This window comes from Cyrtonyx montezumae, unplaced genomic scaffold (genome assembly GCF_038088225.1).
Source record: "Cyrtonyx montezumae isolate F1298 unplaced genomic scaffold, pur_monq_1.0 scaffold_13, whole genome shotgun sequence".
NCBI classification, from domain to species: domain Eukaryota; kingdom Metazoa; phylum Chordata; class Aves; order Galliformes; family Odontophoridae; genus Cyrtonyx; species Cyrtonyx montezumae.
The window spans coordinates 8889318-9177675 of record NW_027071859.1 but is presented as its reverse complement, the minus strand read 5'-3'; the positions used below and the strand labels follow the sequence as shown (position 1 = coordinate 9177675).

General features: G+C 44.7%; 7 protein-coding genes across 14 annotated transcripts; 2 read left to right on the top strand and 5 right to left on the bottom strand.

Annotated features, from left to right (window-relative positions):
• Window positions 1-2375: 2375 nt before the first annotated feature.
• On the bottom strand, window positions 2376-13711 carry MATN3 (matrilin 3). Its single transcript, XM_065731069.1, has 7 exons — window positions 13700-13711; window positions 12468-13059; window positions 9846-9968; window positions 9641-9763; window positions 9075-9197; window positions 7200-7322; window positions 2376-3213 (listed from the first exon to the last, which is right to left on the bottom strand). Exons 1-7 carry the CDS (start codon window positions 13709-13711, stop codon window positions 3053-3055), a joined length of 1257 nt encoding a protein of 418 aa, XP_065587141.1. The 3' UTR covers window positions 2376-3052.
• Window positions 13712-16432: 2721 nt separating this feature from the next.
• On the bottom strand, window positions 16433-29012 carry LAPTM4A (lysosomal protein transmembrane 4 alpha). The gene is made up of 7 exons (XM_065730675.1): window positions 28819-29012; window positions 22110-22230; window positions 19927-20003; window positions 19718-19840; window positions 18043-18138; window positions 17050-17148; window positions 16433-16627 (listed from the first exon to the last, which is right to left on the bottom strand). The coding sequence occupies exons 1-7, from the start codon at window positions 28915-28917 to the stop codon at window positions 16553-16555; spliced, it is 690 nt and encodes a 229-aa protein (XP_065586747.1). The 5' UTR covers window positions 28918-29012; the 3' UTR covers window positions 16433-16552.
• A 114866-nt stretch (window positions 29013-143878) lies between these two features.
• SDC1 (syndecan 1) lies at window positions 143879-163679 on the bottom strand. Its single transcript, XM_065730670.1, has 5 exons — window positions 163549-163679; window positions 146551-146632; window positions 145327-145811; window positions 144990-145119; window positions 143879-144245 (listed from the first exon to the last, which is right to left on the bottom strand). Exons 1-5 carry the CDS (start codon window positions 163603-163605, stop codon window positions 144079-144081), a joined length of 921 nt encoding a protein of 306 aa, XP_065586742.1. The 5' UTR covers window positions 163606-163679; the 3' UTR covers window positions 143879-144078.
• Window positions 163680-175324: 11645 nt separating this feature from the next.
• PUM2 (pumilio RNA binding family member 2) lies at window positions 175325-231277 on the bottom strand. Of its 8 annotated transcripts, none has more exons than XM_065730658.1 (21): window positions 231197-231277; window positions 214612-214680; window positions 210257-210362; window positions 209796-209983; window positions 208996-209165; window positions 205942-206212; window positions 205536-205629; window positions 203940-204065; window positions 202706-202845; window positions 201249-201387; window positions 197188-197331; window positions 195987-196268; window positions 191164-191400; window positions 184977-185244; window positions 184287-184416; window positions 182197-182331; window positions 181816-181953; window positions 180171-180296; window positions 179073-179194; window positions 176678-176870; window positions 175325-175636 (listed from the first exon to the last, which is right to left on the bottom strand). In XM_065730658.1, the coding sequence occupies exons 2-21, from the start codon at window positions 214660-214662 to the stop codon at window positions 175505-175507; spliced, it is 3192 nt and encodes a 1063-aa protein (XP_065586730.1). In that variant the 5' UTR covers window positions 214663-214680; window positions 231197-231277; the 3' UTR covers window positions 175325-175504. The 8 variants fall into 8 exon arrangements, with proteins under 8 accessions (XP_065586730.1, XP_065586733.1, XP_065586732.1 ...); XM_065730661.1 differs by having other exon boundaries at window positions 182203-182331; XM_065730660.1 differs by having other exon boundaries at window positions 203940-204062.
• Window positions 231278-241971: 10694 nt separating this feature from the next.
• LOC136045300 (b(0,+)-type amino acid transporter 1-like) lies at window positions 241972-249985 on the top strand. The gene is given in 8 exon segments (XM_065731133.1): window positions 241972-242045; window positions 242247-242387; window positions 243350-244100; window positions 245463-245596; window positions 247237-247366; window positions 248214-248338; window positions 248745-248832; window positions 249752-249985. Coding segments are annotated over 8 exon segments (1677 nt in total).
• A 14100-nt stretch (window positions 249986-264085) lies between these two features.
• LOC136045299 (ras-like GTP-binding protein rhoA) lies at window positions 264086-264421 on the bottom strand. Its single transcript, XM_065731132.1, is given in 3 exon segments — window positions 264086-264274; window positions 264277-264346; window positions 264348-264421. Coding segments are annotated over 3 exon segments (330 nt in total). The 3' UTR covers window positions 264086-264088.
• A 4147-nt stretch (window positions 264422-268568) lies between these two features.
• Window positions 268569-269505, top strand: RHOB (ras homolog family member B). Its single transcript, XM_065730671.1, has one exon. The coding sequence runs from the start codon at window positions 268821-268823 to the stop codon at window positions 269409-269411; it is 591 nt and encodes a 196-aa protein (XP_065586743.1). The 5' UTR covers window positions 268569-268820; the 3' UTR covers window positions 269412-269505.
• Window positions 269506-288358: the final 18853 nt, after the last annotated feature.

Here is a 288358-nt window from a genome sequence, read left to right as displayed (position 1 = left end):
GCCATTCCAGCAGCCTGGGAGAGTCTACAGACTCATTTTTAGCTCTTCCTGAAGCTGCGTCCCCTGTTCATCTGTGTTTTGAATTTCCTTCCAACTTAACATTAGTGGACAGACATACCACAATGCTCACTCATACATACAGCTTTTCATTCTGTGTTGCAATTTCAGAATGCAAGTACATGAGAGAATAGGATGAAGCATACAGTGTTTTCATCCTTCTGAAAGATCTTCAGCTTTTCACTCTTGCATTTTGCATACCATTGCCATTAACAAGGTGAACCCCCCCCATACATGCTAAGTGAACTGCTGTCCACTGACTTTCCTTGAAATGGTTTGTATCTGCTGTGCACAGGGCATGACATGAGCATCAGTGTTGTCACAGAATGCCCTCGGCATGCCAGCTACCAATGTAATATTTTCTGTAATCTGAACATAGTTTTAAAACCATGTGTATGATTGTGCACACAAGTGTGCAGAATGAGTGGATTTCCTTTGACAGAGAGTTCTGTTGTGCAAGCACAACGACCAGGAGTCCCGGGAGAGCCTGTGGAATGACAACAGCACTGACTGATTGCTAACATAACTCTTGCAAGATAAAAACCTTTTAAGTGGAGCACATATTTTATCCTTCCAAGTGCAGAACCTTGAAATGACTGTTAGTCTTCTACAGACATCAGCAGGGTTAGTAGGTTTCAAAATCAAGCTGTTCTTTTTCCAACTGTGTGACTCAGGAACAGCGTCCTGTTTCATTATGCAGATTTCTGTGATTTATGCCTCTTTTATCTTTGAGGTTTTGTTTCCTGGTCTTTGTTAAACTATTTTGTAACACGCATACTTTAAGTTGCATTAAAACAAACACTTCCAACATTAGTGTGCTTAATCATACTTTATTTTATCAAAATAAGTTACAAGACCCCAAACTGCTTTCCCTTTTAATGGATAGATTGCATAGGCACTTTTACTTCTGCCTTGCCATTTCACAGCTTTATATGACGTGAATACTGTACCCATTCATTTTTTTCCTGTATTTCTTTTAAATAAGACAATAAAAATGCAGTTACTGCAGAACAGAAAGACTTGCTGAACTCCTTGCAGTACAGACCACAGCAGGTATAGGTGGCTGTATGGTTACAAAGTGAATGTATATGAAGATCCTCAGGGTCACTGTGCTTTCAAGACTGTTGCCTTCCTGAAGTCTTCGTGACACTTGCCAATAATAACAACCAACTGCTGTTCTGTCAGCTGCACAACAGGATAAAGCTTACTGAACACAATAAAAAGAATTGCTTATGAAAGATCATTTTGAAGGTAAGTAGAACGCTAGCTCAGACAACCTGCTGTCTGTTTTGATAGGCTTCCAGCTTCTGAGACACTTCATCTAGTGGTCAGGTGTTAAGGATGATTTAATAAATAGCTACCAGGATAGGTTTATTTATAATATTTCTCGTTACTGCATTTCACACAGATAAACTGCTTTCTAAGAGAGCTCAGTAGATGCTTGAACTAGAGATTGCAAAATGTTTTAGAGTGCTGTTAAGATCTAGTAACTTAGCAAATTCTCTTTACAGCCCCATTTTCTCATAAGGAATTGGAGCAAGTGAGGTTCGGGTCTGAGGAGCAGCATGTGATAGTCTCCACTGCTTTTTCCCGTTTGCTTTGAGAGGATGCAAGGGATCAGATTGCCCAGCAAAGAATTACTTTGCTTTCTTTCAAGAAAGTATCAGTTTTCTTTGTAATGAAGTATATTCCTAACTTGAAACCACCACAGTCTCGTTTCATGTCAGTGGTTTAGGTCAAAGAGAGCCTGTTCTTTTGAGATAGATCCTCTATTGAGATTATAGTGTAGGCTTAGTTATCTCAGCACTCGGTTTTAACTGTTCACATTTCCTGGAATGATATGTCTAGGTTGCTCCAAAACTAATGCCTCCTATTTATTTCCATGGAAACTACAACCAGTAAAAAGAGCACTGTAACACTATTTGATAGGAGCATATTCCCAGCTACAAAAGGCTATTTTTCAACGTAGTCACCACCACTACCTATGTGTTTTTGCCAGCTATGAACAAGAGTCAGCATGCCAAGCTCATAAAAATCCACATCAGCACAAGTTGCTTCCACCTCTATTGAAATGCACCATCCTCCACCTCACCGTGCTCATATCCACTGTTTGGTCTCCAGAAACATTCAGCAAGTGTTGATGAATGTCACTGGGTGCCATTATTTGAATATGGAGGAATTCAGTGGCACACCTTTGCTACGTGTGCGCTTCCATGTCAGATGTCACTCTGTCAGACCGCCCCTCTGCCGCCATCTGTCACATCCCAATAAAACATAACATTGGGAAGCTTCAGCCTCTTCTGCCATTCCACCACCAATACCTGCCTCTGACATCATGGACTGATATCATAAAATAGGAGGCATTACTTTTGGTGTGACCCTTGTATTTTAATCCAAGGAAAATCAGATTCTTCTCTTCACCTGACTGATGAACTCAGTTCTAGGGACCCTATAGGAGGAAGGATTTACACTTAAACCTATAAAAATAACTCTGAATTTACTCAAGAGCTGGAAAAGAAGAGTGTCCTTGGTGGTAGTCTTCATTTATCTGGACAAATGTTAGTATAGAAAACTTACTAGTATCCTGCTTTGATTAATCCAAACTATCCCCCTCTTCGTTGACTCTGAATTCCTAGTTATCAGACTGACAACCACAGGCCTGTTCCTCCTCTACATTCATTCCTATTTGAACAAGAGCATCTTTCACAGAAAAACAAGCACGCAGTCTCAGAAGTTTCCAGTGCTGAAAACCTACCACAACCCTTGGTAAACTGCCACGGCCATCAACCACTCTCACTTGCAAAAACTGCACCTTCTGCTGAATCACAGCTTGTCTGACTTCAGTCAGTACTTCTTGTCATTCCATCTGAGGACATCTATTCCAGCATTCAGGTTTGCTACCACACCACAGAATTCACCACTTTCATTTTTCCTCCCACGTGCCTGTGAAATGTCTAATCTGGGAGCAAGATACCTTTCTTTTCTCCTCTCTGCCTCAATGCAGTGAATGAAGCCAGTAAAGAACTGAACACAAAGGAAAAAGGATATGTTTTGTGGACAGAGCTTCGAGGCGTGAGGTGACTGAATCCTGCAGCGCAGCTATGGCTTCACACTTACAGGCCTCTTCATTTGTTACAAGACTGCTTGTTGTGGCTCCTAAGAGAGAAAACAGCATTTAGGATTCTGATGAAAATATTTTCAAGTCAGGAAAAGGCACAGAGAGTTGAAGCCAGACTGTGAGAACGCAGCCCAGGGCAGGCAGGAGGAAGAGGTGACAAAGATGAAGTCATCTTGTAGCTAGAGGCACACGTCCTATCTCCAGGAGCAGGGCAAGCAAGAGAGAGCTCTACTCTAACTGAGGAGGAGGCAGAGCTGGGAGCTGGCTACCTACCTAGATCCTCTTGAGCTTTGTAAACCAGACCATTATGGAGTAAAGCATAAACAGAGGCCCTACCCTGAGGGTAAGGACCAACCATCCTCTTCCAGTGGACTCTAGTCACTAGACTAGAATATCCCCTGCTCCAAAAGTTAGGGCACACTGGGGAGTGGGATGATTATGCTCAAGTGCTACAGGCTAAGAACTTGCAGTTCAGATTCCATCTTATAAGAAGCATTTTGACCATCCATGCAGAAAGGCTACTAGCACCACATTCTATTAAATGAGCTACACTGTAGGCTGTGACTAACTTTTTGGGGTTTTCTTCAGAACCTGGGTTGCTACCTGTCAAACCTGGAATACAATGACATTTGGAGTGTCTATGACACACTGGTATAGCAATTTCTTAGAATACATGAATGGCCAAAGTTAATGCTCCAGACAGTTTTGCAACCAAGCAGAAAGGCATCTACTGATTATGAGTACATAAAGAATCAATCAGTGTCATAAATCAACTGCCTTGGATCAGTTTAAGAGATACGGGTAGAATTTAGATACCTAAGTATCTAGCTTGATATGGAATTTAAAAAAAATGAATTTGCCATTTCATATATAATACAAAATATGAGGAAGACATGCAGTAATTTTAAATAGTAAGCAGTAGAAGTTCAGCTAAGCCATCAGTGTGTTTCACCCCACAAGTACTCTTTTAACACTGGTAGTGTGTATGCACAGGGAGTATCTCTTCATTCATCAAGAGATGTGAACCTCAATCCACTCAATGTCACATAAATATATGTGAAGGGAACAGCAATGCTCCAAATGGTCCAAATGAATTTAAAATCCAGTAAGAAAGCGCAGCAACACTGATGGAGGAACCAGTTAATGTGGAGGAGAGGTAATCAGCCTCTTAGGAAAGACAAAGCAAACATTGCTGTATTTTCTTGTTAGACAGTTCCTAGAGCTGTTACACATTTCATCCTTCTGTAGCACTCTGAAAAAGTGATTCAATTTAATTTGTTCCAAGGTCTTGTCCTCAGGCTTACTTAGGCCCTTACTGATGGCCTCAGCTGTCCTTAAGAACTCTTTTTTTTAACATAATACACCACAAAACGTGGATGCTCACAAACAAAAGGCTCAGAGAAACCATTATTTGATAGTAGCATAATGAAATGGCAGGCTGTGAATTCTTAGTTACATGAGTGGCAAGTTAACCTCACCTACTCAATAAAGAACATCATAAGGCAAAATGCACAACAGTTGCTTCAGGTTAAGAACAAACATACCAACACCAACTGGAACACAGCTACTATAATGAGGTTACCATGTCTATCCAAGACCAGAATACCAATTTGACCAGCAGGTCCTGGTTCAGCCATACTGGTCTCCTGCCTTTCTTTCCTGACTTTCTCCACCTGGGTATGGAAAGCACTTGTGCCCTAAGGAAATCTTCCTTAAAAATCTGCCAGCTCTGCTCCACTCCTTTGCCCCTCAGGACAGATTCCCAGGGGCTTTTGCTGACTAACTCCCTGAAGAGCTGGAAGCTGGCTTTCCTAAAATTAACCTTCCTGATTTTATTCTTTGCCAGTGTGGATTCAATCATTGCATGGTCACTAGAGCCCAGGCAGTCTCACCAATCAGCAATTGTGATTCCTCCTGTAGCTGTGGGAAGAAGCCTTATCAACAGGCTCTGCTTGATCAGACAGCCTGTAGAAGACCCTACCACAAGGCTCCCTTTGTTGCTTTGGTCTCTAACTCTCACCCACAGGCTTTCAGCTTGCTCATGGCCATTCTTCAGGAACAGCTCTTTACCTTTAATTCCTTTCTTGATGTAGAGGGCAATGCCTCCTCCCCCTCCCTCCTCACCCGTCCCTTCTGATTCCACATTCCAGTTGTGGGAACCATCCTACCAGGTTTTGGTAATGGCAACTACATTGTGGTTTTTCAGTGGCACAGTGGCTTCAAACTCCTCCTGTTTGTTTCCCAAGCTGCATGCATTGGTGTAGAGGCAGTTCAGTTGGGCAGCTGTCCACGTTGCCTTCTTAATTCCTTAATTCCTTTGAAGTATTTACCTTTAGTCTCCCTGTTGCCTTCATCATCATAAGATGCAGCAGGTTGAAAGCTTCTGCTAGGACCCTGTCCCTCTAACTTAGCTATGCCATCCTGCACCTTGCCATAGGCAGGCTCGCTATTACCCCTTCCCCCATCAAACCAGCCTCTCAGCCACGTATTTATCAGATGGCTTTTCCTGGACCTCACAGTATCCCTCCCAGCCACCAAAGGGATAGAGAAAAACATCACTTGTACTCCTACACCATCTGCTAACCACCGTAGTCCCCTGAAGTCCCTCAGGCTTCTCTCAGTGGCTTGATCGATGCCAGCCTGAACTATCAGTAAGGGATAAGCATCATTTCATAACATTTATAAGATATTCTACAAGTTAACATGTAGAACACTGTTCTACTTTGTCCTTTTCAATTCTCTCCCCCATTCCAGTGGAAAGGGGGGAGGGAAGTGAGTGAACAACTGTGGTGCTCAGCCACCTGCCAAGTTAAATCACAGCAGCTTGCAAAGGCACTGACAGTAGATTATTCAAATTATTAATTTTTTTTCCACCAGATGTATAAGTTCATAGCTAATCAATGCTAAACAAATTATGAGAGTGTTTTAGCAATAAAACAATAGAAATGTTGTATCTGGATGCAATTCCTCTCGTTCCCTAAATTATTTTGGCTTCTCTGTTTCCCATGCCACTGATATTCCTATTTTGCAAGGAAACTGATGGCTGCTTGAATTACAGAAAATGACTGAAATACTGAATTTCAAACATTTGCTCTTTCAGTGTTTCACTGAAAGAAAAAAATAATAATAATAATCTGTAAACAGATTCCTTTCCAGCAGTGCAGAAAATCATTTGTTTTACAGCCAGTGTGGAAACTGGTGTCTCTTTGATTTCACTGAACACCTATTTGTTCAGCTCCCTTTTTTGGAACATCCTGCCAGCCCTATGGCCGATGTACAAAGAAGAGCTGTTCAGAATTTGGCTGGAGGAAGGCCAGTCCAAAATATCACACCAGCATGGTTCATTTCCCATTGACTGCCAGTGAATTTTGCGTGTTTGCGTTTAAATTCTCCAGTGGCAAATACAGATCCTCTTTGGATTTTGTCTGTTTTCACCAAATTACTTTTCCATGTGGCAACTGTCCAAGAGTATCCTGAAGTCTTCCACAGAGCTTCTGTGAAATGTAGAGTCTTCCAGTATTTGATATTCAAAATGCTGGGCAGTTCTACTGCTCATGGGATGCCCAACAAATCACACAAAACATGCTAGAGTGGTGTTCTTACATGGTATTGACGTTTTAAGTCCAGACCTACAAAATGCTGCTTGTGCAGATAGTGTGTGGCTATATCCACCCCTTCTATACTTTGCTCTTACACAGGTCTTTAGCCACTTCATGTAATGTCCAATTATTCCTGCTCTGAGCAGCAGTAGATCAGACAAAGTACCACTTGAGGTCCCTTCCAACCCAACTTAGGATTCTACATCAAATGTTGCAGGGACTGCATAAACAAGGTTTGCTGACTACAGAGTGATACAGAAGGGCAAAATGTGTAACAGTGCCAGTAACTGTCTAACAAGAAGTACTTTATATATCCAAATGATGCTGAAAGAGGAGGGGGCAGAGTGACCAAGAGCTGTCCTATAACACTCCAGTGATAAGGTGGGGAGAGCAGGGAGGGAGTACAGACAGCAATCTGGCCTTACTAGAGCAAGTCTTCTTGTCTGGATTCAGGACGTAGCCCTGATGGCAGTCGCAGGTATAGAACAGATCATCTCTCACACAGACCTGCTCACAGTCGTGCCTTCCAGGTGCACACAAGTCAACAGCTAAGAAAGACATTGGAGAAGTACATGAAACCACACCCCAACTTCAGACTGTGTATTTGGCATTAGCAGTTCCCTTTTGCCACCATATCCACATTTGGATTCAAATCAGGACGTTTTTATTGCACATCAGCAGGCTGTTAGCCACAGTAGGGTACGCAGTGTGTTTTGATCTGTCTGTCAGCATCACAAAGTTAATATGACTTTTGGAACTGCAGCAACACTTTTGTTGTTGTTGTTGTAACAGACTGCAAAAGGATCTGAACCAGCAGTGACCCAGTTACAAAATAATTATCCAAAGGAATTTCGGAGAGCAAATATCTGGATTTTAAGAGAGCATTTGGCATTATTTCAGCTCTAATAAGGCACTGTTTTATGAAGTGAAAAGACCATAAAAAGAAGAGTATACACAGCTGCTCAAAAAAAGAAAGGCGTGGTAACTGCTGCCAGTTACAAAGTGGGTATTTTATGTGTGAGGAAGATGTCTTCTGCCAAGTTTAACACATCAACTCCAAAAGAGCAAGTTGAGGAGTTCCTATATTTGGATATCTCAGCAGTAAGGAGGTTCTGTAAGGCAAAAGTGACTGAAGACAGAAAGAAAGAAACAGAGACAGCAAGCAAACAAGCAAGTGAGCAAGGAAAGAGCCCCTCCTGAACCTATGCTATTTTTATGATATCAGAAAGTCTCGGATAGTTGAGAAATCACAAGCAGCTTGCTGCAAAATGAGATTGAAGAGGGAAAAGAATTAAAGAAGCAAGTACATTGGACAAATACTCTGAAATCTGAGTCTGCTATGAAAGGAGATTCAGGACTGGACTCACAAAATGGACGCCTCTCTACATTCATATTCCCTCATAGATGTTTATTGCCTCTATATGATATCAGCAGAGAGTTAATCTTTGGAACTGTATTTACAAAATCAGTTCCTGAACTACACAGGAAGAAATATTAAGGAGTTTGCTTTTTTGAGATGTGAGAGCTATGAATTAATCAAAGAGATTTCCCTAGGAATTTCCTGGGGATGTAAACATGGATTTGTCACAGCAAGTATAGTAAGGAAAGAGATTATGACAGCAGTGGAAAAAAGGATTTTACAACAGTAAATCATCATTGAGACATTCAAGGAAATGAAGAGTGAAGTTTAAACCCTAATTGAGTGAAAATGACAGGGAATACATGTTAATCTGTATGTACTGTGTACTTCTATACATCCTTATCCTCCTATTCTCCACAAGAGACCAGCACCGGGAAAGACCATTTCTCTCCAGCTTCTAGAGCTTTAAGGCTGGAGTATTTTTTTTAATGTCCAAACCATTCCACCAACTATGACTACAGGCTCTAGTCTGTCTTGAGCACAGTCCTTGCTCTTCATCTCATTCCCTCAGCTTCATGATGCTGGTTTGCTGAAGAGTAACCTGACAGAGGTAGTGAGTATCGCATAGTCCCACCAGATATAACATCCTTCTCTGCTCTGAGGTGGACACTGAAACTCATGCCTCCAAAGTGTGAAAATATTGTGAAGTCCCCAAGGAAATACCAAGTGATATCTTAATTACAGCAATTACAAGTCTCCCACAACTGCAGAAGAGTCAAAAGGCTCAAATTATTAGAGGAAATGTGAAGAAAAAAGCTGAAGTTATACTGTGCTTTTAGGAGTTGTACAGAAACTCCTGAATAACTATATAATGGAAATTAACATGACTTCAAAGAGTATGTATTTTTAGCTGAACAGTTTTCCCTTGACCAAGTCTTACCTGAGCAAGTCTTCTTATCTGGATTCAGAGTGAATCCCTCAAAGCAGTCACAGCTGTAGGTTCCATCATTTCTCCGACAGACCTGGGCACAATCATGCCTTCCAGGTGCACACACATCCATGGCTGCCGTGGACCATGTTTATAGAGAAGGAAGCAGTTAATCCCCTCCCAGACGCTCAAGCATTGACAATACTTCAACATTTATAAATATAACTTAATCAGGATTTAAAATAGGATTCAACCAGCGCCCTACCTACCACATTATTTTATTATGCTGCAGATAACTGAATTCAGTTCCTAATTACTTAATGCAGGAGGCAGATGCCTGGGCTCCAAGTCTGCTCCCACAGTCTGATTTTCACTTGCAGTTTTGACTGCCCTGAATAGCCCTATGTAGGTTGAAGCTAAAGCACCATACAGAGATGAGCAATCTCTATCGATATTGGAACGAAGTGGAAGGGCTTCAAGAGCTGACATCTACAAGCAATTTTTAAGTGAGAAGCAATGAAGAAAATACATTTATATCTTCTTGAGTTTCATATACTCATGCAGCTTTTAATTCCTACCTGAGCAAGTCTTCTTATCTGGATTCAGGGTGTAGCCTTCAAAGCATTCACAGACATAGGATCCGTTGTTACTCACACAGATCTGATCACATTCATGCCTCCCAGGTGCACACACATCCACAGCTGCAAAACACATTAGAGGAACACTTTTTAATACGTTCCTATTTGGAATCATCTCAGTAATACATTTACCAAAGGAGCAAACCTGAGCAAGTTCTCTTGTCTGGATTCAGAGTGTAGCCTTGATAGCAATCACAGAGGTAGGATCCGCCGTTACTCACGCAGACCTGCTCGCAGTCATGGGTCCCAAGTGCACATGTATTCGCAGCTACAGAGGGTGTTTTCAGAAAAAGCATTTCAGACATTTCAGGGGAAAGAAACGCTCCTTAACATTTCATGCTTATGAAAGCATTTCAGATCTGGCACTGTGTGCTGGATTAGTAGTAGGAAATCTCAGCGCTCTGTCACCATCACAACAGTTACAGGCATCTTTCACATTTCATACCCTTGTAGAAAGACATCATGAATGACACTGAAGTAGCCCCACACAGGAAGACAGAATGATCTGCAAAAGGAGCACTGCTAGGAGAGATTTTGAGCACTCTGGAACATGGGTTTTGGAACCAAGGGGGAAGACTACAAGTGAATTTTCACTTCAAGAGTTGTTATCTAAAGCAATTTTTCAATTAGAACCAATGAGGATAACTCACAGAAAATACATCCATGTCTCCATGAGCTTCATTTATTAAAGAAGTCTTTACATACACTGGACATGGGAATTCAGCAATAAGAAAGACCTTGTGGTTACCTTGCTAAGCTCTGCAAACTGGCACATAAACTGATTTATGAATTCCTGCTGCATTCAAAAAAAAACCCTCTCATGTAAAATGGAATGTGATAGCACAATAAAATAGATTAAATTACAATAGAAAGAGGATCAAGAGTAGGAGGAATGGAAAAGTAACTCGGGTGCTAGAAGAACAGGCTGTCAGGGATAAAAAGTGCTGCCTGGTATAGGAAGACTACATGCTCACTTCAACTTAGATGATCTTTAAATAGCTTTATATAGAGGAGATAAAAAGGAAAAAGAGGAGTGGGAGCAGAAAAAAAGAGGTGATGGAAAAAGGAGAAGGAAATAACAGAATGCTTGAATCTTATCAATTTTTGAATGTGAGTTAAAATTCTTATTATAGAAAATGAGAAAAATTTAGGTGTCCCCTAATAAGGCTGACTGAAAGCACGCCTTGTCTTTCCCTTGGCAAACACCATCTCAAACTAAGACAGCGTCTTTTCATTCTGTTATGACTTCAGGAATAAGAGAATTCATCTCGGTGACTTACGAACAAAATTTGTGGGTGATATTTTTGAGCACAACTGAGAAGTTCAGATTCAAACAGTCAGATTTTTGTGGCAGGAAAGGCAAGTTTCCACTGCCCTTGACACCAATTCAAGGAGATTTTCCATCTTCAGGATGGTCTCATGCTGAATGATGCTCTCAACGCATCAAGGACCTGATCCTGGCCAACTATTTCACCCCTGAACATTAGTTGTCTTTCAGTTCACCCCACAAACAATCTTGTTTGGCTTGGCCAACGCAATGAACCTCGTAATTGTCACTGCTGAGTCCAAATTTCTGGCTGTCCAAACAACAGCATCTAGATGGAAAGGACCCAACTTACCCACACTGTCTTACAAGACTGTCTTAGATTCGCTTGGCTTATAAGAGCCTTTTGAAAAATTATCCCCCTTACCCCACTCTTGTGTTCATAAATCCTACAGAGCCCGGCTAACTTCATGCAGGAAACTCAGAGTTACACTGGAGGTATATATGACACAGCTGTCTTTGGTAAACCCTCCAGCTTAGCAGAAGTGTAAATACTATTCCTCAGCACAATAAATGGTAATTTTAAGAACAAGACATTTTTGGTGCTATGGAAAGCCTCACTTTGGCCAGAACACAGGTGGGAAACTAATGCTATTGTCACAGCACTAGTACCTCCCCAGCAATGGGAGAACTTGTATCTCCTAGATACAAAGGAGAAGATGTGGTCACAGCAGCAACACAGTGTGATGTCAAGCCAAACCTCAAGCATTTCCTGTATTAATTATTGGGCAAAGTGTCTTACCTACCGATGGTCCCACACATTTATTTTTTACCTAGAGAAAGAAGCCTATTCACTCTAAATGTATTCAAAAGATGACATGACGGGAATTTTTAATGGAGCTCTGAAGTAACGAAGTAACACATTCTCATCAGCCAAGTTCCTAAAGCTATGGCTACCACATTGATTCTCTCACAATATTCCTTACACCTAACGTTACCCATTTCTCACAGGAAACTTACTTTACAAGACACTTCCTTTGAATTTTACTAGAAAAATCTACTACATACATGCCTTTTTATTTAACAAAAAGTCTTTTTTTCTGTGGCAGAGCTGTTTTTAGCTAATCCTAAATACTCCAAATACACCATAGTAGCCCACCATGACCTAGCATTACTATTATCTAGCCCGAGCCACATATACATCCACATATACAACCCTGAAGTGCTGCTGAAGCAGTTCTGTGTCAAAATCAAGAGGGAGAGGAACACGGAAACATGAAATCAATCCTGTTTGTCACATGGTTAAGGTTGCTGTTCAAAATGAAAGGTCATTACTTGGCCTCCACTGAATAGAATGGTTGACTTGTTTGCCCAACCAATGGCAAAGGAAATATTTGAATGTGATTTGTAGCACTCCTCAAAAACTTCTTTCTTAGGGAGTAGAACCACAGCAGGAGCCAAGAGGAGCCAAATTACACTACCCTCTTGGCCTGACCACCTTACCACAGAATGTCTCTCGGAACTTGGATGTCAGCTTCTCGATCACACCATAGGTCTCCACATAAAAGACGTGTTCATCCAGCGGCTCGCTGGCCATTATCCTCAGGGACTGCATGTCAGCACGGCCTACCCCCACTGCGTAGATCTCAATGCCAGCCGTGCGGGCGTTTGCTGCCACATCTTCAACCTGGTCTTGTGGCCGTCCATCTGTCACAACAATGACCACCTTGGGGATATTGAAGTTGGCTGGCCGGGTACCCATCTCCTCAGTGAAGACTTCGTCTACGGCAGCTTGGATGGCAAGGCCAGTCATGGTGCCTGCAGACAGGGGCTGAATGCGAGACACAGCCTCCTTCATGGAGGCTTTATCAAAGTAGGTCCGGAGGGGAAACTCTACCTTGACGGTGCTGGCATAATTCATGACTGCCACACGGGTTGTTCTTTCACCAATGTCCAGAGTATCGATCATTTTTGATAAAAAGATCTTCACTTTCTCAAACTCTTCAGGTCGGACACTGCGGGAGCTGTCGATGATGAAGACGAGGTCAAGGGGCCGGTTTTTGCAGGCACTGTCTGTCAGGAGGAAAGAGAAGCACTTCAATCATCTACCAGAGCAGGGTAGACCAGAGCTCACAGCACAGCAATAGCTGCAATGGCAATGTACTTGTAGGAAAGAGATACGGGCACCTCACCAAGCTAGAGGCTTAAGGTTGAGCAAGCAACACATTCAAAATTCTTAAATATTCATTTAATAGTATTCATTTAATACAACTGAGAGCTTTAAAGCATTAAAAATACACTTCAGCTGACAAAATGTCAATCTATTCTTGAAACAAATGGTTGTAGTTGGCAAGTAGCAGCCTACACAGAAGAGAAGCAATGATAATATAAAAAGTAGTAAATGTATTTATATAGCAACAGAAATAAAGTGGTAAAAAATGAGACAGATTACTTATTGGACAGATTCTTATAGCATTTGTTAGCAATAGTAAAAATAAAACAGAGTAATGATTAGAAATTAGTTCTTGTTTGAAATTCTCAAGACAAAGTACACAACAAGAAAAATTCCTCACTGACGCAGAGACCTGGACTGAACAGACACCACAGCTCAGAGCAAAGAAAGACAGCCAGCTCTGCTAGGAAAACTCAGAAAGAACCATCAGCAGCAGGAGGCATCCTCAGCTGTACGCCCTGAAACCTTGTCCTGAAACCCTGACTTTGATGCAATCACGCACTGAGTTTGCCATCAAGGAACGGGTTCATACTCAAAAAGAAAAGACAACCCAAAAGCAAAGTATGCACATCCCTCTGAAGAAATGAAAGAAAAAGGCACACAATGTTCATCCTACAAAGAAAAAGGCTGAAGTGAGATCTGCAGGTAAAATAATTATCTTTCTCAGATGAGGGAACAAAACTTTTTCAGCAGCCAACTCCTTCCGGGTCTGAAATAGAGATGTTCTGAAAATTGAATGTGTACAGAGAAGGTTTTAGGGGGAAGGTGAGGGGAAAAGGAAAAAAGGCAGGCGAGGGGAAAAGGATTCATACAATGTTAAATCGGAAGGGACCCTTTGGAGGTCAGCTGGTGCAAGTAGTTGGCACTGGGTCCTCGGGCAGCCACAGCTCAGATATCCTCGGGACCCAGCTTTGCATCAGTCACTTACAGAAGCAAGCACGCGGCAAGCCCCGGGAGAAGCGAGGGCAGCGGGAGCCCGCGGAGCAGCGAGCAAAGCAGGCAGCGAGCGGCGGGCATCACCCCCAGGAGCGGCGGGCGGGCAGCTCCGGAGGGGGACAGCAGCGCGGTACCTGCCGCTCCGTGCCTGCCCGGCGGCTCACGGCGCAGGCGGTGCGGGACGCCGCGCGTCGCGGGCAGCAGCGGGAGGAGCAGCGCCAGGCAGCAGCACAGCGTCCCGAGCGCCCGCAGCATGGTGTCCCCGGCCCGCATGGTACCGCCTGCCCGCGTGCTGCCGCCGCGCTGCCTTTATAACCCGAGGCCGCCCGCTGCCCCTGCCCGCCCGTCCCGCCCCGCAGCGGAGAGGACGAGGGAATGTAGTGTGGCTGTCGGGGAAATGATTGGCGTAGCTGCGCTAACCTCAGCTGAGCGCCTCGGAAGAACACAAGGCTCGGTGCCAGCGGGCAGCCCGCCGCCGTGCTGAGCCGGCGCGGCTTCTCCCTTGGCCTCTGAAAGAGGAACAGGAATCCTCACACCTCACCAACAGTAGTATTAATTAATGGTATTAATTAATCGCTTTTGCCACTTGCCTTTTCGATACTGGAAGAGGCCAGAGAGCTGCAGCCGTCCCTCTCAACCTCTTCGACTCTAATTAGGCTTTGACAGCTGAAAGGAGGCTGGGGTGAGGAGGGTATAAGGCCTCTTCCCCCCTGGCACGGATGACAGACACCACCCCAGGTAGCAGCGTGGGAGGCTCAGATTGGATGTTAGGAAGGACTTCTCCCCAGATGGGGTGGTTACACGTTGGAACAGGTTGTCAAGTGGAGCCCCCACACCTGGAGGTATTTCAGACACGTACACACGGCACTGCAGGACGTGCAGCTCAGGCTGATGTTGGACTTCATGGTCTCTTCAAACCTAGAAGACCAATTCTTGCAGCCCTCCTCCAACAACAACTGTTTGTCCTTGCCAGCCCTCCAGCAGCCTCCCTTCCCAGAGCTCACACCAAAACTGAGTGCACTCATGAAGACACCAGTGTGCACATGGCGCTCATACGCTGCTCCCACAGATGGCATTTTAGGTAGAAACTAAGCAACCCTGTGATGACATGTGGCAATGACCAAAGGCATTTTGAAAGTCAAAGCTCCACGAAGGAGGCACGCATTCCAGCTGCATGGAACACTCAACAGGCTGCGTGCCCTAGCAGTGAGAACCCTTCTCCCTACTTTCATAGCAGATCCCTTTCATCTGCCACAGTAGGAAGCCATTTTCTCTTCAGAGGTATTAAGTTACTAAGTTTTATCCATTACCACAAAGGAGGAAGAACAGAAAGATTTCCATTTCTTCTGTTTAAAAGAACATGACCAGTATGGCACACATCCAACAGCTTTGGACGTCTTCCAACGCAAGCACTTCTTGTCCCACTGGGTGGCTGTGTTCCTTAACATCTGAGCTTATCAGACATCAAATCTGCCCAAAGGTCTGGAAGCTTCGAGTGCAGTTCCCTTTTCTCAGCTCCTATGAGCAGCAGACAGACAAACTGAGTCCCAACAAAGGCTGCAACACAAGCTTATGCAGTGAAGGGGATCCATTCTTCCTACACAGAGGACTTCCGGAGAATGTGGATCAACCACTGAACACCACTGCTGTCAGTCAGTGCCACTCAGGCACAGTGCCCCACGTGCAGGGCTCTGAAGCACTTCAACATTAAGAAAGGCAGATCAATAAGGTGAACTTTAATAAAAGATTTATTTAAGTATCATTTATCACAAAGATGAAAATATGTATAAGATTAGAAGCATGCAACCATCGCCTATGTTTCTATCTCTTCTCCTGCACTGACAGCACGTTGTGATACAACTCCTGTGCCAACCTCGCTTCCTCCTGAACTACGTATCAGGACATAGGATAAAACAAAAAACCCACAGAAGGTAACATATGCAAAAAGTGCAAAGTAAAAAAACAACTCATGTATATACCACATTCAAACCCTTCCCCCTCCAAAAACTGGATAAAGGCAAACTGTCATCTTCCTGCACAGATTGTCTTTATGATCTACTTTACGACAAATTAATATAAATTAAGGGTACAGCCCCGCAGATCCTCATGGTTGTGGCTAACCTGAATCCCAGACCGGCTCAGCCCCCAGTTGGTCACACATGAGTTCTTGCGGTAGAAGGCCCCAAGGCAATAAAATGTTTAAAAGCATTAAGGAGAACAAAAATTAAAGCAAACAAACAAACAAACAAAAAAAAATCACTCCCAGATGAGTTTTGCTTAGTTAAGTTTCTATCAAACATTTTTAAACAGAATAGTTTGCTCCTAAAGTCCTGAACATTTCTATCACTGAAGCAGTGTCGCAAGATTGAAAGACAGAACCCCAAGGAGCTGGTGCAGACGTGCATCACCACGGGTCGCTTCAGGCAGGTATGTAGGGAGGTGGCGGCTCCTTCTCGGGCATCTTCACTGCCATCTCATAAGTTGGCAGCACGTACTGAAGAGGAGACATTTTGAAGAGATTAACGAAGAAGGCTGAGAGAACAAGAGAGCCACTGAGAGAAAATATCCATGCACACCCCAGCAGCAGTTTATTTCTCTGCTGCAGGCAACTTAGTGGTGCTTCTCATGAGCTAGTGATGAACCATTATTAGCTCCACCCCACCGTCTCTTGGTTTGGCAAGTAGCAGGGCAGGGGTTTGACAGCTGCAGCCAGCAAGCTCCCCTCAATTCCAAGAAAAGCCAAAACCCACGTGTGACACACCGTGAGGACACAGTGCCATGCTACCTCCAAGTTAAAGCAGCTGAGGTTAATCCTCCCAGTCCTTGTTTTGGAATCTGGGCATGTAAATATGGACACAGTGTTTTCATACTCTAAAGTTAATTGCTGGTTCCCTTCAAGGAGAAAAGAGGCTTTACCTGTGGAGGTGCTTCAAAGGCAGGGTACACTGCTATCTCTGGCAAATTCCTGTTACTGATGTATTTATAGCAGTTCCATACACAGTTGATGAGATACGCCTGGGAGGAGAGATTTCTCTTTTTAAAAGAGCCCATCCATATTAGCCAACTCAAAAATTAGATGTTAGATAACATTTGTATGACAAAAAGAAGCACGCCAACAAAAATCAATATACATGTGTATACACATAAGAGATGTTGCTTCTTAACAGATTTTGTCCTGTTTAGCCTTGCTATCACAATGACTCAGGGACAGGATGAACCCCACAGGTTTTAGCAAAGGAATTCCACCAATTAATCCCTGTGCCTCAGGAGTGCTAGACAAATTGATCCCTAATTGCCTTATGCTTCTGTGCATCTCAGTCCAAACTTGCTTGCAGGAGGAGGATGGGCCAGCAGCACAATCCCACTCACCACACATTCGTGTATTGTTTGTCTAACTCTGTGCAGAAGAGGACATGAACACACAGCCTGAGGCACCAAGGAGCAGACAGCACAGAACAGCCTAACATCAGCTGCTGCAGAAAGACATGCCACCATGCTCAGATTATTGTATTTTATTATTAATCTTTACACCCCCTGCACCCTGGTTTATTAAGTGCAGCAAGGTTTCTCAGTTTTATCTAAATAACTCACACACAGTAACTCAGTATTATTTCAGACATGAATCTATAAATATTATCTCCTTGTATGCAAAAAAGATGCATCTGGAGTCTCTGTGCATTCCTGCTCCCTCCTCAGAAAGGGAAGAGCTGCACAAACAAGCCCCACTGCAGGCAGCACACAAATTAACAAGGGACATGCACCACATGTACGATCAAATTCACATTGTAATTGAGCACCCTAACTTATTTGAGCACAGCTGCTGAGCCGTTAACTCAATATATGTGTATATTGATAGTATGTGGACAGAGCAACTCATGAAATGGAAGCCAGCTTGAAATTGTAACTTACCTTTAAAATGATAAATAAAGCAAAGAACACCAGAACAATAAACAAAAGACAGCTGGAGTCCAGTGAAAGAAGATCATCTTTGTAAGGAAAATCCGGCTAGTTAAAAAAAAAAGGGGGGGGGGATAGAGAGAAAGGGAGAAGGAGATGAGCACCAACAATGCAAATCTACAAGTATAAAGACACCTGCACTTCACCAAGTTAATCAAAGTTCTGAATAAACTGCCCTCTCAGAAACTGGTAAGTTTACTCCCCCCTTGCTCCTTCTTTATCTTCCCACAAAGCAGAGCATTTATCCTGCTTCTGTCCTGCAACAGCAGCTCAGTGCAGAAGAGCTACCTGCAAGGAAGCAGTGTACTTTCTATGTTAAGTCAGTTCCTCTCTCTCTCTTACAGGTACAGATGTCCATGAAATTTCCTGCTCAGCAACTGAAGCACAGCATTTCTACAAGTCCTTTGCTGGAGAGGCCTTTGCTGATTTAGTACTAATAACCTCTTATGAGTCCAACCAGTTATGTTATGTGTGCAAAATAGAAAGCTAGAAGAGTTGAGCCCAAACTTCAGAAAAGGGGCCCAAATACACCAAGGGGCCCCTGCAAATTTCAAGCTCTTCCTTCCCGAGCACACTATAACAAGGCTTCTCCCCAGTACCAGCTAATTTTTGTCTTGAGAAACTTTTTAAACATTTACTTGCACAGATCTAAACATCAGACAGAAATAGCTTGCAATCCAAGTCAACTGCTGGTATATCCTACCCACTGCGTCTTCTCAGTTAAACACAGGCAGCATTAGTGAACATTCTGCTGCTGCTTTCTCATGAAGTCTCGTTGCAAAATGAGAACAACCATACAGGATGTAAGAACACACCTTCAGAAGCTCAGGTTCCCTCCTATGATGTCAGACTCTGCATCAAATCAGTCTTGCCCTATATTGCCTCGTACCCTTCCCTCTCACCCCAACCAAATGAGGGCTGGTGGTTTTATTCTGCAGGAGCAAACTTAACACAGAACCACACTACTCAGCTTGCAAAATCTTTGCATCAAGGGTGAATTAAGCATAAAAAGCTTAAACCAACATCTCCCTTCACAGATATTTCTCTCCTCCCCTTAGCTTTCTGTTTAGGGAGCAGTTATACCTTCAGTCCTTCAACTTCTGATAAGAAGTCATGCTCATAACCACCCTGGCAGCCCTATGGCTGCTGCAGTCTAAGTTACTGTTTCTTAAGCAGCTACAAGATCATAGAATCATTTGAGTTAGAAGGGAGCTCTCAAGGCCCTCTAGTCCAACTCCCCTGCAGTGAACAGGGACACCCACAGCTCCATCAGAAACTCAGAGCCCCATCCAGCCTGACCCTGAGTGTCTGCAGGGATGGGGCACCCACTACTCTGGGCAACCTGTGCCAGTGCTTCACTGCCCTTACTGTAAAACAAGCAAACAAAAAAAAAAAACACCTTCTAAATCTTCCCTCCTTTAGTTTGAAGCCAACACTTCCCTTTGTCCTACCAAAGCAGACCCTGCTAAAAATCTGTCCTCTTCTTACTTACAGCTCCCTTCTAGGTAAGGGAAGGCTGATACCACGTCCCCCCAGAGCTGTGGAAAATAATTCTAGCCCTCGTAGCACTTATCAAACCAAAGATGAAACTTCAAATGAAAAATACTAATGCCAGGTAAACACTTACCAACTGATCCAAGTAATCCTTGATTCTTGGCAAGTAGGTTAGAGAACTGATTGCAACCAGACAACTGACCACGAAGTCAAAGAGTTGGTAACAGAAAAATGGTATCAGCCAGCCCACACGGTGCTAGAAAAGAAAGAGAGCTACCCGTAAGGTATTTTGTTAAAAGCTAAAATAGCAACTTCAAAAATAGAGACTGCAAGTATACTTACAGCAATTGCGCCATACACCATCATTGCACTGATTGTGAACATGAGCAGGGAGATAGCAAATAGAACACAGGCATTTTCTGCATTAAAAGAAAAAAAAAACCAATTCAGGATTGGTTATTACCCCACATTACCACCCTGACTGGTACACAATCTCTATATGTAACCATAACTATGATTTGTTCCCACTCAGCTGTTTTATCTGCACAAACCAGAAGCCATAGATTCGAGTAACTCAGTCCTCTACTAAAGGAAAAAGGCTTGGTTCAAGAACAGCAGCTGGAAAAAGGAAGTCTGCCTTAATCAAAAGCCTTTATAAAGCTCAGACATAACAATTAGAAACCTGACATAGTATAATTGTAATGCAACGTAACAATGCTTATTGGCAATATGTCAGTGCTCAAAGTACATGGGTGATTAATTTTACCACTGGAAAGTCCTCACTTGAATCAGCACAATACTGACTGTTCTACTTGAGAGTGCTTGGATTATATAATTTGGTCATTGGCAGCAGGAACAGCACTGCTCCTTAAGTACAAGGAAGGAAAACAGGAAATGGCTGCGTGGAAGGTATCCTACTATTCTAGGAGAAAGCAGTTGAACAGAAGCCAAATGGTAGCAGAATCCAGGACACTCATGGAAGCCGAATGATAAAGCTTCCCCCCAAGCAACATGGTTAGTGATGACAGAAGCACAGCTGCTTCCCACAAGTTAGATTACATTCACTCTCCTACAGCAAGCACACTATTTTTAAACAGAGAGAAAGAAAGCAGCGTGAGCCTACAGATGCTGTAAGCTCTTGTTTTCAGCAAAGCTGAAGCCAAACTCTTGTGGTTCACATGCTTGAAAAGAAATTACCTGCAACTGATCTGCAAATTACACCACATTTGCATACCTACTTCATTTCAAGATAATAGCTACATACACAGATGGCATCAAGAAGGCCCTCCCGTGTTTGACATGTATTGTCTTCATCAGAAATCGTGACTAGCAAACAAGTGTTACACTCAGTGACAAATCCTTAGAAGAAAATCCACACGGTACAGTTTTGATTGTGGAAGTGATGAATTCCCTATGTAGTCACAAAACCTTTTAATCCATATCCAAACATGGGACACGAAGCAGGTAATGGCCATTTTACACTAAGAATACCAAGTACCTCTCTCAATATACAGTGGAAACTTATATGAATAACAGTCAGTACAGAATATACAACACAGAGACCAATAAATATCTGCTAAACCTCACTAAACATGTTGGCATTATGAAGTATTTGATCCTTGCTCCCCTTCCCATTTAATTACAACAAACAAGTCGCAGCTGCAGGTCAGAAGTCAGGTCACGAACTATTAACACAGACTAAACTGGAACTCTCAAAACCAAACTTGCCCTGTACTATTAACGTTGACTGTATACTAGACCTTGCTAAATTTTAGTGTAACAGGAGACACATTAGAAGTGCCACTCAACATATTTCTGCACAATTTAAGCAAAAAAAAATTAATAACATACAAGAATGCACATCATTCTATAATTAAGAAACTTGCTCGTTGAAGACAAGAGTGTGACACCAATTACACTTGTAAGCATCACACAGTTCACCTGTAACAATAAGCTAGAAGGCACATTTCATTTTGCTCTCTATGCTTTCTGTTCTGTTTATTTCACACATCAATTTTTTAGAGGAATCTTTGGTTTCTCTCAAGGACTCAGCATTCTAATTTTCACACTCAGAAACACATCATGCTTTTCTCTCAGTACTCTTGCAAGCCTGCAGACTGTAAAGCTCTTTCCTCACATTCAGGAGGACCTCCAAAAATGCCAAGAGCTTCCTACAAAATAAGTTCTGTATCTGTTTTGCTGACCCAACAAGGGCAACAAACATTCCTACAGAAAGCAAAGTACTGATGCTGTACACGTACTGAGTGTTGAAGAAGGCTGAGAAACCTTTAGAAGTCTCACTGTTCACCATGCTTACCTGTAATATGAAGTAAAAGTAATACTCCATTAAACTTTTTGTGCTGATAGTAGATTGAAATTGCTAATAAATCAAAAGATGCTCAAAAAAAAAACCAACAAGGAAATAATATTTAACAGCAGCATGCCAACATGACACACTACTGGTAAGGTAAATACACTATGACAATGCATTATTTTTTAATGGCACAGAAGAGCTATGCACCTACCAGCCATTCTCTCAGAAGCATAGTAATTTCCAATGACTTCATACTGGATATTAACAGTTGGCACTACGTTTGGATGAGTCACTTCTACAGTCAACAAGATGCCCATCAGCAAGTTCACCACCTGAAAAAGATCACAGTTACCTGGAAGTTACTTCCACTGTAGCAGCTCTGATCATTTTAACAGCACCTGTAAACCATTCATTTCAGCAAGAAGCAAGCTCTTTGCTTTGCCTATCCTTGATAGGACGACAGAACAACTTGAGATCAAACTGCAAACCAATTTAGTGAAGTCCCGACGCAAAAGAATGCACTGGATGTTTGCTAGTTTTGAAGTACTCAGAACTAAGTAATTCTGTAAAAATAAGAGGATGGATAGGGCTTATAGTCATTCAAATGACACAAACAGATACCCAGTGATCAATGCAGATTTGTGGAAATAGTTAAAAGAGACAAGAAGGAACGGGTACAGTGAGGCACATTTCAAAGAGCTTTTGCTTCCTATAACAACTTGGAAGACAGAGGTAATTTAATATGCAAATAAGGTACAGCTACTCCTCCAAATGGTGCTAAGGTGCAAGCAGTACGAATGGATGTGCAAAGGGGAAAAGTCAAGCTACAGCTCACATCCTCAGCTGCAGCACGCTTCCTGCCCTCCCCACCCCTTCAGTTCGCCTCCACATTACTGCTTTATAGAAGCCATGGAGAACTGGCTCTCTCCTACCTACAACATTTATTAAAACCTCCTCCAGCCTTATCAGACAGGCTAAGCAAACAAGCAGCAAAAGCTAAAGAAGCATTCAGTGCTGGCTATGTGCTTACCAGTACTCCTCCTGACTATCCAAGACTGCTTCTGCTTCCCTGTACATACCAGAAATGCTTTCAGTAAGACTCAATAAGTCAAAAGTAGATTAAAGCTCTGGAAAACTGCCTTCAGAGCACTTCTAGGCTGGTCAGGACTCACAGGGCACAGTTTTGGTTACTGGTATCTGGAGAGATAGGTCAAAGAGAAAGGTTTCCTCCTAGAAACCTTCACAACAGTTCTTCCAAGCTGCAGCCATTTTCCAATCAGTATTCAGCACTACCACCACCAGCAGCAGCAGGATCTTTTACAGTCAGTCTCTAAAGGAAGAAGGAAAAAAACTAACAAAGGAAAACCTCTACATGCCGCCTTGCAGTTAAGATTTGCCAGAGATTTCTTCTATTACTGGCATTATTCCATGAGTCGGTGATAGTAAAAATAGCAAATCTATGCACAAATAAGGAAGCATTAAGAAAGGAAAATAGTTAGTCAACATTTGAAAGGAGTTTTAGCTTTTAAGACTCATACTTTATATTTACTTCTTTATTAGTTTCCAACTTCTTAAGGCTTAGAGATTATCACCTCTACAAAAAGAGCCTTTCAGTGAGAGGTGACAGTTCTGTAAGTACTGACTGACTGACATACACTCACGTTTCCCCCCAAGAGGTCTCCCACACAGCACACTACTCATCTGCCATTTGTTTACATGCTTTTATTTTGTTCCACCATTGTTTGAAGGTACAGAGCATCATCTTTGCTCACTGCTCATTTCCTCCATCTCTATTTTGGCTTTTGCTTTCAATGCATTTTCAAGCTTTTTATTTCCTTCCTCTCTGTGAATGAATCAGAGATACCAACCTATGTTTTGGAAAACAACTTTGGCTGTACTTACTCCTATGAGCTTATGTCACGTCTGGATATCTGGATGCTGAAACATTATTTTCTACTTCATAAAACACAACAAGACTGGTTCAGTCATAGCCCATTCACTTACTGTTTATACTCCATCACCATTTTAACTCAAATAGTGATTGAGCTCAGACTAAAAGACACTATTACTTAATAGGTGAGTTTAACTGCCTCGATAGGCTATCTGCCTCCAGATAAGGGCCAAGCTGCACTTGCATTAATGCAGAAGTACAGAAGAAATTGTAGCTGCTAGTTCCATCTTGGAAATTGCAAGCTTTAATGCCTTTGTACTGTGTTCATGCAGTCCTGCAACTGCCACAGTTCCAGTTTTCACTCTACCTGGGGTCCTAGTTTAGCATAAATAATTCTTAAAGCTTTCACTAGTCAGAGTATCAAAGCTCAATAATAAATGGTGTGCATGGAAAATGGAACAGTTTTTGAATGCCCCTAATTTGCTACGTGAATAGTTTTGGTTTGATCCTCCTCCCCCTCTAGACTGGGTCAGCAAGTAAAAACCAAACACCTCTGCCAATTAACGTGCCAGGGCTTCCAGTACTGCTCTGTGAACCATATCACAGCACTGAGCAATTCATCACGTACAACATATGGATTTATATTAAGTTACAAACAACTCCAAATTAGGTATCCTCTCAAGCCAGAGCCTGTACTTTAGCGCAACCATTCCTCTTCCACACAAGCCTGGTAACAGCAAAACCACAAGGCTCCCTTCAGCTCCACAGTCAATGCAAACAACAGCAAGAGCATGGCTCGGACTGCAAGGAGTCTTCCAAGTATTTAACAGAATTTACTCACTGCAAATAACATGTATTCTCACAAACACACTGCACGGAGGAGTCAGAAAACACACAAACCTGTTTGCAACCTTCAGATTTAAAGGAAAAACCCACAAACCCTGACAAGCCAGCTTGTCTGGATGGTGCACCTCATTCTGAGGTGACCCCTCATGCCCTCAGGGTAGGTAGCAGTAGGGCAAGGAGAAATTGCTTTAAACAACACGAGGGTAGAGTTAGACTAGGTATCAGGAAAAAATTATTTTCTGTGAGGGCACTGAGACACTTGAACAGGTTGCCCAGCAAGACTGGATGGCCCTCTCCATGGAAGCATCCCAGGCTCTACTGCATGGGGCTGTGAGAAACCTGGTCCATAGGGAGGGGTCCCTGCCTACAGCAGTGGGCTGGAACCACACCATCTTAGAGGTCCCTTCCAACCCAAACCACTCTGTGATCCCATCCATCCCACCCCAGGCTTTCCAGGTAAGAAATCAAAACTATTCAAATGCTTACTCCAAAGAAGGCTCCATTAAGATTAAAAGAAAACAAATTTAGGTTTGTAGGGTATTACACTGAACAGTTAGAGAAACATATTTTGCTCTTAAAGCTGGGATAACTGACCTTAACAGAAATTCGGCATAATTAATATAGAAGTGTTTACAAAAACCACTAGCTGGTATTGGTAATAAATGAGCATCTGCTTCAACAGGTAACAGAGGGTGCACCAGGACATCTCTAGGGTCCCTTCCAACCTCAACCATTCTGTGATTCCACAAACAGAATCATCAGCTCCCTGTACGATCAGAACTCAAGAGACTGAACCATAATGAGCATTAGCTTTTTAATTACTGAGCTCTTATCTCCACTGGATATATTTAATGGCTCATCATGTACTGCTTCGCATCTCTGGAGGCCTGAACACGAAACGTAGGTTTCCCCAAGCACTCTGAGTGCCTGAGAAGACTTAGAAACAGTTTCTACTTACAATCTGCCTACACGAGCAGGAAAATAAAGGGAAGTTGCCTCGTACAACTACACTTCCTCTGCTTTCTCTTACTTTCCCAGCACTTCAACACATTCCTAAAGAAAAAAAACATGAGGTAGTTTCTTGGCAGGGCTCTTTTGTGCCTGTGGTTTTTTCTGTTGTGTTTTAGTTGTGGTTTGTTTTTTGTTTTCTTGGTTCCTCCCCCCCCCCCCCCCCCCCAACTCCAATCTACTGAGAAAAGCATAATTTTGAACAGGGTACCCCAAAGCTTCCAGCACTGTTATACTCCACTTTTGGAAGTTGGAGATGGTGGTTCACCGAGCACAGAGATCATCCTGACACTCCTGTCCAGCAGCAGCGCTTCCATCATTTTGATTCCACCACTGAAGTTTTCTGCTGGAATGAAAGGGCCACTCCCTCCCAAACAATGCTATTACTTTCAGACTGTTTATTGAACTCTGATCCGATTCTGCCAATGCTGTGTTCACGTTTCCAGCCTCTGGAAAGCACTATGCCTAATAAGAAAGTTTACAGGAAGAAAAAAACTTCAAAGCCACATGTTTGCAATTATGAAGCTGGGAGTAGGAGGTTTCCTTTCCTTTCTGCACAGGATAGCAGTGAGAATTATAGAATAAATCAAGCTAAAGTAGCCCTGAAAATTAAGCATAGTCTTCTAGAAACTGTCTAAACTCAATTTTTCACAAAGACAGCTCATTTGTTCATCAGAAACTACAGCGTGCTTAGAACAGGAGGTTGTGTGACACAGCACTAAGAGCAGACATTTTAGAAGATAATCTGCTGCTCTCTATGGACTGACACAAGTACACGTTAAGGACAGGAACACGTAAGCTTTAGTGAGGAGCTGAGTTCATCTGATGAGCGATTTTAAAGTATTCATATAAGCAAAAGGCAGAAAAATGCCTCAAGTGTTACATAAGAACAACGCTTATGCATTAAAAGGCTGAAACTCTTATCTTGCTAGAACATCTGGAGAAGATTGCTACAGGACTCCATTTTGTGTTTGGTATCAAATTCCTTCAGGAGCGCACAGTACAAGAGAGGCATATCCAGTAAATACAGGCTGGCCAAGGCCTCCGTAACACCAACCTATTGTTGGACTATGTGCTCCCCCACCACCCTCTCCCCCCTCCCCCCAAGTGCTACCTCCCTCAAGAAACAAAACATTAAATAATCCCTATCAGTTCCACCCTAACTTACAAGCAGATTATTAAATTGATCTTAAAACATTTATTACAAACTAGTGTCTGAAAGACTGAAATTGATAACATAAATAAATGGTTTACTCATTAAAATGAGTGAGCAACAAGTGTCTTAACCCATTTTTACATATATTTTTAAAGGAAAAGTTTGTCAAACAGAAAGAGTAGCTTTATTTTCACTGTCTGAATTGTAGACATTATACATCAAAACAACTGAAAAAATATTTTTATTTAAAGCATCAGGCAAGACAAACCCCCTAAGAATTCATATTAAGACCTTATTTCAGGTCAGACAGCTAACAGGTAGCAGTTATCACCTTTTCTCAGCTGCTACCTCAGAGGAAGCCATAGGAAATATTCTCAAAAGCACAGTTCAACAAAGCATTTGATAAGTTCATAAGAAAACACAGAAACAAGCCCCTCACTGGCATCCAGCTACCCAGAATTCAACTTTATTTTTCCTGTAAGAGCCTGCAACCACCAAAACCACGGGACACTTTGCCCGTCACCACAGTGCAGGTGTTCCCAAGCCCATAAGCACTATGGTATTTCCATAGACACAGAGAGAAGGAAGAGGTATTGCATCCAGGTGCAAAGAAGAAACAAACTCAGAAAGACAAGGAAGAAACTGAGTGTTACAAGGTCTGGTAAAACAAAGCAGAACCACGTCCCTCTGAGATCCAGTGTTTCTCGATACCCACCAGGAAGCTGAAGTGTGGAATGAAGGCACATTTGATTGATAAGAATGATGAGCAACTCCTCACTGTTTAGGCTTTATGCTTTTACTTCTCACAGCCCAGCAATCAACTTCTGGAAGCTTTGCAGAATTCCAGAAGTTATATGTTCAATACCGCAAGGGACTTTGCTTTCCATTTTATGTAAATTAATTTGAGACTGAAATCAGGGATATTTTAATATTTTACAGCACTTTTTTAGACTTTTGCTACACTTCTCACACCCTGGCTCACCCTCTCCTGTCATTCTGTCAATTGCCAGAACACTGTCTCTGAAAGGGCTGATAGGGGGGAATAAAAGGCATTCCTCAGTATTTATAAATAGATAGACCATACATCTAAATTTCAACCTCCCTACCTATTTCTACTACTGTAAAACCAGTTTCTGTGCACAGCTCCTCCACGCCATAGCTTAAGAATTCACTGTTTTCCATTTTCACCGTCAGGAGAAAGGTAAAGGAGAATATAGCTGGGTGACTGCTCCAGGAGAATGGAAAAGCTGTGATGCAACTTGTTTAGTATATAGTTGGGTGACTGCTCCAGGAGAATAGAAAAGCTGTGATGCAACTTGTTTACATCATCCTTGCATTTTTACTGCCCAGGGGGTAAGAGGAAGGAAAGATGAGGCAAGAAACTGAATAAAAGGGAACTTGGTCGCATTAACTTGTGGGTACTGTTCTCACATGCTTTTTTCTCCCCCAACTTTAGTTCAAAACAGCTTTTAATACCTCAGCTCCACCACTGCAGCTCTCTCAGCTTAGAACTCACCAGCTAGAAAACAGAAGCAATGAGGAGAATAACTCTGTTTCTATACACCCTCAAAAGCTGTGCTGAGAGCAGAGGGCAAAGGACAACTTCCCTTGAAGTCACACCTCTCATCGTTTTATCGATACCCTAAATTCCAGCTTCCTCCAGCTCTCACCCTGCAGAGGACACGCACAGTACTGACTGAAACACACCAAAGGCGCTTCTAACTCTCAACCTAAGGAGGAGAAGAGGAGTGGTAACCACCCCCCTCAGCTACCACGGCCTTCAGCTCTCACAACACTTTGCTTTCCCACTCCACAATGAGAGACAACGGCTAGTGGACCTCCTCCCCTTCCCTCTCCTCTCCCTCCTCTCACCCCAACCCACGCGGCGCCCCCAAGCAGCACGCATGCGCACTGCCCACCCTTCGCCCACCGTCGGGCAATGGCCAGAGCCCCGCGCATGCGCACTGCTCGCAACCGGAACCGCCACCCCCTCGGCCGCCCCCAGCGCCAGCGACTCACCATGTACCAGGTGCCCAGAATTATGGTGCCGGTCCGCACATGGCAGCAACCGCAACAGCGAGTACTGTAGAAGCGGTCGCGACTCCGCTTGAACGTCATGATGGCAGCAGTTCCGCCGCACCCGCTCCACCGGACACCCCGCTCCGGACTGCCCGCTCGCTCTGTAACGGCACTTCCCCTCAGCTGAGGGCCGTAAAACCCCGCTCGCGCGTCACCGCCGCTCCAGCCAATCAGGTGTCGACAGCGGGCGCGCGGAGGGGGTGTGCCTGTGGGCGGGTCTACGCGTTGCCGCGGCGACAGAGGATTGGCAGCGGCGCGGGCCAATGGCAGCGACCCGGGTGCAACGCCCTGTCGTTCACCTGCGCGGCGGGGGGTGGGGGGGGTGTGTGCTTCCGCCTTAGTGCCCGTGCTCAGAGGGCGGCCGTGAAACATTGCAAACAAAATGTTACTTGCTTGCAGACAGCCCTTTGTTGTGAGGGTGAGCGAAGTCACCTCAGGGGACCTCAGAGCGCCCAAATCCCACTCATTTCCCACTGAAATTCAGCTAGTGTTGTTCTGAGTCTAATTCGCATAAAGCCGTTCGGTGTTCTTTTATAGAAAATCATCAAAATCATCGGCACCGTGGCAAGAGGATGCATGAGCAAACAGAAGAGGTGAAGCTGAGTTCACGCGTGCTTTAAATTCTTGTGAGTCTCACGTCCCTGTTCCTGAGTGGTGACACCCTGCGTGAGTCCCAAAGAAAGCTGCAGGTGCTACCAAGCACGTGTGTTAACTACGAGAAATGTATATAAATCCTGAGTGCTGCCTTCATATGTGTGAGAGATAAGGAGTGCTCCTGTTCCTGTAGAGAGGGGCACCCGTAACCTTTCCCTGACCCTAGCACAGCCGCGGCTTTGCAGACCTTATCTGTTGATACAGATACACGCAGGGTTTATTTTAACCTTGGTGCAGCTGCAAGTATTTTCTTCTTGGCTGTATACAACTGTTTGGAGACACTCATAGAACATAAATATTTGCTGTGCGTTTATACACCGAGAGGTATGTTATCTGTCAGTATTAATACTGGTTGCTCGCTCTGAGCAATGAGAAGGTAACAAGGGTGACTAGTTCTCCTGCTGATGCGTCCCAGATCCTACAATTAACACATTTTATTGTTTGAGCTACTTAGTCTATTTTTAAACACAAACTGTTAACGAGTTGTTTGAAATGATTTACTTAAAGGCTTTAAAACTGACTTTTTATTTTAAATCCCCATGTTCCATAATCGGTATTTTTCTTCCTTGGGGCATACTTCATTTTTGAATAAACATGTTGTAAGTGCTGCTAAGACTGCTCTAATGATCCTGTTATAAACTATTGTTTGTTTCTTTAGTGCTCCTAATGTTCCCTGTGCACAGATGCTTAATTATCAACAGACTGATTTAATGTAACAAAACCGGACTGATTTTAATCAATATATGTGTATGTATGTAAATAAATACAAAAAGAATGTGCATTTTGTTGGAATCAGTCATCTAAAAAATCTGTTTTCTCACAGATGGCATGTTGGGAAGCCTTAGCCAACTGTTTCTGCAGCACTCACAACTGAACTGATTCCATCGTTCCTGCAGAGCAGAGAGGCTCTCCCTCCTGTAGGTTTCTGTATGACAGAGGAATTCAGAGGACTAGAGTGGCTCAGAAGACTCTCGTGCTTGAATGAGATCATCTACTTGGAAGCACCTAGATCCCATTCTCAATTTAAAGAAGTGTTATGGTTTGTGAGGGTAAATTCTTGAACAGAGATCTTCCACAGCTGGAAACTTTGCTAGCATTGCTGGCAACTCTCATATCAGGCTCAGATCTTCAGGGCTGTTTTCATGAGATGAAAGAAATCTTAATTAAGTGTTCATATCTTTGTCAGCCAGACTCAGAATGAAAACTGATGAGTTTCCCATGAGCTTCAGTGCTGGTTATACCCTGCAGACAACAAAGATACTGAGAAGAATAATGTGGATATCATTTAACATCACAAAGCAGCTTTCCACAGCTGGATTGGTTGATGTGGAAATACTGAGTGAGAAAAAAAAATCTCTCTACTATCTCCTCCCCTCACAATAAATAAATAAATAAAATAAAATAGCATTTAGAGAATGATTGCATTGTTTCCTGTAAAATAGAGAAGAGAGGATAGGTTAATATCTCCTACTCCCTATGAAAGATACCAGTTTGTCCATACACAGGCAGCCCAGATGACTTCAGGGAAGGCACTTCCTTCTCTTTGAGCCTTAATTCTCTTCTTTGCTAGTTCAGAGAAGATTTGTGAGGCTAAATGTAGTAGTAATTCTCAAGAGCTCAGCTCAGCTTGTAGTCATAACAGCCAGAGCGAAATATCAAGACAGACAGAAGAAACTGGTGATAAAACTTTTCTTCTCAAATAGCAAGAAGACCTTGACACCATGAGAGCAAATTGTCCACTTCTTACAACTGCAAGAGCAGAAGGCCTTACACATACCAGCTCAGGATAAGCAGCTGCAAAAGGATTCGAGTTCCCTTACAAGCAGAACACTTAACTCCTTCCCTCCATACATGCTGAGAGGGAAGGAGTTTTGAGATGATGGTGTTCCTCATTGTTCAGCCTGATTAAGTGTTTCAAAATCTGTGTCTAGACAGAAAATTTTAATTCTGTCTTTGAAGTGCATGGCAATGTTTTACCAAATATGAAGTATTATTTTTGAATAATCATATTCATATAGTTATGTTTGGATGTCATCATGCTCAAAAATAACAGCCAGCAGAATAGCTAGGATCAGGTAATTGAGATGCCAGTTTGTGTTCTCCTTCTTGCTCCTCTGTGATTCATTTTCTTCAAAAAACAAAATAAGTTCAGTGCATATAAGATGCCAAAACAATACAGCACTGTACTATACAGATTTTTGTGATTCCAGTTTCTCCCTCTGTTCCACTCTCAATCTGTCCATGGCTAAAAGATGTGGAGGGTTATACTGCAGTCATTTTTCCTTGACTGCGTGCACTGAGTTATTGTTAGGTTGCATATGAAAAATGAGGTGCTGTTCTCCAGCACTTTCTGTGCATGTTTGAATAAGGGAAAACCTGCAAGCCGTGGCCTGATAATCACATGTAGCCTCCATGGACATGGTGCACACCGCTAAAGTAACATTCCAACCATCTCTACTTTTTGTTTTAGTTGATTGCTGTTAATGATATAAACTGTCTGTTACTACAGATACATTCATAGAGTCACAGGGTTGTAGGGGTCAGAAGGGACCTCTAGAGATCCATCAACCCCCCTGCCAAAGCAGCTTCCTAGCCCAGGTTGCACAGGTATTCCAAACCTTTTGACTTTTAACAGATGGATCACAAAATCAGGGCTAGAAAAACAGCTAAAAAATGGCAGCATGATGTAAAACTTATTAGGACAAGACTGTTTCTGGATTAATTGTACTCTCAGGCTGTCTTAATATCAACTACTGAAAAATGTTCCCATACTTATCTGTGGAATGAATACAGCTGAGGAGCAACAAAAATGTCTGAAAATAACATACAGCATTTTCCTCAGTCTGGGCAGGTACTTCCAAGCTCAGGTATCTCAGTGGTTTCACATGCTGAGAAGTGAGCACTGGCTCTCTCTGGAAACGGGGCATATCCTTCACTTCCTGGCAGTCCCCTCCCAGCCCTGAGCCTGGACATGCCTCTGATTGCTGGAAGGATGGAGAGGTGCCTGAGAATGTGAGTGCTCATGGAAGAAGGAAGCGTTACCTGGTGATTTTTTTAACATTGCCTCTCTGAATCAGTTTGTAGTTTGAGACTGGAAGATTGTCCCACGAGTAGAGTGTCAGGCAGCTGATGCAGTCAGAAGTGCCCGATGAAGCCCTCTGCCATGTGTCCCTGTGGCTTACAGTGCTCAGAACCACGGCAAAAGGACAACAGTGCATGTGTGTAGAAATCAAAGGTTGACATAAAACAAATTTAAGAAGTTTCTAGTAGTTTTTTTTTTTTTTTTTTAATGGGACAGTCCAAAGATCAGTGACGTTTTACTGAGGAGACACAGGGACTTTATTTTGGAGCCCGATGGCACTGCAGTGTCCTTCAGTAGGGGAGGATGTCTCAGTCACAGAGAAGAGCATACGCAGAGCAGAATGTCAGGAGTGGCACCTGCTGGCAAGTTTGATTTGCCTTGAAAAGACCCCTGAGTCCAAGTCAATACTATCACAGAAGGATGAGCCTTCCCATATCTGATCTTTGTAGACTGTAACTTAAAAAACCCTCTCTCCTCACAAGGAACTGTTTTGGATTTATACAGCTCTGTTGATAGCATAGCAAGTAAATTATTTTCTGCCAAGGAAATACCTGATACTCAGCTGATGCAGATGTGTCAGCTGTGCCTCTGACATGCAGATCGGATGGTGGGCGTAACCTTGATAATTACAGATAACTATAGTTATCAATTACAGACAATTACGGTGCAGTGGTTGCCCCACTTAACCCTGACGGTATTATGCCATGGTTGGAGTATGAAGCAAAGCTTTAGAATCTGTGTCTGCGCCCTGCCTGTGAGTAAACACAGCTTTGTAGGTCAGGAGTTCATCAGTTACAGCATCAACCACAGCCTCATGCTTGATATGCCATCTTGTGGCCCCATCATTAGGGATATAGCCAACCTCCCATCTTCAAAAGGCTTCCCACAAGAAAGAGTGTCATTGCAAAAATAGAGCAGACTGAGTTGAAGGGAAAGTTGAAACTTAAAGCAGGATATTTCATCATTTGCAGCTGCTGCCATATCAGTTAGTTGTATGCTCCTTAACTGGATCTCCCTGCCACACTTCACCCCTCTTCCCACGCTGCAGCTGCCCCAGAGGCTGGATTCATGGTTGCTGGGCTACCTGCAGGTGCAGGGAGAGCACCTGGCTGTTGGTGCAGCTTGTGCCACTCAAGCAACAGATAAATCACTCACGGAGCAGGCAAAGAGAGTCAGCTGGAACTGGCCTGTGAGCCAGTGGACCGTTGTAGTCCAACTTGCAATTAGACTACACTGGGCTGGTTAATGAATGACCAAAGAGGCTACACTTCTAGGAGAGAAGTTATCTGGAGGATATAAAAATATCCAGCTACAGTGCAACCAATGTTAGGACTTGTTAGAGGGATGTTTAATCTTCTGTCTGAGGACTTAAGATCAGACTGACTCTACAAGGAGAGCATCAACCATATTTGTCTAATGCTCCCAGAGCCAAAAGCAGCGTATCAGGCTGATGATTCAAGCAGGATGACAGTGCTCATGGGATTGAAGGCAAGAGATGTCTAGAAGCATAAATACCAGGCAGTAGCCTAAGCATGTGGTGATGAAAGGAAAGGGAATTTTGTGAGGAACTCTAAGGTCTGCTTTTCAAAGGCACTGGCCATCTGCAAAGGCCATTTGTTAAACTGAGTGATGGTTTCATAGCCCCTAAGGATGAGGAAGTGAAAGAATGGAAGTTAGCAAGAGCTGCTGAGAGTGCTTTGTGCTGTTTTGTTTCAAATTTGGCCCTCTTGCTGAGGAAGCAGACACTCAGCACACTTTCTTCAAAGCTCCGGGCCAGCCCTGGGAGCCTGTGAAGCAGCAGAGCTGGGGATGCAGTACAGAAATGCTCCAGCCACATCAACCCAACTTCATACCGCCTACGACTTGCAGCAAGTGTACTGACAAAGCAGACAGAGCACAAAAACAGTGTGTTCCCACCAAATCTGCCCAGAACACAGCTTTGAAAGTATTTAGGAAAGCTTATGATCGATGATACCTAATTGTATTTTCTTTGCTGTGCCACTGTTCTGTGAGAATGAAGTATTAAGTAATGTCCTATATATAAACTACTGAGCGCTTCTTTATTGCAGCAGTGGTTTCCCATCTGTGCAACTGTGGAGCTAGAAGAAAAATAGAGCTCTGCCAATACCTCTGATGTCAGTAAGAGCAGTACCAATGAAAAATGAGGCAATATAATTTGCTGCTTCTTGTCAACAGAATCACCGTCAACTCGTCAGTGTTACAGGACTTGACTGTTCTTTTATTCCATCAAAGGAAAAAAGTTAGACATTTCCTGAATATTAACAGGGTCAAGATAGAGAGTATCTTTTAAGAAACATTTACTGTACCTCCTTAGAAACTTGAAAACAAAATTATTTTAGCAAAAAGCACTTGTTCTTATGCACATACAAACTAAATTCTCTTGAGCACCTTTAAGCAAAAGTTTCGAGTTTTTTTTATTGCAAAAACAAGGGCACCTGAAATACTATAGCATGTTGAAAGAAAACACAGTTACAGTGGTATCAAAGAAGAAAAAAAAAAAAGTCTGGAATCTACCAATATTGCAAGTTCCTCTTGTTTTTTTTTTGTTTTTTTTTTTATTGTTTTTATTTTTTATTTTCTGATGACACAAGTTTTCTTCAATGCAAGACAAAGACCTTGGGCAACAACCAGACTCCAATTTGGTCAATGAGTATTTTCCCCTGGCTTCCGAGTTACAATTTTACTCATTATCTGCACACTCATTAACACATCTAAGTCCTTGCACTTGCTATTCTTGTTTCTCTGGTGAGGCCATGCATTTTCTTGCTCCAAAATACTTTCCTTCAGCATAAAAGCCATTTGGTCTCTTCACGCATAAATTGCCTGCATTTCCCCTGCACTAACACACAAGCATCAAAATGCATAGGTTTTAGGCAGTGAGCTGCTGAGTGGCATCAGCTACGATGATTCCCTCATCTGTCTGAAACAGTGTGGTTTTGCTGAACTTCAGGGCACACTGTACAGCTGGCTGCCCCCAGACAGTCATCGCAGAAGAGAAGTGTCCTGTTACTTGTACTAGTTGAATGCCAAATGCCAACACATTGCTGTGATTCATTGCTTCTTGAAGGAAACAGCTGCTTTGATGTCTAAGCAATAAAGACTATGGGGTAAAAATTTGGAGCTGTGGGTAAAGCTCAGGCGAGCCAGCATTGGGGACAGGGTGGCTGAGATGGCAGAAGCAGAGCTCACTGGCTCAGCAGGCAACCAGGAGGGCTGCTGCACTTTAAAGCCATTAAGATCACACAGTTGTCTCATGTGAAATGAACATCATCAGCCCAGTGCCTATGAATAAGCTTAGTGTAACACGCATTCATAGATTCATAGATACATTAGGTTGGAAAGGACCTACAAGATCATCTAGTCCAACCATCCTCCTATCACCATCCCTACCCACTGAGCTACTAAATCAAATCCCTTAGCACCTCACCTAAAAACTTCTTGGCGTTTAGATTACTGTTACCTTCCCACACAGTCTCCAAAGCTCAGAATAGAATGCCAAAGGAGATCTGGCAACCTTTACCGCTCCTTGGAGGCAGCACTTCTAACATGGGTCATGCTGCAGCCCAGTCTCAGGACAGTCTGGCACCTACTGCCAAAGCTGCAGCTCCTCTGGAGATGAAGGGCTTCAGCTTGCAGTGGTGTCAGCTTGCCATGACTTATAAATCACCATACTTGCTTTTAGCACGCTCCCTCCTCCATACTATAAACCAACCACATCCAACTCACAGCCCGCACACAGCCCGGCCCAGCCTGCCCTGTGGCAGGCCCCTACCCTGCACTGTCATGGCGGCAGCTCTGCGCCACTGAGCGGACCAGGCCGGCCCTATGCCTGCACCCATCATCCACAATAACCACACAGCTGTGACGGTGACTGTTTTGAAAAATAGTGTTTTGTAGCTGAGAATTTGAGCTGCTTTGGCAGGGGGATTGGACTTGATGATCTCTACAGGTCCCTTCCAACCCCTACAGTTCTGTGATTCTGTGATTCTGAAAGAGTTTGTCATGCCTTTCCAAATAACTCCAAAACCTCCTTGAGAAATTTTGCCTTGTGGAGTAAGCTAACCTGATGTGGGCTGGAAAACATGAATGTGTCAAAGGCAAAAGCCTGACTGTAGCAAAAAACAGGGGTGTATTAAAAGGAGAAGGGTTGATAACGTGCCTTGGTATTCTCGCTTTGTCTCTGAACAATGCTTTCTTCTGCACAATACTAGGCTGTCAATGGGCACATCTGCAAATATGCCAGAGGACACCAGGCTAGCTGGTGGATCCCCTGTGGAATTGAAGTGGTAATCATGGTCAGTTGTGACCCAACTGTTTCTACAGTGGCATATAACATTACAAGTTGACAAACAGTGTGACAGTGAAAAACCGAAAGGACTAAATGCCACTAGTAGAAACCCATCTGTTAGTTTTTAAAAGGGCAGCAATTTGTTACTAACACCCATTCTGTTTCAGCACCACAGTGTGCTCATTCTCTCCTTTCTCTCATCCACTCACACTCTCTCTTGCTCCCTGTTCCTGTTCTCCTCTTCCTCTCACTAGGAAATCTTCCAGGTTTCCTCTTTACTTTGGGCTCAGGGTGGCATTGCGAAATTCTTGAAGCTCTGACACATTTGCTTCCATTTCACATCCAAAAGTGCTTTGCAAAAATTAGTCCCACTAGATTCAGTATAGTTTTGCTCAATAAGAAGCAGGAGAAATTGTTTGTCACAGAAAAACCTGTAAGTATTACGGAGCCTCTGGAAGAAGAAACACACACAGCTAAAGGAGAAGCAGTTAGCATACTCAATCAAAAATGCATTTATGAACACTTTTTAGGTTACACATTGTTCTGAAATAAAAATCCATGAGATGTACAAAACTGATCACTTACTGTTCTTGGGTAAGTTATAAGGAATGTGTACGGATTTTCTGAGCGAAGCACAGTCTGCATCACAGCCATGCTTTGGAGATATCGAGTCCCTTGGGCCTTCTTCCTTTCTTGTTTACAAATCTTGCTGAGGCTTAATTGAAACAGTGTGCTTCACCAAGCATGTAACTTAAACAAAGCAGATGCAAGTACAGAATACAAAAGAAAATGTCAGGGAATTAGGGTATTTAAAGAAACTGCAGAACTAATTAGGTTTGACATGATTAGGTTATTCTGGCATGTCATCTATCTACCTCTGTATACTTTTTAGAAGGGGTTATAGAGTTGAAACTGCCTTTCATGACCATCTCTATTTTCCCCAGAGATTAGAATAGCGAGGTGAAATCACTGTAATTCTATAGTGAGACTTAAGAGTTATGAGCAACTTGATATCTGTCATCATTTATTTTATTCTTTGATGTACACCTCTGAAGGATGAGCTTGCACATTGACAGACACCTGAATTTGGTGCCTGCATGCAAATCAAAGTCCTTCTGGCTCATCATAAACATGATAACAGAAACAGTGCTGTCCTAAGGAATCTGAGCAGCACTGCTAAGATTATTCATTAAGGTACGCAGGAAGCTAGAGCAACTAATTGGATGAGCGAGAGGGAGAGTGGCCTGGCAGCACTCCGTTGACTGGCTTGTTCTAATGACCATTAGGACTGTGGGCAGTGAGTTCCCTTAATGTTTTTTGCTTAAAATGCAAGCATCAGTTCAAGGAGCAAAATTGTCTCAAGGATCAGGAGCGACCACAGTGGGTGTGAGGGAAGAGAAATTATACCACACAGCCAGAAGAGTCCAGAGCAACATATTCAGTGACGAATAAATGAAAAGCAATTAGGACACTTCGGGAGTATCCTCCACGTCTCATTTCATTGAGCAGCAAGGTCATCACAGCCAAATGGTCCAAAATCCACTTAACAGTTTGTTCTTTTGTACCTCCCATCCCAAATAAGCTAACACTTTCTACAGCGTTCCTTCGTTGTACTCTAGGACATTCTTCTCTCAATCAGCTTTCGCTGGTATAACACTGGCCTTATTTTATCTTCACTGGCTTTTGGGAGCTACCTTTGCAGATTTAAATACCTCTAGGTGACCTTTCAACAGAGATAAAACACAGCCCAGTTGTACAGTAAACTTGGAATACATTTGCCTGAGAAAGCATTTTTCTTCCTTGATTAAGGCCATCTGCTCCTGATGGCAACACAAAATCAGATTGCTTTATAAATATGTTAGGGAATACCGCGTTGCAAAAGCCCAGTGGTCACTGTGCTCCCCCCTCTTTTATGGCAGAGCAGGGAGAAAGAGAAGAAGAAAACTAGAAAATGGAGAGAAGACAGACCTGCCCTGGTCACATCAACCTAAAGAAGAAGACACTCCCCTTCAGTTTCCCGCTTGGAAATGTTACTCTGGGAATACGAAAGACTCAGGAGCATCAGTCCTGCTCCAACCCTTGCTTCCTTCGCTTCAATTTTTTTCTTCTTATGCTGTATTTTGCTTTTGAGTCCAGATAGACAGAAATTAATGACTTCTTTCCTCTTGGCAAATCCTGAAAGTCAGATTTTGTAAGAGGAGGCCTGGGACAACTGATTCACTGGCTACATGTTTGGTTTGTTTGTTTGTTTTTCCCCAGGAAAGCTGATTACCTTTTGGAGTGTGCACTGAAAGTATACAAATAGAGATCTCTCTGGGTAAGGGACACACCTTGGCTGAAGACAGCTGCTTGCAAAGAGCTCTGCACCCTCTCCCTGCTGCAGCCGAAGTGTGCTGTCTCCCTGGGTTTTTAGCAAGTAGTGAAATAGGAAGCCTGGTACTTTCCTGTCATCAGTCAAGTTACAGCCATCAACAAATCATCTTAAATAAGTAAATTCAACCTCTCAGACAGGTATTTGGGACTGGGCTGGACACCACAGCCTGGCTCAGGCTGGCCCTGAAGGCAGAGGTCACCAACACCACTGCGTCACCTTCTCTTTCTTGTCTCATGTCTGATGCTGTCCATCTCCTGTCCAGTTTCTCCACTATGCTGTGGGAGCCTTCCAGACAGACTCCGGGTCAATCGCTGAAGGATCATCCATTAAAGCAAGCACTTGCATGAATTACATAAAAATTCTTACTACTTCCCAGGCTCGTATGGGTTACAAACACTGGAAGGAATATATTATTTTCTCTGCCTTCTGATGGGATGGTTGGGTGTACATGTATGCACATGAATTTAAAATCTATTTTAGAAAAATACACCAGCTTCTCATTCACAATAAGTGATAGCACCCTTTGAGACAGGCACGAAGTTAAAGGAGGGCAGAAAAACACATACAGCAACAGATGCTCTTTCAGCCTGTGCATTAATAACACAAGCTTTACCAAACAGATAGTAGCAGGGCTTGTCAGACATTTTCTTTTAGTTCATGGAGGATTCGGGCATATCCAGAAATACTAGCAGAGACTGCAGGCTCAGTTCTACATTTTAATAGCAGGACTGTTTCTCAGCCCCCCTCCTCTTCCACTCACTGCAATGCACCATCCTCAGGCCAATTACATACATGGAAGAATAATATTAATGAAATATTTGTGCATTTGTTAATACTCTTGGTGTTTTCTTCCCTATAAAAAGTTGTACTGAGCACATTCTTGACTTCCTTTTCTGATTTATTTTTTTCATGGATGTAAGCCAGAAAGGCACCGTCATGACACAGACTTCCAAAGCTCTCTAACATGCAACTCTGAACACAGCTATCTAAAGAGATAATACCTACCCTACTTTGATTCTGATAATTTCAGGGGGGCTGGGCAGAAAACTTGAAAAACTTCTAAGTTGTTGTATCTGCAGGCATCTGCTGCTTTGCAAATTTGGCCTCAAGCCCTCAGCTGCCTCTCCACAAAGATCTGCAAATGATCCTCAGACAGGAAAGCAAAACTGAGCAGTCTTTTTTTTTTTTTTTCCCCATACAGAATGAGGTGCAAAAAAGCAGATAAATCACCATAAGATGCTGAAAGGGACACTTCACTGTTTTTTAGTGGCTCTTGTCTAACAATCTTAAGTCTTATCCTAACGGGGAAAGACTCTGAGAACACAACATATAATAACTCTTAGCTGATCACGTCTCTTAAAATAAAAACAAATAAAGAAAAAAAAAAAAAAAACCAGGCTGGATGGAAAAACTTCTCGTTGAAGCAGAGCCAAAACCAAAAGCATGCTGGGGATGACAGAAGACAACTGTTTCCAAAATGTTGCTCTGTCCAGTTTGCTGCCAAATTTTATAAACATGGTTATAAACTCTTGCTTCTCAGCTTAAAATCCATCTCCTATACATGGACAGTATTTCTTTCCTCCTTGTAAAGGGACAGACACAAGTACTTTATAATTTATTTTCCTGCAGAATTTCAATATTGAAAGCAAATTAACGCATCTGCATTGGACAGATACACAATATACATGTCTGAGATTTATGTGTGAAGAGCAGTTCCTGCAAGCTGTACTATGGGATACCACCATCAAAAAGCTTCCGCTCCTTCTCTCCAGGTTATGTGAGATTTGGGCTCAAGTTCCAGAGTATGTAGTAGCAGTGCTTGAAGGAAATACCAACCTCTACCCCATATCTCTATCCCCAGCAGCAGAATGGGGGATGAGGACAACCCTGTCTGCAGCCTGCACCATGCACCTCTGACTCTTCACTGATATACCACGGTGGGAAACTGTCATTTTCTGTTACCTACGTAAGTTCTGATCTTTCAAATAGTGTGTTTAAGTACTTATTTTTAAGCATAAAAATAGTTTTAATGGCCAATTTCTTGCCACTTCTTAATTTTGTGCTTCGCCGTCATCACGCGGGTGGGCACAAAGTTCAAGCAGCACTGACTCTGCGTCTCCCAAAGCATTATGTTCCATCAGAGTTTAAACTCAACTCAGTAAAATTAAGTGTACTTAATTTTTTACACAATTTTTTACAATTAGCTGAATTCATTAGGAAAATAGGATTAAATGTGTTTACCTCAGAGCTCTGCTGCCTCTCCTGTTCTGTATTGTATTTCTCTTCCAGTAACAGGGTCAGGTCAAATGGGACACCTGACAAGTTCCCTCTGACAGTGAATGATGAGAGGAGGGTATCAAGAGTATTGTACACGTTGAACCTTACTACCTGGCCTGGAAAACAAAGCTTAGAAAGTACTGCTACAGAAGTCAGTTTGTGTCACTAAGAAGATTAGATTTTTTTTTGGTCCGGAATTGTAGCTTTGGATCCCATGCTGTCAGGAGGTCTCTTTGACGTGCTCTACCCCAGTATGGACAGCAGAAACCTGAGGGACAGCAGCCTTCATATGGCAGAGCAAGATACTTAGTGGACTGCTTACTGTCTAAAGCGTTTAGTCCTTCTGTGGCTGGTGTAGAATATCCCTTTACAAAGGGCAGGTGGCTGTGTCATGAGCATGACTCTAACCCAAATCATTGCCAGGTCCTTCCTTGTAGACCATGTGGAATCCATTCAGTGCAAATGGATAGGCAATTTCCAGTGGAAAGCTTACACTTACATTATATAAATAGCAATTACTGCTGCCAACAGCTAGGGGTAGAGTCCCTCATCGGCACCTTGCTCTGATATAATTCATGAGATGCAAAAGTACAAAGCAAATCTCAGACTGAAGACTTCTTTTAATCCAAAGAAGCTGCTTATTCCCATGAAACCAAGGAATTCAAATTCAGTTTAACCCCAGGACAGAAGGAAAGAAAGGAGTCATGAGACAGAATCTTTCTGAAGGTCCCAGGGAAAATACGCCTCAGCAAAGAAGAAGGATTTGTTGGGACAATACCAAGTCATGGGCAAAAAGTCTGCCCCCGTGCTAATGAGGTGGACATCCTGAATTTATGAAGAAGTATATGGATTCTCAGAAACTGCCCTGGCAGACAAGCAGCTGTGCAGGCTGTCACCGAAGCATAAGCCCCCTGCTCTTGGTAGCAGAAGCACACAATAAAATTAGTATTTACTAATTAGTTATTACTAGTATTTACTAATCAGACATCAGAGTGCTAAAACAGCCCTGCCAGCAGCACTGTGTGAGTGACACATTTTGTAGCAGCATCACCATCCATAGTGTGTATGTGTTTTGAGAGATACCTAAGCACATATACATAATACGTCACCAAAGGGGTGGAGGGAGACTGGTGGTAGTGCAGCACAAAGGCAGTACTGGGAAATATATGCAAGCAATAAAGCCTGCAAGACAAGAGTGCAGGAGGCAAGGCAGGCAGGAAGGATGCCTGGTGGAACCAGGACAACCTTGCACAGCAAGATGGAAGGATGTCTGGCAAAACTAGAACAACTCCTGGGCCTGGAAACAAAGTGAACTGTGCCATGACTACAAGAGCTTCACCCTCCTATCTCTCCTTCACACGCAGGGATGAAAAACATGAAAATTTCAATGATAGGCAGGGCAAAAAGAGGAAGAAACAAGCTGCCATTTCAGGGCCTAGTTCCCTCATGGAAGAGCCCATCAGTCTGAGCACCTCAACCTCTGTGGCCACCAGGAGTTGCTGTCATCAACATTAACCAGGTGGCATTAGCTCCAAGATCCTAAATACCCCTAGCTAAAAAAAAGGTAAGATTGATAAGGACTAATTGTTTGAGTTTGTAGAGACAATGACTGGTTACAGAATGATAATTAGAGAACCACTAAAGCAGGAAGGGGCCAGTGGAGAACCTCTGGTCCCACTTTACTGCTAATAGCCACATCATTCAGGCAGGTTGCTTGAGGCCACAACCAGCTGAATTTTGAAAACTTCCAAGGATGGAGGCTCCATGACCTCCCTGGCAATCACTCTGCTGCCTGACTACTCTCACCGTAAAAAAATATATTTTTTGTACTTTTACATGGAATTTCCCATCCTTCTCTTTGTGACTGCCATTTCTCATCCCACTGAGCTCCAGCAAGAGCCTGCCTTTATCTTCTGTACTCCCCCATCAGCTGTCTATATACACTGATGGACTTTGTTGGACCCACCAATGTCCTTGTCTGCATGGTAGTGGAGAGTCCAGACCAAGCACAGCACTCCAGATGGGACAGGGATTAAGAATTAACGATTGGCAATGTGCTTCATGCATGAACACCAGGCTAGTAACATGTTGCTTTGAAACCAGCTTTATTTATCAGTCTTTTATACACTCCCACATCACAGTGTACCTGCTAACTATCCCTACCCCTCCCTCTTTCCTCTCCCCTGCTTTGAATTGCAGTCCTCTTGGTACACATGCTTGGAACTGCAGCCATGGATAAGCCTGAAAGCCCTGAGAGTGAGGCTCAGGAGCTCCCACCAGCACTTTCCAGCATGGCACAAAGCTGACGGGGAGCTGGACAAGGCCCAGCCCTGCATGGACCTGCCACCGAACAAAGAAGCTCATTAAATGTACTGATCTGGGTTTGATAAAGTGACCCTGGCTCATATTCAGGTTATGAATGGCATTTTTTTTCAGTTCACAGGCCGGCAGGAGCGAACAGGCCTTGTCTGACTGTCAAAGAGCTCATTTTGCTGGCAGCGTAGGCCTTGATGCCAACCATTACCTCATCTGAATTCAGGGAATACACGCTCACGGCACTCCCCTCCACATCGGTATCAAGGCTGGTGTTCAAAGGAAAAAAAAAACCTCCTACTACTTATGAGAAGGCTGTAAAGCAGGCAGAAAGCCTTCAAGTCCTGTTTTCAAATGAAGTGCATCTGCTTCAGTGTTTGTAGGAGCAGGCTGCTGGGCGTGCTCCTGTATGTTTTTCTCTCCAAGAGATGTGGCATCGCTCTGCTGAAAAAGAAAGCTCAGCTCAGCACGCCAAACTCAGGAATGGTGAGGCTGATGTGTGCCAAATGCCACGCAGGGACACGCTGCTGCAAGGTCTGCCAGTATCACCTCCCTCTTGAGCCCAGGCTCAGGAGTTACATGGGGCCTGGAGCTTCCTAGCAGCTTCACAGGGTTAATGTTGCACTCGGGGAGGGGAATGCTTGGCTGTTTTTTTCTTTTTAAAATTTTTATTTTAAAGCAAACAATGTTATTTATGACACTTTCTGATGGCCAAGCTGATGCATCTGCTGCAGAACCTCAGTTACTGTTGGGAAGAGAAACAAGACTGTAGTTTTGTTTCCTTTCTACATTCAGCCACTCTGGGTTTACCCAGCTTGGCAGCCACCATTCCTGCAAGAGCAGGGTAAGGTCCCCCAACAGCAGGGGTATAAATAGATATCGCACTCAATCCTGGTCAAAAGGTCAAGAGAAAAGGCCACCTAATAGTCATACTGTTCATGCCAAATCATTCCAGCACTTAGGACTTACTCTGGCCTTTCCAACAGATTTTAGAAGTCAATAATAAGGTCGTTCACCATAAAAAGACTGAAATCCTGACTGCCACCATCGACTGGTGCTTTGTCCTGTCCTTCCAGGTGCCCCATTTGGGCTCCAGGTGGGAGCACAGTGCAGCTGCCCTATTGGGCGTGGGGGAACTGTCAGGATGGAGGCTGCTCAGCTCCACCTTCACAGCAGGACTATAGAGCAAGGAGAGATGTAATGCTTCAGTTATGAGAACCAAATCTAACTTCGAATTTGTTTTGAAAATTTAGCAATCTGAGATGATTGCTAACATGTGTTTTGGATTTTTGTTTGAAAAACAGAGCTCGTATTGTTGCCTCTGGCTCAGTATGTCCCTCAACCACTCTCTGCTGGGTGTGGAGAAAGACACAGGGTGATTGCTCTATGCTTGACCTGTTCCTCAGCTTATCTGCCAGCAGCTGCTATGTGCAACTGTAAGAAAGAGGGCACAAGTCTATGGGAGCCCTCACACAGTCCCACTGCAGTTGGTCTTGCTGCCCAGAAGCTCTAATTACATTTTGCACAGCGGCATGTACACACCAAACAAGACTGTACCTACTTCACTCCTTTTGTGTCACCATCTAAGTAAAAACATAAATAAACGCTATTCTCAGGAGTGCCACACAGAGTGCGTGCTGTTCTGAGCTCCCAGCAGTTCTGGGCACCCACCCAAAAAACAGACCCAACCTGAGTTTCACTCTCACGTGAACAAGCCACTGAGGAAAGAGGACCCTGATTTTTTGCGGCTTACAAAACAGGGCCTAAAAGGGCATCAGCATTAGCACACCCCTCTTGAATAGAAAATGAGCGACTTGACCTACCCTGTCCACGCCATACATCATCTGCAGGGAAAAAAGTCAAGCTGGCACAGCAGCACCTTGAAGGACTGTCCCTTGGATGACTTACTCTCATGTACTCTTCATGTTTTCTATACAGAAAATGTGTGTTTAAAAAGTAATAATAATAAAAAGACCACCACCAACAACAACAAAAAAACCCAAACCCTAAACAAAAAGATAATCACTCTGCTACGTTCATACTGTAAAAACCAACCAAACATGCTTTTATCTGCATGTTATGTTGTGATGCCTAGATGTTTTGTCATTTAAGCCACACATTAATCTATGCTGCTTATCACAGTGGATTTATTAAAGAAAGCTGGGTGAAGGCACTATACACATAAGCTATTTAAAACAGCCCACACTAATAGTGTTCAGAGATGTAAACTCCAACAAATCTCTGTTGAGCATGTAAAAAGGGAGTTACAGTTCCAGCCACATGAAGTGAAGCCTGCTCCAACTCCCACTGACTTCAGTGAGAAAGCTTCTGCTCACTCTGACAGTAATTCAGCTACAGCAGTAACTGACAAATGAATTACCCAGAGAAAAAGCACAGATAAGAGAGAGCTAGTGGAGGAAAAAAGAGTTAAAAGTTCTTTGGATAATTATTTTCAGCAACTGAAGCAACCGGTGGGATTCACATGCTTCCCTGAGTGACTCCTTTAGCCCCCTTCTAAGCATTTTCTTCATTTCTTTCATACACCATCAATTGTTTGCAATATCTCTGTGATTTTTTCTATTTTATTTTCACTTATAGAACACCCTTGTTTATACAGTTTTGCTTAACCTCTTTTGCTGCATAAATGCACATGTTAAGTACATGTTATGTTAGGAACTGCCTCATTTTGCTGACACAGTGTTGGAAAATAGGTGATCAAATAGGACAAGTGTTTGGCTTTGAAACTGAATATCCTTGTTCTGGCTTACTCCACACAAACTACATTTTGTGTATGGATGCCCATCTACCTGTGTCTGTGCTTGCATTTGGCATCTCAAAGCCGTTCAGGATCTTATTCTTCACTTATCAGCCAGGCCTCCAGATGAATGGGAATTTCATAGAGCCTGAGAGCATGTGGAGGAATCTGTTGGAAATAACCATCATAGCACACAGAGAAGACCCCTGCACCCACTCCCTGGACGCTCAGCAGCCAGGCAGAGGCCTCACATCACAACAGGAGCACTCAGAGGTGGGCAGTGAGAGGCAGACAGGCAAAAGGGAAAACCAGAAATATGGCCTTCTCCAGGCCATGCAGTCCCAAGCTGAACATCCCTCACTGACCAGGGGAGAAAAATTCTGAGCAGCTTCTAACAGGTTCCCCCATGCTCAGCATTTGCTCCCTCCCTGGGTCTGAAATTCTCTGAATTTGCTGGTCATCAGAACATACGGAAAATCTTCCATGTGGGTAAATCTAACAGAGCAGGAATTTGCTAGAGGGGGCAATATTTTTTTATTTATTCCCAGATGAGGCAACAGTTTGGAAAGCATACAGTAAAATTTTCTGATGTCACTCCCCAAAACAGTGGTGTGCTGGACCACAGATGTGAGCAAGCTCTAGAAAGGAGAGTGACTAATGAAACATAAATTCGAGGGAAAAGACCCAGATACGACCAGTGTGAGTACTTTAAGCCAAGAATCTAAGACAGCAGAATAAAAAATCAGAAGGAAAAAGTATAAAGAGACCACACACCTAACTCCCTCAACAGCTCTGGTAATGTCCCAGAGGTCACAGGACACAATTTTACTTCTGCAATATCCCATGTTCTCACATTTAAAACAAGCGAACCAACAGTAATCCAAAATGTGATGTCATGTTGACAGTTGGCAACAGCAGTTTCAGCCTGACACTCCCAGCCCTTTTACAGTCTTTCCATGTTCTCATCATCCCAAGCCTGCAGCTACTTTTATTGCTGAAGAAGAATCAAGCAAAGGAGAAATTATCTCCTAGGGACAGAATCCAGCCCAGTTGCTATTTGTACCTTCTCAACCCTTCCAATTGCATGTCATACCAACACAGCATTTCTCTGGACTTAATTCCTCACTCATCTGGACTGATTTGCCCTTCCTGAACAACAGAATGTTGTCATACATCAGGAATTTGTCACGTTGGAGTTTGGCCTTCTTAAGGCAGGAGAGTGAAAAATGGCACTAATGTCCTTCTCATGCCAACCCTATATTCTGCAGAAGAAAGGACTCCAGCAAAGAAAGCAGCTAATATAAGGTCAAACTAAGATAACTTTCTGAATCACCAGAGTTCTGGACTACTGCTGCTGAAGGTGAAGCATTGTGTGGCCTTATAAACCAATCAATCCAGTCGTTAAGCTTGGTCAATCAGTGAGATCTTAATGAAAATCAGACGCTTTTTAACAAAAAACAGTATGAGCTACTTTATTTTTTAAGTCATAATCCCTCACTCCTAAAAAGTTAGAAGGAGAATCTGAAAAGTATAAACATCCATTTTCCACCTAGTTATCAATTTTTAGCATTACTTCAGAGAAATTCCTGCACTGAACACTTCTCTTTTCATGTTGCTGCCATGCTAGAAAATGAAGGACAGCTACCAGGGTTCAAAAGAGGATAACACCACATGTGCAGGGTGAATGCTAGCAGCTGGCACTGTCTGAAGCAATGTGTGCTGCAGGACTCCACAGTCCACAAAATCAACCCTAATTCATGGAATCAAGGGAGGGGGGTTGGAGCTGGATTACCTTTAAGGTCCCTTCCAAACCAAGCCGTTCTACAATTCTACACTTCTACCTCTGCAATGTTCCCTCCCAGACTGCTCGCATGTAGACACACACGTTAGAAAAATCATCTACTGACCAGGAGGGCACAGATTCCTCTTTTGTGTCTTCTGAAGCCTTTGGCACAGTCCCACACTCTGCCCTGTTGATCAGAGCCTTCCTACCCCAGCCAAAGGTTGGCTCAGCCAAAAAGCTGCCCTGTGATGCCCTGCTGGCATATTCTAGGGAATAAACTTCATCACAGGCTTACTACTAGTTTTAGTTACTACAAATAATTTGTGCAGGGGAAATAGAGCCTGATCCAACTGCATCAGATGTAATGTCCAGATTCCAATTGAAATTACTTACAGAAACAGTGGCAGCAAAGCATGCCACTGGGAAGGAGCGCCAAAGCAGCAAACACGAAGGCTGTATCAGAAGGAAGGCAACCCACAACTGGGCAGTGAGCCCTGCAGCAGGTGACACAGGTGTGCAGAGGCCTTGGGCATTGCTCCCTGACTGCAAGAGTGGCTCAAGGCCTTGAGGGACCTGCTGGGACATGGAGCAGTAAAAGGGAGAAAGAGAACAGTGAGATATCCAAGGGAAAAGAAAGCAAACCTGCTGCACATTGGTAGTTCAAGGCTTCTGGAGAAATCAGCGCTAGGCATGTGCATGCTATAAATTATGGCAATTATTTCCAACATCTTTTGTTCCAGAGGACTCCCAGAGCAGTTTACAACTCCAGCCTTCAGAATAGCAAAGTCTTTTCCTGAGGTTCTGGTGGGTAGGGGACCAGAGTTGACATAAACTCTGCTTTCACATAGCTCAACGCTGCTGCTGCTCATTCCCTGATGGAAACAGCAATCAGCACTCAGCAGGACTAGGGCTTCTTCCTGAAAGTGGGAAGAGCACATTTCACTGCCCTGTAAATATAATTGCTGACTCAGCCCATCGCACAAAGCAGGCTCCTGGACTCCACAGGTGACTTCTGATGCTTCAGCTGCAATTTGGTCCTCTGAGTTCACCCCGGAACAACAAAGCACATACACCTATGTGGGCTTAGGAATAATGTGCACTTACTGCTGCAAAGGCAGCCAGCCCCACTGGTGCCAGCAGGCCTACTTCCACGAATAAAGCCAAATGTGAGCTTCTGCACTGCTGGAGAGCATGTAGAGAACTCAGCACTTTAAGCCCTTAGATCTAAAATCTACCATCATGTAGATATTTAAGTGCTGTTTTCTACGAGACAAGAATAGGTTAAAATAAAACTTAAGAACTGAGTAAAAGGAGGAAAGGGACAGACCTTGAGCAAGAACAATAAGGAGTGCACTGATAGTGAGGAGCACCCTGATAGACAACTGCACTGGAACAAGCTGATACCACAAAACTAAAGATAACAACCAGAAGAAGCTGAGCAGCATCTCCAACTGCAGCGAGGTGAAAAGTGCACAGCGAGGAAGACCTGCGGCCTTCATCTTCAGGACTCCTGCCCATGACCACCGAGATACACTGCACATGTCCAGACAAAGAAATTCAAGGCAGGGCTTATGGAAAAGACTTCTCGGAGTTAATTGTAATAGTCCGGCCCAGTTCTCAGAAATGTAATGAATACGTGTGCTTCATGCTCTTAAAACTGTAGTCACTTCTCCCTTTGGAGTGCAACTGAGACTGGGTTACCCCCATGGCACCCAGCGTGTGTGTGCAGCATAGAATAAACATACCTGCTTTATAACCTTACTCTGGGTTATAGAGTTTGTTTCCGAAAGTCATCTACAATAAAATGATACAGAAAGTGGTCTTAAAATGTCTGTATGTTTTTAGATCAAAAATTGTTGTCAACTTTCCCCAATCTTTTATTTTAGTGGAGTATCTGAGAATACTTATTGCAATAATGTCTTACTGCAGGCAGTGCACTAATATCTGTATTTATTCAGCTGTGTGTCTCAAATCCAAAGATCTTAGCTTCTAAATTACTCTAATAAGTTTAACTTCATAGGTTTCTCTATTATGCTGATAGTTTTAACACAAATAATTAAATTATCAAGACATTTCCAAATGTATTAGTTCAATGATCTGCTTTTATACAGAAGGTATAATAATGTAGGTAGTAGAAATTTAAATAGATGCATGGGGATTTGAAATCCCCAGAGGAAGAGCATGGTGTGAGTACCAAACATTGGATTACTTTATCTCATTGTGATGACTGTATCTTTCCCCCTCTTATAGTCGTTTACCCTGGACAGGCTTGCATTGAAGAACTTGTTTGAAACTGGGCAAATAATGCAGGTTTCTATGCATTCATTGTTGACATCTTTTGTCAAGTCATGCAGAAGTAGCTAATCCCATCACATTACACCTTCAGCAGATGGATGGATATTTGTTCTCAAAGTCCTGTGGGTAATAATATGTGCTGTAATGAGAGCACTGAGCAAAGCATGAAGCTCCCCAGCCTGCCTTTTCCTGAGCAGCCTAAATGGGTGCAACGGTGCAGGTTTCTGATGGTGAACAGAGAAAACAGAAAGACTCTGGCAAGTTAGCAGGGGTAAGAAGCTCAGCTAGATCAGGTGTGCAAACTCTCTGTAGCCTGTAAATTTACCTTTTTGTTTCAGCCTTTCCTTCCTTATGTGTCTTTTTTTGTCAGCTGCTCATCTTGATCTGCCAGACTCCTACAGCACAGAGCAAAGGTCACCGTAACTAATCTCAAGTTAACAAGAAACTTCCTTTGCTGCGTGTCTTGCTTACAAGACAGAGTCTTTCTGACTGTTCCCCATGCTGTATAAGTGCCTTGGCAGCACCTGCCCTGCATGGTGCTTGCTGTCTGCACAAATGCAAGCTGCATTGCGTAAGTGATCCCCATCACAAGCCTGTCCCATCATGTGTCCTGACTCATGAAACCGCACATATTTTTCTGTCCTCTGTGTCAGCCTGATGATGTGACACCTCTTTCCCTTGGGGGAGATGTCACAACACAGCATCAACTGCCTCGTACATCTGACAGCTGAAAGAAGTTCATGAAAATCTTAACCATCCAACATGGCTTCAGTTTCCTGACCTTCCCTAGCCCTGAGCACACTCAGTCCTGGTGAGCTGATTTCCACGTGCATTCATTCACACTGATCAGAACATGCCCAGCCTTCATCCATGCACTCCGACACCCATGAGGGACTGTCAGAAATGGTTAATAAAGACAAAACACCATCCCCTCACAAACAGCTTTTTTCTGTAAACATCCCAGAACATGTGAAACACTTCAGCTGGCTCATCTGTCCAAAAAACTAAACAGCTTTTTGAAGAAAGCCTCCGCTGTTCCCATGGCTTTCCCACGCCCTTGCAGGCACTCATTGCTCCTGGAGCTCACAGAGTGGACTCCAGTCAGCACAGAGGGCTCCTCTTACTCGAGCCACCTCTCTGATCAAATTATGATCTTTCAAGCCCAGGAGCGCTCAGATGTGGTTGTTTCAATATGACCCCTAGTGGGAGGAGAGAGACAGGCGAGAGCTACATGCAGTGTATTTTCCTATGAAATTATAGCTCCCTGATGTTTGCCCCTGCCAGATTTCTTTACAGCTTTGCTTGTAACCAAAGGTTTTGGCTCTGTCAGTGACTATGCTAGGAACTGGCTTATATTATCCCTGGGCCTTTACCAGCTTCACACATGGGCCCAACAAAACATTCCAGTATGGATCAGTGTGGCAGAAGCCACAGAACCAGAGCAAGAAGACAGGACCCTGCTTGAGTGGACCTCCATCTGCTCCAGATATGCTTCCTCATCCACAGATGTGCAGGCACTGCAAGTGCAGAAAGGGTCTGGGAAGTGTGGCAAGAAAGGGTCTGGTCTGTGTAGTTACTTGTTGCAAGCAGATGACACAAGTCTGTCTGAAAATGGCTATCCTTCCCTGTAACACAGAACACTAAGATGGTGAACACCTCCCTTTTCAAATATTTTATCCCGTGTTATTTCTGGCAATATCAATCAGGCAACAGAACAACCAGAACTTTTGTTTACTTCTTCCTCTTGCATTTTGTCTTTTTCTACACAAGGCAGATCTTTCAACACCTCCTTATCTGAGCATTTGGCTTTTTTCTTCTTCCTAGGTGTAAGAGACTATTATTTTATACCATTGCCTCAAAGTTTGCTGATGAACATGTCCGAACATGTCCAAGCTAGTCCTGGGCAAGGGTTGTGAAATCCTTTGTCTAAGGGACAAGCATATGGGCTGTCCTGGGGCAACGAAAGAGAGATAAGCTGCAGCTCAGTGGCCACTGAACACTCTTTTGTGTGGTACTCATTTCCGTGGGGAGATAACAGTATCAGGAGATGCTTGGCTAGCATGGGATTTGTCACATAGGCAAGAGAAATGGAGGATAAAAGAGGGATCGACCACCATGAGGTTGGGGTCGGTGTTTTTCCATCGGAAACCTCATGAGCTGATCCCTGCTGCTGAACTCCCTCCTGGGCCTGCTGCCTGAGACATGCTGCTTTCTCCTGGACCTCGCCGCTCCTTCGAGGTGTTCTACCATCTGAACCCTCACGAGCTGTTTGCTGCTTCCCTGAGAGGACTTCTCTTAGGAGAGACCTCACGAGCTGATCACTGTTCGCTGCTTCTCCAGTGCTGACTGATGCTGTTCCTGGACTTTCCCCATGCTGCTTCTCCTGTGCTGACCCGGTGTCCCTTCTCCAGGACAGCTGCTTGCTGCTCAGGGCTGCCCGTCGCTGCTGCTGTTCTCCCCGCTTCTGCCGCCCCTGCTCTTCTGCCTCGGACTGTCAGAGCTGCTTGCAATGGGATCGCCCCTAGGATCCTGGCTGGTGACTTTCCCTGCGTTATACAAACCCTTACTTCTTTCCTATCTTTCCTATCGCTCACCTTCCCTTCCCCATCACCCTTAACAGTGTCCACCTTCCCCATCTCCCTGGTCAATACTGGTAATAAACTGGTCAGACCAACATTTGAGCCATTGCTTCTTAATCTCACATTGGGTATACACATAATCTAAGAACCTCGTCTCCCTCCTTTATATTGGAGTGTGACACTAGGCCACAGCATCCAGGAGCTGCACAGAAAAAGACGTAACAGGCATTTGTTATATCTCATCAGGAGGAGGAGTCAGGGCAATCGTTCTGACTTGGAGACCATACGGTGCTAACTGACCGAGCACGAGGCCGCTGGACTCTGGAAGTGGGTATAAGAGCCTTCCTGGATGCATTTTATTCCAAACTCCCAAGTGATGAACATAACAGCTCCTGGCCTACAAAAATAGACATCCGCCAAGATAGAAAGCCTGTATTGTAATTCAGGCACTTGCTCTGTAAGATTTGCATTTATCATTCTAAGAATGTAGAGGAGGAAAACTTATAAATATTCATCCCCTTTCCAATAAGCAAATCTAAAAGCAACAGTTAAGACCTGCTTATGTTTACCAAATAAAAGCCACTCATACAACAGCCTACAGTATCTGTAGCTGACATGGATTTAGAAGGACACAGCAATGCCTCAGGCCTTTTTCATATGGTTTGATGAAATAGCAGAGCTAATTTCAGGCCTTCAGGTTTGTCCTGTATCAGAACTAGAACCGAAGTACAGAAGATTCCATCTCTTGGTTGTAGGCATAGACCACAAGACCACCTTACTTGTGGTCACAGTAACAAGCACCATGGCATGACTGTACCATATTACTTCATCTCATGCTCCTCACTCTTGATTTGCCCATCTACAGGTACAATAAATTATCTTTAGAAAGTAATATTAAATAAGGAGCGATCTCCAGCAGGTTTCTCTTGAAAGATGCTCCGTAAACTCTAAAGCTTTTCCTCTCTTGTGTTGACTGATAGTACCATCTGCCCATTCACTGGAATGTAGAAGATAGGCATTAAAGAAATGCATTATGGAATATATGTGAGTGCATGAGTAAATATATATGCATATACAATTATTTTAATACGTATGATATGCTGAAAGACAGAACTAAATAGCACCCAGTACAAATCTGGGCTAAAATTGGTGGCCATGTTCCCGTTTGAGTTAACTCATTTCAAATTAATTAATGTTAACTAAGCCTATATGAAGGTAAATCCAGAAACACCACATAGATTTATTCCAAAGGAGACATATTTGTGATTTATCCTAAGATTTGTCTAGGATCAAAGTTGTTTTTCAAATAGAATAAGCCTGTCTTACAAAAGCAGCCGAGACAGGAGAAGGCTTATTTTAACTATCTGTAATTAACAGGAGTTCGACGTACAGCACTCCTCTTCCTGGTGCAGGTTGCAGATTTCAGAGCTATTTTTCACAAGTCTCAGGAAGGTCTGATCTGATCAGTGCATCAAAGTGCACAGTAGGCACCCACCCACACACTAGCAACACATCTGGAGGTGCCTGCATGCATCTTGCCTCTAACAGGAAGGGAGTCATGTTCTCATAAAGGATAAGAAACAAAATATGTAAAACCAGGGGAATTTTGCAGAAAAAAAAAAAAGATTTAAATATGGAATATCTTGAGCTTACACTATTCTTACCTTCTGAGCATATGCATCTGTCCAGTGAAATGTGTGAAAATCCAAACAGATCGTGTCTTAATGCAATATATTATTGGGGTTGGTAGGAGTTTTCTGATGTAAAAACCTACTATATGACACAGGACTTCAGGAAAACAGTGTTATAGGGTGAGTACGGAAAGACAACTGAGGGAAGCACAATATTCCTTTCCAAACTCAATAAACTTAGTTGATTTCGCAGTTATCATAACAAAATAGTCACTATTTTGTAAAGACCTTGCCAATGAGCTCCTGAGTAAAGCTACTTTTAGCCAGACTGCCATCATCAGCAACAGAAACGACAGTGCCAATTTATGAGGCAAGGAGGAGGCTTTTATCCCATTTTTCAGACAAACACAGGCTGTGAGAGACATCCTACCTCCTATTAGTGTCTCTTTACATCAAGAAACTTCTGCAAGCTTGCTGCACACAGAGAGATGAGGAGGTGTCAGGATGAAGGAAACAGACCATCTCCCTCCCCCAGACTGCCATAAGCCAGAACAGCCTGGGGCTGGGAGAACTCCAGAGGGGAAATTTGGAGAGCAACAGAGAATTAAGGAAGATACAACCTATACTTGCACTGACAGCATAGTCTCAGCTAGGGCAGGATCATGTTCCTGGATCTTTCCCCCATAGAAATGAGAGCAAGCTATGAGCTCGAAAAATGATAGCACTTTCTTTTAATATGTTTTGTCAATCTGACTGCTGTATACTTTTACCTGACAAGCACAACATTTCCTACTTAAATGATATTTCATCTGCTAGGGAAAGATCTCTCTTCCTCTCCATCAATGACTGAGAGGTTAAAAATATGCTGTTGACAGCATCTACTATATCCCAGGGGTCTTCACACTGAATGCTCCTCAGCCTTAAATACCTACTTGGGACTCCAGAGCCTCATTACATCCTTCCTAACGGGCTGTTGAGTGCAAGATAAATACCAAATAGCTCACTGCTTTGTAATGGTCTTCTAAACCTGAAATATCTGTTGCTTTTCCACCATCCTTTGGTAACAACAGCAACTCCCTTCTTTTCATCACCAGCAATTCTACCCGAGTTCAGCTTCCTTTTAGTGGAGAAGTATTATTCTAGCCTGAGGATCATGTTAAACCCTGCCTTTATCCAGCTCTGTTTGCAGTCTGTAGAGCTGAGGGGCCCCACCTCACCCTTCCCTATTCTTCCCCTTGGAAGCCTGCAGGACGCTGAATTAGTCAAGCCTCTTTATCATGCTGTTCAGCCATTCTGAAAAGAAAAAAAAAAAGGAAGAAATTTTCACGATTTATTTCACTTAAACTAATGGTCTCTTTTAGGAGAAATGAATTTCGGCAGGGTAATGTTTTCTTTATGTAAAATGTAGTTTTGTGCAGGGAGAACACATCCACACCTGATGAATTTAGGGACTGGATACAGCCCCCAGTGTGATTCCAAATACATTAAATATATGCAAAGAACCATAATCAGGACTTGTAGTGGTATTATTTTGTACTCACATTCTGTGGAACAATAGAAAGATTATTTTTAGTTCAGGGCCATTTGGTTTGTGACCCACTGGAACAGGATTTCCCCCCTCACACACCCTGTGTGTTTTTTTTTTCCATCTGATGTAACCTATGGTTGTAATATAAAACTAGGGTTATATTTATGACGATTGCTCCAAAACCTCTGTGCTTTTGTGCCAGCATTTGATTTCTTTCACACCACTCGTGCCATTCTACATAAAGTAACAAAGAAAGTAGACACAGCGATAGGGCCCAATGTTAAAAATTATCATGAAAATATACACCATGAATTCGAAGTCATAAACAACACCCTGAAACGCCTACCTTTCAAAAGAGCAATCCCTCGTACAATTTTTATAAGTGCCTTATCAGACGAGGAGCTCTGCTTTCTGCTCTCGGTGCCACCATCTGGCTGCAGGTTTATTTAGCAGGGCCATGCAGCGCAGCTTCAGGCACAGCCCTGCGTCCAACCTCACGCTGCCTGCTTCCCCAGCAGAGGGACACCAGCACAGAGCAAACCCAGCCCAGGAAACCCAACGGGAGCTGGTACCTGTCTCACACACTGGAGATCAGCTAATTCACTTAAGAACACGAATAAAGATGGAGACAATTGTAGGCTGCCCCTTTCAGAAACCCGGAATGGTATGGGTTGGACACTGGAAATGAGATAAAATAAAACTATTCCTCCTGACAAGGATTCTGTGAACAGAAAAACATTTCCAGCTTTAAGAAGTAATTCAATTAAATTGTTTCCTTGTTCCCGGTGAAAAAGCAGAATTTTTTGTTTGTTTGTTTGTTTGTTTGTTTTTGTTTTTTTTTTTCACCTTGTGTTACACCATAAGATAAAGGCAATATTGACATGCACTGAATTAAAAGTAATTATAAAGAAAGGAAGAACAAACAGAAAACCACTTTCTGAAGGTTATCACTGCAACCTGTTACTGCTGAACTAGATCTGGGTTGCAGCAATCCCCCATCAGCACAAGCTGGGGTATGAAAGGACAGACCACAGCCCTGCTGAGAATGACCTGGGGGAACTGGAGAATGAGAAGCTGGACATGAGCCAGCTGTGTGCCCTCGCAGTCCAGAAAGCCAACTGTATCCTGAGCTGCATCAAAAGAAGTGTGGCCAGCGGGACGAGGGAGGTGATCCTGTCCCTCTGCTCTGTGCTGGTGAGGCCCCACCTGGAGTACTGCATCCAGACGTGGAGTCCTCAGTACAAGACAGTCATAGACCTGTTGGAGTGCATCCAGAGAAGGGCCACAAAAATGATCCAAGGGATGGAACACCTCTCCTTTGAGGACGGACTGAGAGAGCTGGGGCTGCGCAGCCTGGAGAAGAGAAATCTCCAGGGGTATCTGATAATGTCCTTTCAGCATCTAAAGAGGGGCTATGAGAAAGAAGGGGACAGACTCTTTAGCAGGGTCTGTTGTGACAGAGCAAGGGGAAATGGTTTCAAATTAAAAGAGGGGAGATTTAGACTGAATATAAAGAAAATGTTTTTTTACAGTAAGGGCAGTGAAGCAGTGGCACAGGTTGCCCAGAGAAGTAGTGGATGCCCCATCCCTGGAGACACTCAAGGTCAAGCTGGACAGGGCTCTGAGTTCCTGATGGAACTGTAGGTGTCCCTTTGGAGGGGAGATAAACTAGATGATCTTGAGAGCTCCCTTCCAACTCAAACAATTCTTTGATTCTAAGAGATCCCTGTGCTCTTCAGTTTCTCAGCCAACCTTCAACAGGATGAAATCCGAGTAGGAAGGCTCCACGTTCCTCTGCATCCTCTGGAAGATGCAGTTTTCACACCAGCCACTATGATCAGGGTGCTCACCACACTCCTTTCTGGCCACCATTTGCTCTGGGAAAATAAGTACAAAACCATAAGGTGGTTCATGTGATAAACCAACTGGAGCCAGCCAGAAGCTTGGATGGCCGCATCAGTAGACAAGGAGCAGGCTGCATGGCAAACCTGGTGGGAATTAAGGCAGCCACGAGTTTCATTAACTCTGAATAAGATCTTCATAAAAGGAAGAAGATATTCTGTCCGGCCTGGCTGTGCAATGTGATCCTGTCCCAGTGAGAGCATAGGAGACATTTCCCAAACCCATGGGAACCAAGTGAATGAGAAGGGACAAGCCTGTGTTTGTGAGAAGAGAATGGATGGGTTTAGGGCAGAGCAAGAGGCTGCCAGAGAAAGAGAAGAAGGTACTAGGTGCAAGGAGAATTGTTCATTTGGTCTTAAAAGTGAGAGAAAGGACAATGCAATGGCACTTTTCACCAAGGTGGCAGTGGGAAGCCTCAGAAACATATGGTGTTCATTAAGAAAGGAAACAGGGAGGCTCTTCATGCACAACAGGACACAAAGGCACTTCTTTGGGTCATACTCAGTCACAGCACTACATGCACAGATTTCCAAAGGGAAGGGGAAAAAGAGCTTGGTCAGTAAGATGGAAATATGAATCATCTTGCTACTAGTAAGCATTAATACTAAGTTTTCCCTCACATAATCACTTCAGACAAATGTCCTAGTAGGAAAGAGAAGAGTCTGTTGGAAGGGAACATGCTAGGGAGGCTGATAGAAGAATGGAAGAGGTGATGCTCCTGTCAGATAGATACTCCAGGAACTTTCAGGAAAGGATCTAGGCCACCAGCACAGCAAACTTGTTCCTCTGTATATATTCACAGGGATGAAGTTGCCTGTAGGACCCCCTGAGCACTCACAGGTGCAAATACAGAACAAAGATAAGCAGCACAAGCCAGAACTGGGGTTATGTCCTTTCATATCCAAAGGCAAATCCAAGAGAAAAATTCAACAAGCCCTGAGATGTGTGATGCTAGATACTGTCCTGCTGTCTAGGACTCACCAGAGGCCACAAGCACTGTCCACAAACATGGGGAGCTGACACATACCCAGCTCAGCTACTCTTCTCATGAAATATGAGGGAAAGTCACAAGAGCTTCCCTATCATGAATGGATTAAAAGCACTGCTGCAAGGAGGGATGAAGAGATCAGTTTCCTGAGGTCAGCTATTCTAATTAATTAAAACAACACTGCAACAGGGGATCAGGACTCCTACTTAAGGTGGCAATTACCAAACCCCAGAAACTTCCAGGATACTTACAAAATCAATTCTCATCTCTATATGAAAATAATTTTGCCATGGTTTTCCATTGCACTGAAGAGTACCACCTTATCTGAGAAGGTAGGAGAAAAGATCTGTCTGCCTCTGGAGCTGAAGTCTTTAGTTCTGGTGCTGTTAAGCCACTCCTGCAAGAGGTAAAAAGTGTCTCCAGTTCACAGAGACATTTCTGCAAAGTGGAAAGCTTTCTTTTGGAATGTATCAGGCAATGCGTATTTTTATATGTCAGCTAAAGATGACTGCACTACATCTGCTCAAAGGCTCTTCTTTTGGACTGACCTGTTTGAAGAATAAAACAAAAAGCCTCTGAAGAGACACAGTCCCCAAAACCCAATGGCTGTTAAGTTCAATCGGATGCCTTCTGGCAAACTGTGTTAATAGTTTCCTCAAAGACTCTTCATTGGGAAAAAAAAAACACAAAAAAACTGTGTAGAAAAGGTTTAAAGCCTGGAGCATCATTTGTGTGTGACAGTGCTGAGAATGTCACTTGGTATGCATGATGACTAATGAGCTCACATTCAAAATTTGCTTGTATGACTGTGTCAAGACCATGCTCACATTTGAACAAATGTTGCTCAACATACTTCACATGAGCTATGAAAGAAGTCCAGACTTGTCTTGAAGTGCACCACTTGCTCTTAAGACTTAAATCATTCCATTGCAAACACTATTTGCAAAGTTAACAAGATGAAGCTCTCTGCCACCATCACTGATAACTGGGAGAGACCGACAGAGCCCTGTATCTTTGCATGCTGCTGACTGGGCTTTGAGGAGTGGGAGTGACTGGGAGAGCTGGGGGCTGCAGGCTGGGAAGGAGTCCTGCAAAGAGTGGAGCTGCAGCCTCCAGCAAAGACACCCAGGGCTGGCGTTGGCCCCATTGACTCTGGGACTTCAGGAGATCATTCCTATATTGGAGGGACCCACCTCTGTATGCAGAGCAGAGCTGCTCTGCAGAGACAGTCTCACAGCCCACCCACGGGGCAGTGGCTGGGAATCACTGGCAGACACGCATTCCCAAACTGAAAAAATAATTAACCACCTAGTTTCTTTTAATTAAGATCTTGACTTATCCACCACTCCAGGATATGCGGATGTTTGGCTGCTGGGATGCATCAACACACCTGAGCACTGGAGGCAATTCCTCTTTGGCTTCGTACCTCAGTGTGCAGCAGAGCAGGGCTCCCACCCTGCTGTACTGTGCTCCCCACTTTATGCCATTGGCCACGTCTCTCAGTGTTTTGAAACTGATAATCTCTCAGATGCTGTCTTGGTAGGAATTTTCAGATGCAAATTTTGGCGTCTTAAAAGTGTTCTGCAGTTCTGGCATTCTCGCATCAGCTGAGTGCCAAAGCAGTGCATACTGTTTTACACTTATGTAAGGAGATAAAGTTCTTGCCTCAAGGATATGGTGTTCCTAATACAGAGATAACATACTGGGAAATGACAAGGAGCAGTGGAGAAGAGGGATGGGGAGAAGGAAACGAAAGAAAAATAGAGGAGAAGGAAACAAAAAATTAAAATAGAGAAGAGAAAGGGCAAGGTACTGTCATGGGAGGACAAACTGGATTTTTCATTTCAGCATGTGAGGTGTTTTCCCCAGGTTATCTGCCTTTAGGATCTTTTAACTTTTTTTTCTTGATTATCCTCTTCTCATCCTTCACCTCCTTAGGAGCATATTTTGCCTCCTCTAAGTAAGACTCAGCTCAGTGCAAAAAAAGATGAGGTTAGTGATAGAAATTGCAGGTGACTGACAACAAATGTATCCCTTCAGTTTGCCTCCTCCTCCTCTGGCTTGGCTTTTGTTATTCAGACCTACTAGATACAGCATCTCTGACCAAGAAATACCTATTAGAATCCTTGTCTTCTGCTTGAACCAACAGCCCAGCATCTGGTGTGTGAGTGTCCCTCCCAGTGCCTCTGAAAAATGCTAATTCATTCTACATTCAAATTATGTTGTATCAATGATTATAAAACAATGATTGTAAAACAACGGTTGTAAAACTATTAAAAAAAATTACTTAAATTCCTCTTCATCCCTTAACACAGGCAGGTCCATCCATCTGGGACTGTTTAGTCAGGAGAAGAGGAGGCTCGGGGTAGATCTTGTAACTCTCTACAACTCCCTGAAAGGAGGCTGTAGAAAAGTGACCATCCTCTTCTCCCAGGAAACAGTTACAGGATGAGAGGTGATGGCCTTAAGTTGCACCAGAGGAAGTTCAGGTTGGATACTAGGAAGATTAGACTAAGATGGACTAGATAGTCTTAGTGATCTTTCCAACCTATATGATTCTATGATAAGAATCTGGGTTTGATATAATTTGATATAATTCACTAATTCAAGGGCATGTTTGCTGTCAGGCTTAGCCCAGCCCTGGGCGTGCACTCATTGTACAAAGTAACCACACAGCGATGTCCTGTTAACACTGTCAGAGCTGCAACCAGGGCACAGGGAGGGTGATGTGCAGTGTTGGCAAACATGTATGCATTTTGATATATTGGCTAAACAAAGTCTTGTGAACAGCAAAAAATATGCACACTCTTGTAGCCAATGCTTACCTGTACAAGAAGGCAGTGGAGAAAGTTCATCAATGATCTTTCTGTTGAATTATCAGAGCTTCAAGGAAGAAAGACTAAATATTTCCATACTCTGGGCCTAATTCCTGTTGGTCTTGGACAGGCTTAGTTTTTAGAAGCGCAATAAGAAGGTATAATATTGGGAATTACTAAACAAAACACAGGCAGACTATCAATAAGATGATGCACTAGGAAGCTTTATGGGGAGGATAAGTCTTCAGGAGGGAAGGAGAAATACTGAATACCCAGTGCTACTTGGAGCACTACTGTTGGAATGGGAAGGTCCCATTTAAACACAGATCCCAGCAATAATCCATCCTTTGCATCTCACCATGCTGATCTTAATTTTGTTCAGTACTGATTAATCTTCTGGTCTGAAGCGTCCAAATGCCAGTGTTTCTATTCTGAGCCCTGGAACAGATTTCTTAGAAGAATATCTCAGAATCATAGGAGTTGGAAGGGACCTCTGGAGATCATTGAGTCCAGCCTCCCTGCTAAAGCAGCTTCCCTACATAAAGTTTCACCGGAAAGTGTCCAGGCAGGTCTTGAATATCTCCAGAGGAGAAGACTCTAAAACTTGTTTAGGCAACCTGTTCCAGGGCTCCTTCACCCTCAAAGAAGTTTTTTCTCATGTTCAGATTGAGTGTCCTGTGTTGCAGTTTTTGCCCATTTCCCTTTGTCTAATCTCTGGGCATCACCAAAAAGAGCCTGGCCACTTCCTGTTGACACCTTTGAGAGAGAAAACTCTTCCTTGAGTTTTCTCCACGCTGAACAGTCCTGGGTCTCTTGGCCTTTTCCCACAAAGGAGATGCTCCAGGCCCTTTGTCATCTTTGTGACCCTCTGCTGGACTGGACTCTCCCTAGAAGTTCCCTGTCTTTTTTGAATAGGGGAGCCCATAACTGGACGCAGTACTTCAGATGTGGCCTCACCAGGGCAGAGCAGAGAGGGAGGATCACCTGCCTTGACCTGCTGGCCACACTTTTTTTTATGCACTCCAGGATCTGTCTTGATCTCTATATTCCTAAAATGAAGTTATATCTCTCCAAATCTGAACCTGGAGAGCATAAAATCTATTTTTTTTTCCCCACAGAAGAAAGACAATTGCTTTATCATGACTGGTCTGTGATGGCATTCATCATCAAAGATAAAAGATCACCATAATACATCTTTTTCTAATATTAATACAGGCTTATTTAGCAACAAACCACTTAGAGCATCGGTCTATGAAAATAGCACGCTATCATGAAGCCATGTTATAAGTAGAGCCTGAAATTTTATTGCAAGCCTGAGAAGATAATTTTCTATTTAGGTCTGATGCATACTAATGGCAAAAATCTGATGTGAAATTGTTCTCCATGCAGGCTCACAAAGGCAGGGCAACAATCAGGAACTGGAACCAACTATTTGTTGCAAATCCATCTACACTTCCCATACACTGACAGAATAAGTGTAGTCCGCAGTGCCCGGTGGATCATACCTGCACCTGCCTGGTTTTGTGTGTGGAGTTGTTCATTTTGGGTGTCAAAATGGTGAAGGTAGGCCTTGGGAGTATTTCTGGATCTATCTAATCTTCTGTTTTAGATGATGAAAGAAATTTGGTTTTGACAAAGAGAAAAGAAAAGAAAAGAAAAGAAAAGAAATAAAGAAAAGAAAAGAAAAGAAAAGAAAAGAAAAGAAAAGAAAAGAAAAGAAAAGAAAAGAAAAGAAAAGAAAAGAAAAGAAAAGAAAAGAAAAGAAAAGAAAAGAAAAGAAAAGAAAAGAAAAGAAAAGAAAAGAAAAGAAAAGAAAAGAAAAGAAAATTCTGTTTTGAGCACAAGTTTTCGTCCTAAAAGCAAAGTAGAATTTCTAGATTAAATTAAAGTATTTGCTATCATTTAATTTTTTTTATTGAATTATGAAAAAAGAGCATTTCTGGAACAAAAATGGGGTTGAAAATAATAGGGATTTAAATTATTTTAATAACATCTCACAGAAATTATAAGATCCTGATCGTGTTTGCAACAGACTTAAGGATTCACCATTCCTATTGCAGCTCTACCCTTGATGCTGAACATCTGCAGCCTTGCTCGTGTTAAACCAAGAGCACCAGATGAGACAGAAAAATGAGTGATTTCAAACAAGTCAGAGATGTTCAGAGGAAGCTTTTAAACGGACTCAGCACAAACAACTTTTGAGGGGCAGCAAGATGACCTTTGCAGTACTTAATACATTTTTATCAGCTTCCCTGAGCTGACAGTTTAGAAAGCCACAGCTGCGAGGAGACAGGCAAGCTTTATTTGTAACAGCTGTTCTGAAAGCCTCAAGTAAGGAGAGAGAATGAGCCTTCCCCTCACTGTTAGAAACACCCAGTGGTGACTAGGTTGTTCAGAACAGGCTGTTCTCGTAAAGCTGTCCTCCTCATCCTCCCTGCTCTGAATGTGGGGGAATTTTGAGTAACTGCCCAGTGGGCTTTGCACTGGTTTGAGGCGACCCAGGGCAGCTCTCCTTTCCACCATGTCCAGTTCCTGAGCTCCGTGCCTGTTGTTTCTGAGGGATGTTGAGATGTGGCTGAGGTTGAAGCTTAGGACTGTGCTATAGGCATCTGCAGGCAATGCGGTGCAGTGAGAGTGTGTCCCTGAGCTGCGACTCATGCTGCTGCCACACTCCTTGTCTGCTGCACGGAAGCTTATTTACTGGTGGAGATGATCTTCCAGCTTTTACAGGTTCCAAGAGACACCAAACTGCAAGCTTTATCAATATGCAAGAGGTCAACTTATAACAGCTTTGTGTTTTCCAGTACATTCCCACACTTCTCCCATTTTTCTCCCTTCTGAAGCCATGATGCACTAGAGACTTCCTGTGGACACGTGTGAAGCTGGGAACCTGCCAAGCTTGCATAGCTTATTGATGAAGAAACTGGGGCATGTGCTGGCTGCACACCTGGCCATAGTGAAGCAATGATCAGTAATGAGAAATAATGCCCACGCGACTCAGCTGCTGCCTTCAGCATGGCTGCCCACACAGCCAGGTATTGGCCATTAAATAAGGTGATTAATGCCTTGGCAAGTCAGTATCTAGCCTAGCAGGCTGGTGCTTCCTTTGACATCTGTGGCTGCTCCGAGGTTTGTAGCTTTTTAGATTTTTATTATTGATCTAATAGGTTTTCAATCTCTTGCTTCATCTGTTTTTTATTAATGATAGGTCTTTGGAATACTATTCTTAGCTGATTTCCCTAGTAAATATGTTTAACACCCGCTTGGTTTCCTCTAGATGCTTACTGCAGTAGGTGTGTGATCCACCGCTGCTGGCTGTCAAAGTCTTTGAGTTGGAAGAGTACTTTAATAACCTTACTTGGCTCTTCAGAATGGGGAGAAGAAATTGAGTCAAATAAGCATGCAATGATAATGCAGTCAAAGCAGAGCCACAACCTGGGTTCTTTTACAAAAAGAAAAAAAAAGAAAGAAAAAAAAGGAAAATTGCATAAGCTTTAATTTCCCTTTCATTTTCTTAAGAAACATACTGGAAACATCTATTCAGCCATACAAGTGAAATTGAAACAAAGAAATAGAAACACCAGGCGGAAAGAAGGCATTTTCCCAGCTTAGGCGTTAATTAAGACCAGTCAAAGAAAGCTGCTTCAAAAGGGAAAAGGAAGCCAGCGGTAAGCACGGCTGCAACTGCTTTTCGTAGGATATAGCAATGACATGTGTGGCAGACAAAATCATAGCATGTATTAATGCAACAGTGTTAGTTCAAAGGGCGCAGTGAAAAAGTTGGAGGCAAAACTGAAATTACTGCATAATAGAATTGTTTCTCTAGCAGATTTGTCAGCAACAGTATGGGACAAAGAAACTTGTTTAGCAGAACATGATCATCTGGAGAACTATAATCACTGCTGGTTTAAAGATAAAATCAAAGGCCTTGAGAGCAAACCAGAAGCAGACATAAAAATACGCATGGTTAACTGCTGAAGGTGAGAGGTTTGCATCCCTGTGAAGCAACGCATAAAGAATCTGCTGCACACCACGGGTCGCTCGTGCCCCCTCATTTTTCCTGGCTGAAAGCCTGCATGAGTGTGCAGCAGCACTGCTGGCTTTCCTGTGCATCCCAACAGCAGAGGAGATCTGGGAGCTGGGCAGTAGAATTTATTCCCACCCCCTTTTACAAAAGCAAAAACAAATTAAGCTGAGTGCAGTCTACCACATATCTTTATAAATATTTTGTACAAATTAAAAAATGGGTTTGTCCAGCAGCAGAAGACAGGACTGTTATTACATTCTTTACGTGCATTTTTGGTCTCACTGCTGTTCAGGCAGTCTCTGATCCAGATGTCTGAGAAACCAGCTGGTACTTTTCTGCTTCTCTGATGGGCAATTCAAACTCTCACTTTAGGAATTTCCTAAGTCCCTTAATCTGAGCTAAGCAGCACGTATACATTTCTAAAAGACCACGGTGACTAAAAGGAAGTTTCCTAAAACCCCGATAAATATCAGTCCTTGCTTTATTCTGAACTGTCATATGACACAGCGAACAACAGAGTAAATTAGTCTTAGTTTACTGCTAAGAAATGCAGCACTTGGAAAGATGTGACTGCCACAGTGGGCAGAAGAAGCTGTTGCCCTCAGGAAGGCTTTAGAATCAAAAACGTATGAGTAAGTAACACAAAGAGTGTTGCTTACATTTTAGTGTTAAGGTGATGCAACTAGCAAACTTCAAGTTTCAGTTCATGCATGTTTGTTGGGTGGCTGAAGTAAATGACATACCCAAACCAACAGGAGCTGCTGTGGGCCAGCAGGTGAGTGCCACGTGCTTGGTGCCCTCCTCTTCAAAGGAGAATTAATGCTTCTGCAGCACTTTGTGAGGTCAGTTTTAACGTATCACAACACTGAGAAGAACTTGCTATTGTTTTCATGAATAATAGAAGATCAGGAACACTTAAAAGATAAATCTGTCTGAGGACATCGAAGGGATTTATGATTTTTGCACAGATATTGTCTGTCTCATTGTATAGCAAGTATACGGACCCTAGATTAAAAACTGCTTCTGTACTGACAGCAGTAGTGAAAGATTTGGTGAGAAGAATTTTTATAGATGCATTTGATTTCTTCTATTACTAGCATACCTCCTCAGAATAGAAATGGCTTTCAGAAGCTGTCTTCATGGTGCTTTGTAGGTACATGCCTATTTGTTCCACCTGCAGCTGGTTGCCCAGACTTGGCTTGTGTTCAGTGATTTCCCATTAGAGGCAGAGAAATCATGAGTTTGCCTGCAAAAGTACCATAGCAAACTACCTGGAGTTGTGCTGTCACCGGTGTAGACAGCAAGCAGCGCTTTGAGTGATATTACACAAACATTTTTTCCACTCAAAAGCTCTGGTTTCATAAGTAACCCACATGATCTCTGCTGACGAGTGGTGTAGCTCAGACTTTCTGTGATGTTAAACCCCAGGCCAGGGTTGAAGAGGCAGCTGCAGCCCACAACCAAGCTGGAAGCCATACACCGTCATGAACAAAACAGTGTTTCCCCCTCGTATATCCATGGGCTTTATGTTTGGGGTTACTGTTTTAATAAGGATGCTCTCTGTGCTTGGTGAGATGGCAGGGTTTGCTGCAGAGGGAAGGCCATAAGAGCTGGGGCAAAGCACTGTCTGCAGGATGAAATAGGCCCATGGGCTACAAAGATGCGTTTTCTGGCAACACCAGGCTTTGCTGTCCCTGTGAGCCCCAGTGTTATGGTCTGCAAATCTCAGTAACGAAATCCTCATATTAGCTATTAACACTATTCTGAGTCCAAGCAAGATACAAGGCATTTATTTGCCTAACACTGTCAGTAGGTAAATATGTTAGTGGGGTGAGGCACTCTCGTGTAATCACAGTGGGAACCAAGGGTACAATTAAAAAGTTTCAGGTTAGTTGTGTTTCTTAAAATATGACTTTGGCTTCCTGAAGAGCTCACCTGTATGCCAACCACCTGACTTCCCAAACTAGCTGCACCACTCCTGCTCTGACTGCTGGGAAGATGTCCCTTTTGTCAAAATGTTAAGGCTGGAAAGCTATGCTTGTGAGGAAGCTGGTGGCCCATATGTGGAGTCATTTTCAGTTTTCCCAGTGAAGTGGGGGATGAAGTTGCATTCATGTTGTCAGATAGCAGAGATTTGTAGCTGAGTGTAATGTACTTTCAGTAATAAATATTTCTGTTGTTCAGTCTAATTCTTTTGTAGCTCTGTAGTCTCAGCAGCTTGTAAAGAGTAGGAACTGAAGAACAATGTTAGTCAGTGCTGGGAGTTCATTCCTTCTTCTCAATCCTCTTATTCTCACACACGAACGGCCCCTTTAAGACACTGATCTACAAATGACATGAGGCTGCAACAAGCTCCAAGAGCAGCAACCAGTACCATATTTCAATCACCAGCATCTCATTTTTAGGCTTATTTATCACACTGCTGATCAAAACACCACTGCCAAGTTAGCACTTAGGGGAGGGCACTTGCATGTGGTGGTGGTGGCACCACCTAAGCTCCAACTCATGTTACAATCATCCTAAGCTGGGTGTTTACCTCAAGAACTCTATTTCCTATTTTATTTTGCATTTCACTTTTGAGAAAATGGATGGCATTTTAAACTTTGTTACTGCTTTTTGTTGTTTTGTTTTTCAGTTAATGAGAGTTCAGCCTGCCCTGGTGGTGATGTCCTGGTGTGCGCTGACTGGGCCCTAACAAAAACTGCCAGTTCCAAGTGGAGAACATTCAGTTCATGTCCCTGCTGCATGATCCATTGCCACGATAAAGCTTGTTCCAAATGCAGATTAGGGTCTGTGTAGCAGAACAAAATGCTGCCCAGAGATGCTCCACTGGTACTCCAAAGGAAAGAGAGTGTCCCCTGACCGCAGACAGTTTTTTATCTTTTCCCCCTGAGTGCAAATACGTAATAATGCAAAACATCGCACAGTCCTCTGGGGAATGGAGTTCTTCTTCTCTTCTGAGACAGGTATACCTGGAACTATCGATGATCCACAGAGCTGGAGCATTAACTCTTTAACTCTTAATGCACTACATGATGTTATGATGTGGAATATCAATACCAAAAATCATAAAACCATGACAAGCTGGCACAGAGGTCTCTGCACTGAAGAGGTGTCCTGTGCTATGGGAAACCACCAGCTGACCATATCACATGGGCCTTTGGGATTAGGCACATGATGCATTCAACACATGGGTCTCTGTAAAAGCATGAACAAAGGGGTCATGCTGCCTCAAGCTGCTGGGTCCTTAGTTGTCTGTGCTCCTTTTCTGTGTACAGAACTGGCCAGCAAAAAGGAATTTCAGTTTTTGGGGGTGAAAGTTGCAGAATAAGGCCCTGCATGTTATTTCACAGAATCGTGGAATCATTTGAGTTGGAAGGGATCCTTAAAGATCATCTAGTCCAACTCCCCTGCAATGAGCAGGGACACCTACAGCTCCATCAGGCGCTCACAGCCCTGTCCAACCTGACCTTGAGTCAGGGACAGAGCATCTACCGCATCTCTGGGCAACCTTTGTCATTCTGCATTTGATAAAATTGCTTCTTAACAAGAGGGACATGTCTCGTCACGAAGTGGAACCCTTCAAAGTGATCCTAAATGATCCTAGGAAGGCTCAAGCCTCTGTTGGGAATGGCAGGAGGCGTCATCCTCCGTCCGTCTCTGACATGAGAACAAATTGCAGCCACTGCACGGCCAAATTGTCAGAGCTGGTGTTCGCACACAGGGCAGACTCGGGGAAATTTGCAATTTCAACAGCAGATGGCGCAATCCTAACGCTTAAACCAACTCGCAGGGCAGCCATGGGGAAATATTTCCCAGGATACAAATCTGAAAGCTCCTGGAAGGGTCCTACGGAGTAAGTCGACTGATCTGTCAACATAAGTAGAGTGTTTTTGGAAATAGAGTATTTTCTCTTCAGGGGAAATTATTTGTAAAAGAAATAGCATTTTGGAGACAACTTGGTAGCAGTGGTGTTTATTTCAAGCCTCTCAGGTATGGCTGTCAGTTTAAATGTAGTGACTATTTTGTTTTATTTTTCTGCAGCCATGCATCATAAGGTGCTATTTGAATTGACTTTATATAAAGTAGAAACAATTTATAGTGGCCATAGATACAAAGAAATTCTATTTCGTTGGAGGGAAGTGAAGCTCTGCAACTGTTTGACTGAACATTTAATTTGCTTCCATGCAGACCGAATCCTTTTGTGTTTCTTAGTTAACATCCAGTATCTTACAGAATTAGGCATGAGCAAAATAGCAAAATGTTTCTAATGTTTGTAATTTTATGACCTAAATGAGATATATCAGCTCCCAGAGCCCCAGCCCCACTGCCCACAAATGAGCACAGCAAAAAGCATTTGGATTCCATTATCTTCAATGGGATTGTTAGGCAAATGTTCTTGTTTTGGCACTCATTATACAAACAAGTAGATATGACCTCGAGATTTTCCCTTAATGGGCAGTATGGAAGTCTGGACATATAATTTAGGATGACCATTTCTTTGAGGTTTAAGGATTTAAGAAGAAACTAATCCATCTTTTTGATATGCTAAGGAATTGCTAGAGGAACTGTCTGGTGGTTAGATCAGGAAACTATGAGTCAAGGCGTCTGTTCCCCACTTTGCCAATGAATCATTTCCTCTTCTTGGAGTCCCACAAAACACCCAGACAGAATCTGTCCCCAAGTAAAACAAATCCTTTACTGGGTTCGGTCCTCATGCAACTCCCAGGCTTCTGCTTGTAGCAGAAACTCCAGTGTATATTAGAACTGGAAAGCTTTAAACATCAACAGACAATTGTGTTGTGGTCCTATACGTGAGTTCTACCTCTGAGATTTCAGTGAGTCCAGAGCTCTGCTGTCAGCCTCCCTGTGACAGGACACAGAAGCAGTCACCTCAGCATGGTCTGCAGTTCTGTAGGCTTTGCAGAGGTGCAGAGAAAAATACTTTTGCAGTGCTAAGAAGCCGATCATTTGCATGACCAATGTATAAGGACTGGAGTGTCCAACTCTGCTAAGAATCTTGGTGATTTTCTTGCAGTTAGAAAGGTTGCTGTATTCAGACATTATTTCAAATCACATATTTGATGTCTTTTTATTGAGATAGAATGAATTGTTTTCTGGAGCTGCATATCTTTCTCCACTGTTCATAAAGGAGAATGTCAAGCCATTTTAATCTCAACATATTGCCCCACATCAGTGCTTGAATGGGTGTCATCCACCAATGCCACAGTCCCACCATACTCCTCTGCGTCCCTGACTCGTTCCCTAGGTGTCAGACCACATTAGGCACCAACTTGTCAAGTATAACTGAAGTGTATTTGCCACCGTGTTCTACTGTCAAAAACTGCAGTTGCTGTTGATGTGCTTGCAGCTTCTGCACATTCCCTGAGTCCACCATGGCTTCGCACTGAGGACGATGCAGCTTCTCAGTTTGGTGACATTTGTCCAGGAACCAGCATTTTCCAAGAGGCAGAGAACCAGTGTGGAGCTTTAGTGTCCAGCTCATCTATTATCCTGTCCCACTGCTAATCAAACAAACAAAAATATGTACACTCTGAGATAACAAGGACTAAGGGTCTTGTAGTTATTTTCCAGAGGGATTCCAGGCATTCTCGTATTTGCAGTAATTCCCAGGAGTTTACTTCCCTTCACAAGAAGAGCAGCTCTCTGCAACATTCAGAAAAAATACCGGTTCTGAATTGAATATCACAGCAAAATTGTCTTGAACACTCTGTAGCCAGTGGAGGAAGAGAGGCAATTTCAGACAGGGAAAATATGAAAGAAACAATGCCTTAAACATGGGAATCATAATGGTCTATTCTTCCTTCCATTGTTTGCTCTAAAAACAATTTGAACTGGAACTTTTTCACAAAGAAAAGAATTTTAAGTTTCATTTGCCCATCTGACTGTAAAAAGCCAGTTAGCTTTGGACTGATGTATTCCAACTAGTGCATTTTTTTCCCACTTATCTGTCATCGGAGGTTGTTGTGGTTTGGGTATGTGAAGGTAGGTATGCAGGCTGTAGATGTTTACATCTGATCTAACTGTTTTCAGCTCTGCTTGCTGATGTTTCTACTGCATGGTATTTCTTATCCTAATGTAGAGTAGGACTAACGAACAGCACCCTGGCAACACTCGTGTCTCTGCCAAAAACAGCTCTGGTGTAGATACCTGCTTTGCAAATGCCTAAAATCAGGTGGGATAAATCTTATGTACCAAGCTTGATGCTATAAGCCCCGATTCAGCAAAGCACTTCATGATAGCATAAAATAAAGCCTAAACTTAGACACTTCATTTGGTTGAAGCCTCAGTTACTTGAGGAATGAGCAAACAGTCTTCGGAGATCAGAGCAGTTAGACTTTCACAAGGCTCATGTTGGATTTCCACCGTGGAGCCTTTCCGTTCCACTACAGAAAAAAATTTTCTTCCTTCAGTTTCTTCCCCCAGACATGTTTATTTCCAGCCCCTCATGGCATTTGCTCTCCCTGTCCGAGTCACACATAGTGTGGCCCAAAACCGGGGCCAGCCATGCCAGAGGTCCTCTAGGCCGTGCAGACTTGTGGCACTTTGCCACTGGCCCTTATCCTTTTGTTTCATTTCAGTGTTTAGCACCAAGGTCTTCCTGGCTGAAAATTTTGTTTGACATTGTCCAGACTGCATAAATACACAGCAGTGGGATGACAACATCACGTTATTTGGTCTTTACTCTGTAAGATGTGCAGGGGCCAGCAGCCGACATAACACTGCTCCCCCAAGAACCTCTTTGAGCTGAGCAGAGAGAGTCTATCAGCAAAACATCTGATTTCTGTTTTCTCCCCTTCATGTCATTTTCATATTTAAGGAAGCCTAAACTCACAAATTAAAACAGTGCAAGGCTGTGTTGTGATACATGTAATTAAACCAGCTAAAATGGGTGAGCAGAGCAGCGCTATTTCATCAGTTTTCAGCAAAACTAAGTGATCTTAAATATGTTAATATATATATTAATTTCCTTATTTTTTAATGAAAGATCAATGTAAGTAATTTTACAAATACGGAGGAGAAAACCTTGCAGTTACACTAATCATTTATTTAGTCATCTTGGACCTCTGAGGCAGAGACCTAACCATCCCTTTGATGAAGAAAGAAGTCACTACATTCATCTCCAGACTGTAGCCAATGCTTTTGCTGGAAATAATAAATAAAGATAGTGATTTGTAATTGATGTGTTTATGCTGTAAAGATGTCGGAGGAGAAGTCAAAATACTCAAATCAAATTAACATGCTTTGTCTATATGTATCTATTGAGAAGTAGACAAATGCAGTTACTGAACTGAAAGCAAGAATTGCTGCAACCCAAAAACACGCAGTGTGCAGATTAAGTGGAAAGTGATAACGCTGGCAATGCAGAACACAAATATGTTCTTTTTTTTCTCCTGTTACAACAATTCAGATTCTATTCCCTGCTGGTCCATAAAATCAATGGAGATGCAGTGCTTAGTGTTGAACAACACAGGTATTGTTAGTTCATAGAATCACAGAATCACTGAGGTTGGAAAAGATCTCCAAGATCATCTTTTCTAATCATTCACCTGCCACCAATGTTGCCCACTTACCATGTCCCTAAGTACCACATCTACACACTTTTTGAATTGTAGGTGCCTGAATCTATTCTTAGATTCACACAACTAATTAACTAATAAAACAAATACACAAATTAAGCTCACTAATAGCTACACAGTGGTAATTAAGAATTAAATTTAATTGCAGTGACTGTTATTTCCATGGCCATGATGACTGTATTAAAGAACTGAGTAGAGCTGGGTCAGCATTACCAGAAGTAGTGCTCTGCAATTTTCTGGGTTAAATATGTTAATTTCCATAACTCTCCAGATCAGACTTTCATTTCCTTGTATCAAGTTGGGGGTTGAACTAGATGATCTCTAGAGGTCCTATCCAGCCCCTACAATTCTGTAATTCTGTGAGGTGCTTATGCTACATTTACAGATACATTTTCACTTGTTTTTCTTCTGGTATTTTCCATAAAATGAATGGCCGCAGATGTCCATGTAGAAAAGTTCGCATCACCATCTCTTTCACCCCATTTGCACTCATCAGCTTTGGAAGATAATGAGGCATACTTAAGTTTCCATTTTTCCCTCTTGATGACACATTTAGAACTTCTAAGTGTGAAAGAAGAGGTTTGTTTTTTTTCTTTCAGTTAATCCATGTGTCAAGTTTCATTATTAGATTTTTATATAATTAGGAACTAATATTATATTTTATCTATGTCACACTTTCAGTAAACTGCAGTCTGGGAAACAGATGTGTTGTATCTCTGTGTTACAACTTTCTGAAATGCTCTGTGGTTACGTAAATAAATGCATTTCACAGAATCATAGAATTGTAGGGGTTGGAAGGGACCTCCAGAGATCATCAGTCCAACCCCCTGCCAAAGCAGCTCCCTAGCCCAGGTTGCACAGGTAGGCTTCCAGGCGGGTTTTGAACAGCTCCAGAGAAGGAGCCTCCACCACCTCTCTGTGCAACCTGTTTTGGGTTTCTCAAAATAGGAGATTCAACTGGAGGCAGAAATGTTTCTATAGGATTGCTGAGAAATGTTCATTTAAACTCTTAAATATTTTTCAGTAAGAAATGAGAGAATTAGACTATCTATTTTTTCTGTATGTTTTTTCTTTTATTATGTTTTGTATGAATTAAAATAGCAGTGTAAAATAACCTACTTTATCTTGTTCTAACCAGAATAATTTTCCATTATTATAAAGCCATATCAAGGTCAAATTTCCCTGCAGTTCTGATTTCTGACTTTTTAAGAATTTAAAATGTAACGAGTAATTAAGAACTACTAGCAGTGCAAAAACGATTTATAAAATCCCTAAAAGTAATTAAACTCCCTGCTTGCATAATTCCCAAGGTTTCACAATTCTCGAGCGTTTCTCTTTTACGTAAGACAACAGCTGAGTCAGAGACCTCAACACGTTCTGTTACAAGCTCATTTTGTGCACAGTCCCTGTTTGCTTTCTGACCGTGGTCATAAGGCAATCTACATCCAATTAAATCTCTCAGCCTGCAGATCAGATATTCGTTACACACCCCTGATGACTGCGTGCAGCAGAGTTGCAAAATGTCTCCGTAAATCTTATTTGAATGAATGAGTTGTTGAGTTAAAAAGTGATGTAAAGCTCAGTCCTGCCCTTCCGTGTCTTATACTTCATGACACGCTTTGGAGAAGTAGCTGCTGGGAAGATGAGGCTCAGCTTTCCCCATAGCACCTAGGTGTTAGTGACCGAGCATTGAGGGTCACACTTGGTCTCAGTAGTTATTCTACAAGCAAAGTGGCAGCTGAGGTAGCCAGAATTCGGGCAGTTTATGCTGAGGCCAGTATTCCCTTGACATTTATTTCAGTTTTATTTATCTTGTGGGCAATAAGGCTTCTGCTCAGAGAATGGAATGATTACAAAATCCAAGTATAAGGCCTCGTGCATGGCAGCAGCCATAAATACAGGGAAAGCATGTTTTTGTGTGAGTTTATGATGCATGCATTGGCTGTAACGCATTCCCATGCACGTGAGTGCATCATGATGCCATTGATAACCAGTGTGTCTGATGCAGACATCATGTGAAACTTTTTGTTTCGATGATACTGTAGAGATGGAAGTGAGCTATGAGTATTGTAACCTTGCTTCTTCATGCATGGCGGAATCACAGGGTCCAGTAAATTGCCTGCTGAGTGCTGTACCAGATCTCTGTATTACATAAAATCCCATCTCCGTCACTCTCAGTACATTTCCAATGGAAGTGAAAATCATGCTCACTGACCTGCCTTTGGGCGTCAACTGCGTTGAAAGCAATTGCAGCTGTTGACAACGATCCCAGAAAAACCTGTCCCTCACTTTTCACTTTTCACAAGAGCAAGCAGATAAAGGCAATGATTTGGGCTCCCATTCCGAGTCTGTGAGCGCTGAAACAGCAATATCCCACTGATAGTACTCATGGTAATGCAACTGATCTCCAGCTCAATAAACTAAAGACACATTTACTGACAAGTACATCCCCTAGTGTTTAGCTCATCCAAAATCTTTTATTTACTGTTGTGGATTTTTGTCTCTTTGTTTGTTTCTTTGGACAGGAAGAGACTGAAATCCAGAAGATAATTTTGGCTTTATTTCTGCAGGAATTAGTCCACAGCCTGGTGGGAGGCCAGAGAAATGGGAAGAGCTCGTAGGTTTGCTGGTAGCATTGCCCCTTTTAACTTGTTCCTTCATGTTGGTAAGATTAAAGTAATGGGAAATCAGATTTACAGTGAAGTTCACCTCTCCTCAGAGATAGGACACAATAAAACTGATCCCTTGTATCACCACAGGAGAGGAAACCACAATTCTTAGCAATGAAGAAAATGAGGAGAAGCAATCTACTAAGCTATCTACTCCAGCATAATCCAGTGGGCCAGATCCTTAAGCCAGGTGTGGCAGCTTGTTACTTCTAAAAACCTGCTTTGGAAAGAGTGAATCTATTTACAGATCTGGGTTGGGTTTGGCCAAAAATGTTTACCTTCGAAGTGCAGAAATACTTTCTGAAGATAATACTTTGCTGTTCCTTCTTGATATTTGCCAGATATCACTCTTCACTTTTCATTATGAAAAGGCATTTTGAATCTTAAAATCTACAAACTTTACAAAAGAAAGCTTTTTTGAGGGTTAAGTTCTATCTCCTCCAAGAGTCTTAAATATTTTGAGGTTTTTTTGTTTTTTTTCCAGAAGACCCCATGTTCCTTCTTTCTTTTTTTTTGTTATTGCTTTTGGTTCAACGCAAGCCAAAATTTCCACTGTACTTGTTTGTTCTACTTCTCACTTAACAGGAGATTTTTTTTTATCTCAACACTATGAGGCAGACAAGTCCCTGCCCGATTGTCCAGCTATTTGTAGAAAGAGTATTTAATCTCTGGCCACCTTCACACCATGGAAAATATTTGACAGGGGCAATAGGAGGATGTCTCCATCCTTATGGCAGTGCAGTGGAGGCTGGCAGCGAGCAGCCTTGCTTACAGCTTCTATGATTTTAAAACGTGACATAATAACTTTTATTACTTTTCCATTACTTGCATAATAACTATCCCCATCGAAGTGTTTTCCAGAGGTAAACATAGGAAATAGGGAACCCCATGCAGCAAGAGATTCTGAGAAGCCATGAGAGATGTAGAAGGACAACCTGGGTAGAAGTTAAACCATTTGTTGCAAAACACTCCCACAATTAAAAAGAGGATTTAATTGCCTCACAGTCAGAAAGATTGAAGAAGACCTCACTTGTTTTCCTATACAAAGAGTGTGAAGTGAAATCAGGAAATGAGAATCTAAGAAAGAAACACTTAAGTTCCTGATTTTATTTCCCTAAAGTTACTAACTTTAAGCAATACAGGACCCACACACATGAGTGAGCTCATGACAGTCATTTATGAAAGGAAGGGGCATAGGATTTGTCCACAATGATTCTTGTGATGGTAAAGAAACAGATTTTAATAGGAATTACTTAGTGAAGAGCCACACAGGACTCCATTGAAACTCCCAGACCTGAGGGAGATAGGGAGGCTGTGTCACCTGCACACACACACAGTGGAATGTTTATTTATTTATTAAAGCATTATCTCTAATGGGATAGAATTCTTGGGTGTTGTGCTCTTCTCTGAGCTACTGTTGGATGTCCCTCGACAGGAAGGGCACTCACTGGATGCAGTTCTACCACATCCAGTTCACACCGCACCACCTTTCCATCCTTTGCCATCACCTTCGTGTGGTCATCTGCTAATCCTTGCTGATGCTACCAACCTCATTCTCCATTGCAAAGAGGTCAGTACTCCAACGGGTCACTACATTCTGGTATTATTTAGCCCATTCTCCTATTGGCACCCCCATCTCTTTTGACCGTTTGGTAGAGTTTAGGAGCCATATAATGTAGCATCATATCATTGAAGCTATCATTTTGTTAACAGTAATAGCTAGAAGCTTTGAATTTTTTTAGGTCCTTCTAAAATGGAAATATGTGAGACAGATGGAACACGTGAGAAGCTTGTTAAAATGGTGGCTGGGCACCACAAAAAGCTGGGGAAACCATTGGCTCTGACAGAGAGTGGGGAGAGGAGCCACCCTCAGCTTCCTTAGGTAGCTACAGTTGGAGACCAGCATTATGTTGGTCCTGAAGAGGTGAGGTGGTGGCCTGAGAGCATGAGAACCTCAGATGAGAACAAGTTCCCAGCAAGAGATGGCACTGCTAAGTTATGGAGCCCAAGATTCCTGCAAGCCACAGCAGTCTAGGGCAAAACCCATGGCATCAAAGCTACTGAATGCTGTCCTAGGACAACCACGAGCATCTGTCTAGCCAGGGGACTCCATTGGGAAAGTGAAGCTGACACCCTGGGATAGCACAGCCATGGAAAACTCCACTGAACTGCCCTGAGCATGGGCATGCTGCAAGGGGAGCATGACTTGGGAGGAGGGTGGCAGTGTCTCTTTGGCACCCTCACATCTGTGGGCAGAGGGCTGGGTCCGGACTAATTCCTATCAACTGCACTACTAGAGCACAGCTGGAGCTTGACGGCTATTAGTTTAGCTTTCCAAGACTAATGCTTCCTTTTGTTTCCTGCCCTTCCCTCTATTTAATAAAGTTCTGTTCATCCAAAACACTGTTAAGGCTTGCTGCTGTGACCAGGAAAACATTGCTCAAATTGGAGCATACAGAGCATTTAAATTCTCAAGTTTCTGAATGGGAGTTTGAGTCCGGGCTGCTCCAGTTTTCAGGAGACATAGTTTAAAACTGGCCTCAGAGTAGCAGCATGTGTCAAAAGTATTACAGAGGTAAGCAGATGAGACCACAGAAATGGGATGAAGGCCAGAGGAGGCTCAGAGTGGTGAGAGATGCTCCCAGGACCAGGCAGGTGGTCAGCAGCAGCATCTTGTGACCTTTGCTTTCTGTACTCCATAAAAAATGATATAAAACACCAGAGACCGGTGTTGACTCTCTTCACAGACATGATCCGTCCGTGGCCTTCTCTAAAAATGCCATGCCATCTCGCATAGACAAAGCTTCAGTATTTACAGCAATGGACTTGGATTGGAAGGGACCTCAGAGCCCACCCAGTCCCCACTGCCTGCCATGGGCTGGTTGCCACCCAGCACAGCAGCTGTCCAGGACTCTGTCCAACCTGGTCTTGAATGCCTCCAGGGGGTATAAAATACTATACAGCATGGAAATCAACACTGGCACAAATAAGAGTAGTATTCTGTTTGTTTCTTTATAATTATCTTAAATAAGATTGATATATCACTTTCTAGGGATCCATCCATTCTGCCCATCTTTTTAAAATGTATAACATCTTTGAAATGCAAATTTAAATTCAGGAAATGCTTTTGTTTCTTCAAGGACATTTAACTTGCTGGAACATGGTAGTGGGGGAAGGAGAATCCAATTACATGTTGCTTGTAGAATTTAAAGGATAATAACTGCAAACTGACCCAGGTCAGGAATGAGAGCTGGCCAAACTGTGGAGCTTTGTATGCTTTGCAGATATAATTGCATCCTCTGTTTGTAGCGCTGCTTCTCAGTGTTACAGCCACTTTTTATGACAACAGAAAAATTTTAAAGCCAGGATAAAATGTGACTGATGTTTTCTAAAATGTACGTGTTCTGTATAGTGAAGGGAAAGTCACAGCCCCAGTGCTGCTTCGCTTAAGCCAGAAGCTTTGCTCAGATACCCTGCAAATGCTACATGCTAAAGCAAGCCTGGGAGTGCCAGCTTTTCTGAGAGCTGAGTAAGTTTTGTCCTTTCGTCTCACCTTGGATTCATGTTGTAAAAATGCAGATGCTTAGGAAATTGCCTCCAGGTGTTGAGTGATGTGAGTTTCACCTAGAAAAAATAAAGCTTAATCGGAGATGGATAACCTTGTGGTTAGCAGAGGATCTTTCTGATTGTGGAAGAGGACTGGAAAGGGTCTTCTCTGCATTGCCTTGCTGCAGCTGTAGTGGTTTTTCACTGTACTCTGAGAATGCCCAGGTCAAATACACACTAGAGCACAGGGCTGGTTTGGGTGTTTTGAGGAGATACATAAATTAACATAAAACTCCCTAATCCCAGTAATTTTTGCTAACAGTCCTGGCACTGTGGCACTCAGTGTGGAGGAAACATCTCTTTTTGAGGGATGCAGAGTTCATAAAGCTATGTCCCACTGTGAACAGCAACAGAGGCTTGCCCTTTGGCTCTCTGTTTTCTTTTGGACGTCTTTTGAAGCAAAGCACATATCATTTCTGTCTCAACATCTTCAGCTAGAAAAAAATATAGCAATATTTAGTTTTCTCTTGGGTGTGCTGTGTTGGTTGATATATTAATGGTGATGAAGTCTGGGCATGGGTGTCCAATCTTTTGGCTTGTCTGGGAAACACTGAGTGGAGAAGAATTATCTTGGGCCAAATATAGAATATGTAATATAGTTAATGTCTATATGTATCAAAAGTTCTTTATATATATATTTATCAAAACATAAAAAAGAGGGCAGCAAAAACATGAAACTGGTGGGATATTTGACTTTGTTTTTGTGAAACTAATGCAGCAGTGCCTGGTTTGATGGAAGCTGTTGCAGTTCTCAGTGAGTTCTCAAGGTGTTGGTCTGAGGTTTTTGATCCATTTTTACCCTTCATGTACTTCAACTTTCAGAACAGTTTTTTAACAAATGCCAAAAAGCATGAATCATGTGCGACTGCAAAGCAAGGGATATTTTTCTCTGGTAAGATCAGTCTTACAAGAGTCTGGTAAGGAGACATAATCAGATTTTTCTGTGAATCGAATGCCTGATTGCAACTCTATATAGTCCATTTGAAAATTCACATGCAGTGTATTTCTGTCAACTGAAGATGGAGTTGCAAATAAACCAAAAAAATGCATCATTTTTTTGCAATCTTGAAACTTATTCTCAAATTCTTTGATCAAAATGGAAAGCATGGCTGCATATTTTTCACTGTTCACAGGACTGTGTTTAGCCACTGTATCACAATGCATACAATAATTTGCCATCTCTTGACTGTGCCATAATTTAAGTTTCATTTTAAGCACTGTTATGGTTTGTAACACAGCACAGATAAGTTGTTTTTCACCTTGAAGATGCGTGTTTTAGCTCAATTAAATGGCAGTCAAACCCACAAAAAATGGTAAATCTGTGAGCTATTGCAAAACTAATTAAAAACATATTGCAAATTCTTTTTTGCTTTTTGTGAGATTTTTGAGACGTTGAAAATGACAAAACAGCACTACATGAGTATTCTGGAGATTTCTTCTGTATTGAATATATTGACTTATTAAATAATTCCATGAAACAGCTCCCCATCTCTCTTTTTGGACCATGCAATACCTACTGTGGACCCAAGTTCAGTAGAGCTGGAAGCCACACATTGTAGATGCAGTTTCCCTGTAGGTTTAGAGAATGATAAAACTGTAGTCAGACTATACGGGATTCTTTTCCCCAGTATAAAGCATCCAAGGATTAGTATTTGTTTAATATTCAGGAGGCAAGAAATGCTTCCAGCACTTGGAAACAGCAAAGAACGTCCGTCCTTTTGGGATACCCGAGATGAGATACTAAATCTTGCAACACACTTGCACTCCTCATTCACCTATTGCAGCAGAAACTGAGGGTAGCAGTTGGATCCTTGTACATCACAACCATCAGGAACAAAACACATTAACTCGATGTTGTTAACGAGCAGCGAGTGAGTGCTGGAATAGGAAGCTGTGTTGACATTTGAAAGATCCCAGATATCAGGTTCCACGTTGCCTAATTGCGAGGGCTGTGTGGGAAGCAGTGTCTGTCTAGTATGGACACGACTGGCAGGAATACACTACCCCTGTGGAATGTCAGTTACTGGAGGAAACAATTATCCTTCTGAATATTCAAAATATGTCAAAACGTTCTTCCCTTTTCCCTTTTAGGGCTCATCAAAGCTGTGAGTGTGTCAGCATCGTTCCGCCTACTTGGAGGTGCTCTGGAATATCTGATTCACAGGCATTGAGCCTTGTGCAGTCAGTGCTGTCTTCAGCCTTTACAAGTAATTCAGGCAAAAATTGAGTTTGCCAACAAACGGGTGAGCATGCAGGCCTGGCAATGGAATAAAGGAGCTGGAAGGTGGGAAGATGTGGGATAGGCAGACTGGACTGGCGGGCAAGGGGCTGGGGGCACCAAGCTTGCTGCTCCCCCCATACACAAGGTTGGATGCAGCAATCACTGCTGTTGCTTTCAGAACCGACCTCACAAACCCACATGTGATAGGAGCAGACAGACACCCTCCCCCAGACATCTGGTATAATCTAAGCGAGTAAGATGGCCAAGGTTGTTTTACTGCCTTTAGCACTCTGCCAAGCATGGCACAGCATTCAGTGCCAGAGCTCCATTGATTGCGAGAGGAGAAATGAAGTATGTAGGCTGGTTTACCGTATCCAAAGGCTGAAAGGGTACTTTGCTTCTAAGACCAAAATAATGCAAGGACCTATTTCTTGGGCCTTGAGGCCTTCTGGCATTGTCTGGTTGGCACATACACTATGTTTCCTTCCTCTCCAAAGCAGGGTACCTATATCCAAATTGCCTGTAGCCCTGGACTATGCTCATTCCCAAACTGTGTTTCTGGAAGAGGGCTAGCTGGCCTAGACCAACAGCACTTGGGGGTCTTCTTTATGAATTTAGCAGAGCAGGCAATCATGTTCTGGGCCTGGGTTCTGGCACTAATTTACTAGCAGAAGTAGAGCCAGTGAGTAGTAACAAAAGGATCACCCAGTCAACTTGTCTGATTGCACATCATGGGTTATTATGTCTCACCTTGCTTCTCTTTCATAGGGGTTTGCCTAGAGCATCTCTACTAGGAAGACATCCAATCTTGATCTGAAAACATCAAGAGGCAGAGAATCCAACTCTTCTTTTGGTAAGTAGTTCCCAGGATTAATTGCTCTTACTATTAATAATGCATGCTTGGTTTTCTTTGTATGAATTTGTTTGGCTTCAGCTCCTAGCTGTTGATTCCTGCTATGCTTTTCCACTAGATGAAGGAGAACTTGTGCATATGCTATTATCTTGTTGTGGTGGTACTTGTACACTTCAATCAAGTTACATCTCCATCTTTTTGATAAGATGAGCGGAGAAATCCCTTCCAGGCTTTCACTAGAGAGAGACATTTTCTCTCATCCTCTCTCTTGACTTATCTCCAGCTTTTTCCACTTTAAACACAGGGACCAGGACTTTTTACACTATGCCAGTATTAGGCTTACTAGAGCAGTGGAGAGAGATAAGATCAGCTCCCCACTCCTACTCACTGCTTCCTTGTTTATACATCCATGAATCACATTATCTCCTTTTGCTTTACACTAGGAGCTCATGTTGCTGCTCCTCAGTCCAGCCTTCAGTCCTTGATTTTCCAGGCTGCCTGCTAGCCAGAGAGTGTGCTCCACTCCCTGTTCCTTCAGGGCTGCCTATACTAAGATTAATCTTAAAAATCAGGTTTTCAGCTGCCTCTGTTATAGTGTCCTGAGAGTGTGTTGTGGAGTTGAAAACCTGAGCTGTTCAGGTAAGACTCTTGGGCGTGGAATAAAAAATAAAAGCTGTTTATGAATAATGAATGACAAAACTGCCCCTAGCGTTGTTAGGAGTGAGATCAGCTTATAGCACTTTTTCCCCAGTATGAACCTAGAGCTAAATTTTTCAGGTCTATGAAGTGTAAAATCCACATTGCTTAAATCCTTTTCTCATACACAAGATTCCCAGGGAAGTGGTGGGTGCCCCATCCCTGGGGACACTCAAGTCAGGCTGGATGAGGATCTGAGCACTGATGGAGCTGTAGGTTTACCTGCTCATTGCAGGGGAGTGGGACCAGATGGCCTTTAAGCGTCCTTTCCAACTGAAACAACTCTATGATCTCATAATTGCTGTAACCAACAAATGTGTTGCCTCCTTCCCACTGCTACTGACAGCATTTTCTCATCTTAAAAGAGAAAAAAAAATCAAGTCTAACCTGTCTTTCGAACAGAGATTTTATGCTCATTAAAATCTGAGAACTACAGCAAGGATTTCAGCTTGATATGCAGAAAGTATCCTATTCATCCCAAAGGCAAATGTAGTCTACGTGCCTCAGCCAGCATTATGATTTTTTTTTTTAAACAAAATAATAGCTACTCTTTGAAGGACTGTGATTGTGCAATCATCAAGGCATTCTTCACGGTGGCTAGGAAAGACACAAAGCAAACTGATCTGACACATTTTTAACAGGGTTTTTTTTTTAAGATCTGTAGATTGAAAGAACAGACCTGAAACATTTATGTGAGTGATCCTTACATCTTTGCTCTTGTTGATTTTGATGAGAGCTTCTGCGCAGGAAAAGATTTTAGGATTTGACATGTGCTAATATTTTGTGTTGATGATTCTTTCAGTGTAAGAAGGAGGTTGCACTGATGCCGTAACAGTGACAAATCAGTGTTGAGGGCTTTTAAACAGGGGACAGGCATTTAAATGTCTACAGGCATCTGTGGCTAGCCAAGAATTGCAGTGTGAAACCACTTGTAATACATATAGGTGCATGAAAGAGGAAAGTACATTGAAGTTGATGTGATGCTGCTGATTACTCTGCATGACACACTTGCTTTATATTATAGCCAAGAGCTCACCAACTGCCACTAAACAGGGCTTGATCATTCTGAGCAATGCTAACATCTGTGTCTGAAACTACTTTCAGAGACTGTGATCAAAGATGATGTAGCTGTCATGGCCAGATGTCCACACAAAGTTATATGGTTATTATTTCCAAGGGGGGACACCGTGCAGCGCTCAGGAGGAGGGATGGCTCACCTGGACATGGTCTCTTGGTGAGGGCTCAGCACAATGCGAGGATGTCCGTGGGAGCCTGTACCTCTGCAATATGCATTTTGCCATGGGTTAGTTGTGCTGTCCCCGTAACACACCCATTGCTGTGGGATGTAGATGCCTTTCAGTGATGTGCTAAACTAATAAACTGCCTGTCACGCTTGTTTCTGACTCAGTTCTGCAGTCAAAAAGGATAAGTCATCCCTCACTGCTGGCACATTGCCATGTGGACACTCTACACTCACTCTAAGTTTAAAACAACCAAGTAACATCAATTCTGGCTTAAACAAACATATTTAAACAGCATAGACATGAAAATCTCTGTTAATAATATCCTGGCCACAAGGTATACCATAAGCAAAGGATGGTTTTCTTCTGTCAGTACAGTTGTAGCTGTCCTGGTGGCTGGGTGGCAGCAAGGTGTGTTGGCCCGTGGGAAACCTCACCTGAGGTGTTCCCAGGCAGGGGAGTGAAATGAGGCCACACTGCCTGAGTATCTGCTGGGACACCAGTCAAAAACCTCACTCTGCAAATGTTACTTTCTGAAGTATTGGTGTCAGTTTAAGGTTTGGAAAACAGTTGGAAAACTTGTTCGTATTCCTCAGTGGCTTAAAAACTTGGCATAACTCCTCTACTGAAAGAGGAACCAAAATAGTCTTCGGCAAAATATCATCTGCCAGTCTCAGAAGTGGCTGGGGAGCTGGTGTGGGTTACCCTGAAGAGAACAGAAAAAAAAATGGCCAGCAGAGGTCAGATATGGTTTTGAACTTACTGAGAGCAGAAGTTGTCCAGAGTTATTTATAAGGCTTTGCACTGTCTATTCGCATTTAGGATGGAGAGTTGTTTGGTGCTTGTCTGCAGAGCAGGGCTGCCTGCCCTTGAGCCATTTCAGCTTAACAACGTCTGTGATTATATTTCCACCATTACGGTATTTGCTGCATTTCACTTCTTAGGTACATATTTTAATGTTAAATCATCTCATATTTTGAATCAGAGATGACAATTAGGGTCTGTGGAAAGTCATAATTAAAAAAATGTTGTAGAACATTCCCTCTTTTACTTTTTCCCTCTCTTTCCTTCCCTTTCTTTCTTTCCTTCTTTCTCTCTGTGTAGTGAACTTGGGTACCCTGGATGACAGTTACACCCACAGATTCACCCTCCCTAAAACCATTCACAATTAGACTTGCCACTGCATGTTCCTCTCCTTTCAAAATCTGAACAAATTGCATAGAAAGAACTGAAAAGCTTCCTTTCAAAAGTCTTCCAGCTGTCCCTGTAGCCAAGCCTGAGTTATTCTCAACTTAAGCATTCTGCAGTCAGGGAGAGCAGAACACACTGCACAGAGGTGAGAAGTTGAGGTGGTCTCATAGCAAGTGATGAATAGTGCCATGAGCGTCGTAACAGGAAAGGTATTTGTTCGATCTGGCCTTCCCTGCTAAACCATGTTTTGTTTGTGTTACACAATTTCCTGATGGACCAATGTGTATGACCTAAAGAACTACAAGAATTAAGAGGAATTCATCTGGATTATTAGACCTCCTGGAACATGTTTTTTCTGCTACAAGTCACACTTTCAAAGCAACAGAGTATGCAGAATTTTATGTCTCAGAAAGTAAGGTTCAACATGACTAGGAGTCTCACATCTAGAAACTGTGAAGCCCCAGCAAGGTCAAGGAAAAAAAGAAAAGAAAGGCAAGACCAGTTAGTTCCTAGTGGACTAGCAAGCAGCTCTTGTTGTAGGAAGAGGAAAAACTGGTCATTCCCACTTGCAAATGAATTGCTATTCCTCTGAAAATGTTATATATATACACAGGTAATAAAGTACTCTCCACAGGCCTTGAACTACGTTGGAGTGCTTTGTGCAAGTATGTGAATGGGAGACCAAACAGACAGAGGTGGGAGCTATGGGAGGAACAGCCTAAGGCAAAGCAACATGCAGTGTGATCAGCCACGACTAATCCTTTCTTCTGGACATCTGATTGGTCTTCTGGAGACCAGGCCCGAAGCACACACGTGGTCCAATGGATTTGGTTAGTAAAAAACAACTCCTGGTTGAACATTAAGGTCTGAAAACTATATTTCTAATAAGTGCTTGGATTGCTGGCTTTACTAATCCAGCATTTCAAACAAATATCTGAGTATTTCAATGGGGTTTACAATTCTATCTTAAGCCTGCACTAGCAAAGGCTGTAGTCCCAACTAAATTGATTGCAAATCTTTCCAGTATGACAGTAGATGAGTTGTCTGTAATTATCCAGATCCCCTTTGTAGTGCACCTCTCAAGATAGTTCTTGCTCTTTAACATAAGAACAGTTTCTTTAGTGGTTAAATACTGCTATGGAATCTTCAAATTGGAAATATTTTCCTGAAAATAATCCTATAATGAGCATTTTACTTCTCTGGGAACTAAAAAAAAAATGTATAAAAAGTAATTGAGTCATATGCTAACAGAAGAACCATAAGTGAAATTCTACACAAGGAATTTTTCCAAGACCTCCACATAAATTCTTTCCCCCTTCTCTGCATTTCTTAGATTACTAACAGGATAAAATTCAAGATATATTTTATTTAAACCTCCTATTATCTTATGCCATCTCATTCAAAACAGTTATTCTCAATTTATAAAAAATCAAGCTGGACAGTAAATATTGCTCCTTCTATGAAGCTTGCAATTGCGGGTCCCTGCTTTGGTCATCATAAAACAATTGGGGCACGGAAATTTGGGCACAGAAGATACTTCAGCGTATTTTCTGTGAGAAGAGAGACAATATTGTGGGGATGCAAAGTAATTTCAACTATCTTTCTAGAATTCCTTTCCAGATGGAAAGTAATAAAAAGAGTTCTCTCATCTTCCTTGCATGGTTCAGGGTTGCTGCACACTGTTTGAACAGCTGCACTTGTAGACACTTTCAGGGATGGGACAAGTCAGCAGAGCAGGAAGCAATCCCAGTATAGAACATTCATCAGTGACGGAAGGGATGAACTATTGGTTTTCCTGACTGATAAATCCTTGTTTCTGTTTAGGATACTTGCTGCCACGACTGAGGAGTTTCAGTAACTCATCACAGTGCTCAGCACATTTGTCACATAGGAAAAAAGCTCTTTCCTGTACAGGTTCAAATTTCCTAATATCCAAATCTCTGCCTTTAAGCTCCCAGGAGGCATGTCTCATGGAGCAAACTCCACTGCCCTGTGACCTGGCTGACTTGCTAGTTATCAATTCCCTTCAGGCTCTTAACTGGAGAGTTCCCATTTCCACAACATTTGCGTGAATCTGTAAATGAAGAAATCAACGTCATATAGAACAGAATCATAAAGGTCGGTCAAGACTACAAAGATCATCTAGTCAACCCATTCCCACCATGTTCACAGAACCATGCCACATAACTTCTTGAACACAGCAAGGGACCATAGCAAGTGAGTGTTCTTCCCCTTGTTATCATTCAGTAAATGCATGACATACAGCCTTGGAGGACTCACATAGGATAAAAGATGTATATTTGTAATTTTTCCACATATTTATCAATCTTGCAGGTGTAATGTTCAAAGTCATTATTTATTGCCTCAAGTGATCATCCAAGAAAGCAGGAATTCTTCCACAAGAGGGAAGCTGTTTCAGTCTACCATCATGTTGCTGCAAGACTGAAGTCAGGGTAATTCCTCACACACTTCCTCACAGAAGTCAGGGTAATTCCCCCCCCACATCAAGTACTCTTGCAGAGGAAACTCCAAAACACACTGCTTATTTGCTCCAGGGAACCTTACTGGTGGATAGTCAATACCTCTATGGAGCTGTGTTTTAATTACATCTGTAACTGCCGTATGACAGTGAATTTTGGCATGTTGGGTTGGCTCTGCTGTGGTGCTGCCAATAACCCCACACATGCACATTTCCCTGCCCACTCTGATGTGTCTCAGGGCATTGCTTACCAATTTTCAACTTTACTTGTCTAAACTGATATTCCAGGTTAAATCAGCTTCATCTAAGTCTCAGAGTTGGTTTTAGGCTCTCTCCATCACCTGTGGTAGCAAAGGAACACTCTGAGGGGGTACTTTTCCCATTTTCACCCTTTCAGTGTCTAAAGAGAGGCTATAAAAAAGATTGAGACAGACTATTTATCAGGGTCCATTGTGATAGAACAAAGGAAAATGGTTTCAAACTAGAAGAGGGGAGATTTAGACTGAATAGTACAATACAATAACAGTGGTGAGGCACTGACACAACTTGCCCAGAGAGGAGGTGGATGCCCCATCTCTGGAGACACTCAAGGTCAGGCTGGATAGGGCTCTATGGAGCTGTAGGTGTCCCTGCTCATTGCTGAGGAGTTGGACTAGGTGGCCTTGAAAGCTGCCTTCCAACTCACAATGATTCTATGATTCTAAAGGTGAACGTTAACATTAGATAAGAAGAAAAGTTTATTCCAATTTCCTATCCTCCCTCTAATGACTATAAAGGAATGTCCAGAAAAGCAGTGAGAGATTCACATTGTTTCAAAAACAATAAAATTTATGACTGTTGTATGATTTCCACCAGCTCACCTATTGAAGGCCAGCAGATAGAACAGCTCTAGATTGGAGCAGTCATACTGGTTCTCCCCTCTTCTTCTCCCCAGTCAGCTCTAAGAGGCAACCTCAGAACTTCCCAGTTGCCCCAGTTCACATCTGAAAAGCTAGTAGCACCAGTCAGTAGACACCTTTTCTGCCAGTGCTTGTTTTAAAACCACAGGTGTTCATCAATTCTGTGTCTCTGGTCCTGTGCCATTTCATTTTCTTTCCTCATAGAAATCTAGCTCAAAGGCTAAAAATGGCAAAGGCCTCCCCACACTTACATTTATAGAGTGAGCCATAGTGTTGAGTTTGTAGACTCCAAGATAATCTCCAGCAGCTGAGGGACCAGTGGGAGCTGCACAGACCCTCCAGGAGAAATGTGAGCTGGGGAGATTGACATCACATCACCACATTGCTTGTCTTCTCAGGGCAATGCAGGCTATTGACTCCTGGTTTTAATGCAGTCACCTAGAAACCTGGAGAAAAGTTATTTATTCTTTAACTTTGGTCAGATATAATCTGAATTTCCCACATATATAGTGAGTATTCTTTCAGCTAAATGAAACTGAGAATGTATATCCTGCATATGAAGATGTGCAAAGAAAGATTCATCCTAAAACACTGTCTGAGGGCCACCTGAAAAAGAGATAAGTTCTAGTTCCAAGAATAGCATTAGAATAACAATGCAGCTGTGCAGTCTGTTTTACTGCGTATTTCACATATATTCAAAGTCTGTGCCAACCCAACAAGTCTTCAAAGACTTCAAAGGCATCTGTGGTGTACTACGTTAAGTACGGGCAATATAGATGTTAAGGATGTTTAGCTTCTGGCACCATCATTTGGATATGGGATCTTAAGTAAATGAAAGTTCTAAATCAAAGTCCTGAAGTCAATCGTATTCATATTTCAAAGATGTCTTAAGATCTGAATCTGGATTCTGGTCTGAAGTATACCACCATACTCCCATTGTAAACACCATATGCACCCAGGAATATGTCATGACTTAAACAGCAATCAGAAAGCAAAGCAGAGGGTGTTTTCCTAATAGCTAACATAGATAAATACACACTTTCGATGTAGAAGTAAATCCTTTTATCCTATTTCATATTATATTTATGTAATAACTAAAAGGCTCTTTTCCATCATAAAAAAGGGGCTAAAAAAGGCAAAACTAACCATAGCTGACCATAGCTGAAAAACAGGAAAGCCACTGGGAAAATAGAAAAAAGGAATTCTAGTTATTTTACATAACAGATGGCAGCATAACAGAAAGCAGCTGATGTTGGTAGCTGAAGGGAATGTCGGAAGAAAAATAAAACTTAGGATATACAGAACCCCCCATTAAATGAGTTTCATAAAAAAGAGTGTTTTATTTACATGTACAAACAGATATATATAGCTGTACATGAACTTGTGCTTAGTTGTACAGACATCTGTGTTTGGAGGGAAAAGAGGCTAAGAAAAATGACAGTGATACTTTTCTTACCTCCTGCACGGTGTTGCTTTTATTCTCTAAAAATCAGCCTGGGAATAAGGAAGAAGACAAAACATGAGGCATGTGACATGATTCACCTCAGGAGGTTCTGCAGGGCTAAGTACCATAGCAGCTGGCTGAGACATCTGAAGCTTCAGTTTGAATAAGATCTACAATGTACAGAGAAAGGTAAGTCACAGTGAGGAGACCTGAAAGAGGATAGCACAGAAAGACAAGAGCACGATCTTGCAGCAGCGTATGCTATTGCTGCTTATGGCATGATGGGCTCAAGTCATTTGAAGATGCACACACTAACATTTGCCCCATGTATGCAAGGACTTCTTGTGCTGCTCTTTGGAGTATAAAGGAGAAATTGCTGCTGAGAAGTGCCTCTTGACTTAGCTCAGAACGTACCACTGTTAGGATGATAAATAATAATAATGATTTCTCCTGAGTACATCGCTGTACCGTAACAGCAAAATGATTATTATTAACTGGATTCATTATTCACTAGGAGCTACATGAAGGAATTTTCCAAGCACCAGCCTAAATCCACTGCTGATGAAATCAATGTGCTATGTTTTTCCCAAGGAATTGTCTAGAGGCAAATCAAACTCTAAAGCCTCTGGGGAAAAAAAATAAAATAAAATAAACAACCACATAAAAAACAGCCAAATAAGTGTGTTTTACCTCACGAGAACAATATTTCTAAGACTGGAAAAAAGATGACGCTTTAACAGCCCGAGAAGAAAACCCATGGGATCAGAATAAAAATCATGATATCAACACTTCCAAGTAGAAATTCTACCTATATCAAAGGTGTCTATCTATGTCTAGAAGTGTTCTGTTGAATGCTCCACTCAAAACTGTTTAATTTCCAGGAGAAGTTTCATCTGGGTGACTTTCATCCCAGATCTTGTTCATTACTGAGATACGGGAAGAGCCTGGACACCTACCTGTACAACCTGGAATTGCTTTGGCAGGGGGGTTGGACTCGATGATCTCTGCAGGTCCCCCCCAACCCCTAAAATTCTGTGATTCTGTGTTTTGTTTGGTCATTTTGAAGCACAAAGGATGTAGCAGAGCAGAAAACACAGCAAATATTTTGTGGTATTTTTTTCTTTTCCCACTGGTTAATGTTTCCTTTTTTTTTTCTCCTCTTTTATTTCACTTCTGTACTCAGTTATTTGGTTGCTTGCTTTTTTTTGTTTGGTTGGTTTTGTTTTGTCTTTTCAATTCAAATGATCTTAATGGAAAACCATCTGAGAACAACATTTGGGTTGTTTTTGAGTGACACTGCTGATAACAGTTATGTTATTTTTCTGGAAAGAAGAAATTATAGAATGGACAATTTTTTTTAAGGCTCTCAAAAAACCTGGTTAATTGAACAAATACATTGAGGATCACAGAATCATAGAATCATAGGGGTTAGAAGGGACCTCTAGAGATCATCGAGTCCAACCCCCTGCCAAAGCAGCTCCCTAGCCCAGGTCGCACAGGTAGGCGTCCAGGCGGGTCTTGAATATCTCCAGAGAAGGAGATTCCACAACCCCCCTGGGCAGCCTGTGCCAGTGCTCCGTCACCCTCACTGTAAAGAAGTTCTTGCACGCATTCACGCAGAACCTCCTGTGCTGCAGTTTCTGTCCGTTCCCCCTTGTCCTGTCTCCACACACTTCTGAAAAGAGTCTGGCCTCACCACTTTGTCCTCCACACCTCAGATATTTATAAACCTGGATCAGGTCCCCTCTCATAGGTTCATAGGTTCATTAGGTTGGAAAGGACCTACAAGATCATCTAGTCCAACCATCCTCCTATCACTATCCCTACCCAACTACTAAATCAAATCCCTTAGCACCTCATCTAAACGCTTCTTGAGCAGCGCTAGGGATGGTGCCTCAACCACCTCCCTAGGCAGGCCATTCCAGTGCCTGACCACTCTTTCAGAGAAAAAATGTTTCCTCAGGTCTAATCTAAATGTTCCCTGGCGCAACTTGTGGCCATTCCCTCTCGTCCTGTCGTTATTTATCAGGGAGAAGAGGCCCACCCCCTCCTCACCACAACCCCCCTTCAGGAAGTGGTAGAGTGCAATAAGGTCTCCTCTGAGCCTCCTCTTCTCCAGACTAAACAATCCCAGCTCCCTCAGCCGCTCCTCATAAGACTTGTGCTCCAGACCCCTCACCAGTTTTGTTGCCCTTCTCTGAACACGCTCCAGGGCCTCAATGTCCTTCTTGTAGTGATGGGCCCAAAACTGAACACAGTACTCGAGGTGCGGCCGCACCAGAGCTGAGTACAGGGGGATGATCACCTCCCTGCTCCTGCTGGCTACACTATTTCTAATACAGGCCAGGATGCTGTTGGCCTTCTTGGCCACCTGGGCACACTGCCGGCTCATGATAAGCCAAGCATCAACCAACACCCCTAGGTCCTTTTCCTCTCTATATTCTTCAAGCCATTCTACCCCAAGCTTTCTCAGTCTTCTTTTCTCAAGGCTAAAGAGATTCAGTTCACTTAGCCTTTCTTCATAGGGGAGATCCTCCAGGCCCTTCACCATCTTTGTGGCCTTGCGCTGGACTCCTTCCATGAGATCCCTGTCTTTTTTATACTGGGGAGCCCAGAACTGGACACAGTACTCCAGATGAGGCCTCACCAAGGCAAAGTAGAGGGGGAGGATCACCTCCCTTGACCTGCTGGCCACGCTCTTTTTAATGCATCCCAGAATGCCATTGGCCTTCCTGGCCACGAGAGCACACTGCTGGTTCATGGTCAACCTGTCATCCACCAGGACACCCAAGTCCTTCTCTATAGAGCTCCTCTCCAGCAGCACATCCCCCAACCTGTACCAGTGCATGCAATTATTCCTCCCTAGGTGCAAGATGCTACATTTGCTTTTGTTAAATTGAATCCGGTTTCTAAATCAACAAATCATCAAATCAGAATCAAATCATCCTTTTAAGATCTAATATAAATCACAAAGCAAACTGTGGTGCTGAGCACAGCTGTGCTGTCCTTTTCAATTGCAGCCACGAGCTGGGACGTTCTTTGCTCTTTTATCTGCTTTTTTCTAATGAAAAAATGGCTGACACAAACCCAGACATTTGTTCACTGGCACAGGTTGCACAGAGAGGTTGCGGGTGCCCATCCCTGGACGTACTCAAGGTCAGGTTGCGTGGGCCCTGGGCAGCCTGAGCTGGTGGGGGGCAACCAGCCCATGGGAGGGGGTTGGGACTGGGTGGGCTTTGAGGTCCCTTCCATCTCAAGCTATTCTATGATTCTACGATCACAGTGAGTCAGGTCAGTGGAGCAAGTTTAGGCTGGCAAGTGCTCTTCAATGTGGATTCTAAAGAAAATCTCCTTTACAGTATACTGAATAACTGCAGAAATGAATGTTGCAAAGACTGCCATCTGGCCGTGACGGTCCATGTGAGTGTACTCCAGCATTTGAGTGGGAGAGAATGAGATAAGAATGACTATTATTTTCCTGGGTTACTGCAGATGCTTGGGCAGAGTTTCAGTTCTCATGTTGTACACTCCAGATGCCATCATGGCTGTGGTGCAACATCTGTAGAACCATCAGCCACAAAGAATTGCAAGCATTCTGTGAAATGATGAGCATTATAAGGAAAATCAACACTAGAAAGTATTCAGCACACAACAACTCTACCTAGTTTGTGCAATATTAAGGAAGTTGCTTGTGGCAGCAGGCTGTGACACTGGAGGGGGACAGTCTGTCTCTTTGCTGGTTGTAGAAGTGGAACAAAGGAATAAGAATACAAGGAAAGAATAACCTTCTAGTTGGGAAGATGTCAGAGAGTGACAGCCTTGAAATCCACCAGCATGTCACTGGCGTTCTACAGAACTTCCATGTTAGTTCAACCAAATGGACTTGATTTTATTTCCAGTAAAAAACACGATGGAAAGATCTTTGTGAAATGGTGATGGCTGACTCTTCTACACAGATGAAATACAGCTGGAGCCTGTTTTAGGGGCAGTGAGCTGAGAAATGTTCCAGTGAAACTGGATTATTTCTACCTTGTCACAGCTTTCATGGATGTTGTCTTCCAGTTTGCTTTTCAGTTCCCTTCACGACACTCACCATTAGCATACATTACAAATGCTACTCAGATAAATCTCTTGCAATCATCTGTATAAATCAGATAGTAAACTCCTTATTTTTTTTTACCATGTTTAGACACATCCATGTTCCTTAGATATATTTTAGCTCTTTGCTGTTCAATCACACTCCAACATTTTAATATCCAAGCAAAATATCTGTTCTATCACATGAAGCAAATAGTAGAGAAAGCACTGAAAATGGAAGTAAATAAATGTGTCCTACAAGGAAAGTGCAGAGTGTGAGACAATTCCTGATACTAATGTAAAATCTGAAATCTCATTTCACATCTCACTTCCAATGCTCCGTTTTTGGAACTGTCCTCAGACACAGAAACTGCACTGGCAGAAAAATGGAGAAGACAGGATCGTTATCTTCTTGATTTCAGAATGGCATAATCAGCTGAAAAGCAAAACAGACAAGCAGAAAATAAGAACTGATGTCAGAGTTCTCTATCACTTCCTGACATTAAATTGCAGTCTCACAAATTTACCTTGTGTCTTCTGCAGATCTCTCTCCCCTAAAAAATTCTCTCTCCCCCAACACATTCCAGCACTCGGTGTGCTGTCCTCTCTCTGCTGACTCCTGCAGGCACACCCCAGGCTGTCCCCTGAAGCTGATACCCCAGGGAATGGGAATTTGCTCTACTTTCAGCAATTTGCTTTCCTTCCTCTGGAGGCCAGAGTCCTGAGATGGGAGTAGACTCACAGGAGTGCTGCATATTCAGAAAATCTTGCCCTTGAGACCTTTTATCCTCCATGACCATGATTACTCTGCTCTGCCAATGTCATAATGAAGCCCAGTTGTTGGCTGCCACCAGTGATGCAAGGCCAATTAGAAAACAGCCACTCCATCTGGCAGTTGTTCTGCTGTCATTTGGGGTTACCTACGTGGTCATCTTGTGTTGGGCCCGTGTGATCACCTAATACTGAAATCTCCAGACCCATAGTTTAAGCCTGGCTTTCCACCTACATTTCAGTCACTTGAGATATCCTGTGGGGTTGAAGCCAGGATGAGTAACTCAGGTGTCTGTGCATCCTGTCTCTCCTTTGACACAGCAGTGATCAAACCAGCTCTGATCTCAGAAGACATCGCCTGAGGCTTGTACAGCCTGTGGACATGGCTTGCCAGCAGGGTGACCATGACTACTTGTTGTGAGTGGGGCTGAGTCAATTCCCCTTCCTCCATGGTATAGGGGCAAGAATTTGAACCCACACAAAGGGAAGTGTTTTGGAGATGCAGAGTGGAATATTACACAAAAATCATGGGGAATTGTGGTGATCTTCTGCACAGCCCAACCATAGTTGGCTTCCTTCTGGGCAGGAGCATGAGGCAGACAGTTACCTCTTGAACACTTAGGTTCAGCTTAGTATTTGGGTGCAAATGTAGCTAGTCATAGCAAGATGACTGTCAGGGAAACAGTCTCTCAGCTGAAAGAGGCCAGATTACCAAAGTCATTCTTAGTGGACCTCTCCTTTGCTCTCCCCCTGTTCATCCTGCTGTGCTATTAGCTGATCTGTTATTTCAAGGACTTTTGCGTAGGCTTGCTTTTGAGTGTTGCTCTTCATTACTGTTATTGTTGTGATATGATACTATAGACATAATCCTTGTCCAGGAAGAAAGTCTGCTTGCATACACTGCTTCACCAGCTTCTCATTTCTAGAACTTATTTGAGTACTTGGGGGCTGAATGATCTGTGGGGTTTCTGAGGGAAACATGACCATAAACCCAGGATGACACCAGCATTTTCTGTACTTAGCACAAGTTTGCAGCATCAGGGGAAGTTATATATAGTCCTTGGGACCACTCATTTTGGTTTGGATCCAGTCCTTCCAGAGTGCCTCCGCAATGCAGTTTGGTGGTTAAAGCACTGTTTAAGAACCAGAGATGTCTGATCCCAGCTGTGCTGACCCTTGTGTGGCCCTGGGTGTACCCATGAACCTCCATGCTCAGCCTCCCCAGCTGAAAAATGGAGCTGTAGCTCCTGCACACCTCCATGCAGGTGCTGGAAGGGCTGAGTAGTTTACATTTGTGAGAAGCTTCTGGTATGCAGAGTACCAATGCTGAGTGTAGGATGGCTAGAACCTTCTATAGAGACCATGCATGAGGATCATAGAATCATGGAATCATTAAGGTTGGGAAGACCAATAAGATTATCTGGTCCAACTATCAACCTATTCCTGTGACTGCGCTAGGCCATATCCCTCAGTGCTACATCCACCTTCCAGGGATAGTGACTCCGCCACCTCCCTGGGCAGCCTGTTCCAGTGCATTATTACTCCTTCTGAGAAGAAATCTTTCCTAATATCCAGCCTGAACTTCCCCTGGTGCAACCTAAGACCTCACATGCTCACAGCAACTCCATGTAAGACTTGTGCTCCAGACCTTTCAAAGTTTTGTTGCCCTTCTCTGGAAATGCAGGAATGTTTCTTGGGGACAGAAACAAAGGTGAGGAAAGCCAACTGAGCTCTCCTGGAGATGGATGACTATCAGCACATCCAGGCAGATTGCTGGGTGTTCAGCCCAAGGGTACAGCCCTGGTCTTTTCAGTGCAGTAGGCATTTCTGCTGGTGTTGTTCCTCAAGCAGCCAGCAAAACTGTAGCCCAGATGGACACACAGCAGAAGGCAACCAACCTCTGCTCCAAAAAGCGAGCCAGATAAGGGAAGGAGAACTGGCTCAGGAGGTGTCCAGGCATACCTGGAAGAGCACCCATTGCCCATGGCAAAGCAGCAGACTCAGATTTCATGGAGGCTATAATTTGGCCTGCTGCTGCTGCTAGATCCTAATAATCGAGCCAAGAAGGGATTTTTTATGCCGTCCGAGGCATTTCTGATCCCCCTCCACATCTAGTGAAAACTTAATAGCGTGAGAAAATGCCTTCCTGTAGCGTCTTGTAGACCACATGGAGACCAGCAACAGATGGAGGGGCGAGATGGAGGGGCTCCTCGAACATGCTGCCAGTCCTCAGCATTCCTCATGTAGGATGGAAGCACAAAGAAGTGGTACTTTTGTAGGGTGAAGCCTTCAGTCAGCGAGGGTGAAAAATTGCAGAGGATGCTAAAAGTGTGCTCCAAGGAATGTACATAAAGGGAGAGGGAGAGCTGCTCTTCCAGAGCTGCTCCCTCCTACAGATGGTAACAGTTAAGATTCCTGCAGGAGCCAGGAGCTGCAAAGTTAGCACATCTGAAAAGTTTCCCGATGCCTGAAGTCAGGCCGTGGCAAACAATGCTCGCTGGGCTGAGCCCCGCTTGGGTGCTTTTATTGCACTTGGACTGATTTCAAGCTCTGCTCCGTGATTAATTGCGCTTTTAAAAATAAAGTTCAAAACACTTCCCAGGAAGTCTGAGGAGGCAGAGAGCTTCGGTAGCACCGGGAGCTCAGTGCTCAGTGCAGTTTTCATTAGCTGCAGCTTGCATTAGCTGCAGCTTCACTTGAGATAGGATCTTTCCACTCCATTTTGTCAAGGAGAGACAGGACTCAGAAAAAGACAGTGGGTATTTTCCATATGTGTACTAGGATGGAAGAAGGTTAGGACTCTTTACTATAGAGACAAGTTTGAGGTAGAGGAGGTGCTCGTACTAATGATCTCAGAGGTGCTGCAGGAGCTGCTGCTGGCTGGCTGAGGATGCTTTGAACGGGCATCTTTTTCCCTGCAAAAGACAGAGGTTGTTTTTTTGCACAAAGGCCAGGATAAACAACAGAAGATGTGCTAAACTGATGGAAAATTCCACAGGAAGGCAGCAAGCAGGGGGTTGCAGGCACCCTGTGCTTATCTTGGCAGCATCCACACCAGGAGAGCCAGCTCCCAGGGTGGGTTGTAAAGATGCAACACTAAGAAACCCATGGGGCTCTGTTGCCCCCAAGAATTCCTATATATGTCACACACAACGCAGTGCAAAAGGGGTTCCAGATGCCTGAGAATCAGACAGCAGATTTGTTATCCTGTGGGCTTGTGGTGGGCTCTCAGCATCCTTGAGCTTCTGGCATTTACCTCCTCTATCTGGTATGTCTGAAATAACACCCAAATTGGTAACAGTTGAAGCAGGCACACTTACACTGTTCGTTGATTTTACAGTGCGTTGTTCCATCTCTTCCCACCCGCTCTACTTCCTCCACTACAGTTATTTGGCATCGTGTCTCACTTTAGGACCTGGTTCTGCAAATAACTGTTTGCTTAACTTTAAAACATTGCAAGTCACTGTGGTGCAATCAAAAGTGCAGTTGGCTCTGTGTAAATCTCATCAGGCACAACAGGAACGTGCACCCTGAACTGCAGGACCTGATCAGGATGCTCTCCTCTGAGCTCCTACTCCCATTGCTTTTATTGGCTATCGTTAGTCTGAGAGTGCTCTGCAACACTACTGCATCAGGCAGCACCCCAGAGCTGATGTTCTGGGGTACCTGCAGGTCAGTGCCTGAAACACCATTGGGAAAGCTCACCTTGTCCCACTGCTCCAATGGCACGGTGTGTATGGAGGTCTGGGAGGTCACTGCTGGCCAACAGCAGCTTCCTCACGATGGAACAGTGTATTTGTAGCTGGTTGTCTGCCATGCACAGATCTCTTACCAAGGCAAGCTCTGCAGCAGATGGACAGCACTCCTCTGGAAGTGCTTTTCGGTCTCAAATCCCTGGGCTGAGTTTTTGTCTTTGTGCAGCAGTAAGACAACCACTGTGCTGACAATCGTGGCACCAATAGCCCCAGTGACTGCCCAGATGCAGGGCACTCAGCTGTTAGCTTTTCTCTCTTCTTCATCCCTCAGATACCCACAGGCCCAAAGGCACATGTCTCTGTGGACTGAGGCTACGTCATGTGCTGTTTTACGTATATATCAAATAATGGATTAATAAGGAAGGGATTTTCCCAAAACTCAGATCAAGCATCTTAACCAGAGGCATTATATCAGCAACCACCGCACATGTGTAAAATTGCAGGTGGAGCAAGCCTGCACATGGAAATCAACTCTCTGCAAGCAAGAATTTACCGCGCTGGTTTTTGTAGTTTTTTTTTTTTTTTTCATGTTCCTCCTATGAATATCATTCTGCCTCTGTGCCATGTCCTCTGACCAAATTTCATCATGTGCTGAGCAAGGAATACACATGGGAAAGTCTCCACGTTGCTGCCTTCGCACGCAGCCTGGGAGCAGTGCTGATGCCACCACTCAGTGTCACACATTCACCTGTGAGTCAGTGACATACCCAGCTGATCCTGTTGTGGCCTGTGCATGATCAGAGCTGGTTCAGATACCTTTTTTTCCCCCGCTCCTTCTGATTCAGTGCCTGATTTAGATGACAGACAGCTTCACGCTGCCATTAGTCACAGCCCTGCTGTTCACCACCTTTCCAGGGGTGGGGAAAGGACAGGCGCTCAGAGGCAGAGGACTTGTCCTCTTCTGGGTGACACAGAGCACTTGGTGGGCAACTCTGGGAAGAATCAATCACTGTGTAATAGAATTGAGTTTAAAGGGATCCTTAAAGGGCATCCAGTCCAACTGCTCTGCAGTGAACAGGGACACCTACAGCTCCATCAGGAGCTCGGAGCCCCATCCAGCTTGACCTTAAGTGTCTACGGGGATGGGGCATCCATTGCATCTCTGGGCCTTCCAATGCCTCACTACCCTTATCATAAAAAACTTTTTCCATATATCCAGTGTAATCTTTCCTCTTTCAGTTTGAAACCACTTCTCCTCGTCTTCTCTAACCTATTTAACCAAACTTGGGGCATTTGGGAGCCTCACCTCAGCAGCAGGAGCTGCCAACCTGGATACACGTGCCGTGTCAGGGGGCCTGTGTTGACTGGCACCGACCATAAGCAGCCTCTGGACATCTGGTGAAGATTTTCCCATTTTCAGGAAGTTCTGCTGCCTTCTTACCGACAGCAGCCAGCTGGCTCATCCACCACAGCACACAGAAAAGAGATATCCTAACCACACGCCCGCCTTTCTTTCATGATGTTTACCTGGGATTTCAGCCAGTTTGACACTGAAAACTGGTTTATGAGACCAGAATTTGGGACAGTGATAATCTAATCTGACCTCCTGTGTAACCCGGGTCAGGGAGTTTAATATGATAATTCCTGCAAGAGAAGAAATCAGCCTTCCTGGCTGCTCAGTGGACTCTTCTCAGCCTAGCAATTTGTGGTTGAATTAGATATGTTCATACTGAAGCAATGATTTTTCATCTCCCTTAGTGGATAAAGGTCTGGTTTGTTGCATTAGATTTTCTCCCCAGCTACATTCAAGCAATGTTCAACAGCAAAATTGGATTAGAGGAATTACACCCTGCATAGTAGGGGTATCATTTGTACATGGATCAAGATATGGCACCACTAATAGTTTAATCATGCAAATTCTTGGGTAAAAGGGACAATGATTACAAATGTGATGACTTCTTGCAGATGACTTGAGCTATTTCTGCACACTGTTGTGATTCAGAGGCAGTAGGAACTGGGTACAGATAACACAAGGGAAGTTTATGACTTCCTCCTCCACTTCACTGCCCTGACCCTGCTTCTCTCCTGCCTCCAATTCTGATCTTATTTTGTTTATATACTTACATGTGAGTGTCCTGATATTTCTGAAGGGATCCTGGCCACATTTGGTAGAGTACCCACTTCTGACAATTAAGCAATATTTTCTCACAGTGAGTATTTTTATCAGGGGATCTCATCTCTTGCATAATATGAGAATGAAAGGCAAATAGGCTAGAGAAAGGAGAAGGCTGAACGTTCAAGGCCTCAGAGATCTCAATCTGACTCCACAGCTTGTTAAACAGCCAACTGGAGATCACTCTTGACCTTCCAGCAGAAAGCTGTTCCAGGGACTGCTCCATGCTTGCGGCTTGAGATCAGTGAGTCCCTAAGGAAATATAGCACCACAAATGTACAGCTGTCTGTGCATGCTTTGCGTGTATCTCCATGCATACATATATGCATAGTGCCCACAAACTCTGTAGATCTCTGCATATATCTGAGCTTCAGTTTGAATTAAGTGCTTCCAGTAGAAGGTGGAAAAATCTCTTGTTATGCAAATATACTGAGCCCAAAGCTACCCTTAGTACAGCTGTGCACTCTTTTTGTGTCACAGACAAAAATCCTCCCCATCCCATGAAACCACTGCTGCATCTTACCCGGGAGGTCAGCAGTGCTCCATCTGTGGCCTTCACAATCTGGTCAGGCATCTGAGAAAAACAAGCCTGCTACCAGCTCGTTTAAACTCCCCAAAGCAGAATTTTTCTCTCCAGCAGTTCAGAGTGGGTTTAAACTTACAGATCCCCAAGCCAGACAAAGAGAATGCATCAAAAGCCAGGCCATGACAGAGTGGTGGGTGCCTTCTGCTTTTGCATTCACCCTCTTGCTCTTTCTCCTCTTTCTTCGTCTCATTTCCCTTCCCATGGTCAAATAGTCTGAGTGGGTCTCAGGTCATTTGTGTCTAACAGAGTACAAGGAAATCCTGTTGCAGTATATGGGACATATTTTGGTCCTGTAGGTTTTGTGACATTCACGGAAGGAAGTCTCATTTTACTTACAATTGAAACTACCTAAATAAAACCAGGCTGTGCTTTCCCCAGCGGCCACTGCCTGTGGCTCACTGAATAAGAAGCTCTCAATAAAACAAGAGGCTCAGCCTGGAGACGAGCAGTCAGCTGGAATGGATGGGAATCAAAACCAGGCTGTTAGTATTTTGTTTTGTTTTGTTTTGTTTTCCCTTGGCAGCAGAGATATTTGCCCCCATGTAGACTAAATTAGAGCCAAGATTTTTTCCAGAGTTCTGAGAGCACTTCTTTGCCTCTTCGTACTTTTTGCTTTTCTCAACTGGGTTCTATTTTTTCCCAGTAAGTGAGGAGCTTGTGGAGACCTGCTCACACGGAGAACAGAGGGGAAAACCCAAACCAGTATTGCTGCTTTGCTAATGGTACAGAGGCTCCGATAACAAGTATGGCTGCTGGATATTTAGGCTCTGCATGCAGCTCACCTCTCCTGGCTCCCTTTGCAACTTGTGTTTAAAGACACATACTTTCCCAAAGTTTTTTTGTTTGTTTGTGGAGCTTCTTTTTTTCTCCATCTGTGGCTGAAGAAACTTTAAAAAACAAACAAACAAACAAAATAGCTTGAAGGAACCAGTAGGAACAAGCACCACTGAGAATTTTGGGCAGGGCTTTCCTGAAGAGCTGTTTGACTTCTTACTAAGAGGATGGGGAGGAAGGGAGGCTGGGGCATTTTCTTCTGCATGATACAACTTTGAATCTGCAATTGGGGCTAATTTCCTTGCTGAAATCAGCACCCTATAAAGTGGGTCTATATTATTACCCCAGCTGTCTATATGGATGTGTAGTAATGCTGTGTTTATTATAAAGACGTGTAGTATAAGAAGGGCTAGGGCTTTGGAAATGGAGGAACCATTATTCTCTATTTGGTCTGTACTTGCTTTTCCTGGGGTCTTGCTCATCCCCAGGGTAGCAGAGCTGCAACTATCATGGTGGCTTCTCAACTGTGGTTGCCCAGAGATGCTGTGGATAGCAAACCTTTGGGCTAGGTTGAATAGGGCTTTGGGCAACCTGATCTGCTGGAAGGTGACCCTGCCCTTGACAGTGTACTAGATGATCTGTAAGGTCCCCTCCAACTCAAACCATTCTATGGTTTCTTTGCCACCTGTTTCTGTCCCTGGTGGCAGAGCCATCACTGTTCATGGTATGGTATGGTCACACCAGGCTATGTAGCATTATATCTCATGAGAAGTTGTGTCACCCACTCCTGTTTTAATAGTGGATCTAGAGGAGAAAAAAAAAATAATGAAAGGATCATTATCCGGCACGTTTCCTTCAGCAGTAAACTAGGCGTGGAAGTTCCTGCCCTATCAATCACTCTCTGGCTCTTGTTTATTCCTCTTTGATGTCTCCTCAAGGGTGGCACTCAGCTGGCAGGCTGTCCTTATCCATTGAAAGCATCCCTTGGAAATAAAATTAGATGCTGGGCATGAGGAAATTGGAAGATATTTTGCATCTCATTGCATAGCAAGCTTTCTCGGTACTGATCTCTGAGGGGGAGCTGCAGACTGCTCACACTGTGCTTGTTACCAGTCCCCAGGCAATACGTCCTGCAGAGGTCTTTCAATAAAATTAAGGATTTTGCCTTCTTTACCAGAACTGCTGACAAGCACTTTGTATTGTTTTGCCTATCCAAGATTTTCACAGTTCTGTGTCCCATAGGCTCACAAATTAAAGCGTGTGTTGATCCTCATAGAAAAAAATGTTCTTAAAAAAAAAAGAGTGGCTTTTTCTGCACCCAGTGTTGCCAGTTTTCAAACTGTACTGGGCTCTGAATACCTTCTCTTTTGAAGAAGCATTCATTTATGTGTTTAGAACTGCTACAGCCACACTGATGACAGTCCGATTCAGGCCTGAACTCCTGTTCTGGCGGATGTAGCAGCACTCCTCTGTAGAAACAACAGCAACTCTGTGGGTATCTTGAAACCAGAGTTCTAGAAGGCTTTTTCCTTCCCTCTTTCCAGAAGATTGCAGCACCATGTTACAACAGCTGCAGCCACTGACATTAGTGAGGGATAGGATTGCTGCTAGAGATCTGGTGATGATTTTCACTCCATGTTTCTGGAGTTTGTTACCTTATAAAAGAAGCAATCACCTTTCTTGTAATAGGGCAGGGCTTTACATTACTGCAGTATTTTCTACTTTCAAATCATTTTACAAGCATTAAGTGGTGCATCGTCACAGCACACCTCCAGGGGACTATGGATGGGTTTTATCTTAATTTTATAGTTGCATTAGTCAAACAAACAGGAAACAATTTCCTCATCAACTCTTCATTTTCTGCCCCTTGGGTTAGACCCACAGGCACAGTCCCATCCTCTGTCTGGTTTGGGGCTTGTGCTCGGGATGGCACTGCTGCAGAAAAACAGCCCAGGGAATAATGTAGGGGCAAGCCACAAATACCAACACCAGGCTGTAGAGTGGTTGCATGACATAGTTTACCTTCATGTGTAAATATTTAAGCCAGTGGCTCTTGAGCATTGGCACCCTTCTCATTTCAGACCATCCTACGCTGTGCACAGAATTTGGCAACCTCAGTTCATCCTCTCTGACTGAAGGGACTATTTTAAAGGCACATAACTCACTGTAGCTTACAGCTACACAGGCTGACAACAAAAGACCTGATGATAAAATGTTGTCATAATAATCTCTCCCAAAACTTATTTTCAGGCTCCAATAACTGTATAGCCAAGAGTGAAGAGTACAGCAAGGATATGTCACGAAGGAGTTGAAGATGAAGGTAAAGAAACAGGGGAAGCTGCAGCAGCATGGATGAGACAGTGTGAGACAGTGCCTGCACCCCAGAGGAGACAAACATCCCATGTGCTGCCAGGCTGCTTTTGGGGGCCTGGTGCTCCTATACCTTCCACCCAGGGCAGATTTTGTGATCTAAAATGAAATCATAGAATCATCACACGATTTGAATTGGAAGGGACCTTGGAGTCCAACTAGTCCAATCCTAGATCTCCTAGATCAGGATGCTCAGGGCCCATCCAACCTGACTTGAACACTTCAGGGATGTGGCATCCACAGCTCCTCCAGGCATCCTGTGCCAGTGCCTCACCATTCTCACTGTGAAAAATGTATTCCGTACATCCAGTCTAAATCTACCCTCTTTCAGTTTAAAACCTTTGCTCCTTTTCTTATCACTACAGGACATTATAATAAGTCTTTCTGCACTTTTCTTTTAAGCCCCCTTTATGTACTGAAGGTCCACAAGAAAGTCTGCCTGGGGCCTTCTCCAGACTGACCAAGCACAACTATCTCAGCCTTTCCTCTTTGAGAGGTGCTTTGGCCTTCTGAGCATCTTCACTGCTTTCCTCTATACCCACTATAACAGATTCATACTTTTCTTATGCTGGATACATTACTCCAAGTAGGGTCTCACAAGGGCAGTGTAGTGGGGAACAATCACCTCTCTCAACCTGCTGGCCACAATCTTTTTCATTTGTTTTCAGTGACCACGCTGTGTATTCTTATACACCTGACTGTGTCAACATGCTCATATGCTCATGTGAGAGACTGTTTTAGTTCTTTAAATTTTAGTCAGTAAAGCATATCCACTGCCCAGAAGCTCCCAAATAACCTTGTTCTTGACAAAGCACATCCACTGTTTACATTATGCTGCACTGTGATTTTTGTAGTGGTTAGGAAGCTTAATGAATCACCAAGGCTACAGCTTTGAGTCCCACCCCAATTTCTTATACTTGCTGGTCAGCTGCACTGCAGTAGAATACATTGGGCTCAATTTTACATTGCATTTCCCAGAAGCTTTGTATAAATAAAAGGATGTTGAATGCCCCCAACTCTCCCAATTGCTTTCATGAAGCAAAAACTCAGGAAGCTAGGCTGCTTGTTCTCTATGCTTCTAATGTCAATAGCCTCTTAGCAAGAGATTTTTAAAAGGCCCATGACTTACTTGAAAAGAAAACCCCACAATGGGATGGAAGTTTGTGATTGTTAGGGCTGCTCTAATCTGAAAATCATGACGCATAGGATGAAAGGTTAAATACATGAATACTGTCCAGTTTTTCATTTCATACAGGCCAAATGTCATGTCTGAAAACATGACAGCGCTGTTGTCCTTGCTTCCTGGCCAGCCTACATTCATATGCTTGTACAACACATGAGACAAAGACTGAATGTCCCAAACAGCAGTCACGGCAGGCAATGAACTTAGAAACATCAGTGGAGAACGATCAGTGGATTTCTTGCTTATGTAAGGTTATTTCTATAACAGAATTTCCTGCTGCTATGAAGAATAATGGCTGTAATCCTACATGAATTGTTTTTTAATGTTTTAACTGCAGCTAACCATCAGGCAGACAAGATAGTGCAAGCCACATGGATGAAGCCTGTGATCTCACTCCGTTACACAACAGTTGGAGGAGCCCCAGTGGTGTAACGTTGCACAGAACAAGCTCCAAGGAGTTTGGGGCTTACAGACAGTCACAAGGAGTTATTTTAAGTCATGGGAGAGAGGATGGGAATGAACAGGATTTCAAAGACCGGATTACCCATAAGGCCAGCAGAGCATATTCCTATAACCAGCAACCATATGAAGGCATCATACTTGTCTCATTTCCTTTTATCTTGCCTCTAGCAGCCATAATCTCAGGTCCATTCTTCCCATGTTTCAACAACATGAAACTACAGAGCCTGATCCTCAGCTCCTGTGAAACCAGCAGGTCTGTGAATGCCAGCCTGGGCTCAGGCCAGTTCTGTCCTGGACAATGAGCCACTATTTCCATTACATTATCTTTTTCTTCCACTGACTTTTTTTCCACCTTAAAGGCATTTATATTTCAGTCATAAAACCTGTTCAGATTCATACTTGTTCTGAAACAAGTCTCTTCCAAAAGGTTCATATTTTAAGGTCCCATTCAATTTTCTGACAAAATGAATATGCCTGTTCATAGGAAACCACTGTGAAGGGCAGGCTGGGCTTAACTCCACTAAATTCAGTCTGGGTTTATGTTGGCATTGAGCACTTGCCGTGGATGAGGCAATGGCAGGCTGAAGGTGGGGGGAAGTACCAAGGACCTAGAGGACACGGAAAGAGCAAAAGAGAAACAAGGGCTCTATGAAATGAGATGCTCACCCTGGCCATAGAAAAGTGCAGAAGAAAACAGCATTGTTAATCATCTTCTGCTTTTTGGGTCTCTTACCCAAGACACGTAGAAGATGTTTTCCTCCTCAAGCCTTTGCTGATCCTTATATTTCAGAATTCTTCCAATATTTTGGGGCTGATCCCCAGGCCACTCCTCATTGCCAAGGATGAGATTGCCCTGACCACCCTGACCAGTCTGTATCTATCTCTCCAGGATCCTTCAGACCACAGCAGAGATTACTTCAATCTGTTGCGCAGTATCTGCATTTTTATGCTGTTTGACTGGATTTTGGATGAGGCCTCATTTTTTTTTACTGGCCTTTACCCTTTGCCACGATGCGTACAGCCTCTGAAAGAAACTCTGCTCCCATCTGTGTTCTCAGTGCTCTGAAGGGCTTTTGTGTTTACTGAAGTAGGTCCTTGCACTCCTTCTGCACTTCTCTCACACCTGCACACCGCAGCCCCCTGGGGTTGTTTTGGTTATATGTATACTTTTCTTCTTCAATTAGATGACTTCTCCCTTCCTAGACAGATTGCACAAGCTGTTTCTTACCCAGACACCATGAGTCTTTCCACCCCCAGAAATTGCCTCACAGCTCCTTGCTGAGCATCTCTTTCCCATAAATAATGCATTCCCAAATTTCTTAAATTCTTGGTCATTTTCCTTGATTCAGCTATGTCAGCAACCTCTGTTATGATAGCAATGTCTTTTCAAATCAGTGTATCTGTGGCTTGAATCTTGTTAAATATCTTTTTTCTTATTTTATAAATAAAAATACATACTATACTCCCTCACATGTGAAGCAGTGAAATTGCCATGATGTTTTTGTTCCCTGTTAAGAGCTCTGACCTACCTTAACACCAGCCAGCTCCCATTGCCTCTTACTCAGCAGTTTCCATGGACAGGGTGCAGGCAAGCTCTGTCCCTGGATCTTGTGGGTTTGTGTCATGTGTGAGGAGATGGGAGAAGACAGAAGCGAATTCATCCCACCTAGCGGAAGTATTGTAGTTATAAACCCAATTACCCAGCCTCCTGTAACCACTATTTAACATAAATCCTGTCACTCTTATGTCTCTGATACAAGACCAGGATCACTGCAAATGTGGTAACGTGAGCAAAGACACAATATGTGGGGTCACAGAACCATAGAATCATAGAATCATTTCATTTGGAAGTGACCCTCAAAGGGCATCTAGTCCAAATCCCCTGCAATACACAGGGACACCTACAGTCAGATAGGTTGCTCAGAGCCCCATCTGACCTTGAGTATCACCAAGGATGGGGCAGCCACCACTGCTCTGGCCAACCTGTTCCAGTCAGCCTCATGGTAGGGATCATCTTCATGGGCATGGTGGCAAATACAAGATTCCCATGCTCAGTCCAACAAAATCCAATGGAAACAATGAGAGCAGGAACAGCAGCACATGACATGCAGCCCAGTTTTACCAGAAAAACACTGGATGCTAATTATCAGAAAGATTAACTCTGTGTTCATTTTCACAGAGTTGCCTACAGAAGATGATTTTCATGTCTGCTATGTCATCCTTTCTACAACATCTCTCTCCCTGTGCAAAGGCTCCCTATCTCGTGGTGGTTTGTACAGTCAGTAAAACATACTCCCTTAAGAAGGAATCATAGAATGGCTTCCAACCCCTGTGCTGTGGGCTGGTTACCCTCCACCAGCTCAAGCCGCCCAGGGTCCCAACAAACCCAGCCTTGTGTACCTCCAGGGATGGGGCAGTGCCAGTGTCTCACCACCCTCTGAGTAAAAACATTCCTGATATCTAAACTAAGTTTCCCATCTTGTAGTTTACAGCCATTTCCCCTTGTCCTATTGCTACCAAACCACGTGAGGAGTTGCTCTCCTTCCTGCTTACAAGCTCCCTTCAAGTACTGGAAGTCAGCAATAGGGAACATTTGCTTTGCTCAACTTTTCTGTTCTTACTGGACCTGAGGACTCAAGTCTTCTCCCTTTGTCACTCTGCTTCTTATAACAGCAGTGCAACACAGCTGCGTTTATAGTTAGAGGCCCCTATGTTCCCACATCTCTGCTTTCTGCCATCCCACACCCCAACCAGCTCTGTCCTCACATGGAGCATCCTTCTTCCCCCATCTCCTCCATGCTGGCAGTCTACGATCCTGCCATGCTCCAGCACTTGGGCCTTGCAACATTTGCAGCCCTGCAAAACTCCTGCATCCACATCATCTCCTCCTATCCTGTGACCTCCTTTCTCCCCTTGTTTCTGCTGGCAGCCACTATTTATGTACCCTGTGACACCTGAGGCCTGCTCTGCTCGTGCCTTCCTCTTACATCCGCCGCTCAGCGCACCTTTGCTTTTGGGTTCAAAGTTCAAAATGAAAAGTAGTTGCAAGTGAAAGATTAAAACGTGCGAGTGAAACAAGACACTCATACCCTTGTGTACCTCTGCTGATGTCCTTGATATGGATCGATCTTTCCGTCCCCCTTGATACACTGCCAGTGGGCCCTTTGTACCGCGTGGGATGTGGAGATCAAAACAATCAGATTTAATGAGCTAACTTCTAACAATATTTTGAAGTCGTCTTTTTGTAGGGTGTCTCCTAAGTTCTCTCTGGCTATACTTTGCATTTGTCTCATTAGAAACGTGCTTTTCCTGTCAGGCTGCTGACATTGCAGGGAAGCTACTCTTGGAAGCTGACTCCCAGTCTGTGTCTAAGAACACATTTGCACACACGCAGATTCATATGCATTGGTTCTTTAGCAAAAATCAGGATCTAGCAGGTCATTTCAGTTACAGGTAGAAATTGAAGATGAGTTCAATTCTCTTTATACCTGTTGGTATGCTACGTGAAAGTGCAAAGCCTGCTTCCCTTAGCACAGGAGAAGTAAGTTACTAATTTATTTTGATCTCAGTTCACAAAGTGTCTGAGCTCTTCCCTGGTCAGCTCTCTAGTGCCCACGGCATATGGCTATGGGTTCTCTGCTCTCCTTCCTTTCCTGTGTGCTCCTGGCATGGTCTGCTCCTCAGCCTTGGGTTCATCCCTTGCTCTATATGCACATGCAGAGTCAGAATGTTCCCAAAAAATCATAGAATGGCTTTGATCAGAAGGGAACTTAAAGAGCAAACAATTCCATCTGTCTGCCATGGGCATGGCTGCAACCCACCAGCTCAGGCTGCCCAGGGCCCAACCAACCTGACCTTGAGCACCTAGAGGGATGGGGCACCCACAGCTTCTCTGGGCAGCCTGTGCCAGTGCCTCACCACCCTCCAAGCAAAAAAATTTCTTCCTAACATCTAACCTAAATCTCCCTCTTCTAGTTTAGAATGTCTTCACTGGGATCATTCAACTTCCCACGTAATCAGTGCTTCTTTCTGTGCTTATATTTGGCTTTTGAGCTTCCTGATTTTAGTCTAGCTAAAAAGCTGGTCCTCAAAGGAACTGGAGACCTCTCACCCAAGATGCAGATTGGACACAAGCCTCCCGCAGTGGAGCTGAGCCAACACAGGGCCAAATGGTCTCTGCATCCCTGTGTGGTGGCTGAGAGGGATGTCTACAGCCCCAAGCCCTCAGCAAGCTGAACACGTCAGAATTTGGTCAGGTCTGAGCCACAGACTTAATGAGGATAATGGCCCATACTCTAAAGAGCTTGAATTTATCAACATTTGGAGTGTGCTGTGCTGTCAGACTCAATTATCACAGTTACGCATCATGCTGCTCTTTGCCCTCACTCACAAATTGCTTCATCCTATCCTGCAGTGAGCTAGGGCTGAAGATAAATTGGGTTTTGTGAGCACACAAAGGCTACATGTCAAAGGAACAGTACATATCACAGCCATGCAGACCACGGCATCTTACCATTGCATTTCTGCATTGCAAATGTGCATAGTGTAACCAGACTTGTTTCATTCTTGTTTTCAATAAGAGATTGAGCTTGTATTTCCCATTGGAAATACAGTCCTCTCCTGTGATGCATTTCTTGACTTCTCCAGTTTGGCAGCATATTTTAAAATGCACACCAGATTTGTAGGATTTTTTCCAGAATCAGCATTAGGCCAACTAAAGAGGTAAATATCTTCTTTCTTCCTACTGAACAGCTTCCTTGCCTTGTACACACAAAAAAATTGGTTTATCCTCTTCTGTCACCTTGAGAGCTCATGTGTGCCTTGCCAAATAGCACTCCTAAATCCTTCCAGAGGTCCTGCTTTACAGAGACAGCCTAGCTCTGCAGATGGTCAGCTTCCTTTGCTGTGAATTCTGTAATTTTCCATCTCTCCAATTTAAAACACAGATTGTTTGAATCATCTTGATTTATATATCTCTACAAATGATTCTAGATGACAGCCTTATCTTCATCACTATTTATCATTCTGTCAATCTCTGTGTCATCTACAGTAAATTAACTCAGCAGTGTTTATTGCATTTGCTTCCAGAGCACCACAGAAAATGCTGAGCAGCATTGACTGTATACTGAACACAGCACTTCATCATTAAATTATTCCCCAGTGATAATCACTTTTTGAAAACTGTCAATTTGCTTGTTTTTGACCCAAGTAATGTGCATTTCATTGACATGACATGGAGTTCTTTTTAATTGCAATGCTGCAGGAGTACCAAGCTTTAAAAGTCCCTGTTTGCCACTACCACTCAACTCCACTGTGGCTCTGGTAATGAAATTAAACTACCTCAAAAAAGATGGTGAACCATGTGTCTGACATAATCATCTGCTTATCATTTCTTTGCTAATTGAATCTTGCTAATGGAAGCATTCCCATTATCTTGTCTGAGAGCAGCAGGGCAGCTGGCCTGTAGTTCCCCAAATAATCTTGACTGCCATGTGGACTGCCTTCACACGGGCCCATTTCCAGCCCCCTGGAACTTCCCAGCTTTTCCAGTGCTTATCATTAGCATGCCAAGTTTCCTTCCCCTATCTCCTTTATGGCTCCCAAATCCAAGTTGCCTGGACCTGCTGATTCTCAACTGTGCTCACCAGTGTGCTGTTAACCAACTTGGAAGCTAAAGAAACTGACCATTCTCTTGCCAGTATTTATTGAAGTATTTATTGAATGTTTTCACTTTCTTCCATGGAATTCCCAAAAACCAAGGCGGTTTTGGATTGCAGTTTTACAAGGAAGTTACAAAGTCTGGTCCCTGTGCCAAGTTCCCCATTCATGTAGGGTGTTTTTGTCTGGCTCAGCCCTCTCTGGGTATAAGCCTGTTGGCGAGTAGAGCTGGCAGAGACTTGCTGTGATATAATCAAGTGGCTTTATGATACAATCCCTTTCACAAACTGCTCAAGCTTAAAAGTGACTGGGATGTTTGTTTCCCTGGGAAAAACTCAGAGAACATCCTTACTCTGGAAGGATAAAACTTCCTTCCAATTTCCAGCCTAAACTTACGGTGAGTTTATAACTGTTTTGGCAGTACCAACGTTTTCCTTTTCTTAAGCAGTCTTTTCCATCCCAGGCATGGACTCCGTATTATACAAAACAGACTTTGATGTGAACAGCTGAAGACCCAAGGTGTTTTGGTTTCTCCATGTCTGACAGACGTCCTGTTCTTCCAACCATTTAAGCTATTCTTGTTCCAGTCTGAATTCCTCTTTCTTGAATAGTGACCAAATGAGGTTTTATCAAATCTCTGCATAATGAAATAAATATTTCCTTACTTTTGCTGGAATGTTTTGTTTTTTCCACTTATCTCTCATAAGTGCCCTGCTATATGTGTTCTTGCTTCTTGTTACGGGGTGGAGATGGCAAGAGAACTAAAAAAACTTATAAGATAGAACTGTAGACTGTATTTTCCAAAAGCTTCACAATATCTTAGAGGTCTGATCTGTCTTTCAAGGGGGTTTCAGCTCTAGTGAAGTTCTGCATAGCACTTAGGAACATGACTCACATCCCTGTAAATTCAGATTCTGCTAAGACCCTATCTGCACCTAAAACATTTGAACTTAAGTCATCTTAAAATAGAACTTCAGTCTGTAGGTTTCTTAAACATTTTTGAACGTATTCCTTCAGAGGTCACACAGTGGGCATTATAAATGTCAGTAGTGACTAACAAGGATTGCATGGAAAGTCTTTAGAGTACTTGACTGGTAAAATTTCAGTAGAATTTTCCTTAAATAGCCTTATACCAGGAAAAGCGATGAGATTGAAGTATAGCGAACTGGTAGTTATTGAAAAAAAGGAACATGCATAGATCTTCAAAATTCTCCTCTACACCTTCCCTGGGAGTTCAGTGCATAATATTTTTATGATACTGACTTCTTGTTTTCTTAAGGTATTGCTTATCACCTTACAGCAGAAAATGTCCTTTTTCACATTTGGCATGGATTTTTTTCCCCAGAAAGGGAACCCCCAAGAATGCTGATGGGTATGAGTGTGGGGAGAGGGTGGTCACAACATGAGAATGACTTATACATGCCTTGATTCATCTGCTGGGAGAAGCAGCTGAGGGCTTTGAGACACACATCTGTAAAATTATGAAGAGTGGGAACAGAGAAGAAATTCCTTTACAGTGGACAATGTGAAGTAATGATTTAGCTGTTGGTAGCCCACGACAGGGATGCAGGAACTAGATGATTTTTGAGGTTCCTTCCAACTCAAGCCGTTCTGTGGTTCTATCATATGATTTTATTGCAAATACAGAATCAAAATGAAGCCAAGAGATGCAAATCCAAAACACAGAATGAAACATTCCTTTACAATGTGACTCCCTAAGCCAGGGGCGTGTGTAGGCTGATAGAGTACTTGGGTGAAGCTATCACTATGCACTTGTATTTTCCTTACAATTTACGTAGGTGTACATTTTCAATTCAAGTTGGAAACATGATTGCAAGCCAGTAGAGCATTTGGTTGGAGCTGGCATGAACGTTTTCTATTTCTGCACGATGTGGGTGTGTCTTAGTTTAAGCTGGGATGGAATTTTTTTTCTTTAGAGTGTCTGGTATGATTATATGTTTTTTGTTCTAAGAGAAAAACAGTGTTGATAACACACCAATGTTTATAGTTGCTGCTAAGCATTGCTGTTCAGAGTCAAGGCCATTCTCAGTGATTCAGGGATAGATTTGAAAATGTGATGGATCTTTTCCTGAGTTTTCAGCTCATTCATATTTTAGAAATAAAGATGATTTTTAGCCATGTTTCTGTGCAAGACACAGAGAAATCGCATTATTTTTACATAGGACTTTTAATGGCCATGATTAACCAGCCCATAATTAACTTTATGGTATTATTTTTCAAAACAGACAATCAAACTTTAACTACTCTTACACTAAAATATTGGTATGAAGCCTCTGCTCTAATAAGTTTAAATATCTAGCAGCAATTTCAAGCATTTAATTAGACTAGTTCTTCAGGTTAATAGATCTGCTTGCATTTCTACTGTGTCCTCCATCAATTTATCTCTGAAAAGAGCAATTAATTAAGCCTTATGCTACTCCTGAGGGTCAGTTAATAGTATTATATCAGTGATATGAGGCTTAAAGTGATTTGACAGTTTTATCTTTCCCTCATGCTTCCCTGAGGAAGCCAAAGTGGCTACGCTTCAACCTCATGCACCTCTGCCTGGTGCCAAAAGTTAGGTGACAAAGATCTATCCAGAAGGAAGGCACTCAATTATGATAAAATAGACAGTGATGCTTACTGTGGGGACAGTACATATTGGGAAATCTGGTCACCTGCAGGTGGAGACAACTGGGATGCAGGTGGGTCAGGGATTATGGATATGGCTACTTGCATGCTCTAGGCTTCGCAGATTGTGCTCCCCAGGAGGTCCCAAGTGTTCCCCTTAAATTATCTGTGAAGTGCAGCCATTTCTCACACAACAGTCCCTTCACCACTTGTGAGATGCAGCCATCTCTCACAGTGCTGTCTCTGCCTTTCTGCAATTTCTTACACTGTTGTTCGTTATCTTCAGCAGTTTCTCATGCCATGTCCCATGGTTTCCCTTGCCTTGCTTAATTAGCCTCACCTCAAGCCACAGTCAACTCAAAGACCTGGTCATTTGCCTGCAGGCCTAACATAAGGCACTAAGGCAGTCAAGAGAAACCACACCATGGCATCAGAGGCTTCTTCAGTACCTCAGTGAGTGCAAAACCACCAATGTTCAGCATCCTCAGCAAACAGAAAGAAAGGCTGGGTCCTACTTTGTCATCAATACGAGCAGATGGAGACTCATGTTTTATCATGCAGCTTTGAGCCTCCAATCTCCATTTCTTCCAGCACCAATAAGTACTTGAATCTCTTCACTCTGACCTGCTAATGGGAATGTAGGGTGCTGTCTGACCTTGTATGATGTAGAAAGTGCTTGAAAGGAAGGTAAAGGCAATTTAAAGGAGGGGACTTGAGAAGCGCAAGGTGATACATAACCTGCAAAACAATTTTAATGACATATTTAAATTGCTGTGAGTTATGTAATCACATTAAAACAGTAGCATTGACACTAAAACACCAAACAGAAGCCAGGATTTTCCAAGCTGAGATGCTCAAACAGTGCTAAGAATGCAGCCTCCTTCATGACATCACTGCATATGCAAAAGGCAAGGAAGTTTTTTTTCCAGTAAAATACTCATTGGGTAATTGCTCTGTACACTGTTATCTAGCTGAACAAAGAGTCTCTAGTGGTGTTTGCTTCCATACCTTCTGGGTATGGACAAGTGGTGTTTGCTTCCATACCTTCTGGGGCGGTGAAGGACACAGAATGGGCTAGGAAAACACAAGTGATGAATAACTGGCTGAGAGGTTGGTGTAGAGATAGACACTTTGGGTTTTTTGACCATGGGACAGTTTACTCGGCTCCTGGCCTGTTATCTGTTGATGGGACACACCTATCCCAAAGGGGGAAACGAATCCTAGCACAGGAGCTAGCTGGACTCATTGAGAGAGCTTTAAACTAGCTGTGACGGGGGAAGGGGATATAACAGGGCTCTCCAGTAAAGCGCCTAAGGAGGCTGTGCTGGAAAAAGGGGTGAGGCAGATATCTCAGCTGAAGTGCATCTATACCAATGCACGCAGCATGGGCAATAAACAAGAAGAGCTTGAAGCCATTGTGAGGCAGGCTAACTATGACCTTGTAGCTATTACAGAAACATGGTGGGACCTCTCCCATGACTGGAATACTGGGATTGATGGCTACAAGCTCTTCAGAAGGGATAGACAGGGAAGAAAGGGTGGTGGCATAGCTCTCTATATCAAAGAGTGTTTTGATGTTGAAGAACTAGTGGTTGGAAATGACAAAGTAGAGTGTCTATGGATAAGGATCAGGGGGATAGTCCTTAGGAGTGACATCGTGGTGGGGGTCTGTTACAGACCACCTAGTCAGGATGAAGAAATAGATGAGATGTTCTATAAACAACTCGTAGATGTTGCACGATGGCCAGCACTTGTTCTCATGGGGGACTTCAACTTCCCTGATATATGCTGGAAATACAATACTGCACAGAGGAAGCAGTCCTTGAGATTTCTAGAATGTGTGGATGATTGCTTCCTGACTCAGCTGGTGCAAGAGCCTACCAGGGGAGATGCCTTGCTTGACCTACTTTTCACTAACAGGGAAGGACTAGTAGGGGATGTGAAGGTTGGAGATTGTCTTGGCCAGAGTGACCATGAAATGGTGGAGTTTGCTATTCTGGGTGCCGTCAAGAGGGTGACTAGCAAAACTATTACCTTGGACTTCCAGAGGAAAGACTTTGACCTGTTCAGGACACTTGTTGCAAGGGTCCCTTGGGACTTGCTCCTGAAGGGTAAAGGGGTCCAGGAAGCCTGGATGCTCTTCAAGATGGAAATCTTAAAGGCACAGGAGCAGGCAGTCCCGGAGTCCTGTAAGTCAAGCCGGAGGAGCAAAAGACCAGTGTGGATGAACCGGGATCTTTTGTTGAGACTCCGAGAGAAAAGGAGAGTCTATGTCCTCTGGAAGATGGGTCAGGCTACTTGGGGTGACTACAGAGAACTGGCCAAGATCTGCAGGCAGAAAATTAGAAATGCTAAAGCCCAGCTTGAAATTAGGCTGGCTACTGCTGTAAAGGAGAACAGGAAACCCTTTTACAAATATATTAACAGCAGGAGAAAAACTAAGGAAAATTTCCCTCCTTTACTCAACGAGGCAGGCAATATAACCACAGATGATAAGGAAAAGGCTGAGGTTCTCAATGCCTTCTTCACATCTGTCTTTAATAGACAGGACAGTTATCCAAATGGTACTTGCCCTGACCTGGAAGTCTGGGACGGGGTGCATAATGCACCCCCTGTGATTCAAGCAGAGACGGTCAGAGATCTTCTCCTCCATCTGAACTGCCACAAGTCCATGGGGCCAGATGGGATCCACCCAAGGGTGCTGAGGGAGCTAGCAGAGGTGATTGCCGAGCCACTTTCTGCCATCTATCAGCATTCCTGGTTATCTGGAGAGGTCCCACAAGATTGGAGGCTTGCCGATGTGACTCCCATCTTCAAGAAAGGCCGTAAGGAAGACCCGGGGAACTACAGGCCTGTCAGCCTGACCTCGGTATCAGGGAAAGTTATGGAACAGATGTTATTGAGGGAGATCACACGACACGTGCATGGCAATAAAGGGATCAGACCCAGCCAGCACGGGTTCACCAGGGGCAGGTCGTGCTTGTCCAACCTCATCTCCTTCTATGACTGGGTGACCAGACAGGTAGATGAGGGAAAGGCTGTTGATGTAGTCTACCTGGACTTCAGCAAGGCCTTTGACACGGTCTCCCACAGTATTCTCCTAAGGAAACTGGCAGCCCGTGGTGTGGACAGGTTCACTCTTCTCTGGGTGGAGAACTGGCTGGAGGGCCGTGCCCAGAGGGTAGTGGTTAATGGAGTTAAGTCCAGCTGGCGTCCTGTAACGAGTGGTGTCCCCCAAGGGTCAGTTTTGGGGCCCATCTTGTTTAATATCTTTATTGATGACCTAGACGAGGGAATTGAGTGTACCCTCAGTAAGTTTGCAGATGACACAAAGCTGGGAGGATGTGTCAAACTGCCTGAGGGTAGGGAGGCCCTTCAGAGGGATTTGGATAGGCTGAACAGCTGGGCTGAGCAAAATGGGATGAGGTTCAATAAGACCAAGTGCCGGGTCCTGCACTTTGGCCACAATAACCCCATGCAATGCTATAGGCTTGGGGCAGAATGGCTTGAAGAATGTAGAGAGGAAAAGGACCTGGGGGTGTTGGTTGATGCTCGGCTCAACATGAGCCGGCAGTGTGCCCAGGTGGCTAAGAAGGCCAACAGCATCCTGGCCTGTATTAGAAATAGTGTAGCCAGCAGGAGCAGGGAGGTGATCATCCCCCTGTACTCAGCTCTGGTACGGCCGCACCTCGAGTACTGTGTTCAGTTTTGGGCCCCTCATTACAAGAAGGACATTGAGGCCCTGGAGCGTGTTCAGAGAAGGGCAACAAAACTGGTGAGGGGCCTGGAGCACAAGTCTTATGAGGAGCGGCTGAGGGTGCTGGGATTGTTTAGTCTGGAGAAGAGGAGGCTCAGAGGAGACCTTATTGCACTCTACCACTTCCTGAAGGGGGGTTGTGGTGAGGAGGGGGTAGGCCTCTTCTCCCTGATAAGTAATGACAGGACGAGAGGGAATGGCCACAAGTTGCGCCAGGGAAGATTTAGATTAGACCTCAGGAAGCATTTCTTTTCTGAAAGAGTGGTCAGGCACTGGAATGGCCTGCCTAGGGAGGTGGTTGAGGCACCATCCCTAGCGCTGTTCAAGAAGCGTTTAGATGAGGTGCTAAAGGACTTAATTTAGTAGTTGGGTAGAGATAGTGATAGGAGGATGGTTGGACTAGATGATCTTATAGGTCCTTTCCAACCTTATGAACTTATGAACTTATAGTACACGATCCTCTTCTTTTTCTGCATCACAGAAAGGAGGAATAGGATGGAGGTAAGAACTGTCCATCTCTCTACTGAACTGCCTGAGCTTCCCCTCTTCCTGTGAACGAGGGACTGAGAGACCCAACGTCACTGCACCAAGAGCCACACTTCTCCCACCATCAGAAGTCCTCACAACTGGCCAAGGCCCTTTTGCAATCTGTTTGCCTCAAGTGGCATAGATTTACTCCATTTGGATTGATTTGTATTGATGAGATGTGAGACAACGGAGATCAAAACCTTCCAGTTTTTTAGATTTCATTTTGGAAAGAACAGGTAATAGCCCATATTTTGGTCTCATTGCAAAAATCCACATTCTTCACCCTGCTCAGAGCTCAATGCTATGCTTTTTACCTGAATACACCCTACAAAGCACTGCTGATTTACATCACTGCTACAAAAGGGGCAATGGTCATATAAAATCAATTTGTTATATGGAGACATACGGAGGGATGAAGCTGCCATCAGAGACAAGCCCTTTCTGCCCTGCGATAGTCTGGTTTCAAAGCAGGAAATTCCTCAGAATAACCAGCTCTGAGTCTTAACTGAGAGGTGACTAATAAAAGTGCTGTGAAATATTTAACTGTGCATAGTAGCAGAAGATTAAGAGCAGGTGTGATCTACCAAAACAGCTACACCTGGAGACAACTCTTTCCCAGCTCCAGCAGTGTCCAGCACCTCCCACTGTCGCCCACAGAGGCAGAGGACTGATGTTCTCCCTCTTCTCAGGAGCTGCCTCTACGTCCCATCACCTGCCATACAAACCCTCTCAATCAAGTCACAGTGCTGAGAGCACAGGGAGGTGACAGTACTTCAGGAGCCAGTCTGCTGCGGCCATTATCACTCAAGGACAGAGAAAGAACATCGCAACACTGATTCTTGAACTGATGTGAATATGAACTACCTCCAAATTTAGGATTGATGCATCAGTGTTGCATTGTTACGGGAGCTGGGCAGAATGCTCTCATTGAGATAAACAAATTCAGCGCCCAGCATCTGTATTCGGGCTCCAGGGATCCGTGCTCCACTCCCAGGGCCTGTGTTATAGGGCATTTCTGGGCACCAGCAGCACAGAGCTGACTCCAGCTGCATTTGCCAATCACATTTCTAAAAGTTCAGTTTCTTTTATCTGGGTGTTTTCATCAATAAGGACTTCAGTTCTGGGGTTTGAAATTTTATCCAGTCATAGTATTTCCTTCTCCCTGGCTTCCAATCCAAGGCCTTAATTTTTGGACTTAGTTTGCTTACTTTCTAAGCAGACTAAATCTTAATTTTGGTGATATTCAGCAGATATTTCTATAAGATTTTATTTAGTTGTAACTATCAAGTGTTCTCACAATTAATTCAAGGAAAACCAAAATTCAGGATTTTAATTTCCTAGCACAGAAGTCGTGGTTACTCAGGGAAACCCTTATCTCCTTACGACTTGCTGGCCAGGAACGGGATGTTTGTGGTCGCTGCCCAGAGGTGGCTGTCTCATTTTCACCTCCAGCCACTGAAATACTGAGTTACAGCAGTTGATAATGAGAGTCATGCGAAGGATATTGCAGCCACAAAGGCACTTCAGGCACAGCTCCTGGTGGACAGCAGATGCAGGACACAAGTATATCTACATAATTCTTAATTAACTACAAAATGTGGCTGGTTCCTTTTCCCCCTACCCCACCTTCCCTCTTGTTTCCCAGACCATAAACCAAATCTTCAGCAGGTATAAACTGGCACAGGCCCTCTGACTTCAAAGGAACTGCCTTGGTTTGAACCAGCAGAAATTCTGACACCATATGTTCCTCATTATGCTAATGTGAGGCCCAAAGGATGCAGTGCAATAATAAAAAGGAAATACCGTGTGATCCATCATAGCTTTGGCACTCAAGGCAAGACTTTCAAAGGTATTTAGGCACCAAAAGAAGTAGACAGGTGTGAAGGAGATTTTTCTGCCTTCCATTTTCCCCATGACAAAAATTCTTTTCCTTTCCATTGCAAACCAGGCTGGAGAGTCCCTGCACATGAGGGAGACATTGCTCACCACAAGTGACCACGGAGAGCCATTGCGCTGTCTTCACCATGGAAAGAAGTGGTATTTTTTCTACATGGATCAACAACTCAGCCTAGTGCCATGACAGGGCCTGCCAACACTTCTGAGGGTATAGACAGCACCAGAGACACTTGGACAGCAGATAGGAGCTCCAACAACATGAATGACTCAAAGCAAGCTCTGACCATGCAGCCATTCACCATATGGAGCTGCAGGAGGAGATTCAGGACAATGAGTGCCACCCTCTCAGCAGATGGAAACCTACCACACCCTGAGTTCCCCCAGGCCCATTGGTATGGAAACCTTCAAGAGCGTGGAAACTTCCTTTGAATTTAAATATAAACAACAAACCACTGTTATTCTTGGACATTTATATTACATTTTCCTCATATTTTCCATTGCATGGATCATTGAAAACAAATTATTGCATTAAGGTGTTTGAAGTTTGGATGCTCCGTGCAGCAGCTGTTTGTTTCCTTGTCAGGAATTTCCTGCTGATCTGGTTTTATGGTGTCTTTACCTAAAACAAATTTTCACCAAGTTCCAAAATAAGTCCTAAGTAGTTTTGAATGTGTTCTCCATTGCAGGCTGTTATGTGTGTGTGTGTGTGGGGGGGGGGGGGGGGGTTTTTTGCTTTGTTTTTTAGGACCTGTAAACTTTGCCTTGCCAAGTAATGGAGCAAGATTGCTGAGAGAATACTCATGTTGTCCTAAAGGAGTGGGAAACAGATTGCTCATGCAGCTCAAGTTACAGCCCATGGAATAATTTTAATAGATACTCTTCATTCCTCTACTGAAGGTGCTCTCTCATAGTGTGCTCATAGAATCATTAAGGTTGGAAAAGACCACTATGATCACCTAGTCCAACCATCCACCTACCACCAACACTGCCCACTAACACATGTCCCTCCCTCAGTGCCACATCTCCACATTTCTTGAATATCTCCAGGGACAGTGACTCTACCACCTCCCTGGGCAGCTTGCGCCAATGTCTGATCACTGTTTTAGAGATTTTTCCTCATATCCAATGTGAAATCTCCTCTGAAACTTGAGGCTGTTTCTTCTCACCTTCCTGTTTGGGAATGATGCAACTCTGTTGCTGTAATAATATGGTAGACAGCTGGATTAATTCCCTTAGAAAAAAATGCACTGTATCAGGAAGACTTCCTAGCATGAAACACAATGCTATTAGCTGCTTGTGTTTTGCTTTGCTTTGTTCTCTAGTTTTGTTAAGAGGTTAGATGCAATGCTGGTGCTTGGATGTATGCACTAAGTGGTGCTGCTTTCCTTTGCAATGGTTTGCAGTGCTGGACACTTTTGCTTTAATCTATGCATGTGCTAATGTGTCAGGAGTGCATGCTGTCCTTGGGAAGGGGCAGAAAATATGGGAAGTGAAGAGGCAAAGAGGTATCCTGTATTCCTTCATGTGAAGGTAAAAGTGTCATCTGCCACCTGGTTACAACAGAACAGCTTCAGCAGTAAGTACTCTGTGAGATAAAGTATCTCAAGCAATATTGTCAAATGTCTGCTGTTATCACAGAATCACAGAACCATGAAGATTGGAAAGACCACTACGATCACCTAGACCAGCCATCAACCCATGAAGCAATGGATCATGAACTCTTAGGATTTTAATTTCAGCAAGTGAATGTTTACGATATGAAACCACGGTCTGACTCATTTTTGTGATCACAACTAATTTGACCCATGCAAGCAGTGTTTGCTCTTTGGCATAAATATTTGCAAGACCAGAATGTTAACACCTAGCCAACGTGATTTAGGAAAAAATAGCAACCGCTGAAAAATTCACATATATGAGTCCCTATAGTAGATTAATATTTCTATAAAGTACCCAAGGTTCGTTTACACTGTGCAGCAGGGAGCAACAAAAATCTGCCTTTAGAAATCCACAGAACATAAGACTTATGTTCAACTTAAAAAGAACGTGGAAAAAAATATTTTTATAGCAAATTCCTTCAATACTTATCAGGTGAGGCATCAAAAACAAGACCTTTAATAAGCTCTTAATTTCCCAGTGAGGTATTTGAACAGCAGTTTGATATTCAAAAATGCTGGACAACAGCATTGCTTACTGACATCTTTCCCAAAGATCAAACCGCAGGCATAGGTTCTTAGAAAAACATAAATGTAGGTATTCATTGGAAAGTTTTCACTGTTGCTTCCATTTAGTGATATTTTGTCTTTATGTCTGGGTAGCAGATGCCCATCTAATTAGCACAAATCATAGAATGGCTTGGGTTGGAAGGGACCTCAAAGGTCATCTAGTTGAAACCCACTGCCATGGGTAGGTTTGATGACCACCAGATCAGGCTGCCCAGGGCCCCATCCAACGCAGCCTTGACCACCCTCAGGGACAGGGCACTCACAGCCTCTCTGGGATGTCTCTGCAATATCCAGCTGTTGAGTCCTCATTAATTCTCCAACCTTCTTGGTTTTATAAAACATAGTCTAATACTTCACTGAATGTTTACTGAGGGCCTGGACAATGACAGCTCATTGTTATAAAGGGTAAGTGCACGAAAGTCCTTTTTGTATTTCTCATCTTTTTGTTACCACTTTCTTTCCCTCTTATCATGTTGTAATCTCTGCGGAGAGCTCTGTGATGGAATCCTTAGTAAAGCCAACATAAAAGATTCAGTATTATTCATGAAGGGATCACCGTGTGGACTTAACAGGTTTCTCCCTATCATAGGCTTTCACCAAACATCAGACATTTCCTCTTGGCTTGCCTCAAGGCTCCTGAGATCTGTAAACTCTGTGGGTGAGGATGGGCTGAATTTTGGGCACTTCTAACCTCAGTGAGGGACTGCAGTTGGGTTCAGATCAAACACAGGAGCTTCACTTTTGGTTGGCATCAATCCTGGAGGAGCTAGCACCAGTACCTGCACAGAGGAAGATGAGACTTCTGAATGGGAAGAAACAGCAGATTCTCAGATGGAGTAAATCAAAGGTTTGGTGAGGTCAGGAGGAGCTATTTTATGCAAGAGGGTAATGTTGGGCTGAAGAATAATTGATTTCAGGCTATTTTTGGACAATTGCTTTTGGCTGCCCTTAAACTGTTGCTTTTAGGTTGACCTTTCAGGGTTCGTCTGGTCCTGCCCTGCCTCTTTATTAGTCACTATTAGTAATTGTAGCCTGCAGCTATGGGGCAAAGGAGCACAGGGGAGAAATAAAAAGAGGAGGCAGGGAAGGAAGGGATCTGCTCAGGAGGGTCTGCCATGATGTAGCCTCTGCTGAAGACCACAAGGCTTCTCATAAGGCTTCTCATCCTTTTTTTGCAGAGAGATCTGGGGCTGTGACCACCAGACTGGTGAGAATGCATCATGAGCCACAAAGGAGAGCTGATGTGGTAAAGGGTCCTTAGTGGGAGCAGCAAACTGTGGTGCTGGTAAACTCAGAGGACTCAGAGCAGTGGGAACAGCAGCTGAGGGCCTTCTGACTGTGCCTCTGCTGCGGTAGATGTAAAGTCCTGGTGCTTACCCTGAAGCCAGGCAGTGGACTTGATGTTCCCCAAACAAATTCCAGATGTTTTTCAACCTTCTAGTTCGTTGTTTACACGTTGATAAGTGCTGATTGCCATGCAGATCGACACGTTGTTTAGCTTACTAGACATCTGCATGAATGTTGTGATTTTGTGGTTTTGATGCCAGTATTCCACATCAGAGCATCATGCAGCAGTGAAGGAGTTAACGCTGTGGGGGAGCAGCAGAGGGGCGGAGCTCCGCGCCAGACGCCAGGCCGCGCTCTGCCTGGGCGCGCTCTCTCGGCTGCTGTGGAGGTTCAGCGCATGTGCAGTTCCTCCCCAACGTTAAGCTCCCAGTTTTTGGTTTGGAAACTTTATCTCTCTCTCAATTGTTCAATTCTATTAGATTTAGTAAGGTTACCGTTCCTTCTCAAATCGTGCTGTTGTTTTTTTCTGTAGACCCCATCTCTTCCCGCTGTTTCCCCCCCCCCCCCCCGGAGCGGCTCTGCTCGGGCGGCCGCGTGGCCACTGACGTGCAGGTTTTTTTTTCTCCTTTCCTTTCTCTCTCCCCTTCTCGGTTTCCCTTGGGTCACTGTCATGGATAACACCGTGACAATGAAGAACTTCTAGGTGATTGCAGCTGTCTAGCTGAGGTTGGGAAAGGGCCCTACCAGAAAGGTTTCATCATTTTGTGTCACCTCATTGGCACTTGACCTTGTTCTTTGCACTAGGGAGCTCTGTGGTTTCATACAGCCTTGTGTAAGAGATAAAGCCAGGCTGCAGGGTCATCTAGGACATGGAGCCAGGAACAGGGCCATTCACAGCCTAGGGATTGTGCCTGTCATTGAAGCAATACAGTCTGCTTTCAGATAAGATCTAAACCTAGCCTTGCTCAGCAGAGAGGAAAGGCAGAGGTAGACGTCTCTCCTGCAAAACCCATAGCCCGCCTGCTGGGGGGGGGAAGCTCAGGTGCCTCCCGATCTCCCCGCTTATCTCAGCCCGTCATCACACCTCCTCGTGTTTCCCATGCGTCAGCATTATGCAGCGTCAACAGAGTCATACTGCGCGCTTCCGTAAAGGCACACAGAGCAACATAAAGGAAAAGCCACACATTAAAACAGAAGTGCACACTCTGGCCGTGTAAGTGTTAATTCATTACATATTTTCTAAAATTTTGCCTGGGATCATCTCAGGAATTTTTTTTCTTTCCTTCAGAACTTGTGACCCATATAACATGGAGATGTTCTGGAGTCTCCATCCTTAAGGATTTTCCAAAAGCTTACATGAAAGTGGATAACCAGGGCAAGTTTTGTAGGGCATGTTGATCTTTTATTAGACCAACTGGTGAGGATGGAGAAACACCTTGGACAACCTCACCTAAATCTGAAGCTGGTCCCACTTCAAGCAGAGGCTGTGCTTGATAGCTCCAGAGCTCCCTTTCAAATTATGTGGCTCTTTTTCGATTAATGAAAATCAGATTGTAAAACTGACACCTAAAATGCCACAGATGACAACATGCATGCTGCAATACACAGTGTGTGCTGTGTTCTACCACAAAGAACAGAGAATATATAGGTTGGTTAGTGGCAGCTGGGGCCTGTGCCCACTGGGATTTGGGGGTTATGGTGAGCCACACTTGGAGCTCTGTTCTCGGCACTCAACATCACCATCTTAAGACACATCTTAGAAGGCATGATGGGAATGGACTGATGGTTGGATCTGATGATTTTAGAGGTCTTTTTGAACCTTAACGATTCTATGATTCTAAAAGGAAAAAGCAAAAAACGTTTTGGAACCCACACTCTGGTTATCATGGCTGTTTTCAGGTAAAGCATACCACAACCTGAATAAACACACAAGGTGCCACAGCACACACAAGAAAATGAACACCCATGGGTATTCTGGCTGGAACAAAGAACAAAAAGCAAAAGTGAATCTGTGCAGTGCAGGAATCTACTTGTTGCTACTGTTCCCCCTGCAGAGAATAGGCATAGAAACCTATGAAAGTAAAAAAAAAGGGAGGGATGGGTGGGTGATTGCTTTTCCTAAAAGAAGTTAAATAAAAAATTTAAAAGATGAAGAAGTCAATAGTAAATCAAAAGAAGCAAGAACTCTCTTAACGAACACTGAAACACTCCTTTTTTTGACTACACAAGTCATTAAGGACACGTGGAGTAGTCTATGCAAGTCAGGGCAGGTGCCAAGTGCAGTGCAGTTTGAGAAGTAATACTTGAGAGCTGCACATCCATCACATGATTTTTCATGGGAAAATAGAAGTCTGAAACACATCAGACTGAAATAAAAGCTCTGTGTTTGTTTTTTGTTTTTTTTTTTTTTTCCTTGGAGAGTATGACAGAATCCAGATAAAGTCAAGCTTGAAATGAAATTCCCCCAGGGAGCATCAAAGCATCAAAATTGGAGATGAAAAGTGTGAGTCACAGGAACTAGCCAGAACTTGTCAGGTTCATGACAGATAGCCACAAAATTCAGCTGATCTTCCATGGAAGAAATAAAGTATGTTTCCCTTCTAAGGGTTATATTTACCCAACCTTTCAGTCTGCATTATTGCCCTCTGTAATGTATTTCACTTCATTCATGAGTCACTCTCACACTTCACTGCTTTTCAGCTGAACAAACAACAAACATACCAAATTTCTAGCCTCAAATAAGGGAGGAACTTTGAACAGAACATTTTTATAAATGACACGTATTGCACACAACTATATTCATGTCAGTCTGGAATGGTGTAACAGCCATAGGACCAGCACAATCCAACAGACATTACAAAAGAAAGGAAAAAGAGTGCTCACCTGTCTCTGAGAATCAAGGCTCACAAAGGAAACTTTCACAGAGGAGGAACCTCCAACAAGAGAGCCTATCACAATGCCAGTCAGCCCTTAAAGGGGTGGAGAGTCTAAGTGGGGTTGAACCTGGCTCCACTCCCTCAGGTCACACAAGTGAAGTGCCTTCACCTGTGCTCTTGGGGCCGATGGGGTCTTTTCTCCAGGTACACAGAGGTTCAGTCTGTGACTCAGCAGCAGCCATACACAGTCCTATTTCCACTGAAGCTGAAAGGAGTACGAGCAGCCCAATTTTTGATGATCATTTTACTAAGGCTTGAACATCACGTGAATCCAACAGATGCTATCAATTGTAGCATCTTTACTAAATGGCCATGATACAACTTCCTTCATAAAATGTGTATGCTAATATATTAAAACATATTTTAAAGGTGATATGAGTATGTAGAGTATACATGGAGGTAATGGTTATCTGCTTATTGTAAGTGTTTCTTCTGATATTAAAAGCTAGAAGTTAAATAGGTTTGTAATGCTCCTCTCTCCTACTCATTTTATTTGATCCATTAGCCTCAATTCCAATTATATTGTATTATATTGTGTAATTTTGCTTTCTGATATCTTATTTAGAAAATTAGCTTTCCTCCTCAGATCATTGCTGCTGTTTTGTTCCTAGGCCCATCTCCCTTCTCCTTTTTTCCCTTTCTCCCTTCCCCTTCCTCGGGGTGTGGGCCAATGGGTTCCCTGCCTCAATTGTCACGGTACCGGGTCAAACCGTCCTGCAAAACATTTTTTTTTGGCACCCAACGTGGGGCTCGAGGGGTTGTTAGCTGCCTTACTTTTAGAATGAATCTCTCTGCTCTCAGAGACCTTCGTCAGAAAGCTTATCAGTACTGCAGGAGCTCTACTCAAAAACACGGCCTTGAAGTCCAGGCGTACTGACAATTCTTCTGGGATATTTGTAAACTTTTTGGGTGCTGCCAGAATTGTTTTAGTAAAGGAAAAAAAGTTTTTATTGTTTCTGTTAAAACTGCCTTTACGGGGATTGTATTGCATTGCTTTTTCCCTTTTAATGCTCAAAACATACTGGAACTTGATTGAGCTTGCCAGTGTGATTTATGGAGCTTGGTTCCCGTATGAGAAACTAAAAGCAGTGATGGAGGCGCCTGCCAGATACCTAGGCACCCCGGCTGATGTAACAAACAATACCATGTTAACAAACAATACCATGTTAACAAACCAAACGATGTTTGGATGGGTGTCCAGGTTACCCTCTCAGTTCCTTATGAATTTTCAAGATTATAGATTAGGGACTTTGTTAATGATTGGGATATCAGTCTTCCTGCATGTGCTCTCTGTAATAGGATTTTACATCGTGTGGAGGAAACTTTTCCCAGAAACAGAGAATGTTGAATGGCAGGGAAAATGTAGAACTTTAGGAAAGAAATTAGAAGCATGGGGACCCCCCGGTGCCATGGGGTTTTACTCCTGAACACTTGCAGGATCCTGAGGAGCTAGGCCTGTAGCTGAGTAAGGGGTGGTGCAGCTCAAAAAGATCTGAGGTGGAACAGCCTTTTTGGGGCTTGGCTTATTCTTACTGAGGTTTATATACTGTTCTGGAGAGAGAGAGTGTCCAAACTGAGGCCCAAACCAAAGAGGAAAACCTCCCAGTCACGCTTGATCAGCCAAAGGAAGCATTGGTATCAAAGTTGGTGTCCCCTATGGAAGGCCAGAAATGGAAACGTGTGTCCTTGCGCCTAGATTGCAAAGAAGAGGTGGTGAAAGAAGAGGAAGATTCAGGCAACGGAGGGGCCTCAACACCACCAACATTGAGAAAGGCCACAAAGAAAAGTGAGAGACATGGAGGACATAGTGATGATTACCCACTATGACAGTCACCTACTCTAGTTCTCCTGCTGGAGCAGGAACACCAAGATTAGCTCACGCAGGAACATATCCAGGAGGGTTTTGAACATCTCTAGAGAAGGAGACCCCTCTCCTCACAGGACAGATCCTCCAGGCTCTTAGTCACCTCCATAGCCCTTTGCTGGGATCACTTGAGGAGCTCTGTGCTGTTCTTGTACTGGAGAACCCATAACTGGGCATAGTACTCCAAACGTGATCTCACAAGCGCAAAATACAGAGGAGGAGGATAACCTCCCACAACTTGTTAGCCACACTGCTAATGTACCCCAACATACCATAGTCATTCTTGGCCACTGTGACACACTACTGGCTCACAGCCAACCACTTACCACTAGGTGTTGGTCCCAGGAAGCAGCAAAACTGCCTCTTGACAAGTTCTTCACAAAACAAAGCACTGCTAAATGAATAATCAATAATTTTATATAAGAAAAACTCAGCTAATCCAGCAAACCCCAAGGATCCTAACTACAACAGATTCTATCTCAGAAAGAGGCCTTAACCCAGGAGACACACTCCTTTCAGAGGCTAGCCCTTACATGAGCCCAGGGAGGGCAGGACCTTGGGTCCACATGGGAAGCACAGTTGAATTGCTTGTACCTCTGCTTCCTGGGCCAGCTGTCCCTTCACAGGGTGCTGAATAATCAGTTCAGGCTGTGACATAACTGTTCCACTACATCAGGACACCCAAGTCCTTCTCTGCAGAGCTCCCATCCAGCAGGTCAGCTCCTAACCTGTACTAACGCACACAGTTAATCCTCCACACATACAATATCCTACACTAGCTCTTGTGGAACTTCATGATGTTCTTCTCTGCGCAACTCACAGCCTGTCCAGGTCTCTATGAATGGTAGCACAGTTCTCCAGTGTATCTGCCACTCCAGTCAATTTGGTATTGCAGTGTCTGAGGCACAGACTCAGATGTGGATGATCCAAATTGTTTATTCCAGGTTCTAACATCCCTTATATCCATCCACAAGTTTTCTGTTCTAACTTTCCCACCTGCCTTCGCATGACAAAATACTCCTCAAACAGTCCTTAGTCGTTCATGCAGGCACTTATCCAATGAGGGTCATGAGTCATTCCAAGAAACACACTCTTCCTCCAGTTGGGGTCTGCCATCACACAGCTTACTTGAAATTGTTTTCCTTTTCTTCTGGAGTGTCCTTAGTTCTCAACCTTTCTTTCTCAAGGCAAGGCTGGATGTGGCTCTGGGCAGCTTGCTCTAGTGGTTGGCGGCCCTGCCCATGGCAGGGGGTTGAAACTAGATGATCTCTGAGGTCATTTTCAACCCAGGCCATTCTATGGTAAGATGAAGAGTGTTGGGTGGAATGGTGGCTCCAGTGGGGAAGAGGACTGCACCGTCCCTGCTCGCACACGCTGTGCCAACTGCTGCCGCTGCTCCGCAGGAGCTGTGCTCTTCCCATTCAGGGGAGCTGGGGCTCCCTCACTCTCCCTGCCCTTTTTGGCGGTGTTTCTCCGTGGTCTTACTTCTCTGTGAGGGGTCCATTGCTGAGGGCATCTGCCCTGAGCTGATCCGCCCGAGGTATTACCCAAAAAGGCCAGGGAACAGCGAGCAGCAGCAGCACGGCCATCATGGCCTTGGTGGGCTTGTGAGGGCCAACGAGTGCTCGGTGGGCTCTGTAAAGCGGGAGCGCGGCACAGGGCCTGGGATCCAGTCCTTCCCACTGAGAGCCCACAGGCTTTGCGTGGACCTACAGAGTCAGGTCTCGGTACTAGGGCGGGCTGACTGTGGCTCTGCTGTGCTGAGCTGGTTGGGCTGTGCCACACAGCACTGTCCCTGCATCATAAATGTTGCCATGGCTCCCAGCTGGTGACAGGTCAACCCGCATCACAATGGGGTGACACAGAGGGGACAACTTCGGGGCAAGGCAGAGTCTCAGTGCCACTTTGCCTGTGAACTGGCTGGAGAGAGGAGCTCAACTGCTCAGCTCTCTCTGCGCGTCACAAGCATGGCTGATTTCTGGGGAATGAGCTTCACCATCCCCAGCCTGGAGGAATACAAGGACTTCTACCGTATTCTCTTGAACATATTCATGATGCCGTTACTGTTTCACATCTCCACCTCATGGAGTTGGAAGGTAGGAGTCAGGACTGGTGCTGAGCCAGGAGCTGCAGCACAAGGAGAGGGCTCAACCAGTGGGGACCAGGGCCATTCCCAGGGCTGGACTGGGGGCCCTGAATGGGAGGAGAGGCCGTGTCCCAGTGCGGCCTGGCCAGGCTAGGCTGGGAGTCCCCTCTGACCGGCTGTGCCCTGGGGTGGCAGCTGCCCCTGGGGATGTTCCTTTCTCCTCTGCAGCTTTCTGCGCCTGTACAGAAAGAGAGACAGAGACAGTGCCAACACGGAGGCAGCCAGGAACCCCACATGCCCACCACCCTATCACCTGCTCCTTATCTGCTCCTTCTGTCCTCTTTGCCAACTGTTTCGGACTCCCACACGTCTTCACAGCACTTGAGGACTCAGTAAGTGAAACTGTCCCTTCTTGGAGCAGGGCAGCCCTCTCCAGTCAGCTCCCACCAAGTGAAATCCCACTAACACTGATCTCTGTTCTGCTGTAGCTCCTGTGTGGCCACACAAACGGATGATAGGTGGGACATAAGCTATCATCATGTGTCCACGCAAACAGATGTTTCCTGGGACGTAATCTGTCTGTTCAGAAGAAGTCCTGAAGGCTCGGTCTGCCGCTCTGAGCTGTAAGACCACTGATACGGGACGGGGGCGCGGACAGGGGCTGGGTTTGGGGACATGGAAAACTGCAGTGAGTCAGGGAGGGCACAGGGAAATGCACAGACTTCAGAAATCTGAGAGGCAGTGCCCTTGTAGAGGGGTTTACCATTGAGATGCAGAGATGACAGCATCGTCCTCGGTCTGTGCCTGCAAGCAGGGATGGAACCTTGGGCATGCACTGGTTGGGACCCCGTGGAAGTGACACAGCCTGCCAATGCCTTTGAGGTGGCAGAAGAGCCCTAGGGTCCTCAAAAGTACTTGTCTTTCAGCTGTCCTCATCTTCCTTCTCTTTCTCCAACTCGCACAGGCTCGACTTGGAAAAGCCCGTGGAGATCTTGAAAAGCTCCATCTCTGAAATGAAAGCAGAGCTGGAACTAAACCGCAACAGTCAGAAGAAGCCTGATGTGATGGTGGTTCCTGCAGTGCACTTCAGGGACGAGGCTATGAAAAGTCACCTGGAGGATCCTAATGCAAAAATGCAGGCACCACAGCACCTGGGGAACCCACACTGCAGCCTGCCTGGCAATGAAGCATCCCAGGACGTGGCTCCATCCAACGCTGCAGCCCCGGTTGATGCAAGACCAGTAACAGTGGGAGGCAGGTGTTGCCCCGAGGGCAGAGTCATTATGCAGCAGCACCAGAAAAACCCTGCTGCTACCCAGCAGCCTGTGGGGCTCTTTGAACATACACACACGGAAAAGACTTTTACAGCTGTGCAGAGGAGCATACCGCCAGAGAGCGCCCAGTTACAGACCTTGCAAGCACATGGAGAGATGAGACGGAGTAAAGCGGCAATAGGTCACTGGACACCTAGGGCAGACACACCACCTCTGCCATACGGTAGCTGCTGTGTGATAGCCCTCCTGTGCCATTGCATTAAGTGTTCCTGGGCCAAGCTCCAGGCTGCATGCAAGGCCTGTTGCAAGTCCAAGGAGAAGAGATCTGAGGAGCTCTCAAGGAAGGGAAAAGAGTGCATAGTGAAAAACAAAGTCTTGGAACCAACCACGCTGGACACAGATCCACGATCACCCAGACCAGTGGCCATAAGGGTAATCCCACGTCCACCTCTGGACACAACTAAGAAGGACTTGGTGGCATCCCAAGGTAAGACTGGCAGTGGTGCCAGTGAGACCACAGGTGCCAGTAAGGGATGGAGCCAGGGTGGCGGCAGCCACAGGCACCTGGAGACGCTGCCTCTCATTGCTTGTAGGGAGCCATCCCATAAGCTGCTTCCTGGCAGCTGGCTCCTCTTGGAGCCCCAAGCTCCCGCCCCGTGCGAGTGTGTTCTTCATTTTGCAGGTGTCCAGAAAGGCACAGCCACAGTGAGCAGTGGATTGCCACCAGATGACACCACGGGACAGGATAAGAAGGGCAAGGGACATACCCAGGACAAGCCAGCTGTTCCAAGAAGGATGTCCCTGGAGATAAAGAAGTCCTTCAGTGAGCCAAAACCCTCGGATCTGCCTCAGCCTCCAGATCCCAACAAGATCAACATTCCACACACTGTCAAGGAGGAGCTCCATGAAATTTTCATAGAAATGGACCAACTCATAGAAAGTGTTGACCATGTGTTGAAGAACATGATGTCTTCTGTTTCAGAACAGTCCACAGCAATGTCCAAGCGGTCAGTAACGGAATTCATACCAGAGCAACTTGTGCGGAAGAGATGGAGGAGAAGGGCAAGGGATGCACCAAGAACAGATCAGACTTAGGGTCACCATGCCCGACGTACTGAAGCCCCAGACTGCAGCCAGCCAGGCAGTGAGAGCTCCCAGAGATTGGCTGCATCTGCAACTGCTGCTCCATGTGCAGGAAGGTAAGAGACTGTAACAGAAGACTGACCTGAGGAGGACAGGGACCAGAGGCAGAGTCTCAGTGCCACTTTGCCTGTGAACTGGCTGGAGAGAGGAGCTCAACTGCTCAGCTCTCTCTGCGCGTCACAAGCATGGCTGATTTCTGGGGAATGAGCTTCACCATCCCCAGCCTGGAGGAATACAAGGACTTCTACCGTATTCTCTGGAACATACTGATCATATCATTATTCGCTTCCATCTGAACCTCGTGGAGTCGGAAGGTAGGAGTCAGGACTGGTGCTGAGCCAGGAGCTGCAGCACAAGGAGAGGGCTCAACCAGTGGGGACCAGGGCCATTCCCAGGGCCGGGCTGGGGGCCCTGCATGGGAGGAGAGGCCGTGTCCCAGTGCGGCCTGGCCAGGCTAGGCTGGGAGTCCCCTCTGACCGGCTGTGCCCTGGGGTGGCAGCTGCCCCTGGGGATGCTCCTTTCTCCTCTGCAGCTTTCTGCGCCTGTACAGAAAGAGAGACAGAGACAGTGCCAACACGGAGGCAGCCAGGAACCCCACATGCCCACCACCCTATCACCTGCTCCTTATCTGCTCCTTCTGTCCTCTTTGCCAACTGTTTCGGACTCCCACACGTCTTCACAGCACTTGAGGACTCAGTAAGTGAAACTGTCCCTTCTTGGAGCAGGGCAGCCCTCTCCAGTCAGCTCCCACCAAGTGAAATCCCACTAACACTGATCTCTGTTCTGCTGTAGCTCCTGTGTGGCCACACAAACGGATGATAGGTGGGACATAAGCTATCATCATGTGTCCACGCAAACAGATGTTTCCTGGGACGTAATCTGTCTGTTCAGAAGAAGTCCTGAAGGCTCGGTCTGCCGCTCTGAGCTGTAAGACCACTGATACGGGACGGGGGTGCGGACAGGGGCTGGGTTTGGGGACATGGAAAACTGCAGTGAGTCAGGGAGGGCACAGGGAAATGCACAGACTTCAGAAATCTGAGAGGCAGTGCCCTTGTAGAGGGGTTTACCATTGAGATGCAGAGATGACAGCATCGTCCTCGGTCTGTGCCTGCAAGCAGGGATGGAACCTTGGGCATGCACTGGTTGGGACCCCGTGGAAGTGACACAGCCTGCCAATGCCTTTGAGGTGGCAGAAGAGCCCTAGGGTCCTCAAAAGTACTTGTCTTTCAGCTGTCCTCATCTTCCTTCTCTTTCTCCAACTTGCACAGGCTCGACTTGGAAAAGCCCGAGGAGATCTTGAAAAGCTCCATCTCTGAAATGAAAGCAGAGCTGGAACTAAACCGCAACAGTCAGAAGAAGCCTGATGTGATGGTGGTTCCTGCAGTGCACTTCAGGGACGAGGCTATGAAAAGTCACCTGGAGGATCCTAATGCAAAAATGCAGGCACCACAGCACCTGGGGAACCCACACTGCAGCCTGCCTGGCAATGAAGCATCCCAGGACGTGGCTCCATCCAACGCTGCAGCCCCGGTTGATGCAAGACCAGTAACAGTGGGAGGCAGGTGTTGCCCCGAGGGCAGAGTCATTATGCAGCAGCACCAGAAAAACCCTGCTGCTACCCAGCAGCCTGTGGGGCGCTTTGAACATACACACACGGAAAAGACTTTTACAGCTGTGCAGAGGAGCATACCGCCAGAGAGCGCCCAGTTACAGACCTTGCAAGCACATGGAGAGATGAGACGGAGTAAAGCGGCAATAGGTCACTGGACACCTAGGGCAGACACACCACCTCTGCCATACGGTAGCTGCTGTGTGATAGCCCTCCTGTGCCATTGCATTAAGTGTTCCTGGGCCAAGCTCCAGGCTGCATGCAAGGCCTGTTGCAAGTCCAAGGAGAATAGATCTGAGGAGCTCTCAAGGAAGGGAAAAGAGTGCATAGTGAAAAACAAAGTCTTGGAACCAACCACGCTGGACACAGATCCACGATCACCCAGACCAGTGGCCATAAGGGAAATCCCACGTCCACCTCTGGACACAACTAAGAAGGACTTGGTGGCATCCCAAGGTAAGACTGGCAGTGGTGCCAGTGAGACCACAGGTGCCAGTAAGGGATGGAGCCAGGGTGGCGGCAGCCACAGGCACCTGGAGACGCTGCCTCTCATTGCTTGTAGGGAGCCATCCCATAAGCTGCTTCCTGGCAGCTGGCTCCTCTTGGAGCCCCAAGCTCCCGCCCCGTGCGAGTGTGTTCTTCATTTTGCAGGTGTCCAGGAAGGCACAGCCACAGTGAGCAGTGGATTGCCACCAGATGACACCACGGGACAGGATAAGAAGGGCAAGGGACATACCCAGGACAAGCCAGCTGTTCCAAGAAGGATGTCCCTGGAGATAAAGAAGTCCTTCAGTGAGCCAAAACCCTCGGATCTGCCTCAGCCTCCAGATCCCAACAAGATCAACATTCCACACACTGTCAAGGAGGAGCTCCATGAAATTTTCATAGAACTGGACCAACTCATAGAAAGTGTTGACCATGTGTTGAAGAACATGATGTCTTCTGTTTCAGAACAGTCCACAGCAATGTCCAAGCGGTCAGTAACGGAATTCATACCAGAGCAACTTGTGCGGAAGAGATGGAGGAGAAGGGCAAGGGATGCACCAAGAACAGATCAGACTTAGGGTCACCATGCCCGACGTACTGAAGCCCCAGACTGCAGCCAGCCAGGCAGTGAGAGCTCCCAAAGATTGGCTGCATCTGCAACTGCTGCTCCATGTGCAGGAAGGTAAGAGACTGTAACAGAAGACTGACCTGAGGAGGACAGGGACCAGAGGCAGAGTCTCAGTGCCACTTTGCCCGTGAACTGGCTGGAGAGAGGAGCTCAACTGCGTGGCTCTACCTGCACATCACAGGCATGGCTGATTTCTGGGGAATGAGCTTCTTCGTCCCCAGCCTAGAGGAACACACGATCTACCGCATCCTCTGGAACATACTGATCATATCATTATTCGCTTCCATCTGCACCTCGTGGAATCGGAAGGTAGGAGTCAGGACTGGTGCTGAGCCAGGAGCTGCAGCACAAGGAGAGGGCTCAACCAGTGGGGACCAGGGCCATTCCCAGGGCTGGACTGGGGGCCCTGCATGGGAGGAGAGGCCGTGTCCCAGTGCGGCCTGGCCAGGCTAGGCTGGGAGTCCCCTCTGACCGGCTGTGCCCTGGGGTGGCAGCTGCCCCTGGGGATGCTCCTTTCTCCTCTGCAGCTTTCTGCGCCTGTACAGAAAGAGAGACAGAGACAGTGCCAACACGGAGGCAGCCAGGAACCCCACATGCCCACCACCCTATCACCTGCTTTTTATCTGCTCCTTCTGTCCTCTTTGCCAACTGTTTCGGACTCCCACACGTCTTCACAGCACTTGAGGACTCAGTAAGTGAAACTGTCCCTTCTTGGAGCAGGGCAGCCCTCTCCAGTCAGCTCCCACCAAGTGAAATCCCACTAACACTGATCTCTGTTCTGCTGTAGCTCCTGTGTGGCCACACAAACGGATGATAGGTGGGACATAAGCTATCATCATGTGTCCACGCAAACAGATGTTTCCTGGGACGTAATCTGTCTGTTCAGAAGAAGTCCTGAAGGCTCGGTCTGCCGCTCTGAGCTGTAAGACCACTGATACGGGACGGGGGCGCGGACAGGGGCTGGGTTTGGGGACATGGAAAACTGCAGTGAGTCAGGGAGGGCACAGGGAAATGCACAGACTTCAGAAATCTGAGAGGCAGTGCCCTTGTAGAGGGGTTTACCATTGAGATGCAGAGATGACAGCATCGTCCTCAGTCTGTGCCTGCAAGCAGGGATGGAACCTTGGGCATGCACTGGTTGGGACCCCGTGGAAGTGACACAGCCTGCCAATGCCTTTGAGGTGGCAGAAGAGCCCTAGGGTCCTCAAAAGTACTTGTCTTTCAGCTGTCCTCATCTTCCTTCTCTTTCTCCAACTCGCACAGGCTCGACTTGGAAAAGCCCGTGGAGATCTTGAAAAGCTCCATCTCTGAAATGAAAGCAGAGCTGGAACTAAACCGCAACAGTCAGAAGAAGCCTGATGTGATGGTGGTTCCTGCAGTGCACTTCAGGGATGAGGCTATGAAAAGTCACCTGGAGGATCCTAATGCAAAAATGCAGGCACCACAGCACCTGGGGAACCCACACTGCAGCCTGCCTGGCAATGAAGCATCCCAGGACGTGGCTCCATCCAACGCTGCAGCCCCGGTTGATGCAAGACCAGTAACAGTGGGAGGCAGGTGTTGCCCCGAGGGCAGAGTCATTATGCAGCAGCACCAGAAAAACCCTGCTGCTACCCAGCAGCCTGTGGGGCTCTTTGAACATACACACACGGAAAAGACTTTTACAGCTGTGCAGAGGAGCATACCGCCAGAGAGCGCCCAGTTACAGACCTTGCAAGCACATGGAGAGATGAGACGGAGTAAAGCGGCAATAGGTCACTGGACACCTAGGGCAGACACACCACCTCTGCCATACGGTAGCTGCTGTGTGATAGCCCTCCTGTGCCATTGCATTAAGTGTTCCTGGGCCAAGCTCCAGGCTGCATGCAAGGCCTGTTGCAAGTCCAAGGAGAATAGATCTGAGGAGCTCTCAAGGAAGGGAAAAGAGTGCATAGTGAAAAACAAAGTCTTGGAACCAACCACGCTGGACACAGATCCACGATCACCCAGACCAGTGGCCATAAGGGAAATCCCACGTCCACCTCTGGACACAACTAAGAAGGACTTGGTGGCATCCCAAGGTAAGACTGGCAGTGGTGCCAGTGAGACCACAGGTGCCAGTAAGGGATGGAGCCAGGGTGGCGGCAGCCACAGGCACCTGGAGACGCTGCCTCTCATTGCTTGTAGGGAGCCATCCCATAAGCTGCTTCCTGGCAGCTGGCTCCTCTTGGAGCCCCAAGCTCCCGCCCCGTGCGAGTGTGTTCTTCATTTTGCAGGTGTCCAGGAAGGCACAGCCACAGTGAGCAGTGGATTGCCACCAGATGACACCACGGGACAGGATAAGAAGGGTAGGGTCATACCCAGGACAAGCCAGCTGTTCCAAGAAGGATGTCCCTGGAGATAAAGAAGTCCTTCAGTGAGCCAAAACCCTCGGATCTGCCTCAGCCTCCAGATCCCAACAAGATCAACATTCCACACACTGTCAAGGAGGAGCTCCATGAAATTTTCATAGAACTGAACCAACTCATAGAAAGTGTTGACCATGTGTTGAAGAACATGATGTCTTCTGTTTCAGAACAGTCCACAGCAATGTCCAAGCGGTCAGTAACGGAATTCATACCAGAGCAACTTGTGCGGAAGACATAGATTCATAGGTTCATAAGGTTGGAAAGGACCTACAAGATCATCTAGTCCAACCATCCTCCTATCACTATCCCTACCCAACTACTAAATCAAATCCCTTAGCACCTCATCTAAACGCTTCTTGAACAGCGCTAGGGATGGTGCCTCAACCACCTCCCTAGGCAGGCCATTCCAGTGCCTGACCACTCTTTCAGAGAAAAAATGTTTCCTCAGGTCTAATCTATTGTTCCCCGGCGCAACTTGTGGCCATTCCCTCTCGTCCTGTCTTTATTTATCAGGGAGAAGAGGCCCACCCCCTCCTCACCACAACCCCCCTTCAGGAAGTGGTAGAGTGCAATAAGGTCTCCTCTGAGCCTCCTCTTCTCCAGACTAAACAATCCCAGCTCCCTCAGCCGCTCCTCATAAGACTTGTGCTCCAGACCCCTCACCAGTTTTGTTGCCCTTCTCTGAACACGCTCCAGGGCCTCAATGTCCTTCTTGTAGTGATGGGCCCAAAACTGAACACAGTACTCGAGGTGCGGCCGCACCAGAGCTGAGTACAGGGGGATGATCACCTCCCTGCTCCTGCTGGCTACACTATTTCTAATACAGGCCAGGATGCTGTTGGCCTTCTTGGCCACCTGGGCACACTGCCGGCTCATGTTGAGCCGAGCATCAACCAACACCCCCAGGTCCTTTTCCTCTCTGCATTCTTCAAGCCATTCTGCCCCAAGCCTATAGCATTGCATGGGGTTATTGTGGCCAAAGTGCAGGACCCGGCACTTGCTCTTATTGAACCTCATCCCATTTTGCTCAGCCCAGCTGTTCAGCCTATCCAAATCCTTCTGTAGGGCCTCCCTACCCTCAGGCAGTTTGACACATCCTCCCAACTTGGTGCCATCTGCAAACTTACTGAGGGTACACTCAATTCCCTCGTCTAGGTCATCAATAAAGATATTAAACAAGATGGGCTCCAAAACTGACCCTTGGGGGACACCACTCGTAACAGGACACCAGCTGGACTTAACTCCATTAACCACTACCCTCTGGGCACGGCCCTCCAGCCAGTTCTCCACCCAGAGAAGAGTGAACCTGTCCACACCATGGGCTGCCAGTTTCCTCAGGCACAGGCTCGGCTTGGAAAGGCCCGTGGAGATCTTGAAAAGCTCCATCCCTGAAATGAAAGCATAGTAGTGACTAAGCCTGAACAGTCAGAAGAAGCCTGATGTGATGATGGTGGTTCTCACAGTGCTGGACCTGCACTTCAGGGATGAGGCAGCTAGAAAGAGATAGAGTACTACAGTTTACAGGCACATCCAACGCATGGCCCAGCACAGCTCATAGATATCCCACTAGTCTTACATTTTTGTTGCTTTCTTTTCTGTTTTATATGTAAGTTTTGTTACTTCTATATGTTAACGTTCTCACACATTCTACATGCAGCCCAAGGCAATTCCTGTTTACTCAGTGCAGCCCAGGCAAAAGATTGGACAGTTGTGGCATAGGCTCATACCCACCCAGGCAGGCAAGGGAGCTTTTGACTTCCCTACTACATGAGGGACATTTTTCTCTACTTCTCTTTTCCTTCATCTCTTCCAACACTAGTTGCTGCACCAAGGAGTAATTCATGCTATACAAAATACCTAGGCTTGCTCTGTTCTCCCTTCCTGAAGGTACAATCCCTGAATTTGTCTTGTGAAGTACCTTTTAGGAGAACCATATAATGGTTTGGGTTGGAAAGGGATATTTAAGATGGTGTTGTTCCAACCACCTGCTATTGGCAGGGGCACCTCTCTCTAGACCAGGCTGCTCACAGCCACATCCAGCCTGGCCTTGAGTGCTTCCATGGAAAGGAGAGGGAGATGGCAATGCCCACACTGGAGCCTTCCTCGCTCTCAAACTCCTGGAGGCAGAAGCCATAGGAGTGAGCCTTGTGGAAGAATTGCAGCCTCTTTCATACCTTTGGGAAAGCACAGTATGAGAAGGACTCTGTCTGCTACTACAGAAGTCTCTATTCCAGCTTGTTTGCATGCACAGAGCAAAGCGACTTGCCACCAACCCGGCATCCACAGCAAGGTTCTAAGCTGAATCTCCTCATGTTTAGCACCGCACCTCACATTTCATACTTAGGATCCAAATTCCTTAAAGACATGGGAAGCCTTACAAGCCTCATCCACTTCGTGAAGCACTATCATCCCGAGCAACATTCACAAGCTGAACACATTCTTGCCAAAATGCCATTTATTGCAGTACACCTTTACATGGCATACAGATATCCGAATGTTGCATCTTTTGTTGGAACTCTTATTTCATTGGTACCACTTAAATAACACAATGTCATGTTTGTTTCACAAACTGTCAGTTTAGACTACCAAAATATACAGTTCGTCCTTTCCTCTCAGCACAGGTCTGAGGTACAACTGAAGTTTACCACTTTATCCTGTGCTTTACAAGAATCTTTTTCACAGATAAACCTATCAAACAATATTTCTACATTCCTATACAAAGCAAAGAATTACAGCTGAAATTAACACCATCTGGTTGTTGTTAAACCAGATGGTTAAAAAAAACCAAAAAGACATAATGGACTTTGCAGCTTTACTTAAAAACAGTCAGCTACATTTATGCACAAGTGTTTCTTAGGCATCACGAAGAATTTCGAATCAAAAAGTGTTTTTTCTTGGGCTTGTAGAGAAGGCACTGATTTTAGCTGCATAGCAGCTTAGGAGTGTTCTATACTTCATTTAAGTTAAGTGTTTTAAGTTTTAGTGTTAATGTGCAACATTTGTACCACCTGTTGCAATGCTCTCCAGCGTTCTCCCATCGTTCCCTCTGGCTCAGCAGCACAAATATGTACGTCAGCTGTAAACACTCCTCCACCCCATCATGCCTTCTGTGCTGAGTGATGTCCAGCTGACCTTGCAAGGAGCTACAGCTGAAGGCAGAACAGAAGTAAGGCTTGTGCAGAACACCACACTTCTGCTCAGTTTGAGATGCTCTGGAGACCTTCAAACCCTCAGTGAGGCTTTGGTGCCTTCCATCTGGCAATGCATTGACCACCGAGAGCATCAGGCATCCAGGCTTTCCTCAGGGGACACTTATTAGCCCTTCCTAGTCTGACATCCCAAGGGTTGCTTCTCCCCAAAGTGCAGGAACAGCCCCTGAAGAGAGGCGTTCCAGATGAGAGTCAAGCACATCACCTTGTATATATTTAAGGCCATCTGCACACTAAGCCTACATCAGACTTGTGTCAGATGCTATGTTTTTCTGCTCTTCAGCTGCAAAGTTACGATGTGCTGCTTTCTACCTTTCACCCTTTGTGAAAAGGTTCTCTGTAGCACAGGAGGCAGGCCACGATCTGAAACAACTCTGCAAGCCTTGCACAGAGTGCCAGGTGCTACAACGTGCCATCAGTCACCTGGAGACTACACAGCACAGCTTGGAGTATTTACAGCAGGGCAGCCAAGAAGATCCAGCACCGAAGAAGAGGGAATGCGTGAGATGAGATCACTTAAAAAAAAATCCATTTCTTACCTAAGCCTAGAATGAGCGAGGTGGTGGTGAGACAGAGCAGTGCTACCAGTGAAGGGAATTCTCTACTTAGTTTTTGCATCTTTGGGGTTGGTTTGGTATCAGTAGACGCGCCAGCTGCTCAGGAGCTGGTTCAGCATACAGGATAATGCTACGTGATCTTTCCAGAATATAAGTTACTCCAAACCACTAAGTCATTTGCTTACCCTGCCCCTTGCACCTCCTTTCACTAGAAATCATGTTCAGTATGATGTTTTGTAGGCATTAAATGCTCCAAGTACGGCAGCTAGAAAGAGCTAGAGTATGCCAGGGTACCAAACTTCTGCCCAGTGCAGCCATTTGTTAAACACATCTATGAATTACATAGGAAGGATCCCTGCAATACAGAATTTGAGCACTGTTTATCGTTTATTCTCGCCACCCCTTTCCCTAAATATCAAAAGGTTTATACATACATACAGTGCTCCCTTATCTCCTCCCCATCGCCTGCCCCAGCAGTCTTTAGAGAAACCAAAGCGAGCTCAGGAACTTGCAGTCCCACTTCTGTTTTTATATATAAAAAAAAATTGTGCAAGAAAGCAGGGAATGTTCAGTGAATCCAGATCTACTTTGTAGTTATAAGATTTCCAATGGCAAAGTGGTAAGAGCAAATAACCCAATGATCATATGGCTTAAGTTCAATGCAAAGCGCACCATGAGGTCCGCGTGCAGGGAGAGAAGAGTCCAAGAAAGATGAAACAGTGTCCTAAAGGTCAGTGCTTATGCATAGAACTCCTCTTGTTTGTGTGGTTTTTGGTATCCTCCGTTAGACTGCTTCGGTTCATCCAGTGAATAGCTTCCTTCATCTTTTTTCTTCATTCTGTACAGCATAAACGCAACTAGGAACACTGCGAACACCAAGCCCACTAGTCCTCCAGCAATAACACCTACAAAGGGAGAAAAGCTACAAATTACTCTAGACACCATGCCACCTAACCCCGGCATGACTGTGAGCTTCCAGGCTGCTCCTTGAAGCGTGGTCCCTGAATTCAATGCTTCCAAATACGAATTTGCCCTTTTGTTCCACCAAAATCAGTCGCCCTTCCACTGCCAAAAGTCCACTCATCTACACTAGATAAGTAATAGAATCAAAGAATGGTTTGGGTTGGAAGCGATTTTTAAGATCATGTCTTTCCAACCCCCTGCTGTAGGCAGGGATACCTCCCTCTGGGCCAGGTTGCTCACAGCCCCATCCAGCCTGGCCTCGAGTGCTTCCAAGGAGAGGGCACTCACAACCACACTGGGCACCCTGTTGCAGTGCCTCACCACCCTCATTCTACAGAGTCTTCCAAAAGTAGATCTCCCACTGCACCACGCTGCAAAGCACCAAGAGTGGAGCACAATAACATTGTTCAACAATAGAAAATGGACCCAAGCAGCATAAGAGCAGTTTTACAGTAATTTTTGAGTGGAACTATAGGTTTAAACCTATAATTCCAGATAGCTAGTGGTGACTGCTTTGCAATATATCGTTCCCATAAGGGTTTCAGCAACACAAAATCATTAATCACCCTCATTTCAGAGAAGCCTAGCACGAAAGCTTCACTCTCGTCTTGAGACACGAGAGCTGCAGCTTCTGCTGCCTGAAAGACTCCTACGAGAGCCACCTAGAAATCCAGAGTATCAAGTACCTCCAAGAACTTCTTTTCTGTCCATAATTCCCAAGGCTCCTGCTGCTTTGGCATTCCTCCCAGAGTCAGCCGGCACTTCAGAGTTCTGGGTAGGGACCACATCCTCATCTTTAATCAAGATGAAGTCTCCCTGTTGGGATGTACAAGACAGGTTATTCATGTTCTTCATCTTACCTGTTTCTACAGCTTTTTTTTTTTTTCCTAAAACCCCCACCAACATAAAGTATTAAATTGATCATTTGTTTTGGCAAATTATCAGTCCTTCCTGCAAATCAGCCTTACTACATACAAGTAGAGCTGTCACCCTGGTAAGGCTTCCAAAGCTACCAGTCCTCACCGGGTCTCCTGAGCCATCTTCAGACACCTCCTCATGTGTAGGAACTACGTTGCCTGCAGCTGTTGTGGGTGCAGCAGCAACGTCCATCTCCGGATGGATGGTGGTGTTGGTCTCCAGAACATCTTTAGTGCCTGGCACCTCAGAGCCAGGGGCTTTAGATTCGAGCTCGTGGACTGGGCCTGAGGCTTCAGAAGGAACTACATGAAGCACCGAAGGAAAGCGAGCAGTGGAACTTCTTGCTGTTGTTACAACCGCATCGTCTGTTGGTTTCTCATCACGTGAGCCCAACAAGGGCATTTCATCCTTCACAGCTGCAACCGGTTCCTCTACTACACGACTAGTTGTAGGTGCAGTTGTTACTTTTTCAGTTCGGCTCTCAATCCCAGGAAACAGCTGTTCATTGGAAACCACCGGCGTTGCCAGTAATGAGGAATTAGTCGGCTCTGCTGGCATTCTCCAGGTGAGAGATTCATCAGTCAGGGGACCTGCAGCACAAAAAACATTCCCGACCAGCTTACAGACCTGCTGATGGCATCGATCTAAAGGAGGAAGCCCAACCTGCACAGCGGCAACAGCAGTTCACTTTCTCACTCCTTATCTTTTTCAGTGCAGTAAAAAAGGCACAGATCAAAATTTCACATAAAATACAAGCACAGAAGGGAAGCAGGAGGATACCGTGGCTTAATTTCCAATGGCTTGCTTTTCCTCAGTAGCATCTCCTCAACTTCAATCCAACACTGAACATCAAAGGTGCCTCTCATGCATTTAATCATTCTGACAGACTTTTTCCCCACCCTAAAAAACCTTTTATAGTACTTAAAAAAAACCCAAAAACTATGGGCCATAGGAAGTTGCACAGCTGGATGTATGCTGACAAGTAGGCTCACACACCCTCAAATGACATCTCCTTCCAGCTTGTGAGGGAGGTCAAAGCCTTCTCACAGTCTGTGCCCCGTAAGTGAAGAATCGCTGCAGTTTCATACCTCTTATCAACAGTGACAAACAGCATACCTGCCTCTGCTCCATTTCAATTCTATATTTTTCTCCTAATTCTTTGTATCTAAACAATACAAGATGAACATACTGACTTTGGAACAGAGAAGGAGCCTAATATGCTGGGCCACGTGGCATTGTTCTTCCCCCCTCCTTTTAGCCACGATGTTCACCCAGTTGTTGAGTGGCACATTCCAGAAGGATGAAGCACTAACAGTGCTAGTCACTCACCTGCACCTGAACCTGAGAACGCATCATCATCATCCCCAGAAGAATCAAGATCTTCAGGAGGAAGGTTCAGATTTGTGGTTTGCTTTAAAGAGAAGGGGAAAAACATATATTAGTGATGCAATCACTTGAACTAACCATGCTGTTTGTGCCATGTCCTCTACAGGCTCCCAAAGGTTACACAACCTTTCACATTGTACTTAGCTCCATCCCCTGCCCCAGAAAAGCAGTTCTGATCTGTCTGTTCATGGTCAGAAAGGTCAGTCTTGCTGTCTCTGTACTGCTTCCAGGCTGGACTTACTTTGGGGAAGTAGAAAGCGAGGAATGTGTCCAGACAGCTGCATCTTTGCAGCAGCCCATGCTCAGCCCATACACAACATAACCACGCTGCTTCAAGTTCTGGTTGCTCACACCTTTGCTATCTACCAACCTGCTCACCTGTGATTTCCTGCATCACTTCTAAGGCAAAGAAAGAAAGGGGAAAGAGTACTTTGGCTTCTTCGCCTTTCTGAGCCCTTCCAACGCTGCTGTGGCACCTAAAACCACATCATTTAATGAAGTGCAATGAGATCCCTTTTTAACAAGAGTGGACAGTCATATCAAGTCCTGACACAGAAGCCAGTCTTACACAAAGGGAAATACAGCCCTGAGCTCTCTCCATGTACTGTACAAGGAGTACAATGAGCAGCAGCCAAACTCAATGTTGAAGCAAGAGGCCAAACCCCTGTTCCAATAGACTTGTTTGTTGTCATAACACAATGTTCAAAGCTGTTCAGGATATCCAAAGACAATACTAAATAAAGCAGCATGATAACTTCATTCATCTTTTTGGTTCCTGTTCTATGCACTTACTATCCCTAACAGCAGACACGTAGGACTCTCAGCTCATGCCTAGCCCCACTTACTTCTACCAGTGGGGGAACTACCACAACCGAACCACCCACTGCTTCTGAATTTCATCTTTCCTCGTTGAACTACATTTCCAGATTTTTCACAAACACACTCTATCCAAGAATGGCTGAGGTCAGAAGGGCCCGCTGGGTCCATGTTGCCCAACCCCTGCTCAAACAGGGACCCCCAGTGCACCCACATCATGTCCAGGAGAGTCACGGAGATCGCCAAGGAGGATACTCTGCAGTTTCCCAGGGAAGTCTGTGCCCATGCTCTGTCACCCTCATGAAAAGTAATTTCCCCCACATTCAGAGACAGAGACTTCTGTGTTCCTGTTCACACTCAGTGCCTCCAGTCCTGTCACTCAGTACCACTGAACAAAATCGAGCTCTTCCCCCCAAAATGCCCTCACTGTCCCTTTTCCAGCCCTGCCCAATCTTCAATTCAAATCTCAGTTCTTTCACTGAAAGAAGCAGCCATCCTTGCTGGCCTTGCACCAGCATACTCTTGTTTCAGAACAGCATTATGTTGACGCATACAAGTTCCATTTGCATTCTAGGTGGAAGCCAGCCAGCAGTGGGATGATGTCAGACAAAGCAACTAAGCTTTTCTCATTGTCAACTTTATTACCTACGTGGCTGTGTTTGTTCATCCCATCTCTTTTTAACATACTGGGTTTACACAGTTCTCTTTCCCTTCCCTTAATGCCTTATTCATTCCAGATATTTCTATACAATTCATTTCCAAGGTGGTTAACTAGCCGATGAGATGTTTAAAAGGCTTGACATCTCCACACACAAATAAGTAGGCAGCCTGTCAACAACTTATTCACATCCATGACCTCAGCTCTTCAAAGCCATCACTACACTTAGATAACTTAAGTTACACGCACACTAAGCCTTTTTAGCATGCTTCCTCAGTTGCCACTTCTCAACTGGAAAAAATACATATCTTTTCTTTAGCCTTCTAGCTTACCTCCAGAACAATTTATAAGTTGTCGTTCAATCTTTCATTTAGCTGCACATCATCAGGTGCTCTGATTTTCAGATCTGCCCCTGCTTGTTTGCTCTGTGCTTATGCACTCATCCATGGAAACTAGGTCAGAGTAGCTCTTCCTGTACGCTTTCCAGCTCGTGTCCAAGGCCATGACTCACCCAGGCTGATCTCACCGCACTTCAAGTATCAGGTACAAACTATTGTTGCCAAAAGAACATGGAAAGACCAACAGACTTCCCAAATTCTCCCTTGATCTTTCTTCCTTTCCAGTAAGTTCAGAAGCAAAGTCAGGCTTCATAAACCACACCGCTGGGGTGGACTGGGAGACTGAGGGCATTTTTCACTGTCTTTTCTTCCAGCATTATCAGAAATCACAATCTGTCTCACCCAGCTTGGCTTTTAGTGCTAGAAGGGGATATGCTTTCCTCGCAGTGGGAAGATGCTGGCAGCCCCTCTGAGATTTTAACTGAGGAGTGGGACCACCAAGACAGACTAAGGCCTGACACCACAGTGCTTTTACCTAGGATCAAGATTAACTTCCCTCCTGAACCTTCAGGGATAGTTTATGTAGGATTCCTAAGAAACCTCAAAGGACACTACAGAACCATTCACATGTTTTACCAGTAAGAACATCCATAAAGTGATGTAATCCATGACAATCCAAGGAAAATTTATCTAAGTGTGCACTTATATAGTCTTGCTCCATAAATTATAGCTTCAGTAGGTGTGGAAGGCAATGTCCTTTCCTTCTTATACACAGAAGGAAAGCAGTGCAGGAAGGTCATGCTTCTGTAATGACCTGCTGCTGCTGAAGAATTCCAGACACAAGGTTAACATAAGACTCGCTCAAAACAGCATTGGAAGAGATCAAACTAATCTGCGTGTGGATTAAAAGAAGAGGGACCATGCTACTCAGGCAAACACACACGTCACAGCCAAGGCTTCTCCACGACCTTTCTTTGCAAATGAGTTTCACCAACAGGAGAGGTCTGGGTTAGTCAAGCGGCCTAGGGATGCAGAGCACAGACTGAATGGCCAAGCTGTGTTATCTAAGTGCTAGAAAGCAATCAAAGCTTCACTCCACTGAAAACTTCAGATCATGTTGCTACTGTAGATATGCTTTTAAACAAATCACTTCCATCACCATCCAGCTGAATTTTCAGACCTCTGGGACCACTCCCAGACCAGTCACATTACGTGAAGGCTGCTTCAAAAGTAATGCTTGCTATTTTATTACACTGGCCCATGAGGTCAGAGGCAGCTATTGGTGGTACAGCAGCAGAGGTTGAACCTTCCCACCGTAAATACCCCATTGCTTGTCACTGCTGTGTGACAGATGGCAGCAGAGGGGCAGTCTGACAGAATGGCACCTGACATGGAAGTACAGATGAAGCAAAGGTGAGCAAATTAATTCCTCCAGACAGAAAAAGATGGCACCCACCAACCTTCACTAAACATTCCTGGAGTCAGAACAGTGAATGCGAGCACACTGAGGCAGTAGGTGGTGTTTTTCAGCAGTGGCAACAGCAACATGAAAGATAAGCCACGTTCCAGGCAGCCATGCAGATTTTACAAGCATAGCATGCAGCTCTTGTGCATCACTGTCAAAAACGCACAGCTGACGGTAGTGACTACGGTGAAAAAAGACTTTTGTAGCTGAGAATTTCCTCTTTCCAGTATCCAGCACTCTTCATAGCTATTGCAACTTCCACTGAAATAAAAAGGAGGCATTACTTTTGGAGCAGTCTGCGTAACTGACGTCAGAGGGACTGGATCAACACAGCTCAGTTCAGACTGCGGATGCTTTGAGGATAGAGCTCTGATGGCATTTCTTGCGTTCTAGTTGAAAATTTGGCGATTTTGCTATTGCATCTACAACAGAATAATAATAAAAAAAAAATCGATAGAACCATAAAATGATTAAGGTCAGGAAGACCAATAAAATCATCCAATCCAACCATCAACACATAAATCAACAAGTTTTTTTTTTTTAATAATATATTTTTAAATGCATCTCATGCCACCGACCAGAAATCCTTGCCTGGCCCAGCCAAACCCACCGTGATTCGGTGTCACTGATCTCGGTTACATAACACAACAGAAGCATTCTACCAGCCTGCTGAGCACTTCCCCAAGCCTCAAAGCAGCCTGTCTGGGGGAAGCCCTCGGGAAGCTGTTAGGCCCTGCTCTCGCTGAGGGCTGTATTGTTACAGAACAATAGTTATTCAGTTCTGCTGGGATGACCAGAAAGTTGCTCAGTGACATCCTCAATTTAATCAAGAACTTTCACAATTCATTACCAATATTATTGGCTCCAGAAGCCTGACACACACCAGGCTTTTAAAGAAAAAAGTTAAAGCAATTTCTAACCATTCTTCAGTCTTCATCTTGCTCTCAGTCCCAACACAAGAATCCTTCTTTGCTGCTCAAGCAGGGATCTGTCTCGAGCACTGTCTCACGATGCAGGGGAGATTTATAGTTTATTAGCTGATCTCACCCCACCCAAGCTGGGAACCACATTTAATTTGAAGTCAGGGTGTATGTGAAAGGAAGCAGCGTATTTCAGACCGCTCTTTGAGGTAAGCAAAACCACTGGCTTTGCCACAAGCTGCTACAAGCCCTGAACTAGATTAGGGGTGATTTGCATCCCACTCTCAGTAATCCCAGTTAGCGATCAGCCAATTACAGCAGCGTCAAAAGCGCTCAAAACCCTCCGCTATCTGAATAATGCTGTTAAATTTGCACATTTGTTTCTCCCAGTCATAAATCCTCCTTATTGAGCTGAGAAGGAATGAGCTCTTTCAGCTCAAACACCTCCCTGAGCACCCTGCAAGATTCTGCCAGCATTATGGGAAGCAAAACCAACGACCTGCTATGTTGTTTGAAGGGATCTACACAAATAAGCATTCGCTTTCTAATTTACGTACCACATACCATGCTGAAGACTTACACAAGGATTTGAGCAGCCCTAAAATAAACCCACGTGAAAAGGCTTCTTTGATCTTTTTCTATATATTGAAGAGTAATTCTGTTACGAGGGAGCTCTGCTATCTGAGGCAGGGCAGCCCCAAGAGCTTCTAGCCTCCAAATATTTATATTAGTGTGTGGGAAGATAAAACCTCCTGCTGAAAGAAACTTTAGCTTGGTTAAACCTTGATATTCTGCACTTAATAACCCACACAAAATTAACTCCAGTCCTAGCTCTCCAGGGACTTCAGACAACCTCAACTGTTAAGCAAAAAGAAGGCAGAACTGCCACCACCCTCAGCTATGCCCCCCTCCCGCGGTCAGTGGTGTGCATCTTCCATTTTAACAGGCACACAAACTCCGGGGTGGCTGAAACAGAACTGATGCTCCTGGTATGAGGAGTCAGAAGCGGCACTGGTGTGCACATCTGCAGCATGGCACCATCTCAGCCAGCTGCTCTTCTAGACGTTCCTCCTGTTAATTCACAGCTCGGGACAAGCAGCAGTGCTGCCTGGTGACCCTGCAGCTTAGTGAAATAGTTCTCATCCCAGAAGAGCCATAAAAGCAGGCACAGGTCCCAGCAGAAAGCCAGCCACCAACTGCCCTCTGGGCAGCCCACAGACTGCATGCAGTCACACAACATCTCACTGGAACAGACCTACAGGATCATTGAATCCAACTCCTGGCTCCACACGGGACCACCCAAAATCCAGACCCTGTGTCTGAGAGCGGTGTCCAAATGCTCCTTGAACTCTGGCAGCTTGAGGCTGTGCTCACCGCCCTGGGGAGCAATTCCAGAGCCCGAACACTCTGTATAGCTACTCCATATACACTGCAGTCACAGCCCTACTAGTTCCAGAGTCTCACCTGCTCACTATCACACTGCTGCCCAAGCACCATTACATCTCCTTACTGTGACAGGGCAACTTTTGTAATTAAGCAGGGCCAAAACCCAGCAATCAACATGCCAAGAGTGAAAACGAGCCAGCTTGTCACCATCAGCTTGGGTTTCACTGCAGCACAGCCCTTTCAACTGCAGTTCACCCCACTGCCTCCTGCACAAGCGTGTCACTTCACGCTCCGTGGACCATCCCCCGTATTCACGCAGTCTCCTGGTGACCCAGATCAGGGAGCTGGTCTGCTTAAAGAAGAAAAAAAAAAACACAAAGGAAACTAACACTGTCATGCAAAGAATTTTCCAGCAAGACCAGTTCTCTGCTCGGCGCATGAATGCACCAGTGTTTGCATTGGCACGGGGCACGGCGCGGCAGCCAGGGCTGCTGAAGTTCCTACAGAATCACAGCCCGGGTTCCTGGGACGCTGACACACACTCAGTGCCCCGCGGCACCAAATCACGAGGGGTTTCACTGGGCCAGGCAAGAAATCCCCTGCCACAGCCGTGCGTTATGGAAATGCACATCACCACCCTCAGACTGCAGGCAGCATGCAATGCAGAGGCTGACTCAGAGGAACGGACCGCTTATACAGAAAGGAGCAAGCAGAAGTCGTAGGGAGAATCGACTTCTGGAGAGTTCCTTTGTTTGCAATGGACATGGTTTGTTCCTAAGTCTCAGTTCTGACACAGCTGAGCTGCTTCCCAACCATCTCTCAGCCAACTGGAAGAGTACAGCAGGTCCTAGAGCAATGCAGAGACGCTCCAAGTCTGTGCTCCCACTCTGTCACCTGGATGTATCAAACCGTGAGTTACTACACACTGCTTTTACTCATGTCAACTTGCTCCATCCAGCAAGCCATACAGCTTGAATCTCAGCATGTCTGCAAACGAGCACTCAGTTTAGCTGTGCCAACAGCAGGTGTGGACTCTCACAACACAGCCCAAGTAGGCACAATCAGAGCTGAGTACCTGGTCTCCCACATTCAATGCAGCCTGTTCTGAAGGTGCAGTCTGAGCAGCTCCATTCCCTTAAGCTAATCTCACGAGAAGCAGTCAGTTCAGTCTGGTGCTAGAACTGCTCTTCTTCAAGGAGCCTTTGCTATGCTCTCACATACTTGATAGATCAATCATATGTTTCTTCAGATAGCACAAGAACACCGCAGCCAATGCAAATATCTCAAAGAGCCGTGCCAAGCAGGTGCAGCAAAAAAGAGGCCCAGCAGCTGACAGCACCAGTTCATCCTGGGGAATTACTTTCATTTTCAGCTGGTCTGAGAGCAGAGCAGCAAGGTAAGAGCTGAGACTGGGCAAATCTAACACACCCTCAAATCCTTTGATTTAAGGTCACTAGCACTTCTTAGCCTCTGGTGTAGAAAAGCCAGCAGCAAAGGCCGAGTTTTGCAGCCAACAGCCAGTTCACCTACTGGTTTAGAGAAGTACAGGTGCAGGATAGCCTAGTTCCACGCAGAGCCAGTGGTGGGCTGCCAGTCCCAAGAAACTTAAGCAGATAAAGACTAGAAGAGGAGTGCATACTGCGGGTCAGTCTCTATGAACTACAGGTTCATCCAGTGAGGACTTCAGTATCTCAAAGCCACTACACGTGCACACAGTGCAGGCAAATATGATCCTCCCAATGCAACAATTAGAAGTGATGAGCTATAATGCATTGTTACCCCCTTGCAGTAGCACAGCTACGTGCCCTCTGGCTACCACACAGCCCAACATGCTTAGCTGCTGCACATACCAGGTAGATGGCACTGGCAGCCACTTACATGGAGACTGGTCTTTGTAGTGTTACCCTCTAACTCATACATGAATGTTGACCTTAGGTCTTCAACAGCAGCCCAGCAATACCAGCCCCTGTGCTCATCTATATGAGCATCTATATTCCCATAAACTGTCTGGTTAGCAGTTGGGCACAAATTTCTCTTGCTGTGCCATCTCCAGGTGTCCACATTTCCTGTGTTAAGGAGCATCACTGCGGTGAATATCTCAGCAAAGCAAATCAATTTGTTGCATCTCTTACCTCAAACCCATTAGACTACATCTTGGCTGCATTAGGCAAAGTACTGCCAGCAGGTCAAGAGAAGTGGTTCTTCCTCTTTACTCAGCATTGCTGAGGATGTGTCTGGAGTGCTAGGCCCAGTTTTAGGTCAAAGAAGATCAAAGAAGGCTCGTGGCACACTCTTGGCAGCACCAGGAATACGTCTGGTCTTTGAGAAGCCTCTTTCCTGGAAGCAGATGCCACACAACTTGGCTGGTGGATCTACACCTCACCTCAGATGAGCTTCATGTTCTTTTGTGTCAACATGAGCAAAAGCTACAACTGCACCAGTGCCCTGACCTGAACAGATGCATGCAGAAGTCAGAAGTGACACCAACACCATGCTACATGGCATTCTGAGAGGGAATATGATTTGTTCACCTTATGAAGGGAAGCCAACATACAGTCAGGAATACCTTCTGCCTCCAGGAACTGTTACGAAGCAAGAACAAATGCAAGAGACTTCAGTACCTAGGCATACATGGCCAGAAGAGGACTCAGGTTCTTCTCATAAGCCTAGGAGTTTTTCTCTTCCTTAAACCAGCAATTACCGAGAGTGAGATATACCAAGGAGCCAGGAGACAAAGCTGTAAGGTCTTCTTGAAGGATGACAGAAGTGTTTTCTCTGTGATAAGTGATACACACATAGGTTCCTAATTTGAGCAAAGCGCTTGCAGTGCTAAGCTGGTCCAGTGAAATCCAAGCTTCACATTAAAAACCCCTGGACATCACACCAAGAAATTACTGACAGTACTTCTGGTTCCAAGCAGCTAACAAGGTATTTTAAACTGAGCAGAAGAAAGAGCTCACAGCCCTGGAGGTATCACACAGGAGTTGAGGATGGAAGGGAACAGAGTCTGAGCTCTCGGTTGCCAAAGGAAACTGCATATATATTATAGCAACTGCCCATGCAGAAGACAATAGAAGTTAGTGCCTGCTGGCACATCAGTGGCACACGCCTACCAGCTGCTGCCCAAGTCTTTTACCTTTCCAGGTGATCTGCCAGTGGCTGAGCCTACAGGATGCACATCAAGTCCTCCACACCATGACAACCAGCCTGAGACTTCACAACCCTTCACAAAAACTTGATGTGTTTATAAACACATTTTCTCCATAAGGAGATATGACAACAACTGCCCTCTGAATTGGTCATGCTCACTACACAGCTAAGCTCTACCTAGTTCTACAGAACTCTATTCTGCACATCAGGACTCACGCCAGTCAACTACAAGCTTGCATTTGCTTCTATGCCCCACCATTTCCAACTTCAAGAAAACCAGCACAGATGCAAAGAAGTTAACACCTTCCCTTACATCATGAGCCACGCCATCAGGCCTGTTTTATCCACAGCATCTCACAGCACTAAGTCTAGACTGCTGATAATGCAGATGCCATCCCTGCCAAACAGATGCAGTTGTGCTTGCATGATTAAGCCAGGCACAAAAGGACTGAATACCTCCACCAGATGCAGCAGTCACACCTCAGGTTGAGAAAACCTCCATTCCCCCATCCCAGAAGTCTTAAAGAAGCACTTTCAGCTTCGCCCCTTCACAGCTTCAGTTGTTTCCAAGTGCTTTCCATGGCAAAGGAAAGCAGCACTGCCAGCATTTCAGGTACTGCCAACCTCCTTGGAATCAACAGCAGTTAGCTAGATGATCTTTGGGCACAGGCTGGACTACATTTCAGCAAGTTATTCTAATGCAGAACACCATTCAAACTGGACCTATCTCCTATGAGAAACACGTTCTCACAACTGCTGGAGCATACAGAAAGATCTGCCAACAGAAAGTAGTGCTGAGATGATGCTCCCAGCACCAGGACTCTCTGCGTTCAGCTTCACAGACACACCGGCAATCCTGCTCATTAAGACCAAGGTCTGACAGCAGTTACTGCCCCGCTTACAGCTAAATTATGCAACACCTAAATGAGGCTATGGAAGCTGGCTGGTGCACTCCCAAACTGAATCATGAGGGTGTTCAGGCATCATTTCAAAGCTGAAGCTTCGAATGAAATCCTCCCTTCAGAAACAGTTAAAAAAAAAAACAACTTGGTGATACAACTGCATGCCCATCACCTACACACTTGCTCACTACAGAAAGACACATTAAGCATTCCTTGAGTGATCACCTCGTGGATTAAAACTAAACAAATCGACTGTGACCAGAGTAGCTCAGTTAAATTGCTTAGCACTGCATCTCATCTATGGAGTGGACTGTTGCAAAGGAGATGGGCAGTGCAAGGCCAAGTGCTTTAGCATCAAGTCAGCCTTAGCACAGCAGCCCTTAGGTCAGACAAGCTTCTGACAAGGAATACCTTCAGAATAGCTAGACGCCAAGTAACAGATAAAATTAACTGCTCAAACATCAGTAACTTAAAGATACTTCATAGAGGAATGCAATTCTGGGCCTACTCAGTGACTGCCAGCTCATCAGCATAACAGAGCTCTAAAGAAAGCAGAGCACAGAAGACTCCAGGACAATCTTCCAGGCTAATTCCAGAAGAGCAGGCTGAGCACTGCCAGCACTGCCACACTGAGCACTTCACCATTCCAGGCCTGTACTACTCACCCTGCAGGCCTCAGGACTGATCACATGGAACTTCTCCAGCACCTTTTGCTGCTCATCCTCATACACCCCAAAAGGTTCAGTACTCAATGACAGTCATAGATCCTACCAAAGGCTTTTACTTTCTTTTACTGTATACTGCAGTTTTCACAATTTCCTAATATTCTGGGCCTGCTGCCAGAGGCCCACTGGCTACATTCATACTCCCAAATTAAACAACATCAGTGAACATCCCCAGGCACTGGAACATTATACCATCAAATTATTAGGATGATCTCAGGCACAGTTTCAAGCCTTGCCAACTGGTGTGCCCCCAAACGATACACAAGAACATCCCCCAGCATGCAACCTGGATGCTGGAGGGAGCATGGGGGGCTGTTATAGGATAGGTGAGAAAATGAGGTGTGCTCTGGAACTTGAATTGGCCACAGGACAGAGTAGTTTCCAGCCCATTTAACTTACAGGAACCAGCACAATATGGAGTCACACCCCCCCACCTTTGGCTGCATGCTGGGGGAGGACGTGGAGTACTGAGCATTTAGTGCTTCCTGGCTATGATAGCTGCAACTTACAATTATTCATTAGCACATCTCCCAGCTCCTGTACCAAGAAGCTCCCCACCAATTCCCAGCTGCAGAAGCAGGCTGAGGAACTTTTTACAAGTTACTTAAAGACGCTTCTGAGCGGAGCTGGTGCCACTGGAGGATTAAGCTCACAGCTTTCCTGTTCGGGGCGTGAGTCAGTTGATGTACGCGCCCGATAGCAGAGCACTCCTCTGCCACACTGCCCAGACATGCCAGAGTCAGCCTCCTTTGTTAGGTGCTTTGTTCGCTGATGGGAAAGCAGTCACAATCTAGATGATTCCTCCATTAGGACTGAAAGAGATTTAGAAGTCAAAGCCGTCTAGCTGCAGGCTGTTAGGCAAGTTTCGATGCAAGCCTCACTACCACTCTCCCACTGCATGTAGGTGCCACTTGCAACCTGGCAGAGCCAGCAGGGTGGGCAAATCTCATTTGGCCATCAGATCTGCCAGGTGAGAGGCTCTACTGCAGTTTCATAAGCACAGAGCACAGCTGAGCATTGGAAAAATATCGTGTTACTGTTTGCATTTGATATTAATTTAAGCAAACTCTGTGGTTCCTCTGGTTTGGACTTTTACTCCTCTTACCCCTCAACCATTCAACCAAAAAAGCACGGGCTCTGTCACTAAAGAAAGTGCCTATAATGCTGGTTAATGGGATAATAGGGCTGTGGGAGTGCAGAACACGAGCACACAAGCCTCCTAGATCACCCATCCCAGGGTCAGGGCTACAGCCCCCAAATCCTGCTGTCAGCTCATCAACAAACTGACAAGTCACAAGACAGAGCAATCTGTATATACTTCTTCAAGAGTCAAGAGCGTATCAAAAAGCATCATTTCCTATTCTGGGACAGGAAAAAGCCAGGTAATCTCTTCCTACAATGCTGTAGCTGCTAGCTCTGACCCCTGGGAGCACACAAAGGCTCTCACTAGCACAGCCACAGCAATACTGCCAGGACACAGCTTCACAACAGCTCTCATCTGGAACCAGTTACACTAATCACTGCTTGCTCTCCAGATGGCAGCCTGACTCCACTCCCCTCTGCCCATCTCTGGCTATTTTCAATACAGTCTGCTCCTCCACTAACTCGCAGACACAAGGGGCTGGGCAGAGCAGCTCACCAGCACATGTACTACCACCACCACCATTAGAACTAATTAGTAAAGCTTTTCTGTGATCAGCATAGGACAGCCAGGGTTTGCTGTGCTGCCCAGGAAGCATTTGTTGCTCTCTCCTAACAACTGGAACAGAGTTCAAGTTTCCTTCCAATTAAGAGGCAATCAGCTCCTGATCACGTGGCACAGGCAGACAAAGGAACAGCCTACTCTGTGGCACGGCACGGGCAGGGGCAAGCTCAGCTGACGGAGCCAGGGCACCCAGAGAAGTTGTTGCATGAACTGGTGGTACCCTGCAGAACGTTGGTTGTGTGACAGTGTGCCTGGCACTGCCTGCAGCCAGGCATCAAGATCATCGGCCCTTGTTCCATGGGATGCTGAGAGGGCACTGCCATTGCAGCAAAGTTACAGGGCAGGGCACGAGAGGAGAAGAGGGACTCCATGAAAAGCAAGATAGCCTGAGTATTTTAAGCTGGTTGGCAGGCAGGTCCCCATCTTTTATCAGTGCTTTCAGTTTAGCTGGGATTCATTACACCAACAGCAGTCCTAAAGGGCTTTCAGGCATAAGAACCCCAAACACTAGATGAAATGATTGGACCTAAAAGCGAACCACATTGCAAAAGTAAAGGCAGTGGAGAAGAGTTCTGTCAGAGAGCATGGCAGCAAGAAGCTTAAGTGAAGTAGCAAGGGCTCTCTGACTGGTCAAAATCCAGAAAAGTTTCAAACTAGAAGTCCTGCAGGAACACCATGGTTTATATCTCCATGACTCAGTTGTAACTGCAGCTCCAGTGACTCAAGAGGAAGTTCTATTACCAGCTCCAACCAAGCCCCACTAACCCTCTGGTTCCCATCCAGTAAAGCAGGCCTCACTGGTGAGACTGGTCTCAGCAGTGACACACAAACATTACAGCTGGGCATGGCAAGGAGCCCAAGCTAACACTGCTGGACCCACGCCGGTTCCACGAGACCCAGAACATCAGCTGCAGCCAGGCACTGCTTGAGAAACTGAGGGCTTGGGAAACCACTGCATTAGCAGATGTTGCTTCACAAGAGTTGCTTCTAGGAGGTCCAAATGTTACTCTGCCTTGAGGTGAGGCTTCACAGTGTGATAACTTTTCCACCAGCATCTCCACAGCAGAAAGCGTAGTACTGTAGGTTTCTAGTCCAGCCAGATAAATCCAGTTGCTGCAGTACACCAGGAGCCTAGCAGAGCCGTAGTCCAAATGGAGCATGCTAGTCAGCTCTAACTGAGGGACCTGTTAATACTGACCCTCAGCACTCCAGAAGAGACAACCATGTCATCTTGGCATTTCAGAGTATCTTCTCAGCACAGAGAAACGGGTATGTAAGACACAGCAAAAGTCCTTGTGCCTCTGGCCACAACAATTTCCTCTTTGCAACGGATCCACAGATAAAAATCCAGGACACGGATCCAGGACCCAGCTCACTCCCTAACTCCAGCCTCCAGCACAGCAAGGATGGGGCATTGTCTGGGGGCACTGACCCAGTTGTACCAGAACAGGAGCGTGCTGAAAGCTGATGTTTCCCACTGCTTTGCTGGTTCTCTTGGCACAGCCGCAGCACCTGTCAAGCCTGTTTGTCTATGCACAGGGAAAGTTCCACAAATAAGAGCAGCACTTTCAGCTTACCACGCTCCTGTTAAGATACAGACATAAAGGAGTCTATGTTCCCTTATGGTTGAAATGAGATCTAGTCAACAGAGCCCAGACAAAGACACTATCCCTGAAGCAGACACATGGACTGGTCAAATAACCCCTCTTTGGCTCACTCATTACACTGCAGTGACTGTAACACAATAGTAGTTGTACTGTACTACTAAATGTAGTGCTGAAGCACCTAGCATGCACAGACTCACATTTAGATGCCTGAGCACCAGGTGAACATTATTCTGAAGTACCCCGTGTTTCAGCAGGTATGCCAGCATCTGGCTGTGCTGGAGCCCTGTATTAACAACTGAGTCAGTAATGAGATGTCTAAACATCAGGGGGACATTTCACTGAAAGGTGTCTGAGGTGCTGACACAGGCTGCTCAGTGAGGGTGTGGATGCCCCACCTCTGGAGGCGTTCAAGGCTGGGTTGGACGAGGCCCTGGGCAGTCTGATCCACTGCCCACTTTAAGTGGCTGCCAATAGTGCCCACAGCAGGGGGTTAAGCTGACTGCCTGTGAGGCCTCTTCTGACCCAAACCATTCCGTGATTCCATTAACACATGCAATTTGCAGTATTGAAGCACTGTTACATCATCACTGGCATCATTTCCTCAGGGAAGAGCTCATCTCCCCCCCCAAGAAGATTCCTCCTCTATCCAATTACTACAGCTAGCACCACTGAAGACCGAGTTCCCTAGCTGTGAGATGACACACACAGCTGTCCATTTCAGAGGCATTACTATGGTCCTTAGACACATGAGAGCCACATCAAACAAGGTGCTACTATACAGGCCACCTGGAGACATCTACACACTAGCAATGCAAAATGCATATTTAAAATGGACCAATTTTGCTGCTAAAACAACAGCCTACACTTCAGGTTAGTGCACTTGTTTAATTTCAGAAGGCTTACAGGTTTCTTACACTTGCTGCAACATGTCTCAGGTTGTTAAAGAGGATTGTTTGGTTTCCAGAAGTTTCAGAGTGCTGCCATTACAAATGTTAGCTCTTTCAGCCACATAAAACTGAGAGCAGCCTGGAACAAAAGCTGACCAAGTTGCACTGGAGCCCCCTACCCCACACCAACCCTAGCTTACAGCTCTCTGCTTCGTCAGAGTTGAATCACTGTTTACTGGGAGGGAGCTACCAGCAAGCAAGCATTCACACAGAGAAGCACTGTTTACAGTACTTGATAAATTACGTGACGCTGCTCTGTGTGTATTCCTGCAGAAGAAAGTGTTTCCTTCTCATCTGCTGCCTGCATGTTTAATAAGCAAGCTGGGCTAACTCATTTCTTCTAATTAGCTTGTGTTCAGATAGGAATGACATCACCCTTGGAGAAAAAGTTCCAGCTGCCCTACTAAGTTTCCATTAAGCAACAGCACACATCTACACCTCCTCAAACAATCCAAACCCTGTTTTCCTTAGGACACAGGCTGGGTTGTCCACTGTCCTGCAGCAGGTCGTGCATCCTAGCTTGGCCGGATTCCCCACAAGGTTATATCCTTGAAGAGCTTTCCACCAAGAGAACAACCAGGCAAATCCATTAGGATGCATCAGCCTTCTTATTTCAAGAAAAGTGGTGCTCCTATTACTCTAAAGAGGGAATGTAAGGTCATACAGGATGTCTGAACATGGAAGTGTCATCCTGAGGACACAGTAGGAATCCCCTTACTATTCCTGCACATTCCAAGCACTCAGAAAACCACTGCTGTGCGGCTCCTTTCTTGTTCTGGCTGCTTAGCAAAGCCCTGCAGCAGTAGCCAAGGCCAAGTGCCAGAGGCAGACCACCAAGAGCTAGGCACACCCACAACGCCGCAACCCAGCAAAGGACCGTCTCAGGTCGCTCTGCTTCCCATGCCCAACACCGAGTCCTTCTGCCACAGTGACTCCAGACGGGTGGGAAAGGCAGCTTCATCAGCTTCACTGACATTTCACCATGGGAAAAAGGCCACATGATCCGCAGGAGGGAAGCAGCAGTGCTGAGTCACCACTGAGCACCCAAGGACTTGTGCTCCAGCTCACGCAGGACACCCTGCAATCTGAAGCATCATCCAGCACCTCCCACACACTGGAAGACTCCGTGTGAGCATTCATCGTGCCTTTATCATGTCTAATAAGAAACATTTATCCAAATCCACTCAAGACACCGCAAGTAAACTGGGGGTTTTCCACTTCATTCATTAAGAAGCAGTGAGCAGGGCCCCGTCCCCATGACACAGGGCTACTTACACTCACACACCTGTCACCTTCGGCCACCTCACTGCCTGACCATTCACTGCCACAAGGGCTGGACACCCTGACCTGCAGGAGTGCTCAGGCTGGACGGTACACAACTCAGGTGCTGCTGTGTGCTGTCCCACCATGCCTCACCCATCTGCTGCTGGAGAGCATCTCCGCACCACTTCCAAATCACAGCATCATTTGTTGAGCGGGAAGGGACCCTCAGTGGTCGTTTGGTCCAACTCCCCTGCAATGAACAGGGACACCTACAGCTCCATCAGTGCTCCAAAGCCCATCTGCGGGGGCTGGAATGTCTGCAGGGATGGGACATCCACTACATCTCTGGGCAGTGCCAGTGCCTCAGCACCCTTACCATAGAAACTTCCTCCAAACTACATCCATATACATGGAATCTTTTAGTTTGAAACCATTTCCCCTTATCCTTCCCCATCCTAACCCTCCCACAGGGGCGGAAGACCCCACAAGCGATGCCCCCTCCCCCCCCCAAAGCCCGGCAGCAGCGGACGACAAGTGCCACGCTGCCGGGACAAGGCGGAGTCATTCGCTGTTCGCGGAGGACATCTGGCGGCTGCAGCTGCACGGCAGCCGGCCCGGCGGGGCTCACACGCCGCCCTCAGCCCTACGGCGGCTCCGGGCCGCTCCCCGTGAGAACTTCCGAAGCCGGGAGGAGCTCTGGGCCCGCGGCTGCGACAGAAGGGCTCGCGGGGCGGCGGGGGCAGCGCCGAACGGAGCTCCGGGAGCTGCGTGTGAGGAACGCGAGCCCCTGGACGCACCGTGCCCCGCTCACAAAGGGCCGCACGCGGGAGCCGCTCTCGGGCTCTCCCCGCTCCCAGAGCCTCGCAGCGGGGCGGGGCCGCCAGCAGGTCTCGAGCAGCAGCAGCGGGTCTGCTTTGAATTAAGACTCCCCGAGCACAAAAGGCCACGGGAGCCGCTCCCTCCCCCCCCGCCCCGCGCTAACCACGCCGACGCGGGGATCTGAAGCCGCGTCCCCCGGGTCCCCGCCGCCCACGTGCGCGGCTCCTCCCGCCCGCTCACCGGGACGGCAGCGTGGAAGCAGAGCGCTGCCAGCAGCACGGCCACCGCGCGCAGCATCGTCCTCCTCCTCCTCCTCGGCGGTCCTCGGGAGCGCGCAGCCTGCCCCTCTTCTCGCCGCTCCTCCAAGCGCCGCCGCCTTTCCCCCACCCCTCCCTCGAGTCCTCAACACTCAAACTAATATCTCAACCTCTCCTCTCCCCCCCCCCGCCCCACACTTCGCGCGCCTTCGAGCCGCCCTCCCTTGCAGCGCTCCGCGAGGAGTTGAACTCTGTCTTTTAATGAACCCACGCCAACAACCTTCACCTTACGGCCACCCCCCTCCGGCCCCGCCCCGCCCCGCCCCGCTCCCCTCGGCCCGGCCCCGCCGCCCGCCCCCGCTTCCTGCCCCGCGTACCTGCGCCCCGCCCCGCCCCGCCCCGCCCCGCTCCCCCTCACGGAGCCCCGCTCCGCTCTGAGCGAGCGGCCGCGTTTCCTCCGAGGCGCCGCTGTTCCCGCCGTGCTTCCTTCCTCCTCGCTAAAAATAATGGCAGCTTTATTAGGGCTCCCTTCCCTTTCCACAACGGGAAGGTCCCTGGGGGGGTTGCCCCCCAGAAGGAAGGGGGCAGCGCGGATGTGCACCCCGGGCCCCGTTGCATCCGGCTGTGTGTACCCGGGGTGGACTTTCTCACGGGATGAAGCGGGGTTAAACCACGCTGCCTTGGGTGTCCGCTTGCAGAGCAGCCCTTTCCTGCGTAACTTTTTTCCTCTCTCAAGTTAAAAGCAACTGCAGCGCGATGGATGGGCACCGCGCGCCCGTGTGATGGCTGCGGGACGGAAGTGCCCTGCATTGGGGCACCCAGAGGAGAGCCACAGTCGGTGTTTCCCAGGGCCACGGCAGCGGGGTGGCCGCCCTCCCCCAGGCTCAGGATCCCTTCCCACAGGGCTCAGTAGACCTAACGGGATCCTCAGTGCGGCTGAGACTCATGACTTCATCACGCGTCTTTAATTAGCTCGCTTTCTCTTCAGTTATTGTGCAGCCTTCCTCCGAACAGCTCCTGCCACCCTGGGGTCGCCCTCCCACCCTGCTGCCCCACACCCGGTGCCACCTTGGCCGTGGGGCCACATGGGCACCATGTTGCTGTCCCCGGCATTGCTGAGGGGAAGATGGCACTCGTGTGGCCCCGTGGCCAAGATGGAGCTGGGTGGGAGGGCCGGGAGGCGAGGCAGGATGGAGGAAGGAGGTGAAATAAAAGCTATGGGGGCATACAGGTGTCACACGGTAACCCTGTGGCTGAGGGGGTGTGCAAGCAGTGAAATCCAATGCAAGGAGACACCCCAGCTGCCATGGGTGGCTCGTCAGCCTTCCCGGCTCATTGCAGCCTGGCAGGGGCTGGTTTGGCTGTGCTGGAAGCAAGTGCCCGTGAGGGCCGCCTCCAGGAGCTGCACGGAGCACTGGCAGGGCCTGGCAACATATGGATTTCATGTGAGCGTGTGTGTTCAGAAAGACGGCAGATCAAATGTTCCTGTGGTACTGCTTGCTGGATTCGCTAGAAAACATTTAAAGCTTGCTCGGGATGTTCTGGTCAGGGTCTGTGAATGGAGAAGGGGGAAGAACAATGGCGTGTTTGGGAGCCAAGTGTTTGCTGTGACATTCCCGTGCCCTCTTCTTGATCATTGAAGCATGCTAAGTATTGTGGTTTCAGTCAAAAGAGCTCCATGCTGAAAAGCCAGATGAGACTTGTATGGAAAGGCGCTTCTTGGCAGCCCCGCGCTCGGGGGATGATGCGAGCTGGTTGCCTATGCCCAGTACAGTGGGGCTGTGGGGATTTCCCAGCATTGGATCAAGGGCTTCCAGCAGTGCAGCCCAATTGAACTCGACCTCCCCGGGGACAAGGGGTTGGTTTGAACTGTGTCTTGCCATGGAAAGAGGGGGACGCATCCAGCCCGCTGCTTCCGCCACCACCTCAGGCGAGGGGCGAGCAGGAATGGGGGCTGTTGCTGTTGGGCAGCCGCCACCATTCTTTGCATTGTCCCTTCTGCCCCATGGATATGTCACACAGCAAGCAGAGCTGCCTGCCCTGCTTTCCAGGTGTCTCACAGCAGCACGTGAGGCTGTGGCTGCTGTCATCCTGCGTCCTCCGCTCCCTCACATGTGCCCAGCAGCAGCTGTGGGGCCTGCGGAGCAGATGACTGCCTCCTCCTTGGCTGAATCCTGCTGCTGTGTCCCTTTGGATGGGTTGTGAATGGAGCATGACCGGATGGACTCGGGTTTGGAAAAGCTGAGTTCCACACTAAGGGCTGTGTCATACCTATGGCTTCGGGCACTTCACGTCTCAGTGACTTCTGCTGCAGACAGACTTATCTGAGGATGTTACGACTTGGGGTGAAGAAGAGGAGTATATTCCCTAACACACAGTGGGAGGTTAGGATGTATGCAAAGAGTGGGGTTGTCCTCGGTGCACAGACAGCTGCCTGCCCCCTGGGGTTGTGGAGCTGACAGCTCACCACTAATGGGTACTGTCTCTGGTTGGCCTCCTGCTGCTGATTGACAGTTTCTCTGTTGCTGCCTTTGTACCAGAGAAAAAAATATTTATTTATTTTTATTTTTTCCATTACTGGGTAGCACAGTTAACCCACAGACAGCTCTTTATGTGGAATGCAAGAAAAAGCCTGCACAGGAGGCTTGTGTCACCCAAAGTTGTCCCTGACGTGCAGCGTTTTCATCTGGCCGCCACTCTGCTGCTCTGCTGGGAGCCCATGCCCCGTGGTGCCACTTCCCAAGCCCATCGCTCGTTCTTCAGCATGGCAGTATCACTCTGTTCTGCCTCCTCTGCTGCCTCGGTGAACTTTGTGTGGCTGCCCATTTGCACCGACGTAGAAATAAGCAATTGTGACCCTTCTAGCTTCCAGTGGTGCAGCCAGATGATGCGGACCCACCCGGCACGCCTGCATAGTGATAGCTGGCTGTGCTTGTTCTGTCCAACCTCCTCTGCAGTGAGTCAGACAGCTGTGAGCAGCTCCATCCGCCTCCCACCTTTCACTGCTGGGAAGGAGAGTGAGACCGTGCACCCCGAGGCATGTGGCACGGAGCTGCCCTGGGCTCCTTCTCCCCCACGTAACAGGAGGAAGGGATGGCCTTGCTTATTTGGACAAGAAGCCATCTTGCAAAACCTCTTTTCTTTATTATTATTATTGGGTTTTTTTCAGCTTGAACAATGCAGTGTTTAGTTGTCCAAGTGTCAGTGTTGCTGCAGTGCCAGCTTTATAGAAATCAGCTGAGTGCACTTGGCTGCCCCTCTCAGACATGAGGTGGCTTCTTTTCTTCTCCTCTATCCCCTTTCCTTATGTCGTGCTGACCGTAACCTGTAGGTGAACACTGAGAGCGACGTATCGTTGTGTCCGTGCCACCAGGCAAACACTGCTCGTCCGAACTGAGCAGAGCCTCCTTTGGCAGAAGCCCAGCCGGAGGTTGCATGTCACTTTTGTGATAGTTTCCTAACCAGCTGTAACAAAACCAACTGCCTCTCTTTGATGCTGTGTGTCAGGGTCTGCATCCTGAGTGTTTGTTGCTCAAAGCTCAGGATGGGATTTTGGGGGCAGGTGCATGACAGTGTACGGAGGGGTTTCCCTTTGGCTCCGTGGAGTTTGGCTGAGGTTATGTGGCTGCCGCCCACAGTCAGGCTGACTTGCTCTCCCCTGATGAGGCCTTTTGGGGACAAGGTTCGGCGAGCTCGGTGGAGATGGGCTGACAGCTGGACTGCATGATCTTAGAGGTCTTTTCCAACCTTAATGATTCAGCGATGTGCTGTTCTGTTGGCTGCTGCTGTCACTGTTCATTTACCTTGGCATGCCAATCCCAGGGCCTGTGGCCTACACAGGCACTTCTCAGAGCACCCACCTGAATAACCACCTTTTAAAAATTACTGTTCATTGCCCAGGGAGCCTCTTTGCTCTCTCCTGCGTTTCTCTGACTCACTTACCTCCGTGGAATGGAATGGGATTTGAGGACTATTCCAAGCCAACCATGCTGTGATCCTATGGAAGTGAGCACAGAGAAGAGGCTGTCACCTTCCCCATCCTCTGCCCTCCTGCAGAGCAGAGGCTGTGATACTTAGTGCCTTTTTAGTGCCTTGGTGACTGCTGTGAGAGTACAAAAAATACATATGGCTGTAATCCTACAGCCACTTCTGGCAGTGCCACAGAGAGCCATTATCTGCCTGAGAGGGGAGTGGATTTCAGGCAGAATGAGGTACTTAATCTCTTATCAAAGGACTCCTGTATTTCCCCTATGTATTCCTTTTTATGGTCCTGGTTTGTCACAGAAGCTCCTGGGTGCTTGAGTAACTCGCCCAAAACTTTAGCACAGGTTCTCCCCATGAGATGTTTCTGACCCAACCCACTGCACTGTGTGCTTTGGAAGGAAGATGTCAGCATTGGCCTGATGGCTGCGGACAGGTCTCACCTGTCCCTGAAGGGAAATCAGATCCCAGCCCAGGAGCTGGCTCTTTGGAAGGGGTAGGAGGGGTGGAGCGGAGGGGGAGTTGCCCTCTGTGTTAGAAGCAGATAGATTGTGAAGAGTTGTGCCTGATTAACAGCCGTGACCAGGTTGAGAGCTAATGGGTTCAAGTCAGAGATCGGTTCAGGAAACAGCATCTAGTGCTGGGGGTCTGCTGCAGGCCTCCACCTGACTGGGGGAGCCTGGTGATGAGGCCTTCTGGCTTCAGCTGTGGGAGATATCGCGCTCGCAGGCTCTCGTCCTGATGAGGGATTTCAGCCACCCGGGTATCTGCTGGGATAGCACACAGCAGGTGCTGGACAACCCAAGAGATTCCTGGAATCTGCTGATGATAACTTTCTGGTCCAGACGGACCGACCCGAGGTGAAGCCGTACTGGACCTGGTGCTCCCCAGTGCAGAGGACAGCATTAGAGAGGTTACGATTGGAGGCAGCCTGGGCTGTAGTGACCATGCCCTGGTGGTTTGTGATCTGGAGGAATGCAGGCCTGGCAAAAAGTAGAGTCAGGACCCTGAACTTCAGGAGAGCAAAATTGCAGCTGCTCAAGGAACTGGATGGGATCTCCTGGGAAACTGTCCTTAAGGGCAAAGGAAACGAACAGAGCTGGCAGCCCTTTGAAGGACGCAGTTCTGAGTGCAAGAGCTGGAGCTGAAGGGCTGCAGCACCTCTCCTACAAGGAAAGGCTAAGGGAACTGGGCTTGTTTAGCTTGGAGCTCAGGGGAGAGCTCACTGTGGCCTTCCAGTACTTGAAGGGAGCGAATAAACAGGACTGGGAAGGACTGTTTACACGGGTGGATAGTGATAGGACAAGGGGGAATGGTTTTAAACTGAGACAGGGGAGATTTAGGCTAGATGTCAGGAGGAAGTTCTTCACTCAGAGGGTGGTGACCCACTGGAACAGGTTGCCCTGAGAGATGGTGGATGCCCCATCCCTGGAGGCACTCAAGGCAAGGCTGGATGTGGCTCTGGGCAGCCCAGTCTGGTGGTTGACGACTCTGCCCATCGCAGGGGGTTGAAGCTGGATGATCTTTGTGGTCCTTTTCAACCCAGGCCCTTCTATGATTCCATGATTCACATAAACCAGTGCTGTTCTGCTTGCTAAGAGGTTCCAGATTAAGGACAAAGACTTTTAACCAAAATCCAGACGTACTCAGTCCTTAGAAACACGTGCACTGTGATGCTGTCGCTCGCAGACAGGCCTGGGTCAGGTGTTCTGCTGTGTGGGGCACCTGCGTAAGCACACACAGCTGCAGCTCTGCCAGAGCAGGTTCAGCACTCCTACGTATGCATAAAGATGTGGTCCTGAAGGAGCAGATGCAGTAGCAGTTACTGTGAGAAGGATCAGGCTGCGGGACAGAACGCCTGCTAGACAGCACGTGCAGCACTGGGAAAAATACTGATCTTATTTTTTTTCAGTGAGATGGCGTGACCCGGAGCCCAGCCTTGCTGAGGATGTCTGAGGAATGCTGCTCCTGGGCCAGCGTCACTGTTCTTAATTTACTGCAGCTATCGGTTGGGACTGTGCCGTGAATTTCATATGATGTAACGTACCGGTTTTCTCCCCGATTAGCTAAAAGGATGCATCTTGCTCTAATTATCATCCTTCATTTAGCATTTGGAGGCCACTCACACATTTCCGCAGATACCGGCTGTCCCGGGGCTGTGTGCAGTCACTCCTCTTCCACATCCCTCCAGGCAGTACCACTGCCGCAGCCCTCACCGTCACAGCATTGATTCACCCATCTCTTCCCCACCCATCCTGGGCCTTCTCACGCATTCCAGAGGCAACGCCTTTGCCCGGCTTCTGCTGTAAGCTCAGCTGGCAGTGGGATCAGGCTGGGTACCAGGAGAAGGCTCTGCCCCAGAGGGCAGTGGGCATGGAATGGGCTCCCCAGGGCAGTGGCCCCGAGCTGCACTGCAGAACTGTTCTACTTACATACGGGTTTTTGCCTCTCCTTTAAGCTTTGCATGGCACGTGTACACACTGCCTGCCCAACTCGGAGCAGTGCTGACTTTGCCACAAACACATTGTGCTTTCTCCTCTTTTTATAAGTTTCAGTTCTTTTTCTAGGTGATTCTGGAAGCTGTACTTCCCAGGGAGGCCTGGAGTGAAGGTTTTGCTGTGCCTATTATGTTTTTAAGGAAACCCATGTGTTCCCAGAGCTCCTTCTCCTCTCCCTCTCCCCTCTGTTCAGTATTCATAATCAAGAGCTGTTATGGTTGATCATTAGCTGGTGGTGACAGCAGCTTTCAGTACATGTGTGCCTCATGTTTTGTCTCTCATTTCTCATCTTTGCGGAACGAAGCTGTTCTGACTCCCACCCCTTCGGGCCCATCCCTTTCTGTTCTCTCCCTCCTGAGGTGCATTGCAGACGATGAGACCCTGTGTGAAGCATGAAGCCACCCAGTGCCATCTCGGCCTCCTGGAGCAGGTGCTGTGGGCTCAGCTGAGTGCTGCTCGCTGGGAATGTCCGTGTGTCTCAAATGGCACCAGACAGACCAGCAGCAACATGGCCTACTCCCAGTGCAGGTGTCTGCGTGGAAGTGTCCACACTGAAACAGAAGTGCCTTCAGATCTCCGGGCTTTTGGTTGCCCAAGTGTCCAAGGATGATGGGTTGGGTTGGACGAGAGCCCCTTTCCCAGCAGGATCCGGGCTCGTGGTGCTCCCCAGGCGGGATGAATAATGAAACCCCACGTTCTCATGAGACACATGACATTTGAAGGAAATAGGAGATGTCATGTGAAACCTGGAGTACTTAAGATAGCTGCTTTTCAAACAAAAAGGCTTTTTAAGAGCTGAATGAGATCAGTGTGTAGCCTGGATCTGACAAGAGGAAACTGCTCCATTCATCCTGTCCCCCACATGGGAGTGGGAAATTGGTTCTGCAGTTGGCAATGAGTTTGTCCTAAGCACTTCAGCTCGGTTCAGCGCTCCGTAACCCTTGCTGAACGAGTGACTGCCCTGAATGCTCTATCAGCCTCTGGAAGCCAGCTTGCATGCAAAGGGCTGAGGCAAACCCACCGTGACTGAGCCCTGCAGAGAGAAAAGAGCAGATCCTCACCGAGGACTTTGGCTGGTATGAGCACACGCTCTCCTGGATGCTCTCCTCCTGGACTGATCCTGTGCAAGGAAGCCCCCAGTACGCTTTCTGATGCTGCACTGCAGCTCTGATAGAGGAAAGGGAGTAAGGATTACCTGTGTGAATCAGCCCCACGATCAGCAGCCAAGCAGCCAGCCTTCCACAGCCTCCACACCTGAGCACTGCTGTGCCAGGGATGGGGAATGGTCTCTCCTCATTCCCCTTGGGCCGGGCTAGGAGAGGCATGGCAGCTGAGCTGGGAAAGGGCTGCAGTGTTGCCAGGAAGTGTGAGCCCTCCGGGCAGGTCTGAAGCTGAAATGAAGCTGGTTAGGGCCTCCACAAGTACTAATGCTGGCGAGAGTGTGTACACTTCACACATACGTTGGTTCTTCCTCACAAAACGAAGAGGATCTCTAGGGACTGGACTCCTTCCTACACTTCAGCTGCAACATGAAAAGCCTCAAGGACCATTTCCAGTATGGTAATGATGGGAGCACGCCGCTCCCAAGATCTGTTTTACATTAACTGAGTCTGGGAGAATCAGATGCAGACAAGGATCTCAGGAGCAGAACCTGCCCACTCCCACCTGCATGCTCAGCAGTCATGCTCCGTCTTGTGCTGCTCGTGATGCAATGAATGGCTCAAGCTGTGCTACAAGCCCAGCCCAAATCTAGGAGCAGAAAGTGAACCTGCCCAACTCCTTGCGGTTAGGACATACTCCTGTGAAGTGAGAAAGGTGGGTTCAAAACCCTGAGGCTGATAAAAGGAAACTAATTCAGTCATCTTATTTGCAGGGTGAGTTCGCTAACTGCACAGCCAGCATGCAGAGGAGCAGGCTGCATCCAGAGGGCTGGAGGAGGCACCACAGATCGGCGCCATCAGCACGCTGCCACGCAGCCAGGCACAAGGAAAACTGCCTGTTCTTCACAGCAGAGGGAAGAGCCACTCCATCTGCCTCTAAATCTCCATCAGCATTCCAGAACACCTAGGGGCTGTGGCCTCAGGAGCTTAGATCTAGCAGCCTGCAATGGAAGTGGCAGTATGGCTGCCTTGAGGGACCACTTCAGAGCATTAGTTCAGTACCAACAAGCAAACCTGCTGTGCTGCACTCAGACCCCTTTGCTCCTCTCCTGAAGCCACCACCAGTCCTCTGCAAAACCTCCTGGGCAGTAACCAAAGATGGTGGATCCAACAGTGACAGAGCAGCCAGCAACCACAGCCCTCCCAAATGCTCAAGAACTCGCTGTGCTTTCATTGGTGTCAGAACTACGGGCGAAGCTGCAGCCTTATCCACCCCTCAGTAAACGCTTTTTGTGGGATGATGTGAAGGCTCTGCAGCTCAGAAGTGACCTCTGGGATACCGGGTTCTGGAATAACTGACCAACTCTCATCCGACGCTGGAAAAGGAATCGAGTGCCTCTGCAAAGTTTCCAAGCAGACAAGTCACAGAACTGGGGATAAAAGGAACGGCTGGTTTCCTAGAGGAAAAACACAAGACCAGATGTATTTCACACGGTGTTATTAACACATTTTCATTTTGATTTTTACAGTATATACATGTGAACATTACATTATTTAATATGAGCCACCTGGAATCAAACCTAATCAAACTGGTCCATAAACAATCGATATCAAAAAGCGGTATTTTAGCAAAAAAAGAAGTCTAGTGGTTCTACCCAAAGCCTACAAGAGTTGAAAGGAGACCCAGTGAATTTCACGTTCCTGGATATAGTTTGTGCAAAATGGTACTTCAGGAGAGCAAGTGGAAGATTACTTTCAAGGTACTGAAAGCACAGAGGATGACAGTTACAGGACTGATTCAATTCAACTATGGCGTGAGTGCTACAGGGCCAACGTGCTCAGACACGGCCAGTTTCTGCCTGGCCATTCCCCAAAGCCTAATTTAACCTCTCACGTATCAGAGACAACGTCAGCTCTGCAGATAATAACAGACAGCGTTTGTACACAGGATAAAAATACTCACTGAAGAGAATTAATGCATTCAGGTGAGTTGCTCAAGCGCCATCCTTGGTGTGACTACAGGATAGCTCTGGCTCCGATGGCAAGGCCTGTAGCTCTTGAAAGGAACATCGTGAACTGCCCTTCAAGAACAACTTGGCAATTCAAGATGCGGTTATTAACAGTAACTCAGCCCACTACGTCACTCGATGCGGGCATTCGGTGACAGATGCAGATGAAAGTTGGCCAGAGCACGCTTTGCCATTTGCCTATTCCTGACTTAAACGCTACCAGTACAAAGAAAAAAGTAGCAACCCAGATGTATGCTTTAAAAAGACTCACGTAAACCTGACAGAGAGTAACACAACCTGGTTCCTCACACGAGTTCACACCCCTGTTTTCTTTCCTCAAGACCAGCGCCCTACTGCTGCGGCCTTTTACTGGAGCACTGCTTGAGATGCAGCTCCCCACGCACGGCGGCCACCGCAGCCTCCGGTTACGCCACCGAACGACTGTTTTCAGTCAAACAAAATACTTACTTCAACAACATACAAAGCACTTTCTTTATCTTTCAGAAACTGAATATACAAAGTCATCTTTTTTTTTTTTTTTGGTTTTCTGTTTTTTCCAAAATATTTCCATAGGCAAAGGATTAAAAAGGATTTTAATTATACACATATGGTCACAACTCTGCCTTAAAAAGATCATTGGGAAATGTACATAAGGCCGCTTGTAAATGTACATCATCTCATGTTACTGTTACAATGTCATTATGTCCAGAGAAAAAAATCGACAGTATCATACATATTTGCTTTCCGCTGGGAGAAGGCTATTCAAAAATACAGTACTCTTCTGTACAAAAAAATCATGCCACATTTATTAAGATGGAAGAAGCATTGGTTTCTGCGATAACCAAAGTTTTCAGTCCACTTCTTTCTCACTATGCTTATTATCCCAACTTAAAATTTGAACAGATTGACTTCCCGAAGTGTCCGTATGAACAGGATCAACAGCTATGTTGTAAACAAAACATAATGTTTCTCACAATAGTTAAAAAAAACAAAAACAAAAAAAAGCCAGTTCGTATTTCTGAAACCATATAAAGATAGAATTTAAAAAAATCACTCTTAATTTGCTGAAATAAATTTACATTATACAACACTATATGCCAGGGAGAGAAAGGGGAAGGGGATATGAATATACACTAAAATGCAAATTTTTGTCCCAAAAAAGGGTAAAACAAATTACATTTACAGCATGAAGGTTTACAAATGTACATCTGTACAACCAAGGTAAGCATCACTACTAAATTAGCAAGGCTTGTAATAAACATCGAAACGAGATTTGTTTCCAAACTGTAAACTTACACCTATTACCTACACGTATACAATGCATATATTTATAGGAAGCAAAAAAGCTATCTGGATATTTAATCAATCATGCTTAAATGTTGAGCTATCGAGTTTACTTGTCAGTGGCCCCTCTTCTCTTCATCAATACCTATTTGTTTGCATCTACAGTGAGAAAGCAAAAGAAATGCTCAACGCTCTCCAATCCTTACGCCTCTATCTGCAAAATAAAAAAATACAGATCTCTTCCTGCATTGTAAAACCAACTGTAAAGTTAATACAGGGTTCACTCCTTTCCCAACGGCGTGCTTGGTGGACGTACCACCACCACTTGATTCCTCTGCCTTGTACAACAATTAAATATGTAAGTATATACAGCACTGTTGTTTTTAATATGTCGCTAGAGAAAACCTAAGGGCACTAAGTAAAAAAGAACAAACAACTGTCCACAGCAAGTGGCGAGATTTGCCTCTTCAGGTTCCCATGTTTTGTCATTCTCTGCTTCAATTTGCTGTGCCCCGTTCGTTATTCGGATCGTACGTTGTGAACCACCAAAACACAACTTAACTTTTCAACACGTGAAATGATGTTTATGCGGCCGGTCCATCTCAATCTGGTATAAAAGACTTCACACAAAAGGGAAAAATAAGGATCAATTCTATATACAACTCTATAAATCTGTTGTGCTATGACGTTGGGCAGACCTACCAGATTGCGAGCCAGTGTATTAAAAGAATACTGTACTTTTTCCCTTTAAAAACTATTTCAGTGACTTTACAAGGTAAAAATTTACAAAATATGTGACAGCTATTTTGATACAATTACATCATATACAGGCGTTCTGTGCTTTGCCAGCCACCCAATCTGATAGGTCTCCTGATCAGGGCTGGAGATTTTTCTTTTTTTCTTTTTTATAATTCACTCCCCAAAAATATACAAAAGAATAAAAATTTTACAAATGGATGAACAAAGTCAATAAATAGATTTAAAAAAATCAGAACATTTATAGTTAAGTTGTACGTTTTGATCATTCACAATAAAACTGCTCTTCCGTTTCCTGGTTTTTTTGCCTTCTACAGCATCCCGTTGGGTGGTCCACCAATTGGCCCCAGATCAGCGCTGTTCTTCAGGTAATACTTTTCCAGCTTCGCCAGAATGTGTTTGCCATAGGTGTATTTACGCAGAGTTGTGATGTGGGGTCGAATCTGCAGGAAGAAACTCGTTACTTTTTCTCCACAGATGGTTAAGCAGAGTCACAATCACATTAAAAGAACCAGCCAGCATGAAGCCTGTCCTTTCACATTTATGGAAGCTTCCGGAAAGGTGTAAAATGGGTGACGCTGAATCACCAAGCAACTGAGGTACCTCTCATATTACAGGTGTTCAGCTGATGACTCCACTTTGCAGACTTCACACCGTGGATCACACAACGTCGACAAATGACTGAGGAAGCCAACAAAACACTCCACCACATGACAGAACCACCACACAGATGGTGCCATTCCCACACGTCACCTAACCCAGAGGCAGGTGAAGCTGGGCTGCCCAGCTGCTTCCCTGCATTGGCTGAATCTGACCCAGTACTGAAGCAGCGGGGCACACAGCAGCGCAGCAAACCAGAGCAATGCAGAACCACCCCCAAAAATGAGCTTTCCCATGGGAGCAGCCTGCTGAGCTCGCAAGTGGAAAGGGGTGGAAGCTTCTTTTGTGGGAGTGCCCTGTCAGCAGTGGGGAAGCAGAGCTCCTGCAGGAATACACTCCACGTTACTCAGCCGAGGGCTAATGGGGCATTTCTGGTCCTCTCCGGACATTCTTAACTAGAAAATGTGCCCCAATGTTAGGAATCATGAGAGTTGGCTTTGGATTTTATTTTGCCGGGGCAAAAAGAGGACAGGATGACAACTGCAGAGCTCTTTATCACCAGCAACAAGAGACGCCTGTATTTCTTCTGTGATTTTAAGAAAAGTGACAAGTACTATTGTTTTCTAAATTCAAAGGAATTTTCATAGGAAAGGTGACTCGAAGAGAGGACATGAAATTTATCTCTGAAGTCTTCTCCACAGGTTTACCTTTTTAGCTCACAGAAAAGTGCTCAGTGCACACCCACCCCTGAATTTATCATTTACACACTTGGTTCTAGATTGCAGATTAGCTAGTTTTAACTAAAAGGAAAAGAATTCTAGCAGATAAAGCAGTATAATTGTGGAGAGGTTTTTCCTAGCCAAGAGAACTATACCAGAATGTACCTTGTGCATTATTATCTTCCGCTGAGCGGGCTCGGCCATATCGATCATCTTCTGAACAACGTAGTTGGCATATTGGTCCTTCATCATGGTGTATAAGGCACTGTGAGGACCGTCGTTCTGGCAGCAGACCTCATCAATCAGTAAAGCTCTTTCAGCACGAGAAGCATGAGTTACACATTTTTCTACCACATTGCTGAAAAACAAGACAAATGGATTCTATGACTTGATACGCAACGTTCTTCCAAGTAGCAATATTAAATGCCACTGAAGAGTCCATTTTAAATACATTCAGTCCCAATTTCCAACTCTTACTTCCTAATAGCAGAGGAAGGCAAAGGATTATTAGCAAAAGTCATCTTCTGATTCTTAAAGGAGAGGAACGATCACATGAGGACTGCTCTGAAAGTAATGCCTCTTTGTTACGTTGGCCCATGACAGCAGAGGCAGATGTTGGTAGAGTAACAGAGGCTGAGCCTTCCCACCAATATCACGTCACATTTTGACGTGATCCAGATGGCCGTGCACAGGTGTCACACCAACAAAATAAGGATATCTCAATCAGCTCATCCACAAGGATCACTAGATTACAAACAGGGAACTGCATACAGAGCTGATTATCAGCTGCAATGTATTGGAAATGATGGTGGCAACACTGGAACATCACAAAGCTTGCACCAGCTCGGTCCCATGACTGCACTCAAAGGGACACAAAGAACACTGTGTTTGAGTTTGCCAGGATTTCTTAGTGAACCAAAACGAGGCTGAAGGTGACAGTTTCCTGGATCACATCATTACTGGTGATGAGACGTGGTGTCACCACTACGAGCTGGCATCAAAACGGCAGTGAGTAGTGATGGGTACTGTCTTCTGGGATAGAACAGAGGTGATCGTTCTGCACATCACAGAACCTGGACAGACCATCAACCCTCAGCACTACACTGCAGTGCTGACTAAGCTGAATGCTTCAGCTTCCAGAGTAAGGCCAGAGAAGAAAAGAACCTTTCTAGGGCCACGTGACAACACCAGGTCCCATACCATTTTGGAGATCATGGAGCACACTGCACATCTTGTCTGGATGGTCCTACCTCACCCACCACGTGGTCCAGATTTCGCACCTTCTCACTTCCACATGTTTGGGCCAATGAAAGATAACACTGCTTGGGCAACATTCTCCTAGCAATGATGCGAAACAGTGGGTGACCACCACTAGTGCAGATTTTTACGAGCAGGACATGCAGGCTCTTGTTCATCACTGGTGAAAATGAGTGCTAATGGTGGTGGTTAAGTTGAAAAACAGCACACAGTAGCTGAGAATATTCTCTATCAAACAGTGTTTTCACACTCTTTGTATTGGTTGTAGCTTACATGGGAATAAATGGGAGGCATTACTTTCAGAGCAACCTACGCAGACGCTGTTCTTCCAGTTGCATATGTACTCTAGTATATCTGGTTTTATCTATGGACCCTTTTAGGGCACATAAAGAAAGGTAGATATGAAGCACTCTAATTTTTTGAATAAAGAACCTTCTCAGGATCATGACTGGTCAGAGAAACTTTTAAATATTTATGCAGATCAAGTTCATGACTTCCAGAAATCTCAGAAGCTGAAAACACCATCAAGCCAGCTAAGTGATTCCTGTCCTAGGTTTGTACGTCAGAAGTTAAGCAAGTTCAAAGAGAAGAACATGAATATTTCCATGTAAGCCAAGAAAAATAAAATCCAAACAAAGCTGCTACTTTGCATACAACTGATTTTTAAAACAAATGGCCCCCTCAAAATATTGTGCATTTCTACTAAATGCTAATGACAAAGCTAATCTCACTCTATCATCCAGGACAAACTCTGAAGCGTATTTTCCTTAGCAAAAGGCACATACCTGGATATTTCAGGAAAAAACATTTAAGGATGACTCTTAGGCTCTAATTTTAGAGTAGTTCATAGTCTTGGAGTCTTCCTAGTGCATTAAATTCCTGTCAGCCTTAAGCAGTACTTTTACAGCTAGCCTTCTTATGCTTGGAAATTGCTTGATTGGACCGACAGACAGCAAGGAAATCCCAGCTCACTGGCAGCACATCATCAAGCAACTTCCAGGACAGCTTTTTCAGCTGGCTCTGGTGATCTTTACGTGTGTCCTTTTCATGCTCTTGTAGAAAGTGAACGAAAGCCACACCAAAAAACCATGAAATCTCATTTATTTTACTTTAGAACAGCATTTCCCCTGGCCCTTCCTCAAATCTGGTATTTTCCACTACTGTCCACCTCTATACACAGTATTTCAGAAACCACGTTACACATGGGGTAAAATATCACATCCTCTTTGAAACACAGTAGATAAATCCAATACTACAGCATTAAAAGGTGAGTGAACCTTGAATAATGAAAGCAGTGCAATACCTGGCAAATTTGTGCTGACTCAGAGCTAGAACTTTTCCTCTTATTTCTGAAACTATTTTACTCTTGTCTTCAGGACGACCATGCTCCAGTACGTGTTGAATAACGTAATTTCCGTATTGATCCTGAAAATAAGATGACTTCAATTTTCTTTTGTGTTCATACCAAGTCATGCACATAGATTTTTGTTTATTTGAGTCAACTTTCAACTTGTTATTTGCAGAGATATATGGAAAAATGCAACAACCATGAAAACAATGGGATGCAAAATATACTGCAGCAAGAACTACTCAACAGATCGCTAATTTTACATGGAAAACAGGAAGAATCTGTCAAAAGGGCATTTTGCTGGAGTACCTTACATCCTCCTACAGAAACAAGCCTTCAAAACTGATATCATCATTCTTTATCAGCTCTAATATCTCTCTGAACTTTGGTTCCCCAAGTCAATTACAGTTTAACAGAGATTTCATATACAATAAACTTCTGAGAAGTGAACTAGGCTGTGAATACAAGGCAAAGGCAGTTCTTGCCTTTTGTCCAGTGGAAATTCCTACTGAACAACACGAGTCCCTCCACTATTTTCAACTGATTCATTATCAAAGCAGTTTGTTTGAGACCAAGACAGGAAATCGTGCTGCACAAGGTCTTTGGCCCGGTCTTCCTTTAGAAAAGATGCCCTATTTTTGTCTCAATATGCAGAACATGCATTTTTGACAACATATTTCTGTTCAGATGTTATTAGAAGTTATCTGAAGGGCAGGAGAGTGAACCAAGGTAAACTACAAATAGGTGAACTTTGTAATTCAAAAAAAAAACAACAACCACAAACACAACAAACTAAATCTGTGCATTTACAACGTATACTTGAAGCTACAGCCAAAAGTGTAAGAAAAAGGCTTTTTATATCTTCTTTGCCTCCCAACTTCCAAATTCATTTTCATTAAAACTATGGAAGGAAAAAAAGACAAAAATCAATATCTACAACACTAAAAAGAGGCAAGTTCATTTAAGCTATTTCATACACTATGACACAGGAATTAATTACAATAACACAAGAACTCTGTACCAGGCACTACTGAAAGGAATGCACACACTAACCTGCACTAGTTGTTCTGTGTGCTGATGTAGTTCTTCTAAAATTGGCAAAGTCTGCTCAGCAGTACAGTGTTCCAGAATACGCTGAATTACTCTACAGCCATATGGATGAGTTGAAAGCACGAACACCTTAAAATAGAATTGCAAACTGAAGTTAAACCCAGCTGAAGTTTACAGATGCGCTAACAATTCTGTGCTCGAAATGGAACTGAACTTGCCAACTACTTCTACTAAAATTATACAAGCTTTGACTCCTAATATCAGAATTCCACCTCTTCTGTGTGTGTGTGTCAAGCACAAATCAAACTACCTAAGAACTCAAGTTGTCAACACAATGCTCCTACTTACTTAGGTGCAAATAAACTCTTGAAACTCTGATCCTTAATTAAACACTGTTCACCTCTCAAGTTTTCCTTTTAACTTTGTTTTTCATTTCAAAGTTGAAGATCTTGCTTTCCACAGAAAGGAGTTAAATTTCTGTAGCTAACGTTCGTATTCCCTCTTATGTATATAACATTCACAAATTAAGCATTATAAACACATAGTCGTAATCTTCCTTACTGCTTTTTCCTTATTTCTCTCAGAGTTGGGTTTGTATTTCCAGGATTAATTCAAGGTATTTAAAGTTCATTATTGGTCAGAACTGAACAAAGAATCCTGTCTGATTAGACAAAGACTCAGACAACATGGGTGAGTAATAAAGGCAGGTACTGTCCTGTGACGTGACTAAAGCCCAAACAAGCAAGCAGTTGTATTTTAGCCAGTTGGGCTCTATTTGTATTTTAGAAACTGCATCTCATCTACTCTGTACACATTTTTGATACAGAAAGACCCTACCCTACACACCTTAGTAAGCCACCTACCAGCAAGCACCACAACCATTCTGGTACTGCTGTTGTGTGGTGTGAGAGAACTTTATCACGCTTTGTTAAGAAACACACATGGTCAGCCAGCCAAGTAAAATTCACTAACAGCCACGTCAGTGCATCTTTACAATTCTTTGAGACTACACAAGAACAAGTCTGTCACAGTATTACAATCTTCTTTAGTTGTAACATATTCTCTAGCCCACGGCACAATACCAATCTTTTATAAATACAATTTTGTTGGAAACAGCAAACGAAAGAACCTTAACTAAACAAACACCTTCCTCCCCTTCACTCAACACCAGCCCAGTTCGTAGGGAAAAGATTAATATTTTTTCAAAGGATTTTCCATAACAGTAGATGTTAATTGGAAAACAGAGTTGCAAGGTAAGTAAAAGAAAAAAAATTGAGAGGAAATTATAATGAGAAGTGTATGCTACAGATCAGATACACCAAAAATAGCCACTAGAAGTTAGAAAGGAAATTTAAAGTGGCACATCACAAAACTCAAACAGCCTGGCCATAAGCCAAATACTTCTACTGCCTTTTACAGCACATCCAAAGAGGTTTTCTGGAGCCTCACCTCCAACATCCATCTTTTTAAAGCATCCAACTATCCTATCTGTTAACAGCTTTTCCATTTTACCATCTCTTCTTCTACGCAGCTTACTATTAGCTGACTGTAAGTGTGCCAAATGCTGTCTCGTATATGTGAACAATGCCAAAAGCAAATTGTGAATCAAAGCAACTCTACAGCAAAAGAAATGAACTGTTAACACTACCTGTCCTTTGAATGCATCAATGATGAACTGGAGCGACTGTGGCTGAACACACTCGATGCACTTTTGCACCACGTGGTTCCCGTTTTGATCTTTCACGCATTTCAGAACGTGACCATCCAGCTCCTTCACCATTTCGTTCTGGAAAAAAAGATTATCTTTGTCTTCACAGTGATTTTTTTCTCAAAGGAATTACCTCTTCATTGTAATTATTCACTATTCCTCTTACTGGTGATCTACCTGTGTGGATCTCAGCACTTTTAACTATTTTTTGTCTCTCTTTTTATAATGAAGGGAATGATCAACAATTCAAGCAAGTAAAAAAAAGCAGGTGAAATTAAACTGAAACAAAATAAATTAAAAAAAAATACTGTTCTAACTTACAATTACCTGCTGGTCAGGTGAGATAGACTCAAGTGCTTTCTGAATAACACGACAACCATACATCTGTAGGGCTAATGGCAGAACATGGCCACGTATGCGTGTTGCTAGGGCTAACTTTTGATCCAGGCTTCCAAACTAAAAGAAAACAAAAGATGCTGTTAACAAAATAAGGCATGAAGCATGATGGAATTCACACGACAGAATAAGAATTTTCTTGACCATGCCTTGGATGGTTTTTCCCTTTATTTTTGATGGGTATATTTACCAGAAGCTTTTTCATTATTGTTGTTTTCCCTTAAATTCAACATTCTGTAGTATTCTACATTCCAGTACAGTGTGTGCTTTCAAATGTGGGACTTCAAGGGCAGTAGAAAAAAATTAATGAGTTTATACTTGACAATCCGTAGGAACACAGATTAACATTTAGAATGATATATCCCACTTACTGGGACAAATGTTATCAGCCAAATTAATTACATCAGATTACTGTAACATAGTAATTAGAATCACGTTTTCTCCAGGATCTCAGATATGCACTGGTCATGTTACCTTACAGTAAGCTGTAACAGAGGAAAGAGAAAATAACAGAAGAAAGAAGCTGTAGTCCCTACAGCAACCATATGCTAACTTCAGGTGTCTTGAAGGATCATTCCTACTACAAGAATTCTGGAAAAAGTCAAGAAATAACATGGATTTTCCTTTGGGTTTTATACACTGGCTGTACTAGAGTATAACTCAACCAAGATTTTTCAGCAGTACCTAGCTGTTGCCCACAGTGCCCCTACAACCTTCAGTACTGCTCCACAGTGAACACAGAAGCCATCAGTCAGGCTTCAGAATAATGTAAATGTACTGGAAATGTTTTCAGCCTGGTCACTTCCCAGATCCCTCCAGCCAAGTCACACAAACTGCTGTGCTCCCACAGGGCAAGAGGCCACAAGGGAGACATGGGCTGGGCTGCATCTGTAACCTTCATTCAGCGCTGCTGAGACTTGCTGAAGCCGACACCTGTAGTCACCTAAAGCTCTGGAAAAGGCTCAAAAAAGATCTACTTCCTACTTAAATGATCATATGTAACCAAGGGCTTCCACGTTTTCTTCAGAACTCTTCAGAACATAAAATTAAGATGAAAATAACTCCCAACTATCAATAATGATCTATGCATCCATTCATCCATCCAACCTGACATTAGGGAGAAAAAAACAGCAACTGGTAACTCTTGAGAGATACCAAGCAGCTGCACAGTGGATGGCAGCCACACTTTTCAGAAGACATTCTGGCTTTCTAAGAAGAACATCAAGACAAAAGAATAAGCACACTGTTTTGTAGGTTACTCATTACAAATTAATTCCTATCTACAGCAAGCACCTTATTTGTTACTGAACTTTTCTGTTAATTAGGCATCTCACAGTCTCACCAAGTACTTGACATGGTCCTTGATGCAACATACACTATGCTACATACCATTTCTACACGTATTTGTTTTGCAAGCAGGCACTGCCTTTTCTTTTCTCCATATGCTGAATTTTGCACCACTTTGATAGCTTTTGTCTACCCCATAGCTTTCCATTAAAAAAACCAACACACAACTGTTTGAAATACTAGTTGGATGTATTTTATGACATCTTCCTCAAAATACATCTCCATGTGAGTTCCCTCATATACAGCACTGGACAAAGTTCAACACATCTTTTTCTTTGGGTACAAGAGCACTTTCCAGGCCCGCTCTTTGCCAAGATGCAAGTATCCTTCAGTACCAACACAGATATCCTTCAAATCTTTGTGTTCCCCACCATCTGCTTAAAGGCTGTGTAAAGTAAGCTGAAAGACTTGCAAAGTCCAAGTGTGCAGCCTATGCTGTTTGTTAACATATGCATCACCAGGGCAAAGAAAAAAGCATGCTTATAGTCCTCAGGTCTGTTATGAATAAAGCAGAGGGAACAGAACAGAGAACACGTGTGACTCTCAGGTTCTACAGTGAGAGTGCAGTAGAAATCTGCTATAATGTTAAGCAAAAAAATATTACATTTAATCAGACTTTACAGTTTTCCATTCATGTTTTTGTTCATACACTCAAGTGTTATTCTTACCTCAAAGAACTTCTGTATTACATAGTTTCCAAACACATCAGTCATCAATTGATAGGCGGCTTGCAGGATCTCGTTAAACACCATCTGGCGCTCAGCTGGAGTGGCTCGCTCCAGCTTTTGCTGTATAAATCTAAGTGCAAAAAAATGTACATTACGCTTTACATGAACAACAGGAAAACCTCTCGAAACACCGCTTCAATGAGACACCTCAAAGCTGTGAAGCAGGCATTAAACATAATAAAGCTTATTAAAACGAAAGTAGTGCCTTTGCATATGAAAGAATGCATTTCAGTGTAATGATCCTTAGAAACTTTCATTTGAAAGATATTAAAGATGAAAAGATTAGCTAAGTACCCGATGATGTATTGCTGAAAAAATGTTCTTTACATTCCACATGCCAGATATTTTGGTTTCTTAATCAACACCTTTTTGATGCTTACATACTAGAGTTTACAAGTTGAGTTATAAGGCTACTTCTAACCTGAACACTTCTAGGAGCAGCTGCATTTATACTACCCATTATAATGAAACTCCCCAGAAAGGAAAAAGGTCAGCGTACGAGCACGCGTTCCAATTCGTGGGACGCTCTGTATTAAGACGACCCCCAGCTCACTCAAACATTTCACACTAACGTGACAGAATCAAAGCAGTAAAAGCTTCTTAATTTATTCACTTCCCTCAGGTAATTACCTAGAACCATGCTGATCTTGAGAGAATTCCACAATATGCCCAATAAGGTCCCTCAGTTGAAGATTAGGGAAACGATTATTTCGGAAATCTTCCAGCAGTCGGCTACGTCCAGAAGGCATAATGTCAGACCTACTGTAACGAAGGCGTGAAGGAGGGAAGAGCTGACTGGTGGAGCTAAAAAGACTGGAGGTACTTGCTGCACTGCGATACTTTGCTTCTGCTCCAGGTGCTGCAGAAATATAGCGACCACTACCATTTGTGAGTCCTCCTACAAGGAAGCGGTTTTGTCAGTAAAAGCCATAAGGAAAATAAACAACAGCAAAACATCAAGTGTACTAGAACTACAGATACCCTGGAGCCAAAGGAAACAACGGAGCTGTCTTATTATTTATATTTACCTCATTTTGATTTGAGGAGTTGGACAGCTTTATCTTCCAAGAAATAAAGCCGTTCTCCTCCTCATTTTTATGTGAGGGGCACCAGGAAAAGACATCCCGTTAGAAGACCATAATGAAGCAGGTCACCCACTCAGGCCTAGAGATACACTAGAACTGGGTGAGCCTTAGCTTAGTGGGCAGATTTCCTCTTGTGAGCAACAGTGATTCATACTCTTGTTAGTAGCAGTAGCCAATTGTTTCAAAACAGACCATGGAATCTGAACTACCCTTCAGTCCCTGCTGAGGTCCCTTTCTGACAGTTTATAGTGGGAAAGGGCGTTTTTGGGAAGGCACATGTGATGCCTCTTGCCATGCTGCACCTGTCCTGCAGGAAATTAGATGACTACAGCATCCCAGGCTTTCATTCTGCTACCTCTCTGTAAGCACTAAATACGTCGAACTTCAAAACAGGAAAATAAGAACGCTCTACTTAACTCTACAATAAGCAGGTACACTAAACTCAAGCTTCTTTTAAAGCATCCACTCCTTGCCTGGCTGTGAAAACATGCACCCTTCGCTACGCTTTCACTTTCCTTACTAAGGAGTGAACAGCTTTGCTGATGTCCTGTTCCTTCACTAGCTGTCCCTCCAACAGCTATCATCTCAGCCTTGTGAATTTCTGCTCACACACTGCTCTCCCATCACTAAGATTAGACACAATGCCACTGTCCTCTCTAAAGCAAGCTGCAGTCATCACAATAACCACAAAAACAACTCATCTTTTGCAACTACACTATGATTTTTTGAAGTAACACATGCAGACTATTACACCCCAACTCTACTACTGCCAAAAAAAAACAGCAAACTAGAATTATGGAGTATGGATTGGAAAAAAAAGTTTCCCAACAAATGATCTAGGAAGTGAAACAGTTACTGAAAATCCTGTCTAAGTCACCAGAAGAAGGATCTGAACTTGCATTTAAAACAAACTGCAGTATGTGCTGTTTGAATGGTGCTCTCATACAAAATGGATTAAAAAAAATGAATCTACCAGCTGACAGTGCCCAGGCCAAGCCTTCTGTTGGCTTCAAGTATTCACAAGGCCAAGCAACAGCATTACAGTGCACTGCTAACCGACTCACGATTAGAAGAGCTGACAGTGACATTACTCTAATAGACAAAAAAGAAAAAGAAACCCAGCACCCCGCAGGTGAAGCAGGATGCAGAATTATGCTCTACAGTGGTTCTTCTATGGAGAGCCTTCTAAACAACAGGGAAATTACGCTGCTGAAAATGTGGAAACTGGGATCTAGATTATAACGTATGTAAGAAATCTACCTTCTTTGTATGTGCTGTGCAGTAGCAGCATTCATTGCCAGGAGAGGGCAGCAAAGCCCATTTCAAAGGAAATCTAAATAGGCTCTGAGATGCATCTATTGCTTTGCTGTTCACATGCACTATTCTGTGTCAGAAACTAACAGGTCAGTTTCAATTGTAAGATCACAAACTGCAAGGGTTCAAATTAGCCTAAGCAATCAAAATGCACATTTGAATCAGGAATTGTTTGACCATTTTATATATATGCATATATAAATTAAAACAGAAGTTATTAAGCTCAACTGCCTTTTAACAAATGTGCGTATGCAGTAAAACTCCCAAGTTTAGAACTCCGTGGTTTAATTTGGGGAACAGTCCCTTTTTAAGGCTTAAGATGACTATGCTGTGACTGAGAGACTCCTGCCTACCTTGAGGCACTACCTGAAATGATCACATCAGGCAGATCATAATATGGGATGGATAAAATATATCCACCATTCCTACAAGCATGTCAGACTCCAAAAGCAAACAAGCTTAAGCTTGTAAAATCCTGGATGCTATTGTAAAAACTCTAACAGGTAATTAGTTTTTCTTGTGTCATCTTTTATTCCTGCAGCAGAATTATACCTCACTGACAAATGTGCAGATTTGAAAAATAATAAAACCCACAAAATAAAGCCCTATTGTCACAGGTACTTACTACATGCAAATACACTCGTATACAGTGGACTTTAATATTATATCCTCGTTGAAATCTCAGTCCAAAACCAGTAAAGCCTTAGTGTGGAGACTGAGGACAAGTGGCCAAGTGGCCTCCTCCTTCCTGAGAGCTTCTACCAGGAACGGCATAGAAATGAAGAACTGAAACCTGAGCTTTCATTACCCAACTCCCCCTGGTTAACCTACAACATTCTTGTGCTCTTCAAGAACTCTTAACGCTGTTTTACAGGCTCTGACTCTGTACCAGAAAGGTAACACAGGTTAATTCTTACCAACTCTTTGGGAAAAAGTCATACCCTGCTGGATAAAACACCTAAGCTTCTCTGCAAACACTGACATTTTAACAGAACGCTATCGGGAACCAACGCATCCACGCACCACGAACTGCTGGGGAACAAAGCATGCAGTTTGCTCTTCACATAATCACTTAGCTATCACTTCTGATCTTGTAACAAGAGGACCCCGACGCAACAAATATTGTTTTACAGTTTAATTGAATCTAAATCCCAGTGGCTAGTCCATAGGGAAGAAGAGGCTCGGAGGCATAAAAGACATAAGCTGTCTAAAAAAGAGCCTTACTAAGCTTTAAGTAGACAAACCACATTGAATTGCTAACTTGCCACTTTAGACAGCATTTATAATACAAAAGATAACATTAAAAATCTTGAAAACTGTACCTGTGCAGGTCTATTTTATAGCACTAGCCTGTTAGTGCTTATTACCAAAGCACTTTTCAATCGTTTCTAACTAAGATGTACAACAGATTTGTCGTGGAGACCGCAGTCCAGTCGGCACTATTATTTGCTAGTAAAACATAATGAAGCATATAAACACGTTCAACTCAACTCCTACAAAATATTTTTATGTCCATAAAATGAATCAGCTCCGTCTCATCCTCAGCTGACATGAGTAAACATTCCCTTCTCACATGGGAAATAAGCAGAACTACACACACACGCACCGACGGATGCACAGGTACCCCCTGAGCAATGCCAGTACTTGGGCCTGCTTTGCCCTAGTCCTACAGAGCAGAGAGGCAACGTGATGTTCCCATCCGTGCCGCTATGCCAAGGGCCTCAGCTCTCACTCAGTGACCATTCTCAAAAACACTGACCCAACAAGAGCACAGACTGAAAACAGCTATCACCCAAAGTCCTGATGTTAAAAATCCTGTTCTTAAGATGTGGCAACGTATCATCCAACCAAGCAAGCACTACCAACCCAAGGGAATTTTCAGACCACTTCAGATACTATCTCTGTCCCTGGGAGTGAAAGGGTAGTTCAAATTCATGACCTGGCTGCTCCAACCAATTACAGTAAGGGAGCAGTTACAAACAACTGATATATCCCTTCAGATAAAGGGAAACTGACACTAGACCAAGGTAATTAGTGCATTTCTATTTTAGGATGTTGGCTAAGAGTTGATGAGAAGAGATAAAAACAGCAAAATACCACAAGTTTCTTGTAAAAGGGAAGCTTTTTTTTTTTCAAGCTACAAATTGCAGCAGTGTCTGACAAAGGGGTTATAAAACCATGCACCCTTCCCCAGTATTGTGCTCTAGTGTTCTGGTGGCTGAAACAGGAGCAACCGAGTTTGATGCCCATCTTAAACAGGAGTTAAACTTAGCTGAACCTGTTCGTACAAGCAGGCAGGACGAGTTTTGAAAGTGGAGGGAGAGCTGCGTTTGACAGGCATTATCAGAATACCAATGAAACTGCATGCAGACGTGAACTTACAACGTTGTTCTACTCTGAAAAGTGACTGCGTGATATTCGCACCCTTCTCAAAATATACTCCCTGTTTGATTGCAGGTGTTGCTTCTTTTTGGGTGAAAAAGCTGGTTTCTTTTTTCTTTTTTTCTTTTTAAATGTGAGAACAGAACAAGAAATCTTCCCAGAGTGGCTGAGGGATGCAGCAGAATAAGCTGAGCAGGACAGGCAGCAGCAGAAGCGCTGACCTTTTTGCAGCAGTGCCCCTTGGATGCAACTGCACAACGAAGTAACACAAAGGGCAGAGTCCAGCAAATGCTAAAAAATGAATCACTGCATTTTTGGCGGAAGCAAAAATCTCAGGGAGCCTCCATTGCAAGATTTCAGATGGATTCGGTTAAGGCAGCAAAAAGTACACCCATTAATGAAGTCCACTTGGCGTGGAAAAGGCAGCAAGCATGGAATCCAAAACTGCTGTGTCAATTTTCAGAGTACAACTGTACATTCTGGCCTTTAAACACCGATCTTGTAAACGATTTTATCAAACTGTTACACTCAGCTCACACTGCCAAACAGTCTGAAATGGATTCAAATCAGTATTTATCAACAATTTCTGCTGACCGAGGCAATCTTCCGTAGCGATTGCAGCTCGCTTAGCATTTATTGGATGTAAAACAACACAACATTAAACGTTTTGAATTTTAGATAATGCCTTCCAAATTTTGTTCCGAGTATAGTTTTCAGTAATATGAAAACTATTGTGAGAGTACTTTGAAAAGAAAGAAAGAGAAAGATTTCCATGATAACCCCATTGTCAGATGTTCAGAACTTTTCTCAAAAGCCTCCATTTGGGCTGAAACTTTCCATGCTTGGTCTCAGCCCAAAGGTGCACTTTGTAGACCTGGAAAAGGAAAAAAGGTAAGTAAAAAAAATAAAACGTGCTGAAACATCCCCTCGCCCAGTTTTACTTTGGGTATTCAGCACATAACCATGAAGGGAATTACTGAACTGTAAACGTAATATACTTAAATTACTTTTAACACTGTTACAGAAATCACACATTTCTCACTTGAAGCGTATTTTGGTAGGTGGGCACTTCAGTTATTTTTCCTGTTTCATTTGCAGTAAACTGAAGTTCAGGGGTTATGCTGCCTGCTACATGAACCATGTGCATGCCAGAGTGCACCTGAACAGAGCAACAGGCAACTCAGCTCAGTGTTACATCCAGTGCAGCTTTAGCACGCCAATTAAATGACCACATCTGCAGTGAAAAAAGGTCAAGTTTCACTAAGTTGCCCCTGTGCAGAGGCACGCTCTTCTAAAAATCAGACTGTAGGCTACGGTGGAGTTTCTTTGGACTTTGGTTTTCTTACTTATTTTTCAGAGGTTGGGCTCCCACGTCATCTGACTCACTGACAAATTTCTACTGTCACCATACCTTAAAAATAGCTCTGATAACCCAAGAGCCACCTCTGACAAAGCCTTTGCTATTTCTCTCATTAAGTGCATTTTGTTTTCTTCCACCAGCTGGCGGGAAGCACTCATGCTCCTGGCACAGCACGTGGGCCATAAAGCTCACCCACTCCAAATTACCTTTTAATACGAATCACATTGAGAACTCTTCCACACTGTCGTGGTAAGGGGCAGCAGTGAGCATCACTTCCCCGTGCAACAAAAAGAACTCATCTTAAAGCGTTCTCGAAGCAGTAATACACTGAAGTACAAATCGGAATACTGCACCTCCGCCCATCATATTGCAGGAAGCAACAATGCAAAAAGGAGCAGTAAGTCCTACTGGGCTCTCTATCGGGCTTATGGAGGGGAAGAAAAATCAGCTGCTGGCCACAGCACACAAAAGCTGAGTGCCCTCCACTGTCAAACCAAGGACCATTTGACTGTGCTCTTCCACCCTCAGGAACGGGCCCTCTTCATTACAAAACTGTTTTAACAGCAAAGGTAATGCGACATCTCTTATGCAACACATATTTTACACACAGAAATACATACACACATACAAACAAAACGTGTTTTGTTTTTTTCGTTTTTGTTTTTGTTTTTTTTACCTAAATGCAAACTGGATGAGGATCCATGTGATGAAAGTGATGGCGGTGGCGTAAGTGAATGTCCTGGAGTTTGGCTTGGCAGAGGCATGCCTATTGGACTTGGAGAGGAGGAAAATCCCAGACTATTGTAAAATGGCTGCCCTATGGGTGCTAGGCTGCTACTAGATCTTTTGTACAAGTCAGAGCTAGTAGATAGAGAATCTCTCCTTGTGGCACTACTACTTGCAGAACTGCCAACTGAAGAAGAAATAAAAAGACCCTAATTACACAGTGTCAACTGAATAAAACCTAATCCCCAACTACAGCTGGGCAATAACAGATGCGATCACAATAATTACAGCAATCATTATGACAAAGACAATTACTGTGATAACCACACATGCTTTTAAGTAAATCTAAGTGGGTACAAACACACCACATTTCATTCTAGACTTCTCACGGTAATGCTGTAGTACTCCATTTGAACACCTTGGGCTTCAGGCTTTATGAGATTACAGAGCGATTGCATACATCGAGCGCTTCTAAAGATATTCCCACTGAACTCTTTAAGCAATTTTTCCATCAGAAATTAACAGCAATACTTGAGTGCAGGCAAAAGGCTAAAAACAGCTTCTTCACTTTTAAGGGTTCAGAAAATAACCTACGTTGCTGTTCAGCTGTTTCTGAACTTCCTCGTTTGCAAACCCCTCACCTGTAGGAAAAAATGACTACCAAAAATTCCCTGAGAGAATAACGATTCTTAAAAGTATAAAGATATTATAAAGACAGAGCAGGCTAAGAAGAAGAGAAGCAGAGCAGAGATAGGAAAACTAAGGTGAGAAACTCTACTGCTAACACTACTTGTGAAAAACAAATGAGATTAGAAGCTGTGGCTAACAGAGTATTAGTGAAGGTTATCCTGCACAGCAACATTCAGCAAGGCGATGAACAGTCTAGGACAAATTAGGAGAACAACAGAAAGTTTTTAGGAATGTTAAAGTCGATCTGTTGCACACTTGAGTAATGTTAACTACAATGCCTATTTTAAACACTGTTACATTAATGAACCAAGATTATGGATATCTGGGTAACATGATCTGAATCAGAAAGATCATTTTATGCTTCAACTTAAAAAGGAAAAGGTCAGAGTTTATACTTTCATAATCTCTACCCATACTGGGGAACCCTGATACTACAGCCAGCAGCGCGGTCCAACATAAAGGCCTCCTGATACTTCCCACTCAGAGACACTAGAATTTCTTTGCACATCAGCAATTTGGCTCATATTTTTCTTGGCACTTTCATCTTGGATCAAATTGTTCAGTGAGGTTGTGCCCAAACAACACAGCCATCTTAGGAAACTGGGAATGGAAAGATGCTTCACCGTTACAAAATTAATCCAGTCTCCTACTATTTGAGAAATTAATGCTTTCACATACTGAGATAACATGCTAGCAACAGGAGACCTTTATTTTCATGCTCTCTTTCAGCTAGAAATCTTACTGAAATCACATTTCAGAGTTCAGCAGAGATCCGATACAGATTCACAGCTGAAAACTCTCCCACCCATTCATGGCACGTCTGAGATTATCAGTAACTGTTTCCCTGCAATTGTACTTCTAGGCTTGCGTACCATGCCAAAAATGGACTCCAAGTGTTGTCCAAGATCCCACCTGGTACTTGGGATACCCACCAGGGAGTGCAGAAAGCAAGTTATCTACTTCAAATGCAGAGGAGACAGAAACCAAACACAAGAAATAAGACTAGGCAAAAAGAAAGAAACCAGAACCAGGAAAAAGAAAGCAGGAGGAGAGAAAGATTGGACAAAGGAGCCAGCAGGGAGACTGCAAGAAAACTAGCAAGCAATTTCAATAGTAGCAGAATTGAGGATGAAAAAGAAAGCAGATCTGGTGAAAAGTTAGGCTACAGAAGGTATATGTGACTGTGGGTCAAAGAGACAGGAACAGTACGCTGGTAATGAGAACATCACACAGTACGAGCAGAAACAGACACACACTGAGGGAGGAGGGGAGGTAAGTACTGCCTGAAAACTAGTAAGGCAGACATACTGGAGGAGGAGCAAGGAAGAAAAGATACTGGACTAACTAGGCAAGGAGATTAAGACATCAGAAGAGCAAATTAAGGTAACAGCTGAAAGAAATCTTAAGATTTGCAACTAGCCCTACAGGTTCTGTCTCAGTTGATGAACCACGTGAGCGTTAATCCAATGCTACACAATGGATTGTTATTTTTCCAACTAAACGTGAAAAAAAAGCTAAACTTTAGTGTTTCTTATTCAGCTAGAGCACTGCAGCTTAACAAGTTACCATGAACCAGCTGAACTGCATTTTTACACACACACAAAGCTCAAAGAAATAAGATAAATTGCATTAACTCCGCACTCCTTACCACTAAGCTAATGCAGTCCCATCTGTTACAAGCCAAAGGCAGACAGACATCTGGGGAACTGCCCTGGCTGATCTGATTCTCAGTTACCTGTTAAGCTGCAGTACATTATCATGTACCTCAGTCTTTAAATTGGAGCATGAATAAGTTCATAAAAAGAGGACGGCAACATGCATAAAGCCATTTACATATGCTTGCCTCTCCCACTTTCTGCTCTGCTGTTCAGTCAGCCAGCTCGAATGTGCTCACCTTTACTTTTTTTTTCCTTCACAAGGAAATTTTTTTTTCCCATGTAGCAACTGAAAACACATAAGGGGCAGAAGGGCAAGATCTGTACTGCCCAGTCAGCCTACATGGACATCCTTTAACTGACATTCAACTCTTACAACACATGTAGTGGAGTTACAGATAAGCCAAGGCTTCAGCAAATCAGAATAGAAGCTCTTTTTTCATTTGCCTCAACATGCATTAAGATTTTTTACTCAATCTGTGCAATCCAATTCATGTATACGTTACAGCTCAGAAGCCTTTGTTGCTGTTATAAGAAGTATATTTTTAAGTGGATGTTAAGGCAAGTACAGTTTATACTTAGCAGGAGGGCACTTTCAATATGCTTTTACTGCATTAATATCACTAAAAGTATTTAGGGTTTAGATAGCACCTTTCATCAGCACTTCTCAACTGCAAAAGCATGAGCTTCCTGCTTCTCTGTGCAAACTACCATGAGGAAATCACCTAAGACACCACTGCAAGATTTCAGCACGTGCTGTCTATATTCAAGGCTTTGGACAAAGCTCTGGAACTGAACTTTGCTATGAGATAACGGCACAACCTCTTGTGCCAGCAACAAACATCTGTTGTATTTCTTCTCAGATAAGATATACAATTCAAATCAGTATGGTATGGAGGTCTTAGCGATAATGCTGGATAAAGACTTCCATGGCTTAGAAGTATTCTACCTAGACACCTGAAATGGGTGCACTGCATTAACTATGCACATATTTTTATGACCACACCTATCAATGAGACAAAACTTTATCTAGAGTGAAATGGCTGCTGAGAATTCACTGAAATCTACAGGTAGCTCAGGAAAAAAAAAATCTGTATTACGAAATACAGCACTTGGCGCGATTGTTCCGGCAATAAAATTTACCTGCTGTGATACCATGGAAAGCTATTAACCCTACACATCTGAGCGGCTTCTTTTGGCTTTTGGTTTTAATTGAAAATGGCACAATTTGAAGTTGAGAGATTAGAGAGGACCAGCGTAAAAACTTGGTCCTACACTTTGTATCACTAGCTTTGTTAAAGCAAGTAAATGTTTAGATAATTCCGTGAAAAACAATACTGAGAAAATGTCAGTGCTGGAGCACAGCCACGTGATGTCACTACGCACCTCCACTTTGCTACCAAACAAAGGTATCACATTTTAGCACTGAAGGGTGTGGTCTTCTTCCTGTTTTTCTGTGCACTCAGCTATCTTGTAACAGCAGTCACTACTTCTACACTTCAACACTATTTCATTTCCTGGGGGCCATTTTGCTTTGAAAAAATACTGTTAAAAGTACTATTTTTTTTCCTCCCAATTTCTACACATCTGCAAGATATGCAAGAATAAAAATAGGGTTCACATCTCAAAATAATAACAGCAGTAAGCAATTCAGTTCTGTAACTCAGAATGTAACATGAACAGCCAAAGGAAATGTTTAGAAAAGATTATTTAATTCCTCTCACTAACACTGAAATATAGGAAAACCTACTTTGCATATTTAAAAACTGTGAGAATAAATTGCTGCCATACAATATACAAAATGACTTTTTACTTTTTTTTTTTTTTTTGATAACACAAATGGGCCAATAGTATTGAAGAGGATACGCTGCAAGAATGTCAGGCTCCAAACTCTGCTTAAATGTACCTAAGATTAAATCTGAAATTAACAAGCACTACTCCTAGATATCAAGTCTCTCCATGATCACAGGCTAACCCTAGGAGCACTACAATACTACATCAAATTCAGAGCATCATAAGCAGTTTAATAAATAAAAGGAAATTTTCCTAGCATAAGTGTAACAAAAGAATGCAATTCTTAACAGTAGTCAGTTGTTACTTTAAACACAAAATGAAGGCTTCGTTTGCAAATGAAGAACAAAAATAAGCCTACTGGAAAAAAAAGGAACAAAGTTCTGGGGCAAAGTACAATGCTCAACAGAAAAAGTGATATCAGAGATATCTACAACTAGAAGGTATTTTACAAAAATTAATCTTGCATAGTGAATTAAAGCCCCTTTTTCTTCCCCTAAAATTGGCTTTCAATTTCCATACCCTTTTTTCAACATTGTTTCTGGAAATGTACGTGTATATCATGTGTCTGGATACAAATACATCTTTTCCCTTAACCCACAAGTCTCACAATTTCCTCACTATATTACCAACCTACCTGATGAGCCAAATCCACCAAGTGCAGAGCCGATAGCTGCTCCTAAGGAGCTGCTACTTCCAAAGCCAAGAGATGTACTTCCTGGTTGGCCAGGACCATGTGAAAAAAGGGAACTGTTTGGGGAGTTATTGGTCAAAGAGTTACTGCCATAAAATGAATTGGATTGAAGGCTACTATTTGTTTGCTGTTGCTGTTGTTGTGGCTGGGCACCAAGTGGCCGAAATAGACCGTTCGTGGCTCCCGTGAGATTGTTTGCTGTTCCTCCAGCTGAAGCAGCTGCAGCTGTAAAACACACGTTTTCAATCATAATTACTCTCTCAAACATTTCTAACTGAAAATGGACTATTCAGGTCTACATCTTATTTTTTAAGAATCCCTCTTAAACAAACAGAAAATCACATATTAAAAAAGAAAATTTATGGTATTATACAGTCTTAATTACCCAAGGAAAAAGAAAAATAAGACGGTGTATGTTGGAAGCTAATCAAGGCTGCAGGATAGGTAATGTAATGGAGGGAACTGTCAGTGTAAATCCATCAACGTTACTGTTCACTGAACTGCGCTTTGAGATTCAAATTCACAATAGCAGAGTTACAGCTAACATTCAAAGACAACTCATGTCAGAGCGAGAAGCTTACAGATCAACTTAAATTCTCACCTTCTAAACAAATTAATTCATCTTGTGTTAATAATTTGGATTTCAATTTAATAAATACAATAAATACAGTTGTTTAATAAGGTAAGGCCAGAATCTGCCCCTTATAAAATGAAAGCTACAGACTTCTCATGTAACTAATTATCCTCTTCTGCTTATCCTTCTGTACTTTTTCCTTCCCATACTTCTCATTAGAAACCAAACCAAAACACAAAAACAGCAACTTTTGTAAGAAAAGCGTATCAAGGCCCCAGAGTATTCCATCATCTTCTGCCAGGCCGAAGCAATGAAATGATGCTTCCAAGAGGACACCGTTTTGAGAAGTGATGAGAAGTGCATGTTATATGCATGGGGAGAGGAAAGGAGAAAATGATAGAACAGTAGACGTGACAATAAGAAACAGCACGTGGTATATCCTTCACAACTGGAAATCCTCACAGGGTGTGCATGAACCACATCAACAATATGAAATACTAGTCAACTAACACTGCTGCTGAGATTCCATACAAACAGGGAAGAAATCTCCATGGAAGATCAAATACTTACCTGCTTGTGCTGCTGCAGAGCTGATTATGACAGGAGTTGAGGCCACCAATCTGACTGGTGCTCCAAGGCCAGTTCTTGCTCCAGGGCCTACTACTAAGGCACCAGTCTGATCATAATAGGCAGTGGGAGCTAGTACTTGATAGCCTACATGATACAGAATACAAACATTAGTAACACACAGCCGTGAACAGTCAGCATTTCCTCTCTCACTGAAATACCTTGGCAACAAACTGTGAGAAGGACAACTGCATTTTTGCCACAGTGCCTTAGAAAAGAAACCAAACATCAAAAGAAAAAAGAATAATTAATATTATAAAAAAGTGCCAAAAATCATAAAATCTTAGGAACATCCTATATCATTTTAAAACACCTAGCACAGTAGCTGGATTTAGCAATTTCAGTGTTTATCCTCAAAGTTAGTAAGTCAAGTTTCCAAGTACCACAACCAAAAAGGTGCAGGAGCACTGCAACTTGTCATGATCAGAACACTACAGAATCAGCTTGTTCAAGCAACTTAGAATATTCTACAGTTCTCTTTACTCCTGAAAAGTTGTTGGGATCTACTTGCTACTGGCTATCACTGTATCAAAGAAAATCATGTTTTCAGAGCTCAGAATTAGTTAACACTTCCCAGGATTTGCTCAGTCCACCCATCCTCTTGAGATGTTCAAACCCACAGATAATGCTGTTGCTAAAAACAAACAAAAAAAAGGACTGAACACGTATTTAAACCCTTCTGCTCATCTAAAACTAATACACAGCATTTCATACAACTTCAGGCCCAGATAATGTAAACAAGCCTATCTTCCAATGTGAAATACCCAAGTAATGGTTGGGAGGAAGGAGTATGGGGTGGGAGGAAGGAAAAAAAAATCATTCAGGAAATTTACACTGTATTACAGTAATTAAATTTACTAGGATTGATGCTAGTGCAACTCAATATATTTACTTTTTTCTGAAATAATTGACCAGGATGACTGCTGAATTAAATAACAAAAGCAAGTGACACTTGCCCTTCGTATTACAAAATGCTTGACACTTGCTTGCCATTCCCTTGTGGCTGATACAAACATTTAAAGTCAATAACCTAGGTCACCAATACCAAGACAGCCCACCACAGAGGGCCCAAGCTACGTATGAGAACTGATGGGTAATTTGGAACAGGGACTCCTCATCTCTGAAGTGAGCACAGTCCAGCCCAGAACAGCAGACATCCCATACTCAAGATGTCAGAACAAAGCAATGTAGGCACTATGGTTAAAAAGCTGAGTCTTTGCTAAGTGCACCCAGAACCTCAAAAATAGGCTATAAAATCATTCACTTTGTCACCACAAATATGATTTCAGAGATGTAATCTCAGTTAAATAACTGAAGAACAGAAGCTCTCATAAAGAAATTTCAGTCTTCTGCTTTCCCATTCCTCATCATACAGTATCCCACACACTTTGCACCGTACTCCAAGCAGCTAGATACGCACAGTCGCAGACACTGCATCCCAGCTTTCTCTTACCATAGGTACGAAGGTGATTTGCTAGGTCTTTTCCCCACTAATTGCATCTCTCCTCATGTTTCATTTTGTACTACCACTCTGTCGAACCATCTGCACCCCATGGCTATGCAACCTTCCCCTCAAATTAACAACTATCAGACCTCACTTCAGTGACTTCACATCCAAGCTTCCTGTTCCTGCAGTATACTGCAACAACAAAAACCATACTCTTTGCTTTCTAACTCTATCCTAATCACATCTTTTATCTCAGAATTCAACTGCTCTATTTACATTTACCATGTCAAGATCAGTAGGGAATACCAAAACAATCTGGTTTTCTAGAGTTCTGTTTTACTGAAATGATTTCCAAATGTCTCCAGAACTACACTTTAAAAACTTTCTGCATTCTTTTCACACAAACTTTGAATATTTTTAAAGAATGAGAAAATAAGAGGAAATCTGTTCTCTTGGCTCTTGCAACCCATTCTGTGTAGCTACGATCCATCCAGTAATTTCTTCAGTGTTTACCACTGGGAAGGTCCTACGCCTTTTCCTCACTGATGACACAGGTTCAAGCCAAACACATGTCAAGGTTTTGTCACTTCTCTCTACTCCAGTTAACAATATAGATAATAAGATACAACACTCACTACTACCAACTCAATTATCTGCCCCTTTTAATGCTGCCATCCTGATACTTCTCTCCCTGCTCTGGAGCATAAACTGCAAATCATCATTGAGTCCTCTCTCTCTGGGTGGACAATTTACAGCTCCTTCCTTCTGAACATTCCCAACATCCAGCTACTTTCCTTCACACAGATTTGAAAATCCACTCAGCATTTTGTCTTCTTTCCTTAAACACTGCAGCCTTCACTTCAGTCTCCCAAGCCCACCAAAAATTGTACTGCTATAACCTTTATGCTGTCCCAACACAGATCTCTTTCTGCGCTCTTCCGCTCTTCACAAATCAAATTCAGAACCTACTTTCCTATCAGTAAATGATTTAGATATGCTATAACCTTTATTATTTTTGCCAACCTCTTAGCTCTCTGTATTTCTGCCACAATCAAATTTGACTTCTATTTAATACAACCTGGAAGTACAAGAAAGTACAACACTCTGCAGTGGCAGAAATTCTGGGTAACAGAACAGGCAGTGCCAACAAACAGAAACTGATGGCTTCAACATTCTATGAGCATAGTTCAGACAACTTAATGCCAGATCCATCCATGCCAACAGCTAGAGCTGTGTGGACACAATATAACTGAAGCTACACCTGACCTAGCCTGTTCAGGCAATAATGACTTCAGAGTGATTCACCTGGCCAGCTGCTAGGCACCTATTGTAGAGTAAACTGCAATCTCTGTACAGAAAATGCTTGAGCTACATCCTCACAAAGCAGAACAGCTCCTTACTCAGCTGAGGTTACATGGAGGTCCCCAAACGCTATTCCCTAAGCTCAGTGCAACCCTCCTCCCTGTTCTCATTTGCAGAGACAAACGGGTACAGATCATATGATGAATTTGGGTGTATCCTCTGACTTTGCCTTGGGTATTCACTGAATGAGAAACTGTCCAGTTTTTAGGAATTACTTGAACTGAGTGATGTGTTATAGTAGGACTGAAGAATTTGAAATGGAATTGCACAAGCCACTCCACAATCTTCAGGCTCCACATGCAAAGCAAGAACTACTAAGTAGCTATAAACAAACAAAATCAAATGACAAGATGCATGCACAAAAACTGCCCAATTAAGCCTCTGAGGCTTATGCAAAGACACCTACAGCACCTCTGGTAGGCTGCACTGTTTGCAGACCTTCTCTGGCACTTTGGAGAGGTGCAGAGATGCTACAAAAGGACTGAAGCTGTACAAGTCAAACACGTTGGCAACTACCATCAACTTCACCTGATTTAACTATGTAAAATTGGTATTCAAGTAGGGCCAAATTATTTTTCATCAGGTAACAGTACCCAGCATTTAAAATGATGAACTTCAACCTGACACACTATACGTTTATGATACAGTACTGAGACACATAATACTCCCCAGAAGTCAGAAGCCATGCCCACTGAAAAAGAATCAGAGCCTCTTAGCTTTGAAGTAATTCCACTTGAAGCATATTATGATCTTCAGAGATAATTATCCAGTAATTTTCTTTTAAGTTTCCTTATCTTGAATTCTGATTTTTAGATTTTAAATATTATCACACTCATAGGTTAAAAAAACAAAAAACTTCAGAAAGACCAATCATTACCTCATGGTGCATCGGACTATTTAGACAACGCGTGACCTTTTAAGACAGTGAGTAGTTGCCTCATTATAAGTGAAATCATCCTGCCAACAACCTGTGATACCCCTTGTGAGTACATTTATGAGCAGAGAAAACGCAAGAGGAATTCCTCGTGTTTGAGGAATCCGTGTGAATACATAAACAGTGTAACCATAGAAAACTCACTTCTAAGCAGTTTACCAAAATCATGGCAGGATTTTGATAGCTAATCTGGTATCTAACAACACCAATATTTTAACTTTCAGGTATTCCCTCAACTCACTGATTACGAAACGTACATACCTGGCATGCCTGTAGCAAGACCCTGACCAAAAGCCAAAGCTGGATTTGCTGCTGCAGCTGCTGCAAGTGACTCTGCCTGCTGCCCTTGCTGACCCTGACTGGGGGTAAGCGGGCGCTGAGTTGCTCCAGCACGCAGAACCTGAAAAAGACCAGTGTGATACCTTTTACTTCTGAGGTGAGAAAGCATGCCTGTTATAAGCTGCAAAACGCCTACAATGGTTTCTTTGCATATCTGATACTATCTGAATACTCCATCTCACCCGTTTCAAGAATATTTAAATACAAAGAACAAAAAGCATCAACTGATCTGTTGATGATCATGGCAATGTACATGCCCTGCTCTGATCTCGTTCATGTTCTGTCAACAGCATCAACGGATAACGGAAGGAAGAAAATCTGGACAAGTGATAATATTTATGATTCAGATTATCCAGTGACTGAACACATGCCCTTCCCTTACAAATTATTTGTTTATGTTACTGATAATCGGTCAAACTGAGAAGCAATCTAAGTTCTTCAACTACTTTGTTCTTCTTGGTTTAAATATCCTTTTCCAGGTCCAAAATAAAAAGACAACACTATACTTTGCCAGGGGGGTTGGATTAGATGATCTCTAGAGGTACCTTCCAACCCCTAAAATTCTGTGATTCTGTGATTTGTAATATATCCCATGCAAAACATTACATGTGATTTGTACCAAACAGACAGGGAAGGCAGAAGACCAGTGGAGAGAAAATACACATTAAACTATAACCACTGTCAGCAGAAGGACAGCTCTGCCTGGATAGTGTAACAGAAGTAACTTATTTGTGCTAACTTGAAGTCACTTCTTAGATATCAAATTCCTAATAACAGTACTGAAGTTTTAACTATGTTGCTAGTAATAATGTTCATTCAAGCATCCATCAAGCATAGCACCACAGTACATCTCTTGTTTTCCTCTGTTAACACCACTTGTTAGTAGAAGTGGCTCACAAAGGCTTCAAAACTGCATCTAGAATAACAGTAAAAAAGTAGAAAATATATATTTTTAAAACTCACTTAAAGAAAATGGCAATAAATTCTTGTAGCAATTGCTTAGTCGTGATTACCAAAGCAAAAATAACATGACATAGTGATGTTGTAACAGGAATGACCACTCTATCTCTTTTCCTTCCATCGTGGCAGTTTCCTATAGTTGTTTTAAATTTTGTTTTAAAATCTAAGTAACTATCCACACAGAATTATCTAGATGGGAAAAATCGTAACAACACAGCAAACCAGGCAACAATAATCAGCAATGTAAGGAAACTGTGAAGTTCTGAGACATCAAACACTAAGTTAACTATTGAGATATGAATACTGATACAGCAGAACACCACCTGAATTAAGTAATGCCTTCTGGAACGTGATCTTTATAGACTGAAAATGCTACAGCAAGGCTTTAAAGCCCTGTCTCCTCTACATGAAGAACGTACCGGCTGCTGCCCCTGCTGTGCCTGGGAGGCTGCTTGTTGATTTGCTGTGGTATTTGCTGCTGCAGCTTGCTGCTGAAATAAATTGGCTGGATACACCCCCCATGGAACACCATAATACTGAGGTGGAACCACAGCAGGACCTAAAAACAGAACGCTTGATTATTTCATCTCAGGCAACCGATTCTAATTGTTTATATTGTTTGCAGCATCCCTTCACTGTTCTGTCTTCCAAATGTCAGAACAGAAATCAGTATTGGAAAATTCAGATGTTAGTCAAAATGATACATTAACATAAGGTTAATTTATAGGATTCATATGAAACCATAACTTCTTTATGAAAAGATAACTCTGTGAGATTCAGGTGATAAAATGAAAAATGTACGGTGATCAAAGCTTAATCAAAGCACACTCAAAATGACTTTCCATGGTTGGAAGGAGGACATCGCAGAAAGCCAAACTCATCCTCCAGCAGTAATTTACTAAGACTTGCTCATGTTCTGTTTCTGCCTCCCTGCCAACTACACGCAGCACTCTTCACAGCATGCTTGATTCTGCACTTACCTTTTAACCTACTGATAAGTAGAACCCAAAGAAGGATAATTTTATATTGCTGTGTTGCACACAACCAAAATATACCCAATGCACTCTTTGTACTGCCTTCCCTGTGCAAACACTAACTGGAGATCTAGTATTTTTCAAACTGTTGGGCTCAGGTCTGAGCACTGAGCTAGGACTTGAATACTCCTTTGCATTTCTCAGCAGCACCAACTTTAAAAGACACTGTCCTGGGCGTGGGGCTCATGTACAGTCCGGGCCTTGTTAGCACACTGGAGACCTGTTTTATTCTTATGCTCACTGAGAAGGAGAAAATCTGGAATTAGAAAGCTAATGCACCAAGTAAAAACATGCAAGGAAACACTAGCTGTCTCATCTTCTGAAAATAAGACTCTCTGCTAATGTCAGTAACAATCTGATTAACAATAAGCTTTTCAGAACAGAGATACCTCACTGTTGCATTCAAGTCCAGAGGGAAGAAACATTCAGAATGCATATCTAACAAGAACTGAATTCCTTCTACAGAGTGAAAAATATCAACTCTGTAAATGTTATTTTCTCTACAAGTTCTTCCTTCCTAGAAACACACCTACAAAGAACATACAGGACAGATCTCAGCTTTTTTTCCGATTTCATTCAGTAAAACTATCAAGATAAACACAAGAAAATGTTCAGTTACCTGCTAGGGTGGCTGCTGCAGCTAACCCAGCTGCAGTGTATGGGTCAGTACCTGGAGGAGCAGCACTGATAATATATGGGTTTGGCACAAAAGCTGCCGGAGCCAAGCCTGCTGAGAATACACCTGCTACAGTAATAAACAGAGTTTAATTATAGCTAACAGACTTAGCAAGCATGATCAGACTCAAACCAATCAAACCACAAAGCAAATCCATTAAAATCAGTACTGCTTATAATTTGGAACTTCCTAAGAGTGGATGCAGTATTATAAAAATCAATGCTTCTTTTTCTTGTCAGTCCTTTCTTGCTGTTCCCATAGCTTAACAGCTTTGTGCTGCTGACTTACAGACTCCAGAGAAACTGATCTCATTTATACCTACCCACCCTTCCATAGAAGCTTTTCAAATAAGAGGCTTGCTGCTAAATTTCTGCTAAAGCGTGTACCAGAAGATGCTTCATTTCTAAGAACAGAAATACAGCAGACTGCTCAGTCAGCACTTTCATACAAAGGAGCTTCTCTGCAGTTTAGAAGTGAAAGCAAGGCACCAGACAAGACTTGTGGCCTCACACAAACATGTCCAGCTGACATGTTCACCTCCAAGACTGAATTAAGTTAGCTGGATAATGCTGAAAAGCTGCCACTTACAGGCAGCCAATCCCTGTCTACATCTGCCTGACCTGATAGCATCTAGATGAATAAGCTGATGAGGGAAACTATATCACTGTACCACAGGAGAACAAAGACTTCACTCTGGAGACACTGCCTCCCTTCCTTTTTGTTCTTCTGCAGGAGAAACCTTTAACCCCTCACAGCCAGTGCACAAATGCATACACCTCATCAATGCCATGGTGAAGCAGGAAGGGCAGAAGCCATTAAATCTGCCCTACCACTGTATCACATCTGGATGTGCCCCCACTCCTAAGGAAGGAATTGCTGCCACGGAGGTGCCAATTGCTCCTACCTCTCTCTCCCCAGAAGGACATCTTTGCAGCAGTTGACTGTGAAACTGATCCTGTGGTAACTGAAACACAGCCTCCTGGTCAGCTGCCAGCAGAGCTCGTGCAAGAACTGGACGCATTCAGTTCATACATTGAATTATTTTGAAAGGACAGCAAAACTTCTTGCAACAGAATAACTCTAAAGCTTTTTTGATGCCATTAGCAAGGAAGAATTAATCAACCTGAACTAAAAGTTTTATTTCAAAATTCTACTACTGAATGGTTTTAACTGGAGTATCAAAAATATTAAAACTGCACAACAGAAGTGCAAAGTTTTGCAATTTTTAGTAATTAAATTTGCTGTTTCTATTACCGATTTCTGGAGAAAAGCTTTTTCTGTCTCCATTTTTTTAACATTTGTTCCCATCCAAACTTAATTATGCTACATAAGCAAAAGTAACTTCCATTTCTTTGCATGCAACAATTGAGAGAATAAAAATTCACACAAAAGAGAACCAATCAGAAAACAGCATTTTCTAAAAGCAAGATAGTCATTCTGAGCCACTTCCAGGGGAACCAATAAAACGAGCCAACTGATGGATGTCTATTTAAATTAGAATCTACTTAAATGAGGTGCTGCACTTCACACAAAGCTCACCTATGTGTGGCTGCTGAGCCGCAGCCAGGGCGTACTGCTGCTGCTGGGCTGCTGTTAACTGCTGAACAGTCAGAGCATTAGTCCTCTGGAAAAGCTATTAGGAAAAAGAAAAAAATAAGAAGCATTTCAGCTTTCAGAAGTCAGGACTACAACTTCCTAGGATTTACTTACTGAAACGAAGTTCTGACCCAAGCTTCTACCCTATGAAGTTACTTTACTGGAAAATTACATGCCAGTCTTCTTCCTGTACATTTATTATTACAGTCTTATTCACTGTACATTTATTTGCCTCTGACTATGTCACAGATATTTAATAAAACGGAATATACAACATGTTTAAATGACTACTGAAGAGAACAAGCATTTAAAGGACCAACGTGGCAATACTCTGAAATCCAGTACTAACCTGCTGCTGAGAATTGTAGTCAAAAAGTCCTACAGTAGCTCCTGAAGAGTCCATCTGTACCTGATTGCCAGGATAATCAAACTGTAGAGAATCAAGACCAACTTGTTCCATGGCATCTAGATTCTGATTTTCTGGATTGGAAAATTCTTCTACCAAGGGCTTGTGGCCTGTAGGATTGGGAAGTGGACCCAATCCTTCTGTGGTGCTAGGATTGGGACCCAAGCGCTCAGCTACTTCTGTTGGGGAGGCTTGTCGACTTCCAGGGGTACGACTGTTCAGAAGAAATTCAAGATAGACTCTTACAGTCTGAAATAACACTGTCCTACTGAAAGAGTACAGTATTTCCATTCTAAAGGGATCTCTGAGTTCAGAGACATTACAAAGAAGTTATAAAGGAGAGTGATTTTAACCAGCATGCACTGACGGCTCAAGATAAAGGACACATTCCATTTCAAAGCATATGTTTTATTTTTTTAATCTTTAGAATATACAGCTCTCTAAAATCATTGTAAAAAAAAAAAACCAAACTAATTGAGGAAGGTATTTATGGTAAAATAAACTGTAATAATTTGTAAGTTTTGGGGTGGCTTGTTATTGCGTTTTGGGAGTGATAGAATTACTAAAAAACAACTCAAAAAGAAATAATTAAAAAACAGAAACAAAAGGGACACAGCTGTGTACTCATGCCAAAGGAGAGAGAGCGACAGTAACACTTCAGCTGGAAAAGACACACACAGTGTAGCAAGTATCTTTCACATCTCAAAAGCAAGCAATGCATTTTCACCTCTATATAAAGCAGGCTGGTAACTCCCCCACATTTAGCATTTGACTAAAACATCCCATTTCCCTACACAAGTCATTCACCAGGTTACACCGATGACTGATCGTGGAGAAAAAGTGTTCCTAATATAATCCCATCAGTTCCATCTTAAGTTCCTTAAGAATAATCACAGCTTGTTGTTACAAAGAAAATCTTTAGGATGGAGTAAAATGGGAGTGTTTGATTTCTTTTGGCAGTACATCAGAGATATGCTCCTAGAAATTGTTTACTGCACCAAAGCCCTGAGGTTCAGCTTTCCATATGTAAAGAGCTGGTGGTGGCTAAGATTTAGACAGCTGCACTTACACGTGTGTAAGTTTACACATCTTGAAATGCCACCAGGAGGATGGAAATTTAGTGAGTACCAACTGACAGTCACCAGGAACTGAATTTAGGTAAAAGCTGTATCATTCCCACATCTCCACAAGCTGTACTGACTGCATCTCCACCAACTACAGGTGAATCTGACAAAAATTTAAAATCAAATACTGGGAGTGAGTTGTGTGAGAGAACTCATATTCCCCTAACAGCACTGGTTGTGTTAGCAGAGCACTACAATTATACACATTTATAGTTTTTCAAGGAACACACACATTTCAGTTAAGATTACTTTACTCGCGATGATGGGTGCACAACCCCAAAAATCAATCTTGCAGGATTAACCTGTAATTATTTCAAGAGTACACTGCCAGACAACTAATTCTAGGACAGACAGCCTCTGTAGTATCCTTGCTTGCGACTACGTTTTACTCAGTGAATAAAAGCAAGATTAGAGCTGTCTAACATTCCTTATTCTCCCCAAGTGCTGTACAGTATCAACAAAGCGAGGAACAAAAGGAAAATCAGCAGTTATTTCAATACATATTTGTTTTAAAAATGTCCTAAGTACAATAGAAATACAAGGAGGAGCACAGGACAAAGCTCTGCTTTACTACTTATGTTTACTTAGTAAAAGATGCTCCTAATATCAGTACTGATCTGTTGCTATAGTTAAAGTTGTGTCAATACTTCAATTATAAACCTCTGTTGGAAGGCTTAATACCATTGCTTCATATGGGCCATTTCAATTAGATCGCCTTAGTTTTTGAGAGGTTTTCTGGCTCTGGATGCTTCTTTGCACTAGTTTTTAATTATTTCCTGCTTTAAATAATACAAAATAGAATGAACCAATATTTTAAAACTGAAATAGAGCCTGGAGAAGCAGGACAAAAAAAAATTATTCTACATTTGCTACTTATAATATAGAAAGTAACTTCATTTATTTCACATATTGCAGAATGCATCCGAAAGGAAGTAATTAGTTTGAGCTCTCTAATAGGCATGGTATTATATTATTTTCAATAACGTGTCCTGAAAAATAGGCCCGAAGAATCTTTCCTTAGCTTTAGGTAATTACATTTTTAAGGGGTAGAAAACACTTCTATATGAGATTCAAACATGCATTTTAATATACTTGCTCAATTATAAACTAATGAAACCACGACTATTAGGTCACGTTCATCACATTAATATGAATTTATGAGCAGCACTCTAGTTCTCTAATTCTGCTAATTTTTCTCTGTGACAGTTATAAATGCATCAGTCATTTATAAACAAGGATTAGTCCTTTAAAAGCATCCAATTTAAAATGCATTTTAGCATTAATAAAAAAGCAGGCTGGCAGGACTGTATCATTCATAAACCTTGAGTTTATTCCACTTTTTTCCCTAGGAAAAGAATTAAACGTTAACACCATTTTATGCAGTGAATTATGACACTTAGCTGTGTGAATCCTTATCCAAGCACATAATTTCCACAAGGACTTTTGTGGAGAAATAAGCATGTTAGGCTGAGGCACTGACCAGCAAAATCAGAGGTACATTAAAGTTCCATAGGACTATCTCTCTACAACAATCAGATGCAAAAGTTATAAAGTATCAAAAAGAAGCAGAGAGAGAAAGGGATTTGCTTTGTAATTAAAAGGGTGAAAGCTTTCATCCCCCTTTAATTTACCACATTGTGAAGGTACTCATTTGCTTTGAAGAAATACTTTATTAAGATGAATTTGTCTCATGAGAAGTGACACACACACTAATGACATCCTAAGAAACACGTGGCACAGTGGGAAAGGGAGGACGTGAGGCAGCAAGAATCAATCTGCAGCTGGATAATGTTTGAAGCTGACACACAAACCAGAACTGTAATAATGCCTTAAGAGACATGTTTGCCCTCTTGAGAAACAGTTAAAAGCTTACTTAAAATCTTTGCAATCGGCATCCATTCCATTTGGCAAACCTCTGCCATTTATTTTAGTAACATCCTCATCATCTTGTTTAAGATCTCTGTTTTTGTCCTCCTCAAATGGAGAAGCCTTGCCTTTCTGATCTCCTTTCTCAGGTCCATCTGTTTCAGCATCTCTAGTGCCCTGAGGAAAAAGAATCTGTTTGATTCTGAATATTGAACAGAACACAATAGGAGCACCACAAGGTGACCTAATTCTACACTACAGCGCATGTAAACAATACAAACAGTTTGTTTTCAAGAGAATTGCATCTGGTGGGTAACTTGGTCACCCAAGTTCTGACCACATGCAATTAAAACTGCCAAGATGTGAAAAGGAATGCCAGGATTTATAATGGAAGAGCTAACTCAACCTTAACTATAGCGGTGCTGTTGAAGCAGTAACACTTCTAGTTTATACAGTTAAACATCCAGTACATAAAACCCCCTTATGAAACACAGAATAGGAAAACCTAGGGAAAAAAAAAAAGTACAACGTGCATTTTCAATTATCTGTGACCTTTTCCTTCCTCTCTTTAAAGGCATTAGGAAAGTACAGTTTTAAAGGCAGCTATTTAGTCCAGATTCCCAAACTAGTTCCCCTCTGACCTCCCTATCCCCCTCCAACCAAGGAAGATAGGCAGACAGCAACTATACACTGCCCTATAAAGAGAAGAGGGAAAAAAAAAAGACAAATCGGGTAGAAAAATATAACCATGTAAATCACTAAACCATAGCACATAACTACACAAGCTTAACACACTGTATTACTTACAAAAGCTCCTTTCCTAAACCGGGAATCCAATTTATCAGCTGGAGAGGAACTTAACACATATTCTACCATGCTCACTCCAAGGCCACCACTTTCTGATCGTGGAGACAATACAGCATTTACTTCACTGTTTCCATGAAAACCCTGTCCAGGCTTTCTCTGTACCATAATAGGCTGGGACATAGAATGGTCTGTTGAAACAAATAAATAAAAATATCACTATTGCACTTTTTGACTACAACTTGCAATATTTGTGCATTTCATTACAAATGAGGTATGAAGAATAAATAAATGCAAAATCCCACTCTTCAAAAGTGTTACCAGCATAAAACCAACAGTGCTACATACATTTTTACACTCGAAAGGAAAACCAAATTGACCATGCATCTAACGTTCAGCATACTGTTGTACTTCAACACGTACGAAGTGATCGATTTCTCAGTAAGTATCCATTTATCACTTACGAGGAGTTCCCCATGCAGTCTCTCTCCACTCATCACCAAGGAATATCCCTTTTTGTCCATCTTTTGTTGAATCATCAGGTTCCCAAAACTTTTTGGCAGGTAAAAGCTGTGTAAGAAGAGAAAATTCTTATTAAAAATATGATTACAAACAGGCAAGAAATAACAGTATGGGTAAGATGACAGGCAGTTTGTTTTAGACAGAAGTCAGCTTCACCTAAGGAAGCATGCATACTCGAGGAATAATTAAAACACCTGAAGTTGTGTTGTTAGTGAAGCTGATGATGCATGAAAAAAAACTGCTCAAATGACACCAAGACAGATCCTGAAGTCATGAGGAAGGGATACAAAATACATAGCCAGTTACGTTAAAAAGCTGAACAAATTTTCCTCTCAGAAACTTTGAACTTTGCCTCCTTCTCACTTTGCCTCAGAAGCTGGGTCTTTTTTTAACGAATACCAGTGTGAGAAATAGTAATAGTTGCCTTCATTTCAAGTTTTAGAAAGCAACTGATCTGCACTGTGACAAGTCAGCTCCTTTAGACCACACTCATCTGTTGGTTATAAACTGGTGGCCATCAGATCTCAGGTTTATAGTACCAGTCATTCAATATAGCCGCATGATTCTATTCATTATTATTTCCAGAGCAAAGTTTCAGGTCAGATCAGTATGAGAATCATTTCTGTTCTGTCTTCAAGACCAGAAGACACTGCAAAACTATAGAAGAACCACACAAACAAGAATTTCTCCTGTACTTAGGATATAAGATATAAAAATAGAGAGATAAAAATCATTCAACATCACAGCTGCTTAATATGAGCCCTGATTAAGCTACTAATTAGATTTAAACATCTTTTTTTAGATTTTTATTAATCTAACTTTGAAAGAGTTTGTGAACACTGCTTAAAGAAGAGGGCAAGAGTGTCGTTAGCGGGCCACAAACATTAATAATGGAAAAAGAGAGGTGAAGGAAGCTCCTCCTGAATAACTTAAGGATTGCTGATTGATGTCTCCTATGTTTACCAGAACAATTAACAGAGAAATAATGTTTAGCTAAACAAGATACTGAAATCCCTGTGTTCCTTAACATAAAGAAATCAGTAACACTGAAAAACTGGTGGGTGGAGGAAGATCAACAGCCAACATCCAACAAAATCATCTATGGGAGAGAGTTCCATGCTGCAGTACTGCAGTGATGACCTGCTCTGACACAGGTGCCCTCTTCCTCAATACCTGGGAGAACCACCAGCAGCTGCCAAACAAACACACCTAGGGAGCACCAGAATATTGAGTCTGCCACAAATTTAACAACTGGATGAAGTTTGCCATCAGAGGATTTAGAAACAGTCATGGAATCTTAAAACTACAGTTCAACTATAAAGTAAAAGATGATACGTTACAGATAAACCTAGGAAATCCATTAATATTTCTCAGCTTTGTGTTGTACCAATTTTGCAGTGCTAATGTTTCACTCTGTATCGCAGAGTTAGACCGAAAGTTATATCTGTGAAACCTTTTAGGAGGAAAAAGAACCACATTTTATATTAAATGCAGCCCATCAGAAGTTCAAAGGTTCTTCCAGCTGAGGTGAGAGCTATGAGAAACAGTGAAAAGTGAAGGTCAGAGCAAAAAAACCTTGGTGTCATAAAATTAGCGCATAGCTTCCAATTGAATTGAATTGAAAATTGTTTAAATTGAATTAGAGTTGCTTTTATATATCTAGATATATTTGATTGTTTGTTTGGTTGATTCCGCTATCAGACAGATGCTCAGATGAAGCAGTGAAAAGCCATAAGCAATTCTGAGTAGAACACACTGCAATTCTGATTTCAAAACTCATTTTCAGAGTTTCTATCACAGAAAGAAACTGTCCACTGATCAAAAGACACAACAGTGACCGCAGGCAAAAGGCTGTGGGTTATTCTTTTTTCTGTTGTATTCTGTGTGTTTTTCTCTGTCCTAAACTGAACACTCTTTAACTTCCAAACATATGCATCCAACTCCTTATTATGTTTTCTGATTAACAAAGTAAAGCTTCAAAATAAACATAATGCACCTATACGTCAGAAGGCTTCAGATAAAGCTGAACTGATTCATGGAGACCTTTCTGATTACATTTCACAGAACCAAGAAGTCCTTCAACTATGTGGAGAAACTGACATTTTTAAAGATTATCATCTGTGTCTTTCTGTGGAAGAGTGATCCAGATCTTTTTGTTTGTTTTTTAAAGAGAGAGTTGATGGGTATGGCATATACTATGCCCACTTAAAGGGATTTTTTAGCTACTGGATTGCCATATAGAGCAGCAGCAGGAGCAGCTGTCAATTATCTCACTGCGTAAGTAAAAAAAAATGTTTTTCATTAAAAAAAAGTACCATGTTCCTGTTTAACAGATAAGAAAAAAACAAACAGAAACTACAATCATCCTGCCATCTGATAACATGCCTTGTGCACAATACTTCCTGAATTTAATCTAGTAACCTGTAGTTCAAAAGAGACTGCTCTTCCGACTGTACGCTCGAGTGCCTTCCTCAGTATCAGCCCTGCTCCCTTTTAAGTCTCTGCTGGATAACAAAGCCCCTTTCTATCCACAGGTAATAACTAATTATGTCAGAGCTCACTCTTAGCAGCTCTGATGAGTAACTACACACTCTCAATTACTGGTCTAAAACTAACAATTCTTCTTTTCCCCCCAAGATCAGAAGATATTACAGTGTAGCTTATTAAAAGCTCTCCAAATAAAGTTTTGAGACCAGAAATGGATACGTCGTCCCTAAAACAAAATTTATGTTCACTTTGATCCTTGTTTCTCTAAGAACAGATGCTACCAAATAAAATTATTTTATATTGCTTGCCAATTAATTTTACGTGTGGCTGTATGAGGTCAGACAAAGGGCCCAGAATGCCAGCCCTGAAATAGGAAACAGCAGATGCCCAGAGAAAAGAAATAACAACGTGTCAGTATTTCTTCAGAATATCACCCTGACCTTCAGAGCCATGATGGCTGCTGAAAGCTGGAGCCAGAAGCAGCATCTGCATTTAACCATCTAAGCTACAACTGCAGGTGATGTTTTCAGAACGATGGCTGCAGAACTGCACATCTCCTGCTAACAGAGCTCTGGTTCACTTCTTTATAGAGTAAATTAGCAGAGAATTACAAGATGGAAGGAGATCAATGATCATTCCACATGGAACAACACATCTGGCTCACGTTCTGCAGTCCCAGTCCTGATACTGACTCACAGCAGACCCTGTTCAGATGGAGACCTTAACTTCTGGTGGACTTCCAGCACGTATCCTTCCCAAAATACTTGCATGAGGATTTACAGTCTTCATTTCAGCCATGATGTGAGAAGTAAGACCTAACAGCTTCCCGACATCAAGAAATGCTGAATTCCAGTGGGGGGGGGGGGGGGAACAGACCAAAAAGGGTAAAATAATTAAAGAATTATATGGGCAAGAAATTAATTTCAGATCAGAAAAAAAAATTAACAGAAGACAAACTGAGGAAGAAGACTACTTCCCAACAGCTAGAAGCACGTCATTTGAAATAATCATTTAATGAAATAATTTGGTTTTTGTCAGTTAAGTTACAGTTTCCCTTAAGCATGAAGTCTTATAATTATCTTCTAAAAATTAAGAAGAAATAGTCAGTGGTTCCAGTATCAAAAAAAAAAAAGCTTATTATCATCCAGCAAAACAGAAGGATTGTTATTTACAATCTTTGTTTGATGTAAATTTATTTCATTACTATGTCCTGCCAGGGCAAGTAACCCTAACGGATGGTGATTACTTTTAAAACAGTTCAACTCGTTCAAATACAGTTCCCTAAGTCATTCCCTACGATGTTCAGATCTTCAGAAATATGCTGGCAACTGAAATGAAGCAAGGACTGAATCAAAAAACTCCTCTCCATTGAGATAAGTTATATAATAGCCCTTCTACTCCTGGTTAAAATGTTATTTTAAGGAGTAATTGTCAGTAAAGGCATCCTAAATTACCACATTCCTGTTAAGTCGTGCCAATGTCTTTTTCTGAAGCCAAAATTAGAGGTGGCAGCTGTTGCACTCGTTTAGACAGTGACAATGGAAACACACCTCATTTCATAAAATAGCACAATGTTTTAAAGAAATTACATGGTTGCTTCCCCTTGAGTATCAGTCATCTGATGAGACTGTGGTGACACCACAGTTATCGAGCATCCCAGTGTTCTCACAAGCCACTTAGATCCTCAGTGGCCTGAAAAATCAATTTTCTCTTATGAGAAGCTCTTTACTCAGCTTGGTATCATTTAGGAGACTCAAACAGCATCAAAATTTTCACAACTCCAACTGGATTTTCAGTCCTTGATAATTACCTCTCCCATTCCCCGAGATTCTAGGGCAAGAGCTTGAAACTCATGATTCATCTCATCCACAGATCGAACCTGTAGGAGGAAAAACAAAACAGTGATCTGCTACATAGTCCAATACATTTTCAGAAGTTTGTAATATTCAGGATTCTTAACGGTTGAGCACATGATGAAAACTGCTAGTGAATCTAGGCTGAACATGACTTCAGGGAATGGACACATTTGTTAATTACCAATTTAAGTAGCAACACTTACACAGTACCATGCAAGAAATCCCATGGAAGAAATTAACAATTATAATCCTTGTATATCCAGACAGAGGTTGCTCACCACAGAAACAAGGCCCAATGTCACACTGTCAATCAATACAGGAAAAATGAAACGCAAGAACTGAACATACACTGCAGAAAGGAGAGGAGTGGCTGCACACAGTGCAACTGAGAGCATCTGACAGATGGAAACTGTTTTCCTTTCTTTTGTCTCAAATCTTGCTTTGTAAGGCCTTTTCTGGTGACAAGACTCTGACTGATAACTGCCAATTATCCAGATGGGTGTAATGGTGCCTCAGTGTCTCTGCTTATGCTTGTAATGATAAGCAGAAATAGGGGCAATTAGTCTTTTCTGGGGGGCGGGGTATGGCTTGGAAAAGCTGACCACCACAAAAAGACAACAATGCTCCTGCAAGGCAATGAAGGCGACATCCTCTGCTGGCTTATCTATTGGGCCAGATATGTCACACAAACAAAGGGAAAAGAAAAATAACCTGAGAAATGGGAATAAAAGGCCTTCACTGAACCAAGGATTTTGGAGAAGAATTCCTTGAGAAGAAAAACTTTCGGAGGAGAACACCCAAAGAAAAAAATATCTTTGACGGAGAACTCCCGAAGAGAAAAAACTTGGCAGAGAATTCCCTGAGGGGGAAACCTCTTTGGAAGAAGCCCTTGGCCTGCTTGCTGCCAACTCCCATCCCCCGCGGTGACCAGACAAGTTCCTGAGATCAACAGACCTACTACAAACCTTGCTGGATCCACGGTGGTGATTATATCTCTCTTGCTTTCTGCCAAGACTCCTTGCTTTTTTTCTATCGCTCACCTTCCCTTCCCCATATCCCTAAGCAACTAGTATTTGTAATAAACTGGCTGGGCTAACATTTGACCCGTTGCATCTTAATCTCACACCGGGCATACACATAATCAAAGAACCTCGTCTCTCTCCTTTATATTGGAGTGTGTCAGAGCATCAGCAGCAAGCTGAGAAACACTCACCAGACAAGTCACAAAAGCAGTAGTTTCAGTTACACTGAATTTAGTTTCACAGCGAATTATGAAATAAAATCAGCCCCGTGACCTTTTTTCCAGAGATGCTGCTACTTAAGGCAGTGAGGTTGATTTTATTCATGGAAACACTGAAATCAGGTTGCCACGTGTCTTTAATGAAGCTGAATGCATTTTTCACGTGAATTAAACATTCAGTTATTTGTAATTATGTGAAACACACTCTGGCTTCATTAGCTCCGTGAAATAATCCTATTTTTGTGCAAGTATATGGAAAAATTACCTGCAGAAGAGTATTTCAGTAAGAAAAACTCAAAATTCAAGTGTTGAAGTATTCCAGTTTCTGAAAAGAGAATTACTTGCACTGACAGCCGACAGACGTGAGAACCTTACCACGTCACGCACCTCAGTTTCAAACACAGCACATTAGGGACTTGCCTCAAAATATCCAGTATTTCAATATTCAAATTCAGGGAGGTGGCTGAGTCACCATCCCCAAAGGTGTTCAAAAACCTTCCGGATGTGCAGCTCAGGGACATGGCTGAGCAGTGGGTTGTTCCAGTAAGGGCTGTATGGTTTGGTTGTGGTTGAACTCAATGATCTTGAAGGTCTTTTCCAACCTGAGTGATACTGTGATTGCATTTGGTCTAATGGTATCTCTGAGCAATACCTGAAGCTAATCCTTCCCAATTGTGTTTATCAAAAAAGACTGATGGATCAAAAAAAGACTGACGGACAGTCAGCTGAATACGAGCCAGCAGGTGGCCAAGAAGGCCAATGGCATCCTGGCCTGTATCAGGAATGCTGTGGTGAGCAGGACTAGGAAGTAATCCCGCCCCTGTACTCAGCATTGGTGAGGCCTCACCTCCAGTACAGTGTTCAGTGTTGGGCACCTCAGTGCAGAAAGGACATTGGGATGCTGGAGCAGGTCCAAAGAAGGGCAACAAGGCTGGGGCAGAGCTTGGAGAATGTGCCCTACAAATTGAGACTGAAGGAACTGGGGCTGTTTAGTCTGGGGAAAAGGAGGCTGAGGGGAGACCTCACTGCTCTTCCAGTATCTGAAAGGTGCATAAAGCGAGAGCAGGGTTGGGCTCTTCTCACTGGAGACAGTGACAGGAAGAGAGGAAATAGCCTTAAGTTGTGCCAGGGGAAGTTAGGTTGGATATCAGGAAACACTTCTTCACAGAAAGGGTTGTGAAGCACTGGAAAAGCTTCACAGGGAGGTGGTTGAGTCACCATCCCTGGATGTGTTTAAGAACCGTTTGAATGTGGTGCTCAGGGACATGATGTAGCAGTATGGTTGGGTCGTGGTTGGACTCCATGATCTTTAAGGTCTTTTCCAACCTGAGTGATTCTGTGATTCTATGAAAAATGCTACAACAAAGAAAGCCAAGCCTGGAAATTGTCTTTTATTGTATTACCGGATCTAATAGCAAATACTTTTCCACCATGCAACAAACTTCACAAACGAGCATGCACACTTCCAAATCTCTACGAAAAGACAATCAGGAGAATGGCACAGGTAACTCTTCCCAGTTTTAAGTCAATTTTCAGAAACTGAAGTCTTCTGAAACTATAAATAAACTTCAGTACACCAAACTTTCATTTTGCTCACTCTCTCCTTTCTTACAAGCATGAAATTTAAGTTAGTGTTATCTGCTGCTACCAGCAGCAAGAAACATAATAGTCTACAGCTGCAGCAAAGAGGGTCTCCATTTTGTTTCCCATCAAAAAGAGCAGCCCACAAAATACCCTCCTGGATCATAAACACAGGTTTAACAGATGAGCTTACAGCCCAGAGGAAATACAGGCAGCACTATTAGGTGCAGAAGCCCTGCTTTCTTCAGCCTTACCCTGATCAACAGCAGCAAACATCTGTGGTGCTGGTGACCCAGTGAGATGCTCCAGGTACAAGGGCAGCCCCATCCCCCACCGTCACTCTTTGCTGCTCTCCCTCCACTTGCCAGCTACCTGCTTTTGGAATCAGCTGCCAGATCTGTAATCTCAGTCTTCAGAAGTTGAAAGCAAATAAGCATTTCCTACTATGAGAAGTATGGTTCTGTTTTCAAAGCCAGGCTGGATGTGGCCGTGAGCAACCTGGTCTAGCAGGAGATGTCCCTGCCTATCGCAGAGGGTTGGAATGACATGATCTCACAGGTCTCTTCCAACCCAAACCATGCTGTGATTCTGCGATATTTCCAATGGTGCACAAATGCATAAATCGGGAGGCAAACACCACTCTCACACACTGCTCTTACAAGGCTATGTGCCAACACTATGAAAGGGGTAAAAGTTCAGGGATACTCTTCAACAGCTCCTTTTCCCCTGCCACAGAAACATGATATGACATACCAGCACACATTAGTCCATTATTCATCACAGTATTAAGCATGAGGTTTCGAGAGAGATCAAAAATAGTATAGCTTTTTTTTTAGAATACAGACTTAAAACTCCCTTTATCTCCTCCTCTCTAAAATGCACAACATATTTTATGTTTAAATATCTATGCAAAAGCTTTCCTTCGCTCTATATTTAGAGTCCCACAGTAGGTATCTCATTTCTGCTCTGTTTCTCGACTGCCTTGCGCTGTGTTGACCACACAGCCCTCAGCCCTGAAAGCCACAACCTCCAAGCAGTAAGCAGAGCTGATGCTGGAGGTAAAAAGGTCAAGAGAGCTCCTGCTGAACTGCTGCTTAAGGTAACTGCCACTTCTGGAATCCAGGCACCTAAACCCAGGTGTAGGGAGAAATATCTGCTCCAATAGCCCAGAGTCCTGCTGGTGTTAAGTGCAAGCAAAGATCACCTCTCCCATCCCAGGCAAACCGCCATGACAAAGAGAGGGCTGCACTCTGCAGCTGAAGGTGCAGCACCAGGCCAGGGGCTCAACACACACTGCTGCTGCTGACTGACAAAGCTGGACTGGAAAGAAACAGAAGCTGCTGCCTGCACTGCCAACGCTCCGATGCAAAACAGCTTTCCAGCAGCTTTCTACAGGTGGTGGCTCTTCTGCAGCTTTTCTTGCCCCACGTATGATAAACTCTTGTGGTGGGCTCCATATTATTAGGAAATCAAACTAGTTTAAGAACACAGCAACAGCTGTACCTGGATGCACAGCACGCTGCAGTTGTGCCAGCCCTCTGGTCGGGTTAAACACTGCCCAGGCTTCTTGGGCTGACACAAGAGAAGATACACAAAAAGCTCATGTAACATTTCAGATGGGCAGCAGGCTTGATACTAATAAAGAAAAATATTTTCACAGAAATTAAAAGCTTTAGTAGAGATTTATAACAAAGAATAAGGGAAAAGTAAGCAACAAGCCTAAACTGCAAATCTAACAGCCTTTATTATCAAGTATTGTAGTTCAGGGTTGTGAATAGTTTTTTAATCCAGAATATTTGTCAGATTTCCCAGTTTTTTTATACGCAGGCCAATCAGTCACATGTCCAGATAACAAAAACTCTTCGGCAGTCGAATACACAACTACTACAGTCAATAAAGGAACACTGCACATATGTTAGTAACTACTGAATATTTTGTGTCATGCTTTAAGAGCACGTGGTGTTTGTTTGATTAAAACGGCCTTTGGCTGGATGCATCTTCCCGTACCTTTGAGACATCAAAGAAGCAGAAGCTCTCTTACTACCAAGACACCCAACAGAGTTTATGTTCCTGGGCTACAAATATCTACTTGAAAATCAGTAACATCTTTTGAGCAACATCTATGTCAGTACTGGAACTGCAGGACTCAGTACTCCAAATTGAAGAAGCAGTCCAAGTAAGCAACACATGCTAAAGACACTGAGGACAACCACCACTGAAGTTATAGCATCATCCCACAGTTCAAATCTCAAAACAATGGTATTTTCCTCCCATTAGATTCTTTAAAATTTTCCTTGCATCAGCATCCTTAAAAGTAAATTTTTGCAGGCAAATTCATCACTTAATCCATTTCAGGTTTCTGAACTAATAGTCTGAGATGTGTTTTGTTTACACCACATGATCATTAACACGGTCAGACACTATCAAAAACAAACCTAAATTTGCCAGCTCAGCTCAACCACTTCTGGGTCTTAGTGCTTCTCAGAGTGCAAGTTTCAGAGTCCTGAGCAGCAAGAGTGAAAACCACTGGGTTCTGATCAACTAAAAGCTTGATGTGAGCCAACAAGGTCTGCCTGCATCACAGAAGGCAAACAGTACCCTGGGCTGCATCATCAGAGCAGAGTGCAGCAGGGAGAGCATGGGATTGTCCCGTGACCCCCTGCTCTGCCCTCATAAGGCCCCTTCTGGTGTACTGTGGCCAGGTCTGGGGCCCCCAGTACAGGAAAGATGCAGAAGTGTTGCAGCAGGTCCAGAGGAGGCCCACGAGGGTGAACGTAGGGCTGCAGCACCTCCCTTATGAAGAAACGTTGAGGGAGCTGGGCTTCTTCAGCTTTGGAGAAGACTCCATGGAGACATCACTGAAGCCTTCTGATACCTGAGGGGAGCTTACCAACAGGAGGGAGAGCAATTCTTTACATGGTCCAATAGTTCTCAAGAGAGAAGAGATATAGATGGAATACTAGGAGGAACTTTATTCTTAAGAGACTGGGGAGGTGCTGGCACAGGGTACCAGTACCCAGAAAAGCTGTGGGTGCCCCATTACTGGAGTGCTCAAGGTCAGGTTGGGTGGGCCCTTGGCAGCCTGAGCTGGTGAGGGGCAAGCAGCAAACAGCAGGGATTTAGGAATGGATGATCTTAAAGGTGCCTTCCAACCCAAGCCCCTCTATGATACTGCAAAGAAGAAATACTCAACTAAAGCACTTTCCAATCTGCTAAAGAAGGCAAGCCACAACAGAGTACAGTGCTTGTAACATCCAAGGCTTGTACACAAAGTAACCCAACTCTCCACTCGCTTGCTATTCTTTCTTTCAACAGGAATGCCTGCAGTCTGGAACCACACATGCTGGAAGAAGGAACTTCCTACACTTAAACTGGAAATAAAAATATATGTACGTCCTCAAAGCCTGCTCCCTGTTACATCGACCCATGTCATCAGAGGTGGGTGTTGGTGGCATGGTACTAGAGTCTGAACCTTCCCACCAATACCCCATTACATCTGTTGCCCTCAATTTGACAGAAAAGGGTCTGAAGCAAAGGTGTGTCACCGAATTCCTCCATGAGGAAAAAAACTGCACCCCAACGACACTAATCACCATTTGCAGAACATTTATGGACACCACACAGTGGATGTGGGCACATTGAAGTGGTTGGTACTGAGTTTCAGCACTGGCAACCACAGGTCACCTCATCTGGCACAGATTTTTATGAGCACAGCATGCAGGCTCTTATTCAACGCTGGTGAAAACGCACAGCTAACGGTGGTGGCTGTGTTGAAAAGCAGTGTTTTGTGGCTGAGAATTTGCTCAATCCAATGGCATTATTGTGCTCTTTGAGTCCACTCTATTTTCCATGGGAATAAACAAGAGGCATTACTTTCCAAGCAATCTATATAACTAAATTGGATATAATCTCAGAAGACACTGCCAAAATTGGCAATTACAGATCTATTTCCCTGTCCTCCACCAGCAGGACCACACAAATCATGTCTAACAGGACATCACCTCCCTGGAAGATGCAGAGAAAAATGAAATATCTTTCCCCCACTTCAGTACTGTTTGGTGGTCACAGAGGCTCGGCACCATTCTGAAACCCTGGGATCTCTTCCTGGCAGTGAAGTGAAGCATGCTGCGGGAAACAAAACAGCACTTGCTCCTCACCAACAACTCTTCTGCCATTGAGAAACTGCTCTCTTCCTCGCACAGACTTTTATACCCATCTCTCCATCCAGCAAGTGTTGCTCAGGGAGCAGCAGAACCATCGGTAACAGGCTTTCCCAAACTACCTTCAGATGTCCTGAAGTTCAGTACTTAAATCCTTACAGTCAAAAGCAGGCAGAACTGCCAGCCTAACCAACTAATCACATGGCAGTGTAACTGTAACGTGTAACTATTACTGCTTGCTCCATCTGAAGTGATATATACCAATGCATGCAAGCACATACAATAAATGACAAAATTTCAACTGCAGTTCTAACCCTGCTTATTATTTAATCGGTGCTGTCTGCTCAATACACACACGTTACAAGTTGAATTTTTTTCTTATTTTAAATATCAGCACTTTTCTTGGTAAGCTGCTCAAGTAGTATCTCCTTCCCATCCAGCAGCAAATGCTACAAGTGATGCAACAGCAACTGCAGGGAACCTAGGAGATTTTTCCAACCTCAGCATTTAATGCCCTAGTAAAAAGCTCTGTTAGTGAAAATTAACAATACACAGCTACCTCTCTTAGGAAGTGTGATATTACACTGCTGCACTGTTGATAAGACACCAGCCTTCATTATTTTACTGTTAGCTTTTATTTAAAAAAAAAGGTTAAAAAGTGAACTAGATGCTATAAAAAACTTCAAATTTGCCTTTTCTGAATGAAAATTAGACAAAGTGAGCTATGTAAGAACTAAAGACAACTTACACAACACAGTGTGACATTACTTGTTATTATTTCCTTCTAACAAAGAGGCAGTGACCTTTATTAAATGTACTAGCAGTTGGTAATGAATCAGAACAAACACAGATGTACACACCTAGAATGAAGTGAAACTTCCCATGAGCCTTCTGCACTGCAACCAAGACTTCCACTTGCTGATGTGTTAAGCCAGCTAACAGAAAAGTGAAAGTAACTTGGACACAGGGGAATAAGCAGCAGCATGGTTTTGGCAGCAGGGGAACGCAGGGGTGCTGTGCTCCTGCAGGTCAGTGAGCTCGCAGTCCTTATCCCAACCATGAGCCTTTTCTCATCATGTTTTCCCTCCTTGCTCATCTGAGGCAGATCAAGAGAGCACAGAGACGGAAAAGAGTTCCAGCAGTGTGAAGCCTTGTAGGTCCTTTCCAACCTAATGTATCTATGAATCTATGAACCACCACGTTTTCTCCAAGAAGGTGCTGAAGGGAGATGAAGAAAGGGATACGCCTAGCTCTGTGGCAGTGAGCTGAATCACAGAGAGTACAAAGAGATGCAGAGCTGTAAGCCCTCTAACTCCACTGCAAAGTTTATGGATAATTTCTTGTTTGAAGGACAGCTGCTGTCAACACACTTTTCTGCATCACCAACATGAAGTCATAGTGAAAATACAAAGTTTCAAACAGATGCCAGCCTGCTTCAAAATCTACCTTGATTCTTCCAGGTGTTATACTCTGCATGAGCTCGTGAAGAGCAGAGGAAGTTATGCAGAGAACAAAACCATGTTTGTTCCAATGCATTTTAAGAATTACCATAGGCAAGAGCACATTTCCTATGTTATCTGTCTACAGCAGAGAAAAGCAGTTTCAGAAACTGTACTTATCAATTTTTTCAGCTGTTTTCTAAGGATATTCTCTCTGGACAACACACCTACTGAAATCAGCAACACTCCTACAGTCACAGATCCCTGCATCGGAAGGGACCCCTGCTCCTTGGCTCCATACAGGACCACCCAAAATCCAAACCCCGTGTAATGTGTTGCCCAAACACTCGTTAAAAGACTTGCTGCTGTGCACAGGCAGCCTTCCAGCACCCAAACACTCCCTCCTTTGCCCAGTATCCAACCAGAGCCTCCCCCAGCACAGCTGTACACCATGCCCTCAGGTCCCTGCCCTCATGGTTGAGGTATCTATTCCACACATGACACGCTCAAAATACAAATCACGTATCCGCAAAATTCAGTGCTCTCATTTTCCTCTCTCTAGCTAAGGAAATACACTACGAGTTCTGAATGCTCTTCTGTTAAATCACTCAGTTGAAATTGTGTACTTTATGCAATTTTCAATGAAAGAGATGGGAACAAGTTACCTCATTCCCAAGGGGGGAATGTCAAGGCTGCCACCAGAACTGTGGCAGTCACAAGCTGCTAATGTGGTGCGGTCTTTAACACTCATGGCACAACACACAGGACATTCGGTCTCTTTTTTCAGTGCACAAGAAGTCAACATCTTAAAACTCACCCCCAAAAACCTCAGATTTGCTACAAACTACACAGCAATAGCACAGCGAAAGGCCTTGCAAGTAACTTATTAAGAAGCTTAAACAAGAGTATACGTTTTCCAATCAAACCGCAGCTAACCAAAACTGAAAATACTTTCAGTCTGATTTCTCTCCTTAATCAGTATTGCTCTGAGAGTTTTTCTGGTTGGCAAAGTTGAGAAGCAACTTAAAACACGTGTCTGGCATTCACTTACGTGACTTCTAGCCACGTGGATCTGAACATTATTGCAGTTAAATAAAACAGCAACATGAACATCAACACTGAAAAATGCGGGAAGACAGCGCTTGTAATGAAGTTATCACAGCATCTGTCAACTGCAGAAACAAATCAATGATCTCCAGAATGGCTTTAAAGATTGATGTGAACTTTCTGGGCAGAAGGTGGCATCGATGAGCTGATGCCCAATGTGAGCTTCAAACACGACGGTATTTATGTGCTGTGATGTTATTCAGCACTCAGAAAGTCTTCAATATCTGTCCATGAAAGGCCTTTCAAAAAAGTAGAGATATATATTGAAACATCTGAACTTTTTTTTTTAATAGAAGACACCAGATTAGGAAATGCAAACACACGGTCTGCAAGATCACTTTGATTTCCAGGGATGGCTTTAAGTGGATTCTATAAACAGACGAACAAATGATTCAGGAAATGTGACTCCCACCCTAAGGGTCAGGAAACAGATTATGTTGTTCCCCACTGGAACGATGAGATGAAGTTCACTGTTCCAAGTATGTCTACATGCCTGTAAAATTTCATATGGGAAAATTATTTCCCGATTTCCATTGCACAAACGTATCTTATTTGAACAAGAAAAACAGCTTTATTGTTTAAAATCAAGGCAAAGTTTTTGCTAGCCATTGTTCATTTTATACCAGAGGCAACAAAGCTAAACATTTGCACATTTTATTAATAATACCCATGCATTTATTTTGTGGCTCCATGAACTCTAACACAATCCCATGCAAGTCACACTGAACCCTTGCACAAACTGACCTGTAGATTTCCTCCTCTGTAGCTCCTGAGCTCAGTGAACTTCTCAGTTCTCTGCATCCAAAAGACTGTGTGTGAACTCACAGAACTGCTCCCTAAGTCTGTACATTGCACCAGAGATGAGCTGCAGCAACCAAAGCCTAACTGCAGTCGGGCGAAAACGGCTCACCTTCTCTGCATACAGCACCACTCTCCTCTACGAGTATCAAAAAGACTGTGACAGTCACAGCGTTTCTCAGAGATAAAGCAGTTCCAGCAAACCAAGCTGTAGGAGTTCGATCTTTTTACCATCAGCTCTCACCTTCTTTCTCCCCTTTACTGGGGGAAGGGAGAGCAAGGATAGATAATGTCATATTCAAATTCATGTCTCAGTGTAACTAAGGTGAGGAACTGCTTATATGCCTTTGCAAAGAGGAATGGCAGTAGATTGGGAAGACAAGGAAGAAGACAGAGCAAACATCGTGCACAGTGTTGCCTTGCTGCTTCTCTTTGTTTCAGCATGTGGCAAGAACATTTGCAAGTACTCAGACATCCAAGAAAGTATATCCTGAACTTCCAAAAACCCACACTGCCATCGTAAATCCAAATCCTGACTGCTGATCCCTAACCTATGTAATTCTTCACACTGAAGCAAGGTGAATGAATGAGACTGCTAACCTATCTGCAGCCCCAGAGGGATGTTAACAAAAGGATGAAGCACCTGCAGTGTTTTCTGGGGCTTGAGGGAGAGAAAAAGGAAGTCAAAAGCCTGAGTGAGTCTCTGTGCATCTCAGATTAGCATCCATTAAGCCTCAGTACTCCCATGGATCTCACACATGATATCCTTCCCCATGCTGTGAATGGCCTCTAACACACCCACAGATAGCTGACTTCTCCATTATCTCTTACACAGGACAAAAATTCTTCAGTATCAACAAAAGCAAACATGAAACACCCCATACTAGACAATGTTGTTCTGCCTTAGGCTTACCGAAATGCTCAGCTCTCGGCAGACATTTCAGATGGCTTTCAGGAGATCCAAACAGCATTTCCCTAGTCCTCCCAGGAATTACTGGCTTGGAACTCATCAAGTGTATTTATTAACTTATTATGCTGACTTGCTTAGAAAAGATTCCTCAGCTTCCACCAACTAATGGGAAGATTATTCAAAATCCACCAGTAATGGCAACCGAGTTGGTGTTCCTCTTGAAAACAAACTGCACACAACTGTACCAACTCCCTTCAAAGTGCCACAGCATCAGTCACAACTCACCTATCTTCTGTTCCAGAAGGGAAAACACAGTTTTTCTGCACTCTGCATTTCCCTCAGCCTACTCATCGAGCCCTCAGGCTTATGCTAATTTCTTGCCACAAAACCAGCAGGGTTTCACACAAGCTAATCCAGAAAGCAAGAAGTTCTAATGTGCTGGAAATAAGGACGGCTTGAGCTATTTTTACCTGAGAAATCCCCACTGTATTTGCAAACTTACACTTTTTATTTTGCTTTCTGTACAGATTAAGTTCCTAATGGAATTAAAAGAAATGGCTCGCTCTATTTACATCAAAAATGCATTTTTAAATCGTTTTGGTAGTCTCATGTTATGTGATTTCATTACATCGAGCTAAAAAAAACAACACCAAATCCACGATTTTAAGATACGCTTGAGATAACGTATGCTGCACATTTCAGCAACTTCATTTTTTACTTCTTAGACAACTTCTGTTCATCCACTGTATTTCTCAATGTTCCTTGCCATCTCTAGATGCATTAAAAAACTGCACACATTCCCTTTTTGAGATGCCTATGCAACACTTGGTGAGCACAACAGAGAGCAGTTCCACTCTCACCACAATCCACACTCATCTAAGTGCGAGGAAACATTCATCCAGTACTTCCCAGTAACACTGCTGGAACTCGGTAGAAAGAGTCATTCCCTGCCCAAGTTACTAGAAAACACGTTCTGTTCATGATATTTACCTGCTGGAGAAATGCAGCTATGTTTTGGAGGACCTAGGCAACCATTAAACCAGGGCCCAGCTTATTGTGTGCCTGTGCTGCCCACTGGGGATGGAAAGCAGGTGGCAGAAGCATGAAAACCCGCACAGCTCCCTGTGCGTGAGAGAAGGCTGGCAAGAGAAAAAGGAAAAACACACCAACATTTCTGCATGTTCAGGAAATACGTCCATGTGAACACATACAATGCTGCAGCAATTTGTATTTACACTGCACTAGAGTTTTAGTATTATTGTAATACAGAATGTGATACAGCAGAAAGACGGATGTGGGCAAATGGGGGAGGAAAAACTAGAACAGTAATACCAGAAAAAAATAGTCAAAAGAAGTTTAAGAGTGAGAAAAAGAACAGATTCTGGAAAAACAAAACAACAGAAAAAGCAACAGCTATCCTTGCACTCAGGAAGAGCCAATTTTGCTCATTTATGCTCGCTCCTGTATTTACTGAGTTCTCGGAACACCTCCAGGCTCCCTGCAGCATCACAAGAGTCACGGGGTAAAGCCATTCCCAGCTGAAAGACAAAAATTAAGTCTTCAAAGGCAAACAAAGAAGCTGTACCAATAGCTACACAGTTACACAGTCAACACAAAACGACCCAGCCATCTTCGGGAACGCCTCCTGCAACAGCACGACCCTGAGGGGAGCTGGGGCTGGGCAGTACTGACACTGCGGCCGCGGGGATGGTGTCAGCAGTGCTCCCACCTGCACCGGGCACTGCTTTTTTACACCGTTACTCAGCACAGTCTGTAAAGCCACTGCCATCCCGTCTCATTTTCCATATTTGTAGACTAGGAAATGAAACAGCACAGAAAGCACACAATCAGAAATGCATCTCATTCTTGCATGTCAGCTTCAGTTTTTCTTACAACTTGGTACGCTATGTAAGATTCTAACGAGGGAACAGACATAAAACTTCTGTGGCATTCTGATGCATTTTTGGGCTTTCATGAAACAAAGATTTCAGGCTCAGATTAAAATGAACTTTGCCAAGTCATTTTTGAAGCATTTAACTCTCAGCTCAAAACAAGCATAGGCGACAGTAAAACTCTCTCTCCAATATTCAGAACTTCTGGGCACATGACCACCTTCACACGTATCTACTGTAACCGATGTGTTATCAATCTTTTAGCAGATCTTGAGGAACTAGACAACTACAAATATAAAACCCAAGATCTCCTCTGCAGTCCTCAACCGTGTACTTTTTGTGGCAGCAAGCTCATGACTTCCACTTTCAAGGCCAAGGAACGTCGTGCTTTTTGTGCTGAACAAGAGCATTACATCTGAACTGACACATCTGGAAACTGCAGAATGGGAATAAGGACACTTTGATGAGAAGATGCAGACAGAAGGGAAGTAGAGCCCTCTAATCCCTCTACACCTACACTCTGCCAGTCCTGTATGGGAATATACATGTGTGCATGTGCAGATGCATGCTAGGAGGACGGATGTCATTAAACTTGAATAAAAGTCTCTCTGTAACTTAAGAACTCCTTTCACTGCTGCAGTACATATATGCTTTATGAAACAAAGTTCCTGAAATCACTTCAGCAACTCCCTTACACTACCAGACAAGCTCAGGCCAGCATGCATGGAACTAGCCAAAGTAATGCACACCGCAGAGGATACAAACACCAAGATACTTTGAAATTCTCCTCAAAGTAACATGGATGAAAACTAAGAGTGAAGTCCAAGAACGCAGGCAGACACCGCCTTTATTTCCATCAGGACTTATATGCACAGAGCTCTGCAGCAGAAAGACAATGAAGGTCTATCACCTGCAACCGAGAGCTTTGCCACTGACTCTGCGAAGCAGGAGTACCTTAAAGCTGTACAGCAAAACCAAACTGAAGAAAAACTACAAAATTGGATTACCTGTATCAACGTACATAAATACATGCTGGAAAAACAGCACAGCCTGTACAGGACAGATCCATGCACTAACACTTCAGAGTTTAGCTTGGAACTCAGATGTAGAACTAGATGCACAATTTAAAGTTTGGGTTACAAAAGATAGACCTTTTGTCATTTCTGAGATCGTCATCTTAACACCTTCAGACGCATCTCCTCTGTAAGGATACAACTGTTCTTAAATCTGCACGCTTAGGAAAAGAATCTGGTAACCACTAATGAAATTAAATCTTTAAGATGCTTCTAGAGGTAACACCTGGCCCTGATTTGTAAGGCAGACATTTCCCAAACCAGCTCAGGAAGCACTTGCCTGTTAATCTGAAAGTGGGATTTACACTGAACCTTGCTAACATGCTTCAGTATCCAAGCCATTACTGCAAAAGAAGTTGCACACACCTTGCTTGAAATTACACTGCACACAGTAGAACCAAATACATTTTTATGTTCTGATGCCATTTAAAACTCTCTGCTACCAAAGGATGGTGAAGTGCCCCAGACTTCACAGTCAGAAGCACCGCAAATGACCGCACAGCTGTACTGGCTCTTACGGGCTGGGGAGAAAAGGAACCTCACAAAAAAGACTTCTTGTGCCATTTCTGGGTGAGAGCCTGGGCACTGGCACGGCTGCACAGCATGCAATAATCATGACAACAGCTATGTTATGGCTGGGGATCATCCACATCAGGATGAGGAAGTGTTTTCAAGTACATTTACCAAAGAGAAGGAAGGTTGATAAAGCTCTCGCATACCTATACATGTGATCCATGCAATGAGAAGCATTTATAAAGTGCAACCACTCGACAGCTTTACAAACAAAATGCAGTGTACTGACACACATTTCACAGCAGGCCTCAACCCAGAAAGAACACAACAGAATTTAGGGTTCTCTTACTGCAATGGGCAGTGCAGTGTTTGTTGCCCTTCCATGATCAAAAAAGGCATGAAGACACACAACCCAGGAGATTATTTAAATTCCTGCCTATCTCCCTCTGTGTATAACAACTTGCTGGGATCAAGTTGGAGATTTAGAAACCACTGTACAGAGAAAAAGAATGGAGAAAGCTTTTACAAAACTCCATGCTGCAGAAGATTGTGTGCACTCTCGTATCATTTGATGAAGCAAAACCAAGAACGTATCCAAAAGCAAATCAGAAGATGCTGTCACAAATCCCATCTAGCCCACTGTCCTCAGCAAAGGCATGTCCTGCTCATATGCTCAACCCAAACACCTGCCCAAGGAAGCTCTACCGAGAGCAAACTGCAAGGCAAACACATGTAGCTTTGCAAGTGCACCACAACCATATATAACACTTAATACACACTGCTGCTGTAAGAGATAACTTCTTGTTACAACACAGGCAAGTCCAACTTCTTCAGCCAGCCGCCTCGTGTAGTAGCAACCACAACATCAAATATGGTTACAGTGACCTCAGCTCTGTGTCAACACCCCAACGCTGGAAAAAAACATTAAGTAATGGAGTGGATAATACAGAAAGAAAAAAAAAAGGCTATTTGCAATTAACGACAGAAAAAAAACACCTATTCAAATCCTATATACTTCGCTAAGTGTGACATCCATATATTGCAGTGTCTTACAGGCATGTGCCTGCTAACCGCTCTGCTGGGCCAAATTCCAGATTGGGAGCTCTCTGAGCTCTCGGGAGAGCTGGCAGGTGACTCGGTGCCCTTCCTACATGCGCACAGCCCAAAGTACACCGCCGAATTACCATCTCCCCTTCGCTCCACGCCTCCTTCTCCCGCCAAGCGAGCGCATCCGTGCTCGCACGCGCACGAACGGAGCTGCGGATCAAAGAAAGCACAAAATAACCCGTGAAAACGCGAGGCGGTCGGCGTGCACGCAGCGTGTGGGTACCCCGCACAGAGCCTCAGTCGGGAGGCGACCGAGAGAATTAAAAACAGAAACTAAAAGCCATCTCCGGGCGCAAACGACAACGCCGAGGCGGACGGGGAGAAGTTTCACGGGTCGTGCGGCCCACGCAGCGCTCCGCCCTTCACGGCTCCGTCCGTGGGACCGCGGGCACGGCGGCCGTCCCCGAGCCGCGCGTGCGGCAGCGGGCTGGGAGCGGAACGCGGGGGCATCGCACCCCGCCATCACACAGCGCGGCTCCCGGCGCTCCGCCCGCCCCAACAAAGCCCGCTCCGCGCTCGGCCCCGCTCCCTCCGCCCCGCTCCCCCCTCCCGCTCGCACCTCGGCGCCGCGAGCACACAAAGGCGGCGAGCCCGCCGCGCAGGCCCCGCCACAACATGGCCCCCCTCCCGCCCTCTCTCGCCGCAGACAAAAGGGGGCTGGAAGAAGGGAAAAGGGAGGGGGGGGGCGGCCTACCCCGCGCGGCCCCGCCGCTACTCACGGGCTGGCTGGCGGCGCCGCTCGCCGCCACGGAGCCGGAGCGGGCCCTGGGACGCCGCCGCCGCCGCCGCTCGCCCCTGCCGCCGCCACAGCGCATGCGCGCCCCGCGCCGGGAGGAGGCGGCGAGGCGGCCCCGGCTCCTTCCGCCGCACACTGCGCGTGCGCAGCCCGCCGCCGCCGCTCCTCCCCTCAGAGCGGCCCCTGCCGCCGGGCCCCGCCCCTTCGGGTGGGACGCCGTTATGGGTGCTCTTGCGGCGGTGTCCTGGTGGGGGAAAAGTTCGCTGTATGCACTGTCCCGCCGCCGCCTTTGTCTGGGTAGCGGCCCCTGCTCTTTGCGAGAGAGAAGGCTCTGAGTCACTTCAGCATAGGCTGAAGGAATCCCTGCTAACGTTGTCCGAGGCGGCTGCAACAGCTGCTCTGTATTATACCAGCTCACACCCTTCCGAGGGTCGGGTCTGTCCTGGGTAATTCTGATCAGCCAGAAACTGTGATGGTAAAGCACTCAGGAAGGATTTAGTGCGTGTGTGATACATTCCTGCATCAGTCTGCTCCTCAGCACTGGAGAACCCAAACTGATCAAGAAACAGCAAAGCGTTTTTAGCACAAGCAGTCATGGATTTCATCTGAGAAATATTTGTTATTTCCTTGATCATTTTTCTACAAAGTTAATTCCATAAAAAACCACACACATCACAATTTAATAATATCACTGAAGTTCTGGGTCATGTTTTAGAAGTTCAAGAAAAGTCTTATCTCTTTCACCTTTCCTCTGAGTGGAAAACTTCGAATTACTTAATGCTTGGCATACTTTAACTTACTGTCGCTCCATTACGAAATGCTTTTCTTATCTTTCTTTTTTTGTTAAGGAGATATTAGCAGCTGACTGGGCTCTGCTCACACTCCAGATGTTTCTGATAAACTCTGCCAATAGTCTGACTGTTTTTTGTCCTGTGAATAAGCATCCTCAATGCCATCCAAATATATGGCCTGCGGTTAGAAAAGTCAAGGATATGGAGAATCAGTGTGCTGCTGCCTTCCTCCAGAGTCTTCCTGTGCCACCTTGGGACAAGCTATGTAATCAAGGAGCTGCAGTCCTAACCACCCCACTCAGCTGGTGTTTAATCCTAATGGTGCTTACGTTCTCCAAAATCACAAATGTCAGAGCCCAAAGCTCTCCGTGTGAACAAAATTTCTCTTGGAGTGCAGGAAGTGCACATCCTCCAGCATCTCTGACGTATCATGCTGTTAGACCTAGCATGGCGGCAAATAATTAACCTGACTTAATTAAATCAAAGGCATTTCTCCATGGAAATTAAACAAATCGATACAGTAGACCTTCTGAAAGCATCTCTAGAAAAGACACAGGTCTCTATGGAAAGTGGCACTCTTTTAAACCGGCGTGAGCCCCCCTATGCTTCCAGGACTGGGGAGCACCCGGATTTGATTCCTTCACTCTAGTCCTGCAGGTCTTGCCTTCTTTACAGAGTCATGAAAATCAGCAGGCAGCTATGTCTGTCCTCTGCTGCAGGGAACAGTTCGAACCTCTGCCTCAGACCTGCTTGCAGTCTTATCAGTGTGAGGAGCAATCATAAAGGTCTTGCTTATCCTCTGAAATAAGAGTCACAGTTCACTACCTGCCACCTTCAGGCTGCGTAGCACTAGGGGTCCAAAGTGATTACAGCTATCTGTCCACACTCAAGAGCAGGGCCCTGGAGTGGCAGTGCATCCCCCCCAAGTACATCCCTTGTCACCTACATCTCCGTGAGAAATGCTGACTCAGATGAACACTTTATGAGTTCTTGGGAGCAGGTCCTGTTTTGATGAAGTTATTAATTTTCCCACATGCTGCATAGTACATCTGGCAGCTCATGAACAGTTCTGGATTCCCCTTTGTCAACAGATATACCCTTAATTAATAATAATAATAAAAATAATGGAAAGACCACCTTCACAAGATTCATTGCTGAATGCATGGCTGTAGGAAACCATTGGTATTTCATGTTTTAGGCCAGCAGTGGCTGTGATATTTAGGAGTGTATTCTGAGATAAGAGCTGTGCCCAGTGCCCCAGCGTCGCCTTTGGCCAGCCTCTCCCTTGGGCCTCATGCATTAAACATTGTAGATTTCATACGGAGGGACTTCCCACCCACACATCCTTTTTTCTCACCTTTGCTTTACAAACACAGACTTCCCATGGCCATCCACAGCGCTAACTCAGAATTGCTTTTGCCTACACAAGCTGTTCATTAATGCAGTTCTTGCTGCAACATCTTCTTGCACTAATACTGCCTGAAGCTTTATAGTCTACTCCTGTCCCAGTCCTCCTGATACAGAGACATTTGACCCAACACATGCAGCTGCCTGATTTTAATGCTGAAACCCACACATCTTTGAGCATTTTTCCACGAATGTGAGGGGAAGAACTCTTCTGAGGTACTTCAACATCTTTCAAATGTTCCATTGAACAGCACAAAAACTGGCCCAAAAAGGCCTTCCTGTAGAGTGATTCCTGAAAATCATTTGACAGCAACTGTGCTATCAGTGCTGAAAGCCCATTCTGCTGCATTGCTCAAAATTGTTCCATTTGTTTCCCTTGCTGGTGCAACCGTAAGTTTCTTCCAGGAAGATCATTTTGGATTACTTATTTATTTGTTTTTTGGACTAGCTAGCATGGCACGGTAGGCCGCTACAAATGAGAATGCTTCAGGTTAGAACCAACAGAAATGCTCAGCTGAATTATAACCATTTTTGCCACTAATCCCATTTTTGGACTTTCACATTGCCATCCTGTTGTTTCAGAATGCAGGGAGGTTGACTCGCTATTCGGTTAGATGGATAGCTACGGTTGGACTAGATGGCCTTAGAGGTCTTTTGTAACCTTAATGGTTCTATGGTTCTGTGATTCTATGGCCATTGCTTCTGAAAACATTTCCAGCCTTCCAAAGAAGCTTTTCTGCCAGAGGTTTAAAGGAAATGCACGAAAGGAGGTATTGGTGAATTGAATGCACAGCCCTGCAGCTCGTTACAAGAAGTATCTCTTGTGGCAGTGGTTGCCAGGTCTGTGCTAACACTGCCCAGAAGCCAGCTGAACACTCGTTTCACCAGTAAGACAGCTTTTGTCCTTTGAGTCATTCACCTCCTCCTAACTGGCTGGGGTATAAGCAAGACTCGTAAACATACCTCAGAGTTGCAACAGCCAGAGACAGCCATTGTAACAGGAGTGACTAATGACATCACTTCATGTACATAAATGGGAATAGCTGTGGAGTGGCAAAATCGGAGATAATGCCAGCTGTTTTTTACTTCCATATCCATCTCATCCACAACAGGGTGGCTGTCGGTCCTTATCTTCAGAAGAAAGATTGCTTGTCTCAACAGAAGTGTGTTTTTCTTTCCTTTAGAGAAAGAAGTTCCAGAAACTTCACATGCTAAATGCAGATTGTGGCTCTTAAAACTGAGGGTTGCCTATTATATTCAGTACAAAGAATGAAACCTCAAAGATAAGCATTGCATTGATTCTCACTCATTTCATATATTATGCTGTAACGAGTAAACACTCTTCCTTCTAATAGAAGAAAAAGAAGTTCAAAGAACTATCCTGAGCAGTGAAGTAATCATGAGAGCTCTCGAAAAAGAGAGGCAGTAATTTGTTTTGTGCAAGCAGATGAAGAAGATAGTTCATTCAGCCATATCAAAACAAAGGATAGGGGCCAGAATATGATTGTTGTTTTTTTTTAGTCCTAAGCAAAACTATTGTCGGAATCTTAAGAGCATATCTGGAAATTGTCATTAGATTGCATAAAGTTTCACCAGTTCAAATGCTCTGCATCCTTACAGGTTAGGAGTTGTAGTACTGAGGATACACTAGAACAAATACCTGCAGCAGTACTTTGTGCTTCTGTCACTTCTCTCAGGTTCATCAATACCCCTTGCACCTATTGATGTCTGCAATACCAACCTTCCTACCTGCAGCAGGTTCTTCTGATAGGGACCAAAAGAAGCAGCTCTGCACTACGTGGGGCTTATTTAAGGTAACATCTGGGGATGTCTGTGCTCATCTTTGCTCTTGTGTTGTGATTACTGGACTATATATTCTTGTTCTTACAGTTTAAGGAGGGCTGATTGCAAGCAAGTCAGTGTGTCTGCATGACTGAGCACATCATTTGAATGCAGCACGGGCATATCACCTCAGAGCTGTCAAGGCCACCCTTCTGGCTTGCCATTTTGCCATGGAGGCATACCCACTGGCACGTCGAGAAAGCAAAACACATTCTATGTCAGACATGCCTTCAGAGCAACGAGGCACGGCACAGTGAATACACAATGCCAGAAAGAGATTTGAGAAGGACAATACTAGCTTGCTTCCTGAGCATAAACAAAATGGTTGAGCACTGTAATACTGAAAAGTAGGTGTCAAAGCTATGCATGAATTGCATAAAGTGTTGCATAAATAGTGGCAGCGTGCTCGTGCATATGTGGGCTTACCTTTAACTACATCTGCAAGTTTTACAGACTTTTAAAGCAACTCTACATTCCTCTTCCTAGGCAGTTACTTAAACGCAGAGCAAAACAAAACAAAACAAAACAAAAAAAACCATTGTGATTAAAAAGTGTATTTTCTGACATTGCAAAATTCTGTTTTGGAATCAGCTCTTCCTCTCTTGCAGTACAGGACCCTTGCCTTCAGCTTATCTCCTATCTGGGCCCAACAGCCGCGACTGCATCCACACCCCCAGCACAGGGGTGGGAGCCCAAAGGGTGAGCCTGTGTCTGTAGCAGAAGAGGGAAAAGGCAGGGTGAGAAGGAAGAGCAGCATTTAGTTTTTCTGTGAATAGGGGGAGAAGCCACCATCCACACAGCTATGCCTTTGCTGTTCTGCAACAATGGGGGCAAAGGGAAGCAGAGATTAGCTTTTCAAAGTGGTATCATTAATTTCCTTTCCCCTGGCACAGAAAATATAGGTATCAGCCCACACCCCAGAGCCTGAGGCTTGCTTTGCCTACTGGCTTCAGCTGGCTCCAGACAGGAATCCAGTTCAGCTGGAAAACTTCTTTCTTCCCTCCCAATACATCCTATTTGTGGACTGCAAAACGGGAAGTTTGTAAGCACAAACAGAAGTCCCTAGCCACTCATTTTGGCTAAGGGGTAAAAACTGAAGGACAGCATCTGTAGATTTATCAAATGGTATCCAAGAGAGCAGTATTACTTCAGAGAGATTTCTTGGACATCATCATCATGTCGTGAATTTGTCAGCTGACTGCATCACCGGCAAGGACAATCAGGAAGCTGTAATCTGAGACCAGAACGAATCCTGCAAGCCTTTAAGCACAGTCTTCACGCAATCTCAAATTAAAATACTAAATGGAATTATAACATGGTAGGATTCTTTTCCCCTCTCCCACACATGCTTCCACTGTAAGGCCCAAGAAAAATGTGTAATTCGTTTCATCCTTTTATTCATATCTATTTATAACTTTAACCGAAGCTACAGATGGGAGCAATTACAGTATCAACACATCACTATCTGCCCAAGATCATTAGTTTTTCTATTGCTAAAGCTGTACAAGATGAAACATGAAGTGCAAAAATGTTTGCTACAATTTCATAAAGCATCAGTCAGAGATATATAGCACAGCATCATCACCTATGTGATTTTTCCAGGCAAATGTGTGGCTTTTTTTTTTTCCCTTGACATTTGGCAGAGTCAAAGTGAGGTTATAATTAAATAGGCTGTTAAAATTAAACTCTTATCTGGGCTCTTGGAGAAGGTAGGCAGTAATGGGCACGGAGACAGTGTGAGCCTTCTGGTCTCTGCCTAAGCTTACCCTAGGAAATCACCTCCTCGGTGCCCAGGTACAGCATGAAGCCCCTGGTACACTCATGCCCACCCCACATATGAGATGTTCTGGGTACGTGGGGGCAGAGTCTGCCCTTGTGCTGTGCCTGGCTATCTGGACATCCCACTCAGTGCTGGGGCGGTGCGGTACATACCTGCCCCACATGCTGATGGCAGTAAGTGTGAAGCAGGGATAAGCCTACCCTGCCCAGCCCCACCCTGCGCTTACAGCATGACCAGAAGAAAGTAAACAGGCAGAGAGGCAAGCCATGTTACCCTACTTTCCTTCCTGGCTGTGCTTCTCTGAATGTCTTTCCAGATGGGCAGGCAGCTCTGCAATCACTTGTGCCGCAGGGAGGAAGATGCCTGCCCTGGCTGCAGCTGGCCAGGAGGAGCAGGCACAAAGTGCAGGGGTTGCACCGAGTGCAGGAATGGTCTTTATATAAAGCACAGGGCTGTAATTCATTGAACAGGCTGCACTTCAACCAGTCCTCTGCTCTGTTTTCTCACAGCCGATACAACCTGGAATGTCGCTTGCGATAGAAGGCTTCGTTAAAAAAAGTAAGCGTTTGTTTTGGGGAAGACTTTAAGACTTAGAGTTATAAACACATGGTCACTATGCCCCCTCTAAATCTAAGAGAAGCTGGCATGATTTAGACCAACAACATTATGATATTTTTAATAAGCATTGCAGAGATGACACTGTTTTATTGCAGAGTGGTACCTAACACAATGAATATAAAGTTATAAACTATAAGCAAGTGTTGTCAAAGTCCATTTTAGAAATAACAAACCACTTTGTATCAGGGAAAGTACATTCTACTCATAAATGCAGGCATGAATTTTAGCCCAGGGAGGTGGTGGAGTCACTGTCCCTGCAGGTGTTCTGGAAATGTAGTGATGTGGCATTGAGGGACATGGGCAGAGGGCGGTATTGCTGGTAGGTGGACAGCAGGATGAGATGATCTTAGAGGTCTTTTCCAACCCAAAGGATTCTATGGTTCAGTGATTAAACAGAATTTTGGAGCTGAAAACGTATCCATGTTTTAATTTTTTTTAAATCACTTTAATTTTTTGTTTAAACTGGACAGGTTTGGTGTATATGTATGTATAGATAATTAAACTGGGAAATGTGAACATGAACAGGTGAAAGAAAATACAGCAGCAGCATTTGGTACAGTAACTGTCTGCAATGCCAGAATGGGGAATCGTGCAGCCAGCATCAGTCTAAGGCTGTTGCTTTTTACTATTTGTTTTGTTCTGTTGAGGTCAGCATTCCCCCAGGCCGGGGAGGGAACACTTAGCAGGTGCTCTCCTGTTGCTGTCTGTGGGTCTCTTGAGATGTTCTGTGGTTATATTGGTTTCTAATGTATGCAGTGTCTCTCGGCAAAAATGCATTTTTTATTTGTTTAGCTTCAGAATGCTACTCCAATAGTATTAGAAGCAAAATTCTCTTTTCTAATTTTGTTATAAACCTTTTGAATTAAATTGTCTATTTTTATTTAATATTTACAAAATAAACTGTAAGTAACGACTACTGCCTTCGCATGCAGCAGTGGGATCAGCCCTGATGGAAGTGGTAATTATTTTCTTTTCAGCTATGATTCTTGTTTTGTGTTACTCCATTTTCTCCATGAGTTCTTTTATTTAAGTGTACTTCCATGTGACATGGAGGAGTCGGACTGTTACTGCTCAAGGTATAGCTCCATAGGGCAGCTTAGAGAACGTACAGTGCAACAGTAACAGCTTCCTCCTGAACACAGCAAGACAACAAAACAGAATGTTCAGTAACTGATTGGCAGAATGTGCGGCAGCAGCAGCAGCCTGGAGCTCACCATTCAGCCCCAGGGTGAGTCCAGGTGTGCTCCGGGAGCTGGAAGCCAGCTGTGGTGCTGGATGATGAGCTCCTGGGAGCCCAGCACCATAGGGCATCCCGTCCCCAGACAGACACCTCGAAGTGAGTCAACTTTTCCTTCTGTTTTCACGTAGTGCACATGGGACATGTTTTCTCTCTGCCCCATTTTTTCTTCTGGGCTCAAAGCCTATTTCAGAGCTCCACTTCCCTAGCTTTTGTTGCCTCCCTCCTTTCAAAGGATATCTCACAAGTACAGGTGGTGCTGAGGTCCTGACACAGGTTGTCCAGAGAGGTGGCAGATGCCCTGCCCTGAGCACACTGAAGGTCAGGCTGGACGGGGCTCTGAGCACCTGATGGAGCTGTAGGTGTCCCTGTTCATTGCAGGAGAGTTGGATTAAATGGTCTTTAAAGATCTCTTCCAGCTCAAATGATTGTGATTCTGTACCAAGATCTGCCTGCAAATACAGCTGAAAGTCTACGTTTTGGAGAAGAGGGCATTCTTGGATTTATGGCTTCCCACATTCTCAAGTAGAGAAGGCCATGAAACCCACATCTGAAGTCCTGGATGAGTTCTCTCTCAGCTCATCTCGAACAACTTGATTTTTTTGTTTGTTTGTTTGTTTTCTAAAAAAGAAAACCTTGATCTTTGTGCATTTTGGTAGGTATAAAGAAATGCCTCAGAAGAAACTTACAGGCTTCGGCCACTGACCTCAGACTGTGGGTTGTTTTCACTTTCCGTTCTGAGATTTGTAACTCTTTCCAAAGTACAGTATGGAGAAGAGACAAACCTATAACTGTGTTCCAAATGCAGCTCCCGGGGCCTAAAATTAAACACTGCAAAATGTTTTAAAGTGTATTTTGTCTAGTTCTTGCTAACTGCCTTTATGTTAAATTATTTTTATGTCATCCTTGCAGATATGGCTGGGATAAAAACAGCCCTATTGAATTTAAGGACAAATGACATTCATTAATCCAACATGCTTTCAATGTATGTTACGTTAATATTTAAGAACTAGTATTTGTTGCCTGTTTCCTTTTCAATCAGTAATTCAAGATATTAAACCCTGAAGTAGAGTGAAGCATAGTTGGCTGGACAAAGCTGCTTTATTGCTTAGAGGCCAGTAGATGGCAACCAGCCACTGCAATGTCAAAGGTACGTGATAGAGTTGCCTGGGTAGCCGCTGTAAGACATGACAGCTTGAATAACAAAGTTTTGCTACTCCCCAGAAGGGGAACGCAGTGCATTATTTTTACTCCTGCTCGTACGTATTTCTTGAAGCAGAGCAGTGAGATGCACTTTTACGTATCCAATCTTGATAAATGCCTTGATAATGGTGCCAAACCACTTGGCTAAAGTACTTATGGCTACCTACTCTCCACTGCTGATGCAAAAAAAAAAAAAAAAAAAAAAAAAAAGAACAAAGTCAACAGAAAAGGATACAGGGAAGTCAGACCATCTAGGCTTCAACAGGAGTAGCCTCAAGATCTTATTAATAGGAGTCATTATTACCTTGGGCAGAAGGAGTCTGAACTGAGTGACAGTGGTCATGGGATTAAAAATAGACTCCCTTTAGGAACTGACTGAGGCTACTAACATACCATATTAGATTAGAAGCTCTTTATTTCCTAGAATCGTTGAATGGCTTGGGTTGGGAGGGACCTCATAGATCATCTGGTTCTATTTCAAGGAGCCAGGACCATAAAGGTTTGAAAAGATCCTCTCAGCTCCTCCACAGCACCTTCCATTAACACTTTAGAAAAGAAAGCTCTTTATTACGACGGAATAGTTATTGAAATACTTCTGTAACCTGACCAGGATACTCAACTACCTGTGGTCACAGAAAGTTTTCCTTTAGTATTGATTTAGCCACATTCTGTGAACACAATTTCAGATATGATCGCTATACATAATATGTTTGGTTGCACACAGAAGTAGTCAATGTAGTCTATACTGCAGAAAAAAAGAAAAGACCCTCAGATCTTTAGACCTCTGCTGGACTGTGGTGTTACCTAATTTTAAAAAGATTGTGCTACGGATAGTTAAACCAGTTAACAAGACAAGCACTGTCACTTAGTAGCAGCAGTCCAAAATATTCTGCATTACTGGGATGCCTGCTTTCGACTTTTCAAGCACTTTGTAAACCATTAACTCAAAACGAATTAATTTGCACCCCTGCAGTACAAGGAGCATATGTTTATTCTTAGAACTCACACCTTTACTAGGGAGACCTAAAAGAGCTTCTTTGATATGGGCAGAGTAACCTTTCACTTTTGTTAAAGCTACGCCTTGATCAGCTGTGAATAAATAAATGACTTTGTAATGTGTCAGCTGTGTAAATAAGTGACTTTGAGAATCAAGCCGGGATACTGTTTCCTAGTGAGTACTAGTGAGTTGGTACAGCAGAACAATGGGAAACACCTTATCAGTGGCATGCCTGGAAATGCCTCAAGCACTTGCAAGATAAAACTGTTGCCATCAGAATAGGTGAACTGCTCAAGGATGTGGTGGGGGTGAGCGTCCTGCCGAGGTGGGATGGCCTTGCTGTGGCTCAGACTCCCTGTTCAGTGATGGTGCAGGTTTACCTGTGGGCGTGATGGTCCCATGGAACCTGCAAGTATAGCAGGCACAAAAGGGAGCTCAGGAGCAGCTCAGGTGGGACATCTGGATGAACACTTTCAGGCCAGAGACCCCCACTGGATGGACCAGTGCTGCAACCCGGACCTGTGATCTTTAGTCCTGTCCATTTCTCTCTCTTTCCTTCTCTTAAAGTTGCTAAGTAACACAAAGCTTATTTCGATTTCCTATAAAGTCGCATGGGTTAGCTGCACAGCTTAGACATAACTGTAAGAGTGCCAATACTTGTAATTCTATTACAGGAATTCTCATTGAAATTGATGGCCGTGTTTGGACCTTGAATGTCATTTCACCTTAAACTAACCGAAGGGATTTGTGAGTCTGGTCATTCCTCTCTCTCTTAATGGCTGGGACACAGCAGTCGTTGACAGGAATGACTCCTAGCATAGAAAAGCAAAGAAAAGCTTTTCTAATGGTCGCCTTTGTCTGGTGATAAGATGTATACTATTTAATGAGATTTCTTTTTTTTTCCCCATCTTTGAAGAAACTAAAACTTGATGTTAAAATTTGTTCTACTTTATTTGCTTCAATCTGAGAAATTGGATGACTTGTTTACCTTCTTTTTCTTACGGATGCATTAATCTTGCTAAGAGTTCAAGACTCATCCATAGAAAACTGCAAAGCTAAGAAGATAATTTAAAATAATAATACAAAATTAAACACAAGAAGAAATTTTTAGACAAACAATGAAAATAATTCTGTTTATATTCATATTTCTTTTTCTTTTTTTAGGTCAAGCGGTTCAGGAGGACTGATCATTTTAAAGAATCAAGGTCTGCCATGTCTGTGAAGTGCTGAGGAAGGTCTTGTCCCTGTGTTCTGGTATTCATGGCAGCAGAAGGCTGACGGAGACCACAAGGACAGTAGGTCTCTTTCCTCATGGTTGCACTCAGTAACGTTTGCTTTATGTTGGAAGGAATCTGAACGGACATTCCCTCCTGCTCAGTACTTACACATCTCACAAAATGCACCCCCATGCACACTGTAACAGTCTTCTGATTTCCAGCACAGTCCTCCCCAAAGCCTGAAACATTGTTAGATAAACAGGAGGCAGAGGCACTGCCAAAGCTTGTGCCTCTCTGCACTGCTCTGGAGTGTGTGCATTTCAATGCGAATGATGGGCAGTGACAACATCCTCTGAGCACTGTGGTCTGCTATGAATCTGCATACCTCCTATACACCAACAGAAAGGGCCCATAAAAGTTGTCTCTTCACTCTTCTCCCTCCTGTGCTTCCTAAAATTTGAAAGAGTCAGCATTTCCCACTGCTGTTCCACAAGAAAGCGAAGCCCGGGCTGTTTTTAGCAGAACTCTTCTTTGTCTTTGGTGAAGGCACTGGAAGTATTCCTGGCTGGGCAGGGCTGGGTGACAGGCTGGTCCGATCACTTTATAGTGGGGAGTGAAAATGTAGTTCAGCACTAAAGCAGGTTCTTGATCCTTGACTTTAAGCCAAAGAATAAAGTACAGATTTGTATGGGGATTTTCCTTATCTTCAGCCTGCTTCAGATGCCATTAGAAGCATAATTCAAAGGGGATGTGACCAGAGGGACAGTCTGGTAAGGTCTTGCGTGACCCAGCTACTTCTGAGCGCAATCCATTGCCACTATTGTAATGACAGCCAAAGATAATCAAACTTGGCAGGATCTGAACCATTATAAATTAGCAAGATAAGACAGGGAATGGAAGAATGCGAATCAGGGGAAGAGCATGTCTATTTCTTAACAGTGTGACTCTTATAATTATTAACTTAACCTTTAAGACCTCAGGTAGTTCTTATTCAAATGACTCAGTCTTATTCTGTATTGCCTCTGAAGAAACATCTCCTAACAGGTCCACGATGAGGAGAAGGCACACAACAGATTCGGCCCATTCATCCACAGATCTGAGTGAAGGAAGGGAGAAATTCAGACTGAAACAAGAGGTCGGCCTGATTAGCGGAGTGTCATTAATTGCAGGCACCATGATAGGCTCGGGGATCTTTATGTCCCCTGAGTGGGTGCTGCATCACATGGGGAGCCCCGCCAGCAGCCTGCTCATCTGGGCAGCCTGTGGTCTGCTGGCCATGTTTGGAGCCCTGTCTTACGCTGAGCTTGGAACCGTGATCAAAGAGTCTGGAGGTGAATATATTTACATCTTGAGGATTTTTGGTTCCTTTCCTGCTTTCCTTTTCGCCTACACTTCTGTCATCCTGGTGAGACCAGCTGGGTTGGCAGCTGTCTGCCTGAGCTTTGCCGAGTACGCCGTCGCTCCGTTCTACCCAGGATGCTCATCCCCGCAGGTTGTCGTCAAATGTACAGCAGCTGCCTGCATCCTGGTCCTAACTATCATCAACTGCCTCAACGTGAGGCTGGCCATGTCTGTCATGAATGTTTTTACAGCTGCCAAACTCTTGGCTTTGCTGGTGATCGTGGTGGGCGGATTGGTGCTGCTTGCCAAAGGGCAGACTCAGAGCTTTGAGAATGCTTTTCAAGGCACGAACGCGGGTATCGGGACGATCGGAGTGGCGTTTTATCAGGGGCTCTGGTCCTACGATGGCTGGAACAACCTGAACTACGTAACTGAGGAACTGAAGAACCCTGAGGTGAGTGAGCTGGGTTGTATTTGCCCAGTGCTTCTGCAAATTTGCTGCTATGGTTAACTGAAGGATTGGGGAGTCTAGGAAAAACTGCTGAGCTTTCCTCCTGTCTTGTTGTTGTTACGGTTGTTGTGGGGTAAGATGCTTATGAACATGTCTGGAAATGTGACAGGACTGCAAAAATGAGGCTGAAAGCACAAAGGCAGTCTACCCACAAAAAAAGCACTACTAGACCTCAGTGGATGGAGAAAGAGCTTCTAGCCAGCTGAGTGCTGAGGTTCCATCAGAGCTCAGGGCATCCCACCCTAGGTACTCAAATTTATGTGCTGCAGCCACGCTACTGCTAAAGGTTTCTCAATACCACATTTTCCTCCAAAGATCTAATCGGTGATGCGTGCTTCAGAAAACACTTGTCCCTCCTCATTGCGTGGAGGGGAACTTCAGAGCAAGCCAAGCCTCACTCATGAGGGAATCTAAGCCTCTGAACAACCTTTGTCCTTAATCATCTACTTTCTAGGCATTGTTTGGTCCATGCTATTTGCATCTCACATCAGCCCTCCCTGTGCTGAACAGATCACAGACGGGACACCACCGCAGCAGCGTCAAGCTGTGTGAGCGCAGCACATCTAGTGTGCACTTTCTACCAGTGCAGTGCGCAAGATTTTACAGTTTAAATGAAAATGCACAGTTGAATATTAATCTAAATGGAAGCAAAGATCCTAGAATCACGTGGCACTCTCCCACAGGACTGTGTGTACTGATACTCAGACCTGGACAGGGTGGAGGTAACAACATTCGGAATTGCCATATCTTGTCATACTGTGAGAGTGGGGAATAGAAACATGGATATTTCAGGTTTTTTAAATACAAAATTGCTCCAAGATGACTACTAGGTGCTCTTTTCTGGTGCTTTCAATTGCAAGAAGGAGTGGTTGCTGATTTTGGTGAGCCTTGAAGTAGTTTGTGGGGCTCAAAGATGGCATCCTGTCATTAAGAAAACAACAATTCCTCCCTGGAGCAGATTTGCCGTGTGCTGTTACATACAATGCAGCACACAATGGCGCTTCGCCCATTTCAGTCGGATGCTCATGCAGAGATGCTGAACTCCAGGAGTCATAAGCAGCAAATAAACCAATATGAAGCAAAATTCTATTTTCACCTAAGGAACAGCTTCTGAAATGTACAACCTAATAGTGTGGGAGATTGGTGTAAAAACTTCCTTATGAATCTGGGTGTAAGTCTTTTGTGAACGCATTCTGAGGAGAAGCGTCATGAGCGAATGAGTTGCAGTTCAGTGTGGGTGGTAGCAAAGACAAAACAAAGGCGTAAACATGCTGCATCTAACACTCTTTGTCATCCCTTTCCCAGGTGACCCTTCCCAGAGCTGTGATGATTGCTATTCCCTTGGTTACATGCCTGTATTTGCTGGTAAACATCAGCTACTTTGCAGCCATGGCTCCATCTGAGCTGTTGACTTCAGGAGCTGTGGCCGTCACTTGGGGGTGAGCTCTGCCTGTGGTAACACAGCCCGTGTGGCACAGCAAAGCACAGCTTCTCTCCTGAATTTTGGGGGATGTAGGTGCTGTTCCCACATAAGCCCAATACAGATGTATATCCAGACTTGGGGTGGAATTTGTCCCATAGGCGTTTCCAGTGGAGAGGACAGCGTGCTGCCCCACAAATGCAGTGGTGGTGATTTGGGGCACGTTGGTTCAGTTTCCCCATCTGCTTACAAACTATTTGCACCTTCCATCAACCCGAACTGTTTCACAGATGGGTTTGGTGGTACTGAACAGGCTCTGTGCATGACAAGGATCTTAGGATAGGAAGGAAAGGACCTTCATGAGAAATGTAGGCAGCAATGCCTTTGAACCAGATGCTCCCAGAACACCTAACTTCAGTCTGAGTATTTTTAGGACATTTTTGTTGCTGCTCATTCTCTCCCTAAAAAGTCAGCAGCTGCTTTGCTGCTGTAAGCATTTCACAACAGCTTCAGTTTGAAGATCTAAATGAGCTCTTGCTGGATGTGTTCTCTAACAGCCTTTCATGTCATTACCAACAAGAGCTTCTAAAGGTCTAATGCTTTGTTTGAAGAGGTTACAAAGCCTCACTGAACTGTGGCATTGTCAACTTTCTCTGCACTTCCTTTCTCACCACTCGCAATTAACTAATTTGTGAGCTCCCTCCTTTTTTACACCTCTCCTTTTCCTTCCCGATTCACCTTTTCACCCCAAGAGCACAACTGAGAAGCAGCAGGGAATTAGCAGCCAGGAAGCTCAGCAGCACCCCAAGCCCCGAGGATGGGTGTGAGTCCCCAGGCTGAGGAGGGTGTGCTCCCTGGGGTTGGCAGCAGGAGGTGCAGCCATTCAGCCGTGATGGAAGGAGATCACACATAAAGGAGCCAGAGGAGGACGCATCACACTTAAGTGCATTTATTCCCCTATAAGAAGAAAACTGCTGGGTAGAAACACTGTTGACTCGATGCAATGAGGTCTTGCAATCATAGGAGGTGCTCAGATTCCATCATTTTGAGAGAAAGTTCAATTGTGGCTCAACAAATAGCTTAATAACCCAAATCCTGAAGGCCCATAACCTGGATAGTAAACTTCTAAACTATGTTTGTAAACTGTGAAGTTACTGGGGCAAGTGGGCAACTGCCCATAATTTAATAATACCCCATAATTTTGAGAAGTAAGCTCTTGATTTGTGAACATTTGGGATGAGTGATGCTGAAAAGGAGTACGCGTGGCTTAAAGCCATACAATTCAAATGGTGGGAACAGTGTTTCTGCATTTTCCATTCTAATACAGTTGGCTGCAATTCAGTATCTGCAGGAATTGTGTGACAGCATGTATACACATAAAGCAGGGAGTTTTGTGTGTTTTGTCCACCACTGTGCTGCAGACAGATTTAGGTGGAAATACACCAGGCAGGAAGAGATGCTGCCTGTTCTGAACAGACCAAGTTCCTAGCAACATGATAGGATGGGAATGGGGAGAAGGCTTTCAGTCATTAGAAAAGCTTTGGAAAATAAAAAACTATCAGTGAGAATAGTGGAGAGAAGAGACCTGTCGGGTAATAGGATGAATATTCAGTACACTCACCATCTGGATGTTATGCTATGAATTCTTTTTGACCTCAGGAACAAAGTCCTGGCTAGCTGGGCATGGCTCATCTCCCTGTCAGTGGCACTGTCTACGTTTGGTTCATCCAACGGCACGTTCTTTAGCGGAGGCCGCGTGTGCTACATTGCTGCAAGGGAAGGCCATATGGTAAGGAATCACAAAGGAGGTCTGCTTTGTTTTAGTGACTTTATGTTCTTTGTGGCAGTTGCAAGGTGACACTGATCCTTGAGACTTCCCTAAATGAGCTTTTTAATTAGTGTTGTTACGTGGGGCTGATTCCAGTGGCCCAACAGTCAACAGGCAGCCACAGCCTCATGGCCCAGGTCTAGCTGATAGTGAGGCTGAGCATATGTTCCCAGTAGGTACACACATACACAAACACATGTACACAACATATAAGATACACACACATGCATCTGGGTACTTCTGCCACATCTGGAAGTTGGCTCCCCTTTCAGTACTCAAGCTGCACTGCATTCAACCCAGCAAACCCAGCAAAATTCCCATTGAGCATGCCCAGTGAACCAAGAAATAAAGAAGCTAATCATTCCCTCCATGTTCTGGAACCAATCTTCCTTTACATCAGTTGCAAATATCTGTTGGGAGTAGTCATCCAGTTCTCCAGTTGGACCAGAAGTCCCAGAGCAATGTGACAGAGAGCAGGACCACGACAAGGCCAGGCTGGTTTCCTGGTGATGATTAGGAAAGCTCTGATTTGACTTAGTCTTCATCTGTCACATCTGTAGCTTGAAAAGCTCATCTTCCCTGTCTAAATCAGGAAGACCTGATGTGAAATCAGTGAGACACAACATGTCCGTGCTGGCAGGGCTCATGTTTACATTCCTCACAGCTGAACAGCTTTTATAGCATGGTGCTTATTTGATGAGTAAGAAAGGATGTGGCTGCAGGCAGAACTGCCCCCAGCAGCTGTGGGGATGAGCACTAATCCCTGTGTCCATGACATGACAGCACACTGTTCTGCTTTGGCTTGCAGCCAGACATCTTGTCCATGGCCCACGTGCGATGCCTCACGCCTTCCCCTGCTCTGCTGTTCACATCCATGATGTCTTTAATAATGATAATCCCGGGGAACTTCACCAGCATCGTGACCTATTTCAGGTAAGCGTGGCCTTTCTCTGTGCATCCCCCGTAGTGCTGAGTGTTGACTTTTTTGAAAGTATTTTCTTTTAATACTTTTTTGAACCTGGGTTACTGCTTTCTGACCAATGCAGAGGAGGGAGGAGGAGAGAAGAAAAAGATTAAGAACCAGGATCTCTGCAACACATGATTGCCTCTGAATGAGTGCTTAATTGGATGTGATTCATCCTCATATTGAAAGCAATCTGTCACATTCAGATCGGGTTTTCATTATTTGCACTGGAAAGGAAACAAATGCAAGAACTGTTAAGTTTATATCAATATTATCCTTTTTAATTGGAGATATGTATACTTGGGACATGCAAAGTGGGACTGGCACTGTTGGATGATCTCACCCAAAATTTAATGCTTTTTTTTTTTTTTTCAGTTTTGTAGCATGGTTTTTCTATGGCATGACCATTTCTGGTCTCTTGTATTTAAAAATCAAGAAACCAGACCTGCCAAGGTCTTACAAGGTGAAGTATTAACAAAGAACCCCCTAACCCTTTTCCTTGACTGTCCAAATGAATAAGACATCACTCTGAGGAATGAGAAGGCACTGGGGTTCATTGCTTACAGATTTTGCATGATTTTCCTTTTCTAATTTCATGTTCTATCCCAGAATGTGCACTGGCACAGGCTGCCCAGGGAAGCCCTGGAATCACTGCCCCAGGAGATATTCAAGGAAAGGATAGGTGTGGCACTGAGGGGCATGGTTAGTGGGCATGGTGGTGGTGGGGCTAATGGTTGGGCTAGATGACCCAGGTATGTGAGCCTTCACAGAGAGGAAGAAACATGGCCAGTAGGGCCCAAGTCCTCTGGCATGGCCAGGGGACAGGTTTGCTCCCCACTAGCTAGTTCAGTGGATAGAAATCGGGAGTTAGCTGGTTTTTCTCATGATGCCATGAGTGAGTTGAGGTTTCCTCTTGGATTTCATGGTGTTCCTCCAGGCAGCAGGTGTTTCTATAGTTCTATTTAATAGCCTCTGAGATTCCTTGTCCACCTACTTGTGAACACATGAAGAAACCTTTTGGCTCAAGGGTGGTTAAGACTCCACTTGTGCACATTGATGTGGGTTTTGTCTATAGCTCAGGGTTTGGATGAAAAGTATGGAGAGCAAAAGCAGACCTGGAATTAAAACAGCTGTCTGCATCTTCAGGTCTGGGAGGGCAGGGAAGACCAGGGGTTAGGGTACATGGTTCAGCTCCTGAAATGCTGTTCAGCCCTAGAGGAGGAGTGGGATGGGAAACAGGATGCCTGGATCAACGGTGATTTCTGGATGATACCTTGGGCTGCAGCAGGATTTCACCTAAAAAGCTTTCGGCACAAGATTCAGGGTTGTCCAGAGCTGCAATGGCCAAGTATTACATGAGTCATTGCACTTTGTCTTCACAGGTCCCGATTGCTATCCCCATAATTGTGCTGATGGCGGCCGTGTACCTGGTGTTAGCTCCGATCATTGATAAACCCCAGATTGAGATTCTCTACGTAGTCCTGTTCATTTTCAGTGGTATTGTCCTTTACTTCCCCCTGGTTCGCTTCAAGTGCCACCCCGGCTTCTTACAGAAGGTTACTTTGCATCTCCAGCTGTTCCTGGAAGTAGCTCCGACCTCTAGGGATATGAACTGAGGTAATGTCCTCCTGATGGATGGCTGCTGTCCTTTGTCACTTATTCCAATACTTTGGTTTTCAAGGTTCAGAAAATAAGTCTTCTGTAAGGGAGAATGAATAGAATTGAAGTGTCACCAAAAGGTTTCAGCTGGGAGAGACTACACCCATGACTTCCCACATTTCCTTAAAATTTGAGGTGTATGTTTTTCTTGTTTTCAGCTCTGCCTCAGCATATTTCCTCCAGATCCCAAAGAAATAAGTGTTTTTCAGTTTTTCTGACCTGAGAAAAGCTGTCCATCCTGAGCAGATCTAAATTCTAGCTCTCATATTTCAAGGCATCAGGCAATAGAAGACTGACAATGAAGTATTAATCCTGCAGTGGGCTGTGACCTTAAACCATTCCTGGCAATGCCTTTTAATGTTTCCACCTCACTCTGCCCAGTGTGACCACGGTGCTTCTCCAGTAAATAAAACATGGGCACACATGCTCGCAGCAAAACAACCCTGTCCACTCAGGTATCCTCTCTTGGGAGTGTGCTTTTCCTTTGCTCCTTCCAGTCTCAGGTGCACAGCCACAGCAGTCCTTGATCTCAGAACATACTCTCAGCACACTTTAGCCTAAATTGTCCTACACCTGCTGTAGAAAGACCTTTGAACGAGATGGGAAGTGCTCGAAAACTTAGTTGAGAGAACTAATAGGCTAAAAAGGTTGAAGTGTTTGTCTCTGAGATCACAGGATCACAGAACTGTAGGAGTTCGAAGGGACCTCCAGAGATCATGGAGTCCAACCCCCTGCCAAAGCAGCTCCCTAGCCCAGGTTGCACAGGTAGGCGTCCAGGTGGGTCTGGAACATCTCCAGGGAAGGAGACTCCACCACCTCTCTGTGCAGCTGTGCCAGTGCTCCGTCACTGCACTGTGAAGAAGTTCCCATGCACATTTGTGTGGAACTTCCTATGCTTCGATTTGCTGCCGTTCCCCCTCGTTCTTTCGCCACACACTGCTGAAAATATCGTTTTCTCTCAGAATACTGAATATTATTGAGGTAATCTTTCTGCTGGAGTTTGTTCTGCAGAGCTGTATTTAACACTCCCTTCCTGGAAGAGGGTCACTTGATCCTCTGCTATCTCAGAGCTGTGTATCTGATTTCAGTCTCACTCTGCAGTACCACTCCTTCTCCCCTGAGCGGTGACACAACAGCTACACAGATGCAGCAATAGCCTTTTTGTCCATGCATGGGCACAGTGGTATCTGTCAGCTTTCATCCTTTTGGAAATCATTTCTGTTTCACAGGTATATTTTTTTATGGATCCTACCACATGGGGCTATGTTTTCCTGAGGATCTACAGTCCATATCCAGAAAAGTAGGGACTTTAAGGCTTATTTAAAGGTTAGACATGCACAATATATATGGGCTTGGCCAGTTATCATTGCATACTTAAGGCAAATTAGGGTTTCTTGTCTGTATGGAGTTCTTGTGGGGGAGAAGTTATTGCCACTGTTGTATGTTGTATATGAGTCATATCCTACAGGTGATGAACAGGTTGAAGGATGGATTGAGTGGCTCCCTCAGAGCCAAATGTGAATGTTTCTCCCAAGGTGCAGACAAACATCATTTCGCCCATCCTTTCTCTCTGTGTATCTGTGACCTACGAATAATGCTGAAGAACACAGATTGAGCACTTGGGTCGGTAGCTTTTACATATTACCAGCTTCCGTATGGATGAAGGGGAGCCGAGAAGCTGCAGCTATCATATATTGCACCAACTTCATTTCCTGTAGATGTTATTGTAAGAAGGTTTTATTTATGTTGCCTAACGTTTACAGGCACAGGTGCTTGTAATGCCAAAACAAATGCTGAAAGCTCACGGAATGGAGGGGTGATGACAATAAAGTGGATGTTAAAATGAAGTGAGTTGATGTGGTTTGCTTCTGTTTTTCACCCCAGAAAAATAGCTCCATAGCCTTCTCACGGCATGAACATAAACAATCCACATCAGGCTCATCTCTCCTTGGGTGGGAGGTTTAAATACATGCGTGTGTGGTTATACATGCATACACTCATTTTTCAAAATGTTTGCTTCTTTATTTCAACCCCAGCCTATGCAAATCAGAACTTCTCTTTCCTTCGTTGGATATTTGCAATAGAAGTGTCAGGAGGAGGCAGCGCGTCCTTACTGTTCCTTACTACAGCCCGAGACAAACGAGATGTCAGGCAGAGCCCTATGGCTGCCTTCGTGTGCACACTGTGAGATCGTGGTGGTCTGCCCAGGAGCTCCAGATCACAGAGTCACAGAACTGTAGGGGTTGGAAGGGACCTCCAGAGATCACTGAGTCCAACCCCCTGCCAAAGCAGCTCCCCAGCCCAGGTTGCACAGGTAGGCGTCCAGGTGGGTCTTGAACGTCTCCAGAGAAGGAGACTCCACCACCTCTCTGTGCAGCTGTGCCAGTGCTCCATCGCCCTGGGAGCTGTGCTCAAACCTTTCCATCCTACACTCTGAGGAAAACAGGAATGTCAGCACTGCCCTCCATTTCCCTCTGGACTGCGGTTCCGCTCTTTGTCATTCCAGCCGCTCCCTCTAACACACTGCCATCCATGCATTTGCTAAGAGCACATTCTGTCGCATCATTCAGGCTCAAGTCTTGCAGCACTCACTGCCAGCTGCTGGCCAGATGTCAAGCCAGCCTTAGCTTGTCACATAGCTCCACGCTTCTGAGGGCTCCGACTCACTCAGTGCCAGGTGAGGGCAGGCCTTGGTTTTGTATGCTCGATGCTTGTATTAATGTGAGAAATCTTCCCATTGGGATGAGTCAGTGTAGCAGCTCAGAGGGAGCTCAGCCTCCCACTTTGTGGAATAGTTAGTTGAATATCATCAGGGTCTTTGTGCGTGTGACTCATTCCACATGATGGGATGACTTCTGCTAAAGGTGGATCAAGACCCAGGGCTGGAAAATAAATGGGTGGTCTTAGGTTGGTGAGCTAGCAGTGTGACCAAAGGTAATGCAACAGCCCCTCTGTTCTGAGGATCGAGCAGTCGTGTCAAATTTGTCCATTAAGCAGTGAAACTGTGGCTTGAGTTCATGACAGATAAACGATCATCTTTTTCTTCTAAAGGTTGGTCATTAATTCCTACTGCTTAATTTCATGGGCTGTGCTCTGCAAGATGACAGTCAATGAATGAGCAGAGAAACGGGGAAATGGGAAGTAGATTGAAAGAGCGCTCCTGTGTGCACAGGTCTTGGTGTGTACACCTGAATTTCCTAAGTGTAAACAGACACGAACAGCACCTGAGCAGCAAAGACACACACCCAGAAGCTCAGAAATGACGGAGTAGATTGCTTCAGGTGTTCCTTTCCTTTCTGTTTTTGCATTCTGGATTGTCTGTTAGAACATAACCCATTGCGTGGTCACACTCAAGTTGCAATCAACAGCTCGGTGTCCAGGCGGAGATCAGTGATGAGCAGTGTTCCTCAGGGGTCAGTATGGAGATGGGCACTACTTAACATTTTTGTTGATGACGTGGACAGTGGGATTGAGTGCACCTTCAGCGAGTTTGTAGACAGGACCAAGTGGAGTGGTGCAGTCAGTAGGCTGGAGGATAAAGAGCTGCCAGCCACACAGCGACCCTGGCAGACCTGATGGATGGGCCTGTGCAAACTTCACCAAGTCCAGCAAGGCCAAAAGCAAAGTCCCAAGCACAAATACAGCTGGGTGATGAGAGGACTGAGAGATGTCCTGAGGAGAAGGACTTAGGGGCCAGCAGCATGTTCTTGCAGCCTGGAAGGCCAACAGTGTCCTGGGCTGCACCAGCAGGGAGGAAGCAGGGACAGGGAGGAGATGGTCCCACTCTGCCCTTGTGAGGCCACATCTGGAGTGCTGTGTCCAGGCCTGGGGGCCATGCAGATATGTTTGTAGAAGGAATGCAATCCGGCAGATGGCAGTGGCACACATCTGATGGGAGTCCCCCGCAGCATCCAGCTCTCCACTGTGCCAGTGGCAGGCAGCAGAGGACTGGTGGCAGAGCTGTACTGCAGGAAGGCCTGGGAAGGCTACAAGCACAGTGAATAGCAGCAGCTGGTCGTGATGCTGGTCCTTTGCTACTACTTCGAGCAGTGAATGCTTCAGTTACAATGTGTTATCTGGCTGTTCTCCAGCCCTGGGACACAGGCTGCCTGCTGGGATGCTGAGCATCCTGCCTGTGGATTCATGCTGTGCGGGACGACACGCTGGCATTTTGGGGATTGCTTTAGCTTGGGCTTCGGCTTCTTCCTGAGGTTTGATGAATAGCAAAAGGATGAGAAGAGGGAAATGAGATCAGAGCAGGGAAATGCACAGAGAGGTGGTGGAGTCTCCTTCTCTGGAGACGTTCCAGACCCACCTGGACGCCTACCTGTGCAACCTGGGCTAGGGAGCTGCTTTGGCAGGGGGTTGGACGCAGTGATCTCTGGAGGTCCCTTCCAACCCCTACAATTCTGTGATTCTGTGAACCTGGATCTGAAAGACCAAGCCATGGAAGAGCCAGAAGCCTGTCAGAGCAGGGACAACACTGCAGCCTACATGGCCCTCTGCTGAGGAACTCCCAATGGAAGAAGAGTTTGATGAGAACTGAGGTGAAAAGGTGGAGGAAATATCCCTGTCTGGGAGTGGAAAAAACAGCCACAGTCACAATACAAGGAATCCTGACCCAGTGTAATACCTGCCACACTTTAAGCACAAAGCTTTAAACCAAGCAGGCTGAAAGGAGCAAATGGGATCCAGCTGTGGCTTCCAGTGTGAGACCTTGCCCTGAGAAAGAATTCTTCCAGGTCCTCCCCCAGATTTTGGCACCAGGTTTCCCTGGCTCCTGGCCACCAGCATCAGCATCCTATGGGGACACGACTGAACCACTGCCTGCTGCCCTCCTGCAGCTCCTGCCCCATGTCTCCCTCTTCAAACACTGAAGCCCTGATGTGTTTACCAACAACGATGCTTCACAGCCTACAGAAAGCAGAGGAAGGGGACAAAGAAGGAACCTGGGTTCCTTACAGCCTCTCTGCCCCGTGCCAGAAATTATGATGAAATGTTTATTGATTGCAATGAAATACTGCTGCACTGAGAGCCGAAGCAGCACTCCATGTGGCTCAGCATTTTAAATCCTTCACCTCAATCTTTCCTCCTGGGCAGCACAGTCAGAGGAGCCTGAGGGGCTCTTATAACTTGGACCCATCCTTGGGAGCTGCACCAGAAGCCCTCTGTTGTTGCAGACTCATCAAGGCACTCTTGACAGCTGCATCCTGCTTTTCCAGACACCCCCCAGCAAGAGCACTGGGTAGGTTGCACGTAACCTAATATCAGAGCTGTGTTATCTTCTATGTTTATTCAGAGAAATCAGATTTTCATACATTAGTGCAATAGGAAAATTCAGCTTGGGAATTGGTATGGGGAAAAGAAATGTGCCTGGGACTCCAAGGTTGAGGAATTTAAATCAAAACCTTTCAATAAATGCAACCCATTAAGGGTCTCTTGATTATCCATTTGAATATTTCATATTAAAATGCTGCTTAGAAAGTGTAAATAACATTTTCTTAACTTCTGCAAATTAAATTTATCCTCAGCTAAAGTCCATTGAGAGCTACCCCATGGGTGAATTTACCCTACATCTCATTTCTGCCCCAGGGTGTTTTCACAGCAGTCTGAGTCATTCAGCGCTCCCAAGCTGAATTAATTCCTGCTGCTTTCTGAATCTCACAGATGATACCCCACAGACAAAGCCACGTCTGTGATTCAGAAAAGTGCTGATTAATATTGAGCAGGAACAAGCTGGCCGCTGCTGCTTGCTCCCAGCCATCACCAGCTGGCTTTCTGGAGCTGGTGTAGCTTTCCAAAGACTGCCAGAGCTCCCAGGTGTGTCTGGGGAGAGGCACAGACCCATCGGATGAGACACGGAACAAGCAGCAGCAGGAGGGTCCCTTCCCCAGGTCCCAGGAGCCAACTCCAGCACAGCAGGCTGTGCTGGCCAGCACCAGCTGCACCCCAGTTCATCTCCAGGTCTTCCACATACCCTCTGCCAACCCAGCCACGCCCTTTGAGTTTTCTCCAGGCTCCCCAGCCTACCCTTGCTCTGCAGGGCAGGTCCTCTCTGCTTTTTGCCCTCCTGCAGGTGGTGCTGTGCCTCTGCTGTTGTGCCTCGGCACATGGGCAGATGGTGCCTTCGGGATGATTAACAGCTCCCAACCCAGTTTGCCAAGAGCCTATTGATTTTCCAGAAGGGTAACAAATTTTCTCCTTATGTACCAGCACTAAGCCTGACATAATTTGCTGTATTGCAGGAGGGAAATCAGCTTTCAGCATGATTTAGGGAGGGTTGTGTTGCATCCAGATACATACCAATATGATCTTTCTCGAGTGCTGTTACATACTGCCTTAATAATTAATTAGAAATAAATAACATTTATGTACGACACTAATTTGTAGCTTAGTTAGTAGGGCAGGCAAGGATCAGGCCCTGCTCTGGGTAGAAGGCTCCTGGAGAGACACAGCGAGCAGAGAGCGACCCTGTACTGCCTGTGGGCCATTGCTATCAGATGTATGGGCACACAGAGAAGCACCTGGACAGGTTCACTCTTCTCTGGGTGGAGAACTGGCTGCAGGGCCGTGCCCAGAGGGTAGTGGTTAATGGAGTTAAGTCCAGCTGGCGTCCTGTTACGAGTGGTGTCCCCCAGGGGTTGGTATTGGGGCCCATCTTGTTTAATATCTTTATTGATGACCTAGACGAGGGGATTGAGTGTACCCTCAGTAAGTTTGCAGATGACACCAAGTTGGGAGGATGTGTTGATCTGCCTGAGGGTAGGGAGGCCCTTCAGAGGGATCTGGATAGGCTGAACAGCTGGGCTGAGCTCAATCGGATGAGGTTCAATAAGACCAAGTGCCGGGTCCTGCACTTTGGGGGACCTGGCATCCTGGCCTGTATCAGAAATAGTGTAGCCAGCAGGAGCAGGGAGGTGATCATCCCCCTGTACTCAGCTCTGGTACGGCCGCACCTTGAGTACTGTGTTCAGTTTTGGGCCCATCACTACAAGAAGGACATTGAGGCCCTGGAGCGTGTTCAGAGAAGGGCAACAAAACTGGTGAGGGGTCTGGAGCACAAGTCTTATGAGGAGCGGCTGAGGGAGCTGGGATTGTTCAGTCTGGAGAAGAGGAGGCTCAGAGGAGACCTTATTGCACTCTACCACTTCACTCTACCACTTCCTGAAGGGGGGTTGTGGTGAGGAGGGGGGTGGGCCTCTTCTCCCTGATAAATAACGACAGGACGAGAGGGAATGGCCACAAGTTGCGCTGGTGAAGATTTAGATGAGACCTGAGGAAACATTTTTTTTCTGAAAGAGTGGTCAGGCACTGGAATGGCCTGCCTAGGGAGGTGGTTGAGGCACCATCCCTAGCGCTGTTCAAGAAGCGTTTAGATGAGGTGCTAAGGGATTGGATTTAGTAGTTCAGTGGGTAGGGATGGTGATAGGAGGATGGCGACAGGAGGACTAGATGATCTTGTAGGTCCTTTCCAACCTAATGAACCTATGAACCCATGATGCTGGCACTGTGTTAACTTCTTCACTGACAGACTGACAGTCTGCAAAGATCTCCTGTTAGAAGAATTTACTAGACCTGACAGCTTGCTGTTTCTTACTAGGGTATTCTTTTAATATTTGTTTAATTATAAAGCCAAGTCTATCTGGTGATGGCAGTCAAGCTGTCTGGGTTGTAGAGGAGGATGTAGGTGCTGAATGCCACTCACTGCTGAGCCCTCTGCCTGTGCCTTGGCTGTGTGCTCCAGCATGGCAGGGGCTGGCTGATTCTCGTGGGGCTTGAGCTCGGCTGTGTGGGCAGGAGCTGGAGTGCTCTTTCTTGTGGAACTGCAATGAAGAGAAAGGTCTGAGCATTCTCTCTTGTGTTTCAGAGCCCCATCAAATGCTGGCAATTTAGTACCAATGCAGAACATACCGTGTTAACAGCAGGTCACTGGAAATGTACCTGGACCCATCATCATTTTTAATAGCTGAGGAGTGCTTCTGTGCAATGCTAATTTAAATTTACCCTCCTGCAGAAAACTGGTAGTCAGAGTGCCTTCCGAATGATGCATTTTTATTAGCTTGCTCTTCTCCATATGGCTGTTGATAAATGTTTATGCAGCATCTTCCTGCCAAAGGCCTTAAACACAGCCACATTTCATTTCCTTCCAGGGGTAAGTGGTGGCAAGCACTAGTCAGTGATGGACGGGACAGCAGCAGGAAAACCCCAGAGTGTCTTCCATGGTGGTGAGGGAGCACCACTCAGCCCACAAACACAGTGGCACGGGGAGGGACCTGAGAGAGCTGGGGCTGTTCGGCCTGGAGAGGAGAAGGCTCTGGGGAGACCTGAGAGCGGCCATCCAGTATGTAAAGGGAGGCTGTAAGAAAGAAAGGGAAGACTCTTCAGCAGGGTCTGTTGTGATAGGACAAGGGGAAGTAGTTTGAAATTAGAAGAGGGGAGACTCAGACTGAATATAAAGAAGTTTTTTACAGTAAGTGTGGTGAGGCACTAGCACAGGTTGCCCAGACAGGGGGTGGATGCCCTACCCTGAGAACACTCAAGGTCAGGCTGGATGGGGCTCTGAGATCCTCATGGAGCTGTAGGTGTCCTGTTCACTGCTGGGGAGTTGGACTAGATGGTATTTAAGGGTCTCTTCCAACTCAAATGATTTATGATTCTGTGGTCTATAAACACATATATGTGTGTTGATGATGCATGTCTGTGGGCATGGGAGAACACTCACAGCCTCACTGACAGCCGGATCTGGAGCAGAGAGTTGCAGCAGCCTCACCTCTGTTGGGCTGCTGGGTTCAGCAGGCTGAAACAACATGCTCTCTTGGGTAGTATTGGGTTTGAGCTGAGGGTAGAAAGTCTCTGCAAAGACCCCAGGTGCCCGAGACCAGTCACTGGTGATCCACAGATCAGATGTGCCTCTACCAGTCTGCCTCTGAACGGGCACAGCCCAAGGGGTGTGCGGACAGTCACCCCAAACAGGGTCTCACTGACCCAGGAGGCAGCTGGCAGAAAGCATCTGCTAGGGAATGGAGCACAGGGTTCATGCTCTGCTCTGCAGAAAAGACTTGAGAACCTCTTGGCCGCCCAGTCCTGCCTCCACCTCTCCCCACTATGAAATATCAGATCAATCACATACACTTACAGCATAAAAGGCAGTGAGAGGCTGAAAGTAGTGGAACTGTGAAAGCCCACTGAACCCTTGGCGTGAGACTGAAATGTCAGCTGACTGCCACATCAGCAGCTTGAAAGTAATTGTAGTGAGGCACGTGCCCACGGGCAGCAACAAAGCTGAACGAGGAGGATTTAAAGTCCTAATGATTCTTAAAATTTAGTTTTGGCAAATCAAGTTCCAGTCCTTCTGCCTTTTCATATGCTCCTCCAAGCTGCTTTGAGGGAACACCACAATCCAACTCCTTATTTCCATCAAAACACAATAACAAATTACAGGCTCTTGTCTCAGTCTGTCATTCTGTGAGTGACTGAGTGGAAACACTCTAAGCTGATGAATTATTTAAAATAGATGCAGTACGTCTCAGGCAATGAATTCAATTAAGTGGCAAAACAATATTATGAAGAAAACTGAGACAAAAGCCTAAGAGAATCTATTTTCATAAAATACAGGATGCTTCCAGCTCATTACAATTTAGAGTAAATAGATGAATTAGCAGGTAGGCTGAGAGATTGGCTACTAGAAAGACCTAATATTTACACAGGAAATTAATATTAAATAGAAGATGGTCTTGCTAAGCAAGACATATTACCCTCCTTGCAGTCCATTCCAGAAACAAGCCATGGACAGCCCACCAACAGGAAATAAAACGTGGGCTTTTTGTTCCTTCAAACTTTCCTTCTTTCCGAGGCTCTGCACTGTGCACTGCACATGTGTGTTTTTGAGATGAAAAACATGCTCTCTGTGCACTGCAAATGGAAAACTGCTCTCTCATACTGCCTTATTAGTGCTGAGTAGGGATTTTACATCTTTTTCTTTCTTTCTTTCTTTCTTTCTTTCTTTCTTTCTTTCTTTCTTTCTTTCTTTCTTTCTTTCTTTCTTTCTTTCTTTCTTTCTTTCTTTCTTTCTTTCTTTCTTTCTTTCTTTCTTTCTTTCTTTCTTTCTTTCTTTCTTTCTTTCTTTCTTTCTTTCTTTCTTTCTTTCTTTCTTTCTTTCTTTCTTTCTTTCTTTCTTTCTTTCTTTCTTTCTTTCTTTCTTTCTTTCTTTCTTTCTTCCTTTCTTTTTTCCTTTCCTTTCCTTTCCTTTCCTTTCCTTTCCTTTCCTTTCCTTTCCTTTCCTTTCCTTTCCTTTCCTTTCCTTTCCTTTCCTTTCCTTTCCTTTCCTTTCCTTTCCTTTCCTTTCCTTTCCTTTCCTTTCCTTTCCTTTCCTTTCCTTTCCTTTCCTTTCCTTTCCTTTCCTTTCCTTTCCTTTCCTTTCCTTTCCTTTTTTTCCTTTTCTCTTCTTTTCTCTTTTCTTTTTCTTTTCTTTTCTTTTCTTTTCTTTTCTTTTCTTTTCTTTTCTTTTCTTTTCTTTTCTTTTCTTTTCTTTTCTTTTCTTTTCTTTTCTTTTCTTTTCTTTTCTTTTCTTTTCTTTTCTTTTCTTTTCTTTTCTTTTCTTTTCTTTTCTTTCTTCCTTCTTTTTCTTTCTTTTGAAGGACTTGTCATTTATTTGTGCAATTGTTTCCCTAACATGGCAAATAAGCTCTGTTTTAACTGTAGTGCATAGCATCCTACTCACATAATACAGTCTAAATAGTATGCTGCTGTTTTAATTGGACATATATCTTCAGCTGTTGTGGGGAAGAAATGTATTTCATCTTTGAAGTAGCCCTGCTGAATGATAAATGAACACTCAGTTAATTTTGTAGAATCATAGAATGGGTTGGAAGGGACCTTAAAGATGATCCATTTCCAACCCCCTGCCACACACAGGGCTGCAGCCCACCAGCTCAGGCTGCCCAGGGCCCATCCAACCTGGCCCTGAACAGCTCCAGGGATGGGGCATCCACAACAATGTGGGCAGCTGAGCCAGTGCTTCACCTCTCTCTGAGTAAAAAATTTCTTCATAACATCTAACCTAAATCTCCCCTCTTTTAGTTAAAATATTCCCTCTTGTCCTATTACTATCTGGCAATATAAAAAGTTACTCCCTCCTGTTCTAAGCTAAAGTACTGGAATACTGCAGTGAAGTCTTCCCAAAGCCTTCCCTTCTCCAAGATAAACAAGCCCAGATCCCCCAACCTGTCTGGATAGCAGAGCTGCTCCAGCCTTCTGGTTACCTTCATGGCCCCTCTCTGCACTCGCTCCAACAGCTCCATGTCTTCCTTGTGCTGGGGGCCCCAGGCCTGGACAAAGTAGTCCAGATGGCAGAGCAGAGGGGGACAATCCTGTCCCTCTCCCTGCTGGCTGCCCCTCCTTTGCTGCAGCCCAGGATACTGTTGGCCTTCTGGTCTGCAAAAGCTCAAGGCTGGCTCCTGTCCAGCTTTTCATCCACCAGAATCCCCAAGTCTTTTTCTGCAGCACTGCTCTCAATGAGTTTTTCTCCCTCTCTATATTCATAACTGGGACTGCTCTGACCCAACACCTTGCACTTGGCCTCATTAAACCTCATTATGTTCACACAGGCTCACTTTCAAGCCTGTCCAGGCCCCTTAGGACGTCATCCCTTCCTTCTGTTGTATCAGCTGCACCACTCCGCCTGGTGTCTTCATCAGACTTACTGAGGATACACTCGATCCCACTGTCCAGGTCAGTGATAAAGATGCTGAAGAGCACCATCCAAATTGGACCCCTGAGGGGCACCACTTGTGATATGCCTCCACCTGAACATACAGCCACTGACCAGCTACTCTCTTCTTGAGCAACGCACCCTTCTTCAGAAAAAAAAATTACTTGTTCTCTTGGATTGAGAACAGATTCTGGCCAATATGCTGACCCATATCCTACTAAGCATCAGGGAGTGTAAATTCAGATTCACCAAAGTGGTTTGTGCTTTCCAAGCAGTGGGAGCACAGTGCTTAGCATCTTTGCAAAACCACCTTTCTCCAGTTGAATACCCCACATCAGAAGCACATGAGACACCTGCATTCTTTAACCTATCTGCAGTCTAATCCTCCTCACCCACACATACAAAATGGAAATAACAATTTGAACCTATCTACATAAATACAGCTCTTTGAAATGCACTTATGTATGTCATTACCTGAATCTGTAGAGCATTATGCACAGAACACACATCCAAGGAGGAAGGGAAAAACAGTTTTATATTTGGGTACAATATCAAATTGCACAGAGGGGATTATTACAGAGAGGGGAAGAAATTGAGGTGAAAAATCGTTTCTGGAGGGAAAAGGGAAAGGGTGAAGAAAATGACTAAAGAAAAACAGGAACTCCATGCAGTAGGTGGTTCACACTTACTTAAGGCAACAATTTAAGTTTTTCGGTTTTGAAAATGGAAACACTTTCTCACCAAGACATAGATTCGTAATTCAAGCTGGAGAGCTCTCAGAGATTCTTTGGGAATGTAAAGTATAATCTTGAAAACATCTGTTACTCAAACCTACCAGTAAAAAGTAGCAGCAACCCCTTCAATATCTGGACACTCTAGCACTTCTATCCATGGTACCATCAATAGAAAAACGGTGGTGGGCAGAATGGGTAAGAAAAATATTAAGTGTGTATTTTACTGGGTATTTCATCTGGGAAAACTAGTTTGGGAAGGGTACAGCTGCAGGTTGCATAACAGCTTAACATTTGGTGTTTAGTCTTGTTTTGTTTTCCCCTGGGAAACTTTAGACAAGCTGCTGAGTGATGAAACCACCCCTGGGTAAGTCAGCAAAGGAAAGCGTTACATTTGCACATTCTCCTAGTTCAAGACAGTTATGCTAAATTAGCCCTGCCCCTTTATCAGGAGTTAGCTTTGAACTTCTTTATGTCCATTTACTGTTATAGCATCTGTCTCCAAATCCCAGTTACATTATTTTCTATCTCCCAGACTTGCACTTTGAAGTCAGTCTGTAAATCAGTTCCTTGGGCTGGCAGCAAATAGTGCTTTGGAGAAGGGAAGAGTATGGAGATGTCCTTCTACCTTGCCTTGACTGTGTGCTTCTCTGAGATGCTCTGCTTCAGTTGACAGCACGTCTTAATCCCTTTCCAAATTGTCAATGACTTGCCAAGCAGAGAGCGTGGTTGCTGGCATTCCCTTTACTTCATGTCTTCTGTCTCTGAGTGCTAAGGAAAGGTAGGAAGATTAAAGATGCATTCAAACCGTGAAGATTCCTAAAGAGTTTTAGAAGTTGAAGTCATGTCTCTTCACCTCGTTTTATGGTAAGAATTGTGTCAAGAAAGAGATCTTAACTCAGAACCAGGCTGCATTATTGGAGTTCATTGGGTAAACTGATACACCTGCACCTGAAGAAGCGCACAGCACTGCCTTCATTGCATCCTGTGCCATACACTGCATCCCTAATGCACTTGTGGAACCAAGCCAGGTCAGGCATATGAATGAATCCTAGGAAAAGTCAGACCTGCTCTGCCAGTCAGAAAGCCACTCCTATTAGCACAGCAGACTACTGAATACATGTGTATGTGAGTGTCTGTGTAGTGACTCTTCCCTAAGGACATCCCTCAAAGAAGCACATGGAAGGGAGTGCACATTAGTAAATCTTTTCAGCACAGCTGCTTGCCACCAAGCCTTGCTACCAGGAAGTCAGGATTAGATTCGCTGAAGTCCACGCACCCATGATTGTCTCAGTGGTGCTGTTACAGGTTCTTGTTCTAGTCTGTGTATATCTCCCTTGACCAAGGCAACACTGTGAAGAACTGTAGCTTGTTCATTTCCATTTCTCAAGACTGGTGCTCAACTCAAACCTAAGACTGTGTTCTTTGGCCTAATTTGGAGAAGGAAACAAATCCAACTTTTCAAGTGGAAGACTTTACAGACTTCCCATCTACGTAAATGATTTTTTTTCACCTTGTAGTGTAAAAGCAGCCCTTATAGCACCCACACAACAACATCAAAGACATCTACTTACCCTTCCACATAATGAAATCCAAAACCAAAATAACATTCATGCCTCTTACAAAATCTGGCAGGACCTACAGCGCTTCTTTCTCCTCTTTTTCTCATTTAATGCACAATGAATAATTATATCCAGGGTGGTATCAACACCTTCTTTTGTCTCGGCAGAACACTCCAGGTAAGCATATGCCCCAATCCTGGCTGCTGAAGCTTTTCCTTCTGTAGTGTTAACTGGCTCATAGCCTCATCTTCCTCTATGTCAGCAGCACACGTGTCAAACAGGGTTTGCTCATAGAATGTGGGAAGCTGCTTGCGACACAGAGAAGAAGGGGCATGTCTCACCAGAGCTGCCATCTCCAGCTACAGTAAGCTTTCTCCTAACAGCGGCCATTCCTTCAAAACAAAGAAGTACAAAATGGGTTATTCTTCTTCTGTGGATGGTCGAAGGAGAAGGAGTCACATTAGTTTGGAATTCTTCCCCTTCTCTCCTTTTTTTCTTTCCACACTTCTGCCTTACCCTTCTTTCCTGATTTTTGCCCTTTTCATTTCTCTAGTATTAAGAATCTTCTGAAACTGAGAGCACTGTGCTTTTGATTTTTATTATGTATCCAAAAATACATACATTATTATGTATCCAAAAATATTGCTCATAGATCAGTTGTCATATGGTAGTTAAGAAAGTGTTCTCTCTCTTCATATACTCATGGACATTTTACACGAGATAGAAGTGCTAGACTTACTAATTTCCAGCATCAATCTTCTCTGTTTTTATATTCAGTATGGGTCTGGTTTCTTCAAATATTGTTGCCGCATCAGCTTCCTGGGGTTGTTATTTCTGCTCCACAGAGAACTTAGCACCACTCTGCAAAGACTGTCACAATGAACACTGTATTTAAAGGGATGGGTTGATGTTTCTTAATATAGCCAACCAATCACCAAAGAGAACCCACTGACATTGCTTTTTAAAGAACCTTACTTTAGTGGTAACAAAGTGGAAGTTACACAACTCACAACACATCATAGCATGTTTGCTTTAGGAATTTCCTCATTCTTGTTGCACTCATCCTGAGTGAAATATTTCAGTATGAAGTCTGCCAACCTGCTTTGAAGGGCTGGGGCTGCTGGTACTAGATAGTAAAAGAGGAGACCTGACAGTCAGAGTGCAGGACCCTAAGGTTTTCAGATCTGCTGAGGCATGCCACAGAAATGAATCGAAAAAGGGATGAGGTGGGAAGGGATTTCTGGAGATCACCTGTTCCAACACTGTGCTCCGCCAGGGTTGAGTTTTGAATACTGATGAGAAAGGAGAGGCCACAATCTCTCTGGGCAGCCATTTCCAGTGTTTTATCATCCTCAAAGCAGCAGAATGAGATATATCAACTAGAAAGTCTAAAGAGAAAGAACTGTTTAGTTATAGATACTATCATGGACCCTAGTGAGGAAGCTGAACTCCCTGATGCCTTGTTGCTATTGGACATTTCCCCTATAGTCTCTCAGATTCCCTGGTAGACAAAGACTGCAAGGTGTTTTCATCCACTAACAACTGAGAACAAAGCGAACCGGAGATGGACTGATTTGGTCTCTCTGCAGAGAGAACTGTTTGCAAAGGCATTACTGGTGATGCAGATACAGAACCACTGACATACAGTTATGTAGTCAGCACATTTATATCTTAGAGCAACGGAAAAGTTCTTCAACTGAGGGCTTTTTGGGAACCCGTTTGTTGTTGATTTTTTTATTTATTTATTTTTTTCAGTTTGTGAGAACAGAGACAAGACAGCAATCAGTTTTCTATGGTGGTCTGATTTTACTCTGCCAGACAATATTTCCTGTGTCCCATTCAAGAAGAAGTCTGATAATCTTGTCAGGGAAACTTGACAAAATGGAAGTCATTGGATTTTGGCACCTTCATTTACGTTGCTTCTAAGAGCAATGCCAGTGGGTCCCGCAGAGTTCTTTTGGATAATAAAGGCATTTCCTGTTTGGAATGATGCGCTTTCATTTGTGTTTCTCTTTTGCCCTAAGCAAAAATACACAGGTCTTCACCTTCTCTTTTTGTGCCTTGGGATTCCAGTTTCTAGGCAGATCAGCCTGGACTCCTGACTGCACTGATCACAAAAGAATCTGAGAATTAAATCCAGGTTTTCAGCAGGGACATTAAAAAGCAATAAACTTCCTTTGACGTGCAGCAAGTAAAATGCAAGACTGTGAACTGCTCATATTTAGCAAGCTCTTCCCTTCCTTCACTGAGAAGCCTCACATGAGGACTGCAGGATGCTTGTTGCTAGCGTTACAGTACAAGTCAGCGTGCAGGACTTGTTATGCCATTACTGGCACAGACGGCTCCCACAGCATGTTATGCCACAGCAGGCAATGTACTTACTTGCCTACTTATTAACAAAAAGGAGAAAGACCACCTTCCCCACTGAGCTTTCATGCTTTTGGTGCAGATTTATACATGAACATAAATTATCTCAGTTACAGACATGCCGTTTAGAAAATCTGTTTAGCAAAAAGAACAGGGAGGAGGCATATAATCTGGAAACAATCTCCAGTAACAAACTGTAATTGTCTTCTCAAAAATAAAAAAATGCTAGTTGGATTAGATCAAGTAAAAATGCAAGAGGCTGAGTTTTAATCTCAAAACCACCAGCACAAGTAATGAAAGCAAAGACATGGTGTCCTCTTTCTCCTGCTCATGTTTTCTTCATCAGTCATACAGATGGATGCGGTGCAGAACTTATAAACTCTCTGCTTAGAGATTGTATGTTAGGGGATTACTGGAAGTAAAGTTTCAGTTTGCTTAAAGAAGTATAGCTTAGCATATCATGCAAATTTGATCAGGAAATATAAAAATTACAACATAGAGTGGTTACGCTTTTTGGAGCCTTCCAGATCACAGCCATGCTTGAATGCAGAATTGGTCCTGTAAAAAAAAACAAAACAAAACCCTTAGGTGAGAAGAAAGACACCTAATCCCAGAGCCTGTTCTTGTATTTTTCTTTCTAGCTTTTCCATCTCTGCTCTCTGCAAATGCCTGAAGAAAGAAGCCTAAGGACAGCTTATTATCCACTGTGTTCAGTTACAGCACTGCTGCAGTTGTGTTGCACTCACAGCGCTGTAACACTGTTCAGACTCCTGCTCTAAGCAGGGAAAAGATTCCTATGTACAGTTCTCCACCGTTCTCAGAACTGACTCATTTCATGCTTTTATGTGTGAGCTGAAAAGAGGATGCTCCAGAGAAGCAAATGTAACTGAAAAGAAAATAAACTAAGGCCTCTTTGCTCCCACTTAGCTCTGTGCATGTACCACACAGTGCTTCCTGCAACTTCAGTGCAAAAACAAACTGGGGAAATAGATGATGAGGCTTTCTGATATTTATGGGCCCCATTGCAGGGGAAAGGTGTCATGTAGCAAATTTACACAACCTATGAAACCCAGGCCATTATTAAGTAACAGGTAACATCTAAGTCTCAATTGGGGCCCACTGGCTTCAGTGTGGAAGACTTTACTAGTGAATTAAGTAACCAGTTATGGCTCAGGCCATACCTGAGTACAGGAACTGCGTCTGCACTACTCAATTAGAAGAACCCCTGCTGTGGGTATGACTTGGCTTAGTCAGAGCTCTTCAGAACATTTCCCGAGCTCAGCTTTGAAGTTGAGATGAGCAGACTGTTTGGATAAGGCCACCCTGTCTCAAAGTCTACACGAGTTAAGGGGTATGCATGAGGGCTGTTTAAGTTTGCCTTCTGTACGCTGAGGCACATAGCAGCACTCTGAGTGAACAACAGAGCTGTGCGCTTTGATATAGATAAGCTACATATTTCCCTACCTTTCACGGAAGGAAGAAGTCGGAGGCGTATTGAAGCGGCACCGCCCCGCAGCTGTAGGACGCCCGCAGCGCTCCCCGCAGCCGCCCCGGGGCTCCGCCGCTCCTGAGCCGGGGGACGGCGGCAGCGGGCGGCCACCAGGGGGCGCTCCAGCACGGCGGAAAGAGCTTCAATTGGGAAGCAGCAGGCGTACGAAGCGGCGCGTTATTCAGCACATGAACTGGACTTGGGCCCCATGAAAAGGGCTGTGCGGGCTCGTGATGTTACAGAGGAAACAGCTGCACGCTACGGCCACGCTTTCACAGTGTGCTTTTATTTCGAACTTCGGTTTAAGTTTGTTAGGTTTCCCTTCACGGGAAAGGAGAGGAAGCGGCCGAGCCCCGCGTCTTTTCAATAGCGTCCGAAAGCGAAGGTTTTTGTTGCATCCAAGCGCCCGCAGCAACCGCACACCGTTCCAGAGCTCCGCAGCCCCCGCCCGCCCTCAGCCGCCCCTCAGCGCGGGGCCCCTCAGCCCCGCCGCGCGCCCCTCCTCCCGCCCGCAGGGCTCGGCCAATCGCGACGCTCCCCGCCGGGGATGACCTCACTCTCTGCCTTCCTATTGGCTGGCTATATTAGGAAAGTCGGAGAGCCTTTAAATAGCGGCGCCGGGGCGCTGCTTGCGGCAGTGGCGGCGCGGAGAGGGCTCGAAGCTGCTGTGATACTTGCTGTTTGCTGTCCGGCTGGCGGCTGCCGCGGATCGCTTCGCGTAGCGTTGCACGGAGCCGGGCGGGACCGGCGGCACAAACGCGTCCCCGAGACAGGGGACGGAGACGCGGTACAAGCTCGGGGAGCCTGCCTGCGCGGGCCCGGCTCGCCACGGTGCCCTGTGAGAAACGAGAAGAAGCGGGAGGCGGCGGCCGCGGGGAGGAGGGCCCTGCCATCGTCCTGCTGCACGGCAAGGCCAGCTTGGCGAGCCTGGCCATGGCCGCCATCCGCAAGAAGTTGGTGGTGGTGGGGGACGGCGCCTGTGGCAAGACCTGCCTCCTCATCGTCTTCAGCAAGGACGAGTTCCCCGAGGTTTACGTGCCCACCGTCTTTGAGAACTACGTGGCCGACATCGAGGTGGACGGCAAGCAGGTGGAGCTGGCCCTGTGGGACACGGCCGGCCAGGAGGACTACGACCGCCTGCGCCCACTCTCCTACCCCGACACGGACGTGATCCTCATGTGCTTCTCTGTGGACAGCCCGGACTCGCTGGAGAACATCCCGGAGAAGTGGGTGCCCGAAGTCAAGCACTTCTGCCCCAACGTCCCCATCATCCTGGTGGCCAACAAGAAAGACCTGCGCAACGACGAGCACGTGCGCAACGAGCTGGCCCGCATGAAGCAGGAGCCCGTGCGCACTGAGGACGGCCGCGCCATGGCCATCCGCATCCAGGCCTACGACTACTTGGAGTGCTCGGCCAAGACCAAGGAGGGTGTGCGGGAGGTGTTTGAGACCGCCACCCGGGCGGCCTTACAGAAGCGCTACGGTACTCAGAACGGCTGCATCAACTGCTGCAAGGTCCTATAGGGTGCGGCTGGAGCGCGGCCGGGCATGGTGCCTGGGTCACCTGTTGGCGGGCAGAGAGGAGCTGGGGCACGCATGCACACAGCATCTGCCTGTCCCCTCAACTGGGGGCTGGCGAAGAGTGGGGGTGGGGGCTAAGGGAGGGAGTGCGCTCCCCTAGCCGAAATGGGTTGTGCTGGCTCAGCCGTCGGGATGGAGGGAGGGGGGGGGGGGGATTGCATGCCCTGAGTCTTGGGAATCGGGTGGGGAGAAGCCTTCTCCCACCACCGGCCCCTGCAAGTTGATTGCTGACTCTCAACGAGAAGCTGCTGCGAATGGACTGAGCAAACATGGCACCCAGCTCTTTGCCTGCGCCCACCACCTGCGGCTCCCAGGTGGCCTCCTCTCTTTTGTAAGAGGAGAGCGGTGGAGCTGAGATGCTCGAAGGGACTTCTGCCTCCTGCGTGCATGTGCCTCCCCCTGGGCGAGCTGCAGAACGGGCTGCACCTTTTGGGCTGCTTGTTGCATCCTAGCGTCTCCTACAGGTGTTGTGGCCTGACCTGCTGTCGAAGTTGGCCCTGAAGACCTGGACTGGGAGGGGAGGCTCATCCCAAGCAAAGCCTGTATATATTTTACTTTTTCTGTCTTGTGCAAATTGGGGTAGTGCAGGGGGTGCTTATTTAAAGTGAGGTGGGGAGGGGGTGCCCAGCTGGGGCTTCTGTTGTGCAAGGGAGCTTTGCCCAGCATCGATGCCTGCTGGTAACACGAGCCTTGAATCCATCTGCAGGAGTCACAGGGCTGGGAAGTAACGCTGGGCTGCTCTGTCCTCCTTGCTGGATGCTGCCCTCCTGGTGGGTGGGGCTGGGTGAGCGAGGGGGACTGAGTGATATTGCCATATTATGATCTTGGTGCCTGCTCTTCGTTTAATGTTGTCTTCTGCAAACGTGTTGATTTGGGTTTATTTAAAAGTTGGTTTTGCAATGAAATGACTTTGCACAACTTGGGTTTTATTTTTATATGCTCAATGCACTTGTCATCTGCGCTCAGCGCTGCGCTGTTGGGAACGTTCTTACCTGGTAACCTCACCTGGGCCTTGTTGTGAAGTGTGACTTCAACACAAGTAATGAAAATCACTGTTAGCTTTTTTTTTCTGCCTTGGAAATTAAAAAAAAAAAAGATGAAAACATAGTTCTTTATGCATTCAGTACATCACACTAAAGGGCAGATTAAAGAATTTAGGTTTATTTAAAACTTATTTTCACTGGGTGGCAGACCTGGGTGAAAATAATGCTGCGTTTCTCTGGGTCAGAGAACAGATTCCCCTGCTTGGTTGTTCCCTTTCTCTCCTTCCCTTAACAGTGGTACTGAGACTGTTTCTTGTTTGTTTTTAAGGCGTCGACATGGCGAGGACTGAGCTGTACATGATGTTTACATAAAAACTACGAACTGTGTATGCAGTTTTTTTATGTAAAGTATTAAAAGATTCTATGCTGACCTGTGAGGAGGTGGTGGTGTGATTTCTGGGGCTGCCCTCAGTGGGGCCAGAGCAGGTTCCGCAGTGCACCCCAAGCATGCTGAGCGAGATGAGTGCCCCTGCAGCCAGGCCTTACGGCAGTGCTGATCCACCCTGTGCCCAAGAGGGGCATTAAAATCAGCACGGGGAACCTTTGCCTTAAACCAATTGCGACATCTGTGAATATTAGGAGCTTACGGAACCTTGCCTGGAGGGGGGGAACCAAGAAAGTGCATTTCAGCTGTAACTGAGCATGACCTTCCTGTGCTGCTTGTGGGGCTGTGAGCAAGAGTTGGGGAGGCTGTCCACCTGTTGGGGTCTGTGCCAGGATTCATCAGCCTCCCGAGGTGTGGCTCATCCTGCCCCCCCTTACTCAGCCCCACTGGGCTGAGCAGGCCCCAGAGCAAGGGCCCCAGCCCGGGGCAGGCTGATGCACTCTGCATTCAGACAGTGGTCTAGTTTTGTGTGGACCCTAGCTTGTCTTCAGCTGGTCACCCACCCCACGTCTGCCTCCTCCTGCCACGAGCACAGGACGTGGGAAGCTCTGCGCCGCGCCTACAGGCCCACGCTGAGGAAAGGTGCACCCTCCTTCACCCTGCTCAGGCTGAGGATTGCCTCTGCAAAAGGGGCTTCTCGTGGCAGGAGCCAGAGCCCCACGGCTTGTGGCAGTTTCTGTAAAGCTCTCAGGCTGCCCGTACTGCAGTGGGGTTGCACAAGTGTCAGTGGGAGCAGAAGTTGAAGTCTCCTGGTCCGGCTGCTGGTTTTGCAGCAGTACCATCCCCCAGCTCCGTGTGCCTCGCAGTGTGTGGGGTAGCCTGCAAATCTGGTTTAGCAACTCAGTAAAGAGTGGACGCAAATTCCCTGTAATGAGAGGGGGAAAAAAACCACCACCAACAAAAACAAACACAGTACTTTGAGGAAGATTTACCAGAATTGGCCACCAGCTGTAATCCCTCGTGGATTTTATTCCTTGAATGCAGAAAATAAACTTTAGGTTTCACCTGTCAGGTTATAGTGAGCTGAGTACTAACACAGCCCGTTCTTTCTTGGTTGCACAGCTTTGGAACACTGGAGGTGGGAAGGGTTGAGGTCCAGGCACGAGTGGGACTTGCTACAGCTGGGCCAACGGGAGTGGTTGGCCTCCTCAGGGCGAGGAAGTTTGTGGGATGGCTGCAGCCACAGCATCACGAGCCCGAGTGTGTAAAATCCCCGTTCCCATTAAAAGGGACCAGGCGGGTGGGATTTGGCTATGAAGGCCCGATTCCCTTGCTTTCAGGCCATTCACCCCCACCCGCATTCAAGGGCTAGAGGGAGGAATTTGGAAACAAAGTGTGTTTCCTGGTGGGCTCATTTGCACCATAATGTCCCTTCCCCCGGGCATGGGAAGGCGGTGGCAGTCTGGGGACCCCCGAGGGCACTGAATGAGCCTTTTCTCCTGCTCCCAAGCTTTTGTGCTGTGTGGTTTGGGTTTTTTGTTGTTGTTGTTTTTTTTTCAGCGGGAGATCCTATGGTCGTTGGTGTGTGGGGCTCTTCCTGCTGCAGGATTTGGAGTGGCACAACCAGGTCCTTCTCCACGGCAGCACCACCTGCCTGGTGGCAGCTGCTCTTCTCCCATGGAAAGAAAGCGAGGTTCAGACCAGGATGTAAATGAACAGTTAAGGTGAAGTCACACTGGGTAAAAACAAACAAACCGAAAAATGAAACTCCATCCTTTTGTAGTTGAGATTCTTATAGCAGTAAATGAGCAGTTGGTATTTGCAGCCTCAGCAGTCCTGAAGATCATAGAATCAGAGGCACAGAATCACCTGAGTTGGAAGGGACCTTTAAAGACCGTCTAGTCCAACTCCCCTGCTGCAGGCAGGGACAGCTGCAGCTGCATCAGGTGCTCAGAGCTGGTCCAGCCTGACCTTGATTGTCTCACTGCACCTCTGTGCAACCTCTGCCAGCACTTCACTGCCCTTCTTATAAACAACTTCTTATATCCAATCTAAATCTCCCCTCCTTTTGTTTGAAACCGTTTCCACTTGTCCTGTCACAACAGACCCTGCTGACCCCCTTCTTTCTTTCAGCCCCTTTTGACTGAAAGCCACTCTCAGGTCTCCCCTGAGCCTTCTCCAGGCGGAGCAGCCCCAGCTCTCAGCCTGTCCTCACAGGGAAAAGGAGCACGGCTAAGGTTGGAAGACACCTCAAAGATCGTCTAGTTGGAGCTAGATATGGAGGAGCATCACTGCTCGGTGTGCACGTCTAACACCATCAACAACAGAAGCTGTGCAGCTGCTCTGAAAGATGAACACACAAATATACACATGTAATCCCAAAGGGAAAACAACTGGCACATTTCAGGTTTAAACCAGTGAACATGAGTGTGGTGGACGTTAGCTGCATGGCAGCAGAAGGCAAGCCTTCCCACCAATATCCTGTTACGTGTTGTTGCTGTGTGACAGATGGCAGCAGAGGAGCAGTCTGACAGAATGGCATCTGACGTGGAGGTGCGGATGAAGCAAAGGTGTGTCACTGAACTCCGCCATGCAGAAAAAAAATGGCACCCACTGACATTCATCTGCACTTGTTAAGCATTTCTGGAGAACAAACAGCAGATGTGAGCACAGTGAGGTGGTTGCTACTGAGTTTCAGCAATGGCAGCTATGGGTCACCTCTGGCACAGATTTTTAAGAGCACGGCATGCAGGCTCTCTATTCATGGTGGGTAAAAGCGCAAAGCTAACGGTGGTGACTGTTGAAAAACTGTTTTGTAGCTGAGAATTTGCTCTATCAAATGGTGTTACTGTGTTCTTTGTATCCATTGTTTGTTTCCACGGAAATAAATGGGAGGCATTACTTTTGGAGCAGCCATTGTCAATGGGTGATATTTGTCCCGTCTGCAAAATGTTATGCAAGTAGCCGTGCTCGTGGTGGTGTGTCACCCACAGTACCTGCAGGATTTACATTGTCCAGAATTCCTAACATTCATCACTGTTCTGCAGAACTTCCTGACATCACGTTGTGCCAGGGGAGATTCAGACTGGATGCTGGGAAATGCTTCTTCGCTGAAAGCATGGTCAGGGCTGGGATGGGCTGCCCAGGGAGGAGTTCAAGGAACAGTGTATTGAGGGACCTGGTTTAGTGAGAACTGTTGGTGATAGGTGGGCAGTTGGACTGGATGATTGTGTAGGTCTTTTCCAGCCTTGGTGGTTTCTACGATCTCCCATAAAGCCCTTCAGCCTTTTTTTTTTTTTTTTTTTGTATTTCAAACAGCTCACCTTCTTGCACTCGAAGTCTGATTTCCCTTCTATAGGTTTCTTATTTAACGTGCCAAAGTTAACAAAGCTTTTCCCTAGAGTAGGAAAAGCACATTGCTACATCACTGTGTGCAAAGTTTTCCTGCCTATACAAACTGGAAGGAGCCATCGGATCAAATCAGTTCCTAAGTGGGACGTGTTCAAATCTCACACCTTGTGCTGAGGAAAGCGTGTTTGTCACTGACATTCACACATTTCTTGTGCACCTCCCAGTCATTCCTGAGGGTTCTCTTTTTTCTTTTTTCAGAAAGAAGATAAGTGTTAATTGTCCTGGCAAGCACCTGTGTTTTTAACCTTTCCTAAATGTTCTTGGAGGAACTGTACCCACTGGACGCTCCGCTCTGTGAATCAGCCTTAACGGATGGAAAATTTCCAGCTGGACTTCTAGGGAGATGTTTCAGTCCCTGCTTTTCTCTTGAGCATCTCTAGAGGAGATCCGTCATCGCTGTGGTGCAGCATACAAGCAGACAAGCTCTTGGACTATTAATCTTGACTATTAATCCTGTTGAACCCTCTTGCCTGTGCTTAATGGTGGTTTTGTCACAAGGAACAATACGGCTGCAAATATAACATGCTCCTCCCAACCAGGGAAGACAACCAGGATGATTTGGACAGCTGCACCCCAGGGCAGGCTTGTGTGGGAAGGATGCAGCCAGGAGACACGGGGCCATGCACAACACCTGAGCCCTGCTCACTGCCTGCACCTTGCCGATGCCTTCTGCCAGGAGTGAGGCAAAATCAGGGAAGGGAAGGGGAGAGAGGGAGTTGAGTCACTGCTGGTGCTCACGCTGGGCCTGTTTTTGTGGCCTAAACAGCTGGTTTTATTTTCCATAGCTGTCAGTCATGGAAAGTGACTTTGTTTTTCTGTTCTAAATGAGGAGCTGAAAACAGCACTGAAAGTCTGCAAACGCCTATTAGTGATCAGGACTGATGGAGCTAGACTGTGCTGGTAAAACATTTATTCCTCCTACACCTTCAGGAACTCAGCTTCACTCTGAGATCAACAAATCACTCATCGGGAAGCGTGCTGCCCTTTGAGGCACGTGCCTCCCTTCCTGCTCCAGCTGCAGGCAGCAGTGTAAGGATGGGATACTTCCTAGGTGAACTAATGATGAAGTGTGTGCAGAGGATTGCTTGCTTTTCAAGCTAAGTCCGTGGACATGGAAGCAAGCTCTATGACCTAATGTTTTGGGTTTTTTTTCAGAGATCAGCTTTCACAATCCATATCTTCTCCTCCTCCTCCTTTTTGCAAGCTTTTCTGCCCCTTAGTTTTGGGATTTTGTGGGTCTGCGATGTCCTGGCGCCCTGCAGCACCAAAGCCACAGCCCCATGCCAGCAGGGACAAGCCAAACAACCCACTGATGCTGAGACCTCCTACTCTGTGCATCTGGGTCCTTCACCCACATGAGCAGCTTTGGTGCTTGGTTTGGAGGGCTGGTGGCAAGATCTGAGCTGGTAGGAGCCAGGGGGCAGGATGCACAGCCCTGCAGCTCTGTGGCAGACTGATTTTCTTGCTCTGCCTTCAGGCCAGCTTCTCTCCTTTCTCTAAATCAGGAGAACACCCCATTAATCTATCTTGGGCTTATTTATAAGAACTACCTGAGGAAGAAGAATAGTCCCTCCAAAGCCATCAGTGAGGAAGGGGAGGATGATCAGCTGGGCACCGCTGGGTCTGCAGCCAAACAGTGCAGGAAGATGTGAGCTGTTCACTTGTTCCACATGAAATCAGTGGCTAACCTGCCACGATCCCAATCAGCCTGATAGCTGGATAAAATGTGGCACCATTATTGTCATCTCTGCACCGGTCTTATATGTCCACAGACACTACCTTCACTTATATGATTTCTGTGCAACTGAGCAAATTCCTGGCTCTCCCTGATCAATTTTCCCTTTTAGGTAAGAACAAAATGAGGTTAAGGAGATCCCAGATCTTCTTCCTCTTCTCCTGTTCCTTTAGAGATGTCTCAGAAGGAATTCTTTTCTCCCTCTAAACATTCCTTCTCTTTTTGATGAGTGAGTTAATGTTACTTCCAGGACCCAGAAAAACGTGAGAAAGGAGACACAACCATGGAATCAGATGAACAGGTGGAAAGGAACTGGATTTGCATTTCCTTCCCTTTACCACATACTGTTCTCCCTGTACTGCATTTCTCAGAATCACAGGACCAGAAAGGGCTTTCAAAATAAAAGTCAGCCATCAAACTGACCTGAGTCCCATCATGTGGAATCACAGAATCACCTAGGTAGGAAAGGAATGGTTGGAAAGGTTCTTCCTTCAGGGGCAAGGGGATCATGTAGAAATTGCTGAGATAGCTCAGAGTGTGAAGATGCCAACCCAGTCCAGCAGTTACCTTGTTTCCCTCCCACGTGGCTCCAGCTACTACACGTTTTCCTCTGCATCACTGTGTCTTCATTATAGGGTTTGTATTTCTATTTCACTGCCACTTTTTGATTTCAGGCTGTGGGCAATAACACCCAGGCTTGTTCTTACCTCCCTGCTCCATGGCACTGCCTGGGACCCACAGGTCTCTCACTTTCTCTCTTCCCCCCCTTGGCTTTTCTTTTTCCTAGAGGAAAAATTCAGCTGTGCCACCGTGGCTGTAGCTCCCGCATGAGTACTCTTTTCTTCTCAGTAAGGCTGTGGCAGCCTAGGAACATTTTTGCAGAATACAGCCATGCTCACTGATGCTGGAAGAGGAGCAGCACTGTGCTGTGCGAAATGTTTGGACTCAGGAAACTTGCGCAGAGATATTTATAGTGTGGCTCCTTCCTGGGAGGGAGCGAGGCTTATTTCTGAATGCCACAGAGCAGAAATAGGCCAGCACTGAAGGTGAAAAGGTATGGACTTCTATTTGGGGAACACTGAATGACTGGAGTTTCAAGAGAAAGGAATGAACGGTGAGCACAGGCAGTGCAGCCTCTTCTGTCACAGCCTGTGGTTTCTTTGGGACCTTGGGGGCCCATTCTGCCCCTTTGCTCAGTGCTTTTACCTGACCTGAGTAGGGAAGGTGAATCTGGCCACTCATTTAGGATTTCTCCCCCACAGTGTGCATTGAACCACATCTATGCTAGGCTCTGAGTGCTCCTTGCAAGGAGGTAGGACACTTGATGCCAGATGCTGATGCCAGGGGTTGACCTGCAGCTTGCAATGGGCAGGGATCTCAAAGTGTTGCACTTGAGTCAAGGCAATCCCAGGGCACAAGTAAGGAGCGAGAGAAGAATTCCTTGAGAGCAGCAGGACCTGCGAAGGACTTGAGGGTCCTGATGAAAGAGAAGCTGGACATGAGCCAGTGGTACATGCTTACCAATGCTGCCCAACAGTATCTTGGGCTGCATCAACAGAGGCATGGCAGCAGGGAGAGGCGTGAGGTTGTCCCGCTGTACTCTGCCCTCATGAGTCCCCATCTGAAGTCCTGTGTCCAGGCCTGCACCCAGCACAAGAAGATTCAGAGATGTTGGAGCAGGTCCAGAGCAGAACCATGAAAATGGTCAGAGGGCTGGAACAGCTCTCCTGTGAAGATAGGTTGAGGGAGTTGAGCTTATTTAGCTTGGTAGAGGCTCCAGAGATCTCATTTTGGCCGACTAGTACTTGAAGGGAGCTTGCAAGCAGGTGGGGGACTGACTTTCTACATGGTCTCATAGTGACAGGACAAGGGGGAATGGCTTTAAACTAAAAGATGGGAAATGTAGGTTGGATGTTAAGAAGAAACTGTTTACTCAGAGGGCGGTGAGGCACTGGCACAGCTGCTCACAGAGCTGTGGATGCCCCATCCCTGGAGCTGTTCAAGGCCAGGTTAGATGGACCCTGGGCATGGCTTTGAGGTTGGAACTGGGTGGTCTTTAAGATCCCCTCCAACCAAAGCCATGATTCTGTGATCTCAGGGGCTGTGGTGGGGTTTCACCCTGTACATGTGATAGCTGATGAAATCACATAGGGGATACCTGCTGCCTCTCCATTACTGTGTTATAATTGACTGTGATCAGAGTAGTTCTTTAAGCAAGAGCTGTTACCCATTTTTTCCAGTTTTGGATTTTTGTCATCACCAACTTATAAATTCCTTCTTCAGAGGCTGAACCTGCTGAAAAGCTTTCCAAGGATCTGACAGAAGTGTTTTATAGAAGCAGCCCGTCTTTTCTCATGGGGAATTACAACCCTATAAGTCTTCATTTTCCTTGACATTCCAATTTGCAGCTTGGATGCCACAAGAAATGCCTTGGTTTTCAGCTTAGAGATGGAACTAGTGATAGGGCAAGTGTAACAGAAAAGTGAAGATCTGTAAAGTCCCAGTTAAGCTTTGCTTTGCTAATGTACATAGCCAGCCAGACAGGAAGGAAAACCTCTCTTCAGCTGGGATATATTTGCTGTCTAACCTGAGAGCCATGTAAACATGACCATGGTGTCTGGTTGCAAATATTGCAGTGAGCTTTGTGCCTGAGCCACACGAGCCACCACTGCAGGCGGAGAGCAGGAGGAAGGTGCCACCGGGCTGGTAGGCCTTGTGCCCTTGTCCTGGTGGCCACAGCTGCAGGGCTTGGAGCAGAAGTGATGTCTCCACGCAGTGACTCTCAAGTGTAGCTCAGCCTCTGCAGTGCTTTCCTGATTTTCTATTATCTCCATCTTTTGCCAAAGGAATGACTACTTGAAGTTTCAGCAAGGACTTGTCATCATTCTGACATGTCACCATGCCCCATTAAACATGCTCTGCCATGTGGCAGTGCTGCTCCAGTATTTGGTTTTTGCTATGCTTGTTCAGTATCTGGGAACAATACATTGCAAATGCAGGCGCTCTGTTCATAGGTTCATAGGTTCATTAGGCTGGAAAGGACCTACAAGATCATCTAGTCCAACCATCCTCCTGTCACCATCCCTACCCACTGAACTACTAAATCAAATCCCTTAGCACCTCATCTAAACGCTTCTTGAACAGCGCTAGGGATGGTGCCTCAACCACCTCCCTAGGCAGGCCATTCCAGTGCCTGACCACTCTTTCAGAGAAAAAATGTTTCTTCAGGTCTAATCTAAATCTTCCCCGGTGCAACTTGTGGCCATTCCCTCTCGTCCTGTCATTATTTATCAGGGAGAAGAGGCCTACCCCCTCCTCACCACAACCCCCCTTCAGGAAGTGGTAGAGTGCAATAAGGTCTCCTCTGAGCCTCCTCTTCTCCAGACTAAACAATCCCAGCTCCCTCAGCCGCTCCTCATAAGACTTGTGCTCCAGACCCCTCACCAGTTTTGTTGCCCTTCTCTGAACACGCTCCAGGGCCTCAATGTCCTTCTTGTAGTGATGGGCCCAAAACTGAACACAGTACTCGAGGTGCGGCCGCACCAGAGCTGAGTACAGGGGGATGATCACCTCCCTGCTCCTGCTGGCTACACTATTTCTAATACAGGCCAGGATGCTGTTGGCCTTCTTGGCCACCTGGGCACACTGCCGGCTCATGTTGAGCCGAGCATCAACCAACACCCCCAGGTCCTTTTCCTCTCTACATTCTTCAAGCCATTCTGCCCCAAGCCTATAGCATTGCATGGGGTTATTGTGGCCAAAGTGCAGGACCCGGCACTTGGCCTTATAGAACCTCATCCCATTGAGCTCAGCCCAGCTATTCAGCCTATCCAGATCCCTCTGAAAGGCCTCCCTGCCCTCAGGCAGTTTGACACATCCTCCCAACTTGGTGTCATCTGCAAACTTACTGAGGGTACACTCAATCCCCTCGTCTAGGTCATCAATAAAGATATTAAACAAGATGGGCCCCAATACCAACCCTTGGGGGACACCACTCGTAACAGGACGCCAGCTGGACTTAACTCCATTAACCACTACCCTCTGGGCACGGCCCTGCAGCCAGTTCTCCACCCAGAGAAGAATGAACCTGTCCACACCACGGGCTGCCAGTTTCCCCAGGAGAATACTATGGGAGACCGTGTCGAAGGCCTCGCTGAAGTCCAGGTAGACTACATCAACAGCCTTTCCCTCATCTACCTGTCTGGTCACCCAGTCATAGAAGGAGATGAGGTTGGACAAGCACGACCTGCCCTCTGTGAACCCATGCTGGCTGGGTCTGATCCTCTGGTTGCCATGGATGTGTTGTGTGATCTCCCTCAAGATCATCTGCTCCATAACTTTCCCTGATACCAAGGTCAGGCTGACAGGCCTGTAGTTACGGCCTTTCTTGTAGATGGGAGTCACATCGGCAAGCCTCCAATCTTGTGGGACCTCTCCAGATAACCAGGAATTCTGATAGATGGCAGAAAGTGGCTCGGCAATCACCTCTGCCAGCTCCCTCAGCACTCTTGGGTGGATCCCATCTGGCCCCATGGACTTGTGGCAGTTCAGATGGAGGAGAAGATCTCTGACCGTCTCTGCTTGGATCACAGGGGGTGCATTATGTGCTCCATCCTGGACTTCCAGGTCAGGGCAAGTACCCTGTGGACAACTGCTCTGTCTATTAAAGACAGATGTGAAGAAGGCATTGAGAACCTCAGCCTTTTCCTTATCATCTGTGGTTACATTCCCTGCCTCATCAAGTAAAGGAGAGAAATTTTCCTTAGTTTTTCTCTTGCTGTTAATATATTTGTAAAAGGGCTTCCTGTTCTCCTTTACAGCAGTAGCCAGTCTAAGTTCAAGCTGGGCTTTAGCATTTCTAACTTTCTGCCTGCAAAACTTGGCCAGTTCTCTGTAGTCACCCCAAGTAGCCTGACCCATCTTCCAGAGGACATAGACTCTCTTTTTCTCTCGGAGTCTCAACAAAAGATCCCGGTTCATCCACACTGGTCTTTTTCTCCTCCGGCTCGACTTACGGGACTCCGGGACTGCCTGCTCCTGTGCCTTTAAGATTTCCATCTTGAGGAGCATCCAGGCTTCCTGGACCCCTTTACCCCTCAGGAGCAAGTCCCAAGGGACCCTTGCAACAAGTGTCCTGAACAGGTCAAAGTCTGCCCTCTGGAAGTCCAAGGTAGCAGTTTTGCTAGTCACCCTCTTGACGTCACCCAGAATAGCACCATTTCATGGTTCCTCTGGCCAAGACAATCCCCAACCTTCACATTTCCTACTAGTCCTTCCCTGTTAGTGAAGAGCAGGTCTAGCAAGGCATCTTCCCTGGTAGGCTCTTGCACCAGCTGTGTCAGGAAGCAATCTTCCACACACTCTAGAAATCTCATGGACTGCTTCCTCTGTGCAGTATTATATTTCCAGCATATGTCAGGGAAGTTGAAGTCCCCCATGAGAACGAGTGCTGGCCATCGTGCAACATCTACGAGTTGTTTATAGGACACCTCGTCTATTTCTTCATCCTGACTAGGTGGTCTATAACAGACCCCCACCACGATGTCACTCCTAAAGACTATCCCCCTGATCCTTATCCATAGACACTCTACTTATCATTTCCAACCTCAAGCTCTTCAACATCAAAACACTCTTTGATATAGAGAGCTATGCCACCACCCTTTTTTCCCTGTCTATCCCTTCTGAAGAGCTTGTAGCCATCAATCCCAGTATTCCAGTTGTGGGAGAGGTCCCACCATGTTTCTGTAATAACCACAAGGTCATAGTTAGCCTGCCTCACAATGGCTTCAAGCTCTTCTTGTTCATTGCCCATGCTGCGTGCATTAGTGTAGATGCATTTCAGCTTAGACATCTGCCTCACCCCTTTCTCCAGCACAGCCTCCTTAGGCTCTTTACTGGAGAGCCCTGTTTTATCCCCTTCCCCCATCACAGCTAGTTTAAAGCTCTCTCGATGAGTCCAGCTAGCTCCTGTGCTAGGATTCATTTTCCCCCTTTGAGATAGGTGCATCCCATCAACAGGTAACAGGCCAGGAGCCGAGTAAACTGCCCCATGGTCAAAAAACCCAAAGTGTCTGTCTCTACACCAGCCTCTCAGCCAATTGTTCATCACCTGTGTTTTCCTAGCCCATTCTGTCCCCTTCACCGCCCCAGAAGGTATGGAAGCAAACACCACTTTTGCGCTCCTACCCCTTGAACTAATTGCCCTAAACCCCTGAAATCTCTTTTCATAGTTCGCAGACTTCTCTGAGATATTTCATTGCAGTCTGCCTGAACTATGAGTAACAGATAGTAGTCAGTGGGGCGTATCAAATCTGGGAGTCTTCTAGCTATGTCCCCGACCCGGGCCCCAGGGAGACAGCACAGTTCCCTACGGCTTGCGTCCAGTCTGCAAATGGGGCCCTCAGTTCCCTTGAGAAGGGAGCCGACCACTACAATCACCTTTCTTTCTTTCTTGGTAGCAGAATTCTCAATGTGCGGAGTCGACTGCCTTGCCATTGGTGACCTCCTGGGGGAATCTTCCTGCACCTCCCCCCTTTTCCCCTCTCCAGCGTCCAACGCTGCAAACCTAATGCTTAGGGTGACCTGGGGAACCTGGGGACATGGGGAAGGCAGAGGGGGAGATTGCCCATGGTACTGAGCAGGGACTCTCTGCCAGCCCTCCCCATCCCTCAGCTCCCCCCCCCTCTGCCCTACGGGGACAGGTCAGGGAGTCCACCACCAGTTGTGGGGGATCTCTCCTGGTGCCTTTCTCTCTGGCACTCCAGGGAGCTACTCCACCAGTCAATCTCCCGCTCGCAGTCCTTGATGGCCCTCAGTCTCTCAGCCTCCTCTTTCAGCTCTGTCACCATGCTAAGCAGATCTTCCACCTGCTCACACCTCGTACAGGAGAACTGCTTGCCACCCTCATCCAGCAGTAGCAGGCTCTGGCACTCCTTGCAACTAGAGACCTGTGTAGCCAGGTTTCTAGGCAGACCTTCTGTCTGGGTCACAACAACCTTTTTAAGTCAAGCCCTCTGTCTAGTAGAGACCATGGCACAAAAAAGAAAATAAATAAATAAATAAATAAATAATTGAAAATAAATAAATAAAAATAGTTTAAGATAATAATATGTATAGATATGAATGATAATAATAATAAAGGGGGTGGTACTCACGTGTAGATCACTCCTCCCTGAGCCCTTTTCAGAGCTGAGGGGTGTGGGCGAGGGCGCCGTTACCCTGGCAACGCCTACGCCAGGTCAGCCTCTCCTGAGAGGAGCTGAAGGGACTGGCCGCTCTCACTCGCTTCCTGTGAAGTTCCCGAACCCCCCCCCTGTACCTCAAATCAGCCACTGCAGCTCCGGCTGTGTCGATTCCAAAGCAGTTGACCTCCAGGACCGAGTCTTAGTTCCAGGTTCTGACTGTTTCTGACCGTGTTAGGTTGGGTTGAATGGCTGACACGCCGGAAGGCTGTGCTGCCATCCAGTGAGACCTGGACAGGCTGGAGAGCTGGGCAGAGAGGAACCAGATGAGATTTAACAAGAGCAAGTGTAACTTGCAAAGGAACTGCCAGTCTCACATACTGGCAAAACATATAGTCTGTAGTGGATCTGTAATCGCACCAAAAAGTTTGTGTTCAAACAAAATTGACTTCTCTGCTTCTGTGGGTCAGATGGCTGCAAATAGCTTAAGTTAGTCTTCCATTGTCATGGGAACATATGAGAAGTGGCTGAGGGAACTGGAATTGTTCAGTCTGGAGAAGAGGAGACTCAGGGGAGACCTTATTGCTCTCTACAACTCCCTGAAAAGGAGGTTGTGGCGAGGTGGGGGTTGGCCTCTTCTCTCAGGTAACAGCAACAAGATGATAGGGTATGTCCTCAAAGTGTGCCAGGGCAGGTTCAGGATATTAGGAAACATTTCTTCACAGGAGTGATTGGGCACCGGCACAGGCTGCTCAGGGAGGTGGGGGAGTCCCTGGAAGTGTTCAAGCAACACAGAGATGTGTTATTTAGGGACATAGTTTAGTGGACCATATTGGTGTTATGTGGACAGTAGAACTGGATGATCTTAGAGGTCTTTTCCAACCTTAATGGTTTGACAATTCTATGAGGCTTTAATTATGGAAGATGGGCATGATCAAAGCTCTTTGCTCACCCAGGGAAGCCCTGTGCCATAGGGCAGCCTCTCAGGAAGAATTTAGCATTACAGATCTCTGTCTGTTTTAATTAGCAAGTCTCATAATGCTTCACCAGGCATGGAATACCTGGATTATGAGTTTGCACAGAGAAAAAAGCAAGTGGGTGAATTGAAAAAAAAAAAAGTAATTGTATAATTAAATCCAGTCTGTGTCATCTGTTACACTTTGACACAGTGGTCTGAACACGCGCTTAATCTCAGTATGCTTTTTTCAGCCTCCCCTACCTTTTTATGTATATGGGTCGGTAATGGGCAGATGGTAGAGCAGTGAGCAGAGGAGACACGTGAGGAAGTACCCATGAGGAAATGTCTCTGTGTTGGAGTGCTCGACAGCAACACCTCAGATATTTTTGGTGCCAGGCAGAGGTTGAGAAAGGAGTACTATGGCACCGACCTGTTCTTCCTCCTGCTTCACACAGTCATGCCTTCTTCCTGGTACAATGAGGGGACAGGAAAACCAGTTAGGGGAAAAAAAAAAACAAAACAACGACCCAACACACAGGAGACTTTTCTGCTCTGTCCTTCCCACTGCGTGTGTATATCCCAACATCACTGCTTAAACTTAAATACTTCTGAAGCTTATAAGTGGACAGATTACATTTGCATTTCTGTATCATTTTCCTTTGTACGGGTGGCTGAAGCTGTCAGCAGGGCTGCCAAGTTCTCAGTGGACGGGTTTCACTCACAGTGTGCCTTGCCAGGAACACAAGCAGCAGTGTCAGGGACCTGCAAGAAAGCCCAGCTGTGTGAGGCTGCCAAGCCTTCATTTGCAAATGTAAGGTTCAGGTTGATATCGTCATGATTTTTCTAATCACAATGCTAACTATTCTGGTAATTACCCACCGCTAGACAGAGCTTATAGGCACGGTGAACCAATTAGATCAGCCTTACATTGTTTTTCTGTGAATAATCCTCATTTTCATGTGTTTTTAGGATGTGTAAATTCTCACCTTTCTCTGAAGATCCCTAACCAATTCCGACGCTAAACAACTTGAGTTGTGATTAACTGCTCTTGAAGTTGCCCCAATGTCTCCTGCTTTGAACAGGAGCACTTCCAAAGGCAGATTGTGTTCAGACTTTACTGCTAACTCCTTCCAATCATTACAAAGTCCCTAATGTTACTTCTGCCCATGGAGCTATCAGCTGTCAGCCTTCTGCTGAGTCTGCAGCATGCTCCTGGCTGCTGCTGCCAACCAGAGAGCTCCTTCCCACCTTGTCATCATGCTGGGAGTTAGAGGCAGTTACCAGCTCCATCACCACCTTGGCATGGAAGTGTAGAGGCAAAAGTGCTTGTTTGTGAGCACTGGGAAAATGCTTGAGGCCTTCTGCAAAGGCTCAGGTTTTCTCTGAGTTCTCCAGGAAGAGGTAGGAAAAGGTTCCGCTCCAACTCTAGTGAGGCCCTGGCACAGCTGCTCAGGGAAGCTGTGTCTGCCCCATCCCTGGAGGCATTCAGGGTCAGGTTGGGTGGGCTCTGGGCAGCTGGTGAGGGCAACCAACCCACGGCAGGAGCTTGGAACTGAATGATCTTTGAGATCTTCCAACCCAAAACATCTGTGGCTCTATGACATCTGCTGGTTGTGCTGCTCCAGGGGGCTGCACCCAAAGCCACGCACTGCTCTAGGAAGGTGCTGGGGCCAAAATGAGCACTCATTTCCATCTCTGTAGCCCTGCCCAGGAACTGTTGCCCAGGAGCTGTTCCCCAGAGCAGCAGTGGCAGCAAGGCATCAGGAAGAGAACTGAAGCAAAAGCGAGGTGCAGGCCCATGAAGGCATTCATCTGCCGTGGGTGGATAATGACACTGCTTCCACAGTCACAAGGCAGAGCAGCACCAAGCCCAGCTAGCAGGATTGAGAGGCTGTGTTTTGGATTTGTATGTGAAAGACCCAATTATTAAGACTTAAAAATCCTCTCAGTGCAGCTACTTGGGATGATTAAATGCTGGGTTGCTCATAGCACGGAAGAACACTCCCAGGTTGTTCCAAATGAAGTGTTTGAGGACCTGCTTCCTGATCCCTTCTCATGTGGCCAAACTTTTCTTATGCCAGCAGCTCATGGAGACCAAGGCTGCTGTGCTGGAAATGTCTACTTGGCAGGACCTGAGCACCCAGTTTGGTTCCAAAGCTTTGCTCTGAGTCTTCTACTGAGGCAGAGGAGCGGGCAGCACAGGACAGAGACAACTGTCCCCTTGGGCTTTGAGCAGGGCAGAGCAGCTGACATTGTCACTGCTCCTTCCCCCCTCTGCTGCCTGGCACTGGCTCAGGCTGCTGTGCTCAGTGCGGGCTGCAATGCAAATGAAGATGGGCACAACCCAAGTGGTGCAACTGCCTGTGGGCACAGTTAATCCCGACATGGGATTAAGCACTCCTCATCTGTCTGAAATCTCCCTTTCATATCAAGGAGCTCACACAAGTTTGCTGGTAACCAATCCCCCATCCTCTTGCTACAAAGATGATTTCACTTTATCTTTCCTCCACTTTACCTGGGAAATAACTGATTGTCACCCTTTCTACAGAAAGGAAAGCTCCAAGTATTTACGTGTCAAGCTTCCCCCTTGCTAGACAAAGCAAACCACAGTTGTTCAGTCTCTGCCTGTAGGTCATAGTTGGGAATCTTTTTGCATGCTGGCTGCTGTGCGTTAGTCTCTCCAGTTGTGGCTTCCCCAGAGCAGACCAGCACAGACCAGCGGCCTCCAGTCTCGCACAGAGCCTCATATTATTGATGTATATTTGTTTTCTGATCTACTATAACTCCAAGCCCTGTTCTGCTGCCCTTCTGCCAGCTTGCTTGCTGACTGCTGTATGACATTACCTGCTCCGCAAATGAAAACCAAATATTTCTGTAAAAACATACTTTGTCTGTGGTACCAATGTGGATTCTCGGATGTTTCTGTTCAGCTGTGAGCATTAGCAGCAATCACAGACATGACAGCACTGAGCTCTTCGGGCAGGCTATGCCAAGCAGATTTCCTCATGCATGAGTGTGAAATACCACTCATGGTGTGTATGGCGCTCTCTGGAAAAGCCTGGCTGGCATTTCTGTGTCCTCATCCAATCTAATCTTCACACGCCAAACTCAGCAGTTACATGGAAAAAAAAAAAAGGAGGACATCCCCATTGTTCATCTTGTGAAACCTGAGTCCTGGCCTAGTCCTCAGAGCATGAGACCCTCTGGGTAGGACATGCACATGCATCCTTCTTCTCCTCCCAGTATGCACCCTTGCCTGTGCATCTCAACCAGCATTGCTGAGTGGTTTTTCTTTCCTTGTGAATCACATAACGGAATGGGACACTGAGCCATGGCCAAGATCTTCATTATTATTGTACACAAGTTGTAATTTTGTCCTGGCTTTATGGAAAACCACTTATTCTATACCAGTCTCTGAGCATAGGGACATTCTATGATTCTGTGATTCTATGATGTTGCGTGAATTGGCAAGCATTTCTAAGTAAAATTATGTGAATGGGGAAGAGTCTGTGGACCAAAATTAAAAAATAATAGGCGGGGAATGGGTTTTTTTTCCTTTTGTCTGCTCTGCATGTTGCTTCCTTTTTGGCAGAGCAGCTCTGTTTCTGGAAGATTTCTTGCTGCAGATTTTCTAGGTGAAGATTTGTGTCGGCTCAGCACTGTTTTCAGCAAGAGCATAGCACTCTTGAGGACAGGCTGTTGGCATACAGCAGGAGAGTGTATGGCAGGAGAAACTCCACCGGTGCCAACTGCTGCTCATGCTCAGTTGGTGCTTGTGCTGCCACTGTGGCAGTGATGCTTAGGATCGAGGGAAACCTCCCATGAGAAGAAAAGGTATTTCTTATTTTCTACAAAGGGATGGATATCAATCCGTGGCTGAAGTTACAAACCACATGCCACCACATCTTGTCCTTTAAATGTAATGTAAATGTAAATACTTGGAAAAAGTGTACATCAGTGCCCTGCCAGAGCTGAAAAAAGTCCAAAGAAGAAGATGGCATCATTTATTTGAAGTGCATAGTGCAGTGTCTTGAAAAATGTGCTAAAATGTCTCAGCGCAGAATGAACCACATGAAATGTTCCGTCACCACAAAATGTTCCAGAAAATTAGATGGTGAAAACGGCTCTTGAGGAACAGGGAGCAAAGTCATTGGTCTGCTTTATTTGTCCCCAAAAAGCAAGTAACAACTCTTAGTGATCAAACCAGTGCCTGTGTCAGAAGTTCAGCCGAGTTCCC

Bases quoted from the DNA above. Each gene is read 5' to 3' on its own strand.
- MATN3 (XM_065731069.1), bottom strand. The intron at 9,198-9,640 runs GTAGGAATTAAA...GGTCCACGGCAG, and splicing joins AGATAAGAAGACTTGCTCAG to CCATGGATGTGTGTGCACCT. The intron at 7,323-9,074 runs GTAAGACTTGGT...TGTCTTTCTTAG, and splicing joins AGATAAGAAGACTTGCTCAG to CTGTTGACTTGTGTGCACCT.
- PUM2 (XM_065730658.1), bottom strand. From the start codon at position 214,662: ATGAATCATGAGTTTCAAGCTCTTGCCCTAGAATCTCGGGGAATGGGA. The intron at 209,166-209,795 runs GTAAGTAATACA...CTTTTTCCTCAG, and splicing joins GGTTTAGGAAAGGAGCTTTT to GGCACTAGAGATGCTGAAAC. The intron at 197,332-201,248 runs GTATGTACGTTT...TGTATCATGTAG, and splicing joins TCTTGCTACAGGCATGCCAG to GCTATCAAGTACTAGCTCCC.
- RHOB (XM_065730671.1), top strand. From the start codon at position 268,821: ATGGCCGCCATCCGCAAGAAGTTGGTGGTGGTGGGGGACGGCGCCTGT.
- LAPTM4A (XM_065730675.1), bottom strand. From the start codon at position 28,917: ATGACGTTCAAGCGGAGTCGCGACCGCTTCTACAGTACTCGCTGTTGC. The intron at 20,004-22,109 runs GTAGGTGCATAG...CTTTTAATGCAG, and splicing joins TGCTTCTGAGAGAATGGCTG to AAAATGCCTGTGTTCTATTT. The intron at 18,139-19,717 runs GTAAGTGTTTAC...TTTTTTAACTAG, and splicing joins AGGATTACTTGGATCAGTTG to CCGGATTTTCCTTACAAAGA.
- SDC1 (XM_065730670.1), bottom strand. From the start codon at position 163,605: ATGCTGCGCGCGGTGGCCGTGCTGCTGGCAGCGCTCTGCTTCCACGCT. The intron at 145,812-146,550 runs GTGAGTGACTAG...TTTGTGCTGCAG, and splicing joins GTTCTCAGGTTCAGGTGCAG to GTCCCCTGACTGATGAATCT. The intron at 144,246-144,989 runs GTACTTGATACT...CTCCCTTTGTAG, and splicing joins CAGAAAAGAAGTTCTTGGAG to GTGTTATTGCTGGAGGACTA.